Here is a 288,358-nt window from a genome sequence, read left to right as displayed (position 1 = left end):
ATATTTCTAAAACAGTTTCATCAAGTAAAACAAAAGTATTTATTTTCCTCTTTACACCTCTTTAGCCTTTCCTTATTGAAATTAAGATTATAAGTTACATACATACTGCAAGTGGTATTTTCGCTTATACTATTACAATTCACCTTCTCGGATCATTAAATCTATCCTTAATTTACGCGAAATTAATAATCGTTGTTACTTCAACGAACATGGATTACAATCTACAAAACTTAATTTTTCCCGTGTAGAGCTTCCCGTAAAAAATCCCAAAGATATCATTCAAACGAAGATTCTACTTTTCCAATGAACGTCTACTCAAATTGTTCAGTCGCGAGTTTCGTTAAAATAAAAAATAACAAATCATCCTCCCCAGAATTTCGTTAATTACAACCCAACGTGAAAATGCTCTTCAGTATCGATTAATATGTGAAAACGAACAGCGTTTTAGACGAAGTTGGCGAAAAGGAATTCGAAGACACCTCGAAAAGTATTTCACTACGCTCCTTAAGGAATCGCGTTACCCAAGTTACTTTGGTACTGTAGTAACTGTTGAATGTGGGCTGGCAGTTTCGAGGATTGCTGCTGTCGCGGTACGTTGTAGATCGGTTGATTGGGTTGCTGGGGGGCTTTATTGGCAGTTTGCTGAATAATTTGCTGAGCATAATTCGGAAGAGGGCGGTACTGTGGCTGCTGTGGTTGCGGCTGCTGCTGCTGTTGTTGAGGGAAGATCGGTTTCTTGTAATTCGGTAGCTGGCCCCCTGGTCCAAATGCGGGCAGCGGCCGGTATTGCGGGTTCTGCACAGGTTGCGGCCGGTATTGCGAGTTCTGTGCAGACTGAGGAGACCCAAAGTTCGGAAGTGGTTGTTGCGGAATGGGGACCAGAGGTGTATGTGTATTCTGTGCTTGCAGAATCTGCTGTACGTGTGCCGGAGCTTGATTCAATGAACTGTACTTCTGAGGCTGCCTTTTCTCGCGGACGTGGTCTGAAAATCCAAAAACTCGGTTTGTCTTCGAAGGTTTAATTGGAAGGTATAGGATCAGATATTAGAAACTAAGAAAATGCATTTTTATCACATTGAGATTATAGAGTTACCATTTCTTATCTTACTTAACCGTAAAATAATTCGCATATTTGGATCCACATTAAAATATGAAAGGTATAAAATAATAAGGTGAGAAAAATTGACAAAAATTGAAAATTGTTGAAAACTATTGAAAAAAGAATGTCTTCTAATTTATGAATATGTTAAAAGTTTAAATTACTCATATTCACCCATGTCTTTGTTTTTTTAAATAGATATAAAAGAAAATGGATTTGTAATTACCAATTTTCCAATTACGAGTAATTTTCACTTGGAAAGTTATTCATTGGTAATGCGCAACATGGGTATCTAAATGAATTTTAAAAAAGAGAATATACTTTACCAATAGTTGCATATTGAAACTCTTGTCCCAAAAGATCGCCAAACACATCGCTAGTGGCATAAATAGGCACCACAGCTAATACCAAAACCTAAAATTCATTATACTTATTAATACATCATAATGCTTCTCTTATTCATGAACTAAATTAGACGACCTTTAATTCAAACAATATTCTAACCAAATATGTTAAATAAGTATTCAGTAAATTCGTGTGCGAAACAGAAGTAGCAATTAATTTCATTCTGAAATAAAAAATGTTAATTAAATACAATAGCTATTCTCCATGTCGTGATTTCAACCTCTGTAACTGTCGCGATAACTATCCCTACCACTTCCTCGAAGTATTCAGTTAGAGAGGCTCGATTTTATCTGTAATCGTTACAAAATTTAGCAACTTAAATATACTCCATAATTATACAGATTTATTTCCATAATCTATCAAATGTTCAAAATACATTTCTTAGATTTTCTATAAAACTTCAAACTTGTTCTACTTTCTCGATTTTAACGGATATAATAAAATACAAACCTTAATTATACAAAACAGTAAAACATCGCTCTCTAACTTGACCCACTTTATTCCCGTATCGTTTTATCGTGGCAGTACGATTTCTCCGACACTAAAATAAGGTTTTATGCATACGTGCGTATAAGTAAAGTAATTGACTTTAAATATCGTGAACATACGTAAGCATAAAATCTCCACGTGGTAATATAAAAATCGATCTCGATTGAGAAAGCTAGATAATGCAGTACACCGATTTCTCACGTTGCACACCATTGCACATAACATACTTACATACGTGCTCGAAACGACACGATCGAAGCTAGTTCTCACGAAGGGAAAGGATGAAAGCATTTGATACGTACACACCTTTCAAACGCTAATGCGATTTAACACTAGCGATAACAGAAACCAACTACACATATAACAATCTAGATCGAAACTGTGTTAAAAGATTCCCATCGCGGCTAATCGAACAGCATGAATTTTACTCGAACTTGTACATCAATATACTATTAGAACTTTCTAATCATTTATCATGGTACATGTGTATGTTGCACTTATGTGAGAAATTGCATCGAACGTCTCTCATTTTTAATTGTTGCTTTGCATCAATACACAGACCTAATTTGCATCCAAAGTTTAAAATAATTTAAAGGAAATATTTTAAGAAAAACGTTACAGACAATTTACAAAGTTACTTTTTGTAACGATATAAAGTATTCTTTAATATTTTTACGCGTAAAGAAAACATGAAAACTATAGACATAAGTGTTTCACGATATTGTGGCAATTATAGGTATATTTACTATTCAGAACCATGCATGCGTAATTAAAACTGTGAATGGAAATATTTTTCATTGATAATTTTGCAAATAATATTGTGAACGCACTCTTAAAGTATATTAATCTTTAATAACCTTTTCGACTTCTCTAATAAAGAAAAAGAGGAGCTATCGATGAAAAAATAAATTTTACGTTAATAAACACAACTCTTAAATTAATATTTATAAAGATACGTGCCCTTCTATTCGTAAAGAGACGTTACATAAAAAAATTAAAAAAAATACCATAAAAAAACACAAAATCTAATAAATAATTGAATCTTCATTAATTTGTACATTTAAATTTATAAATCCTTACTTTATTTACAGAACAAATGAAATTCTGACAGAAGGTCAATTCATAAATTCGTCAACAGCTTCTCAACACTTGTAGATAAATCATACAATTATCAAAACCGATTTCATTCGAAAACACTGTTCAATTTCCATTCAATTTTCACTTTATCAACAAAAAGGAACTCCTCCAGCTTCAAACGTGAACAACGAAAGGATCATCCGTTTCGAATATATTTCACAAGGTCTAGCTTCCGAATGCAAAAGATTCTTCGTTAAAGACACAATAAATGTAAAGTAAAATACAATTAAAATCAGTTAAGGATTTCAATTGCAATATCATTACTCGAGAGAATAAAATGAAACAGTGATTCGATTGAAAGGTGAGAAAATACAAAATCGACTTGTACTCACGAGGAACTTCATGACGAAGGTGTAGGTGACTTCGGGATGGTAGCTGGACGAAACTGGCGGCCGCGTCGCGACGCACTTCTATATGGGCGAGCGTTTCCAGGGTAAATGGTTCGGCCAACCACTAACTTTCACGGTTGGTCGGTTTCGACTGATTTTTTCTTTTAACGCATAGGTCCCCTGCCCGTTCGTCACGTAACGCGCCCTGTATTCAAGGAATGCAACGTTTCAGTCGTTGCTACCCAGGAAGTGATCAAGTTATTAGTATGCACTAGAAAACCCGGGCACGGCAGTTCGATTTTATATTATGACTAATTTAAAGTGTCAATCATGTTTCGATAAGTATCGTGTTTGAAAAGTGTTTCAGGAATAAAACTAACGTTATTTTTCCTCACAGATGTTAATTTAATATTACAATTATAAAGAAGCTGTCGCTCTTCGTTAAATTTCTATCACTACCTTCTCCACTTTCTCAATTTTTCCGACTTTGTTTGTTTTTCGTTGATGTAAAATTTACTTTAATTTATACAGTGACAATGAACGAATAAGGTGCGTGAAATATATTTTTTAACGTTGTTTTCAAAGACTTTGGGCATATTATTGTTACGATACTGTACATATTATTAATAACACTGTCGAAATATACATTTTACGTAACTTGTATGTCAATAATTTGTATGAACATAAAAAAAATAAATTTTTGAGAAACTGGTACTGCAGAAAGTGTCCAAATATAGAGAAAGAGTAAATAAGGTAATTACTATTGAAAATAAAAAGTTGTTTTCAGAATTACATTTTACTAATGATTATAAGTACTTATTTCTTTCACAAAACATAATCGATAAGTATCTTAAAATTTAATATTGTAAAAATAACGTTACATTATTTCGAAAAGAGTTTATTACACTTCAAAGTCCTCAGTATAACCCGATTCAATTTAGAAGTTTGTTTATCATGTTTTATATCCTGTATAAGGGAATACTTATAATACGTATATTATTGATGCAACAATAAATTTCTGGCGACGAATATGAAAATGTAGTAACATGTTTCAATGGTATTATTCCCGGTATCACTCTTTGAGCTAAAACAGATCTACATCCATTTAGCGAACTTTCCCAACAAAGTCCTTTTCACGCGATATAGAAACCAGAACCACTTTTCTCAAATATGTGTTATATCAGAAGTTGATTTAGAGTTACGTGAAAATCGTTCGATCAACTTTTACCTTTGATTATGATTAACAAAGAAATATGCAACTTGAAATTTATTGAGACAACGATATTTGACTGTGATCTCGAAATCGAAATTGGTGTAAGACTTCATTTCACGCAAGGTAATCTCTCAAGGTTAATGATGGCTTTTGAAATAATCGATCAATCGAGAATTCACCGATCATTGCTTCATTGTTATCGATTTATTAAATCATCGACTCGTTCGCAATGAATCTCGTTAACTAGCATCTATTTTTATTAGATATAGGTAATATTCGATAGTACTTAGTGAGTGGAAAGAAAATTTCTCTTTTTAATATTATTAAAATAACCAAGAATAAAAGTTTGAAATTTATGATTTCGTTATCGTGTTTTATTATCGCAAATTTCAATTTTGTCACTCTTAAAATGTAACATCTTCAAAAATATCTTCCTTCTAAATAGAATTTGCAGTAAATAGTCCCACTGCAATTTCCATTGCAGGGACTGCAATTTCCAATGCATAGTCCTGTTCGTGTTCCGTTCGCCTTATCGAACTTCAGTTCTTAAATCATGTCATAAACCTTGTCGGCTACCGGTATCTACATATCGCGGTAGTGAAAGATTGATCGGAATATTATAAAGTTGAAATTTGATTTTATGCAAGTAGTGTGGAAAGAAGAGTTACGCGTAGACTTGATAAAGTTTTGTTTAATGGATCGAAAACTGATATCGATGCAAATATAAATCACGAGTCGATGGCTGAATGCAGCTAAAACACGTATTTCTAGTCACGTAACGGTACAGCCAATCGTTGCAGGAAGCACATACACCGGTCACTTCCGTATTCTCAAGTCGATCGCATTAATATCTCGCTCAAAGTGCACCGTTTTCGCCGAGACACTTTACATTCTATAAAAAGCCACCGATTTAACCGGTGCGTGTACGCTTCGCTCGCAAGAACAAACAGCGCAACAGTTGACCTTAATGTAGTTCCACGTTCTCCGTTCTATTTCTCGTTGCACGCTTCGAAACTTGATACTTCGTATTATTAGTTAATATCGCCGATACTGTAAAACGTTTAAGATGTTAATTTCTAAATACATTGTTGCAGGCCAACGTGGTGTCAAAATAGCGAAGGCAATTTTCTAAGCTGTTAACCTGTTCCAACGATTAACTCGGAGAAAATCTCCGAGCGAAAGTTAATCGTGTTTAGAATGAATCGATGCTTTGTGCAATGTAGTTCAACCAAATGCAATTTCTTTAACGAACTCCGGGACGTGCACGGTACACTGACGATTACGTTAAACGTGTTTACGTGTTTACTTTATAAGTAATTTTTAAACTCTATTACGAATTGTTACGGGATATAGTTATTGCGTGTCATCGCCATTAATTTTATTAATACGTAATTACATAATATTGATCCTTAGGTTTAGCCACGACTTAATTTAAAAGCTACGCCGGTAAACTTGACCCACTTCCGTTGCGAGCTTCTCATTTGCGCGTTGGATGTAATTAATTATCTTTAAGTGACAGATATTCTAGTGATAAAATATAAAAGTGTAAAAACTATAAAAACAAACGAGTTTATCGAGTAAACGCCCATTGTATTTAAACACGAATCCGTCCTCTCAAAAGACTGCGCATGTGTCGAGGGACGATACGAAGAATCCATAAACGTCACGAACAAAATGGCGCGCTTCTTTCGTTCGTATATTTCGTCTCGTTGAGCCATTCACGAATATGTATTTACGTTTTACCACGACCTCGATACGTACAAATTCCCGAAGCATTAAACTGCTTTTGTTGTAACGACACGTTCTCTATATTGCACTTCACAATGTCGTCTAGGCCTTCAAATTTAGTAGATTTCTGCCATCTTTAAACGCAGGAAGTGATCGAGGTAAATGTCAACATGTTAGACTTTCATATTAACAAAATTATAATATGTCTGGTATTTAACAAGAATACGTTCGATGAAAATTTTAATGAACTTTTCGCCCTTATACGTAGAAGAAGCGTGTTTATACAAAATGTATCAAGCCTATGAAAAATATTTGTGAATCATCGGAGATAGAATATTGAAGAACAAATTCTAATTTGTATGAAAGTAGTACGATTACGTGCTGATGTTAAATTTGGTGTAATAGCGTACTGTTTCAGAATTATACAAATATTCTGTTCCACTGCTTGAATGGCATAATAACATTAAGAGGGAAAAGCCGCTATCGCCGACAACTATGTAACAAAATAGAAAACAGTATAACTTGTCGAAATAAATATTACTTTATGATTAAAAGTCCAAGTGCTCTTCGAAAGTAGACGATAAATGATAAGTTTTATCAACGAATTCATAACTTTTCCTGCCAATGTTAATTATTTCCAATTACCTAATTATTTAACTTCCGAAATCCTGAATTTTTTCTTCGAACATCTCCAAATGTATTTTCAAGCGTTGAATCAATTCGAAAATAGATATCCTCCAATATTAAAGGAAAATGCAATTGAAAATAATTATCGTGATATTTCGTTAAGTAAATCATTCGAGTAAAATAAAATACGTGAATGTGCGAATACTTGAGACAGCATTAGAAAACATTGGCAGCGAAAGTAACAATTTCTCCGCAATCTTCTGTCACAGAAAACGAACCGCATGTTGATAAAAATATTGTCACAACAGAAATTATGCTCTTTCAAGCTAAAAACTAACGAAATTAAAATTGCATCGATTACATTAGTAAATGCTACTACCGCGAAACTTACAGTGAGTAATATAATAAAGTACATAATTTCGATGCATTTATTTAATAAAGAATTAAATTTATGATTAAAGATGTAACAACAAAATCAATTTCCATTCAACGAATTGTCCATGCTTGTTAAACAATTGACTCTCTATGGCTCTATGATATCTGTCCGATGGAATTAACTCTTAACAAAACTATGTACTTATCTTGCAACTATGTTTCATCTAACACACCACGTGAAAATATTAATGCACGTGGCCTGATCAATCGATAACGAAATAAAACGTTCAATTAAGAAAGAAATTAGTGCATTCACGACAGTCTTTAGTATTGATTCTCGGTAACAGGACGAATTCCGTTCCCAGACTGTCCCTGAAGATACTGCTGATATTGGGATTGCTGAGCCTGATTGGCGTACACCTGATTGTATCCACTCGGTTGATCTTGATATCCTTTCGGTTGACCTTGATACTGCGCCGGATCTTGATACTGCACTTGTTGGGCAGGTGCAGCAGCTTGAACGGGCTGAGGCACGTATGGCTTCTCGGGACGAATGGTGACCTGATTGGGCAAGATATTGTAGGGAATTTGAGATTGTAACTTTATTAACTCCTGAATAAAGCCTGGAACATTATTGGTCGAGTAGTGAGGCTGAGGTTCCACCGGAGCCGATGGTCGTTGTTGCAGTTGTGGATGCTGAGCTTGCCTTTTCTGTCTGGGATGTGCCGCTTCTGCAGCTAATTTTTGATAATGAGCACGGACCTGTTGCAATTGTTCCTGTGCAGCTGCTTCAACGTTGAATCTAAAAATTGTAATTTTTTAGCACGTTTATCGGTATTTAAACTCGATTGGATGTATAAAATTAAAGTGTTTAACTCAATATCGAATTTTATAGAGAATAATAGCAAGTAAATGGAAACTTAGAGTATCTTTTTTATTCGAAATTGTATGGTAATTAGGAGTAATTGTTAAATAAATTGAAACTAGCAAGTTTAAGAAAACATTACAGATAAGTGCAACAAATTCAGCAAATGAAGAATCAACTTTTGTGCCACATGAGAGCTGTTTGTAAACTTCTTTTAGCAATAACCTTGAAAAGTCATTGAAGAATTGTTGTACGTAGAAATAATCCCAACGAAACACATAGGTGAAATATACTGACCCTTCGATCAACTAAATATACACTTAATACAAAAATATAATATTATGTTTTTATTTATTATGTTAAGTACCACTTTAGTATTATTTTCAATATTTCGACCTATTCCTTCAGATCTTTCTCAAGAATCATAAATTATACTGAAAGTTTACAACGATCACTCTATTTTCCATTATGTACACATAATTTAGTTATTTAGATAAAAAATACCATTTAACAAGCATTGAACTTAATTAAAACAACACAAACGTATTTTTCTTTTATATCTATTCTTTAGAAACGTACAACTTAGATGTACCAAGATTTCTGAAACAAATTATTTCAAATGTACATTCCATGAATCAGTGAACTTCAATATCTATCATTGTACGAAATTGTCAATGAATAATAAATATAATCACTAATGAATAGCAGCAGTTAAAAAGCAAAGATACGGTATCAAGTTTACCTGTACTGTTCAGGAATTATGTTGGTGTACGGAGCTTGTGCCTGGAGTTTCAATGCTTCCTGAACCCTAAGAGGCGGTGTATTGGTGTTGTATTTAATCGGAGGTTCGACTGGTGGTTGTTGTCGCGTTTGTCGCCTGTGCCTAGGTGGACCATGTTGTTTACCACGTGGAGGAGGACGTCGTGGCTCCGGAGTGAACACTTCCTGTTCTACGTTTTGATACTGAGGTTGTTGCTGTTTCCCAGATTGCGTTGCTATCAGATTCTCGTACCTACGAGTGAACGTATTACGAATGTATCACGAGAGTTCTCGTGTTTCACGAAACGAACCTTAAACCTTACTCATAAGACACTGCGTTCTCGTATATTTTTACAGCGTGTCTATTTTATTTATCTCTGAAACTCTAGTATCACAATATGGTAATAAACTCTAATATCGAAACTATATGTCACGATAACCGTGCATAGAAACCTTTACAAAAACTGAAGTATTCAGGACACGTAATGATGGCGATCATTAACCATACGAGATTTAGAGATTTTATCAATCCGACTTGCTTTCTCACAAACGTCGTAAAATAAGAATAAACGTAGAGAAAGTACGCTATACCAGCAAATCAGCATTACCTGTGCTGTTAAGTTGGAAAATGGAGAAAAAATAGTGAAAGTAACAAGCAATAGGGGGAATCGTTACTTATAAACGGTTGAAGGAGAAAGATTTAGGCGAATCACCTGTAGGGCTCGGGAATGATGTTCGTGTACGGAAGTTGGTTTTGAAATTGGAGGAGTTGCTTGATGTGTGAAGGCGCGTCATTGAAAGGCCTTGCTGGTGGTAGCGAAGGTTGTCGTGGCACTGGTTGTGGTTGGGGTTGTGGTTGTGGTTGCGGCCGCGCATGTGCCCGTTCCCGGTAGGGTAATGATTGTGGAGCCGAATATTGTGGTGCCGGTTGTGGTTCTGGTCGTTGATGGCGTTCGTACGATCTCCAATTTACCCTCAAACCTTTCGAAAAACAATTTCATTTCAATTTGATTGTCGTTTGGATTCATTGTCGAGCTGCAACACTTCTAAGACTTTTTGGAACCGATAGTACAAAATAATATAGTACACATTGTTTGTCGTATTTGCAATACATATTGTAACGATTATAAAGTATTATTCACGCCCACCCACATACACTCACACGTTCTATACTTGATGTTGAATAACAACACGATATACATGGTTATTTACCACTGGGATCGTTGTATTGAAGGGACTTCTCAGAAGACGGAATGCTGTCGTAGGTACCCTGAATGTACCCTGCTTGAACGTTCCCTTCCGCTGGCCCTTGTACATTGAATGTTTCAGGAACACTTTGTTGGTAATAATTTCCTCCGTCATCTCTGGCGCCTTGAATCTGAAAATTCGAATGGCCGTCGGTGGCACCCTGAATCTGAAAATTCGAATGGTCATCGGTAGCACCCTGGATCTGATAATTTGATTGACCATCGGTAGCACCTTGAATACTGGATTGGCCACTACTTGGTGTGTCTGGAAAATAAAAAATTGTATACGATACAGTTAAGATTGAATTTCACGTAAATTAATTTGATTTTCCAGATGTATAGTAACTACGTTAAAACGCGTTAAAGCATGTGTGCTGGTAAACCACAAATTAGTACGCGAATGATTTAAAAAATTGTGAGATTGGAGTATCGCTCGAAATTCGTGACAAAAGTAATTATTTAAAATAGATGAATGTAAATCTTATGTTCAATGTAAATTTTATTTTCGATGTAACAGTATTAGTTGATTATCTGTTTTACTTATAAACTCGAGTCCTTTTTCGTCATCTACTTTTAAACCCTGGGCCACTCGATTCCCGTCACTAGGTCCTTGTATTGTGAATTGCGCTATGCACATTGGAAGTGCTATTAGCAGCAACACCTATAAAACACAACATCAACACTATCACTTCCTTTTTTAATCATTTTTGATTCTTATTCTTAAAGTATCTATACTTACGTCCGAATAGTCACATAAAGGGAGTAAAATATTTGCAATGATTAATTGAAATATTATTTTCGTTAATTACAAAAGTACATGAAAACATAGACTATCTATCATTAAGTGTAGTAAATACGTATATGACATAATAAAAAAAGAGAGGATATTAATTTTGTGTAATTTGTCGAATTCGAGAATTTCTGAAAAAAAAAGTTAAATAAGAAATTAAACTAAAGATGTTTTGATTCATTTTAGTGATACAAACATTAACACCAATAGGAAGCATTACACCTAGAAATTTACAAACCAGTAAAATCTAGTTACAGATTTTATATTATTATACTCGTACTGAAAATTTAAGTTTAAAGAGAGTCAAACTACTTTAATGACTGTATTAAAACATATACTATGAATGACACGAATGTGCAATGTTCAAGACTACAGGATTATCTAATAGGGCAGAACTTGATGCGGAACAACTTCGAGCACGTACTATTTTGTACCGTATGCATTTATATGGAATTGCATCTCTCGATCGGTGCAACATAGCTGCAAGGGAAAGTCACAATACCGAGTCTTCGAATAGACCAGATTCTTGATAATCAAGAGAAGTTAATAGTAACTTGTTTCACAAGCACAACGGTAACCGATATTTCTAAAAATTCAAAAGTATAATATTTTACACAGTTTGAATCTTTTAGTACCATCTAAAAAAATCACATTGTGTGGAAATGAATACATTTCAAATACCTCTTTTAAATGAACCATTCTACATTTGATAACAGGCAAGAGAATAAAATCGAAAAATAAATTTTACAAATGAACTGATATATTAACGCAAATAAATATGGAAATATAATTACTTAAATTATAAGTATAATGCAAGCAAATAAATAATTCTTTCCCTCGATTTAATCATTTTTCAAGCTTGCATAGAAGAAAATTTGAATTAAATACACATTACTTTATAATTAATTAAGTTTTTCATAAATACTTTATAACACAATTGAATTAAATATTTAATTTAAAGCAGGAGCTCGAACGTAATATAAAACACAGTTCCATGTAGTAGCCACATAAATTGAATGCATTTGTCAGTGCTAATTAGGTTGATTAAATGAGTCAAACGAAGATTAATCTGCTCCTTTCATCGACCACTTTATCTGCTAACTTATTATCCTACTGATGCTCAATGCATGAAAATTAACTTCTAAAACTACTTTGAGATAAAAAAAACTACAAATCATATATACTCTTTATCATTGTTAATTATTTATATAACTTTGCATTAATTTTGTTACTTCCGTGTAACGAAAAATTGGAGTAGAAAAATGTAAATAGCGTGTACCAAAACTCAAGATTTTTCAATGGTCAATTATTCAAATACTATAACTGCACGAAATTAATTTTTCGGATCACTACATGAATGTCACACACAAAATACACTTTTCAAATAGTAATTAATAAATAAATAATTTTGTTAAGACTGGCCATTTATTATTACAATCCACTATAATTAAAATAAAACAATATTCCAGTTGCACATAATTTCCGTACAAAAATTTGAAATAATTTCTTTTTAATAAACACATTCAGTTCTGGATATTATTTTCAAACTTTTCGTACAACTTTAAAGTTCATGTATCAGTACCTTATTTATAAGGTATTCGGATAAAAAATTTCTTACCGATATTGAAATTGATACCAGTACCACTTAATTTTTCTAAACGATAAACACCAGTATTGAAAGTAAAATAATCTGACAATAGGTTAAAAATCGCAACTTATTTTCTCTAAACGACTGTCACAAATGACTCCACTCGCGCGTAGCGAATTCTAGTAGATTGATCGTGAATAAAACTTCCACGAGTTTCTGAAACGTTTCCATTTCCGGCATAGCGGAAACGTCTGTCGGGGTTTATCGTGCGTGAAATTTCATCCGGAAACGAAGATTAGAGTTTCGGCAATTAGAGCAACGGGCTCGTGTGCTTTTAATTGAAACACATTAGCTGATGAAATTCCAGTTCGAGGGGAAAGTTTCGTATCTTCGAACGGTGAACGCAGTTTCCGTAATCGGGAAAAGGTGACGCGAGTGAACCTTTCCTCCGAACATTCCAGCATCGCCGCAAGAAAAAGGAACGAAACCTATCTGGAAACCGGGACTAAGCCACTACGGTGCAACGATCGAGCACACCGTTGCGGGAATTACACGCTCACCGGTAGAAAGTGAAATATAAATTAACCGACAAGACACGCCTGGGTCGATTATACAAAAAAGAAAAACGGCCGAGTTACGAGTACAACTTGTCTAGAAGTGTCCCCCTAACAAGCGTCGTTAAAAAACCAACGGCGACACGGAATATTAATCCTTCGAGAACAAAGTCCTTTCATTTGACGCGAATTTCACTAGTATTCAATGTTTGTAAAATTATTTTCTCTAAACTTACTCTCGACCTGGTGGTAACTAAATGGTTCCATTTCTGTAAAATATGATCGTTTTCAAGCAAGATATAATAACGTGTCGTTCAAGATTTTCAGAAAACGTTTAAATTTTTCAGTTTGATTTGTGTGTATAGAGAGTACATAGCAAAACAGTAATATAATTCTAGGATGACATAAAAATTGTATGTACTTGATATTTGTATATTGGATACACGAGTGTGACAGTTTTTTATGAAACTTTCATTTTGTTAATGGGCGTACAATAATTGTGGAAAAAAGATTGAAACTTTACAAGTTCTAAATAAACTTAGCTTTTCCTAACATTTTGGCCTTCTGATTAAAGTATTATTCAAAAATATTCGTTAGAATTGATCGATTTATGAGCTTAAGTGAACATTCGCCGAATATTAATCTATTGTGTTAGCTACGTTTTCTTAAATTTTCTTTTTCCATATTTTTTAAAATAAAACATCAGTGTCTTCAATAATAATTTATACGTATCAGTGACGTGTCAATTCGTTAATATAGATACAGATAGATTTTTGATTTTCCAAACGAATATAAAAATGTGAAGAATCGTTAACGAGTACAAATTTTAAATAACGAATTCAATGCCTCGGAATGCACGATATTTTCCATTTTTCAATTCTCCTACATAAGTTTTAATTCCATCAAATCATCGACGGTAATGAATTTTTTCTACTTTCACCTTCATTCTAGTTTCTTTTGTTTAGTACTAAATACCAGAATATATTTCCCACTCTATGAAAGAAAAAACCTCGATTCCTTCTTCTAATTATACAAAAATATACAATTATAGAAAATATATTGAATCGTTAATAGAAAGTGATATTGTAACACGTTCGTGCGATTAATTTCCCTATCGCGTTAATATCTAAACCAGTCTTGTCTGCGATTAAGACCCCTACGCAATGTTGTCTCATTTCGAACGCTGTATAGCGTTTACGTTTAATGTATCCATTTGACGCTTTTGTTCCTTTCTATTATAGAATCAATATAGTAACATAACTATATAAAAATATATTTTATTATAGAACAATATTTTTATATCACAAAATAGTTTTACTAGACTAACGATTAATATTCATTATTCCCAGCTGGTCGTAATATTTATTTTAGAAGTACGTTTGTCACGATCAATATGAAAAATTTGTCTCCATCACTAGAGGGAGTTTTCTTTGGAATGAGACAAGCGATTAATACGTCACTTTACGTATTTTAGATGCGTTCGCGAATTCTATCGTTGCGTCTCACTTTGTCGTGTTTTGTTTTATTTGCGTTTCTCGTCACGTGGTGGACTTTTACATTGTCCAATTTAAACAATGGTAATAATGTGTCTACGTAAGGGTGTATCAGTCACGTCACAAATGATGCGAGTGGACCATTCCCCTTTCTCTTGAGTCGTTTAACTTATATACAATTCCGGTCAACTTCTCGTGCAGTTACGGCATATAGTATGCATGTAGGAACGTGTCTTGTCATGTTCAATAATAATAATAATCAGTAATGCTTGTCACGAGTAATAAATAAAATATAACAATGGTAGCCATTTCAAGCACAATACAACTTTTTATTGTTAAACCCGTCGACCCTGCTTTTGGGTTTCTCGTCTGTACCAAATTGTATCGATACAAATTAAATTACTTAGGTTATAGTGATAGAATTTGTTACCCAAGGGGCACCAAGGAAGGGTTGAAAAATGAAATAATGAGAAAGTAAATATTGCTGGTAATTACTATCATTGTTGGATGTTTCATACTACTTATTAGCAATTATAGATGAACTAACTTAATTCAATAATTAATTCAAATCCCTTGTACTTTAACTCGTAGAGACACTTAATCAATTCTGAAGAGACACAATTATTATTGTCTTACGAAGCTCTAACAAAAAATCCGTAATGATCTATTTAAATATTTCTCATCGATCCTTATTCATAATCTACTCTGTTCTCGATCAACATCGACCAGTATTAATCAATAGCCAAATACGTAAAATTTTAGGTGGAATACAAATGATTGATTTTACAAACGTACGATATAAACGATCACTTATTCAAACACCGATCGTGCCCAATGATATTTAATTTTGATAATTAGAGAACGAGAATCGAGTATATTCACTTACAATTAGTGAAAGCTCGTATTCATCTTGGTACAATAAAAATTAGTATAATGAAAAATCATTTTGGTAAACATTATAACATGCGTGTGAATTTATTCTCCTGCTTTGATAACGTGGCTTCGAGCAATCGTTTGTCAATAGCTTGCGTAGTTCCTGAACTATGCTTAAAGAGACAGAGTGGGGAACGCGACTTTTCTTCGGTAGCTATTCCGAACAAGATTGATTCAGATTGTTGTCTTGCTTCGGTTTCTTATCCATGATCGGTTGCAGAGATCAATTTGATCGAACGCGAATAAAATTTTAGTCCAGTTTGATCGATATTCTATGTCGCAATATGAGAAAGCGTGATATTTTAAACTGCACCGTCCTAATTAATTACAAAGAAACAACGTGCATAGTTTAACCGGTTTTTGCCGATGAAATTATTCACCGTCCAACTCTGGAAACAATTGAAAAGTGTATCATAAACTCGAACGCTTCAATTATTCGACCAAATACGGCAAGCTGAATATTAACAGACTCTGTTAATTTCTAAAACTTTGAATAAGGATGCATAGATGTATTTTTCTTCGACACGAGAGAACGAACAGTAGAAGAAAGAAAAACCTATTACCAGATCGATAGTTGTATCTGTGTACAATATATCACAATAATTTAATTAAAACATCTCAAATTTAAGTGCAAACTGTCATTCAACTACAAATGCATTAACATGTTCCAAAAGTACAATTCCACTCGTGACTCCGATTAAAAGCGAATTCTAGCCTCGATCTTAATATTTGATTCTGTCCCCTTGTTCCAGTATAAATAAACCGACGATACAAAGGTTAACTCGAGGAGTTACCGGCACTGCACCGAATGCAGTATCACGATCCCGGTACGAGAGCATTACAGATATAATTTCTCCTATGATAAAATAATTACGCAATTTCTAACGTATCCGCAACCGGGCCGCATCCACTCTACTCTCGATGAACGTTTTCCGATAGTCCAGTACTCTGTTCCCGTTTATTTAATTTACGGACACACAGATGCGTCCACCGATCAATGGACACCCGTGGATACCGTCACTGTGAACGACGTCTCGGCGTAAATTAACTGCACGCGACGTGTCTCGTACCACGTTTCTTTTTGTAATCTCGGTATACACCTATCGGGCTATCCTCCGGTTCCGGTTTTCCCACCGATACGCTTCGTGGAGTGTCCCGAGTTAAACACCGCGCGAGATCGACGACCGAGCAAAGGCAATACCGTTCACGAACGAACGCGAGAATGGCTACCATTTTCGCCAGATGCGACGGATTTACTTACGGGCAAATTCATGGCGAGAAAGCAGGCTGCTCGTTGCGTTCAAGGGTGGAGTGTTTCTGAGGCGGCCGCGCCGTCACCGGAACAACTTTATAGGCGGCCACGTAAAAGGCGCCTTTCGGCGACGGGGATGACTTCTTGTACCACCTCCACAGCCCTGTCGTTTCATCGGTTCGTCGGCACCGTTCCGCGGAACTATTCGCGGACCTTTTTTCCACAGTTCCACCGACCGATCTCATTGTCAATGGTGCCCGGTTTTCCTGTGTTATGACACAGTCTGATAATTTCGGACAAGAAATCGATTTTCTTTTCTTTGACTTTTTTCAACAGACGTATTAATTAACCGGTGCTTTGGAACAAATTGCAGTGAAATTACGAAAATTGGTAATGTTAGAGGACTTTGAACGGAGCTCTCTACTTTCTGTGTGTAGTTTTACATTGTAGGATAACATTTTAAGGGAGTCTTGTGAACTAGGTTTTTTAAGTCGAAGTTCAGTGGCTGTATTTCTTATGTGTAGGTATTTATGCTTTGGTAAATTTTGAAAACTTTTTTTAATGAAGGAAGATCAAAATTTCAATTAGTATACTCCTCTAGGTGCATGTTGTTTGCAAAAGAACCAAGGTGACCTTCAATTTTTTCAATGGAGTGCTACATATTTAATTTGTATCGTATGAAAGAGTTTAACCATATAATAAGGTCTACAAGGTTACACAAAATTAGAAATCAAAGAAATATTTGCAACATTTTTCATTATTATATTATCCATATTTTTAACAATGCAGAAAAATTCAATTTTGTAAAACTTCTACAGTAAAAACCCCTCTTAAGATGTCTGATAAATTTGGAGATAAAGGAATTTCTTTTTTGGCATGTAAAAAAATTCAAAAATGTTTAGAAATATTGGGTTGTTCGGAAAGTTATTTCGTTTATTTTTGGTGAAAATGAAACACAATTTGTTTAGAGTGTATAAACATTTTATTAAACTATATATATTCTCCATTTTGAAGAACGAAATGAATTTCCGAACAACCCAATAGATATCATAATGAAATGAGCAACACCAATGTATATAACTCAGAGTGATAATTAAACACAGCATCTTATGCAATCAATCCTCGTCATTCGTTGTTTACGTACATTCAATGTTCCATATTCTCCACCGATGATTGTAGAAGTCGTTTACTACTTTTGCAATTTTCTAAAACGGTAGTCGCAATCGTGAATTATTACAGTAACCAAGACAAAATTGAAATGCTCTTACTTTATGGTGAATGTAATACTGTAATTGCAGAACGTTTATGCGCTGAACGTTTTCCAGTGGAAAGTCATCCATTCCGTCACATGCTTGAACGGTTAATTAAAACACTTCAAGAAACCGGGTGTTTGAAACGATATAAACAAAAAAAAAGAAGGAATCGCAAAGAATTTTTGGACATGAACAAATTTATCTTGCGTTGACTAGGTTTTCAGCTGTAGAAAAAATGCTTTCAACGAAGAGGTGATGTAATTGGAATGCTCTGAAACGCATTTGGCTATTTAGTTTCGTTACGGAAGGAAACTTACCTGCATTTAATTTTCACCATTTTAGGGTGTCGCACTCAATCGTTGGCTCATTTTCAGAATGAAATGTAATTCCTGCTGCGTATTTGCCTTCGTTTGAGGTTGTTTGCAATACATGAAGTTATCCGAATAATTTCAGACTTGAGTAACATTCAATTTTTATATTTTTTATACTTTTATCATTTCTATGACAGTCGAATGTTTGAAAATTAACTACTTTTGTGTCACACAGGTCACCAATTATCTGCAATACTTTTTATTCAGATCCTTTGCGATTTTTATTATTGAGTATAACGATACTATTAAAAGGTTCATATTATTATTAATTGATAGCTAATTAATATACCTATCAGAATTATATCGTGGTTGCATATGTCCTACGCGATATAACAGTTCTGTTCTTGGTAATAAAAGAAATTAATTGTAAATTAAATTAAATTTTATTCAAGAATAATATTAGCTTGAAAACCATTTTAATAATAATATAATTTCTGCATAATAATTTACGTTCAGAGGTCTTTTATTTTATTGCGATCTAGTATAATAATGATAAATTGAATGTCTACGTTTGCCTTGATATTTACGTTTATGTAACACAATATTTGCTTTCTTCTTCAACAAATATATTAGTTTCTTGTTCCAGTAGATTGCATTCGATTACTGTTTCCTAATAACGAGTATACATGCCAAATGTTAATGGGAGTACTACAAAGAGTGATTCGATATAAGTCTATGTGTATTATAGTTTCTCTTTGCGCTTTAAGAGTATATTGGATTGCACTCTCGGAAAATGCTGAGGGCATCATTCAGGAATGCAATTCAAAGACACGTTTCCCAAGAGAATACTACCCAAAGGTTACTGTGCAATGACCGCGTGTATCAATTAATGGCACCTATACAAGCTGAACTTAGGTAACAGCAAATAATAGAATTGCAAGTGGTTTGCAGAACAAGTTTAACGGACTGTTTTTTTTACACAATTTTAAACGCTTAATAGAAACACTCCAGAATTTAAAATTTATTCAAAATCTTAAAAATCTTACAAAATATACTGTTGCAGTGAAATAATTATTTTAGCTCTTCCTTGCTTACAATACTTCCAATAATTTTTGTTATGTGCGATTTTTCCGCTAAAGCAACAATAAACGAAATATAATGTACAACTTATAGTTAATGCACCCTATTACTCTCATCCTGTCAAGAATATTGTGACGTTACGTAACTCGGATTTTATGTTGGGATACATTTTAAAAACTCCTCCTGTATATAAGACACAACTGTTTTTTATCAATATAGATTTTATCTTAATATAGAATATAAATTATGTAGATTAGTTTTTTACATAGATTAGTATTGTCACGTATACTCATTTCTCCTGAAATCAGGTCAACAGGTCATATTAATAGCTTTTACGCTTTGATCCTCATCTTACATTAATTCTATATATTATATTTAAGAGCCTTAAAATGTAATTTTGAATTATTTTGATTCTATGACGAGATGATTGTTGTTTTTGAAGTTTTCATAGAAGTATTTTCTATCGAATAGTTTATAATAATTTTTCTTTACACTTTTATTAAAATTTTCTTCCTATCGTTTTAGGAGAGTTATTTAATCAGTTATATCTATATTTTAACTTTACGATCCTGATTTCTTGTTCTTTGATTTATTTCCTGATTTACTGTGAGTTCTATTTGATATCTCAACACAGTGACATATGTATGCGTTTTTATTAGTTTATGCCTATTCAAAAAGCCAACGAGTGTGTCCTAGTTATTAAGTCTTATTATCGTTGATAAATGTAACACTGTGAATATTACATTCCGTTTATTAGATTAATATTTTAATATTTTCCGTATTCATCTGCTGATTTTCTCGTTTCAAGTCATCTTAATGAATTATGTATTTGTGCAAACGATCAACGAAGAAACGAAAGTTGCAGTGTACTAGAGTGCAAACGCATGCATGATCACGACTACCAAGAGTAATACGAATCAGTGCACGATGCGTGAAGGCCATGAAACCAATTTACATGGTCTTCCTTGTCCGGGAAAATACTGTGGTTTTCTTCATAAAATATATTAACAGAACATGGTTTCAAAATCTCCACTCGAAAAAAAATGTTTGGCGTAAAGAATCTTTGATGATCACAAACAATTGGTAAATATATTGCTCGAGCAGATACGTACGAAAGCGATTTGAAACTTAAATAGAGAAGTAACAGAAAAGTAAAATCACACTATTCACGGTTTTCAATTATGTAAATATTTTCTCTTATTTTCATAATTAATGCACCGATCTCTAAAACAATTGCGTATTATTATTATTATCCGAGAATATTCATAAACCACGACAGCTAATAATCTCCATCGAGTTTCTGATAAGATACCATCGATTATCTTAACGAATATCGTACTATACCGGGCACCCCTATATAAAAGTGCGTTTACTTTCCGTCTGTCGAACAGTACGATACGATATTACTTTCTATTATAACACATTGGACACGCGTCTTTAATAGAAAGGTGGAAACCATCCTACTTTCTACCGAGGTTTAATAAGACGAGATTTATTAACCACCGAGGCCGAACAGATCGCACTACACTCGAAATGTTCTTCCTAGAGTAGCGATCGTACGTTTTCCTCGGAAGCAATGCTCGATAGATCGATAATTAATTTCGTAACCACACCTGAGGTTACTTTTATGCAGGAAGTACCGTTCGTTTCGCTTCTACTCGCACGGCAAACACGGGAGGAATGATCTTTTGTAAATGGAAAATGATTTTCACAACGCAAGGTACTCGAATAATTTATTTCTTGAAACGATGGTTTTAATAGAATAGAAAGCGCTACGATTTCATTACAAACGCATGCGCTTACGATGAAATTTCTACATCAACTTGACGAACAAATTTATTTTACAACAGTTTCAAATTTTACATTGAAATAGAATCGTTTTTGTTATGTTGTGTTACGTAAGCGAAAGGCACATTACATTGGCACCAGGGCTGAACAAATTTGATTTGAAAGGAAAATCAAAAATTTTAAGTAACATTTCAGACTTGTGTTTCCTTCAACGTTACTTAACAATAACGGTAATATCGAATTGACAAGTATTTTAAATACTGAAATTATTTTATTGTTCTATCATTTCTAAGGAAATTCTTTCAATCATTTCTTAACAAAGTGTATAACGTTTTGAGCTTATCTTTAGTTATAAAATATCATATCAAAATGTATAAAAAATCTATTGAACACCCTGTATATTTGTGACTTATATGAATCATTTACTAAATTGTGTGCCTGAAGTTGTACATACATGTGATGGATATGCAAAATATTAATTAAATATATTTGCTATACTAATCTCGTTTCTTCTTTGAATCATCATCAGTTTATCATTTTAGTGACGCAAAGAGATTTATAGTTTTATCTAATGAAAAATTTTTAAAACATTTGTTATTTTCAAAAATAATTTCATTATTCTGCCTAACTGTGAAATAAGATAACATATTTGATATATTACTATCTATGCACATCCTGAACAAAATTTCTTTTCGAAGAAACTAATTTCATACTTAATATATAGTATATTTTAATCTAATGTTTGGCAACATTACAAGTTGCAGTTGTATCATTATTTAATCCTTTATTGTATCGTTATTATGATAAAATGTACAATAGCAAACACCGTTCAAAGCTGCAGGAAGAATAAAAGGAAGAGCTTAAGTAAAAATCAATGACACAAAGGGAAATGAAATTTGCATTGAATATAAATTTGACATTAATATAATAGACAATCTAAATCTTGTTTCCTTCTAATTTTTCTGCTTCGTACAGAAAGTTAAGGGTTTGAATGATAAATATTTAATCTCCAACAGTTTCCTACAATAATATCAACTTTACAAATGTTTCAATAACACCTACTCAAGAATTTCCATATTTGTATCAAGGAAGACACTACAATATTTTCAAATAATCCTTCAACATCTCAGTATTCGCTCTTCAAAAAATTCTATCCTGCACCAGCGAAGGAATCAGAAAAAACAATCTGCTAAATTCCCTCTGTCGATTCTCAAGTACGAATGAGTGATTGTTGAAATTTTCGTATTGTCTAGAATATGTAACAGAGTAAGACAATTACATCCAAGACCAAAGAACAAATTACTTCTCTTTTCCAAGTTCCTCTAGTTAACCAAGTCAACCTACCCCAACCTCAACGATTCATCAGACAGTATCCACCTCGATGACACTTCGTTCAATGCCTCTGATACTCCTGAACAGGCTTGGTGGTCTCGTACTCCCCTTCGTATCGGCCATTTTTTAAATAATAAACCTTGTTGGTGGGACGAGAACTCTTTGAATTTTCTTGCAGTAGTTGAGGCACGAACACCGTATTCGATTTGGGAACGATGCTGTTTGCGATGACATTGTACGGTAACTGAGCCTGATATTTCAGCAACTCTTGGATCTCTGGGGGCATGTTCTTGTTGAAGAACAGTTTCGAACTTGGTGGGCTGGGTAATCTTTCGTACGGTACCGACACGTACTCCTGCGGTGTTTGTGTTTGTTCCGGTTGGTTGTAGTCGCTTTTGTAGACGATTCTGCCTTGAAGCCCTCCATCGGAGTACTCACGTCTAGACTTTTGCTGTTCCGTTTGCTCGTAGTTGTTCGACAGTTGTTCGTAATTGGAGAAATCGGTGTTCCCTTGTTGTTGTTGCTCGTGTTGCTGAGGTACGGCATAATTTGTGTTGTAAAGGGGTATCTGGTTAAGATCCGGTTGCGTATCCAACTGTGATTGAGGTTGCTGATACGTTTTGTACTGGATCTGTGTAGGATCTGGTTGAGCTTCCAATGAATGTTGAGATTGCGAATACGTTTTGTATTGTATCTGATTGAGGTCCTGTTGTGTTTCCACGGGAGACTGAGCTTGCTGATATCCTCTGTACTGCACTTGGTTCGGATCCTGTTGCCCATCTGCGAGAGACTGAGCTTGAGAGTACTGTTTGTACTGTACCTGTTCGTACTCTGGCTGTGCTTGCAACAACTGAGACTGCTGCTGCCTCTGCAGCGTCTGAGGATGAACGAGATCAGACTGGCCTCGTTGAGTACGCTGCGAGTTTTCCAGGTGAGAGCGCCATTGGTTCTGGGGAGCAAAGAGTTTCCAGTCGACCTTCAAACCTAGAAAAAGAGAAGATGTCTCGATGTCCGTAACAGTGGCCGGTTTTCAGTCGTTTAGTTGTGTAATGGACAGGGAAACGATCTTGTGGTGTACAATGATGAGATTAGTTGTGTTATCGATTTTTAAATGGAAAATTTGACGATTATTCTTCAGTAGTTATCTAAACAGTGGAAGATACGGAATATATACTGAATTGTTTAACGTATAATATTATTAAGAAAAACGAAGACAAACAGACAGATATAGGGTACTGCATGTACTTGTTACATGTTTTGGTATTGAATATTTATTAATGCAGTTCAAACTTAAAAGTGTCAACGTATAATACAGACTTATTTTACATAACACTGTGAGAAAGCTCAATTATTTTCAAAGCATCCAATTAATGAACTATGTAAACGTATGTTTTACAAGCGAAGACTGAAGAAAGGTAATAGAGGGTGTGAGATAAGCCACTCACTAACGAAAGTTCAAATTGTTATATTTCTCATAGTGTCTTCATAAAAATATTATCAATAGATTCCCAAGATATCGAAAACGGAAATAAGTCCCTACACGACTTCGTTTGAGCTATTTTCAATCATTATCCGTTATTGGATTCACTCCTGAACAACTTCCAATTACTTCTAATTAAAAAAAAAATAGTCCCAAAGAGATCGTGCTTGGACTTATTTATCGACTGAAAAATCTCGAATCCGTTGGTAAATACTCTCACGACGGTATAATGAAAACTATAAAAGTCGATAAATAGAAACAATTGTGAGAATAAATCCGATTTCGTTGCCGAGGCAAAAATTCGATCAATTATCGAGGGAATGGTGTACGCAGCAGATCTGGAACGAAATGCAAATGGATTAGAAACATAGATTTTCAAGAAATACCCGACACGACCGATATAATTGTCCTCGAATTCCGATTTTATCATCATCTATTGCGTATCATTCGCGGTGAATACCTACCTTTGTATTTTCTAATAAATTAATTGAATTCACCTATAGAAAAGAAAGTTGATAGATATCGTTCATCGTCTATAGATATCGCTCCGTGGCATATATTCTTTAGCAATATCGTTATCGTTATTATTGTTCATTGTATGCAATCGAGTTTACTCACCATTCGGATCGTTGTACTTAATTTGAGCTGGAGGTGTTCGGGCAGGACGCTCCGCGCTTCGTTGTTGCGCCAGCGTACTCGAAACGAGAGCGACAAGTAGAATCTGTGAACAGATTCGATCGTGAATAAATTATTCGCCATGAGAAACCCTAGTAAAGACGAATGCAACGATGCTGTAACGGTAATGGGATCCGTTAGAAAGTAAAGTCTTCCTGGCCGGTCGTCTTTCTCCGCGAGTCGTTAGAAACCGATGCCAAACGACGTTGCACACGGAAGGGATTCGTACGATTGTTTCGTTCAATAAAACATTTGACTACCGCACTATGTTTCCGCCTTTGTCCCGTTACTTAGCATAAACTGGCTGTGTTACAAATAGCGATCAGCCCCGCTTTGTAATACCGTCTAACGTTTCACTTCCTTCTACGGTACCGACATTATCGTAAAAAATTAAGTCTGACCATGATTGAATACTGTGAACTTCACCGTGTCGTTTTCCTTACGGTAACGTTCAACGACCGAAAATTCAGCCCGACTTTATTCCAATGAACTAACAGAGTTTAGACACTCTGCTGAAACGAACGAAATGCGAGTTTAAAGATTAGATATACATAATATTTGAATGAAAAATGCTGTATAATTAAAAGCTTACTTATGTTAGTAAGTTTTATCTATGGTTCTTAATTGGTTCTTTGTTTTGATTAATAGTTGCTGTTTAAAACGCGAAATGCGTTAAGTCGAGTATTGATAAAATTTGAAATTGAATAACTGAATATTTATGTTAGGTTGATCTCAAGAAAGTAGAACATTTCGTTCTAATAAATTTACCATAATTTTTTCTAAGGTTTTACTTTTAATTTCCCCTTTTCGCGATCTACTTTTGTATTTTTCTGTCACAAAATAATTTTCCGCGTCGATTGAAAAATTTTTTATGTTTAAAATTCGACACGAAGCGAAGTACTTTCGTGCATCAGAAAAATTAGATTTTCGTCTCGGAAAATCTAGACGAAAAGCTTCTCCTCTTCTAGTAAAACCGCATGTTTACGACCGTGCATTCAGTTACGAAATACGAGCGTGAGTAGATCTATCCTTGAACGGTTGTAATAAATTTACACTCGCGGCTCTATTTCCATACATGGAGAAGAATACATTCACCATTGGTTAACGTGTTAATAAATATTCGATGTTCGGTCTGTTGACCTTACTATAAAATATAACAAAAAGAACTCGTCAAATTCGAAACGATTACGAATTTGTACAAAACCATAATTATAAAAAAAGAAGCGAAAAACAAGGTCTTGTTTAACGTAAATATGCTTCACGGACACTATAATATTGGGTTGTTCGAAAAGCAATGTCATTTTCCAAAATGGAGAATATACAATTGAATAAAATGTTTATACACTTTAAAAAAAATCGTGCTTCATTTTCACCAAAAAAAAAAAAAAAAAAACGAAATGACTTTCCGAACAACCCAATAAATTATTGTTTCGACAAAAGTAAAGTAACCATACCCAATAAAACGAATCGTTCTACAGTATTCTGAGCAATAATTGTTATCAATGTTCCGACTGTTGGTACCATACAAACCGATCTGAATGATGACTACAAGAAACCTATACCCGCGAAACAAAACTACTCCGCCGAGTCGACGTGATCGAGCCCGTTACCGCGTTCTAGAAATCAAACAGAGTGACAAGCCTCGAAAGGGAAGCTAAAAAGAAGCCAATTGGTCCTGATCACTAAGTGCAGCGTTCACTGTTTCAGTACTTTCGAAACGACGATTCAAAGGTCCACTCGGAAAAATCAATGATTAATTCCCGTCACTGGCAAACTCCCAGTTACGCGGCACGGATTCACACCATCGAAATACGGGCACTCACTCGAAATTGCAACGAGACTAGAAACTTGTACGAATGCGTCGACCCGAGGGTCGAATCTACCCTTAAAGAATACGCAGAAACGAACGAGCCGCTGGTAGGCCCGTGAGATATTTTCTTGGTCGGCACTCACTGGAAGTCTCATGGCTGGCGGAGAAGAGACGATGAACGTGGATGCTCGGTTCACGGGTCTATGGGTGGAAATCAGCCAACGAAGCCGCGGTGGCTCTTCTATATAGTCGGAGTTGCCCCGGTGTAATTGGTCGGCCAAGCAGACGGCCGGTGGCTACCTACTTTTAAAGTAATTCTGCCTCCGGTAACGAGCAAACCACGGGGGCCCCCGGGATATTATCGCTGTCGATTGCAAGAATGCATCGCTGGCGCAATACGGTTACAAAGTCGATCTAGGAAGCTGCGGACACCCAAGTGTCCGAGGTTATAGGTTTACAACCTTTCCCAAGAGGAGCTACCGACACGGAGCTACCGGACTCACGATTAATTGTTTATGCGAGTTTCGTATGATTTGATGTTTCGTAGGACTTCGACGATGGAACTTCGAATCTGTCTTTTGCGAAGTGTCGAAATACGATTATAAGAATTCGAATCGATTCGAATATTCGAAATCGAAAGTGTCGGAAGAAAATCTTGACGAATCTCGATGAGACTTCAGTGACACGACAGAATTAACGTTTCAACGAATTTTGAATATCTTGGTTAGATTTGAATCTGTCGAGTCTTGATGGGTTTTGAATGTTTCAAAAGTCAGAGTAGTCTTGAATATTGTTACAGTTTTGAATATCTCGAGGCTTGATAAGTCTTTGTAATCCTTGATAAGCCTTGAATGTTTTAATGTGTCATGATGAATCAGGAGTGTCTCCTCAGCTTTGAATATTTTGGGAAAATTAGGAAGTGTATGGAGAATTAAAAATAAAATTAAAAACTATCATTGTATTCCTTATTGCCTATTTGTTTTATAGGTCTTATGATAAAAGCTAATTTGTATGAAACTATATAACAGGATTAAAAATTAATCTTTAGGACACCGTTTGTTCAGTACGTTATATAGTAGTTTAATAATTGATATCGAATGTATATTAGATAAGCTAGTAAATTTGAATTGGAATCCATATGATTTTTAACAATTTTTCGTCAGTAACGAATTAAAAGTGATTTATTGCTCGTTATTCCAATAAAAAAGCATAAAAAGGTGTCAACGATTGTGTAACAATACTAACAAACGCCGTAATAGAGAGGATACATACCTAATGACAGGGCTATAAAATTCAACAAACTTTATATCTGAATTGATAATGAATGTAAATACACGTGGTAAATAAAATAAAAGAAAGCCGTTGCGTGCCACACTTTCATTAGCACGAAATTAAGGCAACGTGTTACTCAATCCGTCCTTTTTAAGTTAAAGATATCTCGAAGTTAATGAAACCTGTTTCGTATATCAAATAGTTCACCAGAACTTCGTTTAAACATAACACAAACACAAATATTGTTAACTTTTCCGTGTTGAAAATAACAAAGTAAATGCGCACGTGTTCTTCCGTAATAACAACGTGGTAACTTCCATGTCTGCATATACATACAATGTATTCATCTATATTTACAAGAATTTGTTCGTTATACCTGAAGAGGACCTCTCACGTTAAACCCAAACCTTCTCATAAGAAAAATTAAATAACTATCTGGAGAATTATTTGTGAAACCAAAGAAGTTTACCCCTTTTTTTTCCTGTAATTATCATATGGATTTTTACTTGTAAAAAACATTAAACAATTGATAACAACTTAACAATTGATTGTAAGACAATTGTATCACTGTATCTTGTTATGAATTTATCCATCATTCTACTCATTTATAAAGAGAATTTTCATAAAAAGAAAACTGTTTTAAAAATGAATTATAATATATTGAACAAATCTAGCAAAAGGTACATATCTTCTAAACTAATTTTTGACACGCCTTCGCAAATTTACCAGTCCCTGAAATTGATACAGAAAAACATTACGAACTTATTATTATCTTTGACCTAAGAAAGTTATCTTTTCTGTCCTTTCAGAGGTAAACACATTGGTTACTTTTGGCACTTTGTTCGTTGAAATGGTTTTTTTTAATAAGCATATGCTTTCCATATAAGTTCCACATGACTAAATTTACAACGTGCTCACGAGTCTCTCCAACATCCCTTTTGCATGACTGGAGCTGTTTACTAATAATTACAAAGAATTTCGAGAACGAATAACGGAAAGTCGGTCGCTATCGATAACATGTAGAAGAAACACTGAAAGTTTTCAAAGAAACTTCTCGAATCGACGAGATAATCGCCTATCTATGCAAAGCCCCTGAACTTTCGAATGCGTTAAAAATGCAACGAGACAGACTGTATATAACCGAGCTTATCTCCTCGATGCATCCTCGTCTCTCAAGAGTGAACACGTAATTCAATGGTAATATATGCGAACAGTTTCATGGCGGACAGAATTCCATTGATTTGCCAGGAACATTCTTTAAGGTCTTTTATTAAATTTAATTTCTCCTTGAATTGAAACTTGTTATCGTACGAAGCATCATCCATTAATTTCCGTATATGGGACGAATAATATTTTTCATTAATATGTCTGAAAAGGAGAATGTTCGAAAGTGGTCATTTTTATTATTCGTTAGGAAATAAAATTTTGTAGGTAACGTGCACCTCGACACTTCATAAGGAATCAGGAAACAATAATTATTTAATCGACGTATGATGGGAAAGTTGTAACAAACACTTCTAATCTTCGAAATACCATAGTAACTGCAACTCACTCAATTAATGCGTTTCATTCTAATCTTCTTCGCATAATAGTATGTTTCCTACATAATTAATCATGAAATTCTTAGGAAAGTGTGTGGAAGTATTAACGAAACGGAGAAATCATAAAACTGTTCCTATAGGGGAGCAACTGTCTATTTGGTACGCCAAGTATGCGTTCACGCGTAATTGTGAAAAATGACTGCTATATGCTCTTCCGACAAGTGAAATTGTTACGGAACGCTTATGTTTAAGCTTAACAATAACACATATCCGAGAAAACAATGATACCAACACACAGAGACTTCCAGTTGTTTTCACAATATTGAATATTGTTTTTCTGTACTTGAAGCTATTGTAATAGATGCGATTGGATGTCCTATATTTTTGTAATCATCTCATTGTATCGTAAGATAATATAGTATGTAATTTTACTGTTTTCATGAAAATAAATGTGTATAATAAAAATATCTATAATTCAAAGACACGACTATTAGTAAGTACTTTTGACAATTTAAGAAAACGAATAGGACGATATTTTATTCTCTTCTTTAATTTATGAAATAATCACTGCTATCGGTAATTTTCAAAAATGTTTCTTTTTGATAAGTCTTGTTGTAAGTTAACTTCTAATATAGTTAACCTACATTTCCTCGATTAAACAGTTACTTTTCATCGAGAAAGTTTCCTGGATTCTGAATAGGTGGTGATTCTCTCAGAAAAATTGTACGAACAAGGCGTGCAAGATACTTATAGCATTATAAATTTTTAGAAATCTGTATTGGCACATGTAGTCTTGCATAATTATGGAATAGAACGGATTCTTTACGATGTACTGAATTCAACTGCTTTCTAGATCGTTCCCAATAATGATAGAAACTTATTGAAATTATTAATTAAAGGTAATGTTAAATTAACTTATTATGAAATTCAAATTACTATTTTCTTCGTCTGAAAATCCAATTTTTACACATTGGAAGGATTTTCCTACTCTAAGAACGTGACAGTGTTTGTCAAGTTTGACAATGACTAAACGCTGATTAGAATAAAAATGATTTAACTAAAGGATATTTCACGACAAAAGTAAGGAACATAAAGACCCTTACTATAAGAGAATTGAAGCAAACATATTACACATTACTGTATTTGAAAAAGTTGTGTTTAATTTAAAAACTGACACTAATGTATTAAGTAACATTTATTACACTAAAGTAGATTATTAGTTTGCTACTAATATAGCTTTTTCATCCTGTATTATAATTCTAAACGGAATTTTAAATTTCTAATTAGTATTGAATAACTTTTAGATGCACTTTTATCTTTTTAATTATATAATTAAATATTACCTTAACATTGGTCATAACTTTGTTCTAAATTTACATTCTCCAATACACATTACTCCTGTCTAGTAATTAATTAATTTTCTTATTTATATTAGATGTTTTACATTCATAACTAATCTGCTACTATATAATCTTCTAGAATCATCAGAAAGTATATTGCATATATTTATCGAAACCAGAAAAGATTAATCTTTTCTATATATATGTAAACCAACACATACTACTATTCTTAATTAAATAATAATTCATGCATTTACATTTTACAATAGAATCATTATTAATAATAGTTGTTTCAAAATTGAACGTCATAACAATTTGGTTCTTTTTTGATTGTATTTAAAAATTACATTTTTGAAAAGATTTTACTCTTACATCTATAAAAGAAATACATTCTCTTTAAAATTCTTCACATTGGAACAAATATTATTAAGACCGCAGTTGTTGACTGTACGTGTCATTTCACATATTTCGTTTCAAAACTAAAGAATATTTAACAACGAACTTTTCAGTAGTAACTTTCCAGAATGTTATCACATTACGAAATAATGGTTCACGGAATACGTTCTCGAAGCGAAAATATATGAAGTAAATCGAAGTGAAAAAATAACAACTCCGAGAACGAAAATACAGAATACCATAGAAGGGAGCAATAATACTCTCTAAACGGACCATGAAAATCTCATAAACCTGGCTGACTAGCCACCACGGTTTTTTTTTTCTCGGTTCTAAAAAATCGTGGTAATTTTCGAAATTGTCGGATCCTTGTTACCCTCATTACGCTCCATACTTCCACGTGGAAAAAAATGGAAAAGCAGGAAGTTTTTACATCGCTGTTGTAAAGTATATGAAAGTGGAGGATAATTTTTACTTTCCGCGTCAATTTCTGTTTAAGTAACTAATTAATTTACGTAAGTTCTTAGCTGCTAAAACTTTTATCTTGTTAAAGCAGCAGCGAAATTATTCTTACGTTTATTGCGCGGATTGACTCGGGCGGTGATGCAACAATAAATCGGAAAGAATTTCTGCTTGCAAAATTAATTTTGCGACACTTTCGCGAATATGAAGTAATTTGTTTTTTTGCCTACATTAGCCTCCCATCCATTGTTATTTTAATAGTGCTATTAAGGTAAACTCAGTGAATATTTGATGTGCTAATGTACTCCGTGTTTGGCAATCTTAAATAGCCATGCATTTCATTAATTAATGTAGAGCACGATTCAGACCGTGAATTGTAGTATCTTCCTTAGCATGTATAAATGCAGAATCAACTACACTGACATTTATCCTCCTGTAATACTTTTAGAACAAAATTCTAATGTAAGAAAAATGTTCCAGATTGAACAAACAATAGATAGAAAGAAAATCTGAAATGCGTACACACACGTAGGTGTGACGTGAAAATATAAGAAACTTGTTGCTAAAAAATATAGAGATTCGACTCATTAATAAAATAAACTTACTTTATACTATTAATAATAAAATTGCACTTTATACTATTAATAATAAAATTGTACTTTATACTACCTGATTTCACTTAATTCGATAAAAACAATTCAATGTTGTTTGTAAATCCCAAATGCATAAGTTTTCAATAGATTCAGAATCTGCCATATCAAACTCGCCTATTCGTACTTAATTTCTCAAACGAATCGTCCACTCTGTGATCAACAAATCACGAAATGAATACCGATTGGAGCGAACTATAAAATAAAACTTCAGTGATAGTCGCAACATTTATCGGATAATATTGTTCTCGAAAGTTATTATGCTTCTCGTTAAAATTTGATTCAGGTTACACCTCTCCGCTTCGAGCTATTATTATAGCTATTATTCAAAATGGTATTCGATGTATGTACCTGTTAGGTGAATTTAATCCTCTTCTACTTTATCGTGCAGAATACGTAAAATTTTATTAACACTGATATTACTCGATGATTTAAGAAATGAATGCATCCAGAAGATTTATATCGTGCACGATATTTTATCGTATAGCTCTTAGTTACTTTGATGTAAAAAGATGCGCAATACGCTTCGCTGAGCATAACCGATAGCTTTCCTTTAGCAGTTTCTGTCCTAACGAAATTCTTCTCCGACGGTCATCGAAAAAAAATGCGAAACACTTTCATGTGTCTAATTCCTTTCCAAGCATTTCGCTAATTACCTTACGCAAGAAAAAGAAGCCGATAAATAGTTGTACCTTAGTAGAATTAATTGGCGATGTGAACCACGTGACGGTGCGTACACATTGCGGCCAAAAAACATACGAACTTCGGCGAGGAAAGTTCCCAGATAATATTCGAAAGGCACGATGAGAAAAAAGGATTTGTTCCGCGGAAACGGGCGGAGAAAGTCCATCACGAGGAAGACTGTGTTTCCATCGAATCGTTTAAAAATAGAGCGTTATCCGTGCCGAAATGAAAACATTCGTCCCTTAAGGGAGGACCCCACTCCGAGACGTCAAAAAATGGGTAAATTTTGCGAATTTTTTTCCCAAGTAGTTGCTAAATGAAACGTGTAGTCTCTTTCAGAGAATATAAATGTAACTTTCAGCTTCGTTTTACAATTTTGCGAAAGTAACAATCGTACAAAATGGCGAAGTTATTCCCTATTCCCAGAACACCTTCTGGTGAAACATTGTTGACTGCTGCAGTTGACAAGAACTGGGAGGTTTGAAATAAAAAAATGTTTTCGATTCGTAAACTAGAGACTATTATCTAGAATATGCAGTACGATTTTTCGAAAATTTTAATAGTTGTAGAAACGGTCGAAGTTTAAAAAAGAAACAATCATTTTCATAGAAAAAAAGTTTTCTAGCCTTCAATTTTAATAATTATAAAAATGGTCAAAGTTTGAAGTAAAAATAATCATTTTTATCCAAAAAGAAAAACGATTTTAAACGTTTATAAAAACTTGAATAATTAACATATTAAAAAAATCGTACACTGCATTGTAGAACACTCTATGCCAGAATATCTCTATAAAATTTGAAGTAAATCGGATGTGTAGTTTCAGAGATTTCGTTTCAGAGATTTCGCTAAATGTTTAAATTTCGAAATATCCTTTTGAAACAACATTCTAAACACTTCAAACTTTAAGAAAATAAGAAAATTCGATTTCTTTGACTCGTCAGATTGATGTCCTCCCTTAACGATCGGACTCTCTTCGAGACACACATGAATGATCGACTCGACGGAGGTCAAACGAAATCTGCGCGAGCTTCGATCGACGAGATTGAGAAGTAAAAGTAACGGGCCGATATGAGTCACGATACATAGAAATATGAAAATAGAAGACAGGAAGGCAATGACGTGGCAGCGAGAGGAACGTTAATTATAATAATTGAAAAAATTGAATCGTTATTGCAGCAGTGTCTTGTGCATACTCCTGGAGGAGTATTAGAGGTCCGTGGTGGAGCTGGGTGAAGTTTATTCGACGTCCGGTTGAATTACTCAATGTTACTTGGAACAGGGCAACTCTTTTAGTGTCAAAGTATCGTAATAACGTGTCATTATTCTACAATTAATCAATTTTCAGAATAAGTGTCTTCTTTCGTGTATTTACCGAGGAAGCATTGGCAAAGAAGTATTCTTATATCATAAAAGTACTGTTACACTGGTACAAGTGTAAAAGCTGCAGTCTTTCAATTACGATTTTTTAAACAAGAAGCACGTAACGGATTACGTGCTACTTTTTACGTAATAACGGTTTTCTTTTTCCAAATATTCACAAATATTTAACGAATAGAAAGTTCATTTTATGTTAAGAAAAGTAGTCTCCACGACTTTATTTTCACCAATTCGTTCCTTACGAATGAAAGCGCTGCAAATATATTTCTATCTAATTCATACGTTAGCCCATAGCGAATAGTTTTATTACAAATTTATACACATGAGATTGCAGTAATTACACTGCACTTACAAATTCAACGTTTCTTCCCTTTATTTATTGCCTTTGACTCACAACTCTAAAATTAATGTGTAATTAAAAATTCTACAATTCTAATGGAAACTAAAGTTGGTTAAAAATTGTTCAAAGTATCGAAACTGGTACCCAATAACAGCGAACGTAATCTAGCAAATTTATATCCAACCATTTTAAGAGCTATGTTGTACTATTTCACGAAAGACACTTGCAAAAATTATATACGTTAAATTCAAGAACATGAAGTACTAATGGAACAATTACAATTAACGGCTTGACGTCAGATCGACAATGTCGAAACTTCTTAGTTAGTAATATAGGAAATACTGGAAACACTGAATTTAGTGGTTTGTCCTGGTTTAATATAAAACTTTATTCGCAAACTCTACTTTAAGATAGAAAGAGAAACATCTAGAAGAAATGCTGACGTTACCGAGTAGCGTTTCCCATATTCTCGAGGAATTATTGCTCATGGATCTTGCAATCCTTAGGTTTGCATAAGTATTACAATATATTTGGATTTCCGTGTAAACGTCAGACCCATAAACGAATAATTTATAAGCGCACGAACTGACAATTTCATATGCGAGGGAACACATTACCGCTTTCACAATCGTCTATAATCTCTGGGAAAATGAACCAGCATATATGAAAATAAATAATCGACAAATAAATAATACATAAAACAAAAATAATTTGTAGAATGTTTCGATTTCGTTCTCAGGAAAACTCATTAATCCTTATGGTTAAAAATCACTTGAATTCCGATAAATTTAAAGAAACCTTAACGGATAAAGTTACTTTTATAAAAAATTAAACGTTTCGGAATAAAGAAAATAAATATACAAGCGTAAATATTAAAAGATGCAAATGGAAGAATAATTCATTCGTGATGTTCGCGATAACGAAACAGTCACTGCAGTTTATAACCGACAACATTGAGCTTAGAATTTCGCGCACTGATTCTACTTGCGATTCAAGATAATGAAAACAACGTTTGCAGGATTCGAAACTCGGTCTTGTAAATTTTATTTTTAGCGCAGATTCGAAGCGACGGAATCGCGAACCTTTTGTACACGAATCGTTCTCGTCGCAGGATAATTCCAAAGTTGGTAAGTAAGGGAACTGAAACAGTCTGTTCTGCAGTGCCTGCAGTCACAAACAATGTTCTGTTACAGACAAGGTATAAAATAACAGAAAATAATAATAACTCGAATACTTTCTGTAATTCTTGGATACTCTCTGCCCCCCTGACCACCCTTGGCCCCCTTGACGATGAACAATAGCGAGCTATGATCCACTCCAGTACTCTTTATTTTCTAATATATATCTGTGTTCACCTATTGTTTCATTTTATTATTTGTTACTAGTAGCATTATTTAAACCGTTACCAGTTTTGCATTTTCACGAAATTTAATACTTTCATTCTTCTTAGTTAGATATTACAGTGCACTAAAGGGATTTATAATACGATATTCTGTTTAATTGTTTACCTTTCTTAATTTCCCATTATTTCTTGAATACGACTTTCATCCAACTATGGCGTGCCATTCGTAGAACATTTTGGTCATGCTCCTTCTGCTTCGAATCATGCGACAACATCGGCTCTGAAATTAATGTAGAAATAATGTGAAGTAGAATTTGCGTGGGCAAAATCATAAAAACTGGTTTATAATCAATCATCGACAACGTTGCTCGAAAAATTGAAGAATAAATAAAATATTACTAATGTACTCTGTAGCAAGTGACAAACATTCTCTTCAACGAAAAACTTTAAGCACCAATATTACCTAAATAACCTTGTAAACTTTATGATCACAATGTCCTATGATAACATTGTCCATCCCGCTTACCCCAAGACTTTTTCTCTTCCACGTCTTGAGCGGTTAAACTTTTAAAAGACACAAAATGAAATTTTCAATTTTTTCGACCCACCACAATAGTTATTCTCCTTATAAATTTACACAAAGCTAGATAAAAATCGATAAAATACAGGTATTAATTTCACTTTCGTTATTTTCTCTGTTTTGCAAATTTCGATGTAATCTAACCGAAAAGTTACGAATGTTGAAATAATTTCGGTTTCGAATCCCTGATTAAAGTATCGATATGGGAAATGAAAACCAAATGATTAAAACACCGTTACTTTTCAATTCGTAAACTTTGTTAACGAATTGCTCGAATATTTACAATATTTATCGCGTCATACCATCGGTACAATAGCGAAGAAACTGGTCAGAGAAATGGTGATAGAAGTTGCTAGGAGGAAAGCTGAGTGGCAGTCGAAAGGCGTAGTGGAAGATCAGAGTGCAATCTGCATTATTCTGCAGCCGGGGCGCGCGGGCGACCATCAAGGCCTCTTCAGGTCAACGTGATCCAATCTGCCGTATAAAACGCCCCTCTCGACGATTCTTCGAGCACTGTTGTACTTCTCGTCGCCCAGTTGTCGTCATTTCTCTATTATGAGTGCCATATTCGTAAGTACTCTCTTTCAATTTTATTCGAAACACGTCACAATGCGTCGCTGTATCCGATGATCGATTACTTCCGCATTGCATCTGTAACGCGCTTCTGATAGAGTGAAATGCATCAATTTGATCACATATTCTACAATTCTTACTTAACATTTCTAGATATTTTTATCGTAAAATTTATCTGGACAATTGTTGTTTCGTGTTTTACTACATTTTTGTTGTAACCCTTGAATTAACCATTGCAATCATTTCAAAGATACGGTAGATCACCCTCTTATGCTTGCGTAAATTGTCAACGTGGTTTATAATCAAAATGTAGACTCTGGCTTCAAAACTCACCGTACATGTAGCTACAAATTAAATTATTTAGAATAATTTCTCTCGTATTCAATGTGTTACGTTGCGTAGGTCTCATTTCAAAAGGAGAGACGTTACGTTAGATTCTCCAGAGTTTTGAAAAATTTCTTTGAAATTCCCAGGCGTTTCTGTTCTGCACGATTGCACTGGTTTCGTGTCGATCGCCGAACGGCCAATACCAGTCGCCTCAACAAGCAGCAATTTTGAGCGATGCACGATATCTTGCTGGCGATGGAACTTTTGGCGCTGCTTATTCTCAAGAGGATGGCGTAGAGTTCAAAGAGGAAAGCGACGTCTACGGGAATCGTCGTGGGTCTTACTCCTACGTCGACCCGACGGGTCAAAGACGTACAGTGTCGTACACAGCTGGGAAAGACGGTTTCCAGGTATGTCGAAGTATACTTTAACAAACATTTACCTTCTTTTCCAAATGTCACCTTTTCCCTGTTGTTTCTACTTTATTACGTCATTATTATTCGTGATAATTGACGAATTGATTGAATTTATGATATACTGTCTTGGAAATAACCGACGTGATAATTGACAAATTGATTGAATTTATGAAATACTGTCTTGGAAATAACCGACGTGTTGGGAAATGTAATGATCCGAAATCGTCCTAGAAGAAATTACGAATCCCCATTAAAATTATGAAACGATAATGATTCAAAGAAAAAAAGAAATTCGTGTAACAAATATACCTCATTGACACATTGCATATCCATCGTCCATCGTGCGTATTTTTAACTTAAGTTACACACCGTGTCTAATAAGATCTCATACAGAATTTACTAACATATATTAAAAATAAAACGAAAATTGTATATATTTTCTATTATTCCAAATAAATAAATATTTCGATTTATGGAATATATTTCGATGTTGGGAACCTACATAATTCTTGTTATTAAATCTTGTGCAAAACATTCTTGATTTTTCACACGTATATCTTACTTGAATTACTAAAAAGTTTAAAAATATTGAGAAGGAATCGTCTATGAACATTCATCAAACTGCTATACCACGCAGTTATTTTTCAATTCTTTCAAATCAATTACTCTTACTTTATCACTCATAGTATTATCGAAACTAAAAGTCACTCAATGTAAAGATTATTAAATTATTCTATTATTGTATAAGAAATATTCACGCTTCGTTTCATTTAAATCCACAGGCGTCTGGGGATGGTATTCCTGTTCCACCTCCACAGGTTGCACCCCAGCCCGAGTATGAACCATTGCCACAGTACAACCCACCGGACTATCAACAACCGAGATACGATCCAGCACCGCAACAACAATATCAACACCAACCCGCACCGGTGTACGAACCAAGGCCTCAGCCACCGCCACAGCCACTGCCGCAACCACATCCGCAACCTCAACTCGCGTTTCAACCCGAACCGCAGTATCAGTACAAGCCTCAACCACCACCTGAAGTTCAACCATACTCTCCGTACAACAACCCTCGACCACAGTATCAACCCTCACCCAGGCCATTACCGCAATACAACGCGATCACAACCCCACCGCCTCGCAGATTTTATCCACCTGGTAAACTCAGCTTCAACAGGACTCCTGATGGCTACTCCTACACGTTCAGTAAGAGTTAAGTTTCCTTTGGCGAGGCATGACACGACGATTGAAGTAAAGATGTATGGCTGGCAAATAGTTTAGTGAAAGAGATTCAGAGAGTTATACTAGGATCGAAAAAAGAATCGATTTGGAACACATCATTCGTCCAGAATTGGGATTGGGTATATTTGAATCTTTGATCAAGCTTGTTTAACCGTTAGTGTACGAATAAAAAATTAATTCTTACTTTAGAACATTGATCTTTAGGAGTACTGGCATATGTGGAAATGTACGGTTTTAATTTATTTTAAATATTGCGACATTTTTTGCTTGTCACGTCAATTTTGAATTAATGTTTGTGGAATGTTAATTGATTGCCAGAATTTCATGTCATTAGGAGAAAAGAATTTTATGAAAAGCATTAAATTATACTCTGATACAATGTGAGTTAACCAGGGTGTGATTCCAAATTGATTCTTTCTTCGAGCTGATTGTAGAAATTTGTAATTATGGAGTAGGTGCATTGGAAATTAGTATCTTATTGATTCTAAAAAATTTTTAATTGTGTCAATTGAAATATTTTTCGTTAGGTAATCAATGTTTCCCTTCTAATTTGATTTTTTTAATTTTGCATGAAATTTAGGATGATTTTCGCTTAAACTGAAAATACGAATTGTATTAATAACTTAAGGAGTTATTAATTTTTATTATTACACGCAACATTCTTATTTAATTTGTGAATTTATTATTCACATAGTGTCATAAAAATTTATAGAAACAATTGTTAGAATCAATATGTTGCAAACCTACATAATTTTTGTTATTAAATCTTGTGTAAAATATTCTTGAATTTACACACGTATATCTTACTTGAATTACTAAAAAGTTTAAAAATATTGAGAAGAATCGTCTATAAACATTCATCAAACTGCTATATTTTCCACGCAGTTATTTTCCAATTCTTTAAAATCAATTAATCTTACTTTGTCACTCATAGTATTATCGAAACTAAAAGTCACTCAACATAAAGGTTATTAAATTATTGTATTATTGTATAAGAATTGTTAATTTATTGATCTTTAGTTTCAGCTCTTCGAAAATCAATTAAAAAGTCATTAACCGTTAGCAAAGCGGATGAAAATTTAAAAAATATCTGACAATCATGATTTACCCATGCGGATATTATTGGACATTGAATTAAATACGCGATCGTGCATTTATAATTAAGAGATTGTAGATATCCAGAGCCTTGTCCATGATCTTACTACAAGGCTTAAGCATGAAACATGTTAAGCTCCCTGTAAAAGACTGCATACGTTTTGCATAAATTTATAAGGAAATCTATCGAATAAATTAATTCGTTTAACTTGCTAATTAAGGACAATTGCTTTATTCGTTTCTACTTTCGCTAATTACATTTATCGAGTCACGCAAATGCTCGCGTTACGATACATTGCGCCTGTTTGAAAGTTTTGTTGATTTATTCCAATCAAATTTCTCTTGTTGCGATATATGTATATAAATACCACACTTTATCGATATAGATCTCTACACGTAATAAGTAATAATGTAAGACAAATCTAGTGATGAATGTGATCCACAATGATTGAAACTTTTTGAATTTTTGTTGATGAAAAATGTATACCATCCTTCGCTTTAACGTGAACAGCAACGTCAACTATCTTTGGATAGTGCAGATTACAACTGCAGTAAGAACTCGTTAGTTGCGTGCCGGACGGACTCGTTAATTGCGCGTAAGTCATCCTCGCATTTTCTTGAAATTGTCTCGACGACATAAATATATTATTTATGAACACCTCTCTTGTGTGATACGAAAATAACACCCTGATAGACTACATTATTATTTAATTTGTACTGATTCATGAACACTCTGTTTGTAATCACTTTTATCGGATAGATCCGCGATTATTTACACTGATAATCGACAGATTTTTTCTTATCCTCATTCTCAGTTTCTATTAATGTTGTCCGTAAGTGTAGATTCGACTCCAGCGCAAAACTGAGCTCGTACAATAAATTTAATAAATTTCTCCTACAAGAGAAATCCACCAGGTATTCGTTAGTTGCGCATCACTGGTCCGCGTCGCATGCAATTATCGAGTCTTTACTGTACAATGTTATATTATATCTATATAATTATTATATCATATGTGTACAACTGTATTATATATCTATTGACCTTCTCATAATAGAGGCCCATCTTTTGAGCCTGAAATCCGAATTTCAAATCCACCGTGCTACCTCTGCACTGTAAATACGTATTTCTATTATTGAATACGAAATCAGCGCACGATTATCAGTCCCTGTAATTGTATTACGCTCTCTCATTATTACTATAAATACTACCAAAAATGAAACGTAGAAGATGCACTTTATCTACTGATTTCTACTAGAGAATTTGTATCAAAAAATACTTTCAACTGACTCAAAAATTTTGTAAACGTCAGACGAAGACAATAAAATTAAACAGAATCGAAATTTCAAAAGTCATTATTTCGAACAGATTTTACAAGTTCGATTTTCATAATTTTATAAATGTAAGAAGGAAATGTGTGGGATAGAAACAGCTGATAGAAATTTCTGAAATATTTAATATTCCGTGGTGAAATTGCAAACGGTGATAAAGAAATTGTTTGGTATTTTCTGAACGCCGATCGATCAGATTTTCTTCGTCGCGTTTCTTGGTCGACGCCCTATGCTTTGCATAGCAATTACCTTTCCAAATGCGAGCACTATCCCGCGCACTTCGGGGTCACGTTACTTTCAGCGAGAAACCTTTGGCGTTCACCAGAGTATTGCAACAAACCCATGAGAATCTTGCGACTCATGAGGAAGGATACATCATTTCTCAACCTAGAAAAATATTCTTCCACGATTAAATGTCATACGCCTAAGTTACATTTTTAAATACACGTAGCTACTCAGAAAATTCTTAATTACACGAATAGATTACTTTACACTTCTCTAATGCGATTATATAAATATGCAACGGGTTCGTAGTTTACTGTAAATAAACTGCACGGAAAATGATTGAAATAGTATCCTTTCCTACGTTCAAAATTATTTTGGATACAGATTATAATAGATTGTGATAGTCATATCAATTAAACGATTACCTAAGTCCTTCGTATCGTCAGTGAATTTTATTTATCAAATGGAGACTGAATCTGCAACATTTTAGGAATATTTTTATAAACCACAAAATCACTGTGTAGGGATTAAAAAGACAATATTGAACAATATACTGAAATAAACACGTATAATACATTTCAGATATTATAATCTGAAAAAAAGATATCACTTTTCAAAAAAAATACTGTAGTGAACATTACAGTTGCCAACGATATAAATTTATAAATTTCACTTCAATAAACGATTACAATGTATTTACAATACATTAATTCATCATTTTTTCTCATTAAAATGTCATAAAACAAAATCTCGATATATAAATAAAATATCTTGACCTTTGTCTGCGGAGAGTCAGACGTTTCAACGTTCTCTTTTGTATACTCTCGTATACTCTTTTCGAGTGCTATCGAGCCTTCTAACAAAACTGTCCAGATTCTTACATTTCTGATTTATTCGTTAAAACAGTAACGATTTCTGTTGTTTCATTGTTTTTAGATAATAATGAATAATCGAATTGCTCTAATGTTCCGTAAATTTGATTGTTTAACGAATCGTCAAACTGATCTAAGTTTTGGTCGATTATCTCATTAGTCAGCCTTGTGTATAATACCGGTAGAGCCGAATGGAGGGAAAAATGCAGTTCAGCCCGGCATCCATTTACCGGTAGCAGTAACACAGGCGCGGCAAGGCAATCCGGCCATATCGGAGCAGGAACTCGATAACCTTAGATGTGGGCCGAAAGAAATGCATACCGTAACGTTTCATGTCAGCGTTGGTGTCGTTTAAGAAAGTCGATCGCGGATTTAATTTATAGCCAAACGGGTGCAGCTCGCACCGGATGCAACGCGGTTGCACCGGCTGCATACTTGTCGAGCTGCTGTCCCTGATCCGTGTTACGTATGTTCCCTGTGATTCTATTTCTTTCATAGAAATACGCACGACCAGCATTTCTCTGAATCGCGCTTTGATCGTTATATACTTGCATTCGTGTTTATTTTAACACACTGATGCACTCTATTGTGTCGTGTCACATAAAATTTCCATTCCGTAGAACAGAAGAGAAACGTCGTATTTTCGAAAAATTAACGTTTATCTAGATAAAGATATACTCTGTCTTAGTATTAAAGATGTACTCTGTATATTTAAAATTCCGTGTTTTTAGATTGTATAAATTGTTCAATTCTCTCCATTAGTGTTTCTCGGTCAAGGAACATTTTGATTCTTAGAAAGAGCTAATGACGAAAAAAAAAGATGATGATAGATAATTGAGGAAAGGTTCAGTGGGTATATTGTAGGTGGGCAAATCTCATAATGCAATGCGGTTGGGCAAAAATTCAAATTTACGATTGTCATATGTCATGTACGCAGTCGAGCGTTGTCAGTAAAAGTATAGACTCGAGGCTTTTAAATTAATTTTAAATCAATTAGTATGAATTACTATGACATTAAGTTGTTTTTGAATTAATCACCATGATCGTTAATTGATTTTTAATTAAAATAGATTTAAGTCTCTTTTTAGCTCATATTTGCAAATTCAGATCCGCAATACGAAATTTTTCGAACTACCAGAGAATAATTTGATTACCCACAGAACCTTCAATGAATACCAAATTAATGTTTCTACTTGCCACGACTACATTATATCCTACTTTAAATATTCTGGCACCGTATTATTTTCTTTCATGCAACATGATGAATTTTCGAAAAATCATTGAAAATTATTCAAATCAAACATGATAATATAATAATAAATAATCTAAGTTGTAATTTTTACATAAAAATAAAAATTATAAGAACAAAAAATAAAGATACTTGATAAAACAGGAAACGAAAATTAAATTTACGCTATGAATTATTATAATAAGAGGTTTGATAAATATTTAGAGATAGACAAATCCTATTGATTCTGTTCTAGAATCTAAACACATTTTGCCCATGTTGCTTTCCCAACAATGATAGCTAAATCCCCTACGCGTTCATTGTTACAACCACACAACGTAATAGAATCACCTCTGCATTTTATGATAAGAGTCACCAAAGCCGGTTTAAAGGTATCTCGAACACATTCTTTCTTCTATTTTGTTTCAATAAAAATGTTACTCTGTCGTTCCAAATTATTGGTCACTAAAAAAAGTAAATTCTTTAAATGTTCCTGAGAAATTTTAAACATTTTATTCCATATGTATTTAAAGAATATAAAAATAGATTTATACGAATAAAATTTCAAAATAAATGGACTGGATGAAACAGTCCTGTCTTGATCGTCGTTTGAACTAAATTTACTATATCCAGTTTATCGCATGAAAACGTGAATTACTGTATAACGTTCGCGTATTCTAGTTCTTTTAGGTAAGCCAGCAATAGTCTGGGAATTAAATTATCTGGAAAATGTCGTTTTACTTTTTCAGTCGTGTTTTATTTATAAAGGTATATGGGTATACATTTCGTTTCATGATTATGGCAGTAATATACCGACTCTGAGTAGCTGCACGTGACATCAACAGTATAAAAGTAGTCTAAAACAGCTGCTATTAGAGGCAGTGGCATCGACCATTCACTCCTCACAACAAAAACGACATAAAAAAGAAAAAAATGAAGAAAAAAAAAATTTCATCTTGCCTATAATCTAACTTATCGTATTGAAACATTTCTATGCCAGTGTGCCTCCCTAACACGTTCAATTTTAAATGATCAAAGCGAAGTCAGATAAGTCCCGGAGAAAAGGCACTATACGTCTATTAAATATATGTAGTATTCGATTCTCGATGTACAAAGTACTACGATATAAATCATTACATTTTATACCTCAATATCTCGTTTCGTACAAAATCCTCATTAAAATAAAAATTCAAATTTCAGATCGCAAATCATGACAGACCCTCGAAGGTCAAATGCAGTTCAAAAATGTATATTCTTATTACCCTACTTAGTTACTGGTGCTTCTTTCACGAAAAAGTGGTTAAGATCAGCATGCAAGTAATTTTAATTGCACCTCCATGTTAACTACCATTGATTCATTGTCAGTCACGATAGTCGGACATTAAAAAGTGAAAATCTATATGTACAGAGGGTGCGTGATTTCTGGCACAACCGGAAAGAATACAATTCCTTAAGAAAAAATAATTTTTTCAGGTGAAATTTTGTTTTTACAACATTCGTGTTACACAATCCTTGAATGCACCCAGTTACGTTTTGACCAACGTACACTAACAACTTATTCTTTCTATCTAACTTTCTTTTCGTAACTATTAAAATATACGTAATTCTGACATAATTTGTCTAGTTGTTCTACTAATCTACTTAGTAATGCTAATAATATTAAAAAGAATAATTTTCCAGTCCTCATTACCCAGATACCTACACATATGAGTAATACAAAAACTAAAGATATCAGCTGACAGTAAACCTATGTAAAAAATATGTTTCAACCACTCGTACAGAAATAAAGTTGCAAATTTTTTAACTGTTAAACGAAACAATGAAAAGAAGAGCTATAAATGCCTGTAGTATTATTTTCAACTACGTCGTCGATGATTTTTGCAAATAAAAGTAGGAATAACGAATAAAGAATAATACCATTTCACGTTAATTGTTCTTTCGTAAGGAATTATCTTCTTAATGATTATAGCGTGAAATTTCTCCCATCCTGTGTAAGCAGTCGAACTACGTATCAATTTTCCCAAGATGAAGAAAACAAGTTTTCACTGTCTAGAGTAGACTTCGAGGCGTAAGTCTCTGCTCGGCATTTCGTCGTATCGTTATTCTAAGTACAACTACTTACGTTAAAAAGATTTCCGTAATTGTGTAAGAAAGGCCGGCATTTTTTATCTTTTCCTTCTATTTTTTTTTTTACATCGGACTACTTAAGTCGCTATAAACGATACAACTCTTATACATCCTTATCGTGCGAGCGCCCGAACGTTTTTCCTTCATGATTATTCGTAAAGACTCTTCCTTTTTACTCCATTTTTCCCTTTGCAACAATCGCAACTATTGTCGATTAATTCTATATTGCACTAGTTATAATTATACAAAATATATACCTAATAGGTAGGCTTAGCTTTTGAAGTATACCCTTTTAGGCACAGTTATCCCGGAAGTAGTTTGGATCAAACAGAAGCCGGAAGTGGGTGGTACGTGAGGCAGGAGGCACGGCAGTTTTGCGACACGATCTCGCACTATCTATAGTTCTATTCTAAAGACGAAAAGAAGTAAGCGCCGTAAAAGCGAACTCTATGAAGATATTGGAAGAGACAGTTTGTTCACAATGCAGAGCTCTTGCAGAACATTCGACAAACCAAGAATATAATTCGACGGTATTGCGGCTAGTAATCCTCACGTTGAAAGAATAAGAAAAACGTGCAATTATTGTCTCCTAGAATTTGACTATAATTTCACCGAAATGAACGAGATTCGTTCTTGTCACCCTTCATTACGAATCATTGTCTGTGATCGAATCTACAACGGTAGAGTAAAATTTTGCAATTTTTAAGAAACATTGCACACTCGCGTTTGCAAGTATAATGACATTTTGCAGTAGTTTCTTGTTCATTATTTACGACAAAATGGACTTTCATCGCATAGCAGTGCAAACCGAATCTTACCCTTCACTGGTTCAAATACGTACTAATACTTCAAGTACCAGGGATGATCGTAACAATAAATCAGATTTTCAGCGTACTGTAAGAAAAATAGCAATTTAAAAAAAAACAAAAGGCAAAGGAACTACTCGCTCTAAAATCCATTAATAATATAAACATCTGGGATGCTTGCATCGGTAATATTGTCAACACTTACGCTACACCACAGCAAAAACTACACGTTTGGTACCATAAATTGATAATGCGGCTAATAATACGTTGCCTCTGAAGAATCATCGAGCTTCGCTTAGAAAAAAAAAAAAAAGGAAAAGAATCACATGATCGAAATAGACTCTTAACTTTAATACGCTTTATATGCAGCTGGTATAATCGTCCAATAAATGGTTTTAACGATAGAAAATATTCGTATACTTCTATTTTAAACGAACTTCTTATCCAAATAGCATTTTATCAATTAGTTTTGCTTAACGCACTCCGACATTTAATGATACCGGTGCGTGTTATTTTTAAAAACTATTGCTTCGAAACAGTAAATTCTCTAGATCGTGGAACGTACGTATAAAAAAATATAATAGCATTGAGAACAAACTTGTACATCGAATAGCGGATACTGCTAATGGTTAAAGATGGCGGGAAGCTAGCTATGTAGGAACGTATACTATTAAGTAGTCACATTTAAATACTGACGCAATAATGGAATTTCTTACCATAAATCAGTATCGCGTCAATACCTAAATATTTTACGAATAACGTATGCCTTAATTCATATACATACATACGAGATACACAGTAGTACTTCTACAATTATTCGAGACTCTTATTTTGTTGATATGTTGCGTAATGCGAAAAATATTGTTCTCTGTTCTTTCCTAAAGGCAATGCAAGCACTTTGTGTGTTTATCGATCATTGACAGCGATCGATCGAACCGGTATTGAAAAAGATTCATCGACAGTTTTTCGGAAGCTGTAATGAATTTCTCTTGTAACGTGAAATAAACGACTGCCCCTGCGTCGATATTTGTACACGAATATACTACTGTGTACCTCTTATTAATAAATCAGTACATATTCATTACAATCACAATATGCATGACATCCTATGCAAAAGTCCTGGTCAAAATGGAGTGGAGAACTTGTACTATGGTAAGACACGAATCGATGGTACATATTGACAGGAAGGATAATTCTAGCTACATAATCCCGACGGATCGACGAGACCACGCGCAATGAGTTCCGCCGTTGCGGGATCGCCAGCCTGTTTACCACTCGAATGTTGGGGCGGAGTTTGTTGCGCATGAGGTTCGAAATGGGAACGCACATGGAACATAAATTCAGCCTTGTCCGTGAAATCTGTACGACACATCAGACAGAAATGCCTCTCGGACGCGTAAGGTTGCGGTGGCGCCGTTGATCCCGGGAAATACGGAGCTGCGTGTTGCGGTGGAGCCGATGCTTCTAAGTGAGATCTGTAACAGAAAATGTTTAATCGACCGTGCGATAAAACGGTACGATAGAAGCATCGGTCGATTAAAAAAAAAAGAAAGAAATACGTAAATAAAAAATTACCGAGCATGTTGCATCCATTCCTCTCTTGTGGCCAATGCTCGACCGCACAATTCGCACGCCCAACTGACAGGCTCCTCTTTCAGTTTGTGTATAGTGTCCTGCCGTGATTGCTGCTGCTGCTGTTGCTGCTGTTGTTGCTGTTGTGCTTGCTGCTGCTGCTGCTGTTGCTGTGCTTGTTGCTGTTGCTGATCTGAATTCGGAGCAGTGGGTGTGGACAGAGGCGCTACCCCCGGTCTATGTCTGAGTTTGTTCATGTGAATAACTAGCTTATCTCTGCGGGCGAACGCTTTTCCTACAAAGGGCGGCCGTCGTAAAATTAATTAAATCTAAACAAGCAATTCGCCACGGTGGAAAATAACAAACGCTGTCCACTTACCGCAAACTTCGCAGGAATACGGTTTCTCCCCGGTGTGGATACGCATGTGAATAACGAGTTTGTCTTTACGGGCAAGGCCTTTACCGCAGACAGTGCAAGCAAACGCCTTTGTCGCGGGTTCGCCCGTATTGGTGGCTTTAGATGCAAATCCTGGACGAGAAGGTACATTGTTCGTCGTTCTTAACGGCTGATTTACTGTCGGGGCTCTGCTTCCAAACTGCTGATCCATTGCACCGGGAAACGGGGGCATTACACCACCAGGACGCATCGCTGCGGAGTAATCCGGAGACCTATTTAAAGTTCAATCGATATTAATCATCGTTAACGTTACGGAATTTCGGCAACTGTAGCGTAAATAATGAAATTTACTCACCACGTGCCGATTGAGCGTAACACGCGTACACCGTCGTCGTAGCCGAGGCCATCGTCGGGTAAAGTAAACGTAGGATTAGGAGCTTGAGGTGTTGCAGGTGGACCAGGCCCGGCGAGCCTCGCCTGTGCAGCTTGTTGTGCCATGTGTTGCTGTACTGCAGCATGAGCTACCGCGTGTGCTTCCACATAAGCCGATCGCTGCTGTTGCTGCTGACTACCATTAGACATCTTGTCCTTCTCCGTGCCCTATTAATCGTTTATTTTCTCTTACACTGTCACGGTATCGCCGTGAAAATACGGCTTACGCACGACGCGTGGAATAAATCGTGGTGGTAATCAATTGTTTTCCAAAGTACAACGAAAATCGTACGGAACGGATTCTTCGAATCGCTTTTAAACGCGAAACGATTCGATTCGAAATAAATTTTAACCGGACGAAACGCAACTACATACAACGATGGCCACGCAACTCTGAGCTCAAATTGCTTTCAAACATTGCAATCGCTATTTATCAGCGTAACCGAGCAATACACGAGTCACGGCTTGAGCGATATCCCCGGTTTAAGAGCGCTGTCCAAAAATACCAGATTAAATGTCAATAAACTTGGTACGCGGCTGAGCACAATAAATACAACGAGAAACAAGTTTCTAATCGTCGAACGCGTAATTGGAAATTGAGAACACGAGGCATCGAATTTCTCGAAAACCGATAACTTTGCCCCGAACGATATTGTGAAGCACAATGGATTAATATTGACACAATTGTCACGGAACGACAGCGACGATGTTTACGAAAGTACACAGAGTCGCTTGCAGTGCCTCCGTGAAACGAAAAAGTCAAGCTCCACCGACGAGCGATATTTTACATTTCTATCAATCGGTACGCAAAACAAAAAAAAAGAAAAAAAAAAAGAAGAAGAAAGAAAAGTAACGGTTTCAAAACCAATATGGGAAAACGATTAATCACGGAAACAGGACCGAGCGGAGCGTGCACGAGAGTGCATTCGGTGCCAAATATCTGTTAACGGTAATCGATATTTACCAAAAACTGAGTATCAAACGTTTACAAGACCGCGTAAAATTGATACGGTTCTCCTCAACGCGACCCGAAGCCGCACGTAGCGGGCTCGCTCGCGTATTTCGTTCGAACGAACGGAATTTCAGAAAAATAATAATAATAATACGTGTAATCACCTTTACAAACCACTCGTAGAACATGATACGAGCGTTCAACGAGCTTCAATCCGCTTGCCGATACCGAAGCCCGCAAAGAATGCGGCAAAATCACAAGAACGTTACAATTAGTAGGATTTCCAAGCAACGATAATTTCGTCCACGTGACGATCGTCCTCGTAGGCAACGCAACGTTGTACCAAGGATCCACAACGAACGAGGAACATCACAGAAGCCTGTGTCCTCTGAGACGACATCGAACGCATAAAAGACAGGGACTTTCGAAGGAGCCGAAAAGATCTCTCCACGCAGGCTGCTCCGTCAAGGTCCTCCGGGAAAGAACGATGACCGAAAAGAGAAAGAGAGAGAAAGAGAGGAAACGAGCGGAAGGGCAGAAGGGCCGGGAGGAGGAAGGGAGAAAGAAAGAGCTTAGCGTACAAAGCCAGACACGATCCGTTCTCACAAAAGACGGGCAAACGTTATCAACCAATCCCGGCGCTCACGTACCTACACTTTGTCCCGATGGAGAACCAGAAGAAGTGTACCCGTGAATCCCGATCGACACGCTGTCGGATGTCCTGGAGAAACGATATCACTGACGACGTCACAATCAATTCAAACGACACGTCACTTTGTCCTCGTTCCCATGCCGATGCTGGATCCCGAACTGGGTGAAAAAATCGCGGAGCTACTACGGGGTCGGTTCGGCGACGTTCGGAGCACACCGGACCGATCGCGACAACGAACTCGGCCGACGACTACGACGACTACGACGACGACGATGACTATAACGACGACAACGAACGCGGCACGCGCGTTCTTTCTTTTCGCGACGCCACGAAAGAATCTCGCGTTTTACGGGGCAACCGGAGTGTGTCCCGTGGAGCTAGCCGCCGATTCCCGGCGCGGGAGGATGTAAGGACAAAGAGACGAAAAAACGCCTGGTGGATAGCAGAGGGGGTAGCCACGAGAGAGAGAGAGAAAGAGGAGGGAGGGGGAGAGAGAGAAATACAAAGATTGAAGGAGAACAGAGAGAGCAGAAGAGGGAGGAGGAGTAACGACGCGGTGAAAGAAGGAACTAGTTGGATAGAGGGAGAGGTAACAAGAGGAGACGGTTAAAGAAAGCAGAGACAGAAAGAGACGAAATAGCCGGTGACACACGAATGCAGCGCGGCGTAACGATATCGAGTGGAGGTCCCCGCGGAATGCACCGTGGCGACGTGCCTTGGACCGAGCGAGACGGTAACGCAAGCTGCACGGACTGGACAAAAACGGGACAAGCGGCAGGGAAGGAACACTCGGGGTCCCGTAGCCAAGTGTGTATGTATGTACATATATATATATATGTATGTATGTACGACGCTTCGTGTAAGCGTTACACACGATCCACGGGGGCTACGAGCCTCGCGAACAGGAGGCGAAATTGACGCGACAAGGTGCGGGAACAGGCACTGGAACGATACCGAACGGCCAGAAGGGAAAGAAGAGTAGGCTCGGGAGAAGCGATACGCGGACGAGACAGCGCGGTGCAACGATATCGAATGGAGATCCCCGCGGAACGCATCGTGGCCGGCGCGACGGCCAGAGCGAGAAGGAAAGGGAATACGGGCGAGAGGGAGGGGGGTGGGAGAGGAGAGGAAGGGTAGGAAGAGGGGGGATATAGAGGGGAGCAAGACAGGGACGCCCTAGAGAGGCAAGTATGCGCGCGAAGAGACCTTCGTGTATACCTAGCGTCGCGTACACAGCTACCGTGTGACTCGCCTGCCGGATACACACAATGACGGAAGAGAGCAGCGTAGCCAGCAGTCGACGGCGGCGTCGGCGGCGGTGGCGGCGGCGGCGGCGGCGGCGGCGACGGCGGTGGCGGTGGCGGCGGTGGCGGCGGTGGCGGCGGCGCTCTGCAGTGCGTCGGCCCGCTGACCTTGACACTGACATTGACTGAGCGAGCGAGAGAAACGAAGGCAGACGATATCGTCGGAACGGCATACGCGCGATTAGACGAAACTAAAACGTGCTCGCAATGCATCGCGTTGGTGTCCGGCGGTACCGTCCAGCGAACGGTCAGCTTCCACACGCTACCTTTCTTCCTTCGTTTGCTGCTGGCCTCTGTGGTCTACGAATTGAACGCGTCAACGATCAACTCGGGTAACGAGACTTCGTCGACCGTTTACGACGTTTATTTCAGAGGCCAGAAACAGGTTTTCAGAGATGCAGGCCTGCTCCTCGTTGCACCTGTGCCCGGGACAAGGAGATCCAAGGGGTCAACCAGGTGGGGAGGGGATCGAACGATCTTGGATTGGGGAGCGACGAGACACGTACGAGGGAGAAAGATGAAACGTAAACGGAGCAACGAGGACAGGGCACGGTTAAAGACGAAGGAATAGGCGGGAAGAGAGCGAGACGTCGCGCTCTCGAAGGAAAGGGAAAGAAAGAGGGGACTAGGCGAGACGTCGAAGAAAAGGAGAACTGACTTTCGCTTTCTGTGCGCGACGCAGCCTAGCCGCGGAGCGTCGATCAATAGTGCCGCGACGGTTGCACACATACGCGCCGCCGACACGTATACCCTTCTATCCACGCTGCTCCTCGCGATCCGTCTCTCTCTCTATTGCTCTATCTGTTCATCCTGCGTGGTTATCTGTATATTATCCCTACCACCGTTGCCTTCTCCGATGAGCCGCGTGTGTGAGGGTGGAATTATTGGGATCACGCTTCGTTGGACAACGTAGGGGTGGAGAGACAGAGAATCAAGGACCTCCGGCTACCGATCAGCGACGCCCCTTGTTTCGTTCCTTCTTCGTTGTTCTCTTTTACGCGGCTCTATCGCCTCCTTCTCCGCCCCTCGTCCTCGCCGCTTATCGAGTACTACGAGCGGGATCAGCGCGAAGAAAGGTGGAACGAAGACAGAGGTGGTACAACCCGAGCGCGTGTCGCGTAAAGGGCTTTTTACGCCGCTCGAAATGTGGAACTCGTGTCGGCCACCCATTCGACGCATAAAGTCACTTTAACGCGTCGTGTCGGAAATTGCCGCGCGAGTTTATGAGCTTGTAAAGAGTCTCTGGTACTTCCTAGAATACGTACGGCCGACTCGGATAGCCTGGTTCCTCGGCTATTCGTGTCCGGCTTGTATGACGATAAATTCTACCCCGCGTCGCCTCAACCCCGCGTTCGAAAAAAATGAGTAGCCTCTCGCCGTCGTAATGCCGCGCGCTTTATGTCAGACTTTTAATGTACCTTTATTAAGCGTGCTGTCGCCTTCATTTGTAAGGCACTTGCTTCCAGTCGTAAACCACGTGGCCGTGGAGGTTAAGCGCGACCGATGTCGCATGAAATCAATTAGGAGCAAATAAACTGGTACCCGTAAACCAGAACCGGCCATTAATCAACTAATTCTTCCCAACTAATTAATCGATTACGCGGCGCGGTTAAAAAAATTCTCTCGTCGTAAATAATGCGCGATTAACGTTAATCGATTACCGAAATTAATCGCTCGCGGTGATCGACGACCAACCGAGTCGTTAGTCACTCGCGACCATCGATGTTTAAATTAATGGTTACGTTTCGGTAATACCGAGTTGAAAAAGTTCAATGTTTCCCTTTTGCACGGTTATAAAATTTACGTATTCCTATAGGTATGTTAATACCTATTAAATTGAAACACAATGGAAGTATAAAATATTTCAAAAACAATTTACAAGTTTATTGTCTTTTTTTTTAGAAAAAAATTCTATACTCTTTTCGTTAGATATTTCTTCTTGTTATTAAAAGCAACAGAAATAATGTTAAGTGACTTACCCCGCATAAACAACTGCAAAGTATAGATTACGTTTGTACGTATCGCTTCGGTCTTATACATACTGGAACCTTAATAATTTCAAAGAAACGGGACTGAACAATTATACAATTATCGAGGTAACCAATCCAATAAGGAGTTTCTTTTACACGATATATTCTCACAGCCTATGGCTCATGTTTGACCTCTCATAAAATCATCAATCTTTTACCAACAAGTTGCTTCTCTTTCAAACGAAAAACTTCCACTTCCAACTTCATTTGTTACTAAGTGACCATTCCTTCTATTTGTCAACACAATGTAATAGACGAGGTACGCGTACAACTATCGAGGTTATATTTACCAAGACTCTACTCTGTATTGTAAACAATATTTGTAAATAATAATCATATCTAAACTTTTAAGAGATTACATAAATATTGTAAATAAACCGCAGAGAAATGATACCGTCAACTTATAAATCCAATTGTCTTTGGCGTTAAAAAATTAAATTAAAGAAATCAAAAACCCCTCGAAGGATTCGTACTGCAACCTCGTGACATGCAGCTGCAAATTTCCTTAACTTAAATATTGCAGCAACTGAAAACTACTAAAATTCTAGCTAAATTAACACATTGATTGCCATCTACAAGTTATCTCATAGCTTACAATGTGTCAATGAACACCACCCACGAGCAAATACTGAACAGTGAGCGTTTTAAGGAAGAATAAAAATTATTGTGTACTAGAGGACTAAATATTTATTTGTATAAAAATAAAACGTGTGACAAATTCTCTCGAAGCTGGTGCTAAAAGTTAAAATGAATAAATTAAAATTTGTTCACCCTCTTCAGCCTTTATGTATATAACACCCTACTAAAAATTGCAGACCGATTCTATTTAAAAAATGCTCATTCGGGTCGTTACTGTCCCTTATCAATCCACTTTTACGTTTAAACTATTGTCGGATCAAAATCAGTTCGTCGCTCAAAATCACACCTCAAAGTGCGAATCACAACAAACACAATTCCTACTTTCACGCTATACGAACTTGCCTCTCTGTAAGAGAGACGAGTGTACTCGAAATCAACGTCAAACGCTTCACCGACAACGTTTACATAGACGTTTCACTGACTCCAACTCTGACCGACTTTACGTGTTGACCGATACACACATAAACCGATACCTGTTTTCATCGGCATTATCCGTTTATTGATACGTACTATCGCAGACAGCGATGAAAATATTTTCCCGCAATGTTATCGTTTGCTATTAAATCGACAAGAAAATTGTACATTATTAAAAAGAGTATACGTGTAAAAGGTATAAATTGTATTCAAATGATCGTTTTATTGATCATAACACAATTTTATTATGAACATATTTCTTAACCGAATAGGACTTATATATCAAGTGAGCATTACAGATTTTCAGAAAATGATATTTTTCCGATTTTACTTTCCATTTAATTTACCTCAATGTGACTTTTGTCGGTAGCGCGTATTTATAAATAAATAATGTCAATGCGTGACAATAAAGTAGCAAGTGACTGTTGATAGAACGTTTGTCTCTACTTTAAGGTGTACCCTTGTGAAACAGGTAGTATGTAGTTGTATGTTTGCGCAAAAAGACGAGAGATGGACCGGCGGGGTGGTCAAATGATAGATGGGGATATTTCCCCAGTGGCCTTGAGTGATTAATTTACTTTGATCCGACTATAGTCTACTTCTATTCTCCGTGCACGATACATCGCACATTTTTGAACGTAGAATATGCAGATATTACATTCACGTACGACTTTTGCAACAATGTCGGAAGAGTCGTCGTGAATTAAATGTTAATACAGATATTACTGAAACAATAAATTTCTCGTCGCTTCGTGACTCACAACGTCCATTGCACCAACGAATAGTACCATATTTACAGATGAAAAATATTTAAACATTTCTTTAAGATTTTATATAAATTCAAGTAGTAGATAAAAAAATTAATAAATGCATTTTAAGGAAAAGTCTCTTTTTGAGACCAATCTTTTGGAATTATAAATTAAAAATAATCTTTTTACATATAAAGAAATTAATGTTATATCTCGGTCGTTTTGTATTACAAAACCTGACGAATTTTCATATGCACCAAGATAATATTTCTCCTGTGGAATTCTTATGTTTAAAACATAATTTTTACGTTAAAAACATAAGAACAACTAAAACATTTTATGTCTAAAAAATTGAAAATATTTATTGGTTTACCTGGTTCACCGTTGCAGCGAGATGCTTCAAACTATCCGCGTAATTTTTTAACACCGTGTCTGTAGTCATGCAGCTCACACGAAACTCGTAAAACATGTCCAGTTTATACACGCATCTCTGGCAGATATTTTTTGGCAATGCATCCTCTTTAGTTATCTGCAACAAATTTGATGTTTTAACGTATCGTCCGTAAAACGAAAATTGGAATAACTTTTAATTTATTTCATTTGAAATTTATTTGTTACTTTTAATAGGTAACATAAATTAAACATAGTGCGACATATTATTAAAATTAAAATTCATTACAATTATTTCTTAATTAAAAATTTTCTACCAACTCTATTTTTACGAAATAATCACGATAAACAGATCACAAAAAATAAGAAACTGTAGAAATTGTATCGGAGAACAAAATTCTTTAATAACTATAAAGTTAAAAATTACAAATAATTTTGTTATACTAAATTAAGAATGAATGAAGCAAGATTCAATAATAATTTCTGTTTAGTTTTAAAATCCAAAACTCAAAGTATTTTAAAATTTAAAGCCCAATGAGTACCACAAAATAATAGGTTGCTATAAATCAATTGTATCGTATTCTGTATAGTTAATGCCTCAAGTTACAATATTACTTAACAGAAACTGAAATGTGTGGTAACTAAATTTTGTCATTTTATCTCTATTCTGTTTTCATTCTTAAAATCTTCCACTCGTAAACAATTTTGATATACATTAAATTACATTTGACACTAATGCTTCATGAAATACTGTAACGAACATATGACAGAACATAAAATCTGTAAAACATAATAAGAATTTAATTTTAATTTCATGTAAATTTAAAGCACATACATAAACCATGACCGTACTTTATTCAAATCTGGTCAAATTATCAACTGAATCGATCATTGTATAATAATTTTAAATCTAACTCTATTGCTTTCTTTTAAACTTTATGGCAATTTTATACTACTTAATATAATTAAATCATTTTCATTAACACTTTAATACAACATAAAGTTGAATCTCTAAATGATGTATATATATGTATACATAAGTACTCTATTGAAAAGTTGTACTTTAAACAATGGGAAACGTATTTGTACCAGCATATTATAAATTTGTTAATTAATAAAACATAGCCTGAAATGAATTATACAAGACATGTAATTATAAGAGAATCTTATAAATGTATCATACACCTGAGTAATGTCTCAAGTAAATGGTGAACATTTTTGGAGTATAAGGAAAATATTTGACTCACCACAGCAGGAATGCAGGAACGTATTTTGAAAAGTAATTGCCGTTGTTCGCCTTCTTTGTCGAAAATTTGAAGTTGATGATTACTCTTCAATGAGCAAAGTCTGCACAGTTCGGCAAAATTGAAGTCTTCGTTCATTGCCATCCTTTGGAACCGCGGTTAAACACAAACGCTCTGCGACTATAGTTAGGTTATGCTGTCCGCGACCGTTCGTTTTTTCGTAATTGTCCGACCAAATAAGGACCACTGTCAACGCGACGAAGAATTGCGGTTCGTGGAAGTAAATAGGCAAACAGAAATTAGTTTAATCACGACGAATGTTGAGAAATAGGAATTTCTAACAAAACTAAAGTAACGCCGCCATTTGATTCTTTCTCTGTCGCTGTTGTTCAGCATGCACGATGCCTGCAACCACATTGCCCGACATGAAATCACCTGCTGGGTGGCGAATGTACTAATAAAGGGTTGTATCGGTCGGTAAAACAGTTAAAGCAAGTGTACTACAATTGAATCAAAATCAATTGGTCGCTCAAGGCCACTTTCTTTATTGTAAATTATACCAGACACGATTGAAGTTAAAATGACTCTTATTTTAAAATGACCACAGCTTTAAATAAGAAATAGAACGTGAGTGGATAAACAGTATAATAGAAATAACTTCTTAATGCCTGTGAGTTATGATTTTGTTCAAACTATAAAAGGCATACAAACTATTGATATTTGTAAATACATAGTCAAATATAATTATATTTTGATAATTTAATGTCATAAGAAACAGACATTGTTCGCTATGAATAATTTCATAAAAACATTATAATACAAATTTACTAATTATTTGTAATAAATTCATATTAATATATCAATTTACTTCGTTACGTGGTGTAATATTGTTTTATTTTTATTATGTAATAATTGCATTAATTATAAAATAAAATGCATTCAAATTATCATTAATAGAAGAATTATATGAATTAAACGAATTATAATTATAGTCCTGTTTATTAGTAATAATACAGGTACGTCAGCTATGTCTGTAGTGTTTGTAGAATATTGATCCGAAACAAAGAATAGCGTGACAAGAGAATTTTAATTTCTGCACTTTCTGATTTGATTGAATGACAATGCAACAACTATAAATATTTTATGCCGTCGATTACATCTATAACATAGATTCGCGTGACATAACTATTATGTATTATTTATTAAGAACGAGAATAGTTCCATTACGTAGGTCCAGAGTTCAGTATAAATGTAGAATATGTTTCTCTGAACAAACAAATATGCAAAGTGAGTTTCTGTGACTTAGTACTTGTAATATGAAAAAATGTTAAGATGTTTTTAAAATCTTACAGGTCATTATGACAGTAGATTTTAAACAGTCAATAAATTATTAATAATAAAGTCTGACGACAGTGTGAATAAATACGTTTAATTGAAAGTGAAACTTTTAAGAAAATTTGATAAATAAATAAAGAAGAATGATTCTTAACGGTATATTTGGTATTATTATGATTGTGCTGGGCCTAGTACTTGTCTTTGAACAGTATCTGGTATTTTATATAACATTGATAATACAATCGGTAAGCTGAAATATTATTATTTTTTTAATGTAAATGCTTAAATGTATGATAGTTACACTATATCATTTCTCCGTTTTTAATTTTATGCTGTCAATTCTTATATGATATAATTGTCATGTACTTTTTTAAATTTACTATTTCAATATTTTCTAGCAAGCTATATTTGTTTCAATATTTAGCGCCGCGTTGTCATTTTCAAGAAATTCTAGAGAAATGTCAGTTTAAACGATCATTTAAAATTACTTGTAAGCAAATTTGTTTTAAATACCTTAAATTTCCTTAAAGGTAAAACCTCCTTAAAAAACAATCGTTTCTAGGAAAAAAATTTAATATAAATGTTCATAATTTATGTGCAAGAAAACTTTTCGAGTTCAAATTAAAAAAAAAAAATAATTTACAGAAACTAGTGCTCGTTGAAGGTTCACCAAATTTCGAAGCATGGAAAAAACCTTTACCTTTGTCACTTTCGTGTTATATCTTCAATGTTACCAATCCTGACGACGTAATGCGAGGAGATTATCCACATGTGGTTGAATCTGGTCCGTTTACTTATGAGTAAGCACAAAAATTAACAAAGTTCAGTACAACTGTTTTCAGTTAAGTCTTACCATATTTGTGTATCAAAGTTCGTTATGAACTTAGTCAACACATATTTAACTAAAATGCTGGCCAAAATATTTTTTATTATGCTTCAAATGTCCAAATTCACGTTATAACATCGACGTAAATTGAGAAGAGTAAATAAAATATCTTCCTTTATTATTTTGAATACAGTTAATATTTGGATGCGACTAATCATTACTCATACTATTAATAGTTCCAAACATTTTAATCGAACATGTATTTAAAGACTGTAAGTTATACATTTTCTGTTAATAATTTAACAAAATGCGTAAGTAAAGTTTACCTCTTCGTGTCTAGTGACAATTTTGAGAGGCAAATTGTAGACATCGATGAAGAAAACGATGAAATTACATTCACAACGAGGTCAACATACACCTTCAATAAACGGAAAAGTCTGAACCTGTCCAGACGTGAGAAAGTTACGATATTAAATCCAGCATACATAGGCACCATATTAACGGCAAGTAAAACCAATTTTAATGTTAATAATTACATTTCTCTTAAGTCCATTCAACCACTCATTATTAACCAAGCAACAAAAACTAATAATACACATATTAATAATACACCAGTAAATACTTTTTCTTATCTTTACTCACTTATGGTAAATTGGTTCATAATATTATTATAATTTTATATTAAATTTCTTCTACAGCATTTTATTTGTTGTTCAACTTCTTTATAGTCTGTCAGCAAAAGATATTTATTTTGCAAGGAAAGTGTTTTAAACGCTAAATAAATATAATCTTTAACTCCCTTTTAGCTTTATGAGACCTTGTACTAACGAAACAGAGAAAAATGAATCTTCGATTGTCAAATGTTAAAACTAACTGCCAATGACGTATCTCAATAAAAATATTTCCTTGTAGCTGACAACTTTGCCACCTGAATTTATGGCGAAGTACGGTGACAACATACCGAAACTTTTTCCAAATCGTAGCAGCATTTTTCTAAAAGCTCATCCCACCGATATACTCTTTAACGGAGTCAAAGTTACGTGCAACTTGAACAAGTTTCCCGAGTTGAATCTCATATGCAAAACGATGCAAGTTAAACGGCCACCGGTCATCAGGGAAACAGAAAAAGAGGGAGTTTATCTTTTCAGTATCTTCCAAAGGGTAAGATTTAATAGCCAGAGTAAACGCAACATAGTGTGAATAATTTTTTCAAATGATTGATCTTATTTTACAAAAGCAGTAACGTTGCTTATGCACTGTACAGAACAATGAAAAATAAGAAACGTTATATGAAGATAGATTGTACACTCCATAGTTTCTGTGTTATAAAATATTGAAGGAAATGTTGAAGGTTTATTTCGTTTTGGTACAGATTACTAGCATATCTTAATCTGATATAATGTTTGTATTAAAATCTAAAAAGAGAACAGTTGTAACAATTAGACAGCCAATTTAATAACTTGAATCTAATTGAAAAAAATATGAGATGAGATAAACCAAAATATACATATAATAATTGCATAAATAAATATGTGTAAAAGTAATTACACGTAAAAATAATAATATTAAGTTTCTACGTTTGATAGTTGAATACTAGTATTCTTGGTCCATTTACTATTAATAGTGGCGCCAAAAACATATCTCTTGTGGCCGATACAACAGCCTATATGGGAAGTAAAGTACAAGAGATGTGGCATTCTGAAAGTTGTAATACAATAAAAGGAAGCGGTGGTATCACTTGGGCGCCATTAGTTACGCCATTGCCTTTTATCACAACATTTGTGTCCGATTTGTGCAGGTATAATATATTGTCAAAAATATAAACATATTACGTGGAATATTGTTATAAATTTCTGTTAGACATTTTGAGATATTTTGAAATGTAGCTTTCATACCGTAGAGTCTAAAAATTGGGAAATCATTAATTAAAAAAAAGTTCAGTGTTATGATATTAAAATTTTCTTAGTATTTACAACATTAACGTGCAATGTATAATGTTTATTCGTTTATTAATTGATCGTGTATGGCAGTTTGATAACTGTCATTCGAGTAACGCCAATGTTATTTAATAACATCGAAATAGTACTCCGAGTTAAACAAAAATGTGCTTGTTAGTAAATCTGTACCACGTACTTACGATAATATATATTCGTCCGTATAATATTTATATATACATATCATTAACACGTTTAGAAGTGTGGAGATCGATTATCAGGAAGACATTTCGATAGAAGGTATAATAGGATCGAAGTTTGTGATGAAAGAAAGGGTGTGGTTTTTAAACGAGACGCAGTGTTACTGTCCGATAGAAGCTAATAAAGTACAATGTCTGCCGCAGGGTTTAATCGATGCGGCAGAATGTCAGGTAACACTATTGGGTTAGATGGTAGGTGTCCTAGCAAATATTGTTCTGTTTCATTCGTTTTGCTTCCTGCTATCTTTAAACCGTTTATCGAAATAAAGTAAAATATGTATACTAATTTTTCTAAAATATTTTGTGCACTGATTATGAAAGTATATTTTCCATTTGTTCGTACTTTCGTTTCGTTTGCTATTAGAATTGATCGTGACAAGTTTTGATGCTTTTGCATTATTGCTGAAAATAAAACTATAATTCCATAATTAAACTTATAATTCATTCAATGAATAATCGAAATCTTGCTCCTTAAACTATCACTTCTTCTTCCAAGCAGTGATGCACTTTTAAGTGAAAGGTAAGTCAACGATTATGACGACATCAAACGTGGATGTATAGAGTTATTTGTATTTGAATAACTAGCATAGTATTGTAGAGGAATTCAATTGTTCTCCGAATGATGACAGAAAACTATACGTCATTATGCTTAAAATTATTTCGTGTTGCAGTCACGACTTGATAGATTAATGTTTTGAGATGCACAATACTTTCTGGGATACCTTAGTATAATGAGACAAAAAATATTTTTGCAATTTCATATTTAACTTGTTACAGAAGTTGCCCGTCATTTTATCGGAGCCACACTTTTTGCATGGGGATCCGAAGCTTGTATCGTATGTTCATGGTGTAAAACCTGACGAAAAACTTCACGGAACTTTTGTTGTTATCGAACCATTGAGCGGTATACCGATTTCTGGAGAGAAAAAAGTACAAATAAATGTAAAGTTGACTCAACAGCCAGTGGAGCTTCTCTCTAATGTGAGCGAAGGTTTTTTCCCCATCCTGTGGTGTAAAAGTGTAAGAAAAAATTACTGTAACACTTTATGTTCCTTTAATTTCAAGCTTCGCTTTCGAAATGAAAACTGATCACGTATATCTTAATCTGATTTCTTTTATACAGTTGCGTGTATTATGTAAACTGAACCAATATGAAAGTGCTTACTTTCATATTGGCATTCAGGGTGAGTCGTGTAACCAGTTACGAGTCAATATATTAATAACCAGTAAAGATATCGCAAATATTCTTGATGTTTATTTAATGGTAATGGAAGATATGCCATTTGTGTCGTATCATTATTTAAAAATATTGATAGTTTAGATTTTTATGCCATCTAATGAGACTTGTAAAACATACGCTCGTCTTGCATAGTTGTTTTACAAAATACAATAGCAAACTTTTACATACAATGGAAAAGAAAGTAGTTCTACATGAAAAAAAATATAATGTATAATGCAACTGTATAAAATAAATAAGAAATTCGATATGAAATTTTTTTATACGATACTTCGTTTTCAACAAAATCGATTTTGAAAATTCACCTGTGCTTACTTTCACTTGTGTGGTTGGTATTTATAAATATTAATGATAGTATACTACTATCTGTTTTCCATGGACAGCAATACTTCTTTATTTCATTATAATCATGAAGTATATTTGTGATATCTTTACTGATTAAAAGTATTTACTTGTAACAGTTGCATAACTCATACATGTATTGTGTGCACTCGATTAATGTGCAAGGAAATTATTTTAATTATGTAGAATATGTAGAATATGTAAAATATGCAAAAAATATGCAATAAATAATACATTTCTATAAAATATGCATTTGCATAAAGATCCACGATCTAGTTATACGAAATTAAAAAATTTTGGCCAATCTATCTTAAAAATGTCTGACCATTTATTATTTTTCAAAATATTAACTTTATGCTTTACAAACAAAATACGAAGAAAATTCAATTATTTGTACCATTTTACTGTCGAAAATTTAATTACTTTTCGTCGTTGTATTCGTTATCAAAATCTGTGAATGAGATTATGGTTCAATTACTCACAAATGTATATATATATATGAATATGTTCGTAGTATTTTATTACATGAATTGTGTAAAATCACGTGTTGAAAGATAAAATTACAATCTTCTTAAAACAACAATAAGAATGCTAAACGAATAACAAATATTTTACAGGAAAGTAGAACATCTACAATACAACATACACATCAATCGCTTCGGATTGTACAATTTTTCTGGTTCGTACAATGCCTTCCTTTGATCATTGGAGTCTACATTGTTCTTCTGACTTTAGTTTCAGTTGGTTGTGCCCGTCGTAAAGTACAATCATTAAATTTAATGGAGGATACGATATCGATATCGTCGAATTTACGTTCGAATAATATGTATAGGCCACCGCGACAGCCTAGAGAAACATTCGAGAGATTTCAACGCGTGCATCCTGCTTTTTAGTACGAAAGACACGGATGAGAACAATAAGGAACGCTAGAAATACCGATATTATATTCTACTTTCGTTAATATTATAAAACTCTATGTAATATATTCAGTAACCTCGTAATTATTGAACTTTACAAATTTTACGAGTTTAATTCAAAAATAGTTTTATGCTAATTGCACAATTATTTTGTCCCGTATGTGCTATGTCAGATGAGCGATAGCTCAAATTAATGCTTCTCTTTCACAAAAGCATTTCGTTTTGATTGGACGTGTCAGAGGTTCCTCGTTGTTTCCTTATAAACAAGACTAACGATAATAGGGCTTCTAAAATAATTTAATCATTTTAATTCTATAACGAGCGACGAATTTGTCCGTATAAAACTTATTGTTAGTTTAAAACAACTGATGGAATTTCTGTTTTATACAACGGTGGGTACTACATTCGCACCATATGCTTACTGACAAAGTTACGCATTATACCCTGCATTTTCAGGAGCTCAGATTCATTCAATTCAGTTGGAAACGTAATGTCATAGTAACTTTTATATAAATTTTTACTTATATATGCGAGTAAACTTCTTTTCTTTGTACAAAATATAATCCACTTTAGATTAAGTCGTTTTCCTAAAATTTTTCTCTTTTTTAGAAGTTCACTGCTATTATAAAATGCAACCACAGCTACGTTAAATGTATGTACACTATTGAACAAGATTTACCCTATTAGCGAACTCTTAACAATACCGATTTCTTACTTCTTCTTTCATCTTAGAAAATTGTTTTCCTATTGCATATATTTACAATAAATAAAACTTTCCCTACTATATATTCATCTTTGTAGCGTTACCCCATTTTAATTCTTTTCATTAAATTCGTTACAAAAAAAAAAAAAAAAAATAGAAATCCTGAGTGAAACAATATATAATAATACTCAACTAATACTACGATAATCAAGCAAATTACAATAGTATCTAAAATAGTGCTTACATAGAATGTAAAAATAAATATAGAATGTACATGAAAAGTCTTAAGAATAAATGCTCTTTGTAACGCAGATTGTGTTAATCGTAACAATGTCACATTTGTCGAACGTATATCAAAACGTGTTCTAATAAATCCTAATCTCAGTGCTTTCTACGTCAAAGGAAACCGTTAGTCCTTATGATACGATTTTATGATGTCTGTTATGGAGATCCACGAACCGAATACTAGCGCGAACATCGAGAACAGCAAAAGTATAGAATTCTTCCAGAGCCTCCAGTTGTACGTGCCTAAATGACCCTCCCAACATGAAATTGTTTCTACAATTGCTGGGATGCTGATGCCGAGAACCGAGAAAAACACTGCACCAACCAATGAAATGAATGATTCGAGATTCGGAACAAGCGACGCAACGCCAACTGAAAAAGAAAAGAGAAAACATATGTATAAAAAGATCCTCAAATTAGTTGACATCATTTCGTAAAAAGGAAGTCTTAATAAGTAATCATGTGCACGATGTCCCGCAACTGGTGAATATTTTTCGTTGGAAATTTGAATATTTGTCGTTCGATTTCGATATAAATTAATTGTATTTATTATACACGGTAATGACGTTCTTAATTTATATTAAGTTATAGAATAATACTTCAATCAACAGTACTCCTTTAGCATCAGAGAAATTGAAACAGTAACTTTTCGATTCTGTCTTCTTTGATGGTGCAAAATCGTAATATTTCGATTACTTTGACTGTTGTTTTGACTTTCGATTCTAATGGAGATTTATCTGTGGTCACAAAATGACGAAAAAAATTGTTTAACCTTGGTGTTCAGCCTTTTGAAACAAAAACTTTAATTACGGCACTCTACGTTATCCATTTTACAACGGGCAGTGAGATAGCTTTGTTTGAATTTACTTTTTTGACAAACCACACAGAAGGTCAATGTCAAACTTGAAGGTTGTACATAAAATATGGCCAATTTTAAGATGTACGAATGAAATTTAAATACTATCTTTGGGAGAGGAGGCGAACTCTTCAAATGACCGGTAGATTAGATTCAAATTGTTGTTCGACTCAGAAAATTTTCTTGTACTCGTTTCAGGGTCAACCTGTCAATGCTCAATGACCAAGTTCACGCTACCAATTCTTGTTTTCAGCACGCACCTCGGTTTCGCACGCCAAGACGCTTGGCGGCTACGCGACATTGATGCGTAGATTACTATGCAGATCATCGTTTAAGTAACTTTAACCTTCCGAAACGTATGACCTAGCCGCGATTAAAGTATGTACAACAAATCGTACGAGTCACTACGAAATAACAATAGCTCCATAGCTCATGATATACATATAAAGTTCAAAATAAGGTATCCATTCAAGGATTAAATTATTATTATCATTTATTACATACGTAATATGTAATTATAATAATTTATTACATATGTAATATGTAACTATAATAATTTATTACATATATAATATGTAACTATAATAATTTATTACATACGTAATATGTAACTATAATAATTTATTACGTACGTAATATGTAATTGTAATAATTTATTACATACGTAATATATAATTCTAATACTTTATTACATATGTAATATGTAATATAAACTATTGACCGAAGATTGTTATTTCATATCAAATCGTGTGACTTGTGACACCTAGGTTAGTCAGATAATTCTGTGCATTTCTTTGTCATGCGATCCAATACGCGTGTCGAGAAGGAGAAGGAGTAACGTCAACTCGGCCATTGGACCCATATGGTCTGGTGTACACGTGTTGGAGAACTCTGTGACAACCTGAAGAACAACTCTGTAGTTAACGCGTAAATTGGCTCCGTGTTGGTAATTCCAGGAAGTAGTAAAGATACCTGCACGACAGTTATAGAGATCGTAGACGTAACGATTTATTGTACGATAAGTTGGACAACTATGGTTGACAGAACTTTGTGAACAATTATTTTAAAGTATGTAGATTTGTCGAATGGCATTAGAGAGCTGTCGTAAAACCTGGCCTACTGCGGTTTTGATAAACGACAAATTCGAACATGGACGGCTGTTTAATAACTTGTTGCAAGAATTCTTTTTACGATGTCAGGTTCGAAGTAGAAACGCTGAAGCGTAAATATATTTCTTCTCACGGTCACATGTTCTACTTTTGGGAATGATTTGTCGATATCGTTGCATCTCGTCGCGCCAATCCATCGTGTGATAAATCGTTACACGTGTAAACTCTATTATATATGCAGAAATATCAACAATTAACGAGTCGAAGTGTTATACCGTATATATTCCTGGTTGTACTATCAATCACGGTACACCCTGTATGCAAACAAGGTTTAACACGTTTTCAGTCCAGGCAATTTTCATAGCAGTAAATATTCTATCTTTTTGTCTAGACGATATGCAATAGTATCTCTGCGATACACCTACATTTCACTGTTTTAAAAAAGCTTCAAGTGTAGGTGATATTTATTGAACCAAAACTACTATGACTCACTCGTGGGTCAGTGGACTGTGAACGTATTGACACAGCAAGAAATCGTAAGTCGTGTCTCTAGAATTCCTGGAGCATTGATTGCTCGAAATTTAATCATTCGATTGAAAATATATAGTAACGATAGATGTTTAGATTCTACGTATCAGAAAATTGCAAACTTTCAATCACTGAATGATCACGATAGCTTAGACTCTATAAAAGAGAAGGTACATCGACGAGGGAACATTAATCGAATAACGATAATATACGTAATACATAGTTTCTTTTGAACGATAATTTAAAAAAAATTAATGTAAATGATCCTTCCTGATTCAAAGTACTCGGTCTTGACACTCTTTTTTAATAAGTATTGATATTTACGATCAAAGGCAAAATAATGCAGATAATGTAACTAGGCAAATTCTCTAATTATCACGATTGAAAAAAACGATTACATCCGCTATTTGAAATCTGTTATAAATGAAGGAAAGAGAAACACCGTATTGTGAAGTCAAAACACCAACTACGTAAATATCAGCGTATAGATTCTCAATGAGTTGAACGAGCACGAGTCACTGAACGGTGCTTACGAATGACGAGTGAGTCATGCGGTTACAGAACCAACAGGTATTTCCCTGGCCCAGTCTACCTCCACCTTTCCATTACGACTCGTGTTTCTCTCTTTCTTCCTTAGGAAAGTAACACACATGTCTGGTACACGCTCAGTAGCGTAGACTAGCAATAAACCAGAAGAGTAATCGCGTCTTGTTATCTCGGGAATATTGAAACATTCGCTGTGTTTATCCGCTTCAATTGACAGAAGCAATTTGTCATGACCGCGTAAATTTTTTATGAAAAAAATTAATCATCGTGATCATCCATAATCTAATACACGTCGCGGACGTATCTTCCGTTGGAAAATTCCTACCTGTTATAAGGAAAACGAAACAGATACCGACGTGAAACTATTCGATCATTTTAAATCGTGTTTTGAAGCTGTAGAAGTGTTAGAGGAAATAGAATTCTAAAAGTATTGTAAATTTAACGCATTGTTCGTCTTGATCGGATTGAAAATTAAATTCTAGCGATGCCTATTAGTAGGCATAGCATAATTGTTTGATTACGACTCTTAATGTCTTAATTTAAGCATAGCATAATTATTTAGTCACGACCTTAATTACCTCGTTGAAGTACAGCAGAATTATTTAGATACGACCTTAGTTTCTAATGTTTACGTTACGTTTGTAAATCATTGTCACGGTTTAGGAATCGTAATAATTACAAATGAGAATAAATTCCTTACTTGTCAATAGAACCATGCACACCCTCATTAGAGTCTCGCATATGCCTTGATACTTGTGGCTACATTTATCCTTTATCGAATTCCACATAATGTCCAATGGCACGAAATACTGCAGTCCATAAGTGAACAAAACTGCTATGGCGATAAGCACTTTCACTGCTTGTCCCAGTCTGTAAAAAAGACACATTCGGGTTACAGGGGAATTTTATTTTCATACAATATGGAAAGTTCTAGTACACGCCCGCTTTAAAAGTTTTGTCTTGGCAAAGAAAATCTGAAAGGATAAGCTTACGTGTAACTATTATAGAGTATAGTGGGCCCAAAAGTATGCAACTATTTCTACAAACGTATGGAGAAGTATCAATTTCAGCCTAAGAACCAGGTCGGAACACTCTTAAAAATAGATTCAAAATTCATAATTTCGATATTTGTCGATAAAATAATTGCAAACAACTGAGTCAGTTTAAGCGAGGACAGTCAAGAAGCCAAGGATAGCTCTGTATAGTACTTAGATATCGATATATTGAGAATTAGAGCGTGCCAAATGGAACGAGCATTGGGTCTCTACGGTCCTATTATATATTGTATATAGGAAGTATACAATAGTTGGCGGAGAATTTTTATATCGTCGCTATATTTTTATCGATTAGTTATTAACGATAAGTAGTAAAACACACAGATTACCATGTGAGCAGTGTACCTCAAGTAGATACTTTGCAATATTCTTTCCATTTAACACAGGAGTTTTTCATCGATTCTTTTCGCTGCTCTTTTAGGCTCAAATGAACTTCTAATATTAATAGATAAAATAATGGAATTAATTCAATTTGTGAAGTAGAAAAATAACAAATTTTAGAATGTCTAATAATTATTGCCAACAGATATGTATTCAGGTAAACCAATGTCTTTAATCTCCCTTTGCTTACTTTATCCATTAGGAAGCTGACGCTTTCAATGAAAGATTATCTTTGAAAAAATCACAAATAGCTTATTAATTAATTGTCAGTAGTACTTACGTATCCTTAATCGGTATATTCAATGTGATGCTACCCGCAACTTCTTCTCCATATGTCAAGTAACCGAACACACCCAAAATAGCGTATAGAGATACCACTATCGTCATAGTTATGTTAAGAACACTTGGACATCCAAGAAAGTGGTGCGGATTTCGCATATTATTTTCCACGGGCATCACCTAAACAAAATTCAATTTACCGAATAAACACAAGATGGTTACTGTGTTTATACTGTTTATTTTAAAAAGACGAATTATAAATTTACTCTCCTTGATTACTTTTTACTGTGAGCTAGAAATGTTCAAATTCAATATCTCTGAAACTATCAATTTTCGAAAACATATTTATTGTATGCCAATGAGTTCTATCGATCCCTAATCTTCGTACCTATAGTTTATTTGCTTCAGTTCGATATATTAATATGCGATAACTAATCAAAATGTATCCTAGATAACTGAACTCGCAAGGCCAATTCTCTATCAGTTATCGGGGCAATATTGTGAATGGTAATTTTAATAATGTTTATAAAATATGTGTGAAATAATACTTACAACGCCGATACCCTCGATAGCAAATATTACAGTCGCGAAGAACGTGGGCAACTGGTGGGCCGATGAGATCAACTTTAAGTTCGTCGATGTTTGAACGCCGCTAAAGATGTAGTAAAGGGTTATGGCGAAGCCGATAATCATGCAGATATTGGCAATCAAGGAAAATGGCACCATGTATTTCAAGTTTCGCACCTGTCCCAGTAATAGCACTGCTGGAATTAGCGTGAGTATGTACATACCGACTGATAGTTTCAGACCGCTGTGATGATTGGCCACCTGGGAAGAAGCAAAGTGAAATTTAATTAAGATAACAAAGCATGATTAACCGGCAGAAATTTAATCAATTATGATTACACACTAATTTCTTGTAATACTCAGTGAAAGTTAAAAAGAAATTTGTATCAGAAATAACACAGTTGTAAACGTACAATAGAATTGTGATCATTTTCTTTTAATTTTATTTTAATATCGTTTGGCCGTGACGAAATAAATTGCATTTGAAAATTTTTAAAAGAAACTGCATTATTCATTAATTACTTTCTATGTTAATATTTGCTTAAAATGTATTTACTTGGAACGTGTTTATTCAATGAAATAAATAAAAAATACGATTACAGTTATGTGCACCAGAGTATCGTTATTTATTCACAGAGATGGTTATTTATTCGTTTTTGAGTTTCGGTAAATTTTATAATGCTAATATTCTCATTTTGAACGGTATAGTTGTTTGAAACTAGTTCGAACAAAATGCAATTATTTCGTGCTCACAGGTAAACAGGCAGGCCGGATTCTACAGGTCAATCGAGTCAGAACAAGTCTCGAGGCTACGTGTTGGCACAGATTTTCAATTGTGATCAGAGAAAAAAGGAGAAAGATGCACGTGTAACGACGAACCAGAACGAATGGAACGAGTCAAATGCAAATTGAACTGGTTCTACAATGTATTTACATTTCGATACGCTTTAGAAAATCAATACAACTGAAACGATTCACCAAATCGTAACTTACGTGAACGTACGTACAATTTACAACGTAATTCTAACAAATACATCGAACGATTCATTGCAATAATTATTTCTTTAGAAAGTAAAATAATATTGTATCCAATTATATCGAACGAGACATCGCACTTGGATAAACCGAACGCGTATCTTTGTGTTTCGAAGATAAATATTGTATTAAACGATGCTCAAGGTACCGTGCAACTTTTACTTGAATCATCTTTCCGTAAAATGAATAGTTTACGTGTTTCACGGTCGTCGAGTTATAAGTGACTCATTCTGTATAATCGAATTCTGAATGGAATCAATGAAAGATCGTATTAGTCCCAGTGAAAAACCAGCAAACCCGAACGAGAGGAGCTTACCTGTTCGATCGAGGTCGCTACGAAGACGACGTAAACGCATGCACCGCCTATATACGTTGCACACAATGCAGTTTTTACAAATATCCGACTGGCGTGCGCGAAAGGCCTGACTGATTTCGGTCCATAAAGAAATGCAGCTTCCGCGGTCTCTGCGTACGTCATCTTAGGTGTTTTCGTTCGTTTACAGAGCACCTGGGAGGACCGTACCAGTATGTGGACACAATGCGCACATATGAATCCAATTATTATCGTCCCGATCCCGCCGAACAAAAGTCCACCGTTTTTAATCGCATTCGGCATGGCGAGGATTCCTGTACCCAGGGACGACTTCAGAAGATGAGCCAACGCACCAAAATCTCTGCAACACGAACGATTATCGTATACATCACCTGTGCACGGTTGATTCATCATAATTAAAAGTATATATTTACGAAGTATTTAAATCATCAAGGATTTCGAAAAACTTGTGTGACAGGTTCTCTGATATCGCAAACGTTATCGTTACATTTTTTTCTGGTTGTTTGCGTAAAATAAGGTAACGAACCACCTTGTTGACAAGCACCCAACAGAGATGAACCACAAAAAGGTGAAATTTGAATTACAGAATAAAGTACGATATATCACGAAGAACAAATAAAAATTGAACTTTTCGATCGTATGAATCGCTACACGTTATTTTCATTCGTTACCTTTTTTCCATTAGAATAAAATTTCACCAATCTCTACCACGTGTAGTTAATACAATGTTAAATGTATGCTTAAAAAGAATTGATAAAAGTCTTGGGAGAGATGTGTACATTTCTTAATACTTTTCAAAAGAAGAAATTTATCTTCGTATGAAAGCTTGAGAAGCTGGTTAGTTGAAAAATGATGTTTCAGATTTAATATTCTATTGAAATGTGTTTGTTAGAGAATGAATGAGCAACTTACGAATTGGCGTTCTTTTTGTCACGGTGTTCGTATGGATTATAGAGTTCATCCTTCTCGTTGTAATCTCCAATGGTGACAGTAGCTATTTTGGTGCTAGTAATAAAAGAAAGAATAAATCAATGCACTTAATTTTGTGTAAATTATTCTTTTACCAATCGTGATTAAATAGAAAATATAATAACTATCATCATTGTAAGTTGATTCAAATTCTATCGATCGATTTTTCAGCCCGACAAGTAACAAAGTCTCTTATGATAAGATTGTGTCTGTGATAGCACAACGAACATTTTAACAGATCGATTAAAGATTGAAATTTCTTTAGAAAGTCAATTAAATCGGTTAAAATTGCTTACAGATAAAATGTGTATCGATACAGTAATACCGTTAACAAAAAGATTAAACGACTATTCTGTAATCTGTTTATCTAATTAGATGTTACAGTCATATAATTAAGCCTTTCAAAACGAGAATGGTATAAATTAATTAATATACTGTTGAATATAAGAAACAGGCATATGAAAATAATTCAATTTTTCAACTTGTTTTATATACACCATACTTATTTTGAAGATCTCAATTTACAAGAATTGTTTTTGTTTACAAGAATTACAAATAATATTACTACAAGATAATACCTGCTACTGAATTCTTGCATTGGATTGTCTCGGCCTGATTTACTCTTTGAATCTTTCCCCATGGTGAATCTAAAAAAAAGAAAATATATATTTATAAAAGAAGCATTGCCTTCTTACGTTCTGCTCTATCTTCATTAATGATGTTACATTAGAGTGATGGGTAAAGTCCTCCAAAAGATTGTATTAAAAGAATTAAAAAATATTGAATTTTCAGAACTTGATTTCATCCCTTTGAGAACATTTTTTCTCGACAAAAAATTTTTATCGTATGCAGTCTAGTATGCTTTATACGCACATAGACTTTCATTAAAATCAGACTTATAGGTTAGAGAAATTTTCTTATAATATAGCGTACGAATACTTTCGTGAGTCACTGTAACACAGGAAACTGCAGTCTCTAAATATAATACTTAATGTGCAAATATTATTTTCTTTCTTATTAGTGGTCATTCATTTCTTGGACACTACGTCAAACAAATCAGAACACTATAATAAGAAAAATTCATGTTTCATTTACATTGATTATCTACGTTTCTAAAGCTGAATTATAATTAATTACCAATTAACTTATAAAACTAAGACTCCTTATCACTTTATCATCAACATTTTTGTGGATCAAATCACTTCGTACAAATATTAAATTATTATCAAAGTAGGTAATCATTCACTAGATATTCCGTCAATTTATTTTCCACTTGACCTTAAGAAACTAGGTTTCGATCAAAAATATGATCTTGATAGTAGGAATTCTACATTCGAAGAAATGAACAGTACAATGATCGATGAAGTTCTTTTTTCATCAGTAAAAGTTTTTCATAAAAATGTAAATCTCCTTTTTATACTTATCGTATAGATTTCTATAATTGATCACCTAAGAATTATTTTGATTGATGACCTAAGAAATATTTCGGTGATACAAAAATCAAAGAAAGAAAATAAATGGTCGATCAAGACAGAAACTATTATAAACTGTTATAACCATATTATGTGAGTGAGAAAGAGAGCTGCACACATTCGTGATCGGAATTGTTCGTCCCAGCAAAATGTACACTCGCGTCATTAACACCAACAATGAACAAAAACAAGCAAATTACAAACGCAGCATTCAATTCAACGTATGTTATTACACCGCTTGACCCTGGAAATTATTACCATCTTTGTTCTCGTAGCGATATTGCAGTACAGTGAGAAACAATTAAATGACTAATACTCATAATTGAAAGGAACATGAATACTCGTAATATTACATTCAATTCAACGCGTTTCGTTTAGTTTCCACTACGTCCTTTGAATCAACATGATATCATTTCACACCAAATAAAGTTTAATAGTCTATTTCATTGCAAAATTCCTTTTTTTCTTACACCTGTTTTCCATTTATTCGGAAAATTGCACGCAGATCATTATTACCTACATAACTCTGATGTTTAAGTAAAGATAATTACAAGTGTAACCAGTAAAGATCGGATACTATAGGATCTCATCAATCAATAGACATTTAATAATACACAAGAAATAAGAATTTCTCAAACATCTTTAATCTTCTTTGTCTTTGTGTTTTCTACCGTTGATGTATTCCATCGACATGTTGGGTAATCAATTGCCGCAGGACTCGACCAGTGCAATCGAAGTGTAATGCAATGTAAATTATAATGTAGTGAATTGCGATTAATATTACCTTGAAATATAACTCTACTGATTGTGAGAACGAGTGTCGTTCGGATAAACATTTGCAATGGGATTAAGCGTATACAAACGGAAGCAATATTGTAATCGAACTCTGAGAAAATGTTTTCGAATTTTGGACAAATATTAAAAAAAATAATAGCAACATCTAACCACCCTAACAATACACGCTCGAGTATTGTACAAATATCTGAAAAAATAATGACAGTAGTCATTACATGACAGTACATTAGTATCATTCATGTATGAATGACAAGGTTGTCAAGGTTTTAAATGGATTTTGAAAACTACAAATGCATCAAAATTTAATAGAAGATTAGATCTGACAAAGATTACGAATGGATTGACACGTTCAGACGAAAATGATTTTTATCGCATTATTAAAGAAATATGACTTCCGATATTGTCACATTAATACCAATTTCCTTCACGTTTATCTTGAAAAACTTGATTGAAATTTTCAACAGAGGATTTTTTTTCAAAAATCCGTTAGATTTCTATATTGTTAACCACACATTAATATCAGTTATATACGACGTATCAATCAATGCGTTAAAAAACCTATTATTTATAAATTAATTTTTCTATTGGGTTTCCTTTGTCGAGATACTCAGATAATCCATGAGAAAACAAAATTTCACAAGCATGTGCAACGTTCATTTTCTTTACGAATTCCATTTAGTCTTCTGGCGATCATAAAGGTTGTTTCTTTTGTTTAATGGACAAGATCTACATAGGCCCCGGTCGATGACGCTGAATAATCGACTGCCGCGAGAATTGGCCGAACTGTGCACACACAACATACAATTATGGTATTGCAGCTGAGCTATATCCTTGAATGCTTCTACAGAAACGTACAGACACAATGCACGTAGGAGCAGGCTTTCTAATGCCAGAAAGGAGAAAGGACTCACGATTGTTACTAATAAATATTCTGATGTAAGCAAAGGACAAAAAGAAGTCACGAGTAACCACGAGTTAGGGAGAATTATGCTGAGATCCAGGTGTATCGAGATCTACGAATGTGGGATCTCGGATCTTGGACTAGAAATACCGATACCTCGGGATAATATTGGCACGAAGTCTCGTGGCCGGTTTGTGAAAATTCGCATGATCGTGATTCGCGAAATGTCACATAACAGTTTGCTCCCTTTTACTGTAAATGTTGCGTAACGTTCTATTCTCGAGTTTAGAATCGATTCGTTTCTCGTACGAGATATGTGTCTATTTATTTTTGCTCTAGAATCACCAGAAAAAGTTTGAAAACAATTGACCATCCCACAGATACGACCTCTTCTTGTTAGTAACCAGTATCGCAATAACAAGTATTCTTACTATTATTTTTGCAGTACATGAATTGTACATATATTTTCATTTATTTTTATTTCGTTTGTTTTGTACCATTCAGTTATTTCTATCAAACTTAACTTGAAAAGTTCGAAGGTGTACAATTGATCAGAATATTGATAAGTACAGTACTCAGTTTCGGGATTGTTTGATGCTTTATTTCTGAAAAGAAAGAATTTGGAAACTAATTATCATAAACAGAGTGATAATCATATAAGTACATAAAGAATGTCTAGTCAACATAAGTTTTCATGTCCATCTTGACAGAGATACAGAAAATTTATTTTAATTGTGAGAACCAATTCTATATAATCTACGGTAGCCATGACACGTGTGTGTATTTGCAAATTTATTTATTTTGTAAATACGATTCTAATTTATGCTAACGGAGTCTCAATTCTGTGTCAAAATGAATGGAGGACCCGTTGAATATTTTTTACAGAAGGTCGAAATTAAATTCCCACTCGAAAGAACAGCTTATATTTATTTCGTTTCATTTCTGTCATTGTTGATTTTCAGACCCAGGTGGTCTCGACATTTTTTGTCTAATTTTGTAAGGATTATATGCTCCTAAATTCCGTAACCTTTTTCTTATGCAGTGTTAAAAACTGGTTTATTAGATTTTGAAGTGGTTGAACGTCATTTGAAAGGTAAGAAACGATGCGGAAGGTCAATTAAGATTATTGATGACGACATAACCACAATGTACAACAAAGGTATTGCCAAGATACTAAACGTTTCGTAGAAATCAGTTTCCTCATATTTAAAGGAATTTGAAACGATGAACAAGTGTCATTGGGATTTACATGTAATAATCAGGAAAATTTTATCGAAGAGAAGTTCCGGTTGCGGTTACTTTTCAAATCGAATTAAAATTGTTCTTTGAAGTAATTAACATAATACAAAATAGGAATGGATTATTTTCAAAACGAAACATATTAAACTTTCAATTGATCAACGATGGCTAGTGAAAGCTTTATGAAATCGATTTGCCAGTGAACGTGTTAATCGAAAATTGTCTATGAATTTACTCTAATGGAATCTACAAATAATCTAAAAGAAAACTAATATTATAAGATAGTACAATGTTGGTTAATATATTATTAACCAACTGTTATATTATTTGTGTTGAAATATTTTCACAAATAATATTTTTTTTAACCTGTGTTGTGTTCTCATTTTTTATTTACTTTAAGATAATTGTATGAAATTCCTATCTTAGATCTTATCAAATGTACCAAGCCGGAAATGTATTTTTTATTTTCTTTCCTTATAGTTGAAAAAGCAAAAAACCGATTCGTTATCGAATCCTATTCGAAAACTATATCTAAATTCCAGATTCGAAAGAGTTAAGTTATTATTAATAAGTATGACGATACCGAAACAAGCATTCTAGCAAGAAATGATGGGATAGATATGATAGATATTGATAATATTCGAACACTGATAACAAAGTATTTAAAAACTAGAATTTCAGATATTCTTTTATCGAGTTCTGATGCCACTGCTTTTGAAATAAATATTGATCGACATCAATACCGTAACAATACCGAGTATATTATTGTAAATGTACCAAAAATTGCGAAACAAAATCGATAAAAATAGAGGAACTCCTTATTAAAAGATTATATTCCACTACTTTGATGCGTACATAACTTCAACGATACTTTACTGATGGCAAATATTAAATATACCTTGATAGTTTTTGTAGAAATATAAAATATATATCGATATTTTCTTAAAAGAATCAAATGAATACTAACCTCGTTTGATATTTTTTTATTCAATAATACTGTTCTACCATATTATAATTTATAGATTTCATCGGTATTGATTCGACATCATTCCTATCTCTATTTATAATATTCTATCTTAAATAACAGAGAAATATTTGCGCAACATTTCAGTGAATGAACCAGAATTTCGACAGAGTTCTGTACACAGCTGCCGTAACACAATGTACAATACGCCTTCATGACGAATTCCTCGCATGCTTTTCTGTTTCAAATACTACTTCGCAACTGCAGAATTGCAGTGAAAAATTATCTCGTCCTACCCTCCGTTCCATAGCTTTCAACATGTTTTAATCCAACCACAACCAGGAAATCCCGACATAATCCCCTTGAGTACGAAATATCGCTCAATAACTTGTATCGATAGAATAAACAAAAAGTCAATAGAAATTTTCCATTACCGGGAGTAGGTGCACGTAATTGTGCAACGTTAATTATCTTTGAACACGTTATGTTTATAAGTACGTTCACTTGTTAGCAGTATTTCTCTGAAAAAATATACAATAAGTACTCGAGATATGCAGGTTCGCAAGTGATATGGATTACACTTGCACAGTTACATACATACACGTGCGCGCATGTATACTTCCGTTCAAATTAGGGCACCTGTTGCTTTTAACAAATCTGTAGTATTTGGCGTACTTTCTGAATCTTTGCTAGTGTCTTTATATTATACATTATGCACCTTTACTCGTTTTTGAAACCGATAAAATTATATTAGGTAACGGAAATAGAAATTAATTAAATTATTAAAAAAACATTCTCCTGTCAAATAACTAACATTAAACATGTGTTTATAATTATAATTTATCTGATTCATTAAAAATATATCTAGTCGGAATCTTTATAATTATCGGTACATATTTAGTTACTCGATAAGAAAATGACTTAATATTTCATTAATTTAATTATTTAAATTTGAAATGTTTACCCTACGTCTTCGTAATAACTGTGCATGGTTTATTTCAACAAGGTGGAATAATATTGCAACGAAAATTGAAAGAAAATTAATCGCAGGAATGCCAAAATCATTTCAGACTGATTCAGAAATCCAGAAATCTTTACATCTTTGTAGAAGAGAGAATATGTAAATCTTTTATTCTTTGATAAACTTCCTAAAACATTGCCATAGAATGTGTAACTATATACTTCTTTTATCCTATATAACAGTGACGATTTCTTCCTTTTAATTCTGTCAATAATTGCATCATTTTTTCAAAGCTTGCACGAAATGCAATAAGTGTCCTAACACTTTTGAGCAGCAATGTTCTCTTCTCGTTAATTTTCTTTTCATCGAGCAGTACATATGAGTCATCGAATCACACCAACGGTATATCGTGTTTATACCATTCGATTTCCGAGGAGATCTTTGTAACGAATTGCCGGCATAAATCGAGCACTTGCTGTATATGTTAACATTCCACTATATAGTATACGAGCGATTGCCACGCGACCGATATCTTGAAGGCACTTCACTGAAACAACGTACTCAATAACACCTTGGTGTTGTTCACGGTGTGATTTTCCGAATGAACCTTGGCACGCGCCGTTTTCAACTGCTTCAACCGTACTACTTTTCGTGACGCACAATTGCCTCGAACGCCATTTACGAATGATTTGTGACGTTTTCAGATTAGTTGTGTGCTGAGAATAGTTTCTTACCGGGAAGTAATTAATTTTAAGGTTTTTACAGAGACGATAAGCACGGTGGTAGGGACGTTTAAATTTAACTAGGTTGCATTTTGAGATTAGTTGTGTGCTGAGAATAGTTTGTTACCGGGAAGTAATTAATTTTAAGGTTTTTACAGAGACGATAAGCACGGTGGTAGGGACGTTTAAATTTAACTAGGTTGCATTTTCGTTTTGCGAATAATTCATGATGGACCAAAATCGGTACAGACTATAATCTTGATTTAATTTTGTATTTTTAACGTTACAAGCCACTGAGTCGATCAAATTTCAAATAAATAAGACGAAATATGCCTTTCGTAAGGATACAAGGTGTCTTCATCATATTGAACCCACGCCCTGAGTTCGAATATTAATGCTTGTTAAAAGAGATAAATAAAGAGGATGACAGATCAAATGTATTTTCAATAGAATTTTCTTACGAAAACTCAAGCGTACTTAACGTCTTTACTTATACTGAAGCACGTACATATGTGAATATGTGTCCAGCTTTTATATTATTTTTAATATTGTAATATAAAAATAAACATTAAGATTGTGAATAAATATTCGTAATTAAACTTTCCAATAAGTAACACGGTAACGTTGCCGCAAGATCGATAGATATCATGGATCAGTATCAGTTTGAATTTTAATTTATTCGAAACGAAATAATTCGTGTTTGAAGAGATTGATAATTGACGTAACACAAAAATAAAAAATCTAAAATTTGTCATAATTCATATCTTGTCAGAGTTGTTCTTATGTGTCGATAAAGAACGGAGTAGAATGTTGATACTTGAAAATAATAGGGAGACAAAACATACCTAACAAACGAATTTTAGTATAATAGTTCGATAGAGGCAAAACTAAAAATGTCGAACATCTGGAGAACAAGTTTACTTTGTGTTATCAAACGCAGTTGCAATATATTTTAGCATTTCAGGAATTGGCCAATCACTGGCTTTTAAATCGGCCAGAATCTCCAAATGAAAGGAGGATTACCTCCTCCTGATAATTTAAGCTTTTTTACGATCAATGTTTTGATTAATTCATTTTCATCAGTGCTTGTATTTGTAAACAAAATTAGAGGGAAGTTATGAAAAAATTACAGTAAAGCTGGATATACGAATAGCACGATAAAAATTGTTGAACATTTGTGTGTTGAGTATTGCATACTCACGCGATGTTTAAAATATTATAATAATAAAACTTGTTCACGGTATTAAACTTTTATTCTAAATAAAACGTCCAATGTGTCTTTACTTTCATTGAGAAAAATGAGTCTTTTAAATTTACTATTTTATTCGACTACTTATTTAAATGAAATTTAACACTTGTTAACTGTTTCAAAAACGTAATTTTATTCAGAGCTTTGGAATTCATTACTGATAGCGTGCATGAAAATTTTTCCAACGACCAGTGTCACGGATTCTTCTACGTAAAACAGAATTTGTAGCTTCCAATAAAATGAAACAAAAATAACACACAAAGACGGTCATTTAGGAATAAAGTAAATTGTAAATCACTATTTCACGCTAGTATACGAACTGGTGAAAAATGTATTTCAAAATATTTCTTAATCCGAATAAATTTATATTTTCTTTCGATTTTAATTTATATTCTTTACTATTTTCTAACGGCATAAGTATACATTATTACAACAACTGACTTGCTACTTTTACAAACTTTCGTTATTTTTAACACTATTTGCTTGGTGTTTTGAAATTTTCACGTGTACTTACTTACATTCTTAGTTTACACGTCTCAATGTGTAAATTATTCTCATCATAGGTATTTTCTACTATAAACAAAGAATTCTATTCCATGCACTTTATTTACTTTGTTTTCTAATTGTAACCACTCGTTTACAATTTATCTTATATTCCTCCCGATCAACTACTGTATTATAATATACTCTCACATACATTATAATAAAATTATTTAACTCTTTCAAAATTTCAACAATAGAAGATTTCGATTCACAAAACAAACACGTAAAAACGATCGAGGGTAGAATTTCGTTTAAAAATTATTTATCGACGATCAAAGGCAAAATTTTGACAAGAGTACAGTCTCGTCCTCGGATGTATTTTTCGATAGATTTAAAATATATACTTATCCCGACGTAAATTCCAAAAGTATTTAAATACCATTTTCACCGTTAGAAGTTCTTCAGGAACGAACGTAAAAATTTATTTCAACGAATAATCGCATTACACATACGGCACGGTTTACGACAAAAGTTCTCCGTGCGTTATCTGTTTTTGTGCGAGCGTTATCATAAAAATTTCAAGAGACATAAAATTCCACGACAGAAGTTCATCTTCAAAATTTGCGATATCTTCCACAGCGATCGATAACGATCGGAGAACGCGAATGATCACTGGACAAATTTTATTCCACTTGATCGTCAAGAAGTCCGATTGGTTGCGTAACTAATGACATTAACTAGTTGCAGGTTGGTAATTATCGCTGGCCAGCATTTGTACGCGAGTGTATGTATTTGTATATACTTTAAATAAATATACTCACGTGCGCTCTTTGCTATTGATCGCAGCCACGAAACGAATATAAAAAAAAAAACACGTCGTCGTCGTTTCTTGGCTCTCGTGAATTAATCTCTGAGAATCGGCAAAAAAGTATTTCCCGTAGCCGTCTATTTACATCCTCGATAGATCCTCCGTAGATCCTCCTTCAATTCGTTCCTTTGATCGTTTCGAACTACGGATCTACCAGCCGTTTCCCGTACTTTTATCTTTTACGAAGTCCGGTAGTATTGTAAGAGATAATGATTTATCAGCGGATCTTAGAGCAGTCTCGGCCAGTGTCATGCGGCATGATTTATTGGCCGGCGATACACTGCTGAATAAATCCCATGCACAAATGAATTGCACAACGATATCAGGACCGAGCGGACTCCCGACTCTTCGATCGCATCGTTCGGTCGTTCACGGGGATTGTTTTTATCGTTATAGACTAATCGGTGTAGATAATTGAAACGCGATATTAAGGCGACGATAAAATTTGTCCAGGAAGTGGAGCGCCTTTTTCGCGCTCCCAGTTACCGATACAAACGAAACGATTCGACCTGTGACGTTCGATCGTTCACACGAGCCCGAGATACATATATACCGATAATTCAACGATTCCTGCGATACACGAAAAATATTATCATTGTGTAAAACGCATAGTGTCGCGAATTACGTTGCTGAACTTATCATAAACGATTGTATCCGTACTTAATTTATCACTGTCAACGAACCCGGGCCTGGTCCTCGTCTCCTTCTCCCGCGAATAATTCAAAGTGTCGATCCAACAGTTCCAACTCTAAGTAATCGCCAACGATGTTCACCAATCCTCGTAACCTTCAGTTTCTCCGTTATAATCACCAAACCAGGTCCAATTCTTTGTGATCGTCGTCGATTCTTCGAAGTCCCGTGAGAAAACTTCCGCGGCTCTTCGAAAACCTCGTATTATCTCTCGTATCACTGTTCTCGTATGTTGGGATCGCGTTTCTCGCGATCGTGAAAAATCGTTTCTCTCGTAAGTGGAAGACCGTCTGAGGATCCGTTTCGAGGGATCCCGCGGGGGTTGCGAGTCGAGAACCCGGTACGATCCCAAAACCGCGTCGTGCTCGTGTAGAAGAAAATCCGCGTGGAACGGTGACAGGCGTCGCACACGACTGGTCAGGTATTTTCGGCGTTACGCAGGTATATATACCTGCGTATATAGGCGCGATACAGCGAGCAGGCGTTCCGCTAGAGGCGACGTCGCGACGCGTGGGAGGGGAGATAGAGGCCGTCCTCCTAATGGGTTCTATCGTGGCTCCGAAGAAGACTGTCTCGAGTCGTCCTTAGCATCGCGATGATCGCGCGAAGACAGGGCCACTGCGACCGCGATCGACTCGACTGCAGCGGATCTTGCACCGTCTGCATTTCGCCTGCTCCCTTTCACCTTACCTCTGTCCTCCTCTGTTACGATCTACAGTACTCTCCTCGTCGCAACGTTCCCTCCACGATTCTACCCTCTCCAGAGAGCCGGTGATCTCCTGTGCTCTTTTCCCTGGCGATGCTCTTTTTCCTGATGCCGGGCCCCCTGCACCTCGCTCGGCCCGCTCTTTTGCGGTTCTCGAGCGTTGCGTAAGTGGTGCAAACGGATGAATCACGAGCTCGCGCCACCGATACAGTTTCCACGGGGGATCACAGACACACCGACGGGGTTTCCACGGCGTTTCAACGAGGGAGGTGAACGAACATGGAGGAGGAACGTACCTCTCGCGCGGCGTTCTTCTCCCGGATAAACGAAACCGTCCACTCCCCGGATAATTGAAACGGAATCACCTCCGCTAACGATCCGTGCTCGATCGACGCGAGCGACGCGACGACTCGAGCGACAATCTCTGGCGTAAACGATAAGATAGACGAAATCGAATTTTAATTCTCAATAAAAATTAAGATCCTTGTATTTGTCGTTGTATCTCCCGGAGAGTTATTATCAATGGACGAGGAAACTCTAATTAAAAACAGGGATTTTCACCGAAACGCGAAGTATCTTTATTGTACAAACGAACGAATAATATAGCGATGCATCGACGAGAGTGTATGTGCATAATGCGCTCAATCATCGCCTGCACTTTCTTCAGATTGAATTAAATCGATTAGCGATGTATTATTATCGTTTATCGTAAGTAACGTTTGATGTTTATAATTGGCAATGTTTACCTACGCGCGTGTTCTTTATTTTTTAAAGTATCGAAAGTATTAGAAATGTATGTAAAAAGGGACGTTGCATTGAGAATTTCGAATGGGTGCCAAAATTGCGGTTACGCCTCTGGTACGAAGATGCCACCGGTATGGCGTCATACTGGTTTCTTAAAATAATAATACATCTTTCTTGCACGGGCACCAAGATTGTATATAATAAGAAACGAGGTATAAATGAAAAAAGGAGAAAAGACCGACAGAAAATAAAAAGAGAAAATTAATAAGCACGCGTTCGACACAAAAGCGAACCGATATATCACATTTAATTTATCGGTATTGTTACAGATACATACATACCTTTACTTTATTGCTAACGCGTACAACGAAAGAATTACGCAGAATTATAAATTTTAGAATACAATGAACGACACTTGTGCAAAGTAAGTTTGAAATAACAGTTTCTAAAATGTAAGCACACGAATGTCTACATCAGAGTTAGACGTTATTCGAATAAACGTTTAAATAAAGATCTTCAAGTTTGCGATTAAACCGGATATGTTTTACCTACGACGAATGTTATTTCGTTCGAATGAATTTCCTTTCGTGTTATGGATAAAGTTATCGGTAAATTTATTCTCGTTTTGTTTAAGTTATTAACGATGAATCATGTTTTATTATCAAAGGAAACAACAGTTGTCCACCGAGTTCTTTATTTTTCAGTCTTACGAACTTACGTAATTTTTCGCAACCTGTAATAAAAACGGTCTTGCATCAGGCTGAGATGAAGGTAAAATGGATTTGTCGTAAATATACAAAGTAATGGACATAAAGTATTACAAGTTGTATTTTCAGAAACTATTTCAGATGGTATAAAAAATGTTGTTCTGGCTTGGTAAAGTACACGAGAGCATTTTCAGCGACGTACCAGGCGTTGCAATCTCACGGGATCGAAGAGGTGACACTCGTAACTTTTTTGAATGGGACGATACACAAATCGTTACATTTCTGGATATCTCGTCTGAAAACAAATAATCGTAAAATACTTTCCGAAAAAAACAGCTTGTAACACTTTATGCAACGAGTTGCATATAAAGTGCATACAATTGACCGAGAAACGAAAGAATAGCTGGTGTAGTGGGTAACTAGTGAAAGAAACGTATCGGAATCAAGCACGGGCTATATTCAACCAAAAATTCACGTTTGGGAAACGATGGAAAATAAAGATTAACAAAAAATATTATTACATTTATCCTAAGAAAAAGAAAGTTGCCGCGAATAACACTAAATAATAAATAACACAAGTCAATGTTGTACAGTATCTTGAGATGCACCTAGATATAAAACTGACATGGAAGCTATACATATAAAAACAAAAAAATAGATTAAATGAAAATAAAACGAAAGAGAATATACTGGTTCATAGACGAATATTCCAAACTAAATCCAAACAATAAATTATTAATTTACAAGACGATAATCAAACCCATATGGACGTATTGCATCAAACTTTGAGAAAGTGCAACAGATAGTTACGTAATAATGATTGAACTGCACCAATTCAAAATGTTGTGTACAATTGTTCATTTGTACAAGAACTTATACGTCCGGGACTTAAAAGTTTGTCTTCTCTTTGTACTGATCTAATTGCGACATAGCCTTATCCGACTTCGTTATCGCGTATAAAGTAATTTACAATCAATCATAATAAATAGTAAAAGAACATAAATAAATAGTTGGACAAATTTATCTTTCTTTTTGATGAAAATCATATTTCCATATTCAGTCTAGTGAACAGTTAAATCGTATTACGCATAATATGTTCACTGAGAATTCGTGTTTATCTTATCGTACAATTTCATTTGCAATGTCTGCCATTTGTATCTTTTAAAAATGTTCAGTTTTAATGAAAGATAAATAAATTACACAATGAAATTAAGTCTTGTAACAAATTTTAACATGGTATACACAGCAATATATCTCGCTGATAACTAACTTGGAAAAAGGTAAAACATGTTTTTTGTAATTTTGAAAGGAGATTCAAATAGCATTATTAGTTTTTTAATATCTTAACAAGTAGAGGTTTTTTCCAAAACATGTTTTAGACAAAAGTGATGTATATTTTTACGTAGAATAGGATTCTTAAATAAAAAATCGATTCATAATTTAAAAAAAACTAGTTGAGTTCAAAATGACCTTGGAAACGCCTATACATGTTCCACCATTTCTTCTTATTAGTTGTTTACGAGATATTTCGTTATACCAACTTAAATGGAATACACTGTATATTTCGTAATTACCAAGGAATATAAATATATCGATTTCCATTGAAGGCAGTGGAAGAAACTGTTCTCGTTTTCAGCAACTGACTATCAATCAGCATTCAACCCCTTTTATGTTATTGTATTCTCTGATGATGGACCACGTACTTTCAATTGCTCCAAAAATCTGACAAACAAAGAAATATTAGTCATTTGAGCTGAAAAATTTGCTCATTTTAGATAATATTTCGTACTTACTACTCATTAGTCTGCATAAAAAAGGAACTTTAATTCTTCGTGAAAGGTACTTTATTACTTATATCTCGATAGTGAAAAACGAAGGACCAATATTCAAGTGAAAACTTTTTTAGAGCAATTTCGAATTCCTCTGTTAAACATTATGTAGCCATAGCTTAGTGTTATTAATAATTACAAAAAAAAAATAAATAATGCCTTATAATAATTTCTTTATAAAATAATATACTGAATTATAGTAAATGATAAAATTTATTATTCTACACGTGCACTGTGCATCAAATAATTGCTGGTTATCCATTAGTTGGGATTCTCATGTGTTTCATAAAATAGCTACACTATACAGAGAGCAAATGTACACGAATTGCGTAAAAAATATTTTCATTGTATTAATCATAACATCCACTTTCGATACGTACCAACAGTAATATCCACACAAGAGAAATGCTGATGTTTTTTGTTAAAAGTAACCACGTAGCCACTTCCCACTTTGTTGCTGTTTCTACCAGGATTGGAATTAATAGCATTACAGTGGTCATGCTTATAGATGCAAAAAGTCCGAGCAAGGGAACCATATTAGGAACTGCGATAGCAAATAATGCTGTGTATCGATATGAAAAAAATAAAAGTAGCAAGTAAAATCTACATTAATTAAGATTATCATAAATCATACGTAGTATTCATATATCATTTTCAGGTGGAATATTTTCAAATAAATAATGAAATGATGAATGTAGACATGTATTTTTACTAAATTTAATTCTTCTTGAAATCATACTGCTACTAATACAAAATTACTTAAGTCAAAACAGTAAGTTTTGAAATAATATCAATTAATATGTATGTACACGAATTATATTTTACCATCTTCATTTCGCTTTATACTTTTCAATACAGTACATTATATATCGTTAAATGAAACTATCACTCATCACACTTACATAATGTCTTTTTTATCATATATTGTAGATTAAATAGATAAGTGCAAAAAAATGAAGTGCGTATTCTACTAAGTATTGTGTAACAAGAATTAGAAATCTATATTAAGAAATTTTATCCAGTAAAAAAGTATTAAAGAAACGTAATGACACTAAATTAAAGATTCTATGAAAATTCCAAAAACCTATTCAAACTGAAGAAGAACAAAGGCAAAAGTTCAGAAACGTAAAAATTATTTTATTAAATATTTGAAATTTATGATTAAATTAGTATCGCTTACTTGTTGCAAATATTCCACTGAAATGAAACATAGGTTTGCTATACCAATTCATCTTATATTTTGATTCGATCATTGGCCATAGAATTGATACTGGTATATAATAAGCAATTCCAAACGAGAATAAAATGGACAAAGAAACGGCGATTTTGACCGATTGCGCGAGTCTGTAATAATAAAAAAAATCAAGTTAATTTCAACTCGAATAATTTTATTCAAAGAATATGTTTTTAGTGACGTAGTCAGAAGAAAGCACAGAAACCATTTTCAAGTTTTAAATATGATCAATTATGAAAATTTGAGTAATATTTAATTGTAAAGAAAATGATTAAAATACAGATTTATCTGTAAAAATCGTTTAATAAAATTCATTATATCATTAACAACGTAACAATCTGCATTTATTTGAAAAAATAATACTAATTTTCAAATGTCATACCATGGTTTTACAAAACTAAACTTAAAGTTCTGAAGGAAGAAGTACTACATACTTAATAATATCCTACCTGCATATATGAAAAGAAAAGGGCATATGCAACTTATAATCGGGTAATACTGTATATAGTTCTAACTGGACCAGCATTGTTCAAACTTATAATCTTTAATAATCATCATTTTGAAAAATTAATTGAAGTAAATGTATCAGGAATTGGTCACTTTGTAGTTCTGAGACACTTTTAGAAATGTTTGCCTTATAGAGTTAAATTGATTAGGTACTCGATTTTTGGGATAATAATGTCGGCCACCAATAAGGCTATCATAGAAGGTAAAATAAATTACTTGAAAATGCGCACGAAGGTTAGTAATAATCACTATGTTCAACGAAAGCCGTTTATGGCTGAATATCTTAACTAAAAGGTGACACTCTCGAGTTTTTTTTTGTTGCTAAAAATAGCTTTCTCCTTGACTGCAGTTTAAAAACTTTTTGTTGGAGCGATGACTATTTAACTTCTTCCGAGTAAAATTTTAAACATTTGTTCCCAAATAAGATCACTGCATTATTTTAAGTCGGAATGTTATTCGATCAGTGATAAAAATACAATTCTATTATATTTAAATTTCCTTTATTACTAGACAGTCTATTTGTGAACATAATATTTGTGGAGACTTGAAATAAAAGTGGTCAAAATTTGGGACAATAAACGTTCGAACTTTGAGTCGTGTATTTCTTTACGTTGTGGTGCAAAAGGGAAATAAAAAAAAAGGGGGTTTAAAAAACGTAATTCAGATTTGTGTGAAGAAAGATAAATTGATATGAGAAGTGTTGAACTTGTAAAAAAACATCAGGCAGTTTAGTTATTATGATTCTAAATAACTAATTATCTCAAGTGTGAACTTTGGCTTTCGTCTTGTAGCTAAATCAAACAAACAATCAAATTGTTCGGAGAAGCCGACGAGATCCCATTATTACATTGTGAAACATTTTAGAATCAATAAATTTAAATGTGTGGTTAAAGACAAAGTGAAATCCATATAAAATCAAGTTGAAAAGCTGTAAGGCCGAACGCAAAACGCATATTACTAATAAGAACATGAAAAACCGTTTAGCTTTTGCTAAAAAATACGTAAACATGGCAAAGTCAATACGAAGAAAAATAATATGGACGGACGACAGCAAATGTTTGAATTGTGACAACTAAAGGAAAGGTATAAAATCTGGAAAAGATCGAATGAAACGTTCGAGAAATCATTTACTGCACAGATCAATTTAATGGTGCATCACTAATAGTATGAGGATGCTTTTCGTAGAACGAAAATGGAATTTTAGTATCTGTAGATGGAATTATGAATGCAGAAAAATATAATGATGTTATAAAGGAAAATTTCGAAAAGGCAGAAGTTAAAATGAATCTTGACCAGGATCGTGCTTTACAACGAGACAATAACCGAAAGTATTTGATTGAAAAAACTAAATAATTTTTTGGAGAAAAAAATTTATGAATTACATTAAATGCTAAGATATAATACCGTTAGAAAAGCGGCAAGACAGAATACATTTTTTTAACAATTTGTACTCAGTATTTCAAATTACAAGTAAAAGTTAGATTGAAAACTTAATAAATAGTATACCATAACGTCTAGAGACAGTAATTACATCAAAAGGTAATACTAAATATTCATTCTTTTATATCACGTGTTTTATACGATAATAAAACACGTACCTTTATCGTTATACAATTGATTATGTTATTTATTAAATGCACATTAACTTGTACAAAAACGTAAGCATGTTTTTCAATTATACACCAAGTAATGTACGTACCATATGGATGTATAATAAATAAAATGTACTGTAGAGATAATGTGCAATGTTTCTTCCATCGACAGCTATTCGTACAAACTTTCATTTGTTCAACGTGAAATATAATTTCACTGTATAATTCAGATTTGAACCTTTATGCAATAAACTACTCATCGAATGTTTATTTTTTATTCGTTATTCGAAATCTCCGTTTAGATAATAATATTGACCATCTCGACTCCAGTCATATGTTAACAATGAAACATTTTCAGCGGCAAGTCTTATTATCTGCAGCGATATTGAATTTTAATCAAGTAATTGTGTTACGCGATACAAGCTAAGTGATAAATCATTTCCAAAACATCCGGCAATCCCCAAAAGTGAAATTGATCGATGTACTTTTAACGACAGATGCTTACAAGTTTTGACTGAAATTGATAATTGCATTCAAAACTATTTAACAGACGCAAGAAGACGACGAATCGAAATTGTTTATCGATACACAACTAAAATAGTTGCAGTTTACGAGAACACTCGATCTCGTGAAGCACAGTTGCATCGAACTTCAACTCAAGATCGTAGTCACTAGATATGTATATACTATACGTCTAATTTCTCGAACTTGTGCTCTAAGAGTACCACTCTTAAGAGGAAAAATTTATCGACTGATAAACATCAGCGTGAAACAATGGATTTTCGAATCGAAGATATCGAAAGTAGAGAATGTTCAATGGAATGTAACGCGTGTACACGTATGTGTATACAAATAACGAAGCGACGCTAGATAAGGAAGTTTGTACGATAAGAAGAACCGTCGAGTAGGTGTAATGATAATTGAATAGATGGGGAGTGAATCAATGTAATTTTTCAAACCGACGAAAGGCAAGAGTAACGTAAATTTAGGATTGGTTCCTGACTATGACTCTTCATTTCGATCAGCCTTAATTACCAGAAGAACGATCGTGAATTATTGCTGTCACCATTGTACTTTCATCGTAAAAATATATCATGGAATTTATTTGGACAAGTGTCCTCGAATTCCGATGCATTTCACAATGCACACAAACGATAATATTTCACCTAACGCAAAATGATGAATATTGGTACAGATATCGTCGAACGTCCTGGTGATCTTTGCACAACTGTTTCTGATATTTCAGCTTTTCTTTTCTTGTCTTGTGGTGTGACTTCATAAATTATTATTATGCAATTCCTAGAAAGCAGGGCGATTTCTTTGCGGCTGTTTTCTATACATTTGAAGCTATTCGTAATGCTCCACTTACGATTCTCTTGTAAATGATAACAGTTCAGTTGATAACGAACTGATTGATATCGTAGTTATCAACTACGTAGAATTTAGTGCCCCAATAAATCAAAATCGAGGATTATAATATTGGAACGATTTTTTTCACTTTCTCGTTGTCAAGTATTTTTCAATACGTGTTTACCAAGAACACGAACAAAGCGAAAAAGAATCTATTTCTAGACTATTGTCGTTGCCGATGGAAGCTTACGGTTATACATAGCACCTACTGTAATTCGTTTTTAAGCTAGTCAGAAAGCAAGTCAGAAATGCAATAGATAACGAGCTCGTTACTAATCGAATTCGTCGTATACGTGATAAGTGCTTAGCTACTTCGTGTAATGGATTATTTCAATCTTGGTAATCCTAATTTCTATCAAAAATAGAAAGATGCGTCTTCGACACACAAAAAAAACGCTAATAAACTGTTTAATCTATCGATAGAAATCGACGTCAACTATACTTTTCAACCTTTTAAATCTATATCTACGATTAAACTCACAAGTGTACGTCAATTTCCACACGATGTACAGTGGCCAATTCTAAAAATCAAGATGAACAAAATACAAAAAAGAAATACTTATTTTCTATTATAGTTTTAGTGGTTTTGAAATGCACATCAACTTTAATGAGTAAGAATTACAATTACAAGAAACAAAATGTAATAACGATTATTTCATTTTCCAATAAATCAATTTATAATTAAGAAACACGTGTATACATACACAGTTGTTTAATCGATGTGAAAAATACTGCTACTATACTGAAAACTAATAATAGCTACTGTAACAGAATCATTATCTAAATTGTTAGGATTTAACAGAGGAGATAGAACTTTTGATAAAATTTTCTTCAGCGATCTTATGTGATTTACTGTCATAATAATTAAGAAGGTGTCCTCATTTACAAGCGGAAAAAGAAAGTATTTTTTATAGAAATTTTTGGAAGAAAACTATACGTATGAACAATTTGAAATTTGAACGTAAAGTTACGGAGTATATTTGAAACATTTTGGTATTTTGTAATGTTCACAATACGAATACAGTCTGTTTGCAAAACTCGCAACGGATGCATAATATTTATCAAATGTTCATCAATATATTGTTTCTATGTCGATATTCAATGTTTCTACCAGTATCAGTTTAGTTCCAGTTTCAAAGTTTTATCAACGATCATTGCATCATTACGTAAACTTTTCCAAATTTCTTCGCAACAGAAGGCTTACCATTATCTATGTCAAATAAATAAAATTGATTGCAGCTTATGTTGTAATTAATAAACACACGCTTTGTCATCATCGCAAGATTTATTAACGATTTTGACCACAGATAGATATCTTCTACAGATAAAATAATTTGTATTGATAAACCATATAATTCTCAAATATTACAAAAAAAATGTACAATATTTGGAATTCTAGATCAAAACAAATAATATGTGTCAAAATGTTCCTACAACAGATATTTCAAATTTTAGAGTGTAGTGATTAAAAAATTCACTAGGCTCGACGAATTTTGAAAATAGATGAGGAGATGACAATATAGGCTAGTATGGCTAATTCGGTACCCCATGGGGTAGTTCAAGCAAGGGGAATTAGACCACAGTGAACAAAGATGGTGGAGAACCGCAGGAGTGGAACCACATAGTCGAGGAGCGACCATCAGCTCATAAAAATTGAAGCAATTGAAATGTTTGTTTATACCGAAGCATTCAATGAATAAAATGAAAATATCATATCGTTCATATTTACGTATCGTGGTCCAGAGTTGGACAAAACTCTGTCCATATCTAAGTAAAGAATTCTATAAACAAACAAAAGATAACAAATGTTTTATCCATAATGCGAGATAAATAATATTACAGGGTTATCTTTATTCGACAAATAACGGATAAAAATCTTTTTATCTTAAGTGATGTGATTGAAGAAAATAAAGAGTGCTGATACATTGGATAACATATTTCTTTCCTTCGAAATAATCTTCTACTAACTTGACACATTTTTTACAACGTTCGTTTCAGTGATTTTGAAAGTTGTGAAGAAAGCAACCAATTTATTAACATCAAAAGTTTGGACCGGAAGTGGGCAAACATGTTTTGAATATTTCAAGTTAAAAACTTTATTAAACTTTCAAGCATCACTTCCTTAAGCGTAGCTTTCGATCGTGATTTATCAAGGTCTCATAAATTTATCAATTCTTTGGATTTCGATCTAAAATTTTAATGAATCGTTCTTATGATTATAAATAAGAAGATATCAATTATCCAGTCGCATGAAGCGTAAAACCTCCCTTAAACGGTCTCTCCAAGAACTTTCTGAGATATAAATTATTAATTTTGTTGGAGTGCAATATACACTTGCACCTGTTTCTTGAACGAATCTACACATAAATCGATCCTCTTCAGTTCTATATATAAAAGGTATTAAGTTGAAATCAATTTCAATTAAAATATGTTCAAACGCTTTACCGTTCTTTCTATCTTTGTCCAGAAAAGATCAAGAGCTTGTCCTAACTTTTAATATTACTCTGTATGTACGGTGTATTAAAAAGATGGAACAAACAGAAACATGCAAATTTCTCGTGCTAACAGAAATCGAAAAGTCCCTTACCGTTCTGCAATCTGAGGCTTCCTTTTCGAGATGTAAGCAGTGAAAGTTCTTACGCATGTAAACGTCATGGACACATGTTTCTCGTATCTGGGGGCGTGCGTGTACAGAAGCTCTAGTTGATCACAGTTAACTATGATATCGGTCACATCGGTAAATTTTATTTACTTGGAGAATAAAGCTCTAAATTGCAAAATTATAAAGGAGATCTCGATTCTTCTTTATGCGAGGAATTTGCATGTTTCAGTTTGTCCCATGTCTTCGAAACACTCTGTATATACATATATCTCGAAAAATTATGCTCGAGGCATCTTTTAGTCTCGATCTTCCTTGCTGCCGATTTATTAGAAATCAATACTCAGCACTTAGCACCAATTACTATTAGTCTTTATACCGTGGTGTAGTTCTGTGTTGTGTAAGAAATTCTTACCGAATACTACACAGGATGTTTAAAATTGTACCAAACTTCAGAGACATGTGATACGTATAAAAAAATTTGTTAACATTTCATCGTGGACTCATTTTTGTGGCAATGGATTGTCAAATTCTGATCAATAATTCTATTATTGATTAGGTATTACAACTTAATACCTATGGTTTACTTAAAATTACTAAACTTACTGTTTCACACACATGTTTACTATTTACAATTACTGTTAGCACGTTAGAAATGTTTGGTTCTTGAAATATATATTCAATCTATTTATTACTTTTGAAGCTCGAAGGAGAACCGTGGTAAAGAATCCTCAGAAATTGATTCATTACCATGATTTTTTTTTGGACTACGAAAAGGTCTCACAATGTTTTTGTTTCGAAAAATGGCCTCTAAGACTATTTGTGTCCAAGAAGTCTGACTTAAATAAAGAAATTCGAAGTTTTTTGAATAATGCACAAATCTAACGATAGAGTTCTATTAATAATATCATACTTTGTATTAAAATTTGAAAATCACAATTTTCCAAGTTCCGTACTTGTTGCATTTAAAACGTTTTGGAAATGAGCTTATCGATTAAAGAAATTTTTCTAGAAACTACCGTTTAGTTTGTACTTTTGGTCATTCAAGACTATCTTGAAGGGATGATCAAGCCTTCTGATAGTTTTAAATTACGATTTTAGATTCAGAATCGCCTCAACCTTTAGCACTGTACAAACATTGTACTTTGAACTTTTAAATTCTCTTTCTTATCATTCGAACGTATTGTACTTTAACCTGCTTTATGACTAAGTGGATTGACTTTTCAATTCCACCAGTGAACTGCGTTTTTTTTATAGGTTCGTGACTTAGGAGATGTGGACGAGGAAGGAGTATAAACTTAACAAAGTCCAATAAACGATATTCTTCATAAATTTCACTTAATCGTTTGCGTTACAAAGTATATAATAAAACAATTCAATAGCCTTCTTTTATTTTTTTATACTTTGAACTACGAATTTTATTACGCAGAATCCAGGAATTTTGTAATTTATCAAATTTTATATCAAACTGGAGTTTATTTTTTATTTTTACAAACGACTGCTCCTTTAACGAGGTTTAGTATAGAACGTCGAAAAGTAACGTTTCACGAATTTATTTCTCGAACCCTGTTAATAATAATTGTTTCGAGTTTTACATATTTATTCACAAATATTTCAAGAATCGAGGGACTTTGATGAAAAAATAATGCGTTCTAACCGAGAAAATTAGACAACTATAAAATTTGTATTGATAAAAAAATGCAAGAGGAGAGAGAGGTACGAAAATATTTTAACGATCTTTTAAAAGGAGAACACAAGGTTTTCTTTGGTTCGCTAGTTAAGTTTCATATATCGGTTCACCTGCAGTTGCAAAAATTCAATTATCTCGAATATGCTTGACACGTAAGGAAATTCCTCTTAGATTGTCTGTCACTGTCAGTTACATTACTATGTTAGATGCTTTACACAAGTAGAGACAATATTTGTCATAGCATGGAATCTTGTCTGGATAATAATGTTTACCAAATTCCAGTGTTGTATCAACAACTGTACATACCACACATCCTTCCGAACAATTTATTAACTTAATTCATGAATTATCAACTACATCGTTAGTGGATACAACATTATTTATTATTCATCAATTCTAAAAGATTCTTAGCCAACTCTTGAAGTAATCCCATAATTTAATCTCTACCAGCTTTAAATCGTTTTTTAACACGCACATCGGTCTTATTATAATGAATTTGATTAAATTAATAAGCATATGCGTTTGTGAGTTTTAAAGGTAATCGTTATTAGCAATACAAAGGATCTTGAAAGTTATCTTCTTTGAAGTTATCTTGAAAATCGATTAGTACATACATTTCGTTCAATTAACGCTACCACAATATTTTACGACTGCGGATTTTCCGTATCACGAACGATTAAAGCAACTTTCAGTGTTACGTTTTCACATTACGTAAAAGTAAACATTGCCTCGTTTACTATCGTTAACATGGTACACTTTGTTTGTGCCATAGTGTAAGAAAAAATTAACGCAACATGTACACTTATTGGTCATTGAGATAGAGTAATATGTGCATAATATTTTCCAGCATCCTGTTGAACCAAAGTTGTCCGAAAATCAACACCTTACTTTTACACTTTTATACTTTTCACATTTGCTTTTCCAATTAAATACAGCACTTCCTTGCCCAAGATCATCCGAAGGTCACATATAATACTTATATAAATAAATTTATCATTTCGTCGACCACAAAAACATAGTAATAAATGTCTGTGGTTCCATAAAAAAAAAAACGATCGAAGATTCTTTAAAAGAATATTTTCCTTATCGATTGAAAGTTTCGATAGCGACATATCTTCGTCGTCACCTCGACGATTTGTTCAAATTTAACTACGTTGCACCAGTCAAAAGTCACGGTATACGAATACACACGCGACTCTCCCTAGAACAGTAGTTATTCTTTTTGCAAATAGATTTTGCTAGTTACGGAGCATCTTATGTAACGTAAACGATGCAAGTAGGTAGTAGCGGGAATATCGAATGAAATAAAATCGACTCACGGTTCCTCGATTGGCAGATTCTTGATTATCGTGTCACAGGTACGGTTCGTGTACTTGTTGTAACCGAGGAAGCCAAATACCGTGTACATCAAGGTATTGAGCAACATGCTGAACGTTATCAGCCTTGGCAGGTGGAGCGGGTTCTTCATCGTGTTCTCCAACGGCATGCACATGGTCACGTTATGTAGAGCGTACAGCATCAAGGTGCAATACATTGGCGCCGGTAGCACGTGCGTGAATGCCTGCAGCCTTCCAGGATCGGGAAAATCATTCAACAGATAATAAAGGGTGACGCAAATGCCAACGAACATGAACAGGAAACCGATTATGGAAAAAGGTGTCAGGTACATCAGGTTCGGCACGTAGCCAAGCCCGTAGACAAAGGGGAACATGGCCAGTATGTAGATACGCGCGTCAATTTTGAAGCCGGAAAAGAACTCGATCACCTGAAAGACAAGCCCGTTAATGCGCATCGTACCAGGTAAAGATACAAGTTTCACGGAGAATCTAAAAATATCTGATCCGCGCGCAAAATACACAACTCTTAAAGATGAGAACGAGATAATCGTATACGTACTCTTGTACGTTACATTCTTGAATAATGTGACAAAAACAATAGGTACTCCGCTCGACGTGTACATACCTAGTCGTACAGTAGGTTGTATTAGAAATATACGTTATTGCAGAAACAGTGGTATTATTCATAATAGCCATCTTTTGTAACGATACAGGCTCGAAAATAATGAGATATACGTTACATTCTCGAATAATGTGACAAAAACAATAGGTACTTCGCTCAACATGTATCTAGTCGTACAGTAGGTTGTATTACAAATGTACGTTATTGCAGAAACAGTGGTATTATTCATAATAGTCATCTTTTGTAACGATACAGGCTTGAAAATAACGAGATCAGTACGATTGTCGCGTCTGTGCGAATTCTGAACCAACTTGGACTACGATTTATAATCGTTTGTAAGTGGTACATTGCACCTATGCAATTTTCAATTTAAGCGCCCTCTTGTAACTTGTGTTACAAATTAAGGGATAAATGACACTCGAATTTTTTAATTAAAAATATATATATTGAATGAGATGTAATAAAATTTTTCTAGGTAACGATATTACTGCTAGAAATTGGTAGAAAGCGTAGGCACAATGTTCACTTTCTTTGCTTTTAAACTAGAAAGTTTAATAATCATTTTATCAGTCCCTACTTTACCAGTTTGAACGGAAAGCTACACTTACATATGATAATCGTAACTTTTTCATTCATTTTAAACACTTTCCTTTTCCTCTTTATTGTTGAAGCGCCCCTAATAAAAGAATCATGATTAATCTTCCAAGAGCAAAGGTCTTTCAGCAAAAGACTGCACCTCTGGTGACAAAATTCTTCAGAGAAATTTGGATAACTCGAAAATCTGTATCATCGAAATGGTAGCCATTTCGAATAATACCATTATTTTTTTTTTTATATAAACTTAGAAATTAAATTCTATTGGGTTGTTCGGAAAATCATTTCGCTTTTTTTTGGTGAAAATGAAACACAATTTTTTTAAGAGTGTATAAACGTTTTATTAAATTATATATTCTCCATTTTGGAAAATGAAATGACTTTCCGAATAACCCAATATTTGGTTAAAGATGATAATCTTTCCTATTCCTTTTCCACATAAACTAATATACTTTTAAGACAGTTTGTGCCTGAATTAGACACATCAAATACAGGAAACTGTTACGCTATGTACCTCACAGACAACTGATCGCGAAACTGGTTCGCCTCGATTCAATTATTCGGGGAAGGTAGCGATTATTTTCAAACATTGACCTTTTTTATTTCAGAGTGAGACCAAAGCTTGCATGTACACCGACAATGAGAGCGTAAGAGACGGAGCAACAACGAGTTGAGTCACTGCCTCTCTGCGATCGGCGGTCGACGACCGAGAGCAATGATACACGTACCCAGAATAAATAATCCATTGATGAACATTTAAATTTGTATATTTTTCAGTATATCTTTGTAAGAATATCGTTTCCAAATTGGTGAGATTTTTCCGATGAAAATTAGTCTAAATACGACTTCATCCTGACTACCTTTAATTATACGAATTTGAAAGCTCTTTAAAAATTGAAAATTACATAATCGAAAATAGTACCGTGAAGATGGTAACGGCTACGTTTTAAAATAATTCAAATAACATTTTTTAAAGTGGCACAGTTGAGAGTCACAGTATAGCTTTATTTTTAAACGACAATTTTTATATATGTGTTAACTGAAGGATGTGACTCGTTTCATGGAATACGTAAATTTTCATGGTTACAACTGTTGTCAGAGTGTGGAAGAACTATACAATGACTTATGACAAGTATTAAATATTGAACGATTGCAAAAATCGTATATATTATACTTTGACACAAAGCTTCATATACGGTTATACCTGCAGTATTCTCCGGATAATTGAAACGATTCTTCTCCGGATAACTGAAAGGAAATCATACCCGCCACTGTTTATGTTTATTCAGCACAAGAAACTCGAGCGACGAACGGTTCCAAGTGAATTTCTTTTTCAGGAAAATTCAACTTATTCTTATTAATTTACATACGACCTACATTTCAAGAAACAACGTTCAAAAATTTTAAGCGCGACGCATATTTGAATTATTAATACAATTTTACAAAGGGATCTCTCGTATGTTATTTTTAAGGGTTCAAACTATTATTCTGTACACAGAAGAATATAAATTTCTTTTCACCGCAAAGGTAATGTAACCCTTTGAATCCTTCAATGAATTTCTTTCCAGTCATGCCTTAAGCAATAAATTCAATTTTCTTTCCAAGCTGAAAACATCTTAACTTATAACGAAAGGATGAAAATCATTAATTGAGAAAATTCTACTCGGTTGGTCATCGCTCGTTTGGTCAGTAAGCATTGAAAATCGATCTCGCGACCTCAGCCTGAATCCATCAATGGGAAAAGACATTATACAGCTTGTTTCTCACTTGCTGGAAGGAGGTGGACACGTAAAGTATATATATCACGGCAGCCTGGAAGTGCACGATGCAGACGAAAATGTTGGTAAAAATGCCGAAGATTTTCCCATACTTTCGAATCCATCGGGGACCACTCTGAAATGAGACCTCCGCCGTTTGGGCGAAATCCAACATCGGTATGCGATTGCGCCTGCATAACACCTGAGCGCATCGCACCTGCATTCAGAGAACTCGTTTTCAGACGCGATTCCACATGATCTTACGGCACCGCGATTTCTTCTACGATTAACACTCTGTAAATGCTTCTCATACTTGAAAAGGAAAAGGATTTCAACATAGAAATTCGTTATAACATTTTCTACGCTTTTGTCGTCTTTGCAACACCACGAACATTTCCTTTTCACGTAACATTTTTGTACATTTCTGCTCGTTTGTCGCTGTAATTTCAATTTTTGTAAGCATCCAACGACTTATTTTATAGAGAGAAGAAAGTACGTATTTTGGTAACGAGAACGTATCGGTTTTAATGGTGTTCCCTCGTTTTCACAATACTGTTTCAAAACGGTTCATTTGTCTCGCGGGAACGCAGGAATTTTTCATTTCGATTTAAGACGATACTTGAGGATTATAAATGTTAACATACGGGATGATAAATGCAACTTCGCGAGGCTAGGTCTTCCTTAGAATTAATGACAGTAGCAGAAAATGGTAGAGAAAAAAGTTGAATTATTTCATTGTGCTCAATTTCTTACGGTATTACGTTTTTCACAAGTTTAACGATACCTTTGCAAAGTGGTTAGTGCACTTTTTCGAATGGAATTATGTGTCTCTTTTATATAAATTAATTCTCACCTTATATTGCGTATAAAAATGGGTAGAACGCTTAAAAAATGTATACTTCGTACACATCCTTCATTCACGAAGATATTTAAACGTCACCTATAAATACTTGTCGGTCACTTTACGATATACATAATGAATATTTTGATTCAATTATAAATTGTGACTGTTCATATTTCAGAAACGACACTTCGGATTGTGAAATGGTGAAGGACATTTATTTGTGGAATTAATTCTGAGAATTGAATAATTATATATAATGTTATCGAAATTACGGAAATATTGTTGATACATTTACTGCTTCAAACATTGCAAAACGATTAAGTACTTTTTATATATTTTTGTTTCATCAATCAGTACATGTAACTTTGTTCCAGTTCTTTCATCACGAAAGAAAAAGTTTAAATCAAAATTCTTGTCTCGTATATATTCGTTTAAATTTTCGTATTTTATAATATCCTTAAGCTCCTCGAATGCATAATTTGCCACTGAATTTAATATTGCTAAACGAGAGAAATAATTCTGTCAAACAGGTCTTCCACGATTCCACTTCCTCGTTCGATTATACAGTGCCTTACGCAATCATTTTACTCGACAGTTACAAAAGACGCTACTTTCTTTCTCTCTATTACTTTTACCGATTAATTCTGAATTACCCACCAATACCACAACTGTATGAGTGCACAACAATCCTATAATAATGCTACAGGTTATTGACATCACATAGCCTGTTCTTTTGAATGCGTTTGGCAAGAAAAGTATCCCGGTCCCGATCGAGGCTTTCAGTAGATGCATCATCACAGCGAAGTCCCTGAAACAGATTTTATAATACAATTGGAAGCACGACACACAGTCTTTACGTACGTATTAAATAAGATAATATCATTATTACCTGTTTACGTATTTTTAGAGAAAATTGAATTAAAGAGGTTTTCTAAATGAAAATACGAAATTTATACCGACATAACACAGTTAAGTAAAATGTATTATTCCACTACATAGAAATATCTAATGAATCTTTCTTCCAATAGTGCAATAAAGAGCTCTATTTAAAATTTCCACCCCGACGCCCCATGAATGTGCTTCCAACTTTGCACATTTGTAGATCTATGTGATCGTCATCGATTCCCGTCGAAAATTTTTCCCTAAGTCTATAGGGAACTTTTATATAAATTAAATTTAATAAAATTAGATTGAATCAAATTATTTTTGAAAGAATTAATGACTTTTTATATCTTACTGACAAAAAAAGTAAGTAATACATACGAATATGTCTATTCTAACGTCACATGTGTACAATATTTTTTTGCAATATACTGAATAAAATTGAGATTCTGAAAGATCTGACCAAAGCTGAAACGAAAATTGTGCTATTTCTATTTTCAAAAAAGCTTACAATTTTTCTAAAAAATTCATCAATTCGTATACTACCACCTGACAGCTTCATTGGACGCAACCACAATTCTCACTGCAGTCAGATCTCATTGTAAGTCACAGCAGAATACAATGATTCTTCGTTTCTCGTTGAAGAAGTATGTCGAAATACCGACTCGTAGTTATAGAAAAAGAACAATACAAATACAGATGGATTCTCTTACGAAGTCAACGGTCCATCGGGACGATGCGCGACAGGATCGTATTCCTCTTCCTCGTTTTCATCCCTAATCGCGTGTTCCGCGTGTTTCCCATCGGTGAAGCTATCATCGGGAAAGAACGCAGAGGCGAATAAATAACGTTACGAAACGGGTCTCGCCGAGCCTCACTTGTCGGCCATATCACGAGTTCCTCGGAACTCGACAAGGTCCTTCCCCTCCTTTTTCCTTCAATGAAATATCCGGAAGTTTCGTTCTTAGACTTCCAACGATGTCCGACAGGTGAAGGCAACTGAATCTTAATCGACAACCTCGTGCACTGCTGTACAATAACCGAGTTCCGTAGTTTGACCTGAACGATTCCAGCTGCACCAAACGATACCGTTCATAGTATCGCAATTTGTGAACTTATCGAGACACCTGCACGAAGTAATTAATTTATACGCTAATCGTTGAAATTTTACACGATCGAAATACATTCGTACCGTGGAAGAAACAACTTATTCATTGAACTTTTCCAGAAATTATTTACCGGTCAACGGGATCGTGCTTAGGTATCTTTGACACTCGAGATAACAGTACTCTTCAGATAGATGCGCATATACGAGAGTTTTGCATTACTGTCGCGAACGGATTTTTATCTCGGATTTTTGAAGGAAAAATTACTTCCGAGAATTGTGTCGATAGTAAATTAATTAATTTCGTTTATTTATTTTTAAGAATGTCGACAGTTTCGTAATATGGCGCCCAGGGACACTACTTTATCATGATCCTATTTGTCCTATCTTAAAAAAAAATAATTAAGGGAAATATAATTTATATTTCGTGTAAATGTATGTTATAAATTTCCGTACTACAGTCTATGTAACATCCACATTCTTATTACATTATGATCGCACAATACTTTAATCACCACAAAGAACTACCACGTGCATCATATCGAAACGATGTTTTGTGAAATAACAATTTTCATTGTCTCGTGTTAATTGTCATGCATTTCGCATTAATTTTATTATTCAATTGTCTTTATTTACAATTTTATTATATTCTTGTTCATGATTACTTAATTAAAATATGTTATATATTCTCTAGACTCCTGAAGAGGTCCTAATATTGAGATGAAACGTTAAGTTGTATTTATTTATGACCAATAAATAATTGCTTGAAGAGCCCAATAAGTAAGTTGTTTCTTTTGTCATTCTACTGCTTACTGGAGAAAATAAAAATTGTTTATCGCTTGAAAAAATGTTGTCATACCATAAAAATTATAAGGACTTTAGACGATCTTATTAAAAGAAGCATTCAGTGTTGAGAAAAGGAAGCCACAACGATAGCTTCTTTCATTAATATCTATTTTACCGCAAATTGAATGTAAATTTCTATATTGAATTTAACGTAATCTACCCTTTATAAGCGTGTTTTACAATTGACACTTTATGATTACTATGTCCTTCGTAGCTCTGGCATGTATAAATATTGAAACAATTTTCTTGTCAGCTGCACTGTTCTGTTTCAACTTGTAGACAATCCCAATTACGTTTTAATTTATTTTCGTTTTTATGATTTTTTATATTGCGCAACGTTATTCATGCACAGTTGATTTCAGCAGGCATTACCACTGAGTTGGTGAGTTGGTGGTTGGTAAACCATTTTTAATTACTTTTATTTTTATTTTTTTTATCACTTTTAATATATATAAAATTGAGTACTTTTAAATTTTCATTTCATTTCATTTTTATTAGAAAATTCTCACTAATCCATTGATAATGCTCTCAATGATTGCACGATAATACTCGCATTTTCTCGCATAAATTTATAATAAATGATACACAAAATTTTATATTGCATTAGTGGTTGCCACAACGATAGCTATGCAATATCGCTTTGAAATTTCAGACACTCGCTTCATTTTACCGTGTGTCGTTAACTCTCGTTGTTATTCACCATCCCCACAATATTGAGTCGTTTGCATAAATCATCGCTTCTCAGTATTAATTTTATTCGGATTTCAAATACACAATATGGTAATAATCTATATACAAGTAAATCACAAATATACATAATGTTCAATAGATTTGTATACAAACTTTGCTAGCATATATTCTCTGGCTGAAGCAAAAATGCAAACATGCTTCGACATAATCCGAATAAATTTCTTCTATTTGCAAATGACGAAACAATTTTTAGATAACGCGAATACATATTTATTTATTACGTAAACGATGACTTTCTTCAAAGTTTGTTTGAAATACTCTTTAATTGAAATATTGAAGTCATTTCGGTTATTCAAATGACCAAATTATTCAATAAAATACCGAAATGCTATTTCAAATAATTTAAAAATGCTTTGGTTGTAGTAATTGAAATTATACATATTTTGCTAGTACGATATTACTTTAAATAGTTATTTCTTATTTTTTAGTTAAAATGAAATTTTCCCAAGTCTGCTAATACAAAAATTGGTTGCACTCTTTTTGGATACTCATTTTGATACAACATTTTACTTCGTTTTTTATTTTGATTATATTCATAATAAATACATACGATATCAGTCTTTTCAGATACGACTGAATTTGTCTTGTGATATTAGTAATAACAGAAGTGAACACTCTGACACTTAATAACAACACAAATACCAATCACACATATCGATTATAAATACCGGTAAATAAAATGGTGGAAAATATTCCTTTCATTTCTGACCTTGTTTGACCCTGAAGGCTGTAGTATGAAACATAATTGAACTTGTTTTTATATCCACTTTCAGATGATATAAAAAAATATGGAGCATTCTATTTAAAAAATTATTTAATAACTATAAAAATACGTATTTACATTTCTAAAACAATTAAAATTTATAGACTTTTCACTCATTTGTGTGTATATGTGTGTGTATGTATATATGTATATATACACAGAGTATTCATTTTCGAAAAAAATGCATTTGAAAATCAGTTGCATACGCATGCATCTAACTAATAACTGTTGCTGTGATTGTTTTGTACACATGATAGAACATCAGGATTTATTCAAAATATTACGATTTTCGACTCTTGTAATTTCGACTTCGGTTCGTACTCGAACCGAATAATTAATTATGAAATTGTGGATTTTTATTTTCTATCAAGAAATTTAAAAGGTGTAACATATTTACATTCTTTACGCAATTAACTCCCCCTCAATGTTAGATAATGTTCCGTTATCCGTGATAAGAAATCTTATTTTTCAACATGATGGAGCTTGGCCATGTTACACCAGCTGTATACGTGAGTTTTTAAATAACCGCTTTAATTGTTGGATCGGTCGCGATGGAATGATAACAGGTGATCACCCTGACCCCATTTATACCATGACTACAAATCACCCTGTATACAATTTGGTGGGGGAAAAAATTCCAAATAAAAAAATTTGAAACAATTTTAAGCTAGGTGGTCAAAAGTTCTGTTCTTTTAATGAAACCGGCAAATGTACTTATACCTATCATTAACAATAAGTTTGCAGACATTGAACATTAAGTAAAATAGGAAAAATTTAGGGGGTTACTTACATGAATCGCGTTTTTTTTCACGAACGAAGAAAATATTCTTTCGATACTCTTGAGTAGTAGCTAACTTAAAAAATCAACAAATGAGAAGTTATCAAGGGCCCCTTCTATGTGGGGCCTCAAAACTAAAACTTCGTTAATTTTATGATAGATCTGCCTCTTGATAGTGTCATTGATAATCAAACTGTTCGAAAGTGTCTTCAGTTAAGGAGCCAAATGTATAAAGTCTCGAAACGTTTGCAGGATTGATGTGATCGAATGTCTTGAATGTGTTGAGATTGTAGTTAATCATATACTGCAGCCTTAATTATTTATGAACTCTGAAAAAGTTATACAATAGAGCTTTAATAAATATTAATAATCGAATATAAAATGAAAAATGAATTTATTAAACCTTCTAATTGTATCCATCCTGGTATAAGAAATTATAATTACAATTTTAGAAAAGCTCTAACGATAGACATTAATAAAAGATTGAAATCGAACTTTGAAATCGTAGAAATAAATAACGTAGAAATAAATAACGTATGCAAAGAATTGAAAAAGAATGTTTAATTAAAAAATTGTCTTTCCATTTAGTTGTATAACATAAACACGTGATAATTCTCTAAAAATGAATAAGTATAAAAATCAGAAAGTATAAAAAATACATTCAAAAAATGTATTATAAACGTATCAATCAGATACCAATAAACTTATTATTTCTTGGAATAAATATACAAAAATCAGTGATACACTTTGTCCGATAAAAAATTGTTTAAATATTAAACATGATTTTAAACTTTTCTGAGAAATTCATATTAGCAATCTATCATGTACACGTAACACATTATGTTAAGAACTGGATCGAAAATTTGTTAGATCGTAGAATAATTCTTCACCATACCTGATTATTGAATCATGACAGAGATAACCTTCATAAATATTTAAACGTTAACAAATACACTTGGCATGACGAAGTGTGTTACAATACGAAAACTTTGATAACCTGAAGATAGTTACAGAGAATTCATGTACAATGATTTCACACTTCAAACATGTTCACTTGAAATTGAAAAATATATTTATGTACGCAAACATGACAATAAGAAATATTTCAATCGTGATGGCATTATTCATCAATGAAGTGAAATAAATATAAAAATGTTTTATTCGTTACATTACTACAAAAATGATAATTATGCAAGTTTATTCAGTAACTATGCAAAAAATTAATTTCCATAGTTCGTTTAAGCATTTATTATCGCATAAATAAACGCGTATTGCAACAATTACATTTGAAACATACGTAAATGTTAATGACAATCACATAGACGAACAAACATTCACAGAAACCGTTTACCTTCACAGATTTCGCAATTTTCTGATGTTTAATTAAAAAATTAAGCTGCTGTATATTTATCGTTGTTAACAACCATCCTAGGACCACAGTTTAAACAATTATTAACAACATCCTAGTATAAATAATGACTCAAGAGCCATCAATTTAAGTACTCATCGAAAGCAACACAATTCTAGAAATAAATGCAATCTGCATTCAGATCTTGCAAAATCAAAAGCAATCGCGATCGATACTCGTTCGCAACACTAACTCAAAATATAAATACTATTTGTATAGCTAATTCCAATCGCGACTGGTATTTACTCGTAACACTAACTCAAACGGCTATCATTACTTGTTCGCACCCCTAATTTAAATTTGGTGTGTAAATGTTTCTAATCGACGCATTTACACACCAGAAGATAAGTTACCTATCTACCTAAACTTATATTAAAAAAAATGGCAAAACAATCTCTCAAACACAATCACTCTACGATTCTCACGCATTACCCTCGGGTGCAATTAGCCTAATTTAGGGAGGTGTCCCGAGACAGTCGACGTCCAACCGACATTGCTAAGGCTACACAAATTCATTATCCATTCACAAGTGTTCATCACGATGATTTTTCTATCTAGAAAAGTGATTAGTTGAATTTCGGCAATTTCGAGTAAAAAATGCAACTTCTACGCGTATTGTGTAAATTATAAGAATTAAACAAATGTTAAATTAATATACCAAATAGACAATTATTACTTTCCATGCGTTAAAACTCTACGAAACACTGCAAAGCAGTTTTTACTTTGAATCTGGATCAAAATCAATTTCTATAAGTTACTTAATCATTTGTAATGCATAAATAAGATGCGCATTGTTCGATTAATATTGGGAACATGTGTAAATGTTAATAACCATCGTGGAAATGAACAAACATCCACTAAAACCGTTCGCCTTCGCAGATTCCGCAATATTTTGATGTTTATTTATCATAATTATCAACAATCGTCGTAGGACCATAGTTTAAACAAATATTAATAATATCCTACTATAAATAACGGCTTGAAAGACATTAATTTCTTGAAATATTCGTTACATCGAACAAAGACAATCGAAGAAACCGTGCGATAAAATAAATGAATATTTCTCTACATATCGAAATTATAGTTAGTATGCAGAGGTATATGTTCTGAACGCTCAGTGACACACATATGTCACACGGCAATGAAGAGTGTTGCCATCTACTGGAAAATTGGAAAACTACACTTAAGGTGTGAAAACCTCTGGCGGAAAAACGCTCAAGTTTGTCGAGGAATTGTTCCGATTTCCACAAATAGATGGCGAGACAAGTACAATTTACCGACATTAGAGATAAGTATTTCCATTAGTATGATATTCCCTACCGTGCGATAAAATAAATAAATACTTTTGTACAAACTTTTGTATGTTTCATCTATCGAATAAATGTAAAATTAAACCTTCCACGGTATATTCTAGCCTTCCATTATACATTTAAAAAAATCTTTAATACCTCGAAATCAAGGCTTCACGTATCGATTATCAACTCACAAGTGTTTATCACGACGATTTTTCTATATAGAAAAGCGATTAATCGAATTTCAGCACTTTTGAGTATAAAATACAACTTCTACGCGTATTGTGTAAATTATGAGAATTAAATAAATGTTAAATTATTGGACTAATGCACAATTATTACTTTTCATGCTTTTAAACTTTACTAAACAAGTTTTTACATTGAGTCTCGATCAAAATCAATTTCTATAAGTATAATTATTCCTAATGCATAAATAAGATACACATTGTTCGATTAATATTGGGAACATGCATAAATGTTAACAGAAATCGTGAAAATTAACAAACCTGTTCTCCAATAGAGAACAACCCATATAATTACCACGCTACAAATGTTTGGAATTGCGCGTTCAGAATATATTTGCAACCATACAAACAATAATTTCGATATGTAGAGAAATATTCATTTATTTTATCGCACGGTAGGCAATGACATTCGAAAGGGGATACTCATCTGTAATGTCGGTATATAATGCTTGTGGAGCCATCTATTGATGAAAGTCGGAACAATTCCTCGACAAACTTGAGCGTTTCTCCGCCAGGTGTTTTCACCCCTTAAGTGTAGTTCAACCCTTTCTCCAATAGATGGCAACCCATGTAATTACCACGTTACAGGAATTTGTAATTGCAGTTTCAGAATATATTTGCATACATACAAACTATAATTCCGATATGTAGAGAAATATTCATTTATTTTATCACACGGCTTCTTCGATTGTATTTGTTCGATCTAACCAAATATTTCAAGAAATTGATGGCTTTTTATACCGAAACATTGTCAAAAATTGTTTAATCTACGGTCCAACGACGGTTGTTAATAATTATGATAAATAAACGTCAAGATATTGCGAAATCTACGAAGGCGGACAGTTTCGGTGAATGTTTGTTCATTTCCGCGATTGTTACTAACATTTATGTATGTTCCCAATATTAATCGAACAATGCGCATCTTATTTATGCATTACAAATGATTAAGTAACTTATAGAAATTGATTTTGATCCAGATTCAGAGTAAAAACTGCTTTGCAGTGTTTCGTAGAGTTTTAAAGAAGGGAAAGTAACAATTGTTTATTAAATACATTAATTTAACATTTGCTTAATTCTTATAATTTGCACAATACGCGTAGTAGTTGCATTTTTTATTTAAAAGTGCTGAAATTCAATTAATAGCTTTTCTAGATATAACAATCATAGCGATGAACGCTTGTGAATCGATCATCGATACGTGTAGCCTTGAGAATGTCAGTTTGATCTCAACGACAAATTCCATCGCGAGCAATGAATATTTCGACGAAATGATATTTTAAGCCTTTATTTATACTAGGACATTGTTAAAAATTATTTAAACTATGATCCTACGACAATTGTTAATAATTATGATAAATAAACGTCAAGGTATTGCAAAATCTGCGAAGGCGAATAGTTTCGGTGAATGTTTATTCATTTCCGCGAGTTTTACTAACATTCATGCATGTTCCCAATATTAATCGAACAATGTTCATTTTATTTATGCATCACGAATGATTAAGAAACTTATGGAAATAAATTTTGATCGAGCTTCGAAGTAAAGAGATGATTCTTAAAGTTTTAAAATATGAAAAGTAATAATTGTGTATAAGATATTTCAATGTAACATTTGATTAATACTTGGAAAATCGAAATGCATGCCTTCTTGGCGAAAGTGTTCTCCTCATACCAAAGGTTGAAATTCAGACATAAATTTTAGAAAATGTTCGATTTTGGCTCTTCGTGTCAGGAGTATACGATATGCGAGGAAGTGCCACGATTTCGCGGATTTTTAGAAATGTCGTCAAATTCCAAAAGTTTCTGCGAATTAAGATTTTGCGTGATTTCCGAATGAATTACTGAACATTGACCAAATTTTTCGACGATTTTGGAACTTTGGTAATTTAGCAATGTGGTAGGATTCGGTTAAGGAATGGGAGGCAAATAATGGCTAAAAAGAAGCTTTTGTTGTTACTAAAAATGACTTTATACAATCTCATTCCTTCGTTTAATTAACATACTCAAGCATTCATACGCACTATAAAAATGTTACTTTTCAAGGTATTCAACTTTTTGTTATCTTAAATAACCATTCTAAATTCGCAGCCAATTAGCTCGATATTACTCGCAGCGAGTAATATCGATTACCAGGTCTCACCACGTGGAGGTTGCTGCGAGCGGAGACCCGGAGAGAGATAGATGGAATCAAAGTTCCATCGATCTCCCTCGACACGCGATACAAACGAAGATACTAAACCAAAGAGATAGAAGGAATCAATGTTCCTTCGATCTCCTCGTTTAGTTCTGCCAAGCAATTACATTATGGAAAAATTAGGCAAAATTGGGAAAGACGCGACACGAACCGTGCAGTTGGTCCTACTAGGTCTATCCCGTTTCCCCTCCGTGGTTCCGATTCCTGAGAAAACGAACGACGCCTACCACTCCCCTAGAGGAGTGCCCCGTTTCTCCATCTTTACGACGAGAGGGTCTTATTTTGGAGGCTTTCGCAGGGACCGGCAAAAATGCCTGCTCCTGTGCTCGCAACATGCCCCCTCTGGAAGCGGACACATCGGAAGAGACGGCGATAGACCGTTCGGACTACTTACACGGCCGGTCACTTGCTTGTACAAGAAGCAGTGGTGACCGGACCGAGGAACGAGGAAGCGAGCAAAATTAAGTTAAAGATTGGATAATTGCTTGGCAGATCACACCCTTAAAACTAACTTATTCTAACTGCAGAGATAGAAGGAATCAATGTTCCCTCGATCTCCTCGTTTAATTCTGCCGAGCAATTATATTATGGAAAAATTAGGCAAAATTGGGAAATACGCGACGCGAACCGTAGAGTTGTTCCTACTAGGTCGGTCCCGTTTCCCCTCAGTGGGCCCGATTAAAGAGGAAATGCACGACGCCGTCCACTCATATAGAGTGCCCCGTTTCTCCCAACTCCGCGTCAGGAGCCACGCAGAGCGTGGACCTGACCCACGGAGGATGACGAAGAGAGGGTCTTGTGGCACAAGGGCTTCCGCAGGGACCGGTGCGAACACCTGCCCCTGTGTTCGCAGCATATTCTCCCTCAAAGCGGACGCACCAGAAGAGACGGCGATCGAGCGTTCGGTCCACCTCCACGGCCGGTCACTTGCTTATCCAACAAGCAGAGGTGGCCGGACTGAGATACGAGCAAGCGAGCAAAAAGAAGCTAAAGATTGGATAATTGCTCGGCAGGTCACAGATATTCGTACATGGTGACCTTAAAACTAACTTAGTCTATACTTAGAATTAACAGTCCCGCGGAGGATGCAATACATCAGTCCTCTTCGTACTTCGTTCTTCGTTTTCCGATACATCTAAGAGAATGTATCTAAGAGAAACCTAAGAGAAACCTAAGAGAAACCTAAGAGAAACCTAAGAGAAACCTAAGAGAAACCTAAAGTCAAGGCATAATAGAAAATAGAAATGAATTTGGTTAATGGAAAAAAATAAACATGTAAAAGCAAGTAGAAATTAAAATCAGAGAACAAATGAAATGGATTAGACAAAGGAACAAATAAAAAAAAAAGAAAGGATTGAGAGAGTGGTCGCCAGTACTGACCACCGCCTACCGGCGGCCAGTACCGGTTACCAAGGTGGGGGGTGCCCCTTCCATAAACCTAAAACGAAGAGATCCGTCCACCTCGGAGCCTCCAGGAAGAATGAAATTTTAAACAACCGGGGGCACCTTATATACCCTCCGCAACGTCACTCACCAACGACTTACCGTTACTTCCATTGTCTTTGTTCGATCTAATCGAACATTTCAACAAACTGATGGCTTTTTAGCCATTATTTATACTAGAACATTGTTAATAATTGTTTAACCTACGGTCCTACGACGGTTGTTAATAAATATGATAAATAAACATCAAGATATTGCGAAATCTTCGAAGGCGAACGGTTTCGGTGAATGTTTGTTCATTTCCGCGATTGTTACTAACATTTATGCATGTTCCCAATATTGATCGAACAATGTGCGTCTTATTTATATATTGCAATTAATTAAGAAACTTATAGAAATTGATTTTGATCGAGGCTCGATGTTAAAACGTGTTTCTTAATGTTTCAAAGCATGGAAAGTAACAATTGTTTATTAGATACATTAATTTAACATTTGTTTCATTCTTACAATTTACACAATACGCGTAGAAGTGGTATTTTTTACATAAAAGTGACAAAATTCAATTAATCGCACGTTCTGGATAGAAAAATCATCGCGATGAATACTTGTGAATCGATAATCGATACGTGCAGCCTTGAGAATGTCAGTTGGATCTCAGCGAAAAATTCCTTCGCGAACAAAGAATATTTCAACGAAATGATATTTTAAGCCTTTATTTATACTAGGACATTGTTAATAATTATTTAAACTATGGTCCTACGACAATTGTTAATAATTATGTTAAATAAACGTCAAGGTATTGCAAAATCTGCGAAGGCGAATAGTTTCGGTGAATGTTTGCCATTTCCGCAATTGTTACTAACATTTATACATGTTCCGAACATTTATCTTACAATATGCATCTTATTTATGCATTAAATATGATTCATTCGCCTACAGCAATTAATTTTGACCGAGATTCGAGGTATAAACGTGTTTCTTAATGTTTAAAAGCATGGAAAGTAACAATTATTTATTAGATACATTAATTTAACATTTGTTTCATTCTTATAATTTACACAATACGCGTAGGAGTGGTATCTTTTACATAAAAGTGCCAAATTTCAATTAATCGCTGTTCTGTATAGAAAAATCATCGCGATGAATACGTGTGAATCGATAATCGATACCTGTAGCCTTGAGAATGTCAGTTGGATCTCAGCGAAAAATTCCTTCGCAAACAAAGAATATTTCAACGAAATGGTATTTTAAGCCGTTATTTATACTAGGGCATTGTTAATAATTGTCTAAAGTATGGTCCTACAACGGTTGTTAATAACTATGATAGACAAACATCAAGATATTGCGAAATCTGCGAAGGCATCGGTGAATGTTTGTACATTTCCGTGATTGTTACTAACATTTACGCATGTTCGCAATATTAATCGAAGATTTTTCTATCTAGAGAAACGATTAATTGAATTTCGGCGCCTTTGAGTAAAAAATGCAACTTCTACGCGTATTATGTAAATTATAAGAATTAAACAAATGTTAAATTAATGTATCTAATAAACAATTGTTACTTTCCATGCTTTGAAACATTAAGAAACACGTTTATACCTCGAATTTCGGTCAAAATTAATTCCTGTAGGCGAATCAATCATATTTAATGCATAAATAAGATGCATATTGTAAGATAAATGTTCGGAACATGTATAAATGTTAGTAACAATCGCGGAAATGAACAAACATTCACCGAAACCGTTCGCCTTCGAAGATTTCGCAATATCTTGGTGTTTGTTTATCATAGTTATTAACAACCGTTGCAGGATCATACTTTAGACAATTATTAACAATGTCCTAGTATAAATAATGGCTTAAAATATCATTTCGTTGAAATATTCTTTGTTCGCGAAGGAATTTTTCGCTGAGATCCAACTGACATTTTGAAGGCTACAGGTATCGATTATCGATTCACAAGTATTCATCGGGATGATTTTTCTATCCAGAACGTGCAATTAATTGAATTTTGGCACTTTTATGTAAAAAATACCACTTCTACGCGCATTGTGTAAATTATAAGAATGAAACAAATGTTAAATTAATGTATCTAATGAACAATTGTTACTTCCATGCTTAAAAACTTTACGAAACACGTTTTACAACGAGTATCGATCAAAATCAATTTCTATAAGTTTCTTAATTAATTGCAATACATAAATAAGAAGCACATTGTTCGATCAATATTGGGAACATGCGTAAATGTTAATAACAATCGCTGAAATGAACAAACATTCCCCGAAACCATTCGCCCTCGAAGATTTCGCAATATCTTGATGTTTGTTTATCATAGTTATTAACAACCGTTGCAGGACCATACTTTAGACAATTATTAACAATGTCCTAGTATAAATAATGGCTTAAAATATCATTTCGTTGAAATATTCTTTGTTCGCGAAGGAATTTTTCGCTGAGATCCAACTGACATTTTCAAGGCTACAGGTATCGATTATCGATTCACAAGTATTCATCGGGATGATTTTTCTATCCAGAACGTGCAATTAATTGAATTTTGGCACTTTTATGTAAAAAATACCACTTCTACGCGCATTGTGTAAATTATAAGAATGAAACAAATGTTAAATTAATGTATCTAATGAACAATTGTTACTTCCATGCTTAAAAACTTTACGAAACACGTTTTACAACGAGTATCGATCAAAATCAATTTCTATAAGTTTCTTAATTAATTGCAATACATAAATAAGAAGCACATTGTTCGATCAATATTGGGAACATGCGTAAATGTTAATAACAATCGCTGAAATGAACAAACATTCCCCGAAACCATTCGCCCTCGAAGATTTCGCAATATCTTGATGTTTGTTTATCATAATTATTAACAACCGTCGTAGGATCATAGCTTAAACAATTATTAACAATGCCCTGTTATAAATAATGGCTTAAAATATCATTTCGTTGAAATATTCTTTGTTCGCGAAGGAATTTTTCGCTGAGATCCAACTGACATTTTCAAGGCTACAGGTATCGATTATCGATTCGCAAGTATTCATCGTGATGATTTTTCTATCCAGAACCTGCGATTAATTGTATTTTGGCACTTTTATGTAAAAAATACCACTTCTACGCACATTGTGTAAATTATAAGAATGAAACAAAAGTTAATTTAATGTATCTAATGAACAATTGTTACTTTCCATGCTTAAAAACTTTACGAAACAGGTTTTAACAACGAGTATCGACCAAAATCAATTTCTATAAGTTTCTTAATTAATTGCAATACATAAATAAGATGCACATTGTTCGATCAATATTGGGAGCATGCATAAATGTTAGTAACAATCGCTCAAATGAACAAACATTCACCGAAACCATTCGCCCTCGAAGATTTCGCAATATCTTGATGTTTGTTTATCATAGTTATTAACAACCGTTGCAGGACCATACTTTAGACAATTATTAACAATGTCCTAGTATAAATAATGGCTTAAAATATCATTTCGTTGAAATATTCTTTGTTCGCGAAGGAATTTTTCGCTGAGATCCAACTGACATTTTGAAGGCTACAGGTATCGATTATCGATTCACAAGTATTCATCGGGATGATTTTTCTATCCAGAACGTGCAATTAATTGAATTTTGGCACTTTTATGTAAAAAATACCACTTCTACGCGCATTGTGTAAATTATAAGAATGAAACAAATGTTAAATTAATGTATCTAATGAACAATTGTTACTTCCATGCTTAAAAACTTTACGAAACACGTTTTACAACGAGTATCGATCAAAATCAATTTCTATAAGTTTCTTAATTAATTGCAATACATAAATAAGAAGCACATTGTTCGATCAATATTGGGAACATGCGTAAATGTTAATAACAATCGCTGAAATGAACAAACATTCCCCGAAACCATTCGCCCTCGAAGATTTCGCAATATCTTGATGTTTGTTTATCATAATTATTAACAACCGTCGTAGGATCATAGCTTAAACAATTATTAACAATGCCCTGTTATAAATAATGGCTTAAAATATCATTTCGTTGAAATATTCTTTGTTCGCGAAGGAATTTTTCGCTGAGATCCAACTGACATTTTCAAGGCTACAGGTATCGATTATCGATTCGCAAGTATTCATCGTGATGATTTTTCTATCCAGAACCTGCGATTAATTGTATTTTGGCACTTTTATGTAAAAAATACCACTTCTACGCACATTGTGTAAATTATAAGAATGAAACAAAAGTTAATTTAATGTATCTAATGAACAATTGTTACTTTCCATGCTTAAAAACTTTACGAAACAGGTTTTAACAACGAGTATCGACCAAAATCAATTTCTATAAGTTTCTTAATTAATTGCAATACATAAATAAGATGCACATTGTTCGATCAATATTGGGAGCATGCGTAAATGTTAATAACAATCGCTGAAATGAACAAACATTCCCCGAAACCATTCGCCCTCGAAGATTTCGCAATATCTTGATGTTTGTTTATCATAGTTATTAACAACCGTTGCAGGACCATACTTTAGACAATTATTAACAATGTCCTAGTATAAATAATGGCTTAAAATATCATTTCGTTGAAATATTCTTTGTTCGCGAAGGAATTTTTCGCTGAGATCCAACTGACATTTTGAAGGCTACAGGTATCGATTATCGATTCACAAGTATTCATCGGGATGATTTTTCTATCCAGAACGTGCAATTAATTGAATTTTGGCACTTTTATGTAAAAAATACCACTTCTACGCGCATTGTGTAAATTATAAGAATGAAACAAATGTTAAATTAATGTATCTAATGAACAATTGTTACTTCCATGCTTAAAAACTTTACGAAACACGTTTTACAACGAGTATCGATCAAAATCAATTTCTATAAGTTTCTTAATTAATTGCAATACATAAATAAGAAGCACATTGTTCGATCAATATTGGGAGCATGCATAAATGTTAGTAACAATCGCGGAAATGAACAAATATTCACCGAAACCGTTCGTCTTCGAAAATTTCGCGATATCTCGATGTTTATTTATCATATTTATTAACAACCGTCGTAGGACCGTAAATTAAACAATTTTTAACAATGTTCTAGTATAAATAATGGCTAAAAAGCCATCAGTTTGTTGAAATATTCGATTAGATCGAACAAAGACAATGGAACTAACGGTAAGTCACTGGTAAGTGACCTTGCGGAGGGTATATAAGGAGCCCCCGGTTGTTTAAAATTTCATTCTTCCTGGAGCCTCCGAGGTGGACGGATCTCTTCGTTTTAGGTTTATGGAAGGGGGACCCCCCACCTTGGTAACCGGTACTGGCCGCCGGTAGGCGGTGGTCAGTACTGGCGACCATTTTCTCAGTCCTTTCTTTGGTTTTTAATTGTTTCTTTGTGTAATTTATTTTATTTGTTCTCTGATTTTACTTTGTACTTGTTCTTCCATGTTTATTTTTTTGTCATTTTTTCCTTTATTTCCTTTGTTACTGCATGACTGTATTTAATCACTAACCAACTTCATTTCTATTTTCTATCATTTTTGTATCATGCCTTGACTTTAGGTTTCTCTTAGGTATGCACACCGGAGAACGAAGAACGAAGAACGAAGAACGAAGAACGAAGAACGAAGAACGAAGAACGAAGAACGAAGAACGAAGAACGAAGAACGAAGAACGAAGAGGACACTATCGTCGCAACCGCCGTGGGATCTTTAGTTAAGCTTGGAATAAGTTAATTTTAAGGCCACCGTGTACAAATATCTGTTATCTGCCAAGCAATTATCCAATCTTTAGCTTATTTTTGCCCGCTTCCTCGATCCTCAGCCCGGTCACCACTGCTTGTTGCATAAGCAAGTGACCGGCCGTGTAAGTGGTCCGAACGGTCGATCGCCGTCTCTTCTGGTGCGTCCGCTTCCAGAGAGAACATGCTGCGAACACAGGGGCAGGTGTTCGCATCGGTCCCTGTGGAAGCCCTGTGCCACAAGACCCTCTCTTCGTCATCCTCCGTGGGTCAGGTCCACGCTCTGCGTGGCTCCTGACGCGGAGTTGGGAGAAACGGGGCACTCTATATGAGTGGACGGCGTCGTGCATTTCCTCTTTAATCGGGCCCACTGAGGGGAAACGGGACCGATCTAGTAGGACCAACTGCACGGTTCGTGTCGCGTCTTTCCCAATTTTGCCTAATTTTTCCATAATCTAATTGCTTGGCAGAACTAAACGAGGAGATCGAAGGAACATTGATTCCTTCCATCTCTTTGGTTTAGTATCTTCGTTTGTATCGCGTGTCGAGGGAGATCGATGGAACTTTGATTCCATCTATCTCTCTCCGGGTCTCCGCTCGCAGCAACCTCCACGTGGTGAGACCTGGTAATCGGTATTACTCGCGACGAACGATAATTATTCGTCGTGGGTAGTACCGAGCTAATCGGCTGCGAATTTAGAATAGTAATTTTTACGGTACAGTAGAGTACTTTATGGTACAGTACTTTCTACAAGTGGAGTACTTTAAAGAACAACATTTTTGTAATTAGTATGAAAGTGCGAATATGTTAATGGATCGAAGAAAAGCGATTGTATTTCCGATGAATTGATGTATTGAAATAAAATCAATTTCAGTGACAACAGAAACTTTACTTTTGTCCATTATTTGTTTCCATTTCTTTAACCCGATCCTATCAAACTGGTAAAACAACTTAAAACTATATGTCCTCGACTGTCATGTTCTCCTGATACAAAGACAATCGGGATCCATGATTCAGAAATTCGTTCGAAAGTCCTACAAATTTCCGATTCGCGGAAATTCTTGGAATTTAACGTCAATTCTAAGAATCCGCAAAATCGTGCCACTTCCTCGCATATCGTATACTGACACCAAGAGTCCCAAAATCAAACATTTTCTAAAATTTATGTCTGAATTTCAACCTTTGGTATCAGGAAAATACCAAAAATTTCGATTCTTCAAGTATTAATCAAATGTTAAATTGATATATCTCATAGACAATTATTACTTTCCATGTTTTAAAACTTTAAGAAACATCTCTTTACTTTGAAGTTCGATCAAAATCAATTGCTAGAGGCGAATCAATCATTTTTAATTCATAAATAAGATGCACATTGTTCGATCAATATAGGGAACATGCGTAAATGTTAATAACAATCGCTGAAATGAACAAACATTCACCGAAACCATTCGCCCTCGAAGATTTCGCAATATCTTGATGTTTGTTTATCATAATTATTAACAACGGTCGTTGGACCGTAGATTAAACAATTTTTGACAATGTTCCGGTATAAATAATGGCTATATAGCCATCAATTTCTTGAAATATTTGGTTAGATCGAACAAATACAATCGAAGAAACCGTGCGATAAAATAAATGAATATTTCTCTACGCATCGGAATTATAGTTTGTATGTATGCAAATATGTTCTGAACTCGCAATTACAAATCCCTGTAACGTGGTAAATACATGGGTTGCCATCTATTGGAGAAAGGGTTAAACTACACTTAAGGGGTGAAAACACCTGGCGGAGAGACGTTCAAGTTTGTCGAGGAATTGTTCTGACTTTCATCAATAGATGGCTCCACAAGCAGTATCTACCGACATTACAGATAAGTATCTCCTTTCGAAAACCATTCCCTATCGCGCGATAAAGTAAATGAATATTTCTCTACATATCGAAATTATTGTTTGTATGCATGCAAATATATTCTGAACGCGCAATTCCAACCATTTGTAACGTGACAATTATATGGGTTGTCATCTATTGGAGAAGATGTTTGTTAATTTTCGCGATTGTTCCTAACATTTATGCATGTTCTCAAAATTAATCGAACAATATGTATGTTATTTATGCATTATAAATGATTAAGTAACATATAGAAATTGATTTTAATCGAGATTCAAAGTAAAAACTTGTTTCGTAAAATTTTAAAACACCGGAAGTAATTATTGTCTATTTAGTGCGATAATTTACTATTTATTTAATTCTCATAATTTACACAATACGCGTAGAAGTTGTATTTTTTACTCAAAAGTGCTGAAATTCGATTAATCGCTTTTCTATATAGAAACATCATCGTGATAAACGCTTGTGAGTTGATAATCGATACGTGAAGCCTTCATTTCGAGGTGTTAAATATTTTGTTTAATGTATAAAGGAAGGCTAGAATATACCGTGGAAGGTTTAATTTTACATTTATTCGAAAGATGAAACATACAAAAGTTTGTACAAAAATATTTATTTATTTTATCGCACGGTAGGGAATATCATACAAATGGAATTACTTATCAGTAATGTCGGTAAATTATGCTATTCGTGCCATCTATTCGTGGAAATCAGAACAATTCCTCGACAAACTTGAGCGTTTCTCCGCCAGAGGTTTTCACACCTTAAGTGTAGTTTACTAATTCTCCAGTAGATGGCAACTCACTTCATTGCCGTGTGGCATATGTGTGTCACTGAGCGTTCAGACCATATATGCATGCATACAAACTATAATTTCGATATGAAGAGAAATATTCATTTATTTTATCGCACGGTTCCTTCGATTGTCTTTGTTCGATCTAATCGAATATTTCTATAAAATGATATTTTAAGCCTTTATTTATACTAGGACATTGTTAATAATTATTTAAACTATGATCCTACGACAATTGTTAATAATTATGATAAATAAACGTCAAGGTATTGCAAAATCTGCGAAGGCGAATAGTTTGGGTGAATGTTTATTCATTTCCGCGAGTTTTACTAACATTCATGCATGTTCCCAATATTAATCGAACAATGTTCATGTTATTTATGCATCACGAATGATTAAGAAACTTATGGAAATAAATTTTGATCGAGCTTCGAAGTAAAGAGATGATTCTTAAAGTTTTAAAATATGAAAAGTAATAATTGTCTATAAGATATATCAATGTAACATTTGATTAATACTTGGAAAATCGAAATGCATGTCTCCTTGGCGAATGTGTTCTCCTCATACCAAAGGTTCAAATTCATACATAAATTTTAAAAAATGTTCGATTTTGGGACTCTTTATGTCAGGAATATACGATATGCGAGGAAGTGCCACGATTTCGCGGATTTTTAGAAATGACGTCAAATTCCAAGAATTTCCGCGAATTCAGATTTTGCGGGATTTTTGAACGAGTTTCTGAAGGTTTGCTAAAATTATTCGTCTATTTCGAGACTTTGGTATCAGGAGAACATGATGTACAAGGAGGTATTCTTATTTCGCGGATTCTTGGAAATGACGTCAAATTCCTGGAATTTCCGCGAATTGAAATTTTCGAGAGTTTTGAATGAATCTCTGAACTTTTGCTGAAATTTTTCGAGATTTTGGAACTTTGGTATCAGGAGAACATGATAGTGTAGGAGGTATTCTTATTTCGCGGATTCTTGGAAATGACGTCAAATTCCTGAAATTTCCGCGAATTGAAATTTTCGAGAGTTTTGAATGAATTTCTGAACTTTTGCTGAAATTTTTCGAGATTTTGGAACCTTGGTGTCAGGAGAACATGATAGTCTAGGAGGTATTCCTTTTTTCGCGGACTCTTGGAAATGACGTCATTTAATTGTGGATGAAATAATTCATAGGAGTGCAGGAAAGGTAGAGGAAAGTTGTAATTAAAAGACACAGGAGTTTTTGAATATGTTCGGTTTATTTAATGAACATACTTATTTTTCGGCATACAATGATATTTCTACTATCATCACCATACAAGTAACAAACAATCTTAGCTGCCTCAAAAATTTTTTAATGTTACAATATGAAATTTATTCTTATATACTAAGTAACTAATCTCAGTACATTGCCGATTAGGTCGGCACTATTTACAATGGACAATCTTTGCATGTACAAGAAGGTTTCAAACATGTTACTTAAGGTTAGAGAACACGGGAAGTAATGATAGCTTATGCAGTAAAATAACTTTATATTTGTTTCATTCTTATAATTCAAACGATAAAACTATTCTAAATTCGCAGCCAATTAGCTCGGCACTACTAGCGGCGAGTAATACTACGCCGCGAGTAATGCCGATTACCAGGTCTCACCACGTGGAGGTTGCTGCGAGCGGAGACCCGGAGAGAGATAGATGGAATCAAAGTTCCATCGATCTCCCTCGACACGCGATACAAACGAAGATACTAAACCAAAGAGATGGAAGGAATCAATGTTCCTTCGATCTCCTCGTTTAGTTCTGCCAAGCAATTAGATTATGGAAAAATTAGGCAAAATTGGGAAAGACGCGACACGAACCGTGCAGTTGGTCCTACTAGATCGGTCCCGTTTCCCCTCAGTGGGCCCGATTAAAGAGGAAATGCACGACGCCGTCCACTCATATAGAGTGCCCCGTTTCTCCCAACTCCGCGTCAGGAGCCACGCAGAGCGTGGACCTGACCCACGGAGGATGACGAAGAGAGGGTCTTGTGGCACAGGGCTTCCACAGGGACCGATGCGAACACCTGCCCCTGTGTTCGCAGCATGTTCTCTCTGGAAGCGGACGCACCAGAAGAGACGGCGATCGACCGTTCGGACCACTTACACGGCCGGTCACTTGCTTATGCAACAAGCAGTGGTGACCGGGCTGAGGATCGAGGAAGCGGGCAAAAATAATCTAAAGATTGGATAATTGCTTGGCAGATAACAGATATTTGTACACGGTGGCCTTAAAATTAACTTATTCCAAGCTTAACTAAAGATCCCACGGCGGTTGCGACGATAGTGTCCTCTTCGTTCTTCGATCTTCGTTCTTCGTTCTTCGTTCTTCGTTCTTCGTTCTTCGTTCTTCGTTCTTCGTTCTTCGTTCTTCGTTCTTCGTTCTTCGTTCTTCGTTCTTCGTTCTTCGTTCTTCGTTCTTCGTTCTTCGTTCTTCGTTCTTCGTTCTCCGGTGTGCATACCTAAGAGAAACCTAAAGTCAAGGCATGATACAAAAATGATAGAAAATAGAAATGAAGTTGGTTAGTGATTAAATACAGTCATGCAGTAACAAAGGAAATAAAGGAAAAAATGACAAAAAAATAAACATGGAAGAACAAGTACAAAGTAAAATCAGAGAACAAATAAAATAAATTACACAAAGAAACAATTAAAAACCAAAGAAAGGACTGAGAAAATGGTCGCCAGTACTGACCACCGCCTACCGGCGGCCAGTACCGGTTACCAAGGTGGGGGGTCCCCCTTCCATAAACCTAAAACGAAGAGATCCGTCCACCTCGGAGGCTCCAGGAAGAATGAAATTTTAAACAACCGGGGGCTCCTTATATACCCACCGCAAGGTCACTTACCAGTGACTTACCGTTAGTTCCATTGTCTTTGTTCGATCTAATCGAATATTTCAACAAACTGATGGCTTTTTAGCCATTATTTATACTAGAACATTGTTAAAAATTGTTTAATTTACGGTCCTACGACGGTTGTTAATAAATATGATAAATAAACATCGAGATATCGCGAAATTTTCGAAGACGAACGGTTTCGGTGAATATTTGTTCATTTCCGCGATTGTTACTAACATTTATGCATGCTCCCAATATTGATCGAACAATGTGCTTCTTATTTATGTATTGCAATTAATTAAGAAACTTATAGAAATTGATTTTGATCGATACTCGTTGTAAAACGTGTTTCGTAAAGTTTTTAAGCATGGAAGTAACAATTGTTCATTAGATACATTAATTTAACATTTGTTTCATTCTTATAATTTACACAATGCGCGTAGAAGTGGTATTTTTTACATAAAAGTGCCAAAATTCAATTAATTGCACGTTCTGGATAGAAAAATCATCCCGATGAATACTTGTGAATCGATAATCGATACCTGTAGCCTTCAAAATGTCAGTTGGATCTCAGCGAAAAATTCCTTCGCGAACAAAGAATATTTCAACGAAATGATATTTTAAGCCATTATTTATACTAGGACATTGTTAATAATTGTCTAAAGTATGGTCCTGCAACGGTTGTTAATAACTATGATAAACAAACATCAAGATATTGCGAAATCTTCGAGGGCGAATGGTTTCGGTGAATGTTTGTTCATTTGAGCGATTGTTACTAACATTTATGCATGCTCCCAATATTGATCGAACAATGTGCATCTTATTTATGTATTGCAATTAATTAAGAAACTTATAGAAATTGATTTTGGTCGATACTCGTTGTTAAAACCTGTTTCGTAAAGTTTTTAAGCATGGAAAGTAACAATTGTTCATTAGATACATTAAATTAACTTTTGTTTCATTCTTATAATTTACACAATGTGCGTAGAAGTGGTATTTTTTACATAAAAGTGCCAAAATACAATTAATCGCAGGTTCTGGATAGAAAAATCATCACGATGAATACTTGCGAATCGATAATCGATACCTGTAGCCTTGAAAATGTCAGTTGGATCTCAGCGAAAAATTCCTTCGCGAACAAAGAATATTTCAACGAAATGATATTTTAAGCCATTATTTATAACAGGGCATTGTTAATAATTGTTTAAGCTATGATCCTACGACGGTTGTTAATAATTATGATAAACAAACATCAAGATATTGCGAAATCTTCGAGGGCGAATGGTTTCGGGGAATGTTTGTTCATTTCAGCGATTGTTATTAACATTTACGCATGTTCCCAATATTGATCGAACAATGTGCTTCTTATTTATGTATTGCAATTAATTAAGAAACTTATAGAAATTGATTTTGATCGATACTCGTTGTAAAACGTGTTTCGTAAAGTTTTTAAGCATGGAAGTAACAATTGTTCATTAGATACATTAATTTAACATTTGTTTCATTCTTATAATTTACACAATGCGCGTAGAAGTGGTATTTTTTACATAAAAGTGCCAAAATTCAATTAATTGCACGTTCTGGATAGAAAAATCATCCCGATGAATACTTGTGAATCGATAATCGATACCTGTAGCCTTCAAAATGTCAGTTGGATCTCAGCGAAAAATTCCTTCGCGAACAAAGAATATTTCAACGAAATGATATTTTAAGCCATTATTTATACTAGGACATTGTTAATAATTGTCTAAAGTATGGTCCTGCAACGGTTGTTAATAACTATGATAAACAAACATCAAGATATTGCGAAATCTTCGAGGGCGAATGGTTTCGGTGAATGTTTGTTCATTTGAGCGATTGTTACTAACATTTATGCATGCTCCCAATATTGATCGAACAATGTGCATCTTATTTATGTATTGCAATTAATTAAGAAACTTATAGAAATTGATTTTGGTCGATACTCGTTGTTAAAACCTGTTTCGTAAAGTTTTTAAGCATGGAAAGTAACAATTGTTCATTAGATACATTAAATTAACTTTTGTTTCATTCTTATAATTTACACAATGTGCGTAGAAGTGGTATTTTTTACATAAAAGTGCCAAAATACAAATAATCGCAGGTTCTGGATAGAAAAATCATCACGATGAATACTTGCGAATCGATAATCGATACCTGTAGCCTTGAAAATGTCAGTTGGATCTCAGCGAAAAATTCCTTCGCGAACAAAGAATATTTCAACGAAATGATATTTTAAGCCATTATTTATAACAGGGCATTGTTAATAATTGTTTAAGCTATGATCCTACGACGGTTGTTAATAATTATGATAAACAAACATCAAGATATTGCGAAATCTTCGAGGGCGAATGGTTTCGGGGAATGTTTGTTCATTTCAGCGATTGTTATTAACATTTACGCATGTTCCCAATATTGATCGAACAATGTGCTTCTTATTTATGTATTGCAATTAATTAAGAAACTTATAGAAATTGATTTTGATCGATACTCGTTGTAAAACGTGTTTCGTAAAGTTTTTAAGCATGGAAGTAACAATTGTTCATTAGATACATTAATTTAACATTTGTTTCATTCTTATAATTTACACAATGCGCGTAGAAGTGGTATTTTTTACATAAAAGTGCCAAAATTCAATTAATTGCACGTTCTGGATAGAAAAATCATCCCGATGAATACTTGTGAATCGATAATCGATACCTGTAGCCTTCAAAATGTCAGTTGGATCTCAGCGAAAAATTCCTTCGCGAACAAAGAATATTTCAACGAAATGATATTTTAAGCCATTATTTATACTAGGACATTGTTAATAATTGTCTAAAGTATGGTCCTGCAACGGTTGTTAATAACTATGATAAACAAACATCAAGATATTGCGAAATCTTCGAGGGCGAATGGTTTCGGGGAATGTTTGTTCATTTCAGCGATTGTTATTAACATTTACGCATGCTCCCAATATTGATCGAACAATGTGCATCTTATTTATGTATTGCAATTAATTAAGAAACTTATAGAAATTGATTTTGGTCGATACTCGTTGTTAAAACCTGTTTCGTAAAGTTTTTAAGCATGGAAAGTAACAATTGTTCATTAGATACATTAAATTAACTTTTGTTTCATTCTTATAATTTACACAATGTGCGTAGAAGTGGTATTTTTTACATAAAAGTGCCAAAATACAATTAATCGCAGGTTCTGGATAGAAAAATCATCACGATGAATACTTGCGAATCGATAATCGATACCTGTAGCCTTGAAAATGTCAGTTGGATCTCAGCGAAAAATTCCTTCGCGAACAAAGAATATTTCAACGAAATGATATTTTAAGCCATTATTTATAACAGGGCATTGTTAATAATTGTTTAAGCTATGATCCTACGACGGTTGTTAATAATTATGATAAACAAACATCAAGATATTGCGAAATCTTCGAGGGCGAATGGTTTCGGGGAATGTTTGTTCATTTCAGCGATTGTTATTAACATTTACGCATGTTCCCAATATTGATCGAACAATGTGCTTCTTATTTATGTATTGCAATTAATTAAGAAACTTATAGAAATTGATTTTGATCGATACTCGTTGTAAAACGTGTTTCGTAAAGTTTTTAAGCATGGAAGTAACAATTGTTCATTAGATACATTAATTTAACATTTGTTTCATTCTTATAATTTACACAATGCGCGTAGAAGTGGTATTTTTTACATAAAAGTGCCAAAATTCAATTAATTGCACGTTCTGGATAGAAAAATCATCCCGATGAATACTTGTGAATCGATAATCGATACCTGTAGCCTTGAAAATGTCAGTTGGATCTCAGCGAAAAATTCCTTCGCGAACAAAGAATATTTCAACGAAATGATATTTTAAGCCATTATTTATACTAGGACATTGTTAATAATTGTCTAAAGTATGGTCCTGCAACGGTTGTTAATAACTATGATAAACAAACATCAAGATATTGCGAAATCTTCGAGGGCGAATGGTTTCGGGGAATGTTTGTTCATTTCAGCGATTGTTATTAACATTTACGCATGTTCCCAATATTGATCGAACAATGTGCTTCTTATTTATGTATTGCAATTAATTAAGAAACTTATAGAAATTGATTTTGATCGATACTCGTTGTAAAACGTGTTTCGTAAAGTTTTTAAGCATGGAAGTAACAATTGTTCATTAGATACATTAATTTAACATTTGTTTCATTCTTATAATTTACACAATGCGCGTAGAAGTGGTATTTTTTACATAAAAGTGCCAAAATTCAATTAATTGCACGTTCTGGATAGAAAAATCATCCCGATGAATACTTGTGAATCGATAATCGATACCTGTAGCCTTCAAAATGTCAGTTGGATCTCAGCGAAAAATTCCTTCGCGAACAAAGAATATTTCAACGAAATGATATTTTAAGCCATTATTTATACTAGGACATTGTTAATAATTGTCTAAAGTATGATCCTGCAACGGTTGTTAATAACTATGATAAACAAACACCAAGATATTGCGAAATCTTCGAAGGCGAACGGTTTCGGTGAATGTTTGTTCATTTCCGCGATTGTTACTAACATTTATACATGTTCCGAACATTTATCTTACAATATGCATCTTATTTATGCATTAAATATGATTGATTCGCCTACAGGAATTAATTTTGACCGAAATTCGAGGTATAAACGTGTTTCTTAATGTTTCAAAGCATGGAAAGTAACAATTGTTTATTAGATACATTAATTTAACATTTGTTTAATTCTTATAATTTACATAATACGCGTAGAAGTTGCATTTTTTACTCAAAGGCGCCGAAATTCAATTAATCGTTTCTCTAGATAGAAAAATCTTCGATTAATATTGCGAACATGCGTAAATGTTAGTAACAATCACGGAAATGTACAAACATTCACCGATGCCTTCGCAGATTTCGCAATATCTTGATGTTTGTCTATCATAGTTATTAACAACCGTTGTAGGACCATACTTTAGACAATTATTAACAATGCCCTAGTATAAATAACGGCTTAAAATACCATTTCGTTGAAATATTCTTTGTTTGCGAAGGAATTTTTCGCTGAGATCCAACTGACATTCTCAAGGCTACAGGTATCGATTATCGATTCACACGTATTCATCGCGATGATTTTTCTATACAGAACAGCGATTAATTGAAATTTGGCACTTTTATGTAAAAGATACCACTCCTACGCGTATTGTGTAAATTATAAGAATGAAACAAATGTTAAATTAATGTATCTAATAAATAATTGTTACTTTCCATGCTTTTAAACATTAAGAAACACGTTTATACCTCGAATCTCGGTCAAAATTAATTGCTGTAGGCGAATGAATCATATTTAATGCATAAATAAGATGCATATTGTAAGATAAATGTTCGGAACATGTATAAATGTTAGTAACAATTGCGGAAATGGCAAACATTCACCGAAACTATTCGCCTTCGCAGATTTTGCAATACCTTGACGTTTATTTAACATAATTATTAACAATTGTCGTAGGACCATAGTTTAAATAATTATTAACAATGTCCTAGTATAAATAAAGGCTTAAAATATCATTTCGTTGAAATATTCTTTGTTCGCGAAGGAATTTTTCGCTGAGATCCAACTGACATTCTCAAGGCTGCACGTATCGATTATCGATTCACAAGTATTCATCGCGATGATTTTTCTATCCAGAACGTGCGATTAATTGAATTTTGTCACTTTTATGTAAAAAATACCACTTCTACGCGTATTGTGTAAATTGTAAGAATGAAACAAATGTTAAATTAATGTATCTAATAAACAATTGTTACTTTCCATGCTTTGAAACATTAAGAAACACGTTTTAACATCGAGCCTCGATCAAAATCAATTTCTATAAGTTTCTTAATTAATTGCAATATATAAATAAGACGCACATTGTTCGATCAATATTGGGAACATGCATAAATGTTAGTAACAATCGCGGAAATGAACAAACATTCACCGAAACCGTTCGCCTTCGAAGATTTCGCAATATCTTGATGTTTATTTATCATATTTATTAACAACCGTCGTAGGACCGTAGGTTAAACAATTATTAACAATGTTCTAGTATAAATAATGGCTAAAAAGCCATCAGTTTGTTGAAATGTTCGATTAGATCGAACAAAGACAATGGAAGTAACGGTAAGTCGTTGGTGAGTGACGTTGCGGAGGGTATATAAGGTGCCCCCGGTTGTTTAAAATTTCATTCTTCCTGGAGGCTCCGAGGTGGACGGATCTCTTCGTTTTAGGTTTATGGAAGGGGCACCCCCCACCTTGGTAACCGGTACTGGCCGCCGGTAGGCGGTGGTCAGTACTGGCGACCACTCTCTCAATCCTTTCTTTTTTTTTTATTTGTTCCTTTGTCTAATCCATTTCATTTGTTCTCTGATTTTAATTTCTACTTGCTTTTACATGTTTATTTTTTTCCATTAACCAAATTCATTTCTATTTTCTATTATGCCTTGACTTTAGGTTTCTCTTAGGTTTCTCTTAGGTTTCTCTTAGGTTTCTCTTAGGTTTCTCTTAGGTTTCTCTTAGATACATTCTCTTAGATGTATCGGAAAACGAAGAACGAAGTACGAAGAGGACTGATGTATTGCATCCTCCGCGGGACTGTTAATTCTAAGTATAGACTAAGTTAGTTTTAAGGTCACCATGTACGAATATCTGTGACCTGCCGAGCAATTATCCAATCTTTAGCTTCTTTTTGCTCGCTTGCTCGTATCTCAGTCCGGCCACCTCTGCTTGTTGGATAAGCAAGTGACCGGCCGTGGAGGTGGACCGAACGCTCGATCGCCGTCTCTTCTGGTGCGTCCGCTTTGAGGGAGAATATGCTGCGAACACAGGGGCAGGTGTTCGCACCGGTCCCTGCGGAAGCCCTTGTGCCACAAGACCCTCTCTTCGTCATCCTCCGTGGGTCAGGTCCACGCTCTGCGTGGCTCCTGACGCGGAGTTGGGAGAAACGGGGCACTCTATATGAGTGGACGGCGTCGTGCATTTCCTCTTTAATCGGGCCCACTGAGGGGAAACGGGACCGACCTAGTAGGAACAACTCTACGGTTCGCGTCGCGTATTTCCCAATTTTGCCTAATTTTTCCATAATATAATTGCTCGGCAGAATTAAACGAGGAGATCGAGGGAACATTGATTCCTTCTATCTCTGCAGTTAGAATAAGTTAGTTTTAAGGGTGTGATCTGCCAAGCAATTATCCAATCTTTAACTTAATTTTGCTCGCTTCCTCGTTCCTCGGTCCGGTCACCACTGCTTCTTGTACAAGCAAGTGACCGGCCGTGTAAGTAGTCCGAACGGTCTATCGCCGTCTCTTCCGATGTGTCCGCTTCCAGAGGGGGCATGTTGCGAGCACAGGAGCAGGCATTTTTGCCGGTCCCTGCGAAAGCCTCCAAAATAAGACCCTCTCGTCGTAAAGATGGAGAAACGGGGCACTCCTCTAGGGGAGTGGTAGGCGTCGTTCGTTTTCTCAGGAATCGGAACCACGGAGGGGAAACGGGATAGACCTAGTAGGACCAACTGCACGGTTCGTGTCGCGTCTTTCCCAATTTTGCCTAATTTTTCCATAATGTAATTGCTTGGCAGAACTAAACGAGGAGATCGAAGGAACATTGATTCCTTCTATCTCTTTGGTTTAGTATCTTCGTTTGTATCGCGTGTCGAGGGAGATCGATGGAACTTTGATTCCATCTATCTCTCTCCGGGTCTCCGCTCGCAGCAACCTCCACGTGGTGAGACCTGGTAATCGATATTACTCGCTGCGAGTAATATCGAGCTAATTGGCTGCGAATTTAGAATGGTTATTTAAGATAACAAAAAGTTGAATACCTTGAAAAGTAACATTTTTATAGTGCGTATGAATGCTTGAGTATGTTAATTAAACGAAGGAATGAGATTGTATAAAGTCATTTTTAGTAACAACAAAAGCTTCTTTTTAGCCATTATTTGCCTCCCATTCCTTAACCGAATCCTACCACATTGCTAAATTACCAAAGTTCCAAAATCGTCGAAAAATTTGGTCAATGTTCAGTAATTCATTCGGAAATCACGCAAAATCTTAATTCGCAGAAACTTTTGGAATTTGACGACATTTCTAAAAATCCGCGAAATCGTGGCACTTCCTCGCATATCGTATACTCCTGACACGAAGAGCCAAAATCGAACATTTTCTAAAATTTATGTCTGAATTTCAACCTTTGGTATGAGGAGAACACTTTCGCCAAGAAGGCATGCATTTCGATTTTCCAAGTATTAATCAAATGTTACATTGAAATATCTTATACACAATTATTACTTTTCATATTTTAAAACTTTAAGAATCATCTCTTTACTTCGAAGCTCGATCAAAATTTATTTCCATAAGTTTCTTAATCATTCGTGATGCATAAATAAAATGAACATTGTTCGATTAATATTGGGAACATGCATGAATGTTAGTAAAACTCGCGGAAATGAATAAACATTCACCGAAACTATTCGCCTTCGCAGATTTTGCAATACCTTGACGTTTATTTATCATAATTATTAACAATTGTCGTAGGATCATAGTTTAAATAATTTTTAACAATGTCCTAGTATAAATAAAGGCTTAAAATATCATTTCGTCGAAATATTCATTGCTCGCGATGGAATTTGTCGTTGAGATCAAACTGACATTCTCAAGGCTACACGTATCGATGATCGATTCACAAGCGTTCATCGCTATGATTGTTATATCTAGAAAAGCTATTAATTGAATTTCAGCACTTTTAAATAAAAAATGCAACTACTACGCGTATTGTGCAAATTATAAGAATTAAGCAAATGTTAAATTAATGTATTTAATAAACAATTGTTACTTTCCCTTCTTTAAAACTCTACGAAACACTGCAAAGCAGTTTTTACTCTGAATCTGGATCAAAATCAATTTCTATAAGTTACTTAATCATTTGTAATGCATAAATAAGATGCGCATTGTTCGATTAATATTGGGAACATACATAAATGTTAGTAACAATCGCGGAAATGAACAAACATTCACCGAAACTGTCCGCCTTCGTAGATTTCGCAATATCTTGATGTTTATTCATCATATTTATTAACAACCGTCGTTGGACCGTAGATTAAACAATTTTTGACAATGTTTCGGTATAAAAAGCCATCAATTTCTTGAAATATTTGGTTAGATCGAACAAATACAATCGAAGAAGCCGTGCGATAAAATAAATGAATATTTCTCTACATATCGGAATTATAGTTTGTATGTATGCAAATATATTCTGAACCCCCAATTACAAATCCCTGTAACGTGGTAATTACATGGGTTGCCATCTATTGGAGAAAGGGTTAAACTACACTTAAGGGGTGAAAACACCTGGCGGAGAAACGTTCAAGTTTGTCGAGGAATTATTCCGACTTTCATCAATAGATGGCTCGACAAGCATTATCCACCGACATTACAGATGAGTATCCCCTTTCGAATGCCATTGCCTACCGTGCGATAAAATAATTGAATATTTCTCTACATATCGAAATTATTGTTTGTATGCATGCAAATATATTCTGAACGCGCAATTCCAAACGTTTGTAGCGTGGTAATTATATGGGTTGTTCTCTATTGGAGAACAGGTTTGTTAATTTTCGCGATTTCTGTTAACATTTATGCATGTTCCCAATATTAATCGAAAAATGTGTATCTTATTTATGCATTAGGAATAATTATACTTATAGAAATTGATTTCGATCGAGATTCAATGTAAAAACTTGTTTAGTAAAGTTTAAAAGCTTGAAAATTAATAATTGTGCATTAGTCCAATAATTTAACATTTATTTAATTCTCATAATTTACACAATACGCGTAGAAGTTGTATTTTATACTCAAAAGTGCTGAAATTCGATTAATCGCTTTTCTATATAGAAAAATCGTCGTGATAAACACTTGTGAGTTGATAATCGATACGTGTAGCCTTGATTTCGAGGTATTAAAGATTTTTTTAAATGTATAAAGGAAGGCTAGAATATACCGTGGAAGGTTTGATTTTACATTTATTCGAAAGATGAAACATACAAAAGTTTGTACAAAAGTATTTATTTATTTTATCGCACGGTAGGGAATATCATACTAATGGAAATACTTATCTCTAATGTCGGTAAATTGTACTTGTCTCGCCATCTATTTGTGGAAATCGGAACAATTCCTCGACAAACTTGAGCGTTTCCCCGCCAGAGGTTTTCACACCTTAAGTGTAGTTTTCCAATTTTCCAGTAGATGGCAACACTCTTCATTGCCGTGTAACATATGTGTGTCACTGAGCGTTTAGAACATATACCTCTGCATACAAACTATAATTTCGATATGTAGAGAAATATTCATTTATTTTATCGCACAGTTCCTTCGATTGTCTTTGTTCGATCTAATCGAATATTTCTATAAAATGATATTTTAAGCCTTTATTTATACTAGGACATTGTTAATAATTATTTAAACTATGGTCCTACGACAATTGTTAATAATTATGATAAATAAACGTCAAGGTATTGCAAAATCTGCGAAGGCGAATAGTTTCGGTGAATGTTTATTCATTTCCGCGAGTTTTACTAACATTCATGCATGTTCCCAATATTAATCGAACAATGTGTATCTTATTTATGCATTAGGAATAATTATACTTATAGAAATTGATTTTGATCGAGACTCAATGTAAAAACTTGTTTAGTAAAGTTTAAAAGCATGAAAAGTAATAATTGTGCATTAGTCCAATAATTTAACATTTATTTAATTCTCATAATTTACACAATACGCGTAGAAGTTGTATTTTATACTCAAAAGTGCTGAAATTCGATTAATCGCTTTTCTATATAGAAAAATCGTCGTGGTAAACACTTGTGAGTTGATAATCGATACGTGAAGCCTTGATTTCGAGGTATTAAAGATTTTTTTAAATGTATAATGGAAGGCTAGAATATACCGTGGAAGGTTTAATTTTACATTTATTCGAAAGATGAAACATACAAAAGTTTGTACAAAAGTATTTATTTATTTTATCGCACGGTAGGGAATATCATACTAATGGAAATACTTATCTCTAATGTCGGTAAATTGTACTTGTCTCGCCATCTGTTTGTGGAAATCGGAACAATTCCTCGACAAACTTGAGCGTTTCTCCGCCAGAGGTTTTCACACCTTAAGTGTAGTTTTCCAATTTTCCAGTAGATGGCAACACTCTTCATTGCCGTGTGACATATGTGTGTCACTGAGCGTTTAGAACATATACCTCTGCATACAAACTATAATTTCGATATGAAGAGAAATATTCATTTATTTTATCGCACGGTTTCTTCGATTGTCTTTGTTCGATCTAATCGAATTTTTCTATAAAATTATATTTTAAGCCATTATTTATACTAGAACATTGTTAATAATTGTAAAGTATAATCATTTCCCTTTAAAATAAGCGAAACCGCGTTAAAAAGGGATCAATTTTGATGAAGTTACAGCCATTTCACGAAACCCCTGTATTTTCATGCCATCCCAGACTTCGTTTTTTCACTGTTTCTGGAGCACTATAGAAATGGTAAAGTACAAATGTTCATAACTCTTTCAATACTTAGCAAAAACTATTGCGACAAGAATCAAATTAAAGCTTAACGTTGTTGTAAAAGTAAGAAATTATAATACTCGTATAAATACTGCAAACTTATCAGACAACCTCATACAAATAGAACTAACTACTTGGCGAGAAATACTTTAAAGGCATATATGATCTTCTATTGGAAAATGGTTGAAAAGAAATAAGAAATTCAATCGTATTATATTTATATAATCACACCGTACAACCAGTTCAACTTATTACAAAAAAAAGAGAAATAATTGGATAACAAAATAATTTATAAACGAATTTGGAGATTAAAATCAAAACTTTAACAATCGACCTATCCATCTCAATTCCCACTTCTCAACTCGATTCCTCGACTCTTGTTTCTCATTCTCGACTTTCGTTTTCTTTTTTTAAACAATTGTCTGCTTTTCGATTACATCACGACTTCTTTCGTGGCTCCAGGTATAAATTGATCAAACGTTAAATCAAAGGAAACACTTTGTAGAGTTGTAAATCATAGGGAATATGATCCTATTCACTGTAAGAGTCACCTTCATCCGTCACCTGAAATAACCAAAGCGACAAGAACTCTTGTTACGTAATATCGTATTTATTAATCGAATCACATTATCGCAGATATCGTTACACAGATTTTCTGTACATTAAACTAACTTTAAATAATTCACGACGCCGTACGTATATATTGTGTGTGGGTATATATATATATATATACACACACACATACGCATATATATATATTTACACATTCATACATACAAACATACTTACATGCATACTCAGCCACGCATACATACATACATACATACATACCTACATGCACGCATACACATATATACATACACACACAATATATATCAATAAAACAATAGTCAATGAACCCGAGCGTGATGGCGCGGGCCGACTAACGAGTAAGCTAGGATCAAGTATAATACAACGATGATAAAACAACTATCATCGAGAAAAAGGAAGCTGCTAACGTCGGCGCAGTCCGCTCAACACTCTCTTCGTTTTCGTTCTCACAGTCGTTAATTAAGGTATAAAAATAATAGCCTTCAGTCGGCACACGGAAGTCCGCCGGCTGCACACACGAACAATTAATTAGTATCTGAGCATTATTATTTCTTTTTTTTTCTTCTTCTTCTTCTTTTCTTCGTCGCGTTTTCACGATCGTTCGTCGAACGCAACGACGAAAATGGCGGCGGCGGCGGCGGCGGCGGCTAAGAAGGATAAACCATCGCGACTCGAACGGCTTCAGTTTTGGTTTCTGTTCGCGTAATAACATTTAGGCACTAAAATATTAAGTAAAGTCCGTCAGTCCTATCAGTTCAACTAAATTAATCACATAGTTCGCGTGGTAATATTTATACAACTAGGATCACAGGTTCAGCTCTGTGATTAAACGTACGCTCGATGGTTTCGCGATCGTCGCCCACTACCCTCACTTTTATAAATAACGAAATTGGTTGAAGCAAGGAACTGTGTGGTACGTAGTAGTTTCGTCGAGTCACCGTAAGTTTTACGTTCCGACTAATGGAATCTTGTGAACCCGCAACCTGATGTGCACTAACGAATACATTTATAATAAAAAACGATGCTCGCTTTGCAATGTCTTTCTTCGTTCGTTTCGTTGGCGTAGCAGTCGCTTACATTTCTCGATTAAGCACGTGTATAGTTCGATCGTGAATATTTACGATTTTCAAAGGATACGAAAAATCCAGAATGCTCGAGATATCTTTAAATAGAAGCTCCTCGAAGTTATTTCAAAAGTTAGATCTTGAAATTGATTGAATTAAAACGGAATGAATAAAAACTTGAAAAATTTCATCCGAGAGATGTAGCAGTACGAGCTCCAAAAATATTTCTATCTCTTCGACTAAAATTCATAATATTGTAATTTAATGACACAACCCTTTCGGTGCTGAGATACGTACACTGAACACGAAACGTGTGTGAAAATTCCGCAGTACATTAAAAACGTATTCGCCGAAAGCTAATTGGCGTATACCGCGTGTACGAATTATTCGAGGAGTAGATCGTTCAATTCACCGAAAGGGTTGAGAAAATTATCAATTTTATTTTGGAACATTCTGCATGCTTTGAACAATCTCCACAATTGCGAACGCATTTCTGTCACTTCGAATGTCGATGGGTATGATTCTTGCCCCGTCGGAGAACACTCGATAGTTTCTTAAATTCCAAGATTCGTGGATGACTATAGTCGCGCGGTGAACGAGCATATTGTCAACGGTATATTTTCCATGTCACCACGCGTGATATGTGTGATTCTAAAAACGCTTCTAGACAATCTACTCGTACATTCGAACAACCTTCTTTTCTGTGCTTTGTTCATTTTCACGTGGTTACGACATCTCTTTTGTTACACGACGACAAGTCACGAGGGAAACGGTATCCCCTCGATGAAATTCGATCAAAATGCTCGGTTTCTGCAAACGTTTGACGACAGCTCCACATCTCACACGCACACAATAAATAAATTACATTATATACAACGCAAAATGAAACGAAAGGTACAAATGCTATATGGAATACGAGATTGTGGTTCTTTGAATTTGCAGCATGGAATGTGCTAGTGGTCGTAATATCATCCAATACTGATCCTTATCAACATTTTCGCTCGTGGCGCGCAACATTATCGGTACGCGACGAGCGAATAAATGAAAATGCTGCAAACTTTAAATATACATATCAAGCAATCAAACAAATATGATTTCTTTTCTTTTACGTTTCTTCGACAATCTTTTCCCTTAAAATCAAGATAAAATGCTTTTCCGATTGTTCGAAACAATCGAACAATTTGTGAACAAACTTGCTATTTTATATTCCATTGCACTGTCTTTTAACAAAATCGTTTAAAGGTACGAGTTAAACGTAATTAAAGTTACATTTTTCGTGAAATAAATTGTATAAATTACGTTTCTTATGCACACGTTTGGAACTAAAATTGCAATTCACTGTATGGCAACATCAAGATTTATAAAATTCATAAATTTCTTTCCTTATTTCTTTGATAAAATAAAAGTATATCGTTCGTATATTTAAAAAAAGAACAAGAAAAGAATATATCATCGATATTTTTTAAATAAAGTGCCAGAAAACAGTTCTAAATATCGTCCAGGTAAAACCGTTCAAAATGTTTATACGAATAGTTTAAGGAATTGTTTAACCGGAGAAAGTGATTATCGAAGTTAATGTTATCGTGAAAAGATTAATTGAATTAATTGAATTGATATAAACAGCGAGGACATTTTCATTTCGTCGTTTACAATCCTATACGGCAAAAATTCGACAATGACAATTTTTATATCAGAAGATAGGTACAGTCTTAAGATATAAAGATACAAATGTAAAATGCGCCGAAGTTTACACTACAAAAAGTTCATTAACAGTCGATTGGAAATAAAAAATAAATATTTCTTACTGTAACATGTATCAAGTAATCGGAAGTTTGTAGAACAAACTCATCCTTGAAGTTGGTTGTATAATTGTGTATTCAATAATTGTAAAAATCGTTCGAAGTGGTCAATTCTAAAATATGAATGATACTTTTCAAAGAATACTTGATGTTTCGAAATTTTGTACTAAGAGAATCGGAGTTCAGCGAACATTTCTTCGACTAATAAATCTTACAGACAAGTAAAACGTTCTACAAAAAGATAATTTTTCTTGATCACGATTGAGAATTATACTCCTATATATTTATAGGATTTGTAAACGAAATCCTAAAAATCATGGAATTCAAATTATTTCTCGAAGAAACGCCTATTAAACCACTCGAATGAAAATTAATACGAGTAAATGCAACAAAAGTCGCTCAACTCCGAAGTATAATCACATATAAAGTTGCAAATAGATTTCCTTATTATTTTAAAGGTGAATATTATTTTGAAAATGAATAACAAAACGTATAGAGTATTAATAGTATAGGGTTTGGAATTTACGAACGATTAAAATATATCAAACTATTTTTCTTCAAGCGTCGAGAAGATTTCTTACTCGATACATTTCTGCTATAGTTTATGATGAATTTTAAGCTCGAGAAAGCTTGAGAAATGTATCGTATTTGCAGGAAGTAGTTACGTTTATGACACGGAACGAAAAATGAAAGAAAATTAATTTGTTCCTCGATAGATTATCGTAGGTTTCCGTATCCGTAAAAGATTTTCAAGCAGTTGCACTTTTAGCAAAGAAAAACGTTTTGTATACAGAAAATGAACACACGTCGGTGTACCATATGCAATTTTCAATTTTTTTTCTGTGGAAACACGTATCTTGATAGCACAACTCAATCACAATTAATTTCCTACTATCAGTTGATGAATCGACAGTGCATAATAAGACACAATTCCATAGCGCAGGAGATATACGAAATAAAGCCCAATTGATATATTTCACGCGATAAATCTATAAGACGAAAATGCAGTCGAAGTGCAAAATGGAAGTGAAATAATCGTTAAAGAGAAATGATACGATAGGCTACGATATAAAATAACTTGCACATACGTTCTCCTCGATCGTCGATTTCTCTTTGCACAAAAGAATCTTGGTATTTGTAATCCGTAATTACTAATTCCTGACATCACTTTTTTTCTTCAAAATACGAACGTTTTCTTATTCACCTCAATGAAACGAGTAAAATGCATCATTAGAACAGCACGCTTGTTCGATAAACATAATTTTCGTTCCTGTAACAATGATCAAATTTCCATATGGAACTTAAAATAAATTGCCATGTGAACGCTCCGGGAGAGTTGATCGGTTCATACACATCGAACAAACTAAATACAGACATTCACGATGTGAAAACGAATGTCCTGGACCAACGATGGAAATTTCAATCGGTACCCAAAAGGTCGAAACTCTCAGTACATCGTACCCATCGTGTCTCCTACTCGTAAAATGCAGAAAGCTTTCGGACAAAGATTGGCTCTGAAAATGATCGTTTCCAATGTTTTCGCTCCAGAAAGTATGAATATACGTAATCTTGTACTCGAATCTGTGACAAGTAACCAAACGTTAATCGTGTTCACGTTAAGAATGCAAATAGTCGAGCATTAAACTCTCTATTAAAGATACATCGGGCATCGACCTTCGAGCGTTGTTCGGTTTTAACGTTGGTCCAACTAAGTACCAAGATTCTCTCCTAAACCCCATAGTGGACCGCGAACTGTCAAGGGTTCAACTCTCGTTCGAAATCGACTGACACTCGAGAGAATCGCACTCGGCAAGCGCCTCGCCGCCACGAAGCGAGAACTCGTCTGTCAAAAGACTTTCGGGTAACATCGCTCCGGAATCTATGCTGTCGAAGTAGGGATTCGGCCAAACGGAGCTCCGCTTGAATCGTCTGGTCGGCGAGCCGATAATGAATTCCACTCTGGTAGAGCCAGTCACCGACGAGGTCTCTTGGTTCAAGGAGTCCGGATACAAGGAGGAATCGCTGTGTCGGAAGCTGCTGTTCGTTGAACACCAGGAACTCGGTGGTTCGGTGCAACTCTGGAAAAAGAAACGCCAATTCTCGTTAACGTTTCGCGATCAGCTTCGTCTGTGTCACCGTACAAGAATTTCGACCTCCGAGACACGCGCGTTACGTGTGTAATACTCGATTGCGATTCACGCGGCAACTCCTCCGAGCCATAGTACACAAAACCCCACAAGTGATCAGTGCTTGTATACGTTCTCTCATGTATTTTCTCACTCGATGCTAACGACTGCAGTGCTATTCGTAGAGTCTTTCTATGCCAAATCGGACATTCTTTTTTACGAGTTTTTTATTTTTTTGTTCTTCGCGCACAATTGCGTTTACCGGGTCTTATCGACGAATTCGTCCGAACGTCGATTTATGTTTGCGTAACGATTCTTTCACGACGACACTCGTTATATTTGTGTTATTCGGCGAAGTGAAAAATCCATCGGAGGACTGTGAACAAATTAAGTTTACGTTCCAAACATCGAATGAAATAATTTTTTACGAACACCACAAAGAACGTATTTTCTTTTTGCGATGCTTGATTTGCCGATCTTTATGAATCAATATACGACAATGATTAACAATTGAACACTTTTTCCATTTCCATCGTATCTTCTATTTGGCTGAAATTTCATTCTCGTGCAATTGTTAGTTCGATAGTTACCATTCATTGAGAAACTATTTAACGCAATTTTTCAAATAATCGTGTAATCGATCATTTTCAAAATTTTGAAAAAATCTAGGTAACTTTCAAGTATCGTTGAACCCTACAACGTATTCAAATTACAGACAAATTTAAAACAATACTTCGAAAAGTGTCCGATTTAGATTAGAATGATTTCGTGGACAAGTGAAGTTCCATAAGTATAGGTGGTATTTTAGCAACTATTCGCGTTCGAATAGGAATCTTTGCAGTGGCGGGTAAAAGTTCGTATTGTGCATAGAATGTTTGTTTCTAGATAAATTTAAAAGCGGAAGATGTTTCAAATGTTTGAACTGTTTCAATGTGTACGTTTCGGTTTAACGCTATACAGAGTATCCCAGGACGAGTGCGAAGAAACATTAACGGAGAATTGAAGATGACATTTTAAGCAATAAATGTTACATAAATATAGATCTTACTCTCGGCGCTTACGTAATCACAGGAGTACAAATTTTTATTGTCGATATTGACGAATCGTAAAAATAATTATTTACTCAATTTTTGACGCTTTTCACGCCTTTTAGATTTTTTTAGCGTCTCTCTTGCAATAACATTGAAATTGTACTCTGTAAGTTTGAATGTAAGCACTACATGGATGCATCGTACACTTGGAATATTATACCGATGTTACTGTAAATACGTCTTATAGGTGCTGCTGCATAATACCGAGGCTACTTTAAATTTTAAAACAGCTGGAGTTTAATACCGTCTTTTCTTTTTATTTCAATTTTTTAACTTACCACGGTAAAAGAGTTTTTAACTATTATGAACATGGAAGCAATTACAATAGACTACGTTTGCGCATTTTTTACTCAAAACGAAACCTCCAATAATCTATTGATACCTGATATAGCCTGTGTATATAACCATTACAGTATTCCTTTCATTAATTTCGACAAAAGAATTGAAACACGAGATACTTGAATGGATTCGCTAATTAAATTGAAACAAATTATAACCATCCCATTTCGAAACAAAATGTGTATAATTCGCTTCGCGATATTTTTGTAATAATAATTTCAAAATAAAGCGCGCGAAATTTGGTGCACAGAATTCAAATATTGTCGTAACAACAACTACAATTTCCTACAGATATCTCCCCTAAGAATTTAACCGTGCGAGTAAATAACAATGCACTCTTCGTTAAGACATCGAGAACTGTTCATCGTTTGAAATTGAAAAAAAAAGAAATTGAAATCAGCGTCCTCTGATTTTCGTAAATTGTCGCTAATATAGAACGGTGGAATCTTTTTGCTTGGATTTTTCATCGAGCGTAATGCGAACGATGATCGATCGGATCGCGAACGAAGAAAAAGCAAACTCTCGATCGCCACTGCGAAGTTCAAGAAGACTGATCGCACTCTACGAACGTACTAAAATTTGACATCGTAAATTAGTCTTTAATTCGTGGCAACGCGTAGCACTGGACGTGAGATGGACAATGAACCGCAAGGCCAAGCAGGTAAGCGTGTGGTCGATTCATTTTCCTTTACATCAATCATTATAAGTGCGACTCCGAGCCCACGTCACGGCTCTCGAGGCTATGTCCGCATACAAGCAACGCTAGCAAATAAGATCAAACTTCAGCAAATGAAAGAGCAAACAAACTGAAAGATTGATGGTGATCCAAAACAAGGGAGCTCTGCTAGCACGGCGTGAAAATTTACGGTAATACCGTGTTGGACGTGCGTGCTAAATAAATTGCTCATTTCTTTCTTATACGTAATTGTAATACAGGTAATGATACGACGGAGGAGCGGAGATAAAAGGGAACGGACGTGAGGATAGTCGAAGGGAGAAATTACCCCCCGTGTTCGCTTCGTGGCAAAACGATCTGTCGAATCTTGTGATTTACTGCTGCGCGAATAATTATATAACTTGACGCGCTAACGACTCAAGATGTTAGCGCATTACACGCTAATTTATATAATTAACGTTCAACGATTTAAATCCCCATTAATTTCACGCTCGCGACTTCCATTCGAGCGAATTGGTGAATTGTGAGAATTAATTGCCCGATGGTACCGGCGTAACGTTTAAACACACTCGGATCAATGGCTACGCAAAATTCGACAGAACTTTCTGTATCGATCCGCATGCATCTTCTGTTGCAGGTACACGTAACACTACCACAGTGTGACCAATAGAGATTACGAAATTAGAAATTCACCGTTAACTATGTGGAAAGAAAGTTTGTCAAAGTAGCCGATTACTTTTTGCGGTTGATCCGTTAATACTTTCATGCTTGTCAATGGAATCAAACGTAGGATCCTCGATTGTTCAATTTTATCTCGGCGACCTTGTCTCGCTTGACTACTCACTTCCCGGTACAGTAGCGCGATTAGGTCTCAATACAAGAAGGCATTACACTTGGTGAAATGAATATAGTGAGGTCGCAAAGGGAACGTAGGCGGTGTATCTTTGAGTGTAGGGTGACAATTTTCAAGGACAAAACAGACCCTTGTTGGATCACTTTAACAACCTGGCCGATCCAAGGTAGGTAGACATTATGGACAACAAGCGGTTGTGTTGAGGAGGAGCAGGAACTTTGATGCGATATCGATGTGCGCAAACTATAGTTTGGCGTTGTTGTTGTCGGTATTACAACGTAGGTCTACACGTTTCTTGTAAATGATTTCTTTTTTTTTCATAAATAGCAAATACAGTCTGATATTATATTTCTGTTAGCTGTATCTGTTCACAAGATATCTCTCGTTTCTTCAAAAGAAAAGAGGCAAAATTTGTAAGAAAATTGCGTATAAAAATATAAAAGAACGAAACATTCGTGAGAAATAATAACAGTCAGAGTGACCCAGATCCGTTAAGTTCAGACGTGTATCCAACGGACAGCTTTCCAATAGTGTAGAACGCGTTCGGCTACTGGAGCCCGACAAGTGTATCGCTCGATGAACTACTATTCGAGTGTACTTCGAACACCTCACTATACTTGTTCCACCGACTATACTCGTTCAAAATCGTTTACCAGAAACGCCCGGCAAATGTTCCTCGTTCGACGTGTAAAACGTAAATCGTATTTTTGTTGCCGCGCGAGCCAATTCTGGATAATTTAGTTGGATGTTTCAGGGGGAGGCTCACTACGGGTGCGTGCGCATGCCAAACTCCAGGTGATAGGGTGACTATGATGTATACTACTGATCAGAGGCGAGAAAAAGGGGGAAGATCAGGATAAAAACAGGCTTATAGCTCACCGCATCCAGGAAGAAGCATCGAAGCAAATGATAATAAAAGAAGCATAACTTACGAGAAAAACCGGCGGCACGCGAGTAGGGGCCATGTTCTTTATTGGACCGCCGGGGACGGGCTCGAACGCACGCTCGCCTGCGCTCCAGATCAGACATTTTGGTAGTGGATCGTCGGGCGATTCGTCGTTTTTTAAGGCAAGTGTCGGTTGAGAGTCTCTGTATACGTCAGAGTGTGAATAATCGTTTCAGGAATGATCGTGTCGGGGTGGGTTGGTTGGTTGGTTGGTTGGTTGGTTGGTTGGTTGGTTGGTTGGTTGGGCGGGTGGGGTGTGGGGAGTGGGATTGCATCGTGAACGATTCCATTTCCGAAGAATGTGACGCGCCGTGAACGAACACCGCTCGAGGATGCGGGGGAACCGCGTACGAGAACGACGCCGGAGTAATTGGGAATGGTTAAGGAACGATTGTGAGAAGTGTGACGCGCGGCTTGAATTGGAATTGAAACCAGTCGTGTATCAATTGGTTACACTTTGTACACGCAGTAACGCCAGCAATGGTACCAATAGTGAGACTAGCAACAGCTGTACCGATACAAAAGAAATTCAATTGACCGTAAGTAGCGACAGCAGCGATGGTTTCACGTAATTGTTAACCGAACGTTTCGGTGAGCACAAGTCAGCGTGTTGGGACGTTTGAATATTACAAAGGTCCGAGAAACGATGGAAGAAAAAGGGAGGAGGGTCGGGGGTGTCGAATCGGGGCGCGATTAGAAGCAGCAGATATATCCCTAACAGCGACTATCGGCCGTCCTGGAGAAGAGGATACGATGGACTCTCTACTGGATCGGGCCGTTGGACACCGGTGACTTCAGCCAGTTGCTCCAAAAGTATTGCTTTACGGGTCGTACCTTGCCGTTCTCTGTATCAACGGATGTTGACGCGCGGGCCAGGCTGTAGGAACGGCGTGCAGGAGCGGGCGGTCGTCGAGGAGGAGTCGTCCCCGGGGATGAGGACGTGCCGAGGTTGTTAGACTCCAGCGAGTCTCGGGCGCGGGACAGCGAGGAGGATTTGTTTAAGGAGTCTCGGCTGGAATTGTTACGCGGCAGGGACCTGTTCAGGGACTCCCTGTTCGTCTCCTTGCTGTTTCCGTTCCCGTTGTTATTGCTGCCACCGGGGTTCCCGTTGCTACCGTTCTTCGTGAGACTTTTGTTGCCGAGGGAGTCTCGCGTGGAGTCACGTGCCTTCGACAGAGACTTCCCACTGTGACTGTCGCGACTAGAATCACGTGGTGGTCTCGTTAACGACTTCAACGATTCCTTGCTATCGTTCCTTCCATGGCTAGGCGGTCTCGGCGCTGTTGCTTTCGCCGTGGCACCGGGTAAGGGTATACGACTAGGACGGCGCCGAGGCGACGGTTTCACCTCGACGGTTTGATGATGATCGCGGGCCGATTCCGTGCTGCTGCCGGGCTCCAGACCGATCTGCTCGCATCTAGGCTGCTCCCCATCCGCCTCCGGATCCGTCTCCGTCGGGGGTCGTTGCTGAAGTCTCTCGAGCACACGTACGCGTGCTCGCGTACCCTCCAACTCGATGTTTCTCTCCTCTAGCTAAAATATTCAGAAACATGCCGGCGTGTATAGAAAATGACTGAATATTATGCTGGAAAACGGAAACATGGGAATTTCGTATGCCAGTGTAAAATTTCCAACGCTCTCTTTAACCGAGTTCTTTATCTACGAAAACGTTTTTGGCAAAGTTTTTTCAATGGGCCGGTAAACATTCAGATATCAGAGATAGAATAAATTTCACAAATTGTTAGCGTACAGCCTCCATCGAGCATATTATCTAGGATATATACCGGGTGAAGAATTATACTATATCGTTAATCTAGAAGGTGTCATAATGTGAAAGTATACACCATTAACAGAAAATAGAAAATATTTTTACCGCGATCCAAAGCGGGGACGCTGTATGACGCGATTGTATAATAAAAATTAGAATGTAGTAGAGCATATAAACGTACTAGAATACTTTGCTGCAATAGTACTCGTTTCCTTTGGCATGTGAAATTTACATGTTTCGGTTCGTGACACAATCGTAGGACACAGTTGAATATTATATCATCCCAAAGGTAGTGCAGATTAGATTAACGATTAATTCAACGTATAATTCCTTTTGGTCCCTCTTTTTGCAAAAAGGGCATTACCTACGGGATAACATAATAAATTATGCGTCGCTACAAAGGACGTGTTAGAATGTTTACAATTAAAGCCTCGAGGGTATTAGTTATCAGTTGTCTTTGTGGAAGAGTACCTGAATCAAAATAGTGTTGTATATATTCGCTTAAAAGTGTAGCGTGTCCCGATAAGTTCATCCGTGTTCGTGTACTATTGTCAGAGCTTATTGTTTGTTTCTTTTCTCTTTTTTCTTTTCGAAATTTTAGCATCAACGTGTTCATATCGTACATAACATTTCACACTATCGAAATCAGTACGCTCGAATACTTTCGTGACTGTCCATTTTTTAAAAGCATCTTCGCAATTACACCGTAAAAATATAATTAAAATTATACCTATCTTATTATACGAATTACCTGGAAACGTAGGTCGTCATTCTCCTCGCGTGCCTTATCTAGCCGTTCAGAGAGAGTTTCCGTGCTTTTCTCTACTTCATCTAACCTCTTTTGTAGGACCTGCAATTTACCGATGTATCTTTTAAAACTGCCTTTATTAATTTCTAAACGACTGTCAGAAATTAACTCCATTAAAGGCATCTAAGACTTCTATACTTGGAAACTAACTTTGACCATTCGCTAATTTGGCATTCGGATTCATAAAGAAAATAAACATAGGGTTAAACGTCGGAATCAGTTTCAAATGGACACGTAGCTGTCATCGGGTCCAAGGACCGTGACTGCTGATAAAGTGACAATAAGATGCGAGAGCCTCGAATGGTGAAGTATGAAATATTTCTGTTCATGGGGAGTGTGAGAAACACTCGTGGTGTGGCAACTTACCTCGTTGTGGACGGTAGTGGTGATCAAGTGCCGTTGCAGCTCAAGGGGTGAGTTTTCGCGTAGGATGGCAGCGATCTTCTTCGAGTCGACGTTCTGAACATGGGCGACCCTCATGGGCGACACAAGGATGGAATCCAGAGCACCCAACCTTGCCCTTCTCTCGTTCACGCTTGCCTCGATGTCGACGTCGCGCAACTCGTCGTTGTGAGCGGTGACGTCCAGGAGAACGTTCTTCTCGATGGTCCTGGTACGAAAACGGCTCTTGTGAGCCTTCGTGGAGGTCGCCACCGAGGCAAACGCCGAAGACTTGCTCTTAATATTACTAACGTTGTTGCTCTTCGGTGTAGAAACAACGGGCAACGCGGGTGTGATCGGTTGAAGTCGTTGGGCGCCTGGTGCAAGGATATCCGAGGAAGTTTCGTTCAGTTCAGCCCTCAATCTATCCTCCAGACCAGTCTTGAGCGCGGAGAGCGCCGCAAGCTCGGATTGCAACTCCCGCGCCCTGGCTCGACTGGATATTGTCTCGGCCTCGAGTTCGGCCACCTTGTCCAAAAGCTGCTCTTTCTCCCTTATAAGCGCAATCACTTGAGAATCTCTGTCCTTATCCTCCTTCCCGTCCTCTATCGTTATAGTCGTCGTCCTTTCACCGTTCAAACACGTAACCTCCCTCACAGCGTCCAGGATGTCCGTCGAGGCCAGATCCTCCGGCGCAACGCTCTCCAATCGTCCCTGAAGACATTCCACTTCCTCTCTGAGCCTGATTCCTTTACGATGGATCACGTCCAGGAGATTCCACAGCTCGTCCTCAGCCTCGTCTAGAACGGCCGGCCGAGGGCTACTCGGTCTAGGTGCTATCGCCGTCGAGGCGCTGTCTTTCGAGGATGTCTCTGTGCTGAAACCGGAATCCTGAACCGTGGCGCTGCAGTTGTTCTTTGTACCGCCGCTGTGCGAGTTACTGCGACTTCTCGGTAAGGACGACGACGAGGATTCGCCACCTTCTCGCGGTACACGGCGCCTAACCTTTCCAGGCTCCCATTCGTTGATCCTCCTCGATGATGGACTGGAGAGCGGTATGGGTATGTGGGAGTTCTGGGCACAGCTGGACGACATCACGGACGCTCCCGCGGACGCCGTCGCGGCCATCTTGTGCCGGAGGTTTGGGAACGTCTCGATGACGAGGTCCCGGAATTCGAGTAGAGCGCCGACCTCATTCTGCAGCTCCTGCAAGGCCACCAAGGACTTGGCCTGCTCGCTTATCAAATAGTGGAAGGGTCCGGGACGTAGGGGCATGCAATCCATGCCACCGCCGCTACTGACGTTACCACCGCTACAGCTACCCACAACGTTACCGACGACGCCTTCCGTCGAGCCAACGCCACTTCCACACTGTTCGAACAATCAAACAAAAATACAACGATCAGTAACTTAACACGTCGTTTCGGGGGGGGGTTTTTTTTTACAATCTTTGTTTTTTGAATTTATTAATTCAGGGGACCCTGAACCCATTAGAATTGTTCTTTTCCGTACAAGATCCAAGACGATACGTATGAGCGAAAGGGGATGGTTATATATTGTTGATAAAACTGAAATGTTTTATGCTGAAATGTGCTTTTCGGTTTATATTCTTTCTTTTTTAACTTACAAAATTACCACTGCAAGTATAAAATATTTGCATTTGAATATCGTTTCTCAAAGATAATTTTGCATAACGTAGGTAGACTTGAGAGTCTTTCCTGTATTCTTTAACGTTTGTCTTTCTATGTCATAAAAATTGAAAAAATTTCACTAGAAATGGTAGATAATAAACAGTGCTCTACAGGTTAATTTTGTCGAAAAACACTCAAATAATAATATTGTCTTACTTGATTCATTTAAACACAGAGAAAATTCATTGGAAGATGTACAGAGTGAGACGTACGATTTGATCCCGTGATGGTATCTCTTTTACAATTGACAATAGAAGAAAGTGGCAGAGGAAGATGTTGAACTGTTTAATAACGGCCAACTTCCAATAACGTTTCTTTTCCCACAAATGCAACAATCACCTCGTAAATTATTCATTTGATCAATTATCCTATACGTTCGACACTCGGAGTAACACGTTAAAAGAAGTATGTAACTGAAAAGAAAAAAAGAGAAAAAAAGTCACGAAACGTTTGAACTTTTTCCTCTGTCGCGTTCTTCTGCAAGGGAGAACTTCTTTATCGCGTTCTTCTCCTTTATCAACTATAAGAGAAGTACAATCCGATTATATTACGCGATGTACTTTATACAATACTGAGCACCCATAGATAAAAAGAAGGCAACTAGGGGAAGGTTTAGCTGGGAAGCCAGCGAAAGGCGCTTAGCGTTGTAGACACCAAAAGTGTTGCTCTTTACTTCACCTCACTGAGGTCTCGATCTCGCGGATTTTGTACGGGTTTCTACCGTGGTTACACGCAAAACGTGAAAAGATAGCACTGCTTCGAACACTATCCATTCGTAAACGCGCAATCTCGAGCGCGGACGATAGATTCGTAACGAATGTGCACCTTTATCGAATACTCTCATTGAATAAATTACGAGTACGCGTGGACCGAAAGATACCACGGTTCACAACCGTGCAGCAATTACAATTCACGAGAGCGAAAGAAAGTTACATCTCGAGTAATAAATAAACGCTGTGAAAACGTCAACTTTTTTTTTTTTTTTTTCTTTTGGAGGGTGAAAACAACGCGTCGTCGTGAGGTCCAAGTGAATCGCGTACACGCTCACGAAACGCAAAATGCACGGCAGGTGTGTTCGCGTGTAAGACGTGCCTCGTTGTTCCCCTGTTTCACTTCCTCGTCATTCTCTTACGTGCCAAGGTTCCGCGACATGAACAACACGCGAAACTGCTCCGATAATCTGTATGATTTATTGCACTTTCCAGTGTAATTTCTTTCTCTTCTCGGGTCGCTTCTTTCCTAAAATTTGTTATCTCCTGCGAGTTGACTCTTCGCGTTATTAATTCGTTGCAACACTGGCTCCGTACGAGGCTCGCCGATATTTTATTCGAATCTTATTCGGTGTAACGAAGTTCGGTAACGGATGGTATCTTCGGGGCTCGGTAGGAAAATTAATTAATAAATCCTTATTATCCTGTTTCTGTACTTGGAAACCATTTTCATGCGTTCTATGTTTCACTTGACATAGAAAGCAAACGATCAATTAAACGAGCTAATAAGAGAACGTAACGTTTAGCTCTTCAGATCTCAGCCTGTGCCGTATGAGAACAAATGATTTTTAAACCGGGTCGAATCATTCGACGGTTTGTTTCTTAATTAAACGCGAGTCTAAGGTAACCAATGGAATGATTCTAAATAGAAACGCGAGGAAACTTGTAATTGTGATATTCTTTTATGCCTAGTTAAATAATAAACTTTTCCACGATTTCTATAAGAAACTTCATTATTTATACGTTTTTCTCCTCGTTACTTATTATTAGTGCTCGATGTTTCTCTCTGTATGTCAAGTTCAGGTGGAATTTCATTCAAACCACTAACTTCAATATGGCAATAACTGTTATTCAATATCGGTGTATCCCAAGATTCTAAATTGTAATTAGATATATTAATATTTTAACGGCTAAATAACGTATTATTGCCTGTTTAAGTCACTGGCAAGGAACATACGCAAAGTGTCCATCAGCTGCAGGAACTCAAGTTTCATAGTGTACACAATGGTATAAAAAAATTAATAAAAAAGTAAACACAGCGCTTTCACCACCTTTATTTTCAATATTTTGTTGAGGACGAGACAGCGAGATATTTACACTCTGAATTTACAACTGGTTGTAAGAGTGTATCTTTATTTAGCATTGGTATTGTGAAGTCTAAATATTTGTAGTCGACGAAAAGTCTCTCGATCGACGATTTAGAATCTAAACTTACCCATATACGAGTAAATAATTTTTTTTGATAAATCCCATTAATTTTACTATCGACACAAGTAAAAATAATAATTAGATTTTCTCGAAAGCAATGTCTCTCGTGAAAAACATTTTATTTACTACCCATGTTCCATTAATTTTTACACAAAAAATCATTTCGACTGTACCACGAATTCCGTCATACCCTTGAAATTTGACGTATAAAACGTACTAACAAGTGAGTCGCGTTCAATATTTTTGAAAGAATTATTTCTACACCGATTGAAAAAAAAACAAAAAACAAAAATAAAAGTTTCGAATCTACGTGTTACTACCACTCCGTGTACATTTTCAAATATTTCAATAATACCCACGTTTACCCAAAGACTGAAATACAGATCTCGAAGGATTAAATACAGTGATGCAATACGGGGCTACAGAAAGCAGACACTGCGTCTGACACATAATTACTGTGCGAAATAAAGTGTTCCCCGCAGACTCACTTATCTACCGATCTGGAAACGGCGGAACACGGAGCGCGCGTGTTTCGTCAGTTTTCGCTTCTACGAAAGAGAAGTCGAAACAGAAGAAAAGAGCAACTCTCGCGTTGGAAGCATCTGCGGCCAATTAATCATAGTGAGCTAGAAAAGTCTGCGGCTGCGTTTCACGTACTCGATGCTCGTTCGAGGCGACGCGAAATAAGTAATTGGTATGCCTTTAAGACGTCTGGAGAACGCTGAAAAACAACGTGTCCGAGTACGCGCGATGAGAATAAAGCGACGAGAATCAGGTTATTGGGGCCTAATATCCGTCCGTTTCTCTTGCAAGGGGAATCAAGCGCTTCCGTGGATCTCCCGTACTTTGAAAGTGCACCAGTTGCCAGTTTCGAGGATCTTTATCGATAAGAATGACGGATTGGAAAAGGAAATCGCGCGTGGTATCGCCGATCTGATAATTCGTCTTCGTTGAAACCGCGATTGAAATTGATGGTATTCGATTGAACGAATCCGATGTCTCGAAAATACAGATAAACTTCGATGTTGCGAGCGAAATGAAATAAAGTTGCAAACCGTCTTCTGTGTCGATAATTAGGTAAAAATGATCGAAACCCGAGCGAATCAATTATTCCTTACCTTTGCACCATCGACATACATGTACGAATACTCGAACAGTTGATCGTTTTCCAGGTGCAGTGTTAGAGACATTTCCATTAACGTGTCTGTAATTTATTTACGGAGTAGCAACAACCGATTAAGAAGTTGAAATTATTCGAGCAAGTTTATAAAAATAATCGAAAAATTCAACGGTACGAATGAAGTGCGTTTGTCAGTAATTTATCGCGTGGAATAAAATATTGAATTTTTACAAGTGCTAACGTGAAATTTTTGCATCAATGCACTACGAACTTTTGACTTGGTCAAGGAAGTGAATTACGGATCGTTATTTATAGATATTGCTGAAACACCTAGTTAATTCTTCGATACGAGAAATTAATTGATTTATCCATTTTTTTTAATGTTACACTTTGTACTGGAAATTATTATACAAGCAAGTCGGAAGACATTTCAAATCGTGTTTCAAATGCACACTTCAAACGAATGTAAAGCAGTTTATTCAGTTTCTCGTTTTGCAATTCATCTGTGACAATTTTTAAATCAGAAACTTTTTCTATACATTTACTAATAAATAATTTATAAATTGTTTGATCGTAAGAAGCAGTTTATTATTGAACATCAACAACCTACAATTTTCGTTTGATAATTAGATGTTTAAACTGTGCGAGAACAAGTTTCCAATTTACATAAATGGTTATAAATAACAGTGTACGTCATATATGTAAATTTATTTTACTGGTTGTCGGTTAGAGTAAACATTAAGGAACACAAGAAACGCCATTAAGATAAAAATAAATACGAATGAAATACATATAGAAAGAAATATCGAGAAACGAAGATGAAAAATGAAAATTGAAGATTCGATTTACGATTAATACTACACGTTTTGTCTGTTCTATGAATGCAAACGATAATCTGAAATATAATAAACGAAAGAATACTTGGAAGGAACCAATTATTGTCTATATTTAACCATCATATGGTGTTAATACACAATTGTACAGCACTCTACAATTATAATACATTAATATATACCTTTACGGTATTATGCAGATACATTACGTTAATATACAATTCTACGATAAGACGTAAATTAAGAATACCGATCTCGATGTTATTGTACTGCAATGTAACCGAACGATTTCGTAAGAATAGACACGAGTCTGGATAAAATCAATAACCAGTACGATGTTATATGAATCAACGGAGTATCCAACAAAACCATGTGCGTTACGTGAAAGTACATACATATGTACACGTTATGAACATCGGTGTATGTAAATCAAAATTATTATTTATGTCACTACGCTTCATGTTCGATCTACAACGTAATTGCATTCGTGTCTAACACAAACGTTCTCCTTTTGTATATTCATGAAGTTTCTCGTGCATCGTATACGTGCAATATTTCCGAAATTCTCTAATAAAAGCGATTTCGCGAATCAACTAGACATCGTGCGAAGAGTATTGCAAATTTCATCCGCGATACTGAACCGTAAATTCCTCGAAAGACTGGAAGAATCAGTATTGAAAGCGATTATTACATTCCAGTGCAGAAAGGAGAGATATCGCGACAATAGGACAGATCCCCTTCCGTGTCATCTGTTTTTTCGAAAAGAATCGACAGCGTGGAATGCGTGCTGATTGTGAGCGTTTCCGTTGATGTTTCAGCATCATAATGCACGGCACGACTAGTCAAGCGGTAAAGCAGGAAAGTAAGAGAAAACGGGGCTTTTGTGTCAAAGTGCCCCTCGTAATAATTCCCGTGACGATCGAGGAACAACGAGAAAAGTGCAAAAGTTCAACCCACTGCAACCGCTGCACAATCGTTCGGAATCCAAAAATCCTTGCCGTAATCCTGGAATACGTTATTTCTTTTCAAGAATCTAATACGCTTATCTTATACGATAAGTATACTCATCTTATATCGAACACCAGTTGAGAAATAATATGCACTGATACTAATGTAGTTACGTCTAGTTGTTTACTTACTACATGGGTTCAAATTACACCCTTATGTATATACATTGTTTGTTTAGATATCTTCGTTTTCGAGATAACATTTCCTGGACAGCATCGTTCTTCTAAAATTTTAGGAGCGTTTTTTTATTGTCTATTATAGATTTTTTGCTAGAAGAGAAGTTATTTTAAAAATATTGTATCGAACTTTATGTTTAAATAAAATCATATACTCCCTTAAATTTTATATTCGTTTACACGAATGATTTTTATATTTAAATGTATTAATAATATGTTTTTAACGTGTGATTGAATAAATGTAAGAAAGTGTCTTAGAAAAAATTGTGTTTCGTTCGTTAGAGGTATTTCGAGAGAAGAAACTAAAAATTTGGGTACCAATTTGGGTTCGTCTATAATGCAGGAGGTCTGCAGATCGTCTATAATTCTTAAAAGAACCAGAAATTGATATAATAATTCTACTAATATAGTAATTAATTATTTTTGTCCATGTATTTCCCTTTTACATGCATTCTGTACTTTGTTGACTTTACAGTAAATTGATCTCTGAACCTATCTGTACAGATTACGTATTACGGTAAAAAATACATTTTTTATTATAATTCCGATATAGTAGAAACTTTGACTTATAGGCACTCTAAATTTCTGTACAACACGCGATGTGTTATAACGTTTCCCTCGATCTAGGAAGAACGAAAGAAATTTTCCCGTTTAAATTAATAACAGCGAAGAATATCCTGCATAACCGATCATTATGGAGTTAAATCTGAAAACGGTTGAAATATTAGAAATAATTGTTGAATTACACATTCACACGAGTACGATGACAGAGAAAACTTTCACCGGGGTGAAACCTTATTTCAAGCAAACACTGAAGGGTTATGATTATACTATTATTGCATTACTACTCCACAATTGCCATATAATAGACACGTTGAGTATTCATTAGAACCGCTGCAGAATGGCTGCACGTCGGCTACAAGAGCTAGATAAATTACTACTGTAGAAACATATAGGAGAAGATAGGTGCATATATCAGATAGGGTAGTAATATGAAAGTTTTGGATAGTGGCCACTACTGACAGTTGTCGGAAAACTTGAAAGCTACGTGTTCTAGTGTTTACGTTCGATATTTACGTCGTATCTTTGCAACAACCGTTTCTATTGGAAATCTGCTGTTTCGTGGACATTCGTTTCTAGTGCTCCAAAGTAAATATTACATGTTCGTATTGAATTGGAATTTACGACTATGTATTGTATTGTATGATTCTTAAAGGAGCAAAGAAGTATTCTTTAATAACTTCAGTATCATAATACTGAAGTTAGTATCATCGACTGGGATTGGCCATCCCAGTCCCCTGATGCAAATCCAATCGAAAACGTGTAGTGCTTAATGAGACACAAACTTGAAGGGAAAGGTATATTAAAATTAACAACCCTAATAGACCGGATTCGTCAAATATGGAGGTCGCTACTCGTATCATAAACAGAAAAATTGGTAGAAAGCATGCCAAGGAGATGTCAAGCTATTATTGCTAATGGAGGAGATTGGACTCACTATTAAAGTAAGAGCGTATTAGTGTTTCATACGTGTACTCGGTTTATATAAGGTTCTTTACGAAAAGAATCATATTTACAAAAATAACAGCGACGCTCTTTCGTGAGGCAGATTATAAGTGAGGAATTTGAGAAAATATAAAATATACTTAGCGAAGGCGAGATCAATTTTTCTGAACAATTTTTGAAAGTAGTTTGAAAACCGTGATAGCAAAAAGGTTGAAGACCACTGTTGTATTGTGAGTCTTATAAGGATCGAGAATGCAGTAGGGCGGCAAGGTTGATCGTAGGCAACTGATGTGCAACTTCCGTTTCGATGACATTTCCTCTGACTTTCTACGTAAGATGTTAATTGGCCACTTTGATCTCTTCACATTTTTACTTCGAAAGACTGAATCAACGTCAACGTTTCGCAAAAATCTTCATAGATGTTTTATTATTATTTAACGACGACTACGTACTGACGATTTAATCAGCCTTCGTCAAGAACTGCCGATGATTAAATATTTATTATACTCTCCTTGATCCGAAACTTTTTTTATCTCTTTCTACGATACACATCGCTCACTTTTATTTTCTTCTCCAAGTTCCTGTGCACGCGTAATCACACACGCGATTTGCACTTCGCACCTTTAATTTCCTGTTATGGTTGGGCACGTGCACAATAATTATCTATCTCAACATCTATTTTATACAACTTCATTTCACATTATGTATATTTCTGTTATCTATTTTATCTTGAGTTCTAACACTCATTTTCACCACAGTCCCTGATTTTCTCTTGCTACAGACGTTTGAATAATTCATCCGCTTCTAACTCTACATACTTAACATGATTTAATGCTACAGTTCATAATTTAATTTTGCCCTTAATAATATGATATTTTTGATTCGTCCGACTGATTCTATTTCTTGCGTACTTTCTTGTTGCTCAATCTGCAATTACCATAGTATCGATCTTTAGTAACAACCTACGTTCAGGTTGTAAAACAACAATTCTTTGAATCTTTCCCTTTCGTTTTCTTATACAACATGTCACTAATACTAATTCTTCGACTCCAACTTCGTGGATTTGTATTTTATCCCGTTTCGATGCACAAACTAAATTAATCTACAAATAATAAAATTTTCACCTTCTCTTTGACATTGTTAAGTGTACACCCATTTTCTCGTATTTCTTCGTACATCAAAGCATAAATTTTACTACAGCATTCTACATTGCTCCTAATTTGAATCAGGTACCTTACAAAAGACTTAATGGCTCTGGTAGAATTCACGAAACTAAAAAATAATTACTTCTCGCGAAGTCATTACTCACGGATACGCTCGATGTCTGCTGTAACGAAAAAACGTTGGAAATATTTTCACGTATTCCTTTCAATAGACATTGGATTGTATTTCAAATAGACATTTGGACTGAGAATAACGCACGCGTGGAACCGGCGCTAGATCGTCGAGAGAAACGATGGGCAAAAACAACGCGAGCGTAACTCAAGGAACTTGAGGAACACTCGACCCTGAATGAGATCAACGATCGAGTTCAGTGTCAGATCGCTGGAAAAAGAAAACGGGGTGGGCTGGAAGGAGAGACGGACATCGTCTAACCCGTCACGCGCGCCTGGAAATGAGAGTAGTTGCTTAGCCTACCCTACAAAAGCAAGGATTTCCTGATCTCTTGTTCGCCTTTACAGCAACACGGTGCGAGCATGTTCATCCGTGTATTCGCATAAGCTACGAATCTCACCCTAAACTAACAATTTTTATCCAAATTTATTCTACGCTATTTTGGTTTGCCAATAGTTTCTTTAATCGTGCCTAAAATATTTTTAATATTTCTTGATCATTTGAAAACTGCTTCTTCTGCTTCCATACATGTGTAATATATAACAATTGAGTTGAATCTTGATTGGTTCTACTGAGAAACTAATTAACAATTTTTATACAAATTTATTCTACATTATTTTGGTTTGCCAATAGTTTCTTTAATCGTGCCTAAAATATTTTTAATATTTCTTGATTATTTGAAAACTTCTTCTGCTTCCATACATGTGCAATATATGACAATTGAGTTGTACCTTGATTGGTTCTACTGAGAAACACAGTAAATAGGAAGTTAATTATTTATTAACTACGACACGTTGGCCATGAATGTTTTTTTGTTTCTTTTTTTTTTTAGTCTGTATTTTCAATTAATGTTACAGAATCGCAGAATTAATAGATGCCAAGTTACGATATTTATACCATGAATTATATCACGAGTTTTAACTAAGAAAGTCCTGTACGTAGACTGAAATGATTTATAATTGTTTGAAAATTATTTAGAATCATTTGATAGATTCCAATTAACTACAAATACAATTAACGATGTAAGTTTTCCAACGAAATGTATATATTATATTAGGTTTTTATCTGCATACAATAGAAACGCTTAATAATCTCGTAAAACAGAATTGACGTCAGACAAAACCAAATGTAAATAGCCAACATGTCGACGATGCATTCCAGATGAAACTGATAATCCGAAATTAGCATACCATCAGTGCAGATTGCATAATCCGTGAAGCATCTTTGCATTATTTCTGCATTAATTGCGTATAATTGATCTCATTAAAAGGGTAATCGTTTTGCTCATATCCTTGAAACCTGACTATCACGCGATCGATTGTGTAATTTTTAACATTTTCCCTACGTTCATGTGCTAAATTGTATAATTTCTAATTTGAATACCGAAAAATGATTTACAATAATTATACTATCGTACAAAAAATAAGGATAATCGAATACATCAATTAAATTAGCAACCTCTTAATAATTATCTCAATAACAATTTTCTTTAAATCAAGTAAATTCTAATCTAAAGAAATTTGACCAAGATCAATTTAGTAAATTACAGTTTCATTAATCAATTTTTATTTTTTCACGTATACTTCTGTTCCGTAGTGATGCTCATTCAAATTTATGATAATTTTAACTTGTTAGAATTATATGTTAAATTTAATATGTATAAAAATTTAATCAAGCTTCATAGCTCTTAAATTCCAATGAAATTAAAAGCGTTAATATAATTATAATTAGTACTAATTAAAGTAACGGTCCCGAAAATCTTTTAACAAATGTTTCGTCACAATTTGCTCGTAAAAAGAAATTATTTCATATTGTTATGTACAAAATTTCAAATAAAAATACTTAAAAAATGTAATCGAACAGGAAGTCAATTAATTTTTTCATTTGCAAACAAAGCGGTATAATTAAAAGTTCTTTAAACTGGACAATTCTGTAATCAGTGCACACGCACAGCTACCTTCAATTTATGGTAAGAAAGTTATATACAATAATTATAATTTAAATCAGACTACTTAAATTCCTATTTGACACAAAAGGATCATATTTTTAAATACTTTTTTCGGAATATTTGTTCACTTCAAGTTCTTTCATTTTTGTCACCAGGCCGTAATGTATTGAAAATCAGGGTACTTCGATCGATAGACACTAAATACTTTCAACGTGCAATAAATCGAAATACACATCTTTCACTCGCCAGTGTATCAAGAGATACAGATAACAAATGGTCCGTGATTTTGCATTCGAAGCGCGTCCGAACAAAAAGGATGAGCGCCGCTGTGAAACCTCGGAAGTCGTGATTTATACCGACCATATTTTTACATCGCATCCTCGTTCTTCTATAGCGTAACTCTTTTACAGCACATGAAAGAAACATTAGAAAAACGTTTTACTGCACGGAATAGAAGATACTATTTATATTCAGCGTATTGAAATGTTCTTCATTTTTATCATTGGTAAAAAATATGCAATTATAGACATTCGAAACGAAATTTACAAAGTTCCTTCTAAGTTGATATTATATACGATTGTAAAAAAGACAGAGTACTGATGGCATCATTAATTTCTCAGATTCTTAATTTACTCCTAAAAGATTAATTTAGAAATTTCATAAATCAGCTGTTGTTTTACTATATCGATGATTTATTTTATTTTTTAAATTACAGTAACTGTTTACACTACTAATAAATTCACTTAGTATTTACACACATGATCTCTTTAGCAAGCCGAAAGATGTTTTCGTAGGTGTGTATGTTATAAAATTATCATATTATATTATATTTTGTTCAAACTGGCAAAAACGAAGGCTCTTGAAATACGTTATGAGTATTACAGAGCGAAAAATAATGATAATTTACTTTTAGTTTTGAAGATATAATTAATTATTATTAGAAACCTGAGTTACAATACCTTTTTTATACTTTCCTGAGACTTAACTCAAAAATAACACGTAAACCTCGTTTAACAGTAACAATAATTATTTACAGCACTAACAATCTCACCGATTTTAATTACAGTAAAGTATGTTACGGGTGAGATGTACGACTGCTGTGGAGCGAAAAGTAATAGTTTGGATTAAATCTAAGAATAGTAACGACGAATAAAGAATTGTAATTAATCGTTATTTCCCTATCGTGTAACGATATCCGTAACATCAAACTAATTGTAAGTGCGAGTGGGCCTTAGTTATATATTGAAGATATTCAGTGACCTTCCCCCTCCATATACATATTTCAAAGTCATCAAAATTGACGAGGTCATTAGAATTGTAAATGATCACCGAATTACGTGGATGTGTGCCCTTTTCAGGAAGATTCTTACAGTAGTTGCTACTATATAAATAAAATTTCACTGACAGGTGTACAACTATTAAATATCATTTAATATTATAACTACCAACAGATTTTGAAATATTGAGCTATACTTCATATGTATCTTAAAAAAAAAAGCAATCGACGAGGAAAAAGAATTTATAATAATTGATCACACGTGTAGAATAAAAAGAGGCACGTCTTCGAAAAACATGCTGTAGAATTTAAACTACATTCCATTACGAAAACAATTGGAACCAATAATTTTGACTGGCTGGTAAATCTAGTGTTAAAAGAACGAAAGGTGTTTATCGTGAGATTACAAAAATCGAGGATCCTACAATTTCGTGAATCGGTTGGGAAACATTGTGACCAAATGACCAGCAGGATTTCAACTGTTGCACAACGTTTGACTTTTCTCACCGCGGTCACCTGGTTGCGACATTTAAACTGTGTTGTAATTTCCCTGGAAGCATAGTGCGTCCCAGTTGAGGAAACGGATCCCACCTTTGCCCGTGAGCGATGATTCATACCAGGCTCGACAGACAGTGTCGTTTCCTTCACTGTTATTAACGCTGTCAATGGATCTGACATCTTTATCTTGCTGACTAATTTAATGTTACGTGACCAGCATTTATTGTCATTCTACACATTTCTTTCTCCTTTTGAATTTTACAAAATTCGACAGCTATTTTCAGCGATACGAACACTGTGAATTCTTCAAACAAATTTGTAATTGCAAATCGAATCCTAGAGACGAATCCTGGGCAGTTGTGCATAGAATTCGAAGAGGAATACGTCGATATACATACGTAATATATGTTTAAAGGAATACAAGTAAATCCATGGTATACTCGAGACTTAATCAGAACGAGGTAAGAAAATATGAGAAATATACAAAGAATTTGTATGAAAAGTGAAGAAAGTAAATAAGATGAACAGAGATTTGAGATTTGAAACCACCTCGTTTGGACCGTAATTGTTTCTGAAAAATGTTCATTTACCTAAAATTATAAATAGTCGAAGTCACGCCAACCTTTTTAGTTGATTTCTATCGAGAAAACCTCGTCAAACCATTTGCGACATTCTCATAAAGATACAATATCAAATATGTCTGTATACAAATTTTAATTTGTATTATTGACCGAATGTTCATCCCCTGGTGATAATCATCGCTCTCAACAGTCAGTCAGTGAGTCAGTTTTTGTATCCAGAACTTCACAACCGAGGTGTGACCGTATTTACAGAATTTGCTGTAAAGACTGGCTCTTGGTGAGACTTTTCCATGGATGGACTCGATTCCCTTCTACGGGAGGACAGACGCCGTCGATATCCGTGTTTTTCCATAAAATTTACTCGCGCGTTTTCACCATTGTTCCTCTTTAAACGACCACGTCGCCACTCCTTAAACGACTCTCGTTAGACGCTGCGCCGCGCCGAGACGCGACGATCGAGAATGAATCCTTATGCGAACTCGAACCACAATACAGCGGACTCTATAAAGGGGCAAAGTGACCCCTCCGACGAATTACACGGCAAGGGAAACCATTCTCGATCGAGATATCGGATCGATTTGCAGGAATTTACGAACAACCAGCAAACGACGCGATCTTTCCAGCCGATCTTCGGATAAACTTACCATTACCGTTTCACCAACGATTTGCTCCATCGCTGGGCTCAGGTGCAAGGAATCTATTGTTCCACTTAAGGATGGCTTATTTCGAGTGCGCACGCTCGTGGAGAATATCAACAAGAAATGCCCTTTTAGGCACACGTCACGGATATTAATGAAATAATAACAGCCGTGGACACCTTCTGAACAATTAGGTACGATGTGTGAACAAATATCGAGAACCCCTTTCTCACTACAGGCGGTATGTATTAAGTATGTTACACATTTGTTAGAGATCTATTTCTATATTTTTCCTATCTGTACAGTACGTTAATCTAAATGTTAGGTTGTTCGGAAAGTAATTTCGTGTTTGTTTTTTGGTGAAAATGAAACACGATTTTCTTTTAGAGTGTATACATATTTTATTAAATTATATATTCTCCATTTTGGAAAACGAAATGACTTCCCGAACAACCCAATAGTATACAATGTTATTTTCTATATGTTACGACCCTTTTAGGTGGAATCTTTTTGTACTCCAATATTCGAATATTTTGATAATTTAAATGTTCAGAGAATTTAATTAGTGCAGATATTCGAATACTTTCTTATTTGAATAATAATCGAATAATGATATTCGAATGCTCAAAATTTTGAAATTTATTCATTCGAATACCTATAAAGTATTCGAACAGGCTCAGCCGAGTTGTTATAGAAATAGTCATGGCAGTAACGTAATATTTCTTCGAGCGTAAACGTGTAACGTCTACATTTGAAAACTTTTATTCGTTCAAAAAAATTTTCAAGAATATAAAGAAATCAAAATTTGTTGATATCGGGTCTGATAAATATAGAGAATGATGTAACATAACCTATTTGTTGGGTCACCTTTGTCACGCAAGGTTTCGCAATATCACACAATAAGAGCACACCCTTCCGATTCCCAAGAGTTAATCTTTTTTCATTAATTCTTTTGTTAGGTGGTCAAATTGTGCTATATCAACGTGTGCAACGACAAATTTCATTACGTAACAACCCATAACGAATAATACCCCGATGATCCAAAAAAAAATAATACAATACGGCAACTCGTCTTTAAAATGTACATTATCGGATCCGCTCGAAACTTTTCAAAGAGGGGTGGTAGCGAATTTGTTCTTGGAATCGATCTTTCGTATCTCGGACCGAGAGCCAGCCACGCACGAACCGTCCGACGAAAACAATGAACAAGATATATGTATATATGTATGTATGTACCAAGAGTAAGCACAACAACGAGCGCGTCTCGTATTACAGGCGTTCGATCGCCGAGTTTCAATGCAATGCTGCACGTGCATCGGTGCAATAGCCACCAGTGCAATTTAAAAACTTCTTCAATTCTCATAGTAACATCGGGAGAGCATTGTCAATGAATTGACGAGATCCTCCCGATGAGAACTACATCGAACCCAATCATTTTTCCTTATACGTTAACGAATTATTTCTGCAAATTTTTTAATTACACGTAATTAAAAATAGTTCGAATAAGATCGCGTTTATTTTTTGAAATATAAAAAAAGCAACAGAAGTATATGTTTACAAATTATAAATAACTGTCGTACGTTAAAATATTTATACACCTTTCTGTACAATTTTATCCACACTCTGAGTTCATATGTTGTGCGTGTTAGGGTAATATGGATACCTACGTGCCGAGTATGGGTAGTACGAATTGAATCGTATTTCATCGAAATATAACGTGAAATGAACTCACTATCATTATTTATGTACTGTCTACTAAGCATTATATACCAATGTACTTAAAAGAGATAAACAGTGAATCATCATATTTAACACAGCCTTTATGGAACCAACACATACCGCATTCTTGGCAACTAACCCAGGTGTCACATATATTACAAAAGTTCTACCTACATGCTCTGTGCACCGCAAAAAAAAATCATACTCACCACATAAAAATCACACTCACCGCAAAAATATGACTATGCCATGCGCACTACTAAAATACTAAGCACCCCACGCGTATCATTAAAATATTACACCAACTACACACACCACACATTATATAGAGCAAAATACACAGGACGTATACACTAAACCATACGTACCAAGTATAGGTGGCATTAATTCTATATGTGTATCGCTCACATACACGGCAGACAGTTTTATCATTTACATAACGATAGCGTTATGATGATTGAAAACAGAAATACAAGATGTGATCATATATCTCCGACATAAAATATTGCTACCCATATTACCTCGAGAATTTTTTAGAGAAACTGGTTTTTCATACAGTACCCTGTGCCTGGAGTAACGACTAAGATTCCAATGATTAGCTGTTCCTACTGGTGTTAAAAAGCCTGCTTAGTGATTTCATTATTTTTAAGTCGCCATAATTGTAACTAAGTTACATCCGTGCAAAAATGAATAACTTTACACTTCGAACAGTAAAAATAACAAATTCACATCCACCGTAAGAATGATTATTTTTCAATCCGAAAAATAATTTCTAAGAAGAGTTAACCACCGATTTGAAAAAACCTGTTTGAAGTTTAAGAATTGAAGGCCAGAAAACTTGTTTCTTTTTCAAACTTCGACCGTTTCTACAATTGTTAAAATTTTCGAAAAATCGTACTCTACATTTTAGATAATAGTCTCTACTTTATGAAAACATTTTTTTATTTCAAACCTCCCAGTTCTTGTCAACCGTAGCGACCAACAAACAATCTTTCCCTAGAAGGTGTTCCGAGAATAGCGAATAACTTGTCCATTTTATACGATTTTCACTCTCGTAAAATTGTGAAAAGGAACCAGAAAGTTATACTTGTATTCTCCGAGAAAGATTACATTTTTCATTCGATAACTAATTAGAAAAAAAAATGCGCAAAATTTACCCATATTTCCCACGTCTCGTGCCCCCTCCTTGATAAATCGGCAGTACAGCGACGTAACGCGACAAGAATCGTTGAACGGGAGTTTCTATTTGTTCCTTACCGAGCAATCGACATCTTTTCGGTTGTACGTCGACTTTCGCTGCGCGCGTGTTGAACAAATACATATCTTAATACCATTAAACAGAGTGGTTACTTAAGAGGAACCTTAAAGAGGGGAACACGAGGTGGACGAAAGCCTATAGGGGGACTCGGCTCACGTGCGATTCAACAGGCGGTGATGCTTATCACGTGGCTTTTCTTTTCACCCCAGGAAATAAGGCCCCGGACAAGGCGAGGCGATTCTCCCCCTGGCCGCGGAGCACGGTAATCATCCGCATAATAATGCTCCGGCCAGTGCGCGCGTGTGTCACTCCTATAAGGAGCGAACTGGTGCCTACGCGCTCGTTCCGCCCGTCTTTTCTACCGGATCCTTTGTGCCTATTTCCCGTACAGACGAGAAACCACGAGGGAAGAGGAAAGGGAAGAGGATCCTGTCCGCCTCCACGTGCTGCGAGCTCTTCGTTTACCTCGTGTCCGTATACGCGCGTGTTCGTGTAATTCAATCGGCGGATTATTGCTGAATATAATTTTGCAACAATCGACCTATCGCGTTACGCGATAAGAGTGCTGAATTTTCAAACAATTTCACGCGAGAACTTCGGTCTCGTTGATTGAATCCTACGTCACGAGAGTGTGCAGTGTGCAGTACAGAAAATGCATATTTGATGGTATTAACTCGCCAGGTGGTACATGTAGCGAACGGAGAAGATTGTTTGCTATGTCTTCGAGTCAACGAGATCTACGATGACGAAGCTTTGGTAATGACAATGTTGGTAGAAATTTTAATCTGTTCGACGAGTGAATGATCAATGGTAGGGTATAAGTAGAATGTGTTTGAAGATGGGATACAATGAACAGTGAAAGCTCGATAATTGAAAGGAAAGGGGAGTAAAGATTGTACAAGTATCGAGATTAGTGCAATGCTAGAGGTAAGGATCCAATAAGGAATCTCATTTGCACAGTGTATCTTCGCCATTCATGGTTATTAACAGTTCTCTTCATCTCTAACGTTACTTGTTGCCAAACGTCCCTTCCCTTTGTCAACACAATACAGCAAATGAGATCTCGTGCAATCGGCGAGATTGCAAGGCGAGAATTCTTTTGTAACTTGTTTTTTTTTTAATTTAATAATGCCAGGTGAATCTGTACTTAATTCATTCAGTCTCTTAATGCGAAACATCTACCGAATTACATAACATACAAGAGTATTGCATACAATCTTAAAGAGAAGTATAAAATTATAGAAGAGGAATCTGTAATTTGAAAGATCATATTGGAAATAAAAAATTTATTTTTACCTTTGTAAGTAGACGTGTTCGAATTAAAGTTAGTAGAAATTGCAAATGTAGGTAAACTAAAATAAGGATAAACTATTATACAGGAATAGAAATTAATGTAAATTAATGTAAAATCGTTTAAATAAATCCAAATAAATAATTGCAAATCAACCAGCAAATAAATAGTTTTAAACGATTGTTTCGATTGAAAGAGAAAGAGACGGTTTCTGACGACAGTTGGCAAACACTGTAAACACGTGTGGACGAAGGAATCTGTACACACGTATTCCCACTCGTATCGTCTGTGCATACGGAAAATAAACTGCACAATTACCCGTATAATCGCGAACACGAATTTCGAATTTCCCGAGACACGTTACACGTTTTCCCGTGTACGCGTTGAAACGAAGTACAGAAGTAAATACACGAGCATCTGAAACAATATTATTACGCTCGAGTGTATTCGAGTGTACTCGAGACCACCGGTCAAAAGGTTATTGCACGTTCGAGCCAAGATCGTTAATGTGAGTACACAATTTAAAACGTGTATTCGAACAAGTGTAAAGCAAGAATTCTTGCACTGTACAAGAAGGCAAAGTAGTGAACTTAAAACGTAAAATCGACCGATACAGCATTCGAGATTTGAAACACCGTAGTCTTAAGAACGTTGGCAAGAGATATATAGCGATTGGCCTATCGGAGCGGCTTCCGCCAGGTAAACGATACGCCGATTCGCACCCGGAGAAGGCTACGCTCCGATCTGCCCGCGGCACGAGCTGTGCAAGAGATGGCCTCGTGTCTCAAGGACACTACTTAATGCATCAAGGTTCGCGTCCGTACGAATGTGTACCTGTTGTGTCGCGGCGAGCGGAGCCAGACACGCAAACACGTACGATCTGCGAGTTCGTTCCGTTCCGACGAGTTCCCTTTCGAGTCGAACGGTAGCCGTTTACTAACCCTTTATAGCCCGGCATTATAATATTGGCCAACGAAGAAAAAAGATATCTATGGGGGGACCGAGAGAAGGGTGTTTGCAATGAATCGCGCGGCGTTCAAGGGACCACGGTACACGCGAGGTAATGTATTTTTTTATTTACTTTATGCGCTTGTAATTTTTCGTTTGTTAATCAAATTTTACGGTCGTTGCGGTTACCATCGGTGGCAAAGTGGATGCTGAACGAAGACGAAGTCAGAACGAATGCACTGAATGGTTTATATAGTTTGCAAATATATAGTTTGCAATAGGGAATTAAAATTCTGTAAACGTTGCGATCGTATACAGTGTTTCAGGTCTTTGCGTATTTTTATACAAATAATCGAATAATTTGTGAGATATTTTGATGCGATTGAAGTATACACGAGCAAATTGAGAGATTGATACTTTGTGCCGATTTTCCATCGTTGATGCGAGAGTTTGAACGTAACAGTTCTTGTTTCTAATTAAAAATTAACCCGATGAATATTCGTTAACGAAGAGTCCATGTTTTGAGTACGATGAAGGAGAACGTGCTGCTGCAAAGATCGATAGAATTTATGGTGGCATGTATTTCGAAGTCTATTTTTTAAAAGTCAAAAACGACTCTAACATATTGAAACTGACACTGAACGAGTTCTTGAACGTTAGCCAGCCAATTGCTGTGAAAGGGGCATTGACCGATTAATCTAGAGGTAAGCCAAAATCGAATAAGAAGATAAATACTTAGTAGATGATTAATACTTTTTCTGTACACTGACACTCAAAAGTCTTGGAACATGTGTACCGGTTTTGTTTTGCATTTCAGAGTAATTTTGACTTACTTTTATTAACCGATATAATTCACTCACATGTGTAACTTTAGTTACTCGACGTAAGAATGTTTACTTGAATAATTCAATTACTTTAATTAGTCAAGTCTAGATTCGATGTGAACTGTTTAAGATGCGTCGCGGAGGCATACCTATGTGTGTGAAATACTGTCTACACTCGGTCAATTGTATTTCATGAAACACAGACTAATATTGCAACAATGGCTATACAAAAATTAATTAGAAGCGTGGCAAAATTGGTACAAGTTGCGATCAAAAAACACGGTGGATGTTTTAATGATAATAGGTCGCAATTGAGATGTACATTGTAACGAAATAAATATTGATACTTTCTAATTCTCTTATACGAAGCAATTAGTATGTTTCTTTACAACAGACACGGCCAATTCGTTGCCCTAAGGAGCAGTTACGGGCAACCGCGAGCATCTCGGTGGGCACGCGAGGAGAGTCGTATAATAGCAAGAATAACGGGTGGGGAGAAACTGTACGAGTGGGGGCAACATACGAGCAGCAGTCGTTAGTGCATAAGTGCACGCTGTGAATGCAGCTACCCCCCACTCCTTCGATTGCTCCCGATGCACCGCGTCTCACTGTGACGTCACTCTCCTCGCGAGCCCCCTGTGGGTAGATTCAAGCATCCACACGCGAAAAACTCATTTGTTCCTCCCTGTTCTATAATATTGTGTAAGATTCATTCGTATACATGTTTAAAATTTTTAATTTATATAGATCTATGTGACATAATATGGCTCGTGTGTATCAATATTTGAATACGTAGGAAATAAAATGTTCAACTTGTTTGCGTTGTATATTTGTGAAATAAGTAGGGAATCGTATCTTTTAACAATTTAAGAAAATAAATCAAATATCAGAAATAACAAACATTGTACTTACCGAAATGTGATAGATATTTGTTCAAAGTAAAGATCAAAGTAAAGATACTTGTTCTTTAATTGGATAATGACGATCTTGTTATAATTTTTCAGAACTGAAGTTATGAAAAAAGCTAATATCTTAAATATATAAAAAAATATATAAAAAGTATAAATTATAAATATTATTCTTAAGTATTTTTAGCGAAGATCGTGAAAAGTTGCATTGAAAATTGTCTTCAAAAGAAGAAATAAAACATAACTTTAGTTCGTGGTAGATTAAAATCAAATATTATTTAATCATTATAAACGAACTGAATTAAATCATATAGGACACAATTATTTAGTCCAGTGACTATTAAATATTATTAAACGAGTACTGTTCGAATGCCTACAAGAGAATAATCCTACGCACACGTCTATACGTTCCACTTCAAGTTCATGGCTCTTTGAAGGAATTATCAGCCAGACCATCTACAATCAACAATATGTGGGTGCCAGCATGATGAAGCAAGAGAAAGGCTATGTTAAAGTTCATGTAAGGATCACCTTGATGAACTTGTTACAAAGTAACCATAAAATAGGCGTCTTGCACAACCCCATACGCCGAGTTTGGTATATCATTTTTACCATTTTTATGTGTGTTAATTATTCTCTTACCTTTTAAGAATTTTCTTTTACCGGCACTTAACCCTATTTGAATGTGCGTAAGGAAACACACGTTTTCAATTTATACGAAGTAACAAACTCAGTAACAAACCCACTTGTATCGTTATTATATTTTTTAATATTCTTAGTCACTATAATACATTTTCATATTTATTTTGATAATATATTTCTGTTCTTTATATTTTGTACAGTCTTATATACATACGTCTAGTATCATGAACACTTTTATGCGATCAGTTTGTACGATTAACATTTTAACAATAGATAACTCTTAATAATTAAATTTTGTTAATGTTGCTTAATAGGTTTTCGACACTTTAAAAAATTCTTGTAGTTAAAAATATTGAATTGACGTAAATTAAAAAAAAAAATCGAAACCTTTGATTATGCATGAAAAATAAACTGAAATAAATTGAGAACTATTAAATCTTGAAATCGTGCGAATAAAAAGTTGATTATACACAAAAATGTACGTACTTAAATAGTGGATTATACAAAAAACGTGGTAAATAAAGCTTCTGAGCGATTATATCATTTTCTAAGTACGGGTTCAAATGGAAACAGAAAGTAGACTTTATATGGGGGTCAAGGCGAAGAGTAATGGGGTTTCTGATACACGAAATGATCAGTAACTAGGAAGTGGTTGCTATGTAAAACTAGCGAAAATTTCACCAAACTTTCTCACGCCATTAGTTCCCACGAGCTTATTATCATTGCATAAATCAAGTGCCATGTACGTATTTTAAAAATTCTATTGGAAAAGAGTTAGACCATGCACTTCTAAAAAAGGAAATGGATTTCCAACGTATAAATTTAAGAGAAACAAACAGGTTTGCTACGACAGAAACTCACAAGTAACAATAAATATTGAGCGTTAGTTGATTCATGTTTATCATGCTTACATGCTTACAATCGTTAACAAAACTTAACCATGTGAATGACTCATTAAAGCGATTAATATAATAAAATATAAATTTCTTTGATAGAAGCATAATTGCACTTATGAATCTCACCATTGTGAAACTGTACTATATCAGCTGGATCGTATAAGTTTTACAAAATCCATTTTTAGCTATTCTCACGGTATGCGTTAAATCACTGTCATATTCTTTGATATTTTATTCGAGAATGTGTATCATATTCTCTTTATATTTTTCGACGTAAATCAGGATACTCGAATTTCTGCCAGTTGTCAACATTTTTTGCTGAAAAATGCTGTCTAGGAATGGTCGAATTCTTTTCTGATTTATGTAGCATGGTTTCTTGTTATTTGAAAATTATAATTTCGATTCAGATATTTTATCACTGTGAAAGGGTATAAAAATGAAAGTATAACAAATGTATGTGTATACACAAATTTTATTATTATAAAAATCAAAAGATGCTTTACGAGCTTATTGAAAAGCATTGAATTTTTCAAAACCAATATCATCTAATAACTTCAGTGACAGTCATTAAATTGTCCTCCCACTGTTTGCTCTTTATAATAATTATGAAATTCAGAATGACTTGACGCAATTAAATATATTATTACTCGTTATTTGCCTATTAAATTGATCTATTGAAGAATTTATTTTAGGAATTAAGTAAATGTTACACCACCTGTTTGCAGTAATTTCTTCAAGTTTGAACACTTTTGTAATCTACTACATATATAATAGTTTACACTTACCATAACCATTTTCCAACTGTACATTATAAAATTTCCTTTCAATTCTCCCAAATACTCCTGTTTCATTATATTCTCAACGATACATGAAAAACTTGGAGCGAATCTACGTATGTATACGTAAAAGCTTTCGATTGCAAGAGCAAGTATTCGATTGCTCGAATACTATCGCGAGCCACGTAGGTACGAAATCTAATTTGTCGCGGCCTACGCTTCGAGAACGATCCGTCGCGATCGATGGTCGATCTTATTTTTCCGAATCTCGACGAATTTGCATTATTCGCCCCGTTAACGTGACCACTGTCCGCGACTTCGAGTCGCTTTCCTCCACGAGGAAACGAACCGCGCCGCGGGCGTTTAATTACACCGTCACATTAATCACACCCACGTTGCGTAAACTCGACGCGGTCCACGTCGATAACCGCGATTCTCTATTTTCCAATTATGCCCCGACGCTGGAATAATAAGCTCAAGCAGATCGAGACAAATACCGTCCCATTAAGTTATTTCGCCTCGAAGCTCTTGACCTTCGACATTCAATGGAATGCTCTTGCCGCAGGAGGACGATGATCCTGAAACGCGCAGACCTTGACCCACGGCATTCGACTTCGTACGGACTTCGTTTCATCGAACTTTTGATAAATGGCTGGACTCCGATATTCCCGCACGAAGATCCTGGAATATCGTAAGAGAGTACGCGGCGAAACGAAAATGGAATGAACACGAGCAACGACGCGAAACCACGGTTGAACAAACATTTCGGATGTTTCGTAAGACAATCGAATAAACGGTGACGAGAATTTTGCCCCGTGAGAGTTGCGAGAATTTGATGAAGGTTTCATTCGATCGCAACAGTGATAGAAACATTTTAATATAGGCGGAATGTAATACAGTTCATTCGTGACTCGTCTTACAAGAGAACTGATGAATTAATACGTACGATCAATACCAAACATCATTTTTAATTAAATCGTAAGGGTCGAGGAACTTTCTGTGCAATCTTATGAGAGTATTTCTTAGTCAAATAAAATTTGTTGTTAGAATTGAGTAAGAGTGGATCAAAGTATTAGTTTCAAATTTGTAGAATTTTAGGAATGATTTGAGAAGGGTACGGATTTTACCAAGTTTTTGTATTGGAATTTCCATGTGTGGACTCTTTGTAAGAGATTTTTGTAAGAATTTTATCTGAATGATTTTTAAATTATTTGTAACTGTTGGGCATAATTTTCGTGCACGACAATCGAAAGATCAATTCTAATCCAAAGATGATCCATTAGTTTGAACGTTGCACTGGCTCAAAGGAACGAATTGATTAATCGAATGCAGTGACGATCATCGTCTACGAACGAAAAATCTGTACAAATTAACCAATCCACGTGTTCCAAGATCAATGTCATGGAAACTGTAAACACGTTACCAGCGTTCTTGTGTTCAGACCTTCAAACAAGTTATTCAATTGTATCTTAAATCGACCACAGGTTCGATTCCAACGATCAACCGAGCGCATTGTCCTTTCAATCCCGAGCAAACAGGTTGCAATTTTAACTTCAAACCAATCAGTCGCTTTTTACACATGCAACTGCTCTGTCACGTTCGAATCTTTAAAAGTCACTCGGTAGCATTTCAAACGTCATGCTGATAAGTTGTATATAGTCATCCAGTCAAACATTTGCTGAATTGCATTACCGAAGAATCCACCAGTAACTCGAGATAAAATGCAAATTTCAATTTAGGATATTCAATTGTCGTTCGTTCCAATCGAGTCGATTAGATTTAGATTAAACAACTCGATATGTTGCTTTTTGATTATTTTATTAAGTAGGTATCTTTACAGATAAATTTCGCGTGTTGTTGTTGCTTCTTGGTGTGTAAGAAATGTATGAAACACGTGTCACTTTTATTGGTAATAAATAGACTGCAGATGTTCGCGTAAATTCAGTTAGATACATGCAGAATATGCGCAAAATATATGCATTTATACAAAATATGTTGCATCAAATTTAGACCGGCATAAGTCGCATAAGACGCGTAAGTATCATTTTTCTAACTTTATTCTATTAAAATTTTTTTCTAAAACCTTTCCTTTTCTAGAAAGATATTTTTAATTTAATTTTCAACGTTTTGGTCTTATGCAGACTTTCTTTGGGCGAGTTACACTAAAATAAGTAACGTGTAAAACAATTTTGAATGTAAAATATTAACTACGAGTTACCAAATTGATAATAAAAGAAAAACTTGTAAGATTGAACTATGTATTAAATAATATAGAATTGTGTAATATTTTACAGGAACATACTCATGTTTTATATCTCAATTAAACGTGTGATCCGGAGATTATGTTCTAGGTATGAGTTAAACATCCTGTATAAAGATAAGATTCGAATAAATCGTATAAATTGTGCAATTCGTAAAACTATTGCGGAAGTTAATGTAAAATACATAAATAACTGTAAAAATGTAAACCGTGAACGTCTATAGTCAGACAACTGTGTGAGAAAAAAAAACTTTATTGACTACGAAGTAAATTAAGAGCATAAAAAACTACAAAATATTAAAACGAGCGAGTCTCTATAAATTAAGTAAAAAAATAACACAGAAATTGTATTACAAATGCACTGATCCCTCGCTAAACTGATTATTGCATTTCAGTCAGATTTTTCATCGGAAACATTATTGACAGTAATAATTCTTATCCTTCCACGTTTCATCGCGCGTCAACTTACTCTGTGGAAACTCGACACGAATAGATCGAATAGAAAGTTCGTCGCTCGAGAGAACCAATTGCTTACTGTTTACTGACGTATCGAATTTATGAGATGCATAGAAAGTGTTCTTTCCTACAAATATAGGATGTCATTCGAGTCGATTCTACGATTTTGCATGTTGATAAGGTAAATTGAAATTCTTCCCTTTGCAATTTAATCGGTCACAACTTTGTAAGTTTCATTTGATATCGAAGAACACGATTTCTAACCTGATGTTGCCTTAATTTTACAAATTGTACAAAAATGTCTTGTTACAAAGTAAATGTCACTTGTTTTGTATTTTAAATAGAAATTAGAAAAGAACTTAAAAGAATTATGTTAACGGTGTAATGGGTTTCTTGCCACCTTATTTACGAGTATTTTTTGAACTAATGCCTTTCGTTTGTATAAAGTGAAATTGAGGTTAAAATGATCGCTATTTATTTTTTTGCTCCAGAGCTATTTATGAGTTGTTTCTTTTATGGCATACTAAATTTACCATAAAGGATACACAAATGTTTACCATATTCAGGTTTCCTTTCGCTCTTCAGAAATTTACGATGAACCAATGCTATTCATTATGTGGTGAAAAGTACAGATACGTTCTTGTTTGTCAACATAATACATTTATAGGGATCATACCATTAGCCCTTACAGAAGATGATAAACAACGTGGTTGATTTCGTTCATTTTAAATTTTTATTAGCATCCTAATGTTAATTCTTTTTGCAAAATTAGCGTCGCTTGTCATTGTAGAATGTAAACGATTCAATAATACTGTAGCGATGCTGTAGTCTTAAATTTATTCGCAGAAAGATAAACAACTTTTATAAAATATACAGAAGATGGTCTGTCTTGTCCTTTCATTTTTAATGTGAATAATGCATGTAAAAATCGGAGCCAGACTAGCCTCAGATGTCACACCGTAATTCATTGCAATAAATCAGTTCCTGTCTTTTCTTAATTATGAATTTTTCCCAAAAGTGTATACCAGGCAAAAACAGAAAATTTAATTTAGACTTTAAAAAGCAAATATGCATAACACGTTTTTGGAAGTAGTTTTAACAACACTCCGGATTAACAAAATAACGCAATTATAACGTACAAATGAAATTCAATATAAAATTTGTACTACTTTTTCCAAAAAAAATTTCTTAAGTATTGTTAAATGATAAGGAAACGTGTTTTTTTTTTTTTTTAATATCCCATTGTATATAAACCAGTTTCTTCTAATACATTCCTTCGATCCAGAAAAAAATGATTATCTTATTTTGATAACAATCTCGTAATGGTGGTCTGTGAAAAATCGTATAACTGAGAACGTGCTTTTGCATAAGAAAATAAACTGAGAAAGTAGATTGAAATTTTTTTGTAGGAAACTTCGTTTTCAGGAAAATCAATGTTAAAATTACATGGAGGGTGCGCAGGTTTTATTAAAACCCAGTGTAATATCGACGTAATATAAAACAATGTTTAGACGTAATTTATAATCAAGAATTTTCTTCAATTTAACCTTGTACGATTTAGGTATAAATTCCATAGGAATCCGGCTAATAAATAATCAGTATGGAATGATGCTGTTTAAAAATAAAAATTGAACGATAAAAACGTGTGGAATGATCCATGAAATTGACTCACGAATCTTCAAGGTCGATTTTTTTTTAACACAAATCTTGACGCACAAGAATGTTATTCTTCCTTTCCGTTTTTTATTTTTAAACACAAAATCACAGTTGCGCTTCCCATTGTGAAATAGCATATAAAACTATTTTGATGAAAGATAAAACCCATTAATATTTTTGCAAAAAAAAATCATGGTACTAATCAATTTAAAATAATTGATAATCATTAAGGGATATCATATGTGTCATTAGAAAACACGTTAATTCATTATATCAGCGTTGTCTTTATATTATAAATTCAACAAATTGAATAAATCATATTGATATGATTTAACGATAAATAATAACAAGGATCAATCAGAATGGAACAGAAAACAAATTAATCATTTTTTGAATATTAGAAATTAGAAGGTAGATTTGAAATTTCAATCAGATACATATAGCGGTTTTAATGAAGACTTTTAAATATGTATTGTAATTAAAATCGTGCAACCAATATTCTGTGAAATGTTATAATTATTACGAATACGAATCTTAATTCAATAATTAATGATTTGTTATGTAAATATTATTCAATTTTCAGCGTTAATCTGTAAATATATAAACGTTGAAACATTGTCAGTGATAGTTTTTATCTCAAGTATTAATTTGTCAATAAGTAGTAGACCATTACCTAGTAAGGCAACGATGAGTAAAGTGATAACAAAGTAATCATCGATGCGATCAATGACTCATAGAACAGAAATATTGTGAAAGTGTGTTCGGAGGATATACAAGTAACAATATAATAATGCACATATATAGAAAGATACACGAGCAACCAATCTTCCTAATTTATCAATAACATACGAATAAACCTATAATTATCGATTCTACGAGAAATAGGACCATGAGTAACTTTCCCCTCTAACCGATCTTCTATGTCCTATTATATTTCTGCATGGTCCAGTGATCTTACACGAGTATTCTCAAAAAAAAATATTCGAAAAGAAGAAAACTTCAAACCGTCTAGCGTCTCTTGGAAACTAGAGCGAAACAGATCGATTTGTTGCTCGAACTTTCGATCTCGGTTTTACACGTCCACTAGACGATAGATAGATTCCTACCACATAGAATAAATATAGACTCTTCCGTGTAATAGAAACAAATCTTTAATGGACAAGACTTTCTCTTTATATTTCAGTTACCAATGAAATTTAAAAATACAACTTTTAGGTCGATATCACTTTTGATTTAAGAGTAACTTTTCATTTCGACACGACCTGATTGAACAGAGTTAAATGGAAAAAACATTACCAAACATTTTATTTCTCGTACTGTAACAATAATATTTTTCCAACATTAAGAGTGTGTACAAATACACTTAGATATTTTTGTTTCTACACGATTCGATTGAAATAGTAAAATGAATAAGAAATGTGCAACGAAATTTTTTTATACCAGGCTCTGTCTTCGAGAAAATTAATGTTAACTATTCACTGAGGACACGTATACTATAGTACAGTTTGTCGGGTGATACTTCAGCCAGTTAGTGTAATTGCCAATTTCAAGTGACGAAATTGGGATCGACTATTCGCACGAAAGTGGGGTAAGTAACGATTCTATGTCCAGCTAATACATTTTTGAGAGACATATATTAGTGAGAAAATTTCAATGTATAAAAAAAAAAGAACGCAATCGTTTTTGAAATAAACTACTGAACATTCTTTTACCAGGTTTTGTTATCAATTCGTGTACAAATTTCCGTTACATTTGACGTCTCTACGAGAAAGGAGAAAGAATGTGATATCCCGAGAATAAACGAGATATAGTAACAGCGAGAAAGTCTCACATTACACGCACTCGGGAATCGAAACTTCAAAATGATGTCGCGGATGTATCGACGTGTCAATCATCAATACGAAGTAAAATATTTTATAGTTTCTCTCACCAGTGGACTTAACCCTTTGTCGTACTTTGGCAAGTCTAACGTGTAATAACAATTTCGTATCAAACACAAATATCGTGAGTCTGACTCGTGGAATGTAGATCGGGCTATATATACTAAAAGTAGTGTGTAGCTATATATATACTGAGCAAGCGTGCTAATGCTATTTCTATTAAAGTATTGTTTATGTAGGACATATAATTTTGAAACACTTATTTGTCATCTGTTGCGTAGAATTTATAGTATCATTATTTATATTTTAGAATATTGTCTATGTGTTGCTTGCTTTAATATATCGTGTAAAATATATATACATAAACAATACTTAAAAATATAAATAATAATAGAAATAGAAATCCTACGTAATAGATAACAAATAACAGTTTCAAAATTATATTTTCTACACAAAATATACTTTAATAGATATAGCATTAGCACGCTTGCTAATAAAACGAAAAGGAATTACATTAGTGTCGACGTTCACAAAAGTTGTATCGCGCGAAAAAATAAGCGTATAGTTACATCACAGACATAGTGGCCAGATTTGATTCCCTAAATCGACGATTGAGAGAAGTGGGAGAAGGTAGTAGGTCATTTCCCTTCTTTACTCATCGTGCGTTGAAAGCATTGGAGTGGAAGAAGGTCGCGATTCTAATGCCTTCAACGCACGATGAATGAAAAAAGAGGAACGACCCCCACCGTACTATCTTCTCCCACTCCTCCCAATCAGAGATCTAGAGAATAAAATCTGGCCACGTTGGTCACAATACAACATAGTAGCACCGACAAAATTTTACAAATATCTCGTAAACAAAGGTCGACCGCTATATACATGCAAAGGAAAAAGTTGCTCCAAATCTTGTCCTCTCTGACATATCTGACAATTATTCAAATCGGTGGGTAGGCCAAACTTCTACATAATTATCACGAAGATATAGTGTAATATATGTAAACGTTTGTTTTATGTTAATATAGTAATCGATTTGTACAATTCTTTTAATTATATGCAATTGAAAATGTTTTAGAAATAATTCGTGTAAAGTATAAGTAAAAATAGATCAATTAATTATGATTATACACGAATGCCCTGTCCTGATTCTGATAATATAATTGGACACTATTATATCAGTTTCAGCGACCTTTTATATATAAACCTGCCAACCGTGCGAGTCAATGAGCTGCCGAATAAACATAAATAGTTGCAGGAATGATGCCGTTACTTGAATCTGGAGTGAAAATTATCACTAGAAAGCGGAAGTCACTATACACAATCTCACGTTACAGTTTTGGCAATCTTGATTCTGTTCTACTTGTCGATTCACTGATACCATATTTAGAATCGTCAATCAAGCGATCGTTATCTTCTTTTTTCTATTCCTCTTCAATTCTCAGTGAAAACATTACTACGCGTAAACGAGACGAACAATAAAAGAAACGTATCTTGTGTGAACATTTTGAGAATCGATACCGTATTAATTTCCAAAGCGTACTCTTTTTATACAATAAGCGAACAATAACGTACAGAAGGTGAGAAGGAAGAAAATAGTTCCTGTAAAATAATCAATCACCGCATATCTACGACAAATTAAACAATTCTCCAGAATATTAAACTGTGCAATGACAAAAGCACGAATCAAAAATGATACGGTCAATTTTACAAAGTTGCATATTAAAAAAAATTTACCATTAAAAAAAATTCATCGAAGCTTGAAATCTGTATTATTATTTATTACAAAGTCATACTTCCACTATTTCTCTGCACGTCAGTACCGAACCTGTATATTTTCAAACGTTAGGTTAATTCTTTGGTACCAGTGGCCCAGTTTCTCACCGCCCTTTATCGGTTATCGGTTCACTCGACGAAATTGTTGTCGAAAATGAAAATCGAAGGCAAACGAACGAACGCCTCGAATCTCGCTCATTCGATGACCCGATTGGCCAGTCCCCGAGGGTTTACATAATACACTCGACCGTGTCCTGTTATGGAATCTATCGATCACTGCATCGATATAAGGAGATACGAGGACCAGTTGTCATCTCGTCTCTGATCCTGTCCCTGTTCTGGCCATGGACCCGTTATTCAACCATGAACCCGATTCACAACCCCCTTACATGAGATTAATTCAAACTTCACCGCTCGCGCTATTATCTTTTCGTACGTCAGATTTTCTCCCGTGATGCGTTACGATCGCGATATCTTCTTCGTGCTCGAGCACGACGCGTCAATGATTAACGCATTCAGGATGCGGTACGTTTCTCGTAATTTTATTGCCGCATGGCGTAGTATATCACCGCGGCTGTAATAGCTGCGCGATGATCGTTCGATAAAACTAGTTTAGTTGAATTTTTCCAACTAATATTCATCCGTATTGCGTGCGCGTTTGTAGAAGAGGTGACCTTGAAAACGACGTTCCTTCGAAGTTAACGAGCTACGCGAACTAAACTTCGCATCGGGTACATTCGAAGATACAAATACCTGTGTTTGATTAAAATTATATAGTTTGTACGGAGAGTGATCAATTTCTTAATCGAGAGCTTGTTTTTCTAGGAACGCGAATCTACCGGAAGTTTTTCAATTAATTGATAGCGACGAAAGAAAACGTTGAATGATGGTTAACCATTTGCACGAACGTATGTGTTTCGATCTGGTGTTAAAAGAACTTTTCGATACCTTGATCAAAGATTGTAACGCAATTATTTGAACAAGGTATACCTTATTTTTAATCGTATTTGATAGGTTTCGAATCCTTATATTATGATAGAAAGTAGGATGTGTCTATTGGTATCCCAACCGTCTACATTTGTTTGGATTAATCACAGGATTTTTTTTTTACCAAAAGATAAATACTGTGTAATAAAGTAGACGAAATGAAACTGTCGATTAGTATACATGTATAGTAAGTTTTATACGAATGTCAAAAGGTACAAAATAATTTAGACAAACGACGAGGTGTGGAACTCAATTTTGTAATCCGACAAGCGTTTGAAACAAGTTTAGAAACTAAGAGTAAAATTTGCAAAAGTAAAAAGTATCCTAGCTCCGATCTGTCTGCACAATACAAGAAATGTTTTTTTTTTAACGTACCAGCGATAGTTCCCTTCATCGCTGCGTTGCTTCGTAACACTTTTTTTACGCGTGTAATTTACATATTTTTTTACGAGCTCATCTCAGATAGCTATTTTACATTTATAGCAGCGGAGTTTCATTTTGCGATCTTTTTCACGGTTGCGCGTTTGGCAACGCTTTCATCCGGTATCCTTTCTCGCCAGGTGCGACTGTTCTACGTTCGTATGCAAAACTTGATTTATTTTCGATTTCAATACTGCCAGGAGAGTATCCAGTTGGTAGTATGCCAGTTTGTGTCGTGACTCGGTCAGATAAACACGGCTTGATCATGTTAAAATGAATTTCTTTTATAATTATTTCAGATACAACTGCGTTATGTGCACGAACAATTATTTGTGCATTGACAGTTCCTGTCCCTTTGCGCTTTTTGTAAGAAAATAATCAACAACACTGAAGGCTATCTTCGTTATACCTTAATTTTTATCAAAAAAAATGTATTTACCTTTGAGAATTGCCTCGATACCACAATATAAGTAGTCCATGAATACGATTATTATTTCAATGATAAGGTTGACTGTACGTATATGAATTTCAGCAAGTACATTGACTTTGATTGAAATAAGTCACGTCAGTGCTCTATGGAAGTGTCGCAACCTCCACTGTCTGTTTAAGTATATATAACACAATGGCACAGAAGGCATTAACAGTGCATTGACACGTGCACCGTGAGACACTTCAAAGTTACACAAAAGCCCGTACGTCAGATGCTGTGCATTTACTCTTTGCAAAGCAATATTTGTCAATTGAGGTCTATCAAATCCTAAAAGGAATACTATAGATTCAAGAGACAGATTTATTTAATTTAAAAATAGGTGCTACGCAATTCTATCTTTTCTCAAATATAAAAACGTTTCAAAGTTTGAACTGTAATCTGCTTCGTCGTTTATAAAACGTACTCATTTTTTAAGATTGATATAATTTTTTTCTTTTGTAAATAAACACTAATGACTTATATTTTTCTTTTTACGTTTCTAGATACAATTTCCTTATTATATTCTCCCTCTACGTATACTTTCCTTCCTATTTCTTTTTGTTGATAATTTGTAATTTTATTTGTACATTTATGTACCGAAAAAGGCCATCTCTCCACGGTCAAAAATAATCTTTAGAAGACTGTGCATCTTATAAAATATTTTGTTCCAACAAACTACATTCGAACTTATTATTGTATCATATTAAATTAAAACAAAAACCTTGTGATTCTGACACTATTACCTTCGCCAGGTGAAACACATTTCGAACATCCTAAATGTCAAAAAGTAGTTCAATTCTTTTAAATATGTATCTTACGACTCTAAAACGGTTAGTACTCACGTTTGACAACCATTCTTCAATTTAATTTGCTAAATGTCACACGTGTGCATAGTTCGACCTATAAAAGGTGCTCAGACCTCGTATAAAGTAGTAATTCAAACCTTTCGATCGACGCGTATCTATTGCCAATGTATAATGCACTCCGTGCACAAAAATCTATTCGATAAGTACCATTTCTTCCAAAATTTTACTTTTAATTGTTTCTTCTTTTTTTTCTTTCCTTGAAAAATACGTTTACTATCGTTGCAGCAGTTGAATAATGTCTCTGATGAAAGTAACCAAGTTATTCGAACAACATCGAAAATGGTAATTACCATAACGGTCCGTTGGAAACATCTCGTTTCTAATTAATTAGGAAGTGAAATAAAAATGTTTCGCCGAACGACCGAGGATAAATAGAAAAAACGAGTGTTTTTCAACGAGCCGCTGGTAACAGTGGCTGAATTTCTTAGAAACCGTGGTTCAAATAAACCTAATTATCACCGTAGTTCCATGGTTTCCTTCCTTTCCGGAGCAGAACGGTATCCGATTAATCGATAAATTAAATTCCACAGTGCGGAAGGAACGGCTAACGGGAAATAATCAACGTTTCGATCATGGCACGTGGGAAGGAACATTTCCGCTCACCATTCACTCCTCTATGACAGCAGCGTGTTTACGTAATGGATGCACCGTGCTGCGTTTTCAAGACGATACCGATAATTTGCTAATTATCCCCGTATAATCGAACCAGCTGGCCGATTTAACTTGCGCGAATCGAATTGATTTCTGTACTGGTTCACGGTGAGAAAGAGACACGAGATACGTGGATATTAACGTTTTCGTTTCTGCCACGGTAAATTTAACACATTAAATTTGATATATTTTAAAACGAAGTGGAAAGCAATTTTACCCGTTACTTCGCGTTTTCCTACATTTCCTACCTGTATATATCACTGGCTGAAATAAATGCGTACTGTTACGTTTACCCTCTCGTAGAAAAATTAAAATCGATTGCCATGTACATGTACCGGGCCGCGGTAAATGCGTACGAGTACTGTTACACTTACCTTCTCGTGGAAAAATTATAATCGAACTAAAGTTGTACGTTGCGTTGATAAAACCGATGAAATAATTCACGAAAAGGATGCAATTCGAGATATTATCACCGTGTACGTAGTTGAAATTTCTTTTTCCGCGATGGAGGATATATTTGCATTTTTATCTACGAATTAGTGTACAAATATCGCGCGCTCTGATATAATAATAATAAACACGGTAAATGTGTTAATAGACATATAATCGATACCAAGAAAAACGCGAGAATGTTCATTTTCATGGATGCAATTGCAAATTGGAAAGAAAACGTCGAAAAAGCAGCTGCGAGAAGGTCCTTGCCAAAAGAAAGACACGATTGTATCACTTCTCACTATAACCATTACTTCTTTACAAATCAGGAAACTTAATCCTATCGATTCAAACATCGTACAGATTACAAAGTCAAATGCCAAGTTTTTTGTACGAAATGTAAAATGCACTTTTGCTTATCCAGAAAGATCATATTTTCTTTTTTATACACATATTCTTGTAAAGCTCACTTAACTGAACAAACTTGTCATTATTATTCCTTCTCATATTGCAATGATCAAACGGATGTGAGCACCTCCAATTTTATTGTTTCACCAGCGAAAGTAAAATCCTACGTCAGGCCTACACACCGTGCACGACGTCTCCATTTTAAAATAATCGTATTCCGGATGGCCAACTTCAGTAAGACGAGGTGGGCGATATTTCGAATAATATCCTCGGCTTAACAGAAATTATAGCAGTTCAAACAGTCGTTTGCTCGTACACGCGCTAAAATTAGAGACGAGAACGTTTCGATCTTAAAAATGAATATAAAACGACATAAAAATAATATTGTACACGGGTGAGTCGAGTGGTTCTGCAACACAATTAATTTAACCCCAAATATTATAAACAATTAACCACATGATTTTGACTCAGAAAGAGGCAGAGAAAACATTATCGTATTCGTGTGCGCAGAGAAAGTTGAAGGGAAAAGAATAACAGAAAATATTATCGCAATCAGAAATATTTTCGTGTGCAGATAAACGAAAGCGTTCGTTGTTGTATCGAAATGTTAATATTTTGACACAAAACAGTTCATCCCTCCCAATTTCTTTCTTTCGTGTATATTATACTAACATAGTATTTTTTTACCTCCAATACGTATCTACTATCAGATTGTTGTGGCACGTAATACTTTTAGAAAACGAAAATCGTAAATTTTTTCTGTGTTTTTAACAAACAATTGTACACCAAGTGGAACAGTTTTTTTTACTCTTTATAAAATGGATCTTTGCATAATACATACGAGAACTGTGTTTAAAAGAAAAAGTTGATGATAAAATTGAACGAAAGTAGCCGCGGTTGAATAAATAAATCGTATCTATGATACCCGGTTGAAAGATCCAGTAAAAATAAATCGAGTTAAAGAGACTTGAAGACCAACTTAAAAACATTAATCCTATTTATTAAATATCGAACTTTTGCTTGGTCAATGGCATTAAATGATCGTTACTCATGCTTAGGTCAGTCATTCGGATCCATTAACCATATCTACGACTGCCAGTACTGAAACGTTAGACCCATTAAGAATCGTTGCTCTCCGGTGCATTAATAAAAGGCAGAGATCTCTGAAATTACACGATCACTGCACTATGATGAGTCTAACCACTCGTCTCGTGTCGTCGTTAAGTAGTTTCCGCGCAAGCCATTCATTATCGATTACATTTCACTCGGAGGTTTTTCTTTTTCGCGCCGGATGTTTAGTTTGCATTGTGAAAAGCACGTGACATGGAAAATCATTCAGAATTATAATGTCGCATACCAAAGGATGCACAGTTTACGTTTTCACGTGCCACGCGAAGCGAGACTCTTTGATAATCATTGTCGATTATTCGTCCCGAGTCTTACAGCACAAAGCGTAAGAGCGATACTTTCTATTATGGATTTACTTCACGATTGTCCATGAATTAAATAGCAATTTTTGTATAATATTTAAGAAGCGTTACGCGCGCACATAATATTCCTTTCGGCTTCTTCAGATTTTCCTCTGTGACAGTGTAATTACGTTTCGTTTTAATTTTGCACTTTCAGAACCCTCCCCTCTCTTTTATTGACAATTATGGTTCGTTTCGTGTAGAGTGACTCACAGATTTATCAAAATGAGTCTGACATATTTAATCGTCGAGGTTACACAGTGTCCCACGCAATGTTCGGCTTCATTTTATTCGAATGGTGAATAACGAACTTCTTAGCAACGAATAAATTTTTACTCGAATAAGACGTTACAAAGTATAGTATTGTAATATGGAGTGTGTGCAATTGAGATAGAGCGTACCATTCCTTGAATTGAAGATGAAAGAAATGCAAAAATCTTTGGATTAAATTGATGATCCAAAACTACCAAGAAACTATTCGAAATAAGACTTCGAAGAAGAAAGATTTCTTGAATTAAAAAAAATTATATTCGAAAGATGATCGACATTCGATACTTCTCTTCTAACAGAAAAAACTACGAATAATAAATCCATCTATGTACAATTTTAATTTTCGATACGTTTTAATAAAATAATCTTTTTTCAAACTTTTAATCAAAGTATCGAGCTTTTCGAAGTGTTTGTTAAAATTAAAACGTTTCCAAAGATACGAGTTAAACGAAAACAACACGTAGTTTGAGCTGCTTGCATATATTTGCATAATTTATGCATTACGTTTATATTGCCGTTTTCTAATTCTTTCGTAAACTGCTCAAAAATAGTTTCAACGGAAATCGGATAATCTTCGTGACGCGATCACGAGAAAGTAAGGACACGTGAAAAGTGAAAGCAATGTAGGCCAATATTGAAACAATGGATGCCGCATTAGTTAAATATTTATCGCAACTTCGTTGCATCACCATAATTTAAGCAAATGGAAATAGTTAATGAAGTGTGGGCGATCTCTTCGTTGGAAATTTCGAGATTCAGTTCTCAAACAAATCGTTCAGAACACGATTGCAATTTCAATTTTCGCGGCTAACGCTCAAAAAACATGGAGATTAAAAAAATTCAATTGACGTTACAATATCGTTCGAGTTTCAACTCGGACGTAATACAATAGTAACAACAAAAACACTTACACAGCTATAGGTGATAGTCTATTGAAACTCGAAAAATAGCAAGTACAATTTTCTCGATTCTCACGCTTTGAAAATCACAAGAAATCCAATCCTCCGCTAAAATAACGTTTGACCGAGCGTTTGAAAGACAACCGTGGAAAAAATTAACAGTTGGGATTGGAAAGTTCTAACTCATCCTACATACTCTCCGGATACAGCTTCGAGTAATTATTACTTGTTTAAATCGCTACAGCACTTTCCGAACAGTGAACTACATTCGAGCAGAGCACACATTTAACGAGACATTCGTAAATACATTAATTCGATACACGTTTCATTTTATAAGTAATTATTTACGAGATTATAAATGGTTGTATAATATAAAAGAAAAAATTCTATCGAATAATCTATCGGCCATGTTTCAAGTCGTCCGTGTCGAAATGCGCGAAAAACTCGAAGACTTGTGAAACAAGCTAATTTCAACGGTTACGGAATTTATCGAACGATATTGCTTCATCTCGATAGTATTTAACTTATGTTACGTCCGCGTGGCTGACTGTCCGTTTGAAGAACCATACTATCGTCATTAATAACTGTCTGGATACAGTTGACGTGACGCTAGACACGCACAGAAAGTAAATCAATATTCGTTTACATTTAATTACGCCGTTGAAAAATTTCTTTAAATCTCTCCTTCGATCGAAAGACGAACAAGTTTGCAAATTATCGACTTGCATTATTCGCAAACCGTAAGATAGTACCGTTAATGCGATATGTGTCGTCCTATTTACCTACCAGTTAATCAACTTTAATAAAGACGAACGATCGAAGTGTTCAATAAACATTAATGGTATCCCGTTCGATGAGATCTACGTCTATCGACGTTGCTACTAATCCCGAGCCCGGTACGAGCATGATACAAATTCTCGTTGAAGGGGTTGATCGCGGTAGATTGAGAGTAAATCATAACTACTGTCTGTTATCACAACCACGTACGGACAAGACGTGACCGTGGTGTGCACGTTCGAGAGAAAAAGACGAACGAGGTCGCAGGATGCAGCTGATTGGTGATTCGCGACGCATTGCAGCATAAAGCATTTCGTATCGGTGTGTAGCAATGCATGTATAGTGCCACGCAAGTATGGTGTCTCTTGAAAGATTATAAACAAGACCGTAGAAAAATACTCTCACTGTAATTGAGACAACTGTTCTTCTCTGCTGGACAAACATCTCTTTTTGCTGCAGATGTTCTATTCTTCGCATCTGTTGCGTCCTTATTGACACGATTGATCATTATGTATCAATATTCTTAGAGAGGGGTTTCTTTATATGCATAAATATTCGTGTAACGTTATGTTATTCTTGTAGGTAATAATCAAAATTTTGGAAAAGAAATAATTTATTACTCAATGAACAGAGTATTAATAAAAATATGAAATCTTCTTTTTAGGATCAATTCCTCTAGTTAATGTAAATCTAACCCAGACTTAAATCAGAATCTTCTTTTCAAGATTGATTCCTCTAGTTAATGTGAATCGAAGAGTCTCTTGTCATTTTGCAGTTACAAGCTTTGTCGTCGAGGTACGAATAGTTAGTTTGCACGGGTGTGAACATGCATCTTCGTATGTTTCTCCTGTGTAAGCAAGCTGTGTGCAGCCGCGCGCACAGCTGACCGGGATTTAAAAAGGAGCGCGCCGGAAATCACACCTGCAAACTTCAACTGCTCGTATCTCGGCAATGGAGACCCAGATTGCAAAATGGTAAGGAGCTGTGCACGTGAACGAACGTATTATAAATTTCGTACAAATCATTGGGCAATAATTGTTGTTTTGTAGCGGAAAAATTTATATTCCTGTATTATGGTACTCACTATCCAATTTCGTTTATCGTGTTCACGATTAATCGAACTGCCCGAGACCGGATTTTCTTACCTGAAACATACGGAAAACATTTAATTACTTCGTACGTTTCCAACGGAACTTTCTATCGGCGAATGAATACTTGAATACGTAAAAAAGAAATGTAATAAAAAAAATTGCAATTCACGATCCACTCGATACATTATATTTGCGTAGCGCGATACCGAAATCGGCGCGGTTCAATGTAACAGAATGCACGCAATTGCGTGCCACATATTTAGCTCGTGTTAGACGCATGCCAAACCAGTCATTGCAAATAACTCGAAAGACTGAGGCCTTAAAACTAATATTCAAAACACGATGAAATAGAAAGCTGAGAGTGAAAACCCAAGGTAATTCCAAAGGTCTAATGTATATAGAACATGCGTATTCTAATGTGAATATGTATCTGTCGATTTGCAAATGAATACAATAATGGATTCAATAACGAAGGTATTCAATGGAATGAAATATTTTACAACTATACAAAATCTAGCCATTTTAATAACCGTGAAGTTAGAATAAATTACGTAAGGATTCTTTGCTGCTCAGATCAAACGTCACTAAATTTGTTTTAACGTTTTATAAACGTAAACACTCCGAATAGTTTCCATGTTAAAAATAATAAATTTCTTTCGTAAAAATTTGATTTTCAGAAATGAATAAGTCGAGATGCAGTTCCAAACCATTTTCAATGAATGAGGCAGAATTAATTGAGTCGTTGATTTTATAGAAATTGCAACTTGAATCGATGTGCCCAAGTATCTTTTCAAACACAAGTTCCACTGCAAACCTTTTTAATTCAATTTTTATCGTAAAAAAAAGACTCTTTAATTTCTTTTCAAACTTTATTTCTTCAAGGCAAGTATATTTATTATATGTATGATACATCCTGACATTTTATTCGTTATCATGCTGCAGGCATTTATTTCTTAAAATGTACCAAAATAAACTTTCACCACTTTCGTTCTGTTCGTACGTATAACAAAAAACATTTCGGATATTAAACGAGGAAAACTTGTTCGTGGGTTTTGTAATTCAATAAATATTACGAAAACGACGTTGATTGCACGGTGTCAATCCGTACCATTATCATTGGCATCGACATTGACCCATTTTTATTCGATCACTGGTCTGGTATAAATTTTCTGCTATTGAATAAGCTGTCCGAAAATGCCGTGACAAGAAAGCGTTCCTGACTTGCTTTCGTGAACGTAGCCAAGCTACGTTATTGCAGAAATAAATAAACTGAAAAATCAAGATCCAAGTAAATAAAAAAAAAAAACGTACCGTGTACCATGAGTAACATAGTGTGTGATTATGGAGTATTTATAATTAATCGTCTTTTACTTGTTACATTTATTTCTAAGGATTCGAATTTGCAGAAAATTCCTCGGCAAGCATTTACGAGCTTATAATTTGAACACACAAACGATCACATCACTACCCACTATTTTTTGATCTTCTTCAATTAGCAATACTACATTCCTTTCCTCCTTTAATTAATACATAATATTACTTTTTTTTCGTTTTACTGTAAACAGAGAATAAAATAAATGGTAAACCATGTATATTAATTAATTTGATGATAAAATAAACGCAGTCTTTGGTAGCTTATAAGGATAATGTTTAAAATAAGTAAAAAAAAAAACAGATAAGTAGCAAACAAATTGGCAAGTCAGAATCAAAATGTGCAACTCTGTCTTTCTCGTTGCAGTTACGCAGAGGGCTATTTTGTATTTCTCTAATTCGAGTTTAATTAGCACAATACAGGTTTTGATTAAATCAGTTGCAAAACATTCTTCGTAATTACTCTGCATAATTCAAAGAAGGAGGTATTCTTCTTTTCGTATTATATAAACGTATTTGCTTGTAGTCTAGACAAATAAGAAATTAATCGAGACATATAACGTGTTTGTACCGACTGTATTTACAAGTTTCTTTTTTATTATCTCTTGAAAGGTATTTGAATTTAACCAATTACATAAAAATAACTCGTATAAGTCTGAATTTTGTATTCCGACGTAGGCGTGCCTTTGAATTAAAGTTCTAAAATAATAACGATCTTTCGCTCTAACTTAAAATAGAAACTCGTACGATTTTGCGTGCTCGTTCGCGAGTTTCACGCTTATCGAACACAAGCTTACCATTCATAAATGGCAGTACGCGAAGTACATTGACATGAACGTGTGCTTTAATCGTATGACAAATCTACCGAGTATTTACACTACTCGTAGCAATTGTTTCAAATTTTGTACTACAGTAGAACCACTACTATCCGTAACAGTAAAGAAATAAGTATTGGATAAATGAATCTTTTATAAAAATAAGAATATAAATTTTGTGTTTTAATCATATCTCCATAGATTTTTCAAAAATCGTTATAAAATTGAACGAACTAATAAGTATCCGATACAACATGTAAAATATAATATAACAAGTACTTATTGATATTTCATGTGTTTTTATACTCATTACGAAATCTGGTATATTTTTATATTGCGATAAAAACGTGGTATGCAGACGATACTAATCGATCCGCGATAAGCGTAGATAATAAAGAAACACGATAGACGATAATGAATTCTTTCTTATGGAAAGCTAACATTTTGCATTCGTGAGGAAACAGACTTTCTACGAATAAAGCCAGACTAAACCCTAGCTATTATCTAATTATCGTCTTTCCGATGTGCAAATACTTAAGTGGATAGTTGACGTTTATTCAAAGATGTGGTGAATATAACTACAGGGAAATCATAGCTTTCAAAGTGTTACAAGAGAAAATACAGGCTACTAGATATATATATAGTATGTTACTTTAAGAATTGTAATAGAAAAAAACTGTTATTTAAAAAGGGAAATCTATGTGCCCATTTCAGATTAAAAATATACTAATAGTTTGTTTCGCATTTATTTTATACGTATAAGGAAACTCATGGCAGTGTAATTTCTCATAAAAATAGTAACCTCGAGCATCTGAATAATTTTATTTGCAGCACGTGTGTGTAAAAAAGAACAATTTCAATAATCTTATATATACAAATAAAATTTTTGATCTTTTAGCAGTTGAAAAATGAGCGTCTCGTTGATCTTTTTCCCATAAACGTATCCAGATAAAACTAACTGAAATAAGAACTGATTTTTGGAAATTGAGATTTGAAAATTTAAACGGCATAATCATTTGCCTTTCTACATCAGATTTCACCGTGCACAGTTTCATTTGAATTTCTAAAAAATGTATAAAACTTCATCGAAATTAGTAGAAATTAATTCGACATTAAAAGAAGTTGTAAGAACGTTCAGGAAGATGTTGAGTGGTAATTAAGTTGCAAATTATTTGAAATTCTCTTGCATAAAATAAGAGAAACGTAACAGAATTCATATCATATACACATTATATTTAATTATAGCATTATCTTGCAATTTCTTAACCTGTATTTAGTAACAGTTAAAGTATAATGTAAAAAGTAAAATTGAAAAGAACTGGTAATATATAAATAAGATATAATTTCAATTCTGAAGGAATTACTTCCATAATAAATGTATTGTAATGCAGACAGTGGCATTCGTAATTCTCGTAATTCGAACAATAGTGAATTCTAACTTTGTTTCAATCTGTCACTTGTTCTTTAACAACTCTATTCACAAAGTACAAAGTGTATTTCCTAGTACACCCGTTTCATAAAAATGTTACAGAATATTAAACAACGGGTACTCAAAGATTGTTAATTGGAACATTTGTATCGTTATACAATGAATAAACATTTATGGTACGAAAGCATAGAAAGTAATGCATATACATAGTATTTCCCCTGCTATACGAAATTGAATCCGGTATGGCCCATTTAAAACAACCAGGGAAAATAGTGTTAACGTTTCTAATCCATGGATTGATGTTTTCTTATTTCGAATTGAAAAATGAAAACATTTATTTCGTAACACAAAACAAATAATTTTCAGCGTTGTACGTTTATTAGTACCTTTTCATTCATTTTGACGAGTGTTGCGCGTATGCAAAGACAGTGCCATAAATTTACAAACACTAATCATTTTGTACAATACAAAGCTGTTCAATTTGCGTATACACATTCACTGCAGAAAGTATATCAACAAACTTAAAAAAACGCAGCTTTCGTTACTAAATATTGAATCGTGGCGAGAAAAAAAAGGCACGACTTACATATATTAATTAGTATTACGGTACATGAATCGTATAATTTACGAAAAGTTACATAGAACGATCAATGAGTTACAAAATAATAAACGACTACGACACATACGCGGAAAGTAAGCTGACAAATCGTAAAATGAACAATCGAGAAATTTAAATACAATTCAAAAGTGTGCAAGTATTCTCGCAGAACAATGAACTATTTGTCGATAAGAATCACTGAGAAATGTTTATACCAGATAATTCCAATAATCGTGCGTTGAAAATCTCTTAACAGAGATACGGCAGGTAAGACACGTGAGGTGCTTACGATAATTTTCTATCAGCTCTTAGGATGCATTTGCACAAACGAACGAACGAGGGAAAATATTTGAAAGGAAAAATGTTCAGTTGTGCCCCGATAGCCTCAGATAAGAATAAGAAATCTTTTGGAGGATGATAACGCATTACCTGGACGAGAAACCGAAAAGAATCGAAGACTTTCTAGAAGAAAAAGTCGTGGTCGAATTCACGGCGGGAGTTCCGCGAATTGATGTATTTTCACTACGTTAACGATCAAATACCTTCTCCGATTACGATGACGATGCACGCCTTGACAAATGGACGGACAATGACGCTACTCGTTTCTAAAGCTACCCGCGTTTGAGCGATTATGCAAGTTAACACCTCATGGACCAGCACCCGCAGCGCAGGATTGGACCTCGTTGGAAAAATTATCGATAGAACCTTTCCAATTTAATAAAATCTGATAAAGTGTATTAACGTTCATGAAAAGAAAAAGAAGAACTGGTAACAGGTATGCCTCTGATCATAATGATGAATAAAGATGAAGATGACGAAGAATTGGATATTTCAAGTTGGTATTTAGGACAATGTGATCCTAAATAAACGTGTAAAAAGGTTAGACGATTTTTGGAGGATGATAATGTTAACGTTATGCATAATTGTTCGATTTGAACTCCATCCAGAACATCTCTGGAAGTATGTAGAGAAGTATATTAAAATGGTAAAAGCTTCCAAATTAAATAAGCTGTACACTGTGATCGAAAATGCTAAGGTGATAAAAAATAAAATATTAATTATTAATTATCAATACGTTGTATAAGTAAGGAAATTTATATTTAAAAAAAATAGTCAGTTACTTTTTGGAACAAATTTTGATGTTTGATATTTAATACAAATTTAGAAATACGTTGGATATATTAATACTTGTATTGGTAAGCTCATAAATGTTTCGCAAAGTAAACGATACTGAGTGAATCATTGACTGGCTAAATCAACGGGAACCGATTGATACGAAATTGCAAATATAGCGTGGACCAGAAAGAATTAATAAATAAATATCTAAATTGTGTAGGTAAAAGATTATGAAAATTTATTCTCAGAAAAAATATCCAATTATATTATCAACAATTTTACTTACTATTATTGATGCAACCTTATAAATAATCATTGTATGGATTTTAGAAGTGCAGCATTCTTCGTTGAAAATGATTTTCATTCTGCTGTAAGAAACGTCTACTAAATTACCGTAATACCGTACATTCTGCATTCTAAATTGAATTACCTATCCGTAGAAATTAACGTTGCCTTGCGATACCACTAATTACAAGTAACTGTATCTAAATTTGACCGATGATTATTCCATTACACTAGTAATCAAACGGTCTTAGAACCGAACTCGATCTATTTTAATTACAAATAATGCAATACGTGAGCCCTCGTGCATAACATATCGATAGTAAATAAAATTACGTTATGAACTTTGAAAATTTATCAATGTTTCTATAAAATAATACTGGTAATACGTTTCCTAATTATATTGTTGTTATGGAATTATTCAATTCGAAATTGGAAAAAGCGATTCCTTCCTTTCTGGTATTGAGAGCAAATTGTTGGAACATGTAACAGTATTAATAATTCTATCGGGAAACTTCAAATATTTAAAATTGTAATTAGTTGTAGAAATTATTTCTGTCGTGATATTGTTCATTTCCAAGATACGAATGATGTAATCCTATATTACAAAGTAATCCATAGATGAACGATACAGTGGTTATTGTTCTTTAATTAGCTTATTATTGCGTAATTCGTCAGAACAGGAATAAAAAGTGAATAGAGAGAACAATGATTCCAATACAACATGGATATCGTATTGTGTTTGAACAACAAGACATTTATGTGAAAATTCATATTATGTGAGACAAAGTCGAGCGAAAGTCGAGTGAAAAAAAAAACGTTAAATAATAGAAACTACCAAAAGTATATTTAACTACCTGATCCTTTGCATTGCATACATTTATTATTCGGTACTATTATAATAAAGGAACTATTGAGAAACAAGGAAAAGTTTCTATTCTTTCGTAAAAGGTAAGAAAACTCAATACAAAATAATCTCACTAGAACATAACCACATTAATAAATATTAATTTACATCTAACTTAAAACCCTACGAATATTCACACAAAAACACATGCCTTCCCTTTTCAGATTTGATTTATCGAGTTGTTCGGAAAGTCGTTTCGTTTTCCAAAATGAAGAATATATAATTTAATAAAATGTTTATACACGTTAAAAAAATCATGTTTCACTTTTACCAAAAAAAAAAAAAAAAAACGAAATGACTTTCCGAACAACCCAATAAATCAAGTTTAATACAATCAATCGTTGAGTGCATGGGTGCAATGGATGCACGTTTGCATCTCGGTAGAAAAGAAACGTGCAGGAGAAACAGGAAAAGGGAAATGCAATAAACAAATGTCCCGAGTGAAATCGCGATTACATAAAAGTAGGCAAAATGGCTAATATTCATATACCTTGGGACTATATTTTGCATGGATTACACACGATTATTACATTCCTTATTTTCTCCGGCTACGGGCGATATAATGAGGAAGTGCACCGTGTTCGGATCGTTTCGCGTAGACAAACTCTCGGTAAACAGGTGCTCTGAAATGGTAGCAGATGGTGGATGATGGGAACCAAGCAGGGCAAGTGAAATCGCGTCGAAACACATCGGTAACAGAGAGATTCCGCGTTCAAGAATGTAATCCGGGTTTCCTGCCAAGATCGAATCACCACGTGCACCCAAGTAAATAAACGAATTTTCGATCCGCATGCAGATTTACGCTCCCGTGAGTGGAGAGAGTACGTCATATTTGTTCGCGTTTAAATTCATTATGTTAACGAAAAAATAAATACGAACAGTGTGGAAACTGTTACAAGGAGAAAGTCCATTAAACTACCAACACAAACAATGAATAAAATCGTAATGAAACTAGCGGTCGATAAAATGATTTACAAACTTATTTCGACGATAATAACGAGTTTCGTACGACTGACGATCAACAGGTTCTACGGAGTAATTTTTCATTTTGTATCCATACCTATTTACTTTCTCTAATTTATTGATCAGTTACGCGTTGAACCTTCGAGACCTTTTTCTAATTAAATTATAAATTACTTTTCACTGTTCGCTTAATCGTTTCAATTCGTAATTGGATTCGTTAAATGATTTTATATAATGCCAGAAAAATGTGAAACTGTGTGCATTAAACTACGATCTACTGTTAATTGAGGTCAAACGAGGTAAAGCGAATCAACCCCACATGTCTTTGCTAATGGTACTCTTGAACAGCTCAACTCTTTCGTAGCAAAGAAATTAATTGCTACGTTAAATTAAAAATTAGTTCCTAATGGTAATATTCGCTGTAATATATTGGAAGTGTTGAAAATATGTTAAACTTAGACTGATCTCCTTTCATTGCCTCACCGATGATTACGTACATGCATAGAAAGACGATTTGTAGATTAAATTCATAAATAGAACATAGTCATAATTCTGTTCCTACAGTCATACATTTAACAAATATTATACAATTCTGCCAAAGAAAAATATGTAAAGATTCCCAAGAAATCGTGCAACCTTTCCACTGTTAACATTTTCTACTTTCTGTAAAACAATTAGTCTCGATCTTCGTAACAAAATATATTCTCTACAAGTAGAATACTTTATTATAAAATTAAAATACTTTTCGTTATAAAAATCTTTATAATACATTACATATATTGCCGACCGAACGAGCGAGAGTACTTCGAGTAATGTGATCCTCCGATTATTTTAAATCGTCCATTCAAATACTAACTACGATCGAGTACGTGACACAAGATACCTTACCAAGGGCCACTACAACCCGAGCTGTACTTCAACGACGAGCGGTGTAGCTCTTTCACCGAAAATTACATTTGCATTACAAAATCCTGCGTACCGTGAAATCCGTGGAAGCGGCTATTCCGTACAAATAAAGCATCGAAATGGCGACGCGCATACGCATTTTCTCCGTTAGTTTGTAGAGCGTGGCAGCTGTTTTATCCATGGTCAGCCAGCGAGCGCTCTTGGCCAGTAATTATTTACCAGGAGTGGGATTGGTCCGTGCCTTTCGAGGCTGATTATCCGCCCTCTATTTGTTCCTATGACCGGAACCGCTTCTGTCATCAGAGTGAGTCTGGTGTCATATGCTCGCGACTGACTCAAGTTTTGCACTCTGTTCCCTCTGTTAGGGTAGGATTTAACCACAACAGGGTGACAGTTGAGATTAGCAACGAGCACTTGCTTTAACTGACTTGTCTACGATAGTAGAACCTATGATAATATTTCTAAAGGATTGTTCAACCCATTTGCGATAAATAACATATTGATACGTCAAAAAGCTTTAGCAGCCACTATAATGGATGACATTCAGCTACGTGAAACTCTTATTGTTACTTCCGGGATAACGTACTGGTCGAAGCTACTATTTGCACGAATAACACGACGATACGTAGAGATGTAGTGATTTGTCTTCTTATTGCTCGCAGCGTTTACACAAAGTTTCAACCAAGTGCTTGCTTTTACACTCGTCACGTTACCCGACTCCCAGGTATTTAGGCCCAACGTACGCGTGACCACTGTTGTTGCGATTGGGTGAAGCAGAAACTTCTGATTGATAATGAGCATGACGAAGGCACGAACGATATTTCAGGTACGGTTGATACTAAAAAAAACTTGAACCTCTGAGGTGGATCTCTCTCTTTTGTGCTAGAAAATTCAATGTTACACCATTCTCAGAGCGATAGTCAAGAGCTTGGACAGATACGCCAGATAAATCAATATTTGGTAGCTGGAGAACTTTCTCTTCTTTCGATACAGATGGATATTTTTAAGTGTTTCAAAGTTGTAACAATGTATCCAAAATGTAACATTTCGAAGTCAATTTTTCACCTTCCAAGTTAACGACAATAAAGTTTCTCTCGTGATACTACAACAGGCAATGGTGATTCGCCCTTTTATATTTTTCGAAGTGGTGAACAGATCGTGTTATACCTGTAAGGAAACCCCATAAGAAATAATCCGATAATGTTGGATCGAGTAAACTCGCCTTTGAACATTATTTCCGTGAATTTCTTGGCGGAAAGGCACTTTGTACGGGAGGAACTTATAACGCTTTAACATTAGAACCGTGTGAGAAATTGAACGAATACTCACACCTGGATTATGAGTAACTAAAGCTAACACGTGAACTGCATTATTTCCATCTGTCACTTCTTTTTCGTCGTGTGCAACTTTTCGTTTGTACATTTTAATTACAATTACGTGTATGTAATTGCAACACACACCATTTTGAGAAAACTGTTTAACGACACGATAAAACGAAGGACGTAATTACCATTTTCTTCCAAGATATCGTAAAACATACAAATAACAGCCTTGTCAATATTTCGCCTTGATTCTCGAATAAAAATCGTTTCCATTTTTTCTCCATCTGCCGAGTATTTCGTATATTAACTCGCGATAAAATAATAACTCTGTAAATGTGACGAAATATGTATATAGGTTTACAAAAAGAAAAAGAACATATTAACCTCGAAATAACCTTGAAATCACCGATGCATTAAAAACTAATAATGCTATTTGAATCCCCTCTCAAAATTATGAAACATGAAACACATGTTCCACCTTTTTCTTTTTTAATTAGTTGTCTACGAGATATTTCGTTGCGTTAACTGAAATGGAACAGCCTATATATGTACTATGTTGCCATTATTTCTTCCTGATCGTTAAAAAGTTTAGTTCCGAGTTTATGACTCATCTGCATAGGAAAATCTTTGGTAATTATTTAGATTAAAAGTTACCGCACCGATTTCGTTAACTTTGAAATATATTGTCAAAGTCAACATTCTGAAAAACGTTCCTATATATATAACCAATGCTTGGCTTTACTTTTCGAAATATCAACAAAAATAATTTTACTATTGCGTATTCTACTTTAAAAATTTCTTTAGATACACTCAAGTTAGTCAATAAACAAATATTTGGAGACCAACACCGAATCTGAACCTAAACTGCAGGAATCGAAATGGCTCGTTTCTTTTTGCACAAGAAAATCGGGTCAAGGCCACTTCAGTCGGAGAGAATCGACAACCTCATAGGACCCCATAAAGGCGACATCGATTGCGCCATGTTGCACCGTACCTACCACCCATTACGTAATGCCATCATTTCCAACCTCTACATCCCTCGTGAATGAAAATTGAAACAAAATCAAACTTTTGAAAAATATATGATCTTAAATATTACATATACTGTTAAAAATACTTTTGCGTGTACCTCGAAAACCAAAGTTGAACGATAATCAAGATACATATGTGCACTGTATAAAAAACAAAATTACTCGAGAAATTAACCTTGATCTTTTCAGAAATCGGTATTATAACAAACCAAATACATTTTGTATCTTATTTCTTCCGGCTTGCATTTCACACATGTATAAAATAATTCTCTTAGCAATATATTAAAGCATACCTCAATTTCAATTTTCAAAAAAAAAAGAATTAGAAAACAACCTTAATGAATCTTCAATCGACAAATAATGAAATTTCACAATTACAATTGCAGAATAATTTCTCGTATTGACAAAAAAAAGAATTCAAATCATGTAATATCAAACCTCTGCATTCAACACAAGTTTATCAATTTACAAATATGTAATCTTTACTTCAATCCGGAATATTTCTTCACAGATGTTGTCGTTTGTGATATCTATCTATATTTGATGAAGCAGCAGTCAAATAAAGATAGACCGATGACTACTACCGATTTAGAGAGATGATTCACTATTTAAAAGGGTGACGTTGCAAGTTCACGAATAATAGTTACACGTTAAAGCAAAACGAGCGATTGGAACACTACCCTAGCTTTAACTCCCGAGAAGACCAACTCTCTACCGTCAGGAAATCATTCTCATTAAAATAAGTGCGTCGATTCATCAAGACATAACTAAGAAAGAAATGATCATTGCTGCTGCGTGTACACGGATAGATAAAATAAAGTATCTACCTTTCAGCCCGTGTTGACGCAAATTAAGTGTGCAAGGGCCACGAGAACTCTCGCGCTTCAAACATCACTTTATTATCTACTAAACATCATAAACTGAGATTCTTGAAAAGCTGTACACCCCGTGACCAGCTCCCAGGAGCTTTTTATCAATAATTTGAATTATCGTAACATATACATTTTCACCTCATTTTTCGATCGAAAGCGTTTGCCGCCTAAATGTCCCTTCAAGGGACCAAATAGACGAAAATCTGAAGACATTATATTAGAACTGTAGAAGGGAGGGACCTACCTCTAGTACGAATTTTTATCAATAATTACTGTAGAGGTTGATTACAGAAATCGTAGAAAAATATTTGAAAGAAAAATTGAAAACTTTCCCTCCTCGTACAAACTCGAAACCATAAAGCCAAAAGACACTTACTGAAAGAGTTAATAATCTAACCCGAATCGGAAGTTTGTAGAGCTTGAAACATTGTTTGAAAATACAGGTAAGCAATTGCTGGGTTATACCAAATAGAATGGTTTCGTTTTCGAATGGAAGAGCAATTATTTAAAATGCGAGCTACGTCCAATGTATTTGAAAATGAGCGAGTTGCGGGAACAGAGAATGCGGATTGGTAAATTTTAGAAGTTTAATTGGTATTTAATTGATGAAAATACGAGTAAACCAACTTGTACGACCATCTTGGCCGATCTGGCTGGATGTGAATGCATAGAAAGTCTGGATCAGGAAAGTATGGGAGCGAAGTGAGCAATTGTCTAATTAGTAACCATCGTGGTATTGGGATGTAAAACGAATTTTTAATGCACGAATAGCCACGAATTTTTCAAGCACGAATAGTTACATTTCATAGACTTTATCAATTTAGTATTGCGACGCAACGAAGATCACGTCAGTCGATCGGTCAACATTTCGCACACTAAACACGCCACTCTAAATAAGTATGCAAGACCTGTGAGTTATGCTTACGTGTACATAGTCCTTTTGTTGTGCTGTAAATATACGAAATTATTCTTACAACCTTGGGTGTACCGTCGTTGTTCCGTTGCGACAGCAGATCCGCGAACACAGTAGGGCATTCGTTCATTTGAAATTCGAATTTTTCATTTATAACCAAGCGCCATGAAGCCCGTTAATTAGAAGACAGCAATTCGTTCCCATCGTTCGTGCGTTTTCCAGATCCGGGCACTTTATGTGTTTACAACCTGCAAGACCAGTTACAGGGACATGCGAACTTTTTGCAAGCCTTGACCGAACGATCCTGTACCTGAGGGTTTTCCCATGGGTTGAGGACCACGTGTATTAAATTAGCCTCGCTGACGAAAAAAAAGTCACACCGATTGCAAAATATCGTGCAATTTGTGTGCTAATTTGATGGGCCAACTGCGATTTTGTACAGTTTAGCGAGAGTCATCGATCGAAGTTGAAGGAGAGCTTAATATTAACCAGACTCTTTGTACTGAAAAAATATTGTACACGTAGAGTGTACAAATGCAAAAAAAAAATAAGTACACGCTCACTTTGCCCCCGATCGATTGAAATTTCTTTATTCAGTTGAACGAAACGATCGTTTCCCTTTCAAAATCGATAACATTTTCAAGCTAACCGATCTGCATGCTTGGTACGAGTTACATCATCGATCGTACAGAGTACGATCCAAGTACGATGATTTATAACACGAATCGTATTACAAATAACTTGTAACTTTTTTCATCGACGAGCAATCTTATTTTAGACTCTTGTCGATCTAATATTACACGAAAACCATATGTCTACTATATATCATTCGTTCTGGACCAATATCGCTGTACACCTTGTTTATCGAGAATTATAATCCAACCTGACCGTAAGAAAACGTCAAATATCGCGAAATATTAACATTCGGTTTCACTGTGCACACATTTTAGTTTTTTTCGCTCGTGAAGCTTAAAACCATGAGTCAGTTGCACTAACCACCTCCAAGATAATTGCTAACGTGCTACTATACCGAAATTCGTTCTTCTAAATTAATATTGATACGAGAAACGTTTGCGTCAAAGCCGGAATTTACGTCACTAAGTGCCCGCTGTTTGTAACTTTAGCAAGCGTGTGGTATTTTCAATTACATACCTTCGCGTTAACGCTCTGACAGCAATGTTTGTTGTCATGACAACTGTATCGATCGTACGACAAACACAGTGTCATTACGCAGCGGGTTATTATTAATATATCCTTGTGAACAAAGCTGCTGAAATTTTGTCACGGCTAACGGCACAATTTGAAGAAGAAACATTGAAAATGTTACAAGCGGTGTGCATAGTTTAAAAAATGATGTGAATCTGTTCGTGACAATGTCTATAACAAATAATACCAAAATTCAATATTTAAAAAACCTAGAGATACTCCTTCCCTCGTACAGTTCCAATACAATTCCTTCAGATTTCCATTTATTTGGTCCCTTGAAGGGACATTTAGGCGACAAACGCTTTCGATTGAAAAATAAGGTCAAAATACATTTGTTACGATGATTAAAATCCTTCTATTCTAACGATATTAACGCATCGATGCAGAGAGAAAATTCTACGACGTAAAGGAAGATTACTTTAAAAAAGAAATGTTCAAATGTTATAATTTTGTCTTTTCACCTGTCTGAAAATTAAATCGCGAGTGATTTAATTACTTACTTATTAATGATTTAATCGCAAGTTTTGACGCGAATGATTCTCGTATTGAGGTATACTCGTTCGGTGCAGCTCGTTTTCAATTGCATCGAGCCGGTGTGCAACAGAAAAGAAACTTATTCTCTCCCAATGCGCAACCGTATCCAAGCAGCTCGTTACACTATGCCGTTAAAGTTAAGCGAACCCTTACGACATTAATTTCCAACATGTAACAACAACGACTATCGACGCGTTAGATCGCAACTTTCAGCCGGAACAAAGCCACGACTGTCTTCCGGGCACAAAAATATCCAACGAAAATACAAGTACGCGTCAGATTACCCGTATCCCGAATGCATCTTAATACCGACGCATCACGCAAAAGTGCATCCAGATACGGTATCTGGCCACTTGTAATTAAGTACTACCGGTACGAGCTACAGGACCGGAAATTCCGGCCTTCGAGCATCGAAGTTCTCTTAACAGCTGCGCGATAATTAACGGTGCAATCGGTGATTGAAAAATTGTTGTCTACCAACCCTGATCGTCAACAAGCTGAAAGTAAAAGTGCTCTCGAGCGATATCGTACGAACCGAGGGTCTGAAGGGACCGCGCGAGGACACCTACAACGAACACGCGTTAACCTTAGGAAATTGAAGGGCAATCGGTGGTTACTTGTCAGGAACTTGCAAGTGCGTGTGCAATTGCCGTGACATTTCCACGTACAATGGCCATTGTACGGAATGGCACGATATTTGGGTTAGAAAAATGATCGAACACGAGCTGTAAACTATTTAATTGCCTATTACCAACAGCGGTTACGAAAATAGATCGTAGATACGAACGAAGGGTACTTGTGATCACTTTGAAAATTGACTCGAAGGAACGACGAGGGCCCGGTGCTTTTTAATTTACTCGTTACCTATTACGGAAGCTTCGTAAGGCCACGAAACGTTTTCCGTCTAATCCAATCTAGCGAGACACACGTTAAGGAAAGAATTTATTAATAATTTCCGTACTCGAGTGCACGTTACTGCGTAAGTTCTCGAAATTGCACGCGGTAGTTCATTGAAGATTACACGTTTCTTCTTGATCGAGAGTTTCGTTACGAGGATCTGAGATTTAAGAAATGTTCAATCGCGTCGCTCTCGATGGAAACAAAATTGACGTTTTTCGAGTCGTTTCACGAACGTGTATTAATCAATCTTTCAGAGAGCCTCTCGTTTGCTAACTGATTATTTTCTTCGTAGATACAGAAACAACCCGATTCTGTTGCAAAGAGTTTACACAATGTACGTGTAACCACGTCCCATTACATCGTACAATAATTTCGTGGGCCGATTATTTCTATCGTAACTTAACAATAAACTCACATCTCCACTTCGTGGGTTGTACACGATATATCTATATCCACGCAAAATATTTTGCAATTCATCCGCAAGTAACGCGCAAATTCGAAAGTATGTCCTCAGTGGAACCAATTGACGAAATTTACGCTCGGCACAAATTACTTACATAACTATCCCGCAATTTACCCAAGAGGAGGTTAATAATACGATATCTGTGCTCGAAAATGACGACCTCGAACCTCGCTTACATACACACGTCGTATACATTTTAAACACGGGAATGGCAATTTACTGAACAAATTTGGAATATTTATACGGCTAAAGTGTTTCCCCATCGATTACGAAACTGCAAGTTTAATGAGGCAACAGGTGACCTAACGGTGAATGCAATTTGAGAAAATTGACGGCATAGCTAGTTTGACACATTTACGGAGTGTGAAAACGACATTTTTTAATGCTAAGAAATTCAATTATCGAGAAAACGCGCAACATTCTTTCGCAAATAGTTGACCACTGATAGCAATTTCGATTCACAATCGTAAAATTTCACTACACGGACCAAATACAAATTTCACTGCATCGACCGATACAAATACAAAATTTCACCGTGCGAACCAATAAAAATTTCACTGCACGTACCACAAGAATTCTACAAGATCCGATGCACACTTTATTGATATCATCTACGTACAAAAGGAGAAAACGTGCACCTAATATTATCCTAATAAAACCTAATATTATCCCAATAAAAGCCAATATTATCCCAATAAAAGCTAATATTATCAGTTTTGCTCGTAACCCTTCTTTCAAGAAGAGAATTCAGTCTAAGGAGGTTTATGGTCTGCTCGGTAAATAAGCTATACGCCCTGTATTTTTCGAGAACAATTACAAAATATACGGTGGTCTGTTTAACGAACCGTCAAACGCGGCTGAAGCATGAAATTCATACGGCCCCGGCTCGCCTCGCCTAGAAGAACTGTCGCACGCGATGCGAAGCATAGAAGCTCGACGCTCGTTTCCGTGACGATCCGCAATTTCGACGCGAGGATAACCGCGAACGATTGCAAATTCGACACGATGCCTTTTGAACCGATCGCGCGAGTTACCGAACGAACGATCGTCTACGTGACATTACGCGGTCATTGCGCGCGATAATACGTCACGATTCGGTGAATGAAAATTGATACGAAATATCGAACCCCGATAATAATCGATCACGTTCCCGTATCGAACCAATCGTACCGCATAGAGATAAAGTAACACTTCGGTTGTTTAAAAACGTTAAATATGCATTCGTTACCGAGTATCACTTCGGAAATTTCGATACGAAACGATGTGTAATTTGGCAAACACGAAAGGCTTTCGTTTATTAGTTCTTAAACGAGAAAAGGTTCCTTTCGAGTTACAAATCACTATTGTAACCTACTTTTCAAATATTTACATATTACGGACCGTTTTAGGTACTGGTTTTTATATCACAATACGCTGCGATTATTCCTGCCAATCGCGATACACATCCTCTCGTTTTACACCCAATTGTTCATAAGATAGCGCGCTTATGGCGTTAATTTTAGAGAACGACTTGCGCGTTTCCGGTTTCTCATTCCACAGTATCTCCTTAGAATGTACTACACCGAGGAGTGAGATTATTGCTCAACGTTCTCGCAAGTGTTTCGATTTAATTAATTGAACGATAACGATTAGTAACTACGTGAAAATATCGGGTTGTTCGGAAAGTCATTTCGTTTTCCAAAACGGAGAATGTATAATTTAGTAGAATGTTTATACACTCTAAGAAAATCGTGTTTCATTTTCACCAAAAAAAAAAAAACGAAATGACTTTCCGAACGACCCAACATATTATTACTTAACAAGGACAATTTCTTTGAATAGAATGTATTCGTATTCGTTATATACATGTACCGAAATCTATGTAATTTATTTAATCTTCTATTATGTTCACGGAATGAATTTAAACACATTACCAGAATTTGTACAACGAGTTTAAATTTTACATAAAGTAAGTAATTCCGCATTTGTTGCCGAGTGCATCTGACGGTGTAAATTTTAGAGTTGTATAGGGCTGTTGAAGGTACACGTTCGTGGAATTTCACCCGAAAAACCGTTATGGTTCCAACGAGGCCATCGAGTAGACCACGTTGACCGCTACAGTTTTATTACACCATGACTATTGTCTCCAATTAAAACGACCAGTCGAGTGAGTAGATGTTTCAAGGATTAATTTTTCTTGCAGACGTTTGAAATAAATACTAGAGAATTTATAGCAATAAATTGTACTGCTTTCCTTCGGATGCTCTAATCCGAAACATTTTTGTTGTTGTTGTTAATCATCTTTATAGATTGTATTTATAAATGACCAGACCTGCATTGAATACTTTTTCTTAAAAAAATCCAAAAGAACTACTATTCGCATATTTCGATAGATATATCCCATTAATTGCATTGCCTACTACGGAAAAATTAAAGAAAAGTCGAAAATTAAATCCTCTAGACTCCTTGCATCTAATTGCAAGACAATCGATCGTACAATAAAACCAGAGAAATATCTTACACTGAGCTATAATAAAACCAGAAAATAGCACAAAATCTATTCGTAGAAAAACATAATAAAAGTATTCTCGTACGAATAAAATTTAATCATACTTTACTCCTATAACTGGAACTATGTTACTCCTGTAACGTTAAATTTGATTAATGAAAAATCAATTAAAATCTTTTAAAATTCAATTATCAGTCTACAACCGAGAAGCGCAGTTTCGCAAAATCGTCCGAGGTTCCAAGAGGATGTATCCGGACATAAGTGGAACACGAAAATATCGTGTAATAAAACCAGAGAAATATCCTACATGGAGCTATAATAAAACCAGAAATCTATTTGTAGAAAAACATAATAAAAATATTCTCATACGAATAAAATTTAATCGTACTTTACTCCTATAACTGGGACTATGTTACTCCTGTAAAGTAAAACTTAAAGAAAATGAAAAATCTACCAAGATCGATAAAACTCCATTATCAGTCTACAACCGAGAAGCGCAGTTTCGCAAAATCGTCCGAGGTTCCAAGAGGATGTATCCGAACGTAAGTGGAACACGAAAACATCCTCGTTAACCGATTCATTCCACGATTCGTTCCTGAAAGCGGGTGATGCAGCGGCATAATTAATTGCTGGGCGTTCGCGGAGAGACAGGAAGCGGAAGGGGCGACGCACGCGCACGCGCACGCTTCAAATGCATCGGCGGTGCAACCTGTGCAGCCACGTGTACCTATGTTCTTACACACGCATCGCGTAGGGGCCGTACAAGCCACGGTTCACCGTGTTCGTCGGACATCGTGCGGTACTGCACGCTCGTTCACGTTACGGCGTACTGTTGCACACGCGGCCTGTAATAATACCGCCGGGTACACGTGTTGACATTGTATCTGAAGTACATCACGGAACAGGGCCGTTTCTCCGACTGGCTTCCTAATCCGGTTAAACGATGGTGGAGAGCAGCTCTGCGGCTGCTTCTCCGGCTGCGGCTCAATCATTCCTTCTCCAAGACGTTACGAGGCCGTTCAACCGCCTCTGAGAGTCCAAGAATGAGTACACGGCGAAATTATAAACGAGATTTTCGAATAGTACATCGAACCGAGTCGAAAACAAGGATTTTCATTCTCTCGAGCTTCGATTATTTCGACAATATTCGTTCCTACGGTCGTATCATTTCAGGAGACAATTGAACGAGACGTCTCGCGAGTGTACTTTCAAAGGATAATTTTTTTTATTCGAGATCTTGTATTTGTATTTCAAGTTCGTGTATTTCAACAGGGAACACTGTGTACATTGGAGTTCCCTGATAGTAGAAGATTGTTTACATTTGTGTTTTTAAAAATAAGATGATTCTTTAGGGGGTTTTGTAATCAGAGGGGAAAATGGGTTTGTACGATGTTTAATGTCGAAAAATATGGATAATTTAAGAATATTGATACGTTGAACATCGTAGTTCAACAACCATTGGAGTTCTTAAACTTTTGTTCACGAAAATTACACACGTATACTGTACTACGTTATTCGTGATCCATAAGGACACAGACTTTCAAAAATCGCTGAATATACATAATTTAGAATTAATTCGAATAAACGCAAAAGAAACTTTTCTTGTCTGTACATTTTGAGCATAGAAATCGTATAGTTTTTCAAGGAGAAGCCTTTCAAAAAAATAGAGAAACCACTTGTTTATACGGTTTGAAACATTTTGAAACAGAGTAGAAAGCAATTTTATCCGTTGTTTCGAGTTCTCCTACCTTACGTACGTACGTACTAACTACGTTAAATGCGTACTGTCATGTGTGGTTGGTGGAACAAATATAGCGATCTCGGTGAAACTGCAGGGTGCCAAGACGGTAGCGCCCTTGACTGCAGGGTGCCAACAATTCAGGGTCGGCTGGAGGAATCTTTTTAGACGCTGGAACTCTAAGGGCCTGGTCGTTCCAAGCCAAGTGTTCTGTGGAGAGACAAAGAGCCGTATTGGCTCGGACTTCGTAAGGCAAAATTACTAAATACTGTCCACATTCTACTTACATTTCCTTTAACTAGTGACTGTTCCTTCTTTCTCCCCACAACGGATACAGTAGCAGCACTTTACGCGTCCCTGTAGACAACAAACGACTATCCAGCTGGGAAAAACCTATTTAGTGACTCGTAACCAACAATGATACTGCTTTAGAAATCTCTCGTAACTACTGTATCGTTCGGGAAGTAATTTCGTTTTCCAAAATGGAGTATATATAATTTAATCAAATGTTTGTACACTCTAAACAAATCGTGTTTCATTTTCACCAAAAAAAAAAGAAAAGAAATGACTTTCCCAACAATCTAATAACTTAAACCTCACAATCTTTGAAAAACCATTTTCAACAGTTGCAAGTATTCCAATAGCTACAAGTTTTCTGCATTCTGTTTTATTGACAAGTATTCTGTGCTATTATTTTTGTTTTTTTTTTTACACGAAAGAGTAATTTAGTAATACGAATTGATCGACATTCAGCTTCTTAAGTATTGTTCTGTATTTCTGACCTGAAAGTGGATGTCTAAATTTAGTACATCGTAAGATAATAACGAGCACGGTACACATGACCCCACTTTTTTTTAAACCATTTCTTTTTCTTTACTTTCGCCAATACAGAACCGAAGTGTTAATACGGTCCGGAATAAACCAATCGAACACGTAGACGTTCACGAGCAATTGCAATATTCTAAAAATAATAAAGAAAAAAATAGCTTCGAGTAGGTCTGTGTCGGAATAAAGGCTCGATTGCACGCAGTTCCTTTCTATAACTTAGAAACTACCTCCATCGATGCAAATATACAGATTGCAGAGGTAAAAGTTTCTTATTTCAAATGTAAAGTGCATTTAATATCGTCCAGATGGGGAACGTGTTTTCTTATGTAGCATAAATCTCGGTAATTTGTATTTTATTAACGTTAGTGTTAATATTTATTACTTTTGTGAAAATATTAATGTACTTCAAACATTTCTAGATTAGATGGCCTTTCAATTATTTACACGCGATGTGCTAAACGTAACACAACGCATAGTTGTTAAACAAATAATTATTATATACCAACGCAAGAACTTGAATCCAAAAAATTAGGATGCGTGTCCTTTTATTAAGAAAAATTTTTGAAAGAATGTTTTTCTGACATTTAAACAGTACTAGCTTCAATTCTTTGAACGTTATTTTCTGATAACTAACTTATACTTATACGACATTGTTTTATTGATTTTTCAGAGCTAAATGCACCCTTGAAAATAAATTTCTGTTCTATATAGAGTGTTTCCGGTTGTAGGGTACAGAAATCAGGAGCGTGCACAGGCACACTATATAAAAAAAAAAAACAGTTTTAAATTGTCTAATATCCGAAATACAATGGTGTCGAGTTACTTGCAATGATTGTGATACGTTGGTTTAATATCGGAACAAAATTGAACAATTGAAGGAACTTTCGGAGGTAATATTGCTATCATTTTCATTGAAATCTATTTATCGAGTATTAAAATTATGTTCTGAAAGATCTCTGAGACGGTTCATCTTGTTCTAATATTTAACGGATCTCTTACGATCATCGTAAATCACTTTACGCCACTGTGCTTTGGAAAGCAGCCAATCGTGAACCTATGTTTATATAAACTTTCTTTTTTGTTTCGCGAACTTCTATGTATACTCACTCGAAGTCCGTTCGTCGGAAGCAGAAACATTCTGCACAATCAAAAAATTTGAAAAACTGTACATTAAGACTTTCTTCATCGTTTCTGCATAATTTCATTTTTTTTTTTTCTACAATTTTTTCCCATTTCTCTATTACTATTTCAACTACTGCGTTGATATTGTCTTTTTAATTTGTATACCATATATACGCTTTGTCACTGTCACGATAAATACAATCGACAATGTTCATTTTTATACTATCACGATATCTATAATAAAACACATTACATTGAATTTTCAACGAATTTTATAACATTCTCTCGTCGAACGATAAAACATTTGGATTTGAAGCTGCTATTCCGGACACGTATCTTATTACGATCATCTTTAGATAATTAGTTTTTTGTAGCTCCGTATTCTATACTAAATTGCTAATTACAAGTGTTTAATAAAGTTAATTATAGCTGTATTTATATATCATCTATAAGTATCTACTACTACAAACATGCTTTCTAATTATCTTAGTTTCGCCTTATTAATCGCTTAATTTTACAACGTGTAATAATCAACGATTATCAAGCTACAAAGCTTTGTAATTCGTTTAATTGAATAATAATATAGAAAATCTCGAAGGTCGCGACGACACGTTACGAATCTTTAAAGATTCGTAAATCTATCCTGCGATTAATCACACAAACAACCACATCAACATACGCTTCTAACTTCCGATTATCAATCTTAATAAACACGTTTCAGTTTTACCACGATCAATGTTACAAAATTACTTACCTATTAACCATTACGATGTTGAAGGAATGATTACATAGTTTGATAGATCGTTATCCTAATCTGAATGAAAATCGCTAGTTTTTAATACAGCGTGACGAATATTGCACCAACAAGGGATATCACGATGGTTGCAACACACTCAACACACGTGATGGATTATCTTTAATTCCAGCTTAGTTCCGCTCTCCTACTAAAATATGTACATTCATTTTTCCATCGACCTTATAAATTACTTTCTTAATACTGCCTCCAAGGAATATTTTCATGTTCACTAGAAGATACTCGTTATCACGATCTCGGACGAGAATCGATTGCACTTAATCCGTCGCGATGCGATAAGTCAATAACGTTACCAAGAGCTGCAATTTTGCACCACTAAGTGCTGCACGTGTGCATGTTTAAAAGCTTAGAAAATCCGGACCGATCTCTTTCGGCCATTCTAGCGTCCTTTCTCTCCTCTGAAATTTCGATCCGAAACATATATGGAATACGAGCGATCGATCAAATTTTTTAACGAAGAAAATTTTCATTTCTTCAACGTTTCGTGCTCAGATACGATTGCAACGATCTCCGATCTTTTGTAACATTTTAAGCCAACCACCATGATTCGTTGTTTCTTTGTACAATGCGTTCGATACAATAATTTCTGCTTTCAAGTGGCCAAAATCTAGTTACAGTTCAACATCGAATGTACCGCTCGGTTTTCGAAGTTAATTTGTACTTTGAAACAGCCCCTCGTTTAAAAAATATACGGTAAATCAGTTTCACAAGGTACTGCGGCTAATAAAAGTCGTACATAATCACTGGGATGTATGTCCATCAAGTATAAGCTCAGGTGATTCTATCTGATTATATGAAATCTAGTTAGGTACACCGATTACAGCAGTCTCGTTCGTTCCCATCCCGCTCGTCCTACATCGAACTTATAGAAACAAGTAGAACTTAAACATTAGAAAACCCTCTCAAGAATAATTTATTCCTACTGAATCAAAACTGACACGACTGAAAGTAAATTTGTTCTTTTTAAGTATTATACTAATCGAAAAATTAAGAATATTTCTCAACCATTAAATTGACACTGGATGTCAATTAAACGATTAATTGTCAATGGACACCAATGGCAGCATATGGGAAATTAGGCCAAATCCCGGTAAAATTAAAATATATACTTCAGGGTACCCAAAAAATCAAAATAAGTGTTGAAATAAAACTGGATCTCCCCCAGTATACTACATTTTCCGAAATATTCCGTGTAGCAAACCGTTTATAGGCGTTTACCACGTACAGTGCAATAAACGATTAATTGTCTATGGACACCAATGGCAGCATACGGTTAACGATTTTGTCGAGCAGCTATAAACGCTAATGGGGCGCCTATAAATGCCAATAGAGCGCCTATAAATGCTAATAGCGATGTAAGGATTAAACAGAAATTTATACATAAATATTCCATACCTGAAAGTCGAAAATGAAGATCGTATAGTAATTCTAATCGTAAGAAACTACATAGAAAGAAAAAGGCGAGTTAAGTGTGTATGCGTAAATATAAATACTGAATCTTTTCTTAGATATAAAATATAAATGTTATTCGTCACAAGAGACGCTCCATGTCTTCGAAAAGTTTAATAAATATATGGCTACAATTTAGTACATCTTATTGAGCATCAATATAGCCAAAAATACTAACTTCTTTCTGGTATTAAATAGAAAAAATACTAACTTCTTCCGGAAACAATATTACAATAAAATATGACACAACCATACGAAAAGGAATTGATCATTAGAGAAGAAAACATAATCACCTCCTATTGAAGTGAGACTTGTCGCGCGTTAGATCAGTATTAAGATGCAAATACGCTGTAAAAGCTGGGTAAAGTGAAATTCAGTTAGTAATAATTCTTGTTGAAAGCAATTCATATTAGAACTAAATTATGTTGCGAAATAGAAGAAGTGAATTGAAGTGCTGGTAGATAATACCGAAGATTGCGAATCTACGCTAATGCCCCGGACAGATTGTCCTATTCAAACTTGGTTGACGAAACGTTCTTGGCAAATTACAAACGCAACCTGACCAGTTCGAGATAATAGGGCACAACAACATAGGTCGTCGTGTACGCGTTCATTGCCGCTGTATAATGTCACGATTTGTGGGGAAATATAGGTTTCTTGTTTAACATGGAACGGTATCTCCGGCAAGATCCTTCGGTCTTAATAACGGCGAAAACGTAGTAAATTGTAAGATGGCTGGAGATTACCGTGCAAAGCGTTATTCTTTCGTAGTAACGGGAATCGAATTGCTGGCTGCAGGTTGCGTGTCATTCCCATTCTGCTAATTCCGTTCCATTCGCGGCGAAATATTCTATACCAAGTTCTGGCAATGGTACTTCACGGAACAATCTAACTGTAATTATTGTAACATGGAACTGGTCGGCCTGGTTCAATGAAACGTGGCCATTAAAAATGTATTAATATGCGTTACAGTGTAACGTCGATTATCCGAACGTAGAATAATCGAAACGTCGATCATTCGAACGTAGAATAATCGAAACGTCAATTATAGCAATACCTATAAGGTAAAGTTTGTTTCAGAGATTCGAGAACGAGGAATTATCCCTCACTGTTTAGGTTCCTTCGACTCAAGTGATCGGTAACAGTAGATTTAAGAGAGAATAATCTTTCAAAAATTGTAACGTTTAAGAGTGTACGTTTACTTAATTTAAATTCATTTTCATAGAAAAGATCTCACCCGATCGGTTAATCTTACTCTTCTAAGAATCTAATGTAATGTGTAAAAAATGTTAATTCGCGTTAGTATTGATACACTGATGCGCATTCTAATACACGAGATCGAATTTCCATTTATTGTACACGTATTCTGTATCGCTTTCTTCGATCACCTGCAAACTAAGAATCACTACGTCTCGTTTAAAAATTACCAATAGTCATCTACATTTCTTTGCGCGAAGGTAGAGACTTTAAACGAGGGTAGGTACAGATTTCTGGTTCGCGAGTAATTACGATCAAATTTTAATATTTAGATGTGCAACGTAGACAATTTTGATACTTGGATATGCAACAGTAGATACTATTAAGTTGTTCGGAAAGTCATTTCATTTTTTTTTTTTGGTGAAAGTGAAACACGATTTTTCTAGAGCGTATACACATTTTATTAAATTACATATTCTCCATTTTGGAGAACGACTTTCCGAACAACCTAATATTTCCTCGTATTAGGAAAAAAGTATTCTTTTTTAAGTATTTTTCTTCGGTTGTGCACATCACTCTCTCTTACTCTCTTTCTATTTCTCTCTCTCCCAATTTATCGCGTTAACTCAATTATTTTACATATTCTCCATTTTGGAGAACGACTTTCCGAAGAATCTAATATTTCCTCGTATTAGGAAAAAAGTGTTCTTTTTTAAGTATTTTTCTTCGGTTATGCGCATCACTCTCTCTTTCTATTTCTCTCTCTGCCAATTTATCGCGTTAACTCAATTATTTGAACGAGTTCACACTTATCGACCGCGGTAAATCGCGCACAAACGGTCCCGCGATATTTCGAGGGTATCGCGGAGTCGTCGCTCGGAAACTAACGTTACGCAGCCCGGACCGGAAGGGACATATCGAAAGGTTACTGCGGTTCAAACGCCTCGATCGCTTTCAATTACAATTCAACCGTTGTATCATTTTCCTTAGCGCGGCGCTATCCGATGCCTATCGCGACCACTCGTGTCCGATTAACTGGTGCGACGCTGACACATCCGCGAGCCTGGTGCTCAACTTCGTAAACCAACTGTTACAGAACACCGGGGCCAACGAGGCCCGTACCACAATACGCTCCTGAAGTTCAATGCGCGCATTCGGGGCGCGTGCGTACGTAAATGAACTTGTCCGTGGCAAACGAACCACTGGAATTGAAATCAGCGCATGTGGCCAGTCGCGATGCACGCACATGGTGTACATTAGGTACTTGAGCGGCAAAACACCGTAAACGATTCGTTTCTTTTTCCTGCGTTATTTTAACGCGTGTTTAGGGCTCTGGTTAAAACACCACCGGGAATTTAAATACCGATTGCGAAAATACTATCAGGAAAGTTGCAAAGTTGACGTCTGTGAAAAGATGAATTATTGAGTTCGGAAATTGATTTCGTTTTCCAAAATTGAGAATATTTAATTTAATTCAGTGTTTATACACTCTGAAAAAATCGTGTTTCGTTTTCACCAAAAGAAACGAAATGACTTTCCGAACATCACAATAGTTCTGTTTTGATTCAACTTACAAGGAGAGGACTTCGGTTTAGACGAGTTTGTTGAAACTTTGTTCATTTGTAGATTCAGTTAATATTTAGTAAAAATATTATTTTAATTTTTCGTTTACCAATTAGCTCTGTAGTGTGATGGTAACTGAGAGACCTACTCGGTGATAGATTCAAGTTCGATTCCTGGTAACTGTATATTTTTTTTCCCCTCAATATAAATAAATTTGAATAATGAAATTCGTGCATAAAAACGCTAATTACCTTCTAGATAAAATGTCTTTGTATTTATCAAAATATACAACATATGTAAAAATATAAAAATTTGGTACTGATAATCAGGTAACATGTCAAATAGCATCGTGGTAGCTTTCATACCCAAGTGTGTAATTGGACATTTATTATAATAATCGGAGGACTTAGAATATCACTTACGCTTTACACAAATATACAATTTTAGACACTAATTTTCCAAGTTGTAAACAATTCTTCTTATCGATAGATTAAGATAGCTATGGCTCTTTCTTCAGCATCGTACATTGTTAACCTAATCGACCTAGAAGCGACTTCTACTCTTATCCGTTACTAGTAATCCTGAAAATCGTGAAAACATTTTTGGGTTCGTTAAACTGTCGACTCGTGTATTTATATAATGCAACAAACTGCTGTAATGCAATTTTTCTCTTTCTTTTTTTTTTTTTTATAATGGTGTACCGATACACAGGTAGAAAAAGAAACGAGAGGAGTGGAAGGTTGGAGAGGTCAGCCAAGCGTGTCGGCGAGCATCCGCTTCCGCAGGATGTACGATTGTCATTTTCTGTTTCGGACTTCGACTGCGTCGGCCATCGCGATTCATCGATAATTAGTTTTCCAAATCGAGAGGAAATTACCGTGTCGCGATATAACAAACGAATTAAATTCGCGATCCACGTGTACATATTACTTATCGTTAAATACCTGGGAATATAAACCTTGGATCAACTATGACAAACTAATTATCCCTCTTTACAGAACCGGATCACATCGACGTACAGATTACACGAAACATATTCCAACAGCGTAATCAAGATTATTATACAGTAAATTAAATATTATATATTTATTTTTAATAATAAATGGCACCGATTGAATTTATGTTCATTGACTTCAACGTTCGGTATATTAACTTCTATACTATTAATTTATTAATGTGTGACTCTATGTATTTCTTTGATAGCCAGTCACGCGATTTGATATACAGAATGGACTCTGTGAAACGTGATCAGGTAATAGATTATTCTACTGCCAGTGGAAGGATACAAATGTTTATTTTCTTAATCCTCCGACTCCAGACACAAAACGTACGCTGTGTACAAAAGATCTAGCGCATTGAGCACAGATACCTACTTGCTGAACTCTCATAAACTCTCATAGACTGAACGAACGAAAGGGTTAACCCTCGTGTGAGCAACCAATATATTCACCATTGTTGGCCGACCATTGTCGGTTACCCCAAACGTTCTATTCAGATACATCAAATACGAAAGAATAATTTCACTTTCCTACGTTCCGAATGCTTTTAACTTTCCTTTCCTATAACATACTAAACACCGTTTTAAACGAGTCGGCTAAGAAAATTATTCGAAACTACGGTGCAATTCCGTGCCGAAGTCGACGATATCTGTCACTGGTGTGTGTGTGTATGTGTATGTTTATCTGGACTTTCTAGAACGATGGTTGTTGCTAATGGAGCGATGAAGAATACTTTATCTTATTTATGTAAACAAGCAAGTTCACGAAACGAAGTAGAGAACAAAACGAAAAATTGAATTAGTTTTTAGCTTTGAATTGTAATAGTTACGAGTAGAATGTATTTTTATATATTGTAAATTTCTGGTCAAAAAGAAAACCTGAAATTATCGAATGCTACAACCGAACAAAATCTGATGTAAATATAATAGTTCAGATTTTACAAAGATATACACAGGGACGAATTGCTAAATAATTATTAGCGTTATTTTGTAATAATCTGGATTGTTCGTATTACAAGTAACAGTATGTCACATCACAAAACAAGTAACCAATCAAGTAGATTTTGCTGAAAAACGTAGAAAGGTACGAAAAAAGACTGTCAAAAGAGATTATGATAATGATTGGAAACAGTTATGATATCAGTTTCGATTCGTGAAACTGTTATGCAAACCGAAATAATTTGGAAACAATTACCAGTGAAAACAGATCTGGCCTATATCGATTACGGTTCTAACGATATTATATCGAGTTTGAAATGGATACATAACGGTTATATGTTAATTACTATATATACATATATCGATTAGATATTAATGTATTAATAATGCTCGATTGTTTATTAATTCAATCGTTAATCTTTCACGTAATCATCGTTTGTGATTGCCTATAATTTTCTTACAATTTGAACGTATAATTAATATGTTACCAATAATACCTGAATTTAGTAAAATGCATTTTGAGACACTCGTTGCACATTTCAAAATATGTGCAAGCAATGATGCATTTTTGTCCACCGTCCAGTCATGTACAAGTTACTGCAATTTTATTAACTACCTAGTATCGTAAGACAACTTCTCGATAAACGATTGTATAGAAAACGACATTCCGAATTTCGAGGACGATGAAACGAGAGAAAATCAATTTTCCATCGAACCGTAGTTTAATCGAGTAAATTCTTCTCTTACCGGTAAACAAATACCACGCGTGGTCGGCGTTAGCCGAATTATATTTCAATGAAATAGCAAGTTCAACTCGACGGACGTCGGTGTAAATACGGAACACGTTAAAAAGTGGTTTTGAAATGAAATTCACACCTTCGTCTTTGAAGAAGGACAATACGTGTCATTGCAAAGATCATGGTGTACGAAAGCGATACACGCGATCGAATTTCGTCTGGAATACATGTGTGCTTAGCGCCGTAACCCTAGATGTGTACAATCTAATCAGACACGTAACCAAACACTCGACGATACGGGAAGATTTGCACCTTGTTTGCGCATACAAATCATTCTATGTCAAACCGCACAAGATTCGACACCATAGTCGCTCTTTTTTTTTTTCTTCTTTTTTTCGTTTTGCAAACTCGAAGCATTCGTCTCGAGTCTCGAGAATTTCAACCACGTGAAACGTTCACCTGACTTCGAGTCTTAGACTAAGTCCTAGAACTTAGAAGATCGATTCAATGTTCAAAGTCCTGGAGTTAGAATGTTGGGTTGTTCGGAAAGTCATTTCGTTTTTCTTTTCTTTTTGGTGAAAATGAAACACGATTTTTTTTAGAGTGTATAAACATTTTATTTAAATTTTATATTACTTACATTACATTTAAATTATATATTCTCCATTTTGGAAAACCAAGTGACTTTCCCAACAACCTGATACGTTTTGTTATCAATGAATCAACGATTTTTTGCTCGGTTCTCGACACTATTTGCAGTATGTGTTTAATCGTCATCCAACAATGTGATGGAAGTATCATTTTAGAAAAAAAAAGACCGTCGGAATCATTCGTGGGAAGTCTCTCAAGTCGATGCTTTTTTCGGCTTCACTACGTATACTATTACCTAAATGTTTCATAACATTAAATCACTGTTGTTTTGCGTTCAACTTTTTTTGTAATTCATCGAAACGCGGAATTGGGTGAGTTAAGCTACGACCTCTTTAAAACTAATTTGCATTAATAATTTACGTACGTCTCGATCTGCGTACAACATAAACACTCGGTTGACAATTGGCTCGTATTATTGATAATATATTTTTCAAATCACAACATTACTTACGCATTTGGTCATATAGATAATTCAACGTCTGTAGATTATCCTGCTTTTGGATAAATTTATATAAAAATAAGTTCTATTAAACACTATGACTAAATTAAGATATCAGGACCTTTTTGACACCATTAAACAAGTATTTATTATAAATAGTATGCGATATTAAAAAGCAAGTGTTCCTTTGGAATAATGCAATTAACAAGAAGTTTCTTACAGAGTATTTCTTGGAAATATAAATACGTTTTGACTTTATTTCCGGATCCGAATTAGTACATCGTTTTTATACGATATTATTGAAATAAACTTGTACGTATTGTCATAGAGATATCTGTCGTAGACGTCAATTTAAATTGTCTCGTCCAATTGAATAGATAAATTCTTGAAAATTTAAGACAAAGCTGTCGACAAACATTTGATAAGATACCAACCCGATAAAAGTATAAAACTTACTGTGCACATGTTTCCTATTAGACACGAATCAATTTATTTTGATCACTTAAAAAATTCAAGTTCAAAAAACGATCACGTACCAAACACACAAAGTCAGTTTTGCAACGGTTAAATTCCTTTAAAAAAGAATCACAAGTGATTTACTACGTATTTACTAGTATTACGAAAATAATAGAAACTTACATAATTAATAATAATTGTACAATTTTAGAAACTATAGCCTTTTTCGTTTCCATTGTCCATAAAATTATTAATAACTCGTGTATTCTTAGAAGAAATTACATTAAAAAATTCAATCAATGTCTTGATAGGTGTATTAATTAGCCTGAAAAGTTTCAGTTTAATAATCTAACACATTTTTCGTTCGAGAAAATCTCCAATATCGTTCATTTCTTAACTCCGGGCACGATACAACCCCGATAAGATGGTGCAGTGACTCACCCTGAAGAAATTTATTATCCCTATCATCGACAAATTCCCTTCTCAAATTCCACATTTTCCAACATTTTGCATTTTTCATCCTCAAGTTTCCACCGACGCGTAAACCATTCGAGGGAGAAGTAATAAAACGCAAGTACGAAGAATCCTCTCGCCGCACACCGCACTCTCTTTCTCCCCGCCCTATCAACGCACAAATAAACTCCCTGAAATATAATGCAGGAAATTTCTTTAATTTCTGCCTCCTCCGCCATATAAAGATCTAACGAGCTTCTCGATACGAAACACCTACGTACCCGTTTCGTCTACGCGTGGAGTTCGTGCGACCCTCCAGTTTCTCTTTACAGTCTCTCTCATTAAGGAGGGACATCACCCTGACGGGTCAGAAAAAATCGAATTTTTTGTTTTTCGTTCTCGTTTGCTCCGAGTTTACAGTGCGTAGAACGTTACGTCAAAAAGATATTTCGAAATCCAAACCTATAGCGAAGTTGCAGCGCTTTATAAACGTTTGAAGTCGTTTTCTTTTGATAAAGATGATTGTTTCTTCTCAAACTTCGATCGTTTCTACAATTGTTAAAATTGCAGAAAAATCGTAGGCTACATTTTAGATAACAGTCTCTAGTTTATGAATCAATAAAATTTTTTTATTTCAAACCACTCAGGTCTTGTCAACCGTGGCGATCAACAAACAATGTTTCACCGGAAGGGGTTCTGTAAATAACGTATAACTTCGCCGTGTTGCAGAATTTTTACTCTTGCAAAATTGTAAAATGAAACTGAAAGTTACAATTATATTCTCTGAAAAAGACGATATTTTTCATTCAGTATCTACTTAGAAAAAAATTCGCAAAGTTTACCTATGCTTTGACGTCTCAAAGTAGTGCCCCTCATTAACGCTCAAATTATTCGAGGAAGTCACCCTCGTTGTTTTTTTTTTAATCGATCTACTGCCACGAATACCCGCGATATACAAACGTAGAAAAATTCTGAAACAATTACTCTCAACGGTTGTAGGAAAATTAGAAAAAGTACAGCCTCGGTTTTTTTTTCTTCCTGTCTTTTCGTTGTCCTTACGCGTCTTCTATCGCGAACCTAACGCACGGCAGCCCCGTTCGGTTTGCTGAGGTCACTTAGTTGCGAAACTCGTTCCCCGGGATAGAACACGGTCGCAGTTATCTCGACTCGAAGAGGAATAAGAGGGAAAATAAAGGGAAGAAAAGAAGCCACTGGGAGGGAGACGAGACCAGACGATACACTTGACTCCGAAAGAACGTTGCGCGTGAAGCAGCCTTTCTTCTGCTTTTGTGGTACCACCGACTAGACGGCCGAAAATAATTGAACAGAAAAATCTTTGCTGCGTAACTGCTAACACGGCCGAGATTTCTGCTTCATCAACGACCCGCAAGCATGAGTCTTGAACTTGAGAAAATTTGCGAGACGATTGCGTCGAATTCTTCTAGCTTGTTTCTCCGTTCAAAACACGGTGTCAAGACTGTGTGACGGTGTTAAGACTATAGTCTTGTACTCCAAGAGTAAAAGAGTTTGTATCTAAAGTTAAGAGATTTATAATAATTCAATGTGCTTGGATATAAAAAATGAAACTTTTGACACGAAAAATGAAAAATCACGGACGAAAATTAACTAACACAACGCTATTCCACACTCTCGTCCGCGAATAATGATTGTTAGAACGAATTGAATAGTTGTATCATGGTCTAACGTAGGCGAGGGTCCAATTACTCTCCCTTAATATTAAAAATTACAACAAACACCTCTAGTTGACGATTGAGTTACACTTCTCTAGTTACACGCCTCTAGATGGCGATTGTTAATAAAATCTATTCTTACACGCGGAAATCATTCAAAATCGAATATCTAACGAAAGATTTTCAACACGTAGGAAAGATAATTTCTTAGCTTTATTTATGAGTACAGTATTGGATTGTTCAGAAAGTGATTTCGTTTTCCAAAATGGAGAATATATAATTTAATAAAACGTTTATACACTCTAAAAAAATCATGCTTCATTTTCACAAAAAAAAAAAAACGAAATGACTTTTCGAACAACCTAATATTATGAATTATAGAGCAGTGAATGCCAATTGAACCAATTACGTTTAAATTTAATATTTTTTTAAATAGTATAGACTTTAAGAATGAAATATATATGAACTCCAGTGACTAAACAATTGTACTCCTAAACTTTGATACTAACCCAACGTGTAACTTCTGAACTCATTGAATAGTAATCTAGATCATTTGAACCTCCACATTGAACTTTGTGACAAAGCTCTGCGAATTACAATCAATCGATCGTACTCTCGAACTCCACGAACTCGTTGTTAATTTTGAACAAATTTCAAGTATTTTCAAAACCAACGCACAAATTTACGCAAATATTTAAACAAGAAGGTAGATAAAAATCTCAGGAAATCAAGTGCTTCGCTCGTGTAGAATCACATAACTTCCGTTCTGGTTTAATAATAATAAACTTCGAATAAGTAGGACTGGTACCGAGTAATAAGACAAAAAGTAATTGAAATATTACGTGTGCCAGCCGTTTGTGTACGCGTTAACAAGCAAAAGTATCACACGGTGATGTTACGTGTCTCGTTGGTACACATTGAAGATTCTCGTTGTTGCACACTGAAGATCCTCGCTCCATACAAGTATTTACAGTTAATGTTCTCTTGTGAAAATGAACAATTTCCTAATAGCACATTGGCGAACGGAAGCTACGAAGATTGAGCCAGCATGTGCTAGATTATTTGTTAGAAAATTTGCGGGGATGACAAATGTAAAACGAAAGATGCCAGGCATAATGAAATCGCATCTAGGTCGAATGAGGACAGCTTTCTAGGATCTGTTTTCGCTCCACTTTGACAAAAAGCTGAGCCATTTACCAGTGAAAGTATTACAAGACGAAGAGGAGAAATATTAGTGGAAATCGTAAGAACAATTTCATATCACTTCGACATTCGAATCAAAAACAATCGTAATTCTAGCTTGGGAATTGAAATTGGAGTGCAGTCTTGCAAAAAGTTGCAAGTCTTTTTTCAAAATTCACATCTGATAACGCGTGAGTAAAAATTGGACCAAGAGAAAGATCGGAAGAAATTACGAACAATGAAATTTTGAAGAGATTGTTGAAACCAATTCAGCGCAAATTATACAAAGTAGCACGAACAATAAATACAGTAGACCCCGGTTATATTAAGGTGAATCGAGTCGGTTTATTTCGTATAACCGAGGAGGCATTTTTTATTCCAATGATCGATTTTCTTTAGCACGTGTTGAAAGCAAGCCTCACACGTGCTACGTAAGGAAGAGAGTGAATGAAATAGAACAGCGAGCAAGTCTCGCATTATATGCACTGAAATCTCAAAACAATTTTCCACGTGTATCGAAGTGTCCATCACTGATGTTAAATAAACAAAATTGTATATTTTGGGTTATATCTTTATGCGAATATTAGTAAAATTTTCCCGATCAAAATTAGTCCCAACAAGGCTCCAATTGGACTATTTTTAATTATACGTTATTCGAATTATTCTCTGAACGAAAATTTGAACTTGTCTTCGTCGAAAGTACTCTAATAATCCATTGATAATACTCTCATGAAGGTACAACGATAAATATAACAAATTTTCACTTTCATTAATGTCTGGAATTCGATTTTATGTTCGTAAATAGGGACAGGGATGATTTCGACAGTGTATTGTACACATCGTTGGATAGTATTCGTTTATTGTACTCACTAGTTAACGAGACTGCTTAGAATTGAACTGTCTTACCTGAAAGATATAAAAAGAAACATTAGACAATCAGAATTTTCGGAGAATGACAGTAGCGATGTTATTTTATTTGATGGTTTATATATTAATTCCATACGTTTTGAAAGTAAATCTTAATTAGCAATTACTGTAATTGGTAATTAATAATAATTTAATTATCGATAACTTCAGACTGAATAAAATTGTTTGAAGCATTTTTTCCCAGTCAAATACAAAGGTAACTCAAAACTTTCTTTTCGAATATTTACGTTATTTTAAAACCGTAATTGCAGCACTTTTACTTTTTTCATGCTATTTAATTCATGGAAACGTAAGTTCAACGTTGTTAGTGTAATAATATAGAAAAACATAGAAATGAACTAACGTGTACACTGAATAACAACGTTCAGGAAGACTCTATCGGAGAAAGTGTTTCGATCATGTGTAACGTTGTATATGTTACTTTCAAAAGTAAAGCTCTAATTTCGAGAAATTGTAGTCAGAATCTAAATGCATTCTTTCGAACCACTGACATCCTGAAAAAATGAAAAGTAAACATTTAGATAGCTCAAAGAACGCTCTGACAGGAGCAATTTTTGCATTGTGCACAATTTCAATTGCAAACCTTTATCCTTGCAAAAGATAGCCGTTTCAAACAATAGATACTATTTTTCCTCAGTTATTAACTATACAAATAAATACTGAATAGTTAAGCACGACAACGTCTCATATCTTTATAACATTAACAGAATCACAGCCAAATACTTGTGACAGAACTTGTGGAAGGTTTCTTATTCTACGATTATTGTTTTATTTTTGGATATGACGTTGTGATAAATACAACTATGACTTGGATAGTGCCACATGTTGATAACGAACAATTTATGTTAGGTTTTAGAAACAGTATTTCTATTGCTGAAAAAGGACCAATGGTTTGGTCGTTTGGCCGAAGAAAACTTTCCTCTAAGTTTTCTTCAGTCGATCACAATCAGAGATTCGAAGAAAGCAGACGTCACTGTTCGTCATTCGCATCAGGTTAAATCATCATATTACTAGATACTCGAGAACCCAGTGTATTATAATAAACCAGATACAATCTAAACTTTAAGTTTCCTTCAGTCGATCACAAGCAGAGACTCGAGAAAAGCAGACGTCACTGTTCGCCATTCGCATCAGGTTAAATCATTATATTACTAGATACTCGAGAACCCAGTGTATTATAATAAACCAAATATAATCTGAAATTTTACACTATATGGAACGACACTATATCGAACATCTGCATCGAAGCGTAATTTCCTCGATTACGTTCGCCCGATGTGAGAACCGCGAATCCGAACTACACCCAAGGCTAGAGAAATTGTAGATTCACCGGCCAGAAATGGGAGTTTCTGTTCCACGACCCGCGAACACAAAGGTTCGAGCACATCACGGGTCAAAAATTAACGGTTTTGACTCGTGCTGGCATCCGGCCACGGCAGGATGATATAGGAGTTTCACGTCGATTTATAATCCGAATAAATCATTCGGGGTGGGCGTCGAGCGAGCGCGGAGCAACAATTTTCACCGCGCGGGTCAACGATCTAGAAACGAACATCGATCCCTCGCCGCGGCCTTAACGAGTCGCGGCCCGATAGAGGAGAGCTTCCTAGATCCCACTCATGTTCGTCTCTATTAATCCTCTGGCCCGTGATAGTCGGGATTGTTGCTGATAACTGCGCCCGGACAAACACGTACACGATGAGCGTGGCTTGTTCTGCACGGCCACGTGACATGCGTAGGCCAGGAATAAATACGGCGTACGGCTAGAAGAGAGTCGGAGACTAAAGAAGAATAGAAAGGAGAACAGAGTTAAGAGGGAATAGAGAGGGCCGGGAAAGAAGTGGAAAATCTATTGATAAATCTTTTCTGTAATGGATGCATCGATCGTGTATGGTCAGGAATGAATATGGGGTATGGCTAGAAGAGAATCGGAGACTAAAGAAGAATAGAAAGGAGAACAGAGTTAAGAGGGAATAGAGAGGGCCGGGAAAGAAGTGGAAAATCTATTGATAAATCTTTTCTGTAATGGATGCATCGATCGTGTATGGTCAGGAATGAATATGGGGTATGGCTAGAAGAGAATCGGAGACTAAAGAAGAATAGAAAGGAGAACAGAGTTAAGAGGGAATAGAGAGGGCCGGGAAAGAAGTGGAAAATCTATTGATAAATCTTTTCTGTAATGGATGCATCGATCGTGTATGGTCAGGAATGAATATGGGGTATGGCTAGAAGAGAATCGAAGAGTGAAGAAGAATAGAAAGGAGAACAGAGTAAGGAGGAAATAGAGAGGGCTGGGAAAGAAGTGAAAAATCTATTGATAAATCTTTTCTGTAATGGATGCATCGATCATGTGATATGTGTAGATCAGGAATGAGTATGGGGTATGGCTAGAAGAGAATCAGAGAGTAAAGAAGAATAGAAAGGATAAAAAAAGAAGTGAAAAATCTATTGAAAAGTCGTTTCTGTAATGGATGCATAAATTGTGCGATCCTGGAACATCGAATGCAAAAGTGGTTCAAAATATTGCAAGCTTTTACTACTTTTTAAAGTAAATGAAAATTTCTTGATCAACATAGATCCACAGATCGATCCTTTTGGAGTAACGATTGTCGTTGAATGTCTCGATTATTTATCGATACTTTTACACGATATTCCCTTGGATGAAAGGCTACGAATGTTAATGTGACACATTTTATATTTATTTCTAGATACATAGTACCAAGTTTACGGAAAACATGGACAAGACGAGAAACTCACGACGTAAACTTGTAAACTTTACTGGACTTATAGATTAGAATAAAATTCCATGGAACGAATTTATCCGAGATCGATGTGTCCTGGCTTGCTTGAGATAGTTTGTGGCCGTGTTTCTAATTTTGTTGAGTACTTATCTAGAACTGTTATTTCACGTGTAAGAAACTGGTCTAGATTAGGTCCCCTGCAAGAGACTGGTATGCTTGTCTGCCTACAAGCTGTCAAGCATTTACAAAAATTATATTCTTATCACTTTCTACTTAAGCTGTGTAATATAAACAGTACTTTCTAACTATTCTTATGTGTGTATGCTATTGAACTAACTATTTTTCCTTGTTTTTCTTTTAATTCAAATTACTCTCACTTAAATAAAAGATTCGTGCTGTTAAATGTAACCAAAAAAAAATGCAATGCCTGTGACAACGTTTCAAAGATAATTGCACTGATTTAAATAATTCATCGAATGTAATCCTGATCTTTGTGATACTTCGCAAAGTGGTGGGTTGAAAAATTTTCAAACAAGATAATAAACTTCCATCGATAACGACGATAATTGCACCACCGAGTACAAAATATGTAAAAACTTTCTCTATAGACTTTCAAATGAACATCTCTAAGTACTAGATTGCACGTACCCTTAATATATGTGTTTACGTAAACATACGCGTCATTTCCCTTCCTAATTGTTTTTCTATCGTAAAACGAAAGTTTCCATTAGTTGACAAAAGATATGAAACAAACTTAGGGACCGACTGTTCGAACAGAGTGCGATGAAACAAGCGAAAATAAAAAGCGAAGAGTCGTGAAAAAAAAAGCCAAAAAATAAATACAGAAGAACGAGAAGTTGGAACAAAGAGAGATAGGAGAAAATGGAAAACACTAATGAAGTAGAGAGAGAGAGAGAGAAGAGAAAAAAAGAGAAAACAAGCGAGGTATAGAGAGCAGTTAAGAACAGAAGAGGAATACAGGAGGAAGAAAAGAGGCAAAGCTGAACGAGAGCATAGAGAAGAGGAGTCGAAGCAGGAAAAGAGTGGGACGACAGGAAAGAGAAGATGATTAAACGTCAAAGATATCATCTATCAAGGAAGATCGATATAGTTCTCGAGACAGCCAACAGCCAGTGATACAGATAGACGTACCAGGATGAAACACCTTTCCCGTTTCGCTTCGCAGCGAATTACCAAGAACCAGCCACGAATCGGAGGCTTGGTTAAATCTTTCGGTGTGATATTTGCAGGAAATTGTACGGGGAAAATATTCGTAATGATTGTTAGATAACTCCGTCGCGAACGCATCAGAGGACGGCATGATTGATTACGCGGACGTAATCTGCGCGATATTTCGCGTCGCATCTTTCAGCGGAAAACAATTTACCGTGGTCAATTTTTGCATTTAGAAAATGCGGAAGAAGCACTCGACCGGTAGCTCTGCGCTTTCGAGCTTCTTTTAAATTTTTTAGAGAAAGAATCTTCACCCCCAGGGTCCAACGAACAAGGAAACCAGACGTTTGTGATAACGTGAGACGGACTGAATTTTCTACAAATAATAGATCAAGAATAAAAGGTACAATTGTACGTTTACAATGTTTATCCAGTCGACGATTGTCCGGATTAGCTTCCATTTGTTCAAGTCTCCAAAGTGTAGTTTCATCGTAATTTTTAACGAACGAATAATACATTGAATTTATCTTCCATTCGTTATTCGAAATTTGTATCTAGATATGGCATTTTGCTCGTTCTGATCACGGGTTAGGCGTTATCTGAAGTTTTTTCTTTTTTAATTTCTATTTGTTCAGGTGTGAAATGATCACTGCGGCGAAAAAAAAGAAGGTTTAAGATTAAATCAAAGATTATGAAATACGGCGAAAGACTTGGCAAACTTGACGCTGAAAATTTCATTATCCGTGCCTTCGTTAACCGAATGCTCTACTCGGAACACTTTACTACTTGAACGTAGCATATGCTTGTAGAATACCTTCCTATTAAAACTTTCTTTCATAACGGTTAAAACAAATTCCGTTCGGTACAATTTAACGTGAAACTGGCCATGGGTACATTCACACTTAATAATGGCATCAAAGCGGAACCGTGTAGGGCAAACTACAGAAACATAACCCGAAGTAGTTCACAAATTGAAAAGTACCGCAAAATTAACAAAGAGACCGACAAAAGCTGAATACCATCGTTCAGGTACTCTCCAGAAAAAATTACAGTGAAAGTATATACAATATAAATGCAAAGATGTACACGTAAGTTCTGATTAAATATAACATGTAGTCTCCAGAAAAAATTACAGTAAAAGTATATACAATATAAATTCAAAAATGTACATGTAAGTTCTGATTAAATAAAAGACAATAGATAAATACTCAATTTGAGATTAAGAGAATAAAATAATAGTTCATACGATTCCCTATCCGCTATTTACGGTCATTGACATTAGAAATGTCATTGATTGTACATATTCTAAGCATTTATTTTATTATAAAAAGGGACTATACAGGTAAAAAAAAGTTTAATTCCAGACAATTAACATACGCGACAACTGACACGATTCAAAAGAACCAAAATATTATTTAAATGTATTATTTTTATCATTTCTGTTGTTGATAGTTTTATAAGTATACTGAAATATAAAAATTGAGAAAAGTGTTTTATTATCTAAAAATTCCTCAACGTCAAGCTTTGTTCCCGGTTAATACGAATAGTGGACAATTCTATTGTACTAGAAATTAGTTACAATTTTCCTCGTTATCTGAAATTGTTATGTATTCGTTATTAAAAATTTCACAGACATTTCCGCGAATTTTATAAATGTGTAATTCCGAATGTAAGACCTAGAAACAGACGCAATGCTGTAATCTTGGAGTATAGCGATCTTCATTACTGTACACAGTCACTGAGTACTTCATGATTCGAGCAATAACAAGGAATGAATGTAAGTGCACCGGATGGCAGTGCAACCAGCTCATAACAAACATGGTGGAACAATGAATGAAAGTCGATTATTACGGTCTGAGGATAGTTATCTATTGCGGAAGACAACTACTGCGTTCCGGGCGTTCAATATCGATACTTCTTCCCCATTAAAAACTTTCAAACCATTAAGGTTGTACTTTGCTCTGTTCAAAGATATAGATTACGTACAGCTAGTGTATTATTTATTCTATTAAAATGAACGGTTAAATGTTACTATCCAATAGATGCAAACTCTGTTGTAAGTTTCCTTGCAATTTTGCACTGTTGCAGAAACAAAGAAAAATTACGTCATAAATTTTAATCGATAGAATCTGAGTATTATCGGTGACAATTTTATTGCAATTAGAAATCACGTCGTAGAAAAATTGAAGCCGTGTACTCCAAACGTTTCTTAAATTTAGAATATCTAAAATAGTTACTCTTTATTCGAATTAAATTGCAATTTTCTGAATTATAATTTCATGGTAACAATTATGATAATAATTTATTCGAAACAATTATAAAAGTTAATTGTTGCTGGAAAAAGTTTTTAATTTTGATTACTCCGTTTGACGATGCTGATGTAGTGCAAGGAAAAGAAATATTTGTGTAATTTTTCATAGCATAACGAGACCAACGAAAACTAAATATTATCATTCGGGTACTCTCGAGAAAAAATTACACTAAAAGTGCATACAATATGAATGCAAAAATGTGCGTGTAAGTTCTGATTAAATAAAAGACAATAGAATACTCAATTTACATTTAAGAGAATAAAATAATACTTCGTATAATTCTCTATCCGCTGTTTACTGTTCTTAATCGTTAACGTAACAATGAGTTTACTTGTTTTATAATATCTTCGTCAACGTATTATGCAATGGCGAAGCGAGTTAAACGATTTCCTCTTGTAACTGTAAACACTGGGATCATTTCTAAATGACCGATATTATTCCACTGTTTATTGCTGTGTCTCTCCTCAACGACGACTTTCAAACGATATCGTACAAATAAAGTTCGTCGTAGATATATTTATCTCTCGTACAAGAATCACGAAACGTATGTAAAATAACGATCGTAGGTTCTCTCGTTGCGATTCTTGCTCCGTTGCCTCGAACGATAATATAAAACACTCGTGGGAATGTTCTACGACACTACACGAGATTCGAAATACTATGATCAAATGGACCTCTCGATTCTCTGTGTCTGCATACTTAACGATCATCCGAGTTTATTAAATTTTCATTGATACTCGAACAACCATTCCAACGATGAACGTATACCTCATGCTTCACCGTACTTCACTGCAACATTTTCTGAACCATAGAAAATTTTCTATTGCGATATTCTTTTATTTTTAAAACAGATCTACAGCTTAGCCAAATTACTATAATCATCCTTGATAAGAAAAATAAATTTATCCCCACATACAATTCAGTATACGTGCAATACTTCATTACGTAAGGAAATATAACTTTCCATAATACAATAAAATAGTTATCACCTTATATTCAATTTTCATTTGTATCTCTGACCGATACCCCTATTTGCATCGAAACTATTCGATACATTCAATTACAATTTCAATTCACGACCAACCACGTTGAAATATCTTGATCTATCGATCATCGAATGAATAATAGCCACTGGAAACAATGAAGCTAAAATTAAACTGTCAAAAAAAAACAAATTGCGCGATACACCTTTAAAGTTCGAACTTCAAGCAGAAAAACAGTACAGGTGATTATTTTAACAGGTACTGCAATTACATGTTGATTGTTTCAGAGTGGCAAAACAATATACTCGTGATTCTATTCGAACGAAGTTTCTCCGTTAACTTCGTTAATATGGACTTTGTAATGTCTTCATAATGTTCTTCAAAAAAAAAACGGAGTTTGATTCTGCAATTTGTAAGTCGCGTCTGTTTATACCCATAAATCGTAAAGCAGAGAAAAACACACGGTTTTTCTACAGAGAATCGGTCCCTAATTACGAAAAGCTGACTAATTATCGAGATTAAAGTCCGCTTCTTACGGAAAAGAAAGCAGCCAGAACTCGTCGAGGAAAAAGTAAAAGGAGTTAACGTGAAATTTTTCATTACAGAATGCGTTTCCTCGTGTGTACAACAATGAGAGGATACGTTAGCGTAAGGCATTGGCCATTAGGTTAGTATCGCGTTTTTCGTTAAAATTGCTTCCTTCCGTTGACATTTACGTTGACAAACGTGGAGTAACATTTGAACTCTTTGCACTCTGGAATTGCCACTGGTGTAATAAAACTAGTTAGTTTTTCTTGGAACTCTAGTATAAGAGTTTTATATATATATTGAAAATATATATTAGGGGTATGCAAAAGTTTTCGTCGGTTTTGGACCAATTTTCTTTATTAACGACATTCGAAACGTACAATATTTTTCAATCAAAATATTTTTCGTAACTATCTATTATATTTTGCCATTTTTCAGGTAAAAAGTGAATATCTCGATTTAAAAAATTCGTACTTTTAGAGGCAGTGAAATCATTGATAAATTTTTGGATGTGTGAAGTAAATAATTCGACACTCTTTCAGTTTTAATAATTATAATTAAATATTTGAAAAGAAGAAAGAGATGACGTTAAAGTCATTTCTTTATGCTCTTATTGTTTGCGTTAAAAACATACCGTGCAAACTGTGTTTTCTAAAAAATTATGTTCCTTGAGTGTATTATTTATCGTACTTTTTCTCTCGAACATTATTTATATCATTAAAGTACAACAAAGATATTTTATGTTCTAGTATTATGCAACTAATGACTGTACATTTTCTTCTTCTTTTTTTTTTTTTTTTTTTGTTACGAATATCTGATTTCTCAGAAAGGCAACGTCATTACCTTTTTCTTGCAACAAAAGTATGTGTCGTGGAACACTGAACCGAAAGATAATTATACGTCGAATCTGACGTCGACACTTTCAGGTTCGATAAAAAAAAATGAGCGTTAATAATCTAATGACAGACTACAAAATACCGCCGTCCTTCGATGACCTACTTCCTTGACTTTGTTTCGAAATATGAAATCAACAAAGTGGTAAAAAGCATTGCAAGCAGAAGAACGAATGAAAATACAATATTACGATCACGTAACAACATATGATATAATACTACTTGAAATATTTGAAGGATCATGCTTATAAGACAATTCAAAGAAACGAACAATCACGAACGATACAACTACTATATATTCGATGTAGCAATATATTTACATCGTGACTTTTACGATGATATCTTACTGAGATATCAATTGTATCGTTTAAATTTAAATGTATCACTTGTGATAAGTTTCTAGTGTCCCGAAAATTGTCAGTCTGTACCACGATCTATTGTACCACTCTACTTCAACTAATTTGCATAATATTCTGTACCTTACAAACCCATGATAATATACACTTTAAATTTCAATCATATATTTTAAATACACGAAACGTCATCGTACATATTTTTAACTTCGCATACACGCGCACGCACAAAGCGATAACGATTTGTATAAATAAAAAAGACACAGGGCGTCCGATAAGTTTGTATGCAAGTTTTGCTGGCATATTCTGTGGTGAAAAATAAGACAAGAACGACTTCGTTAAAGAGTAATTAACTTTCTACTTGGAAATGACGAATTAATTTTTAGATAAGACGATTAAATATTTATTTGTTACGTAAACAATGATACAATCTTAAATTTCTATTTATTTTTACCAAGTTTGTTTGATATAACGTCGTTAAAAATAAAAGGCTGAAATGTTACTTCAAATCGTTGTTCCTTATTTTCATTTCAAATAAAATTTGGCCAGGTCTGCGTGAGACTCTACACTTACGATTAAAGTTCAAGAAGGAAGTTACGCAGATGCGTATTTTTATTATTATATAATTACATATAATTAATTCAACAAAGGCCTTGTCACGGCCCTGTTAGTTCACAGCTTTCCGATTTGTCGAAGTAATTCAAATTTGCTAACGAATGTCAATGAATAACAATTCAATCGAACATGTACCGGGAATATATAACTTTTATTGTTCATCTATTATTCGAATCAAACTTCCTCACCTCTACCTTAAATCCTTGATAAAGTTAACCTTTTAGATAGATAAAATTTGATTCGAATAAACAACGATGAATACAACCAACGTACTTATAGCGATTTATTCGCACGGTTTTTCGATCAGTTAGTTAAATTTCCATTCGTTCGTTGTGTACAGAGTTATTTATTTTTTATTAGTTATTCCAAACTTTTATCTTCGTAATACAACCAACATACTTATAGCGATTTATTCGCACGGTTTTTCGATCGCTTAGTTAATTTCCATTCGTTCGTTGTGTACAGAGTTATTTATTTTTTATTAGTTATTCCAAACTTTTATCTCCGTAATACAACCAACATACTTATAGCGATTTATTCGCACGGTTTTTTCAATCGGTTAGTTAAATTTCCATTCGTTCGTTGTGTACAGAGTTATTTATTTTTTGTTAGTTATTCCAAACTTTTATCTCCGTAAAGGTTTTCCTCGTTTCTGAATAACTGCAATGCTACAGACACGATCGAAACTTCCAAAAAGAGACGACTCCCATACGAAGGCCTACAACAGTATCAACTGCAAGAACATGGACCGTGAAAGTTTCAAATATCTTTACTATATCTCTTCCACCATAGATGGTGAGTTCTACGATAGCGTAGACTCACGTCCGACCTCCGGAGCCTAACTGCCCTCTTGCAGAGACCAGTCTGCATACGTGCACGCGCTCTTCTCCTTCCTGCTTGCACGTGCATACATTCCGAGGCCTTAAGTGGAATAACCAGAGTAAAGCAACGATAAAATTTTGTTTACATATTTTTCAATTTTAACTATTCGAAAATGTATTCCTAAAAATAGAATTTAAAATTCAATAAAACAACGAAATTGTGGTATATTTTCGAAAGCGTGTTAAGTATCGATTGTATCGTTCGACGAATGTAAAATGAACAAAAGTGCTGAGTGGAAAAAGTCGAAAATTTCTTCTTACAATTTTGAAACGTTTAATAGTTTAAGAATATGTTATTAAATTCTTAAAAAGGGTGTTAAAGAATCCCCATTTTTAACATCACTTGGAAATGAAAAATTCATGCAGGATCTTTCAAAGTTAAACAAATGTGTGAAAACTTCGACGCTTTGACTTCGAAACACCTGAAAATTACATTCCTTGCGTAACATTCTAATGTAGACATAACAATACTAAATGATCTATCTAAATAGCAAAACTCCAATCGGTGAAACCATGGATACAAGTTCCATGAACTCGCTGTAGAAAATACTTAATGACGTTGAGCTTTGCTGCAGTTTATTGATGCATGAAATATGAAATGAATTTTTAGGGTGCGTAGGAAATTTTAAACTCCTAGATCTTATCATACTTCTGTTGTGTTGAATTTTTAAGAATTCCCGAAAAGTAACGTTTGAAATACCAGTTTGGAACGGCGTGTCGCGAAACGTTCACTGATATTTTGGGTGTCGTAGTGGGAATGATTGAAAAAAGTAAACGAGAAAGTAATCCATATCGAAACTTCGTTACCTGGACTGGTTCGGGTACCTTTACGGTTGGGTTTAATTACGTGGCGCAATAGCTGACTGGCCACCATGTTACTCGAGTTTCCTTAGAATGTGCTCGTTGAAACGAACAGGACAATCGGTTCTAGATCTTAGAAAAAAGAGTAGGTACCAGTAAAGAAATAATTTCAATTTACTTACGAATCAAAAGTCGCTGCAAAAGATGATTGGAGAGCCACTTCTTCAACATTTATTTAAAGCTTATGTAAATCTTCAACAAAAAGTTTTACTATATGTATGCTACAAAGAGATACGGAGTACCGACATGGTCTGATGATTTATTAATATTTGGACGCAATTAAAAATTCGTTAACAGTACTATTTTCAACCGTACAATTTTTTTACGGTTTTGCAACATTCTGTGTATTTCTTTCAATTATACCGAAAGAAGACATACGGTAGAAACATCGTAATATAATTATTAGATACACATACCATTGTTATCATTTAATCCATGAATATTAAAGCGTAAAAAGATTAAAACCCTTTTTACAAATTCTAATAAATACACATTTTCGTAAGTTCCCTTTCTATGGTTTTTGATTATTGTATAACAATGCTGTTTCTAACTCTTTTATTCAACATCTTCTGTAACATCGTTCCAATTAATTTAAGTATAATTTCTTTTTCACACACTTGTAAAAGGATGTCCCGAAGAGTAATGAATCCATATAGTCGAACTTGGAAAAGTATATAATTTCTTTCTATCGAGTAAACAATTGCTCTTATTGGTCACATTAAGGTACACCTGCAACACCCTTTTCACTAATAAATTTTTCCTGCGACGTGAAATATATTAGATTAGCAAGTTGCCTATTTTTAGCATCGCACCCTATATAATTTGTGTATATCGCTAACATACGTAGGAATACTTCCTAGTCATGGAAATTGTGTAACGCAGTTCATGCGGCAAATGTAACCCTTTGCCTTACAAATCATCCAAAGAGCAACGTCGTATTACCGCCACAGTGGCAATGCATAATTGCCACCGATTTTATCGACCCTAGAATCTGGCGATAGGAACTTCGAAACCTGTACCTGACTCAACCGCAGGACGATTACGAAACCAACAAGCAACGGTTTCACCGACAGCTAAAGATCGTAAGAAGCTTCGTGGAAGCGTTTTATTTAACGTGGAATTCACGGTAGATGAACAAAGAAGTCCAAAACAAACAACAACAAAATGAGAAGAACATTTCTAACGTTACCAAAAATATACCGATCGCGAAGGGAATCGTTTTGTCTAAACTTCTATTAGGAAACCGAAAGAAATCGAATCTCGATCTCGAATGAAAATAAACAAAGTCACAAAATACTAAATGGAAGCAACGTGGTAGCAAAACGTGATTACGATTACAGAAGCGCGATCTAAAAAGAGAAACGAGATACTTTCGTGGCAATTGAAACAACTCAATCGTAAGGAGAGCTTGCTCGAACAGGAAAACTATTAAAAGCAGTTTTAAGAGTGACACAACGTATCTGTGCCCGGAGAGGCGAATAGTAGAAAGTACAGCGCTATTCACCAGAACCGGTGATACTTTATAATCGAGCCCCGAAGTGTCGACAGTTCGTTTATTTCCGTGACGCCCACGATCCATCAATGTGAATGTATCTTTAAAGCCACGTGCAAAACTAATGCATGAATTATTCAAATTCACCACCATCTGTCGCGCGGGACTAAATAAAAGTACTGCGAAAGGAAAAGCCAGTAATTACGATTAAATTTGTACACTGATGAAAACTTCGAGCAATCGCATGGAAAAACTAACAATTGAACTGATCAAATTCTGCGCCGCGTTATTGAAAACTATCCGGTACGAATTTAATTTATTTCAATTAAGTATGTATACATTTATATAAAATATGTACCAAATTGTAACTCCGAAGAGAAAAAATTCACAAATAGCGCATACTAGCGTGCACGAAACTATTATCATTACCGTTAGGGTAATTGTATTGTTAACGCAATTAATTAATAATTACCAACGTCTTTATTACGCAAATTAGAAGAAAGTTTACGTATCGTACAAAACTAATTGCACAATAGCGTAAAAGCAAAGTAGGAACGAAGATCGCTTTGAAACCTAACTCGGGGTAAGTAAACACTCAACGAGTCGATAGATGATTCAGAATGTGCTAAAAAAACAAGCCTTCTACGTTTCCAAGTAATTGTTTAGCACGAAAATCCTGGAATTTGAATAAGAAGAATTGTACGCTATTGAAACATCAGACACAATTGCAACGAAATATTTCCATTGGAGAAGTATCTGTGACATTATGTATGAAAATCAAATTATATTTTCACCGAGAAGCATTATTCTTCGTAACAATGCGCACACCTTCTAATCACCTTGGATAATAATTTTGTACCGTAAACCGTGACGAAATACACACGTGTATGTTATTTGCACAATATCAATCGAGACTCATCCATACTAATTTTGGTCTCGTAGCCAGGTACGAGCGAGATCCTTTTTAGAGGGATCACAGAGGCGCATCTTTTTCGTGGCGCATCGAGAAGTAAAAGTCGTCGACGAAATCGCTTATTAAGTTTCTCCCACGCCACTGTCATCGCACGAAATTGAAACACCCGAGGTTTCTTGTAACACAATGTGGAGTTTTTCGACTATTGTAACGGGCATGCATTATTCACGTGCTCACCCTCGGGATTATGCGCGAAAGTAAAACTCGGGCGTTATTAAATCGGAGAGAAACGGCGAAGGTGGTGCGCAACGTTCGCAGAAATCGCGTGTTAGCGCGATAATCGAAACGCGTTACACCATAATTATATTCGCCGGTGTAAACTGCCCTTCTTCGATTCCCGTGACGCCCGGTCGACGTGAATTCACCTTTACGGCCACGTGCGAGCCTGATGCATGGCCGAGCACATAGCGGGCGTTGCCAGGAACTTTAGTACCTGACTTGCATACATTATCGTCCTTCGCGCACGGCCCTATCGTTGCCCATAATCTCGTCTGTTTCTTCTCCCGAACGACGAGGACGCGTTAAACGCGAGAAACCGGGCTGGATTTCATGCCGTACAATTAAATTGCCGCGACCCTTGAACGCTGTCGCTTCTCAATTTGCATAATGCACACGGGCTCGAATATTTGTTCGGATTATGCAAGCAACCGTCAACGGAACTAACTCCGGTTTCTGTAAACCAATACGTACCGTTCGATGCGCGCAACAAACTGAAACTGTCCCTCGTGGTTGTTTCTCCGTGAAACGTGTAACGAAAATCACTCGAGGCTAGCGAAAATGTTCCAATCGGAACGTGATCGCTTTCGAATGTGAATTAGGAATTCTTAGGAACTTTGATATTTGAACGATATTCGAGTGAAAATTGTAATAATGATGTAAGAAGATATAATACTCCCGAGTGTTGTACGAAGGCAGGATGTAAGTGTATAGAAATAGTATGTAAATATTAGAATGCAAGTGTTGTGTAAAAACAGAATGTAAATATTAGAATGTGAGTATTGTATAAAGACAGAATGTAAGTGTTGTATAGAAAGAGAATGTAAATACTGGAATGTAAGTGTTGTATAAAAATAGAATGTGAGTATTGTATAAAAACAAAATATTAGTATTGTATAAAGACAAAATATTAGTATTGTATAAAGACAGAATGTAAGATGTAGAATCAATGAGGAGATGTACGACATTGTATTGTACAGAAATTGTGCAGTGCAGTTAAAAACGCTTAAACAAGATCTGCTTTTTAAATTTCAAGGTATCGAATATATTATACTTCTCCCAAAACCATTGACATAAAATGTTGAATTGTATCGATGTTTCTTTCTTGAGTGAGTTCATGGTTTCTTATGGCTGGTATAAATTAAAATGCACCACGCTGAATGTCAGTGCACATAAGTCAAGCATGTCCCCTTTACTAACAAGGTTCGACACAAGTAGGTCGCATAATCTGCTTGTTACATCGATGCATCTTATTATTTAATTCGTAACAGATTGCACCTTCCCGTCAAATATAATGAAGGGAGTCCCAAAACAAATGGTACAATCCGAAAGGAGGTCTCTTGGAAATTAAATCCAAGATATATGGAGTACAATTCTTCTCTTCGTATCTTCGTCTTCGAGGAAATCGATATTTAAAGTATTGGATTTAAAATACAATTCCATAAATACATACAGACATATCTAATAAAAGAAGAGACATATCATGGTAGAAGAAAGTTAATGATTAACAATACGGACCTGAGATAATCGAATCACAATCCTATCGATTTTTCTCGAGAAGTGCATTTGGAGTGCATACACTTTGAGTGCATTCTGTCGAGAACGAGAAACTTCTACTAATATTACATTTACGAGCAAATGTAGAAGAAATATTAAATATAAAGTTATACAATGCTATTCTGATAACTTTTCGTGATTGAAAGAAATAAATGACTCGAATGAATCCTGATTCAATACACGATTCGAAAATGAAACAGCCAAAGTATATACAAGGAACAAAAACTACAGTAACGATCACTATTTCGCTAACTACTGTTACGTAGTATTAATAAACAATTTATGATTAAATTATGAATATATATAATGATTTTTCGTTATTTTCAAATAAGAATAACAACGATAAAACTTTAAAACGTTCTCTTGAAATGAAACTATTATCGTTCGAAATAAAGAAAGAGTTACGTCGTATACTACCCACGATACATTAGACCAAAAACCAGTTGAACGTTTTGAGAGAACTACATATTTCTTCGTAATACGCGAAATGATTCATTACCAAATGAATCATAAAAACGAGCTCGACGTGTGGTAAACTGATGTGTATACGTATCGATAAACCGGGTTATACGTCGTTGTATTTACAATACAATGAATAATCAGCAATTGTCTGGCCAATAATGCGTCAGTCCGTAATCAGCTCCTGATGAAAAATATTTTATTCGCCGCATAAACACGTGTATCGATATTACTGTGATTTACTGAAATAACACGTTGGACGAAGAATGCAAGAAGTCCTACCGGTTTCTGCGAACAAATGCCACGCTTGATAGTTTTACAGCTTGGTAATGCGTAGGATTCGAACAGAGGTGTATTTCTGTCCAAACGGAGTGTAAACGACCTGTAACGTTGTATTACACATTTGATCCAATTGGAACGTAACGGAATTTGTAAGAATCGGCCACTGTAAAAAATGTACTGAAGCAAAGCCGATTAAACTGATAATCGGTAAATTACTGACTATTCGACGATTTGAAAGCTAAAAATAATATACTCCGCGCGAGGTGCGGCGTTGTATTTCATAAAACACTCTTTTAGATTAAATTATTTAACGATTATTCACGAAAACGAAACAAATTCTGCTCTTAAACACTTTCATTATTCTAAATTTCTCTTAATCTCTTCACTTATACGAAAAGATATATAATTTAGCATCGCTTTGCATTTTAAACAATGAATCTTTTAGAGCTCTGAAAACTCATTTTACGAAATGGTAACCAAACAAAAAAGATTTGGACTGAGTTTTATTAAACTCTCGTCTTTTCAATTTAAATCTTTCTTCGATTTAAATATTCATGTTATTTCGATTACACTTAATATTAGAACAAAGTGTTATGTTTTGTTTTAGAATTTTGAATTATTATTACCAATAATATTGAACATGAAGTTTATAAGGAACACATACTATCTTACTTTAAAGAAGTAACGACAATTACTATAAAAATAATTATTTAATTCTACTTGAAGAGGTCTGTCAAAAGTCTTCCTCTCCTCAGAAAATCCCCAAGAAAGCAAAGATTCAAAAACACCGAATTGAACGAAACGGTGTAATTTATGTTTTTATTTCCACGTGGTGTTCGATTTTACAAAATTATTTGTTACAACTGCTCGAATTCATCTACGTCTACTATGTAACCTCGAAATCGCCAATTGATCCAGCGTAAGCCTTGATCTTGCCGAGTGAAAACCAGTTTCGCAAGAACACCAAAGGGGTTACGCCTTCGCGCTTCCGTATTACTGATGCAGATTAGGCATTAACCAGCGATATCGCGTATTCTTTCACCTAATCAAGTAGGAATAGACACTTATACTTAATGACACGTGAATGATGTGCCGACGGGGAAAAAAAAAAAATGCGGAAGGAATCGTTTCACACCACTTTCCGCGAAACTACTTTAACAACATCCGTGTAACAGGTTTTCGCATAGGCAATTAAATTTACTTTGGGAAGATGGAAGATAACATTATTTATAAACAAACTGAATAAAAACACTTCCAGATCTTTTGCACGACAATGTACAATACTTAATTGAATATTCATTCTAATTCGGAATTTTCTATCTTATTACTATTACTACTTTATCATAAGTAAAACAACTCGTTCAAATAGAGCGCATAAACATACTTAAAAAGTACTCGAAAGATCAACCGAACGATTCAAATTAAAATTTCATTTACAAAATCGAAAATAAAGATTCTCTTGCAACAAATTATCGTATCCTGTTCCGCGATTTGCGTCTGATCACAATCCGTGAATAGTTTTTCGCGTTTATTTCTCGTCAGATCATGCTCGCATAGTAATTACTCGACATTTCTAGCGGAATCACAAAGGCACGTTGTTAAAAAATGTGATGAGTAACGGTGTGCAGATTCGGTCGATTTAGTTACCGTTATAATTCCATGAAAAACATTATGGCATATGTTACATACTTCAAATTTCTATTCCTTTCGGATAGCATACTTTCATTGCTAGTGTTAATGACAAAAAATTCAATACGATTTTACGATACTAAATTTTCTTCCTGTTGCTAAACTCTCGTTCTAAGAATTTCAATGAAATTCAAAAAGGATGTATAATTTTTCTAAAAATTCTACCCAGTCGCATACACTTTTAAAATCAAAGAGACAAATTTTAAAACAGCAATACTATCGTCGAAGATTGTAGGTAAACAAATATTAAACTGTCTAAATCCAATTTACTCGTTTACTTATCTGCATTCGAGAATTCTATCGTAAAAGAAACAAAACAGTATCGCTTAGTATATAAAATTAACCGTCAAAAGGTACAAGTAGTATAAATAAATTTTTATATTTATCACTTTCCAATTCTCGCAATGGGATCATAGTAGGTATAAAAAAAATGATGGATCTCGATAACGATACCGAATGTTTAAAAATGAACAAAAGTCTTCACTTTCGCTTAAAACCGATGTGATCCATTGCTTGCTGAATATTAATTCGAATTTAATCCCGACTTGCAAAACAATTATCAAATACTTCATCTCGCGGCGCACATAGTTTTATTTAACAGAATGGAAACGATTTTTCTGTACCTTTCTCATCTTTATTTCAGAATTTCATTTTTATCGGATGAAAGAGAAATGCGTATTGCTTACCGGAGAGAAAAGATCTGACATTTGATTCGACAGGTAGTAAAAGAAGCGGATAGCGAGTTAGTAAGATACTGAGCGAAGGATATCGATAAAAATTACACTTTTTCCTATCGAACGGCTGCGGAATGAAATCAAGGACGCTCAATGGGGCGTGAAACGGCGGTAAATTCCTTAAAAAGCAAGTAATTTCAGCCAAACCACCGTAAACACAATCGAGAGAAACATAGAAATCGTTTGTTGTTTTTTTACGGACCACCGACCTCGGATGAACTGTCAATGAAATTTATTAGACCGGTATTAATCTTTGTGGAAAAATAAGGTTCAAGGAACTCTTGTACATGGATATAATTCGATGATGAAACAATATAAATACAACCCGACTATAGTAAGATCGTATTTAGCGCTTTCCAAGGAAACGTTTAAAAAAAAATTATTTTCGTTAACATTAAAACTACTTAACGACCGAACGAATTAAATAAACGAACTCACGAGAACGAGAGTGTTACAGTGCTTCTTGCACTCGAGTTATAGAATTTTTATCTCGAGCTTAGTTTCGGGTTTAAGAAATGGAATATAACGAGAACGAACGATACAGACTATTAATATTCTCATACTAATTTCTTATTGTCCTCGAACCATGATATATTTAATTTAGCGACGCAGAGATTCGTAATTTCGTTTACTGAAAGATTTCGGTTCGCATCTGTTATTTTTGAATATGTATCGGTATTTGATCGTTTCATTTTCGAAATTATCTCTTAAAATGAAGTAAAACCGGTGTATGTGAAATAGTGTTACAAATGTACTCAGATGTGAGGACGTCGGGGCACGTCAGCAAATAAAAAATTCATTGCGTTTCGAAATTCGATAACAAGCCGAAATAAAGCGTACAAAGTGTCCGATGGACGCGTGCTATAACGAATCGTTCAGTATCACGGTTTTAAAAAAGTGTATGATTCACCTGTGACTCCAGCTTACCAGACGAGAGTTTATTTTAAAACTGCAACATCCAACTGACGTTTGTTCGCGTCGATGGACACTCGTTTAAACGTTTGGTCCCGCCAGAGATTCGAGTTGACGAATCTTAAATTACATTCACGGAGCACAACGACGATATACCGGAAAACTAAATAAATTCGAAGCAAGAATTCCGTAAAAGAGTCTTCGTTAATTTGTTTCGCTACGCACAGAGGATCGTTATACAACATCTTTACGAGGAGAAACGGAATGCAGAGACTACAAGGTGCACGCATTACGATGACCTACCAAGATGAGTTGCTAATTCACGGCACTTTGTAAGACAGAAATAGCCTTTTAACCAGATGAAAATGTCCACGGACTAAATACGTCGGCACGGTGTCCGCGGCCCAAATTCATGGTCCAAATAAGATAACATAACGCACAACAATCGGTCGGCCGTAACGCAATTGTAACGTTAAGCTTTCGACATTTGCAGCGTGAAATTTCATTCCCTTTCATTTTTCATACGCGTACAACGTGCTCGTAATAATTGTACGAACGATGCACCGCGATGTATCAAAAGTTACACGCCGACAATCGAAACAAAACAATCACAGCGAACGTGAGCAACGATCGATTACAGAACAGATACGAGTAACCATGAAACTACGCACGAGATAAGGACCCAGTCGATAAAACGCTTAATCGTTCGTACCAAAAACAGGAAGAGTGATTTTTTCGTTACTGTTCGTTTTGTGGAAAAAAGCTGATATTTAATTACGAAATACACTAGGTGTAAAATATTCTTTCGTTTTACGGATACAAAGAAAAGAAATTCACGTAGAAAGGAAAAGTTATCCAAAAGAGCATTCAATGATATTGAATTCAAAAGTAATGATCGAATAAAAAGTATTGTAAGACAAGTAACGGGATTATTTATATTTTCAATACGTATTTTTACCATGTCCAAACTATGCAATGCATAAAAATCTAGCCTATGCACACTGGATACAGTTTTAGAAAATAGAGAAGGATGGACAGCGAACCGCAAATGCATTTCTTTTGTAACCTGTTTTCTGACTGGTTTCGCGGTCTCTCATCAAAGAATTGCGGTTGAAAATTTTTTCATTGAAAAGTATGTCAAATATTGATAGCTTTTCATGTTGCTTTTGGATGTCTCGGCGAACGAGAAAGTGCACAACCGCAAATGTCTAGGACAGTGAAGTTCCATTCTGTTGTTTTCTTCGTCCTTAAAATACCTCTTTAATTCTTACTCTTTGTCGAGAACGATCTCGTAAATTAAACTTTCCAGATGACAAATTCAATACACTACGATTAACTATTTGATAAAGTCTTAAATTTTCACACTGAGGACACTTCTACTTTGCCTCCTTTTGATCGACCAACCAACGAGCTTCGTGTTCCTTATATTTGTAAATAAAGAAGCAGCACTCGAATCGATAACTTAACCAACATTCTAATATTTCAGAAACTATTTTAACTAACTTCAATCACCTACCAGTTCGATAGTTTACGACTTGCATGAAAGTATTTTGATGAAACAGAGTAACGTTCTCGTAGTATTTTTGTGTTATTGTTACGTTGGTGCGAGACTGTCTCTTGTTTAAAGTACTTTACCAAGTAATACGTTTAAGTAATCTTACAATGAATTACCTCAAAATGATCCTCAGAACCTGGATTACGAGTCAGGCTCGAGGATTCCTCTTACAAGTACATCGTACGGCAAGAAAACGAGCTCGTGTGATTTGTAGCAATAATTCATCAGATTCTGAGCAGGTTATTAGGTCTCTGCATTCAAACCGGGATAACGTAAATGATATAATTCAACAGGAATATTATATATTAGAAAACAGAAGACGAAGAGGAGAAAATCGCTAGTTCCTGAATGTAAAATATAGCGTGCTTTGCGAAACAATATTTTTTATGCCAAACCATTCTGTAAAGTTCAGTTATTTGTTAATTCGTATACAAACTTTTAATATTCAAATTACGATCATTCTCATTACTTATGTTTCACCGACTTAATCGGTTAGCCAGCTCGAAATCCGTAACGAAATCGATAAAAAATTATTTTCTCACCGGGAATAGAAATATACATGGCAATAATATTTACTGAAAACACGTGCATTTCCATCCATACGTATTTTATTTAATTTCTTAGGAAACAAGGTGAGAAATAATAGATTGTTGAACCCGTATGTACAAGTTCTAAATCTTACCAGAGCAACCAGGATGGAACTGTCGACGGGAAATTAACGCAGATGACTTTAGCTTGAAAGCGGAAATTCAGTTATACGCGTACAACTAGGCGGGCCCTGTTGCAATCTCGTTAAGAAATGCATTGGGAAATTCATTTTTCGAATGCATACACGGTATCGACTGTCGTTAGCTTCCGCAATTAAATAGCCGCACGTCTCGCGAGAGGTTTATGGCACAACGCGTTAACGTTTTGCTAAACGGGATATTTTCGAGTTGAATTTTTTATTTTTTTTTCTGCAACTAATGAGAGAAAGACCAAACACGAATTTGTAATAACGTTAAAGTATAACACTGCCCGCCTTCAGTAGAACGGAACAATGTGATTACGATCTACGGACTCAAAATGATTAAAGGGTTACCTACTTAACGTTTTCACTATACTAATCGGTTCTTTCGAACTTCCAAAAACACCTTGAGCTTCTATATCGACTCTCTAAAAGTGTACAAATAATTACATTGGGTTGTTCGGAAAGTCATTTTCCAAAATGGAGAATATATAATTTAATAAAATGTGTATACACTCTAAAAGAATCGTGTTTCATTTTCACCAAAATAAAAATGAAATAACTTTCCGTACAACCCAATATAAAGAGTAACATTTTTAATCGAAACTTGTCCAAAGTTTATAGATCTGTATATTTTTATCTAGTAAAATTTAGTTAAAAATATATTCATAAATAGCCTTACTTCAATCGTTACCGCATAGTGTAATTCTATCTCGGTTAACCCGCATGTTTACTGACAATTTGATCATATCGATGGCCTGTGTCTTAATTTGTTACTTTCCTAATCGAAGTTTTAAATATTTCTTTTTGTTTACCGTACACGTATATTTCTATACGTAAATTGTACGCTAAGATGGCTGCAGTCGAATATTTCGTGAGTATTCCACATTCTTTGTGTCGTAGCGTGCCTAACTTGGATTTACTCCTGAACGTAAAAAAAAATTACTCTAACCTACTTTACACAAATTAGACCAGTTTCATACTTACGCGAAGGAAATAAACTCTGTAAACCGAGCTTCCTTATGGCTCTATTAAATTTGATCGAATTGAACGAAGTAATGAATGAACATTAGTAGTTCATAGAAGACTTCTTCCGTACAATGAAGTTTCTCCTGGAACTTAGTGTCATTGATGTCTTATAAATGGACTCGAGCTTGAAAGAAATTTAAAATGTACACAAGTACGAGTGAAACGGATCTATTCATGGCAATTAATGGCTTTGAATCTAACAAATGGAACTCACGAGCATCGTTGAGGAGACCTTGTTTTTCGTCAACGTATTAAAATCTTGTGGGACGCAGAAAGAGCGCTATTATGGTACGCAAATGCACGTGCGCGGAACGAAACTAAATTGTGAATGTGCGCACGCGTAACAATAGAATCCAGTGCAACGGTTATACATTATAGCCATTATTACACTTTGGATTAACAAAACGGACAAACGAAGTATTTGTGAATTTTTGTTTCGATTAACGTACGTATTGTGCGCAGGTACGTAATCTTGTTTCGTTTTAATATCGAAATAACATTGTACGAATATAGCAAATCGTACCAACGATTGTAGAAAAATCTGTACGATTGCTGAGATGAAATTTAAGTCGTAAGACTCATTTTTTATTGTAAATTACCCAGTGTTAAAGGTATAATTTAAAGAAATATACAGCGAATATTCAATTTCACTTTCTTTGTGCATTTCTTGTAACGGTTAATACTCCATCCGTGTACTAAATAACCTCTTACATTATTTAACAAAGACTTTCTCCGCTAACCAAATCTTTTATTAAACGCAATGAAAGCAATCATACGCAGAATGACAAACTTTATTCGCTTCAAGGCATTAATTCCGTATGGTATCTTGGGATATCGTATGCCTCTGTAATTAGGTGGATATCGCGTAAACCTGGCATTAAATACACTTTACGGAACAATAATAATCGAGGCCCATATATATTGTCTACGATTAAAAACAATGAGGGTCATGAATATTACTGGCTGGAAAGATATTTTGTAATTACTGGAAATAACTTCGTAAAATATTTTAATTTACAAACACGAGAACTTTCCGAGATGAGTACGAATAAAAGATGAAGAATACTCGACAGTGAACAATGTAAGAAAGTTTTAAGCAAATTTATGTAACTTTTCCCATATATTCATTTTTAGTTAGTAATCTTCGTTTACTACAAGGAGAATGAAGGAACTTGGGAATTCATAAAATTTCAAAAACTTAATTATAAGAGTTGATGGTGGAGGTAATTTGAAAAGAATATATTTTCTATAATTATTTGTATACAATTTTATATGTATCAAGGTAGAGTACAATTATCGTTCAAACCTCTTTGCAATATCTGTATCTGTTTTGCAACTACTTCGTGAAAAAGAATTGGTATTTTTTTCAAAAGCTGGTTTCACCTTTTGAAACCAGATTACTGCTCTATAAAAAATGATTTTGTATTAGGAATAAAATTCTCTATTCGTATACAATATTTAAAATTTTAAGTGGGGTGTTCGAGACTAAAGTTAAACACACTAGGTATTGGATTTTCGCAATTAAAAGAAAAAATAGAAATCGAACGCTCGTTTAGTGCCAGAAATTAAAACATTACTATACACTTATATTCATTAGAATATAAGAAACTAAAACGTTACTACACACTTATATTCATTGATCTGACAATAACAAATTATTGTCAATTATCGAAAACGCCAGGCTTCGCAATTACACAACAGAGAAATTCTAAACAGAGACCACAATTAATAAATATTTACCATCCACTCGAACGGAGCATCTTTCTCAATCGGTGTAAGATTTCGCCTAAGCATACCTAACAATGATCCATTTAATAGACTGCAATCCAACGTGTTCGCTGTTAGATTTATCACATCCTCCAAAGTAAATACACCGTAGAAAGTTACAAATCTATGCGACGCGTCGAGTACATCGAATATCGTAAACACTAACGAACGATGTTTAATGGAAAGCAAAAATGACAAACGTATGTGAGAGAGCGATTAGACGAAACAAGACCAACATAAATTTTCTCCCGGTAGAGGTAACAGGAAAAGTAAAAGGTTACACCGCATGAGTGCGTATCTAGAGATAGTACGTGCACGCACATGGTGGTTCAGCAAGGACAAAGCCCGAAGACGAAGATGATGAAAAGCGAATGCACGTCTGACTCGGTAATATTTCGTTCGAGTGTGTCGACGAAACGTTCCGTGTGAGTTTCACCAGTGAAATGCAAACCATTCTTAGGCGGCCGACCGCTGAAAGTGCCGGTGAAACCTCCTAGCTTCCACTAATAAACACTTGCGTGTATATTTACGATACACGCTCGCTGCTCGTCCTCGTCAAGCAACGAACCAGATGTGTGTCGATTCGACACTGTCGAAGGGTTCGTCTCCGACAGGATGTCTACTTTTCCTGTTGCACGCTCTGTACTGCGGACAGAACTTTCATACTAGAAACCTAGTTATCGATAACCTAGATTGTGGATATTCATCGGTACGTTGCAATTTAACACGTGGACCGTCGAGCACGGGTTAACTGAAAAGAAACAGTCACCGGACGCCATCGCGAGTAAATAATGGCCGGTGGGCGTTCGAAAGAAGGATAAAAATCGGCAGCATGCATCGGAGGATTGAACGTTTGTTCGTAAATAAGAAAAATAACGAATTATCTCGTAGCCGGCGCCTACACGAGCAACGACGTTTGGAAACAGTTTATCTCGGGATACTGTAGACGAGTAACGAACAGAAGATATAAATATAGTACATTTCAAGTTTAATATCGAAGTTTGACAAACGAGACAACTTGAACGTTGGATACGGTTTGTACGAATATTCGACCGACAATGGAACTATTGAACGATGAGACAGTGACTCGAAAAGGTACAGTGGATGAACGATATAGAAATCCTCTGGTATTCTGTCTTGAGAAAGTGTATATAATGGCTGTGAAGGATTTTGAAAGTAGCTGAGGGAACGATCAAATAGGACAAGGTTTAGGAAGTTTCACAGAGGACACGGTGTCTAAGATTCGTGAGGCACGAATGATTCAGTGTTTTGTAACGGAGAAGTCGCACAAAGATTAGACGAGTTTGTTACGAACGTAGTAACTTAAGATAATAATACAATGCGTCAATAATATATATTAATTTCTGAATAATTAATTCAAATCTTTGAATACACTTGTAACATAAAATTGAGCTGATTTTCAAATACGTTTCATCAATTAGTTCACTCTTTAAATCAGTCGAAAGTATATAGAAAATTAAAGAACTTGATGTGTATAATTTAGGACGAATCTTTACGATTGATTTAATACCCTTACAATTTGCCTTATACAGTTCTACAACTTTTTTTTTAATTTGATTAAGTCTACAACACCTGCTACCATTTATGAAGAGTTTTCCTCGAATACTTTTTGTTTGCTAACAAATAAAGCAGCCATACACAAAAGCAAATCCCACCAAATCTTAATCGTTACCATGTAGAATTATTGGTAAGCTGTAACCCATTGAAAAACTTATAGAGTATACCAGTACGTTTGCATTGGTCTTAAAAGTGGTAAATTTTAAGAAGGATTGCATTTATAATGTTATTGAAAACAATGTATCACCGATTGATTATTAAATTAATTTTTTTGTAAAGAAAAACTTCATGTAAACTTTGTAATTCTTAGCTACATTGTACTTGATCTATTTGGAAACTGAAGCACATTTAAAGCCTAACGTAAACGTATCGAGGATCAACGTACAAGGTAATCATTTTAGAACACCGCACATCTATTTAAGTTCTCCAGCAATCTGGTTACTGAAACACATCTGCACAAACATTAGCATCGATTTACGCGGCTCGGTGCGTACAAGAATTTTATAACAAATATCTCGAGTATCGAATAACTTGTCGTCTAGTCTATGGTTATTTTCAACATAAACGCAAACAAATCATTTATATGTAGTTGTATTTCAAAGTGGCGATGATAATGAACTATTTAATATAAATTATCTCATAACGAATACACGTAGCAATGAGTACGATTTATTGTAAATTGTACCCCGTAAATTGTGAAACACGTTATTTTTGATTATGTAAAATGTTTCAAGAGACAACCTTCTACGTGCATCTAGCGATTACTTTCAATAAATTTTTATTTTTGTTCGTAATCATGTATATCATGTGTTTATTGTAGAATATACGTACGTCTCAGAATTTATTTTTTGTTCATTCGAACGCCACACGTAAAAATTATTACAAATAAAACCTGCTAACCTTAAACGAAGTTTCAATCGGAAACCATTGTACAACGTAACACGTGAACAGTTTTCAATGCCAGGAACTCGTTTCCTTTGTGAACAATGGACGCAACTACGTAATATGCCATACTCTCCGTTTAGCGTCACTTTGTTCGATTTCGAAGAGTTGGTGTCATTACGTAAATACGAGTTATATTGAACACAATTTTATTTTTCTCTTTCCGTTAATAAATTGTGGACATACGAAATAATGTTTGATCGATAAATAATTTCGAGAGCTCCGTTTACTCGAAAAATATCAATTTATTCTTTACAAATAACGAACAAGAACGCAAAAGTTCACTTTCTTTCACGATAATAATTTACACGATTAAATATAACATTATTCAACGATAATAATTTACCCGATTAAATATAACATTATTCAACGATAATAATTTACCCGATAGTTTAAAATATTGTTTCATCGATATCAACAATTTATGCTTCGCTGAACTTCGCAATATTCAATTCGTTGTAACGATATTTCTGCTCTGTGAAATTCTGTAAATTAATTAGTAACGTAAAACAAACATTTGAAAACTCGAAAGTAATCGTTAATATCATCGAGCTCTTAAACTGAGATGCTGTGATTAAGCAAAGATCCATTCCACTATTGCGATCGTTTTCAAGAGATTTCAATTATATTGTACATGATACAAATGCGGACTCGTGAAACTAATTATGATCGGACACCTGGAAGGTAACTAGGACTACTTTTAATTCACACGTTCATCAATAGTAATGAACCAATAGTAATTCGCATTGTCCGCAACTTGTAATGAGAAAGATACAATGAGAGAAATACAAAGTAGACGTAGTGAATGAGTTACTCGAAACAATTATGAATCAATACCTCGAGAAAAATATCTGGAAATTGAATAAAGAGTACCTGAAATTATTTTTCGTTATTGTCGATTAATTTTCTAATCCTATAATCATTAAAAAAAAAATTAAAACTTCGTTGAACAAAGTACACCCATTATTTTTGATAATCAACGAGTGCACCCATTATTTTTGATAATCAACAAATATACACATTATTTTTGGTAATCAACAAATACACCCATTATTTTCGATAATCGTCAAATACACCCATTACTTATGATAATCAACAAATACACCCATTATTTTCGATAATTAACAAATACACCCATTACTTTTGATAATCAACAGATACACCCATTATTTTTGATAATCGTCAAATACACCTACTATTTTTGATAATCAACAAATATACCCATTACTTATGATAATCAACAAATGCACCCATTATTTTCGATAATTAACAAATACACCCATTACTTTTGATAATCAACAGATATACCCATTATTTTCGATAATCAACAACTACACCGCTTATTTTTGATAATCGACTGCAATGTCGAACCGTGCAAGTGCATCTTCGGCGAATAGACGACGCAACAAAGGCGTTGTTGAAAAAATGAACGGAATGGTCGTACGAAACGTAAATCGCCGGTGAATTCAAAGTCCGTCTCCGAGCTGAAAGCTGAACCTCGGCGCGCGTGTCCTTAAAGGATTCAATAGACGATGATTCGAAGCTGTTAGTCCAGGGTTGTAAATTGAACGTGCGGACTCTCTCGCCCAAGGTTGCAGATGCTTTCCAGCTTTGCACAAGTAGAATGTGGGCGGGCATTGTCATGCCGTGGTAAGCGTTGTCCGAGTTTGAATGCGACATCAGGCCGACGATAACTCGGCATTAATACGGAGAAACCCGCCGCCTTCGCGGATATAGTACCATAATACTTTAAACGGTGGTACCGCACTTTACACGAGCCCGTTTCATCTTCACGACCCTCCACCACCTCTATCTTTACGCTCTAGCGCGAACATTACGCGTTAATTCGCATACGCGGAGCTGAATTTTTACAATCACCTACGGGGGAAACTTTCTTGTCGAGGTATTTGATGTATGAAACTGTGCTCCTTTCTTAATACGCGCTGAAAGTGAATAAACTGTTAATTGACTTGCAAGAAACTTTTGTGCCGTTGGAACAGTTAAACAGAGATTTCACTCGAGATGAGATTTTACTCAAGCGATATAACGCAGTTCTTTTTTTTCTCTCTCTTCTTCTTCTTGTACGGAATGTTCACAAATTCCTACTGAAAGACACTGCACGCACTTTTTACGCAAAATAAACAATAAGATACATTTAATTCTCGGTGTAGACGGTAGATTGATTCTGTACAAGTTACACGTAAATAGAGACGATTATTCGTGTAGAAAATGCAGAAAACAGTAAAGAGAGAGAATAAGAGAGAGATTTTAAATTTATTTATTGGTTCTTTTATATTGTACGTAAAATACTTTTTAAAGATCGTTGAATGCTAGTGGCTTGTTCGAATGAAATCCGTTACCAGAACTTATTTTTCAATTCTGTTGAATTCTTTATCAATTTTATCAATAAATGCATATCTTACAGTACCCTCTCTACACGGTGACTCACTTCACGCGAAATCTTTATTCTTCAAGAATGAAATTGTTATAATCTAGTAATCGAGAAGCATTTAACAACTTTTGACGTGGAAGTCAATTTATGTATAAACTTTTCGCATCTACTTCGCATCATTTGATTTCAAAGGAAAAACGACAACACACGCAAACATTCTAACGAGTACCTGGAGGTTCGGTAATTAAAAGTTTCAACCGGTTACGTGAAATTTTGTTCTCGTTTGGCAATCTCGCGCACTTGCATTCGTGTCATTTAATTGAAATCGCGTGACTGTACGCGAGAGAAAGCTCGTGTTCGGTTCGGTTTGCAGAACGAAAAAGGCTTGATGAATTTAAACGTGTCTCTAAATATTTTACGATTTTTCTCTCCGATCGATAATAAATATTTCTGATAAAGTACGCTTACGATATTAATTTTAACGATGAAGTTTCGTTAAACTATCATAACGATCTTATATAATTTTATTTTACACTTACGTAGAAAAACTTCGTAATCTTGTATTCCACCATTGAATACCTAATTTAAAAAAACTAGCGATACAATGTCACTTAACGAAACAAATATTTGAAATATATTTATAAAAATTATTTGAACGCGGTAGAGTACTTATGCGTGTACTTAAATTAAATTAAAAACTACTGTTATTTCTCTTTGTAAACCAGACACAGGAGGTATTGGAAAAAGTAAAGACAAATTCTATTTCGGATTATGCGTATAGTTGGGATAAAAAATGTTAGTTGCTCGAGGTTGTTTCCCCCGCAACGAAACACACATGACGCACCACTTTTACGATCACGTCATATACACATTACACATAAATGCTCGGATACCTTCTTCTCTCTTTCGCTTCTTCGAGACAACGAAGTAATAAGTAGAAACGTCAGAATAGTCAGACTGTATAGACAGGACACTCGCTCAATGGCTTTGAGCCACGATTTCTCACGTCGATTATAGTTCTATTCAACAGTAACGTATGAGACATCTTTTGTCAGTTAATAAATAATACGAATGATATAAACGAATGGAAATTATTATTACGACCATTACTCTTACCAAGCAAATCTTTATTTAACTCTTCTAACCATTAAATTTGAGTTTAGAATGGAGTATAATATAATTTATGACTTATATATATATAATATAAAATTGTAAAAGAGGAATCCAGAAGATTATATCCGAATTAAAAATGAATATATTTATACTTATAGAAGTAGAGGTGTTGCGAAAGTTACGTCTGATTAAAAATTAAAATTAAGACTTATAATCTTAATATAGATTTTGTTACGACAAATAATACTTATTATATCTATGAACGAAAATTATGCAGTTTCTGAAGTGAAAAAGGAGGTAGAAGTGTTTGCATCAACAGGAAGAATCTATACTGGAGAAAAAATGCAACACTGTTATAAAATAATTTTCTTGGAATAATCATCGCGTCTCTCTGTATTTAATGCCCATTAACGTCGCGAACAAAATTCTGAGAAGCCCAATACAACCGAAAAAAGTAGTAAAAACAAGTAAAATCAAAAATCAGAAGACACCCACGATTCTGCACTCAAAGTGGTCGAATTGAAAACTCATCTACACACAGATTTATCCGCCATAAATACAGATACGAAACACACCGACGAACTATTAAAAATAATATTCAAGTACCGAGAACGCAATTTTTACGAAACGTACAACGAATCTGACAATTTTTGTCGAGATTGTAACCCAGATGCGGCCGTAAACAGGCATTATATAAAACAAAATTAAGTTATCGGAGAGTGATCGTCGTTGGTTGGATAATGAGGAATAAACAAAGCCTCATAATCGCGTAACACGCTTTCTAATACCAGTGCACGAACATGTACAGGCATCTACGTAGTCTCCTTACACGCTAAAAGTAGGACACGTTTGACTAACGCTTTTAGGATCTAGGTACAAGCGAGTTTATTACATCCTTTACATCGATCATTTTTTTGTTATAGGCAGCTGAGTCACTCTTTCTCGGAAAATGATGCTGCCACTGAATTCCTGCTTAACAACTCTCCTCCAGAAGCAATTAAACTTTTTTTCCTCCACTTCTATAAAATTACCTCGGCGGATCATTATTTTATTATTCTGAAATTAGAAACTATTCCTGGTTTTGATGTAAAACTGCCAAAGTAGTATTGTGTATTAAAATCCGGGTAAAAAATGCAATAAGTCAAAGAACATGTGTTTCGCTGCTTTCACGATCCTAATTATACATATAATTCTGTTTTATTTATTGTTAGTACGGTATACGTTGGTATTAGGAAAAAAAAAGTAATAAATTTTAGATTGTATAAGATTAAGTTGAAAAGTAGCCTCTGACTGCACCTCGCCATTAAGCAAATTGTTCTTGTAAGACTATACAAGATATGTATAAAAATATGTATAAATCGATCAAAAGTAGACTTTAATGATCCCGAAAAAATTGTAACTATTAGTTTGTTCATAGATTAATCGATTATTACTATTTTAAAGAACCCGTGCTGGGAATATTTCTATTTTAAGAAATCACAATAAAGGATTAAGATTTCATCCTCGATCAGAATTGATTCTAAAATCTCAGTGCTAGATTTTGTAAACCTTTTCAAAAGCTTCTTACTTACTACATAGATTAATCGATTATTACTATTTTAAAGAACCCGTGCTGGGAATATTTCTATTTTGAGAAATCACAATGAAGGATTAAGATTTCATCCTCGATCAGAATTGATTCTAAAATCTCAGTGCTAGATTTTGTAAACCTTTTCAAAAGCTTCTTACTTACTACATAGATTAATCGATTATTACTCTTTTAAAGAACCTGTGCTGGGAATATTTCTATTTTAAGAAATCACAATAAAGGATTAAGATTTCATCCTCGATCAGAATTGATTCTAAAATCTCAGTGCTAGATTTTGTAAACCTTTTCAAAAGCTTCTTACAATTAACGCAGTTAACTCGATGTGCCTTTTTAACAGGCCGAAGACTTCTCGCGCAGCATTGTCATCACGTCGCAATTACTCGAACACTACGAATGACAAGAACATGAAACTCGAGCCTCTTATACTACCTCAAGAGTGGGGGAATATAACGCAATATTGGATGACACTTGTACCCTATGCGTTATAGGTCAAGCTGAGTATTGTATTTTTGGACCTAATTACGTAAATGACTGTGTTACCTTCATCCACAATTCTATTCGAATAAAACATGACAAATAAAGCTAACGCGTGGTAATTTAATAGCGATTGTTTACTGTGAAATATTTTTTAATATAATTCAAATTCTAAGTTCCATTCAACAAGTAACGGATAAACAGTTGTTTATCTTTTATTCGTCGTTCGAAATTTGTACCTGGATACAAATTTTGCTCATCTCTACTTTTGTGTAATCTTTGTAGAACTCAATCGCTGTATGCAGAGTTCTCTTAACGAGTTAGAGTCTTCATTTCATCGAAAAAGATTAAACGATTATGTTCAGCGACAAAGTAAATTAATTTCTAAAATACTCCACCAACTGGTCTTTGTTTGGCAATCAGTTGAACTAAAACCTGGACTGGAAAAAAAGAAGGTAAAATGTGAGGGTAAAAATGTATAAAATTGATTTTCAATTGATCGAAATAATTTTACTTATAGATGTATAATAGTATACTTATACTTGTATAAACTACTTGTATTAACTTTTGATTAAAATTAACTCGAACACGATCATATATCGTCTCGTTTTAATTGAAAATACTTGGCTAATATTTTATCGATGTAAAAGAAAAATATAAAAATTATTATTATATATTAGTAGATGACACCTCGCTAGGCGTACATCATCGGTTTCAAGTTTTGGCCCTCGAGCGCATGTAATGCAAGACTCGCCCACCTCGTCTCATCGAGCGGAATACGTGACGCTCGGCCTCGACTCGAGGCAAAAAATATCGATTCCTGAAATAAAATCGCCTACCGTGCTCGTTTAAAATCCCCGAGCGGAGTTGAATTTGTAATTTCTATCGAGGAGTTGATCCTACAGTGAAAAAAATAATACAGTTTAATTCCGAGCGTGGATGTTTGGGGGAAAAAAGAAATGAATATTCCGTAGACAAAAGCTGTGCAGCAACCCAATATCTTCCATGAAGGCAGATCGATCGAATCGATACCGCGAAAGTAAACTTACGAAAGAAAATCCTCGTGCTTGCGTCGATGTTCGGGATACCCCGATGGAAAAGATAATCATGAAATTACCATAAATTAGAAAATCTGTTGTTCGCGTAATTTATGCCAGACGAATTCCTCCTTACGGTCGGGGTTTTCGAGAAAAACAATGCGCTATTAAAAGCGCGTCTTCATAACGACTAGGGCATTACTAATTGCATACATGCTTCTTCTTCAGTGGCCAGCCGTAAAAAACCTTTTAAAGAGAGATCGAATATATAACCTCCCATGAAAATGCAATGAAAACGCTTGATTGAAAATAGCATGCATTAAGATTGAGATCAAAGATGCATAGAAATATTTGAAGTTCAGGTCTGGGTTAGGTTTTCTTTTTAACGAAAACCATACATTATTGAACTCGATTTTCTTTTACACTTCAGCAACGTAGAAATGCATCGTTGCCTTTGATATATTTCTTTCTAACTAATTAAGTTATTTCTTTGCGGCTAATTACGTTACTTCTTTATAACTAATTAAGTTACTTCTTCGTAACCAATCGAGTTACTATCCCTATGGCAATGCCTATGATACTTCTTCAATAAGACACCAACGATATGTTTGATTTTGAATTGATGTATATAAATCTATGCATTATCTTCGAGTGGAAACTGTTCGGATGAAGTATTGTTTTACTATTTGCGATGACTCGAAAATAAAACGCATCTTCCTTCCGCTTCTCATTGAAAGGTAACTTCCGTTTACAGTTCCTGGTCGCGCTACTCATACATGCATACCGTTCACCACAAATTAATGACACAAGTGTGCATACTAAACGAGTTTGGAAAGCAGTAACAGTACTTGTACACTCGTAGACAAATAGCCCCTTGATTTAATATTCCTTCATTGATCTTTCAACAAAAGAATTTTCGGTATACTTCGTGTCAAATACGAAAGACTTTACTCAGGAAATAAACAACTAAAACAGAAACATTAATTCGATGCAACATACGTGTTCAGCATACTATGCAGTCTCTAATTATTTATACTTTATTAACAACTAAAAGAAAACACTAATACTTGATTATTAATTGTTTATTTCATTTCACGATTTTTGTAATAGCTGCATGTACCAAATTTAACTACATGAGAACTGCACTAGATAAAAAATTATCAATATATTCTGGTCACCTTTGATCGACTGAAATAAAACGGAATCGTAAGAAAAAATTTAATTTCTATCTGTTGTATAATACAAGTACTATTGTAAGAAAAGATTGGTAATGTCACCTACTGTTTAAAAAAGGATACGAGTACTATATCTCTGTTTACCAGAGATTACATCATTATTAGTTACATAAAATAATTACTACCTAAAGTGTCGTTATCTTTTTCGTGTAAATACACTTTGGCATAACCTTCTCCGTTAAAATACTTAAAATACTTAATCATTTCTAAGATAATGTGTACAGCAAAAAACTACGAAAGAAAAACAGATAGGTTAAATTATGCGATCATTGCATACGTCAACCGACAGCGAAAGAGTAAGGTTGCTATGCATCAGAAGTGCAACTCGTGTTTATTAAATTTGGACTATGCACCGCGAGTCTAACCGGTCATTAGAAGACAACGAGTTGAGAAATTTATAAACAGTAGTATTTTCAAACAACGATATCGATTACAATATCTCAAAAATATGCAAATATATATTTAAACCATGATTAATATCTTTAAAAATATTAATATAATATATACGACCAAAATATTTATTCAGATACTATGAAATGTAATTTCTGGTATCGATCAATTAGCAATTTAAATATGACGATTAATAATATGATTACGTCGTGTGAAATTTATGATACACATATTTTCCGCAATTAATATTTCAGATCGATTTACTCAATACGTACGTATCAATAATTTTCTATACCGGATAATATAAAATATAAAAAAGTAAAGATCACGTCTACATTGCAAATATAATCACGACTCTAATATTCTTTTTATTTCTCTTATTAATTTAACATTAATGGTATTCACCTTTTTATTACTATACCATTATTTGTATCATTTTAATATCGTTGGTATTAAACGGTGAATGTTTATATAAATAAAATGATTAACTTTTTCGTTAAAACTGCGCAGTAAAAACTTTAGAGATAATGTACATATATCTACACTTTAACGTGAGATTTATATATACTTCGTGTAGCTGCAAATCTATAAACAAAACCATTAGAGCGGTCAGAAATTCCGTAGAAACTTTATGTTCGCATTTATGTATGAACAATTTTAAAGCTTCTTTATCTGAATAGCAAAAATAACTTGTTGAGTGAACACGATACCAAAAATATTAAACAGAAAGGGATATACGCAGTGAATACACAATTTTTTTGTACCAAATAGAAAAAAGTTATCTTTAAAATCCCAAGTTTAATTCGATATATTAAATTAGAATGAAACTTACTGAAAGTTATTTATTCTGTTGAACGTCGTGAAAAAATAATTCAGAAAATTAGTACCGATTAATAGAAGCATCGATACTGGAATGTTTAAGCACCTTTTTCAACAAACGAAATACGCGATTGAAGTTAAAATACTTCGTGAAACATTTTACATCGAAATGTTACAAGTTCAATAAACAACTAGTAAATGAGTAACCAAGAAAATTTTATTCTATTAATTATTTATTAAATAAATTAAAACTTGGACGATGAATATTAGAATATTGTTGATCCGTCATCCCGGCGGTAAATCGGTTTGCGAATTACCAAATTTACCGAGACATCGTGAAGCTGCGATGAAATGTCTTGTCCTACTCTTTGATTACGCGTTCCCGGTTGCTCGTTTTCGGATATACTGCTAATATCGCTCCTAAGAATCGATAAATACTTGTTAACGGGAAAATTTAAAAAAGATAAGATTATACTTTGAATTATTACGTGCTAGTGTAACTGTAAAAAAAAGGAAAAATACAAATTTAATATCAAACTCGAATTAACAGTACAATTCATTCGCCAGTATTTCAAATTAACTTAAAAGTATCGAATAAAATTCAATTGCTCTTTTCGTTTTCAAGTAAATTTAATTGCTTCTTTTTTTTCATATAATCAAAATTTGTAACATCAGAAGTCGCCTAACTAGATCAAAAAGGTTAAACTTGTGCTTGCGAGTCTATTATAAAAAAGTGACCCGACATAAACCGCGCGAATGATTTCGCGCTATTCGTAGTCCCAGAGTAAAATTGTTCATAATTTTCTCTGTAACAAATTTTCTATCGCGTTCCTCTTAGATGGAGAGGAGGTTTCTCTTAGAGACCTCTAGACGACGACGAGCTGTCGACTTTGGAAAACACTGTCGTAGAGAATGAATGAGAAAAACGACAGAACTTTCCCATAACCTGATAGCACGACGTGTTTGTCACATTTGGAGCACAATCCGTGTCACGAGCGTGACTCGATATTATGAGGCAGCGGGTTAACAGACCGGCTAAAAACAAGTACGTTGGTGTCCGCGGACTGTGCAGCAATGCAGCGGGACGCGTCGCGCGTGTCGAGAAAAGGCTCGCAGGACGAGAACTTTTACTTTCCAAAGCGATGAGTAAAACCGTGCGTGACGCGGGTCTCGTACACAAGTCTCTCACACCTTACCGAAGGAAAGAACGCTCCGTAGACGAGGGGAACACCTACGAAACGAACGCGCGAACGCGCTCAAAAATGTTCGACGCACACGCACGCCCACCCGTATAATCACTCGCACAAGATGCGTTCACCTACACGGACTGTTAAGCATATTACCAAGACTGGAATAAAGAGCTCTGCTGTTTAACGATTCCGGAAAGGTGCTTAATGGGAAAGCAGATGTGAATGTAGGGGGAGGAGGTGGTGATGGTGGTGGTGATGATGGTGATGGTAGTGATGGTAGTAGTCATTATGATGGTGATGATAATAGTGGTGATTATGATGGTGATGACAGTAGTGGTGATGGTGGTGGAGATAATAGTGGTGATGGTGGTGGTGATAGTAGTGGTGATAGTACTAGTGATGGTGGTGGTGATAGTAGTGGTGATAGTATAATACTAGTGATGGTGGTGGTGATAGTAGTGGTGATGATGGTGATGATAGTAGTGATGATGATGGTGGTGACAGTAGTGGTGATAATAGTGGTGATGGTGGTGGTGATTATGATGCTGGTGATGATGATGGTGGTCATAGTAGTGGTAAAGATGGTAGTGGTGGTGATGATGGTGGTAGTAATAGTGGTGGTGGTGATGATGGTGGTAGTAATAGTGGTGGTGATGCAGAGAACTATTCTCGTGTATATTGTAGGACTAATTTAGAAGAAACTATTGTCAGTAAAACCTTGATTTTTAGTATGACTTTAAAGTCTCATTATGTCCTTTTATACGCGTGTTATTGTAGCTTTAAATACACGATTGACTGTACAAGTAACAAAAGGAGTCCACCTTCGCAATTCCATACTACACAATATAAATTAAAAATAATAAAATATACCAAACTGTGTCAATGCATAATGAACATTTACATAATTTTCTTTCTTCAAATTCCATACCGACAACTGTTAATTAATTAACGAAAGGATAAGCAAACTTGACATAATTATAAACATACTCCCCGTTGATTCACGATTGACAATCGATCATAAATCAAATAGGCGTGTACGACTAGGTATAGCTCGAAGCTAGACCATTGTTAAGGTACATCGTACGCGTTCGAGCCATAAGAAAATTCTAGTAATATAACACGAATCGTGCAATCTAACGATATCAGTTTCGTAAACCTGTTCAAATCCCGCTTAACCTACGACCTCGCTAATTTTCATTAGCCTCTGCTCAAGATACAACTCAAAACACTTCAACGACTTTTAAAACGCACAGAGCTACCACGATCACGGTAAGTTGTATAGGTTGTGTTCCTGTTGTCGAAATTCGTCGGTACCGGTACCATCGATCGTGATATTTCAGCCAGTTCGGGAACCATTATCTTGGGCAACACGGTGAACTTAATTTTCCATTGAATCTCGATTTCATCTGCGCACAATTCCCAGGATCGCGATCCGTAGAATATTCGTTTCGACCTGGTTGCAGTTCGTAAAATTCTTAGCAGACTTAATTGCGCGGCCTGGAATCACGAGACAGCGGTTAGCTGCTCGTTCTTCTGTAATGGAAATTTTGCGAAGCTTATCGGCACGCCACAGTCGCCCGATACCCGCACACCTCCAACTCGGCCTGTTCTCTACAACTGTACCACACAATCGACCGAACCACCGAATCCATATTCCGTGCCAGGATGCACCTGCCTCCCTGACAAATCGTCAAAGTTATTCCACAGCGAAGCGCGATTTACCCTTTCATTAGAGCTGAGGAATCTGTAACGGAAAAGGAGGTGGACGGAAGGAGAAGCGACCAGGTCGCGTAACCGCAGCTACAGCTTAACAAGAGAAATTTCTCCGTTGCTCGAATTTCTGTCTACATAACGAACGGTGAAAGTACAACTTTTTAATGCACCGTATTGCGCGGGGAAATTTTATCGTTTCGTCACCCCTGACCCTGACGACGTCGCTTCACGATTTATCGTTCCATGGTTTTTGAGAAGGTAATCGTACCCAAAACTGTTAAAAAAGAGACCCCCTTTCCATATTCCAATAGTTACGAGCTTTCTTCGTTATTTTAAGCTGATATACACTGAACAATTCTACATACTGATCAAATGGTATTTAAATTGAATTTCTCGACATTTTCTTACCCTTACCGGAGACCGACTTCTTCTAACGATAATTTTATAAACAAATTCGTGTAATTTTACCGAGTTGAGCTATAAAAATTACAATTTAATTCGTCTCGATGCATCGTAAATGAAAATCGTTTCAATTTTGTCCGCAACTGTTGTTCCATAATTAACTCGCAATAAGGTAATAACAGCGTAAATGTGGCCAACGATACAATATCTCGTAGACTACGTCGATTTTAGTACGTAGATCTTCGATCGGATACAAGATATCGATAACTGTGATTACGTACAAGTGTGAAACAAATGCGAAATACGAACATCAGATGGAGAGAAATATCGGAACATTTTGGATTCTAACAGATAATTATTTCTCCAAGTATCTGGAAAAATTGAGATTTTACAAAACAAATGTTTCAGGCGAAGGTACGCATATTTTTACGTGGAATAGGATCACTAAATAAAAGATATAGGTTTAGAATAATAAATAAAAAAAAAAGATGACTTTGAAATAACCTTGGGGATGTCCATACCTTAAAATATTAATAATACCGTTTAAATTCCCTTTTAAAATTACAAAATAAATGTATCACTTTTTTTTAAATTACTTGACAAGATATTTCGTTGCATCGACTCAAATGGGACACCCTGTATTCGTATAAATGCCCTCTACTAACGACTTCAAACTGTAGAATTTAATATCACTTGTTACAGTTTTTATTGGAAAAGAACCAACTAAGGGTACGACTTGATATAATACTATTTCAAATATTCATCTTTAACAACTATTGTTACCTCACTGTAAGATTACTACGATCAAGTATCGTTTTTCTCTACGAATTACTTTACATTGCTCCCCCACGAGAAAATGATATAAATTAATAGAAAAGATACGTATTATATATCAAGACACATGTACAGTTCCAAATAAGAAAGATTGTATATTATCATAAAACTTCTACGTACATACATTTCACATATAAGTGAATTTTAAATAGTACCTTACGTCCCTCGTACGTTCATGATGAAATTTACTTTCGAATTAGAATTGTATCAAGCACAAACGAATTTGAAGTTTATTTTCCAACTGAAACTCATCAACGAGAAAACAACACGTCTCTGTAACAAAAACGAGAACGATCCTCGACCTTTTCCTATCCGCGAGTACCAACATTTTTTGCGGTACACGTAATGCGCATTCCTCTCTGCAACTGGAGACAAAGAACGTTATAAATAACCAATGAAATTAAATATTTCAATGTGCATTACCTCACATGGACTTTCTCAAATGAGGTGATCGATAGATACAAATGTACTCGTCTACACACGTGTACGAAACGAATGAGTCACGATCAGACGTAACCACTGCTTGGTAGAACGCAGCCTGTAATCAAATAGGATCTCCGTACGAACCAGTGAGCAAGACGCACACTCGTGAAAGTCCGGCACCTCGCGTTACAAGCAGAACTTATTCAGTTACACTCCACCGTCTGAATATAATAAAGCTGGGTGTCTCGATAGAAATTGAATTTGTCCAGTCTGCTGACCGGCTCGCACATCACAGAACAGAAAACCTGGTGAAACGAGTCGCAGCCAGCGCACATCTTTTTCGTTAAGATTGAACACCAACTTTTCAAAAAATTTCTAAAAATTCATATTTCTCTCTAGATAAAATGTTACATTTTTAAGACTTATTTATTTATTACTAAGCAGTAATAAATAGTAGATTTATTTATTATTTTACTATTAGCCAAATTAAGACCAAACACGAAATATTAAGAAAAATGTAATTTCTTAAGTTCTGAATAGAATTTTTCTCGAAACAGTTTTTTTCAAATTGGTGGGTAACTTTTGTCGGAAACTACTTACCTACTTTACTTGAAATTTAAACTGTACATCCGCAATAGTATGTTCTCTATCTGTGAATAGGAATTTTTAAGTTTCTAATGCTTTTTGAGAAAACTACAAACACTGTCTAATTACTAAAAATTTCAATTTTATTCAATGCTAAAGGAACTTCACCGTACGATCAGAACACTCGGATACTATGGTACGAGAATACTCATATTTTCTACACATATTAACATTCTGTTATAAAAATTAGCGGAAATATTGTTCAAAGTATGCACTTTTAATATACATACGAAGAAATATATATTAGACGTTCCGTGCGATCGGAAAAAATTTCTAATTATTAGCCTGTCCCAAAGATGGTGTTACCCTTAACTTTCTATCTCTTCCAACGACAATGATCGCACAATTCTAGGGGAAAAATATACTGCGCGGAAATCGAAGCGCCTATTTTGCACGATAACAACCGAGAAAGTTCGTGCGGGACGTTGTTATTTCTTGCGATCATTATATCCTACCTGCGTCTTCCGAAGGGTTCATCGTAACTTCGGAGTTACCTAGCTTTTACATGGGGTATCCAGCCTCGAACGCTTCTACGACTTCTTCCTTATTGCAGTCGGAAGCGTGTTAATTATGGTTTGTATTTTTATTGCACGCCAAACGATTGATTCGATCCGTTAAGGAGCAGCTCGTAGTTCACAAGATTGTAAATCACAGAACCGAGCGAGAAAATGTGGAAACTATGAAAATCGATTGGCTCGGCTTCTTAACGCGGCGAAACAGTAATGGAATAGATGAAACATTTCCTTTGAGAAACGATCTCGACAAATCATATCACTCCGCACGAATAAGAGCAACCTTTCTGTTAATCTTCTAACGCTGGTTCAAGCCTGATTAAAGAACAGTGAATATAGAATAACACGTTGAAAAATTATTCAATTTTTTTTTTAATATTCTAGCAAAATTAGAAAAAGACTTCCTGCGATAAGGTTTGAAGATTTTTTATTCTAGTTTAACTCTGAGAACAAGTTTGTAGTTCGTTATAGTTTCGTTTATGTCTAAACTAAGGAAGAATAAATGTAGAACCCAACAGATCTCAAGAAACTATTATTTTCCAAAGTTTTAAATTTAAATCTGATATCCACCACTTAATTTCTGATCATTTGTCTCATTAAATTTAAGTTTGTTCAGTTGTTTGTTTAGGAGAAGATAGTTTTATCTGAATGTAAAACTATTTAAATGAAATAAGAATGTTTTACTTATTTTGTATCATTTCACACGTTTAGCAAGCTTGCCCCAAAGGGTTAAGTTATTCTTTCATCTGAACGCGATCGAAAGAATGATCTCACGTCAGAAGCTTGCACATCGTATCTTTAAATAGTTCTTTCACCTAAACGACACCTTTACGACGAAATCGAAGAAATACATAATCACTTGACAGTCTTCTCAATACGTAATTCTCCCACCACGACTATCATACAATCTTTAAGCAACTCATCGACCGACGATCGGTCACACCAGTTGCTCGATATGCATTTCTCATTCGAATCTTTTTTCTTAATTGCATCGTCGAAGATCCGTCATTCGGTTCGAGAAACGAGTCAAAGCTACAGTCAAATCGCTTAGAAACGAGAAGTGAATTTTCCCCTTTCTTTGTCTTCGCATCTACTCTTACGTTTGTAACTCCTTCCACTCTGATGCCATTCTTCACCTCGCCACGTGATACTTTCACGTCATTCGGCACGTGCTGTATAACGCACACTTCAACGTATTCGATTGTTGTGCGGTTGTTTGGTACCGAGAATGTCGTAAATTCCAGTGATCATTTTTCTGTAGATTCTTATTGGGAATTTACACGTTACCGAAAACTCTCGAAATGAAATATATATTCTCTACTTTTGTTTAGTGTTTGAAATTCACTTGGAAGCTTATGATTCGTACCTCTAGTAATATTGCGGTACTCGAAAATCTTTTCTCCATTTCCTAACTAGTATGAGCAAAGAACTTTGTTTGTAGAATAATATCGAGAATGATCTATACTTTAGTAACGATTTAAGTTTAACAATTCTAAACTTAATTTCTCGGTGTTAACAAAATTTTTGTTACACCGAGTTTGCACGAAATAATTGAAGAGTGATATACTTGAATCGTTGTTCGCGAACTTTCTAAACTTCTATACCTCTGTCGAAAATGAAAAATGGATTTCGTCTGTACCTTCGTTAAAACGAAGATTTCTAACTCAATAAGTAATGACGGAAATTACGTAAATATTGATTTCGAAGCTACATCGAAGGATTACGTGTGAATTTATGGAGTAAGATTCGCGGTGCTCAGAGCTCCGACTGTAACTTTTATTCCAATCAAAGAAATTTGCGTCAGAGACGAACAATTGCGGCGCAAATTCTCAATCGTCTGTGTCACTCGGACCAATAAGGGTAAAGACGATTAACCGGTCGAAACTGTTTCCGACGGCGTCACCGAGAGTGTCGCCGACGTTGGACGAATGTAAACCAACCGCAATAACGATACCGTTATCGATTTTTAGCGCGGTTAGCATGCGAGTGAGTTTATCGAACGGAGCCACACGATGCGCTGCAATCTTCTACTCGCCCACCGTGTAAGGGTGGGTCCAGACTTGAGTCGCTCGTCGAGATACCTAAAGCCACACTTTTCCTTGAGAAACACACCTGCTGCGGATTTTTATCAGTACATGGGTGGAACGATACATGTGTATCGATGTATAATTATTTGGAACGATATGTGTGTATCGATGTATAATTATTTGGAACGATATGTGTGTATCGATGTATAATTATTTGGAAGGATATGTGTGTATCGATGTATAATTATTTGGAAGGATATGTGTGTATCGATGTGTAATTTTTTGGAACGATATATGTATATCTATATGTAATTATTTGGAACGATATATGTGTATCGATATATAATTTTTTGGAACGATATATGTGTATCGATGTATAATTTTTTGAAACGATATATGTGTATCGATGTATAATTTTTTGGAACGATATATGTGTATCGATATATAATTTTTTGGAACGATACGTGTATCGATATATAATTATTTGAAACGATATATGTGTATCGATATGTAATTATTTGGAACGATATAATGTAGAGTAATTTGTAGAGAAAAACGATACTTGATCATAATAATCTTACAACAAGATAACAATAGTTATTAAAATCGATTGAGAAACAATATTTCGTTCTAATTGTCTAGTTGGACGTAATATCGTACTGTTAAAAGCACCTTAATGCGGTTTAAATAATAATGATAATTCGCCCAAACGTTCAGACTGGATCGATTCGATGTAAATTTTTGCACGTAGCACAAAAGGAATGACACGCACATATAATCGGTTCCAAAGTATCTTGTTATTGAAGTTATAACGTATCAAAACCTATACGATCGAGAAGAAATCGAATGTATTGAAGAAAATGAATTCATTGCAAATATAGTCGTTTGCAAGTAAATATGTTTCATCAGCGTATAAAAGATTCCTAAGTGTTACCTTAAACATTAACTTTTTAGCATTCAAATTAAATTAATTTTGCAGCATGACAGCGGTATTCAATGGAATGAAATTTAACATTTAAAAAATTAACATAACAATTGGCAACGATATCCCTTAACCTTTTTAATTAAAAAAAAAAATTCCGAATAACTTGTACATCTTTGAGAATACTGATAACTAAAGTGGTTTTAGTTATTCAAGCTTCATATTTTAAATAAATATATAATATCTAACGTTTGAATAACCAAGAATTCATTTCACCTTTTTTTCTACACAAAACTTGACTCTTTTATTTTATTTTGGTTTATCAATAATGCTCTATATTAATCTCTTAACGCTTAACTTAGTAAAGTCTGTCTATTCGGATGTCATTTAGTAAGCATGCAACTTTTTATTCGTTGAATGTATTAAAACGAATTGAACGACACATCGCGTAAGAAATAAATTAGAGCAGTCGCTTTCGATGAAAGATTAACACGGATAAGCGGGGGTGTGGCTTTAGAAGGCTCGGCTCAAGTCTGGACGCACCCTGTCTCGCAACAGTTGTACATTTGATATCTCTGCGTCGTGTTGCGGTTTCGAAGTGTGCTATGTACGCGCGCACGAAAACTGGAGCAAAACAAGAAAATACTACGTGTGCAACGCCTGACCGCAAGTATTAAGTTGAGTAATAAGTTCGTACCGATTTTCAGAATGCACGTGCAAGAAAACCAGATATTTGGAACGATTTACATGCGTCGATCGGAGGACCACCCCGAAACTCGAACTTGCAAAAAAAGCTTTCTCAAACGGAACGTATACAAGCAAATACGTGGAGATATGTATCTACGATAATTGTAAGATCCAATGTCGACCTTCGCATACTTCTTCAACCCCAAAAAGACAATAGGAGGTACACTACAATAAGTCATTAATATTGTCAATTTTTACAATAGCGATAAAGATTTGGTATCGTTGACTTGCAATAGATATTCTTCACCTTACTATTGGTTTTCAAGACTATTAAAAAGAAACAGAAACATCAAGAACGACAAAATGAAGATTTACAGTAAGGAATTAAATATAAGAGTAAAAGAGATTCTCCTTTCAGAAACGAGTTTTCTAAAATGGTGTATTTCACCTAAAAGCTTTTAAAAACACTTTCTGTTTAAAGAGTTAAATTAATTGTAGAAAATAATTCACGATATACGGTGCGAGATTGTGCTACGATATTGAACATTTCGTTAAAAACTTAGATTTAAGTTTCCTTGGATTTAAAGAAGATTTTCCTGTAAACAGAATCCTTTGACTGATCGTTTCTAAAATAGAAAATCTCGAATAATTAATACAGAAGAATAATCTTCAAATCGAAATGAGCGAAAAAAGCAAATTGTACTTCATTGTCTGCTCTGTATCATTTTAACATTATAACGAAAATTGTTGCGACGAATTATAATACCTCATCTGTGCTCATCGAATTTTCTTTCAACAAACTTGTATTTCTTGCGTTCAGAAAAATCTAAAGATCGTTCGAGATATCTAAACCGCACAAGTAAAACTTTCTCTTTGATCATTCGTTTCATTATCAACAACTTCGACGAAACGATATACTTCCAGAAAGATTGATCGCGCAAATCAAGTTTATCATTTTTTGCAGTCTTAGACTCTAATATTACGATTACCAACGTTTCAAATATTTTTCGTCCTTGATAAATGCTACGTATCGTGAGTTACGGATAATAATTCGAATCGTGGTATAATTTTTTAGTTGAAAAAACGCTTACCCGACTGTACTCGATTCAAATCCATTTTCATTGCGTACCATGCCCTCGATATAGTGACCTTCCTCGTTATTAATATAGACCAAAGGGATGATTCGATGCTCTTGAATGCTAAACCTTTCCGCTTGCATTCTAAAGGATATAATTATTGTAGTCTCTGATACGAACCATTTATAGTTCGTTGACTCTTTGAAAATAATGACCATAATTGAGTAGTGGTCGTAAGATTAAATCACCGATGTTAGAACGAAGCGACATCTTTTATCAAAAGAATAAGGAACAAGCTGTTCAACCTTCTGTAATAGAATTTTTTATTAATTCCGCACAACACTCCCGTATTGGTCTTTCATTAGATAATTGTCCTATGCTATCAATTTGAGAATATTAACTCACTTGTATGTTATATCTCCTGTTAAAAATATTAAAAAGTACTCAAAACAACGAAACATTCAAATTAATTTCTTCGTCACGAAATACCATATGTGACCGCTCTATAAAATTATTATTAAAATAGATATTTGTAACTTAAATTGAAGGAAGAATTTGTAAGAAAGGAATTTTCTTCCAAATACTATTCGTATATTTAATTCACTGTTAAATTAGCTACTAAAAATACTATTTGTTGGAACATTCACTGTTTGAAATAATTCATATCTATTCTGCTTCAAATATCTACTTCCACTGACTTCGTTCGTGTGATACAGTTAGAAGAGTACGAACGCAATTCAATTTACCCTAAAGGCAGAGACAAAGCTTCCGCAAATTCTAAAATGTTCCCCGTGACAATGGTGTTACGATTCAATATATCCAGAAATGTCCTATCCGACGTCATCACTTCAGCGGTGTTTACGGAATTCGAAATCATCCGAGCAGGTTCAGTTACGGTTAACGTTGAAGTTGTCGCGTTCATAATACGACTTCCACTTTGATCTTCGGCTGCAAGGAAACCTGGCTAAATCACGTGACTCACGAATCGAAAAATGTAACACGATTGGATCGTTGACCCGTTCGTGAGAAAAATAGACATAAAAATCTGTATTATTATATTCTCCTCTCTTGTTAAAAAAAAATGTTATTCCAAGTGAAAGTGGATTTACACACTGATAATTATTCCAATTAAAAAATGAAAACAATGTGGTGCATCGTTCAAGACGAAGGAAAACTTCTGTTGATTATACGAGCAAAAACGATTCCATTAAGTAAAGATAAAATTAACACGCATGAAAAAAAAGCGGCATGCTTCACCAAACCAAGTGCAAGAAACACAAAAACGTATATAGAGGACAATATAAGAGAAAACTTTGAACAACTATTAACGAACATAAATATATTACGAACAGTGGCAATTCCACTGTAATTAAAGAACAGTGTACAATAAATGAAAATAGGCTGAGAAATTATTACGATGACGGGCTTAGAAATGGTTTTTCCAAAAACACAGAAAGATATCACACAAGTGATACAAATACGAGTAAATGCGATTAAAAAAAAAAAACAAAACAATTTCTATAACGACATGAACTTCAAAATTATTGATATTGCAAGTTAGTTTTCCTGATCTATCGATCGGTCGAAAAGAAACTGAAAATTGCTTTAAAATTTGTATTTTTTCCTGTACTTTTCGAAAACCACTTCGTACTGTTTGAAAAATGTCGATAAAACATAAATAAAAGACAAGCACGAGTAATAGTAAGCATGAGTAATACTATGCGTCATTTAATTCGGATATTTTAATTGGAGGATCGATAAGCCCGCATAATCCAAACCTTATGATCACCCTCATAATCAACGATTCAAAGTACATATATTACCGTTCGCATATGTGGAGGTTGAAGGTCCTTCAGAACCGCTTGTCGTGAAATAAATCGAAGGGTCACAGCCAGTGTCGTGCCACCCCGTTTCGACCACATGGTTCTCAGCCCAGTCAACCGAATCCCCATTTTCTGATATACCCCGTCCATTGATCGTGGACACTGACGAATAACATTTCGTCATCAATTTCGTACGAACATACACGAACTGTGGCTTACACTTCAAACGGTCCGCCAACTATGTCTTTCTATCGTTGTTTATCAAATATAACGTGAGTCATATCTGTAGCACACTTTTGCAATGAGTATCAAAATACTTCGTTCACACTGGTGCACGTTTCAGTGTAAAAAATTTGACGCAAAATTTGATGAAACATCAATGAAAAAAATATGTCTAATTTAAGAATGCATTTAAATATTCATATTGGATATTCCCTATACGAATGACATTACAGTGTAATGTCGTTAATTGAAAATAATTCAGGAATATTTTACCGATATTAATCAATTATTTCGAATCGGTGGATCGGAACGGAAACATTTTGGTATTTAAAGGGCACGTGGGATAAAAAAGAATTTAATAAAAATTTGAACGTTCGTAAAATAAAATACTACTTTGTCGCATAAGAAATATAATGTAAAACATTACCATTCGATATATAAAATAGAAAAAAACTAACGTGAAAAATATTTTCGTTATATACTCAATTTAGAATTTCTGTGCACGGAGAAAGAATCTGTTAAAATTTAATAAAAGTCGTACTTTCGAGTGTGTATACTGAAATTCCTGGCTGCATTAATCATAAAAATTTACCGCTAGAGGCTTCCGGAACCGCACGGTTTATGCTCTCCGTGATTTCGACGATTTCAGAAGGACATGTGTTCATATTCTTCTGGGTTCTAAACTTTCCATCGGTTTTCAATCTCATTAAACGTTTCAACACCCAAGCCATATTCAGAATCTTCGATTTAATCTGTTCGTTAGAAACACTGAAGCAAGATTCGTTCGAAAAGAAAACATAATTTCACTTACATCGTTAAATAAGTACAATACTTCCTATTTTTCTAGATGCAATAAAATCGTCTCGTTTATTCAACGAAAATCTTCGCACAAGAACGATACTTATCGTATACAAAATGAAATTCCATACGCTAATAAAAATAAAAATTTATCTATTTGCAGCTATACCTTTGTGAAAACATCACCAATGGAATGAAATTCCAAATTAATATGAGTCTAAACTTGTTCTTATTCGAACTATTTTTACTTATATATAATTGAACATTATTTCAGCAATAATCTAAATAACGTATACGTAATTCAAAATACTCCGAATTGTACTTCTTTTCCCCTGATAAACCTTGCCAAATCCATTTAAAATACTCTCGTGAAAAATATAATGAAAGATGTAAAAATTGAAATTTTCATTAATCATAAATAATCTTACACGTAATAATAATTCGATCTTTTGTTAACGGTACGAGTAATACAAGGCTCACTCGTTACTCCAAATCCATTTAAAATACTCTCGTGGAAAATATAATGAAAGATGTAAAAATTGAAATTTTCATTAATCATAAATAATCTCGCGCGTAATAATAATTCGGTCTTTTGTTGGTGGTGCGAATAATACGAGGCTCACTCGTTACTCCAAATCCATTTAAAATACTCTCGTGGAAAATATAATGAAAGATATAAAAATTGAAATTTTCATTAATCATAATAATCTCGCGCGTAATAATAATTCGGTCTTTTGTTGGTGGTGCGAGTAATACGAGGCTCGCTCGTTACCGCTCTGTCTTGCTCACTTTTATTATACTTCGTTTACTCTCTTGGTCGATCGGCACATGCGAACCATGGCCTCAGTCCAAGATGAAAAGGTCGATGCCTCGAAAAAAATCGTTACCTTACGCGAAGATATAAAAACGAATGGAGCTAATTTCGGTTACGTACACACGGGTGTTACTGTAGATACGTTAAAGAAATGTTTAAAAGAATGTTATCTACTGGAAACGGAACACAGTTGTGCAAACTTGTGTGTATCTCGGAAACTATTAGTTCCGTGATATATACTCTAACGCTTTTATTCACAAAAGTCGTTACTCTATCGCATTCCGCTATAAATACTGAACATTTCATTTATAAAAATGAAATTGACCTACGAAGCAACTATATCCGCCGCAAGATCTCCGAACGAAACTCTATCTCGAGTTTCTTCGTATTTCTTCAAGTTTCGAATGTATATGTGTGTAATTCAATCGATGAAATTATACGAAACGATTGTTTTATAAATAATGTCGTTGCTGGCTCTCGCATTAAATGAATAAAAGCACTCTGTTTGTACTTTGTGTATGTATGAATTTTCCATTGTGAATAAAAGAATGTTCTTCCTTTGTTCGGCCGATGGCTTTGATTCGAAAATAAATTGAAAAATGAGAATCAGCGAGAATTTATTCGGATCAATGTTCAATCTACGAACACAAAGAGTAGAATATAATAAAAAACGTCATTCAAATTATGTTCGAAATGTATAGTAAACGTATTTAATTTTCCATAAAGTGCTGATAATCCTTGGAAAAATATTTAATTGATAAAAATTTTAATGTTTCAAGAATTTTAACTGATCGACAATTATCAACTGATTGCAATTGAATATAACCTTAGCCAATTACGACCATAAAATTGTGCGAAATAAAAACCACGTGTTATTATTGATAATTGGACGGCTATATGTAGCTGTTTAGTTTCCTTAATGCTGAGAATAATAATTTATTAATTGCAACAGCTATCTATTAAACCTTGAATATTTATTTTACTGCGAGAAAGAATCAAACCGTTCACTTATCTATGAATTGCGATTAAAAGTGATCGATACATCAAACATCGAACACCAATTTCGAAAGTAACATTATTTACGAGACAATTTGATACGACAAACTGATTATTAATTAAAAAAAAGTAACGCGTTTGAAATATTTTCTGGAGTTGAAGAAAAATATTGAAGTTCCTCTTTTTTACTTTCATAAAGCGCCACGTAGAACCGTAAAACTAACCTTCTTAGCTACGTTACTCGTAACAGACAGTTTTAAACTCTTAGTGTCCGTATCAACGGAAGCTCGCGAGTTTAATTCTTCCGTGCTTTCCGAGCCATTGCTTTCTGATGATGATCCATCATTATTCATCGCCCCGTTCAGAATATTCTCAAAGGGTACGCGAAATGTAGGCGTAGGCCTTCTGGGTTACTTGTCAATTTTCACATCGTGAGATTTGACATTTTCATTGTTTTCCTTCGCTCGCGTTACTAACTGACGTTCAAACGAATAACATTAACTTTTACAGCATAAAAAAGAATGACAGTTATCGATACACTTTAAACAATGAATAATCACAAACGGAATCGTGGCAAATCAAATTGCATATTTGCATCGGCAAAAATATTATATATACATATATACGACGTTGCTTCTGTTCAAAGTTCGTAGAATTATAACAACGTACGCTAAACGAGCATTTACGATATTTTTACATTAAGAACATAAAATTCAAGGAATTGAATTAAATCATCCATGATAGCGAAGGACTTATTTCCAAAATTTCTACTCCGTACACAGTTGTGTGTCATAAAACCTTACTTATGGAAAAGGAGGAAATAAAACCATTCCATTGTTACCGGAAGAAATTGACAATTCGTAGCTGTCGTTTAGAAAACATGGCAAAGCAAGAAGCAATAATTACCGGACACCGTCGTACAACTGTGGCATATGTGCAAAGATTAACGGAATATAATTTTCTTACCTGATAAGTGTAAGGTGCACAAGGAACGTAAAATTCTCTGCTCATAATAGACGAAACTCGGGATGGTGGTAAAATCCAGCTGACGGATCTTGGGCAAGTGTCAAAATGCCGGTGGCGCCATCTTGAACTCGTCTGGAGTCGAGGTCGTCAAGCTGTCACGAGGAAAGATTCTCGATTTCTCGCTAACACGAGTGCCATCCTTGGATTTCCCACTCGAAGATCGAATCACGTTTGCTTCACGAAGACTGTGCGCTTCCTTTAAGCCACGAAACGTTACAAGGAACGCGAACACATCCGTTGTCAAATCACAGTACAAGTCACCAACACACCACACACTTTTCACGCTGGTATTAGAAAAAATGATCCATCGAATTAATCACAATGCTCTTGATTGGACGGTATCGTTACGAATGCTCGGAAAGTCAAATAGCAAACGTCCGAACACTGTTTAAAACTTATCACGGTGCATTTGTATGATACGGATTACAGCATTATACCACCTTACTACGCCATTTTCAATGTGCAGTTTTCGACTGAACTGCTACACGTACAAACTACCGTTCGCGTCTACTGGCAAGTGCCGACTGCCGCCAATCACGATCACCAAGCGGATAATAATCATGGCGACTAGTGTTTGGTGACACTAGCGCCACCGCTCAATGCGTTGGAATTACAACGTGATCTTTGCCGGTAATATAACCTCCGATAATGATTCTGTTCATTTTTTCTACCAACTTTTTACGTACATATGTATCGGCCTTTGCTTATAAATACGAGTACAATTCTAAAAAGTATGTATTTACTTGACGAAACTTTTATTCGTGTTCCTTTCCAGCATATTATTTTCATGTTTGGTGCGAAATACCCGCCAAATAACTTCGATCGGTTAAAAATAAACTCAAAAAAAAAGAAATTCCGAGTGCCTTTGAAGTCGTGAAGACTTATATAATAGGGGTCCTTTTTTATATTTTATGATTATAAATTTTGAAATGTAGGATAATTTCGAACAGATAATTATAGAGTATCAGATATAAAATATAAATTTCTTTATATTTAACGCTTTCTTTGATAGTCATACGCATTCGAAATATACAACATACATTATTTTAAATAATGTTAACGTCTATTTATTTACGTGAGTGAATACGATATAATTTTACTTCACTCACTGTTGAAAAATGTTATGAATATTAAAACAGTTGAGACATTTGATCGTTCTTTTGGAACACTAATCCAATGTTTCATCAGTATTATTATCTGATCTCTTATTGAAGCGGAAGCCTTAATACTTTAATACATATACATATGTATATTTTACCATATGTTTTTTAATAAAATAGTTGTGTATATATTTTTTTTCAATACAAATTATTGACGTAATTCAACTGAAATGTTACGTATAATCACATTAAAAATAAATAAAATAATGTATTTTCAAATGGGTATCAAAAGATGAAAATTTTGTCCAGATTCTCAGACAGTAGATCTCATTGTACCGCCGACATGCGCGTAACATTGTTGGTATTTAGTGTATCCCATGTCAGACGGCGGGCGCGGTGGATACTTCGAAGATGGATGTTTTTTCTTTTTCTGCGACTCGATAATTATATTTCGCGGTATTAAAATGTCATTCCACGGAATTTCGACGTCATCAGTGGCACAAGCCTCTTCCGATGGTGCTCGTATTTCTATTGGTTTCTCGAGTACGAGATCGTTCCATGGAATTTCTAACGTGGAGTCGCAACTCTCGACATCAGCCAGTTTCGACTGTACGGTTTCTGTGATCACCAAAAAATTCCATGGCAGAGCCATTGTACCTGGGGATTCCTCTTTTGTCGGTTCTATTCCGACATCTTCATCGTCAGCTTGTCCCTGGCGGTCACTTAAAGGAGTCAATGAAACCTCTTGACGAATTCTCATGCCAGCTGCTGGTAATGCGATATCTCTCCACGGCATTTCGATTTTCGAATCACACAATATAGACACATTGGACAATTCCTTCCGTAAATCTCTCATATACGGTTCGTGGTACGTTTCCTCCTCTGGATTATAAACCAGCGTTTGTCTCTTCCTTTTACCCTGTTCTTTCTTTCTTTGCCGCTGCCTCTGAAATTTTTGACGGACACAGTAACATCCTTTCACCTTCAATTTCTCTTCAGCCATAGAAATCAGTTATTGCGAAAATATCGAAAATTTACTTTACGATGATACTTGTTAATTTTCTGACCCTATCTAACCTCGTGTTACAGTTGGTATCGAAAATGTTTGTTTTGTTTTATCATACGTATAAAGCGAAGTTAATACAGATACAAGGGAAAATTTTGTTTTCTTTTTGAAACCGATTGATAACATGTGCAAATGTTTTGCAAAATTTACATTCCTTTTTCTCGTTTTCTCTTTAAATCGTATATGAAATATTATTTTCATCGTTTTAAATTACATTTCATACTGTGCTTATTTTTATCAAATATATAAATGTATGTAATTTAGTAATTTCGTAAAATATTAAAAGTTTGTGCGGTCATCGTTGAATTGATGTAAACATGAATCCCAACGAGCATTCTTACATACATATATATGAAGTATATGAGAACAGAATACGTCTCATTGCGCGCATTGACCAATAGTTCATACCTTTCATCGCGACATCTATCGACGAAGGGAAGTATAATGTTAAAAATCCACTAGTTGCCGATAAAAGGAAATCCGTGGTGGCTCTGACTTGATTTCACAATAAAAGATTTAAGAAAAAGTACAAAACTATAATTTTCTTTTAAAATGTTAGTATTATAAAATTTACCTTTTCAAATAATAACAGACACAATTGAGAATAATTTACTTGAATATGGCAGAGATACTGGAAGAGTAAGTTTATGGTGTCTGGTTTGACGAACGCAGTAGGACTACGTTTAGAAGGCAGCCATCTTGCAATCCCTAATCAAAGATCTTCGGCTAGCGGCTATCGCTGTCTGGTTTTCAGCCAGTTAATATCAACACACAGTTCATCAAATGGCTTTAAAACGAATTAATAAGGTACGTGGATGGTTAGCGGTGTTCGTATTGTACAAAGACAGTCGGGTGTTGATGTGATGTGTGCTGAATGCAGTTGAACGCCCTTAACGATTTTGCAGTGAAGCAATGTGAGCCAGCATTGAAAATCATGTTGGCTTTTCCCCGTTTTTTTGCATTCTTCGATTGTGCTTTGATTTACTTGCGTACGCGTTTATGTCGACACAGTGCATTGCGCACGCAGCACAGTGCCACTTTGTGCCAGTGGATGTAGCTACGGTGACAGTGAAAATCTAAAAAAAAATTTAAGTGGCTAACCGATAAATTACCGGAAGTAACGTAAAACCGTGCGTTACATACATCTATGTACATATACATGTATGCTTGGAGCTATAGATAACTCAGAAATTACAAAAATTTCATTAGTGTATTCAGAGTCCATGTGGAAAAAGATGCCACCATGAATTTTTCAGTGACCACTGGTTATTTGTTTCAATACATACCGTGATTTTCACCATGGCTATAGCACACATTAGTGAGATAAAGTGAATCACTCAAGACTGATAGTACATGACGCATGCCAGTGATCTGGCCTGTCAGTCATTATAATATTTTTCAATCGCACCATCATTTGTAATAGAGAAATCAAGAAATGGAAAACTCTAGACGTATCACGCTCAAAATGATCATATCGAATACTACAAGTTGTTACGTTACATTTCTTTTCGTACTCTGCTTGTATACTGATACATCCGCTGCGATGTAATATAAGTAATGCCTATACTTTACATATACCATGGTCTGCTTTCATTATGTATAATGATATCATGTAATAATATATCATATTATGGTATAATATCATTTTAAGTCTTCTGTTTGATCATTGCAATTTTCTATTTGTTATGCTTAAATTAAATTTCCTTTACTTTAGTTTCCTAGCAATGATCCACAGATACTTTGTGTATGGATGAATCAGAATGTTTTTAGGATGTTTAATATACAGAGTATGGTAGAATTTATTCCTATACTTACAGTATTATATCAAAAGATTTGTCTGATTCTTGTGTAATTGATATGCTGGTACTTAAGAATGTTCTAGAACATCTTGTTTACATGTACCTTAAATGTTTTATATTTCATTTAAATCTATATACATATTATATGTATATAATCTATATACATATATACACATACACACACATATTGTATGCATGTGTGTAGAGATTTCTTTACCTAAAGGATTATGATGCAACACATGAAATAAGAATATTACTGTAAAGTATCTCCATATTTTTAAAAAATCATATCTAAAAATGCCATATATGGTTTTGTTGAGAATAAAAGTACCGAAGAATTGTAAAGTATTTGATTCATTCGTTAAGATTTATATAATCCCATAAATTTTCATTAAATCATTTTATACTTGTATTGTTAATGAAATTTCTTTTATTCTTTAGGAACTTCAGGACCTTGGTAGAGATCCACCGGCGCAATGCTCTGCTGGTCCTGTTGGAGATGATTGTAAGTTTTTCTATTAGAGAATATAAAATCATAATTTTTATTATATATCATAATATGATATTATATTTTATCTATCTCTGATTCTTTATCATTTCTGAAACACATACTTTTGATACTTTTGTGTTTAGATATAAATTATTATTTAGTTTTGCATTCAATAATAATAATAACATATAATGAAATATAATTTCTACATTTAATTGTATAATTGTTTTCAGTATTTCACTGGCAAGCAACTATTATGGGACCAGTAAGTATACATTGATTTTAATATTTTTGATTACATGAATTAATTAAGTTATCGATTTAAAACTGCACATGTCTTGAAAATATATTAATATAATATGCCTAAATGTAATTTGTCAGTATTATTTCCAAGTATCTTCGCTTTCACTCTGATCTTTAAAGGTAACTTCCAAATAATGGAATTTATGTTGTACTATATCTGACTGATATCTCAAAAATATAACAAATGCATGTAATGTTTAATCTAATAATTTAAATAAGTTTTTATAATTAAGTTTTACTTCTATTAAAATGGACAGTATTAACATACTGTAATATTTATGTAGTATCATAAGCATTTGTTTTTGCACTTAATTATTCAATTATTTTTATTGTTTTCTTTTAAATTATTGTTGTAAATTAATTGAATAATAAAATGTAATTTAAATCATTTTATTTTGTGAAAAATAAATCTGTTTATTACGAAAATTAGCAAAATCTTTATAATGCTTAAGGTGGTTAGAATTAAATATTACTATATATTTAGGAGTAAATATTATTTTCAGCCTGACAGTCCATATCAAGGAGGAGTATTCTTCCTTACAATCCACTTTCCCACAGATTATCCATTCAAACCACCTAAGGTATGTAAATTGAATGTAAAGTAATATTTTATAATACTATAATATATGAGTAGTATACTAATTCAATGTCTATTTGTACAGGTTGCTTTTACAACTAGAATTTATCATCCAAATATTAACAGTAATGGAAGTATTTGTTTGGATATTTTAAGATCGCAATGGTCTCCAGCACTCACCATATCAAAGGGTATATATATATACATATTTACAAATATAATTTCTGTAAAAAAACAATGAAACAAATTTTAACCAAACAATCCTAATATTATTTTTAAAAAAGCTGTGGTGGCTGTAGTGGCTGTATTACATAAAAAATTCTCTTTTTCAGTGTTACTGTCAATATGCTCCTTACTTTGCGATCCAAATCCAGATGATCCTCTAGTACCAGAGATAGCAAGGTTATACAAAACTGACAGGGAGAAGTACAATGAATTGGCACGTGAATGGACGCGCAAGTATGCCATGTGATGCGCCAACCTCCGTTGACTTCAACATCTAAAAGCCACCAACAAGCAGCCCCAGCCTATTGCCACTTATGCATCAGCACCGATTGAAATTAGTTATGGCTCGTCTACTTTTAAACTTAAGCCAGTACTTGGGCTCGAAGAATGCTCAGACAAACGTGATCAATCTGAAATTCCCTTCGTCCTGAAAGGCCTGCGAATATTGAGACGTTGCCACAATGGCAATTGAGGCAATTTTAAAGGTGGTCACATAATATTATATATATAAATCAGAAGAAAAAAGAAATATGTCCGCTTTGATTTTCATAAATAAAAATGGAAGTAAAATATAGGAGAGTGAAAGTAGGATTTGTATTTGAATTTAATAGTTTAATTTCTAATTATTATGCTTATAATACCGTAATATTATATACCTACTTTCTCAGTGAAACGAAAACCTTGAACTGACAGCACACCAATTGTTAGTTTTAACGCAAGTGAGCAATGTTTGCCCGTCCCTTGGAACGATGCAGTCACTTTTTTGTAAGACTGGGCTATATATAAATACTACTAAAACTATACCTGTATGTTTTGTTCAATTATTAAAATTCCTTACCTATCTAACAAATTCTACGAGTAACTCGAAATTTGTGGTTTGGTTCCTGTGTGTGTGTAATAGTTTAATTATGCATATCGTTAATCGATAAATCGGACTATACAATTTGGGGTATTTAAAGTATACAACAGAAAATTTGTGTGATCTATCTGATTGCGACACAAGTACCTGCCGTTTATGGGCCTGTACGATACTAGTATCAGTTAAAGTCATTCATACTTTCTCATGACATGATTTTGACGTCATTCGGCTTTATTTTTACTCATGAAAAGTATAGTCATCGATGTCACTATTTATCGATAAATGATGACAGCGAATTACATTTTTTTTGAATTCTTACGTAAAACGCGTTACGGAATAGATAAGAACTGTTTCAATGAGCTCTAGAGCTTAATAATGGATTTGTAAAATCCTCTGATTTCATTTTATATTAGTGCGTCATTATATTATCAGTAAAATCATGCGTCGTACCTTGCGAATTAACATGTCGCCCGTCGCTATATTTTACTTAAATCAATGCGTTTACTATTGTTTTGCGTGTAAATTTTTTTTCTTTAAGCGATAACTTTTTATTATTATTATTTAGAATTTGTCTTAAGTTTCCTTTTCATCCACAATATAAATACGTACCTTCGCTATTAACATTGCAAACTCCTGTACCACGTGAACAAATTAATCGTTAAATAGACTTTAGTCACCGAATACCGCGATACGTTTTTAATGCTATATTTTTCATATATTGTGGCTGCAAAGGACCGCAGTGAGGTCTCAAATTATCCTACATAATACAAACTCCACGAGATGGAAGGGCATGTTGTTAACATGGCAACGAGTTGTTTATCATTAGTTTGTTTAAAATAATCTAACGATGATGCACCCGTCGACGGTGCTACCAGTGTTTCGGTTTCTAAATCTAGATAATGAATAAACTCCGGGACATCGTAAAGATGGTCACTTAATTAAAGAGTAAGCAAAACGATTTGGTCTTGCGAGCGGTGAAAAGTGCGTTAACGATCAAGTCTCGAATGTAGTCGGTGCTTAAAATATGGGAAGCTCACAGAGCGAATATGAAGCCTAGAAAAGACAAATCGATTAGTATTTAATACGACGTATCACTTGTTAATGTCGATTTTGTCTCATACGAATGTGTATTGCTGTAATTTAATTACGAAATAAACGCGCGGCAAATCAAATATTTAAATATTTGCCACGAAAAAATTGATGATCGTTCACCTCTATTAGAAGGAAACTACTCATGTGTAATTAATTATTACTATCGCAATAATGAACATTTTTAATAACGTATCTTGTGTACATTTTAGCATTAGCCCTTTAATAATAAACTCCACATTATGATAAGCCATGAACGTTCTAATCACTTCTAACCACGATCATCGACGATAATCGAGTTGAAGAAACATTTAATCAAACTTATTAATGTATCGTTCTCGATTTAAAATAAAGTTTACTACTTGCACAGTAAACGATCCAATTGTCTGCACTATACTTTTTCAGTTGTTAAACTTTTAAGCCATGAAAAGCCGTGGAAAAAATAGAATTACCCTTGTCGTAATCGATTGATGTAAAGTTTTACGAGTATTGGTTTCCGATACAAAAGAAACTTACGGCAAACAAAGAAACTTCGTGCGACCGGCACTCAAGGTGTACGGTGTACGTCTAAAATGACACACTTCTTTGTTAGACTTTCACGAAGAACGAACGCGGCTATAGTATCCTATGTAGAATCTGACGATACGTTGAAAAAATATTGCGGACCGGTGAAAGTGGCAATGCTTTCCTCCCTTTGCCCTGGCCATTCTTGACTGCTGTATTTTATACCGTATTTTAACGCTGCATCAGCAGAAACCCGCTCAAGTATCGTACTTAGGGACGGAGATAAGTGTGCCTTCAATTGATCAAGTGATGTCGAAACTCTTACACGGGATCAAACTGTGACAAGAATCTAATTAAAATTTATCTACGACTCTAAATTTGCTTATGACGAAACTTTGCGATTAAAAGGTGGATTCGTTCAATTAGTTTTATCGCTCGTTTTTTCGAACAGTTTAATATAAATTGTATTACCAAACACGTGTGTTCACGTGTGCGGCACTAAATATTAATACTAGTATCGATGTTTTATTATCGTGTAAATGCAAATAAAATATAGTCCGTTTGGATCACAAAGTTGATTACGTGCAATTACCCAGGACAGATATCCTGTGTTGCATTTGTAGTGAGTTGATCAGTTGGTTTTTTCAATATGGATTTACGACCACATCAACGTTTTGAGTCATTGAAATACTATTAGTTAAGTGGTTGAATGGTTGCATTATAACGGTTAACGAATTAAAAAGTAAATGTTATTTTAAATATTTGCAATTAATGGAAAAACTTAAGTCTGCTAGTACGCTACAATATTAGTGTAACTGAACTATTACAAAGGGTAGAAACACGAAAGACGATCATTTATTTTAATCGTACGAGTGAAAAAAAAGGAACTGTTTCTTTTCTTTTTTTCTTCGTTTTAAATTTAAAATCACACTGATAATATTTTATTAGCAATTGGTTACCATTGGTTAAGCGCTTGTCCTTAGATATTTTTCCAGGTGTGGGTATCTTTGAATAGTTTTATTATTTTATTGTTTTACAGAAATTTATAGATATTTTCGATACAATATTTTCTCGATGCAACTTACAAGAAATAACAATATATTTTTAACAATAATCTTCGATATATAACTCCACTAAACTCGTGTTTATAATTTTGTCAATAACAATTTTCTTATCGCGCATTGAGCATTTGTATTTTTTAAGTATGTAGATGACGTTTAATTGTTTTCATTATACAACCTTGTGATATTCATACAAATCTCAGTTGACGGTGAAACGTCAATTCACATTCTTCGTGAAATTATAGTACTCGTTTACATACGATTGATATTCAAAAAATGTTTTAAATTTCAAGAAACGTATTTTTATTTTGTCTTGTACGAAAAAAGAGACACTGTACGTCTTTATACATATGTAGAACGTTGATGACAGTGTGACCTACTTGCACCGTTTGGCTTTAAAAAGATGACATTCATCTTTTTCAACGTTCAAGAATTTTTAATGCACAAAATATTATAAAGTAATTATAACTTTACATAAATTTCAATACGTATCGACAGGAACTATAATTGGAATTTTTGTATTACGACAGCGTTACAATACGCGCTTACTGAACATTACTTCTTTATCTCTAATCTTATAAAGAAAGCAGTAGAAAGTTTCTAGAATTTACAATCTCGTATCCGGTTTTCGGTCATATTCATTAAATGTTCCATTAAAGTCCAACATTAACGGATAACGAGTTGAATCTATCGTAGAAACTATTGTAAGAAATATATTCTTTAAAAATCGTTTGCTTCAACAAATATAATCAATCGTCTGTTTCTCTGATGCTTCAATATTGACACACTATTGACTATTTACATATTTACGTATATATATACATATATTTCTAAACTTGTATTGTATGTAACAGTAATAATAAAAATTATACACAAATATAAGAAATTTCTTAATGCACGTATAACGATACTCAATTTCTTCCAGAATTCAGGAACAAGTGACGAATAACGTACATAAATCCGTAATATAAAGTCTAAAAATTTAAACGACCGACCAAGCAAATATATTATACATACGTAAGTATTAGAAGTAACCACTGAACATAAGCTTCCAAGTGTTTACGAAACACGAACAAGTAACATAAAATAATAACAAAGACCGACAAATTAAAGTTGACGACGTTTTGTGTAAAAAGTGACCAGTCATTTGTTCGAACAAATCCTGAGCATTATCCAAATAAATTACTTGAAAAATAATAATTATTAAGACAATACATTGTCTCATTTGGCTAGATGTTACTTAATTATACTTTTTATTCCATCGTGCCAACATTTTCAACTGCGTCAGGAATGTGGATATCCGTATAATGTCTCGTATATACAAATTCAAATTAATATTCAACAATGCTTGAATTCCTGGATGAAGACATTTAAATTGTTAAACGTTACAAATTGAAACAGTAACGTGCTCAATCCCCGTACAAATGAAATCAAAGAAATTCTACAACGCGTAAATTTAACATACACCGCTAGAAACATATTTTTTGTAGCAATAATCATTCATTACTTTATTCCAGCGAATTGAAATAAAAAATTGTTCGAGAACAATTCAAATCTATATCAACTGCCCGCCAAATAACGTTATTACTTTTCTACGTTATATTTCAAATAAAAGTACTTTTACTTGACAAACAAACCATTTCAAACAATCCAAATGATTATTTATTCATTTGGAATAAAATATACCCAACCCCGGTTCGAAGCCATCGCTAGTCCGTAGTACGAGGACGAGTGTCGATCTATCGAGCGGCGCTTGCGACCGTCTGGTCGCGGTGCGGTTTGTTCAGTGTCAGTGTTGTTCTCGGCACGTTCGGCGATCGAGGAGGACAAGGTGACTCGCTCATGAATACGCGACCGTCGGTAGAATGCGTCGATAGATCGACGACCGACTGACTTCCCGTCTCTGCCGCGACGTTTTCAAAACGGGGACGCACCCGACGAACCCACCTGCCGTGAAAACTTTGCGAATCGACACCCCGCAACACAGTGGTACGTAACGATGCACACGATAAACTAACGCTAATCACACGCGAGGTTTACGATTGTCGATGGTTA

The 288,358-nt window shown here is 34.9% G+C and overlaps 13 protein-coding genes across 20 annotated transcripts in view; 4 read left to right on the top strand and 9 right to left on the bottom strand.

Moving 5' to 3' along the window:
- Positions 1-504: 504 nt before the first annotated feature.
- LOC143149544 (uncharacterized) lies at positions 505-3,474 on the bottom strand. Its single transcript, XM_076317043.1, has 3 exons — positions 3,463-3,474; positions 1,426-1,513; positions 505-983 (listed from the first exon to the last, which is right to left on the bottom strand). The coding sequence occupies exons 1-3, from the start codon at positions 3,472-3,474 to the stop codon at positions 505-507; spliced, it is 579 nt and encodes a 192-aa protein (XP_076173158.1).
- A 4,252-nt stretch (positions 3,475-7,726) lies between these two features.
- LOC143149642 (uncharacterized) lies at positions 7,727-11,762 on the bottom strand. Its single transcript, XM_076317212.1, has 6 exons — positions 11,745-11,762; positions 10,802-10,934; positions 10,239-10,532; positions 9,740-10,007; positions 9,010-9,279; positions 7,727-8,204 (listed from the first exon to the last, which is right to left on the bottom strand). The coding sequence occupies exons 1-6, from the start codon at positions 11,760-11,762 to the stop codon at positions 7,727-7,729; spliced, it is 1,461 nt and encodes a 486-aa protein (XP_076173327.1).
- A 10,946-nt stretch (positions 11,763-22,708) lies between these two features.
- LOC143149444 (uncharacterized) lies at positions 22,709-26,804 on the bottom strand. The gene is made up of 3 exons (XM_076316791.1): positions 26,756-26,804; positions 24,746-24,848; positions 22,709-23,631 (listed from the first exon to the last, which is right to left on the bottom strand). The coding sequence occupies exons 1-3, from the start codon at positions 26,765-26,767 to the stop codon at positions 22,709-22,711; spliced, it is 1,038 nt and encodes a 345-aa protein (XP_076172906.1). The 5' UTR covers positions 26,768-26,804.
- Positions 26,805-37,103: 10,299 nt separating this feature from the next.
- On the top strand, positions 37,104-39,129 carry Cpr19 (cuticular protein 19). The gene is made up of 3 exons (XM_076316348.1): positions 37,104-37,163; positions 37,640-37,903; positions 38,692-39,129. The coding sequence occupies exons 1-3, from the start codon at positions 37,149-37,151 to the stop codon at positions 39,127-39,129; spliced, it is 717 nt and encodes a 238-aa protein (XP_076172463.1). The 5' UTR covers positions 37,104-37,148.
- Positions 39,130-44,644: 5,515 nt separating this feature from the next.
- LOC143149319 (uncharacterized) lies at positions 44,645-57,964 on the bottom strand. Of its 3 annotated transcripts, none has more exons than XM_076316565.1 (6): positions 57,615-57,964; positions 56,351-56,506; positions 49,161-49,405; positions 48,788-49,077; positions 48,412-48,703; positions 44,645-48,311 (listed from the first exon to the last, which is right to left on the bottom strand). In XM_076316565.1, exons 1-6 carry the CDS (start codon positions 57,753-57,755, stop codon positions 48,032-48,034), a joined length of 1,404 nt encoding a protein of 467 aa, XP_076172680.1. In that variant the 5' UTR covers positions 57,756-57,964; the 3' UTR covers positions 44,645-48,031. The 3 variants fall into 3 exon arrangements, with proteins under 3 accessions (XP_076172680.1, XP_076172683.1, XP_076172681.1); XM_076316568.1 differs by lacking the exons at positions 56,351-56,506; positions 57,615-57,964 and adding exons at positions 50,354-50,645; positions 50,840-51,905; XM_076316566.1 differs by lacking the exons at positions 56,351-56,506; positions 57,615-57,964 and adding an exon at positions 50,354-51,905.
- A 1,125-nt stretch (positions 57,965-59,089) lies between these two features.
- On the top strand, positions 59,090-63,287 carry LOC143149641 (sensory neuron membrane protein 2). The gene is made up of 8 exons (XM_076317211.1): positions 59,090-59,191; positions 59,592-59,746; positions 60,113-60,275; positions 60,685-60,933; positions 61,359-61,570; positions 61,966-62,137; positions 62,744-62,986; positions 63,090-63,287. The coding sequence occupies exons 1-8, from the start codon at positions 59,090-59,092 to the stop codon at positions 63,285-63,287; spliced, it is 1,494 nt and encodes a 497-aa protein (XP_076173326.1).
- A 755-nt stretch (positions 63,288-64,042) lies between these two features.
- LOC143149224 (proton-coupled amino acid transporter-like protein pathetic) lies at positions 64,043-84,086 on the bottom strand. Of its 3 annotated transcripts, none has more exons than XM_076316416.1 (8): positions 83,447-84,086; positions 73,688-73,756; positions 73,053-73,145; positions 72,123-72,480; positions 70,757-71,032; positions 70,206-70,384; positions 69,190-69,359; positions 64,043-65,822 (listed from the first exon to the last, which is right to left on the bottom strand). In XM_076316416.1, the coding sequence occupies exons 2-8, from the start codon at positions 73,747-73,749 to the stop codon at positions 65,575-65,577; spliced, it is 1,386 nt and encodes a 461-aa protein (XP_076172531.1). In that variant the 5' UTR covers positions 73,750-73,756; positions 83,447-84,086; the 3' UTR covers positions 64,043-65,574. The 3 variants fall into 3 exon arrangements, with proteins under 3 accessions (XP_076172531.1, XP_076172529.1, XP_076172530.1); XM_076316414.1 differs by having other exon boundaries at positions 83,424-84,085; XM_076316415.1 differs by lacking the exon at positions 83,447-84,086 and adding an exon at positions 82,717-83,398.
- Positions 84,087-97,786: 13,700 nt separating this feature from the next.
- On the bottom strand, positions 97,787-103,396 carry LOC143149640 (proton-coupled amino acid transporter-like protein pathetic). The gene is made up of 5 exons (XM_076317210.1): positions 103,386-103,396; positions 103,221-103,319; positions 102,261-102,433; positions 100,895-100,998; positions 97,787-98,236 (listed from the first exon to the last, which is right to left on the bottom strand). Exons 1-5 carry the CDS (start codon positions 103,394-103,396, stop codon positions 97,787-97,789), a joined length of 837 nt encoding a protein of 278 aa, XP_076173325.1.
- Positions 103,397-136,840: 33,444 nt separating this feature from the next.
- Jvl (javelin-like) lies at positions 136,841-277,734 on the bottom strand. The gene is made up of 5 exons (XM_076316296.1): positions 277,171-277,734; positions 148,676-150,061; positions 148,253-148,351; positions 146,568-147,266; positions 136,841-141,780 (listed from the first exon to the last, which is right to left on the bottom strand). Exons 1-5 carry the CDS (start codon positions 277,213-277,215, stop codon positions 141,466-141,468), a joined length of 2,544 nt encoding a protein of 847 aa, XP_076172411.1. The 5' UTR covers positions 277,216-277,734; the 3' UTR covers positions 136,841-141,465.
- Positions 261,387-276,557, bottom strand: LOC143149401 (uncharacterized). The gene is made up of 7 exons (XM_076316740.1): positions 276,429-276,557; positions 274,222-274,348; positions 273,375-273,536; positions 272,298-272,499; positions 271,857-271,930; positions 271,567-271,750; positions 261,387-261,540 (listed from the first exon to the last, which is right to left on the bottom strand). The coding sequence occupies exons 1-7, from the start codon at positions 276,555-276,557 to the stop codon at positions 261,387-261,389; spliced, it is 1,032 nt and encodes a 343-aa protein (XP_076172855.1).
- A 909-nt stretch (positions 277,735-278,643) lies between the features above and the next one.
- Positions 278,644-279,333, bottom strand: LOC143149639 (uncharacterized). Its single transcript, XM_076317208.1, has one exon. It carries the CDS (start codon positions 279,331-279,333, stop codon positions 278,644-278,646), a length of 690 nt encoding a protein of 229 aa, XP_076173323.1.
- Positions 279,334-280,044: 711 nt separating this feature from the next.
- On the top strand, positions 280,045-283,593 carry Eff (ubiquitin-conjugating enzyme E2 eff). Its single transcript, XM_076315544.1, has 6 exons — positions 280,045-280,203; positions 281,637-281,700; positions 281,919-281,950; positions 282,492-282,569; positions 282,651-282,756; positions 282,898-283,593. Exons 1-6 carry the CDS (start codon positions 280,180-280,182, stop codon positions 283,035-283,037), a joined length of 444 nt encoding a protein of 147 aa, XP_076171659.1. The 5' UTR covers positions 280,045-280,179; the 3' UTR covers positions 283,038-283,593.
- Positions 283,594-288,102: 4,509 nt separating this feature from the next.
- Positions 288,103-288,358, top strand: part of LOC143148828 (progestin and adipoQ receptor family member 3) — a 16,426-nt gene continuing 16,170 nt past the window's right edge. For all 4 annotated transcript variants that reach the window (XR_012992616.1, XM_076315543.1, XM_076315537.1 and 1 more), the window contains exon 1: positions 288,103-288,292. The gene's annotated coding sequence lies outside the window, so the exon portion shown is untranslated. The remainder of the gene's footprint in view (positions 288,293-288,358) is intronic.

Source organism: Ptiloglossa arizonensis, chromosome 7, assembly GCF_051014685.1.
Source record: "Ptiloglossa arizonensis isolate GNS036 chromosome 7, iyPtiAriz1_principal, whole genome shotgun sequence".
NCBI lineage: Eukaryota > Metazoa > Arthropoda > Insecta > Hymenoptera > Colletidae > Ptiloglossa > Ptiloglossa arizonensis.
The sequence above is the reverse complement of the archived record's forward strand: the minus strand, read 5'-3'. Positions and strand labels throughout refer to the sequence as shown.

Bases quoted from the DNA above. Each gene is read 5' to 3' on its own strand.
- LOC143149639 (XM_076317208.1), bottom strand. From the start codon at position 279,333: ATGGCTGAAGAGAAATTGAAGGTGAAAGGATGTTACTGTGTCCGTCAA.
- LOC143149544 (XM_076317043.1), bottom strand. The intron at 984-1,425 runs GTAAAGTATATT...TTGGATTTTCAG, and splicing joins GTTTCAATATGCAACTATTG to ACCACGTCCGCGAGAAAAGG.
- Cpr19 (XM_076316348.1), top strand. The intron at 37,904-38,691 runs GTATGTCGAAGT...TTAAATCCACAG, and splicing joins CTGGGAAAGACGGTTTCCAG to GCGTCTGGGGATGGTATTCC.
- LOC143149224 (XM_076316416.1), bottom strand. From the start codon at position 73,749: ATGGGGAAAGATTCAAAGAGTAAATCAGGCCGAGACAATCCAATGCAA. The intron at 72,481-73,052 runs GTAAGTTGCTCA...TTCGTGTTGCAG, and splicing joins GACAAAAAGAACGCCAATTC to AGATTTTGGTGCGTTGGCTC. The intron at 71,033-72,122 runs GTAAGCTCCTCT...GCTTCTTCCCAG, and splicing joins TAGCGACCTCGATCGAACAG to GTGGCCAATCATCACAGCGG.
- Jvl (XM_076316296.1), bottom strand. From the start codon at position 277,215: ATGAGCAGAGAATTTTACGTTCCTTGTGCACCTTACACTTATCAG. The intron at 148,352-148,675 runs GTAAGTTGCCAC...GGTAAATTGCAG, and splicing joins CCACTACCGTCCACAACGAG to GTCCTACAAAAGAGGTTAGA. The intron at 147,267-148,252 runs GTAATTCGTATA...TGAATATTTTAG, and splicing joins ATGACGACCTACGTTTCCAG to CTAGAGGAGAGAAACATCGA.
- LOC143149444 (XM_076316791.1), bottom strand. The intron at 23,632-24,745 runs GTGAGTAAACTC...CTCTTTTTCTAG, and splicing joins TAAGTACAACGATCCGAATG to GTTTGAAGGTCGACTGGAAA.
- LOC143149319 (XM_076316565.1), bottom strand. From the start codon at position 57,755: ATGGCAATGAACGAAGACTTCAATTTTGCCGAACTGTGCAGACTTTGC. The intron at 56,507-57,614 runs GTGAGTCAAATA...AATTTGTTGCAG, and splicing joins GTTCCTGCATTCCTGCTGTG to ATAACTAAAGAGGATGCATT. The intron at 48,312-48,411 runs GTAATTTTTTAT...TTTCTGTTACAG, and splicing joins GAATGGATGCAACATGCTCG to ATCTCACTTAGAAGCATCGG.
- LOC143149641 (XM_076317211.1), top strand. From the start codon at position 59,090: ATGATTCTTAACGGTATATTTGGTATTATTATGATTGTGCTGGGCCTA. The intron at 59,192-59,591 runs GTAAGCTGAAAT...AATAATTTACAG, and splicing joins TAACATTGATAATACAATCG to AAACTAGTGCTCGTTGAAGG. The intron at 62,138-62,743 runs GTAACACTATTG...AACTTGTTACAG, and splicing joins TCGATGCGGCAGAATGTCAG to AAGTTGCCCGTCATTTTATC.
- LOC143149640 (XM_076317210.1), bottom strand. The intron at 100,999-102,260 runs GTAAAAGTAATA...CTCTGAATGCAG, and splicing joins GGGTAATTCAGAATTAATCG to GTGCGATGCGCTCAGGTGTT. The intron at 98,237-100,894 runs GTATGGGAAAAT...CTTGTCTTTCAG, and splicing joins GGTCCCCGATGGATTCGAAA to GTGATCGAGTTCTTTTCCGG.
- Eff (XM_076315544.1), top strand. From the start codon at position 280,180: ATGGCTTTAAAACGAATTAATAAG. The intron at 280,204-281,636 runs GTACGTGGATGG...TTTATTCTTTAG, and splicing joins CTTTAAAACGAATTAATAAG to GAACTTCAGGACCTTGGTAG. The intron at 282,570-282,650 runs GTATGTAAATTG...CTATTTGTACAG, and splicing joins ATCCATTCAAACCACCTAAG to GTTGCTTTTACAACTAGAAT.
- LOC143149401 (XM_076316740.1), bottom strand. From the start codon at position 276,557: ATGAATAATGATGGATCATCATCAGAAAGCAATGGCTCGGAAAGCACG. The intron at 273,537-274,221 runs GCATAAACCGTG...GTTATTCGTCAG, and splicing joins AATCGTCGAAATCACGGAGA to TGTCCACGATCAATGGACGG. The intron at 271,751-271,856 runs GTTGAACAGCTT...TTATTTTCAAAG, and splicing joins AAAAAATTCTATTACAGAAG to AGTCAACGAACTATAAATGG.
- LOC143149642 (XM_076317212.1), bottom strand. The intron at 10,533-10,801 runs ATCAACTAATAC...TTCCAGACACAC, and splicing joins GTTTATAAGTAAAACAGATA to CAAGTAGTGGCCAATCCAGT. The intron at 8,205-9,009 runs GTAAACTTGATA...TACAATTTTTAG, and splicing joins ATAATTCCTGAACAGTACAG to ATTCAACGTTGAAGCAGCTG.